The following is a 285,145-nucleotide window of genomic DNA, read 5'->3' on the forward strand; positions in this document are numbered from 1 at the left end:
GGAGACGAGAAAGTCTCAACCCTGCTGAGTTTGAGTGGCAGGTTTGTCTTACGCTGGGGAGTTCTCGTTGAAGCAGGGCAAAATAATGTCAGCTCAGCACTGGATTTTTTTTGCATGGAAATCCTACATCGAGAATTCATCCTGAGCCTTCCCAGCAGCCAGGCTGGGAGTGAGCATCATCCTTACCTCAGCTCTCCCTGCCTGGGGGCCGGCACTCCTCCTCCTCCTCCTGTGAATATTTGCAATATTGGCTGTAGAAACAGACTCCAAATCCCCACCAGGGGCGAAGGCATCCTAATTAATTAGCGGGAATACTCCTCTCTGCAGCCATTTAGGAAGCAAAGGGACTGACTGTTGTGATAAAGTGCCCGGCAAAACATCCCGGGCTGAGCTCTGACAGCATCGCAGGGACCCGAGGACATAATTGCCTTGTTATTTCCGTGCTCCCCAGGGCTGTGCTGGAGGCACTTTAGCAGAACGGGCACTTCAAAAGTGCCTCCAGCAAATTCCGCTCCCCGCTGCCTGCTTTCCCAGATCCCTCGTTGCCTTTGCTCCGCTTGGCAGCAGCTCGTTTTCCTCCTCCTCCTCCTCCTCCTCCTCCTCTGGGAAATTCCCGTGCTTTGGTTCCCCATGCGGTGCCTGCAGCCCCGGCCGTGGTTAGCGCTGCAGAGCCCCGCTCCTGGAGCCACCTCCTGCTTCCCACTGCGAAAAACGCCAATCGCTTGGTTTTAAAATTTTAGAAGTTTAATAGTAATAAAATGGTTATAAAAATAGTAATATAATTAGAGTAATAATAATTTGGACAATTTGAATTAGGACAATATGAGACAATAGAGACAAAGAGTTACGGACAGTCCAGGTACCTTTTTCTGGGCAGTCCGGGTACCTTTTCCCCACGTTAACAGAGGATTAACCCTTAAAAGCAACAGCCTGTTGCATATTCATACACCTCATCCATGATGCGTAAATTCCATTCAAACACAGGATTCTGTCTGGGCAGTGTCAGCTTCTTCCTCTGTATCCTAACAGCGCCTTCGAGGCAGGAAGAAGTTCATTTCTCCTGATAAGGGAGCAATAAATTCTCTTTCTCTGAAATATTCAGGTGTCCTGTGGCTTCTATCTTGCTGCAAGTCCTTTCTTTAAAAAAAGTATCCTACATAGCATAGTTTCTATTTTAACATTTTTTTTATAACCTAAAACTATATTTAACACACTACTTAAGAGAATTAATACAGCATTACTTTCTAACACAACACATCTAATATTCACTTTAATATTTGCGAAAAGCCAATCATAAAATACACGTTTTTGACACCGCTCGGAATTTCTTGGTGACGTGGAGCATCTCCTTGGTTGGGTTTGGTTCCGAGGTCTGCAGCACCGAGGGCCTGTTGCAACACAAATAAAGTGAATAACAGCTCCTCAGTGACATTGCCGGCTGGTGACCTGAGAAAACCAGTCTGGTTCGGGAGCCGGGCACACTCCTCCCTTCCCTCGGCACTGCTTCAGCTCAACACATTCTGGGAAAACAACGAGGTATGCTGCCAAAATAGCAGAGAGCACCAACTCCCCAAACAGGAGGCCTCCCCCGAGCCTGAAGCGCGGGTTTAATGAAGTAACAGGAGGTAAAAACAACCAGTGCAGTGCTCTTTAAACCTCTGAATAGCTCCTAATCACACACATTGTCTCTGAAGAACACGTAGGTAGGAGCAGGGATTGCAGGATGAGACTCCAGCGAAACCATTATGCTAGAGTGCAGTAAAAAAATCAAAGCACTCTTTCCCTCAGCAAAGATTTCACCGAGGTTAGGTCTGTACTGCTAGGAATGACTTTTCTTTTAGACAATGCATACATTACACTTGTGCTAAAATGTATTTTCATAGTTAAAAACTGGCTGTAATTAGCAAATTAATTAAATGCACTTTTGTGGAGATCCACTCTCATTCACTCACTGATTTGCAGTCAGTTGTTTGCAGTGACTCTCCCTACTGACAGAAATTCTGACACTTTATGACATTTAGCCCATAAATGCAGAATCACAGAATTGCAGAATATCCTGAACTGGGAGTGGCACAAAAGGATCACTGAGTCCAAGTCTTGGCCCTGCACAGGACAGCCCCGAGAATCCCAACACACGTGCCTGAGACCATTGTCCAATGCAAGAATTCAGTGTTTCATTCAAAGCAACTTCATACAATAATGCTGATTTTTATTTTGAGATGAGCAAAGCACACATTGATAAATTGGGCTGGGCCACTGCCTGAGCTCCTCTTCCTTGTGGCCACTGTGGGATGGACAGAGGACTTGTCCATATGGACTTTTGGCCCAGCCTGGCATGGCCATGGACATATTTGCTTGGTTTTCTCTAAAAGCACATTTCTGCTTTTAGAGAAAACCAAGTAAGTCTTGTCTTAGAGTACAAGAAGGAATTTTGGATGTTCATGACAGCACTCCAGCCAGAAGGTGATGGAGAGAAGTGTACATGGATTTTTTTGCTTTACTCCCTCCCACTGAGCATTTCAGGTTAAGGTGAATAAGACCCACTTGTGATTTCAGCTGTTACAGTATTAAATTTCATTTGCTAATGCCATATGTTATTTGTGTGCTAACAAATGTGCCATGTTTGGCTCGTAAAGTGCTGAATGAATTTATCTGGAATAATTTCCACCCTAACATGGCCAAACATTTGGCAAACAAAGTTCCAAAGTGAGCTTTTGGGAGTTGTGTTTGATGACAGCGTGTGGGTATCGAAATAATTAGGAGAGCAGGCTGGGGGAAGGAGGACAGAAGATTACAGAGCAGGGACACAGCTCATAGCTTGGGAAGCCCTTGGAAAGAGGTGACTCTGGTTCCTCAGTTTCCCTGCCTCCTCCTTCTGCCTCCTTCCTCCCCTTCCTTTCCCCCTTGATAATCCTGCCTGTCTGGAATCAATAGAAGGAGCACATCAGATAAGGCAAGGGGTTATTTCCTTATGCTTTTGCTATTATATGAAGCACAATATCAAAGTATTCTGTGCATCCTCCCAGCTCTTTGTGAAAGAAAGGATCCTTTTATTCCTTGGCTGGCCTTTTGTCTAGCCAAGTATCTGCCACCCACTCAGGTAATTTGTACCAACAGATCATACCTGTGGTAGCAGAAGATCCTGTCAGGAGGGAATATCCAGCAGAAAGCAGGCATTGCTCATGTGTGAGGAAGGCTGGGAAGGGGAGGAGAGCTGATTTTTTTTTTTTTTTTTTTTTCAATTCCTTTGGAGGAGGGGAAAACTTGGGAAGAGGCTTTTCCTCAAGCAGGGAACTGTGTGTGTTCCTAGTGAGATGCTGAAGTGCCTCATCTGCTGAGTGCTCAAATTCACACCCTCCCACTCAGCATCCCCCTTGGCCATATCTTCCCCAATAAAATGTTCTCTTATTTCCCCTTCCTGTGTGCCCTCTCCTTGGGCACAGCACCCAGATTCCTGGGTGTGATGGTGTTCACAGGGGTTTTAGGATGAGGGAAGAGACGAAGATCTGACTCCATGTTTCAGAAGGCTTGATTTATTATTTTATTATATATATTATATTAAAACTGTACTAAAAGAATAGAAGAAAGGATTTCATCAGAAGGCTGGGCTAAGAATAGAAAAGAAAGAATGATAACAAAGGCTTGTGGCTCAGACAGAGTCCGAGCCAGCTGACTGTGATTGGCCATTAATTAGAAACAACCACATGAGACCAATCCCAGATGCACCTGTTGCATCCCACAGCAGCAGATAATCAATGTTTACATTTTGTTCCTGAGGTCTCTCAGCTTCTCAGGAGGAAAAAGCCTAAGGAAAGGATTTTTCATAAAATATCATGGCTACACTGGTGTACAAGGACACCAGATCTAGCAGCATCACACTGAGATATAATTTATCTCAGAGAGTATAAAAATGACAGGAGTGCAGAAATGACAGGATGTCCCCATGGCCAGCCCTTGGTGGCAGTGACATCTCAGGCAGCTCCCAGCCTGATGCCAGAGGTTCTACTGGGAAGAGAGGGACAGAACCAGCATTTAGCTTGTCCTCAGCTTCCAGCTTGCCAGGTCAAAGATGTCAGAAGCCACCAGGGTGGGGTTCCCATTCCCACTGCTGTGAGGCCATAGCCAGCACTGGCTTTTCGCCTTGCTCCAGCTGTTAACCCAGTTCCCCTCTCTTGCTCCTCCTTATCCCAGTCTGGTTATCCTTCCTGCTCCTGCAGACACCCTTCCCTCAGGCTGACAGCACCCTTGGTGTGTTGGTTGCATGAGAGGCTTCTGGAATAACACTACAATGCTAATAAAGAAATTAAGTTTGGGGATGTGTGGGCGGATTAATTTCTAATATGCTAAAACCATCCAAAAAATAGCCACAAACCTGAAATCACCTCAATTTGCAACAGTGCAAATGTCACATTTAATAGAGCTACTCCCTTTTCACTGCCCCAGTGTTCATAAAGACCTTTCCTCCTTCCCCTGAGTCAGAGGATGAGAAGTTTTGGATGGCTCCAAACAACATAGCCAGTGCTCAGATTGATTATTCTTGACTAAATTTGCTTAATTTTTTTTCTTTTTCAGGCTTTGGATATCAATTAAAAGAACACAACTCTTTTGTCTTGTGTGTTGCTCCCCTCAAAATAATGAACTGTTTAATACACCAGAGGCAATTTCAAATTATCTAGTTTAATGAGGAAGGTTTTGACGGAAGATTTATTACCCATTCTGATCTGCTAATGTATTTTCTCAACCATCCCAGCAGAACCAATCACTGTATTTTCATTATACACTCTATTTTCAGGGGTTCATTAGTTGTAGACTAAAAATAACAGTGAAGGTCTCAATCTGAAAGCTAATTCAATTTTTTTTTAATTGGAAATAAAATTTGATCAGACAACTTTCTAATCATAACAGCATCAAACATCAAGACCCTTACTAGGTGTTTTGTCCAATTTGGAACTTCATTTGGCTACACATTAAGACCTGACCTAGAAATACAATCATGTAACTGCTAGGAAGGACAAACCCAGCCTTTTCCTGAACAAAAAAAAAATCCCACATTAGCACAAGCCATGGACTGTGGTCTAGTCCAATTGACACACATTAAAAACAAAATGTCTGGCAATGAACCTGCTCATCTGAAACAAGAGATGTTCTGAGGTACTGGCTCAACATCAGGCTTAAGAAATAACTAAGATTTTTTCCCCCCAAAAGAATTAAAAATAAGATTAAGGGAAATAAGATGGAAAAGCTTCTAGATAGCCAAATTATCTCCTGCCTTCATTCTGGATTCAAATCTTTGGGCTGGCACTTCCCAGCAATGTTGGATTATAGGATGTAACAGGGGCCCAGTGTTTCTCCTGCTGTATCATTTTGATGTGCAAGAACCACAGGAATAACAAGAGGACAGGGAGGAGGGATCCATATTCCCAAGGCCCAACTTTAGCAGAGGGACTCTGGCTGTGGCCCTCTGCACAGGCCAGACATCCTTCCTGGGAAATGATGGTAATTATGTTCTGGGATGTTCCTCACAGGATCATGGAGTGGTTGGGGCTGGAAGGGACTTTAAAGACACAACATTCCATCCCTGCCATGGCAGGGACACTTTCCACTGTCCCAGTTTGCTCCAAGCCCTGTCCAACCCGGCTTTGGACACGTCCAGAAATCCAGTGGCAGCCACAGCTTCTCTGGGCACCCTGTGCCAGGATCTCAAACTCTTCACAGGGAAGAATTTCATCCTCATATCCCATCCAAACCTACTCTCTATGAGTTTGAATCTATTCCCCCTTGCCCTGTCACTCCATGCTCTTGTCAGAAGCTCCTCTCCATGTTTCTTGTGGGCTCCCTTCAGGTACTGCAAGGCCACAATTAGATCACCCTGAAACCTTCTCTTTTCCAAGCTGAACAATTCCAATTCTCTCAGCCTTTCCACACAGGAGAGCTGCTCCAGCCCTCTGGTCACCTTGTGGCAACCACAGGAGCCGTGCTTGCTGCAGGCATCCCTCAGGCTGGTCCCAAACCCACCCTGTTCCAGGGATTCTCCACAGCCATAAAACATCTGGGATGCCCACACAAGGCCATCCAGGGGCAGCCATTCCTAAAGGATCCCCACAGGAAGATGCTTGCAATGACCTGCCTGTGGGCAGGCTGGGCTGAGGATGTGTTTTGTCCAGATTACACATCCCCCAGACACCCAGGGGATTTTTAAAAGGGATACAGGGAAGTTATTGCACCTCCTGCCAGCCCCACGCTATAGATTTCAGATGCATAAATTATATATTTACGTTCAAAACTCTATTATTCATAGAGTTGAGTAAACAAGTATCGATTTTTACACTGCAGCACGGATGAGGATTTGCAGCGATGCAGAGGCTCCTCTTTCACCCTGCCTACCTCTGACCTCATCGGTGCTTCCTGAGCACGGAGCATCCTTCGGCGAGGATGATCAAGTTTAAAACCAGCTGGCTGCTGCTGCTGGCAGTGGAAATCAATGTGCATTTCCTTCTCAATGGACACTTCTCCACCCACGCCCCACCACGAGTGACTCGCCGGGATGCGGGGCCAGACAGAGGCGGGCACAGAGCGAGGGAGGGGAGGATGTGTGAAACCATCTCAGCTCCCACAGCAGCCCCGGCTCTCCCGCCTGCCGGGCCCAGGCTGTGCGAGCAGAGCAGCAAAAGCAGCCTGCATGCATTTGAGAAGTGATACCTCTGCAGAGATCGTGTTAAACCCTTTGCGAAGCGTCAAGATTTCTCTCTATTAAATATTCCTCTCCATTAAATATTCCTCTCCATTAAATATTTCTCTCTAACAAATATTTCTCTCTATCAAATATCACTATTTCTCTCTATTAAATATATGATGCCACCATGCACATTTAGGGGTGGCAGAAAAAAGAAGTGCTCTAACTGCGTTTTCCACTGTTTCAAAGGTTAACCAAAATCACTTACTTCATGGCTAACTTTGCTATAGTGAATCAATGAACAAGTTCCTTATTGGATTTTTATTGCAGGTAAAATTGACAGGGAAAATCACTGGGATATACTTAAAAATGGGAAGGAAATGTACGTTTCCAATAAAAAGGTCTCTGAAGGTCTCTTGTTTCATAGGAAGGAAGCTGTCTTTATAGTGCATGAACTATAAAAAATGATTAAAACTGAAGAGAGACAGGAAGCTGATAATTTGATTTATCATCTTAATGGCTATGATTCATGAATAAATAATATAATGGTTTATGTCTCTCTTGTAAAAGAAGTAGAGAAGAGCAATTTGTCTAATAAATGACTTCAAAAATTACAGCTGAGTCTTGTTTGCCACATTTGTTCTATTTAAAAAGAATGAGCGAGTATCTTATTTCTTATTACTTACTAGGACATTTGTTGTATTATTTATAAGAGTCAAAAACCTTAACTAAAAGCCACTCATCTCTGACCACAGTCTCCCATTAGCTTTAAATTCAGGAAAGAGAAAAGGATTGATCACTAGATCAATAAATCTAACCTTGGATCTGACTAAAAGCTTCCTTTAACCTCCTTCCTCCAGCATCCTTTTTCAAAATTAAAGTATCCCCGTTTTTAATTATTTAAGAGCATGTCAATTTTATAGTAAGGCCCTGCATGACTGCATCATACAAGGATTTCTTCTTTATGCTGGAAGCCCACCAGCATCTTTAAAAGGAAAGCGTTTAAATCATGATAATTTGTTGGTCTGTTTTTTTTTGTTTTTTTTTTAAGTTGGACGTGCTGCTATAGATACACGTATATGTATCCAAATACACAAATTTCTTGATGTGGATTTCATCAAGATAAATGCTAGAATAGGAAAATGGAGAAGAAATGTGCATTCCCAATTATCAGACACACAAACCACCCCAAGCCCATCAATGACCCTGCTGCAGCTGAAGTTGCTCTGTATCGATGGCCCCAGGCCAATGAGTGACATTGGTACAGACCTGCAAAAAGTCATTCCAGGCAACAGCAAACTCCAGAGGACACAATTAGTGGAAAGAATGTTTAATTTTTTCCTAAACCATCCCATAAAAATAACTTGTATATGTAGTGTGCATCAAGACCCTGACCATTTCCCTCTCTCTTATATCAAATTAATTTAGGAAAATCAGATCTTTTTTAACCAGAACTGTTCACACCAATTCAATACACTCTGTTTCCACTGTGCTGCTGTGGGACAACCTTCAAAACAACTCAAAGCACATCTTGCAGACACAACTGCTGATGCAAAGCTGGTTGGGTGGCCCAAAGCAGGGAGGTGTGACCAGAGTCACCTCTGGATTTATGACCTTGCTCATCCACTGGCCTTCATAATCTTGAACACCTGGGTTTGGGCACATCTCTGCACCTTCCCTTGTTCCACTTTAAATCTTCATCCTGAAGAATGGGGGATTTCTGTCTTGGCAGGATTTGGGCTGAGAAGAGAAGCTGAGGATTCCTCATCCTGGGAAGTGTTCCAGGCCAGGTTGGATGGAGCTTGGAGCAACCTGGTTTAGTGGAAGGTGTCCCTGCCCATGGCAGGGGGTGGAACTGCATGATCTGTGAGGTTCCTTTCACCCCAAACCATGCTGGGATTCTGTGATTTTAGAAAATGGAAGTTCTTACCCTGGTTTTGAGGCTAATTTTTAAGAGGGTTTCAAAACTGAACTCAGGACTTGCTTGTCTTTGGGCCAAGGTGTTGTAAGGTGGCACTGGAATGAGCAGCACTGGTAGGACTGACAATGACAGCAGTGGGAGGAAAACTTTAGGGTGACAATTCTTGGCATATTGTAAAACCAGTCCTGCCAGGTTTATTTAAAACAGAGAGGGAAAGAAGAGAAAAAAAGGTAAATGGATTGAAACAAAATAGACCTTTTGAGTTCTTCTGTTTCATAAAACAGGTATGAAACAGTTCATGGCATGGATCTTGCACAGAATGCATGTGTGACACAACTCAAGTGTTGTTAGGGACAAATGTCACACAGGTGGACAAAAATCGGGAAAAAATAGTGGGAACTTTCACAAAATCCCATTTATCAATACTTTCCACATATGATTTCTCTAAACTAATGCAATTAACTGCCCCCCAGTCCAAAGGCATTATTTTTATGTGCCACACCTTCTTCCCCCAACTGCTGTATTATATAGGTCTCCTAAATTTGGAGTGCTCAAGATGTTTTTGGGGTAAGTGATGCATCAACTCATGTCAAAACAATGTAGGCTGAATCCATAATGACACTGAAACACAGTATGTTGGGGAATGATACCCCAGAAAAGGTTTATTTGGCCTTTCATTTTGAAGGGGCACAATCTTTGCTGATTTTGAAAATGACAGTGGCCTTCACTAACTTCTGAAGCACAACTTTTGGTCAAAATCTAATTTTTGTGCTCCTGCCATAAAAATAATGCTAATCCCTATCTAAAATGATGAGCTTTTTTCCCTAATTAGGAGTTTCTGAAAGAGAATTTTAATCAAGCAGACTGCAAATATCTCTGATGTCACTCTAGATCTTGAACCAGAAACTCTTCCTTCCTACGGCAGCCCCCCAAATCCCAGCCCACCATCCCACCATGATGGGCACAGTGGGCAAGAGCAGAGCAATGATGAACCTGGAAAATGGCAGTGACAGGGTAAAATGGACTTAGCAATACAAAGCTGCCCTTGATAAAATACAGTTTTTGCAAAAGGAAATGAATGGAAGCAGCACGAGATAAAAATTACAGAAAAAAAACCAGGGCGATTTTTCTGCCATCAGTCCCACAGTTCCATTTGGATATGGAGGAGGGAGGATCTCAGCTGGGGTGAGCCACTAGAAGTGTATCAATAAAGCCACAGTGATTTATAGCAGCTGAGAATTCGTCCTGGAGCGCGCTCACCCGTGCGCGATGCCACGGATTGATGTGTTAGCGTTTTCTCCCTGGAGACTTTGGTTCCAAACCTATTTAAAACCCAGGGAAACAAACGGGCTGGTCTCTAGGCAGATGTCCCTGGAAATCTGTTTACATCACCACAGTGGCAGCAGCTCAGTGGAAAGGGTTTTATCTGCTCAGGTTGTGGGTAAGGGCAGGGTGGCAGGTCCTGGTGGAGTTGCATGGAAAAGCTCCCTTGGTAATTCCTGAGCTGCCACCTTGCAGCATGGATTTGATATCCACAAATCTACAGGAATCCATACAAGGTGAAATGAAAAGATCCAAATAGAAATATTGCTTAGTCTGAGTCGGCAATCTTGGATCCAGGCTCTACAGCACTGTGCTCTACTGCTCCTTGCCTGCACACAGATTGCCAAGGGATCAGTGATGGGTCCAGTCTTGTTCAGCTTATTCACCACCCTGGATGAAGGGACAGAGTGTTCCCCCAGCAGGTTTGCTGGTGATACAGAGCTGGGAGGAGTGGCTGCCACACCAACAGGCTGTGCTGACACTCAGCCAGACGCAGAGCAGGCTGGGGAGATGGGCAGGGAGGAGCCCAGGGAAGCTCAAGCAGGGTGCCCCTACCCTGGGGAACAATGACCCCATGCACCAGTGCAGGCTGGGGCTGAGCTGCTGGAAGCAGAGTTGGGCAGAAGGAGCTGGGGTGAGCCAGCACTGTGTCCTTGTGGCCAGGAAGGCCAATGGAACCCTGGGCTGCAGGAGGGACAGTGTGGCCAGCAGGTGACCCTGCCCCTCTCCTCAGCCCTGGTGAGGGCTCAGCTGGGACTGCTGTGTCCAGTTCTGGGCTGCTCAGCACAAGAAATACAAGGAATTACTGGAGTGGGCCAGTGGCTGTGAAGGTGCTGAGGGGACTGGAGCATCTCTGCTGTGAGGAAAGGCTGAGGGAGCTGGGCATCAACTCTGGAGAAGTGACAGCTGAGAGAGAGGGGAACCAATCAATCCACACAAATACCTTAAGGGCAGGTGTCAGGAGGATGGGAACAGACTCCTTCAAGTGGTGCCCTGAGACAGGACAGGGAGCAACAGGCACAAACTGAAACACAGGAAGTTCCATCTGATTATGAGGAAAAAAACCTCTTTACTGTGCAGGTGATGGAGGCCTGGAACAGGCTGTGCAGAGAGGTTGTGGAGTCTCCTACTCTGGAGATGTCCAAAACCCACCTGGATGTGATCCTGTGCTTGAGCAGGGGCTTGGATGAGATCTCCTCCAGAGCTCCCTTCCAACCCCATCATTCAGTGATAACCTCACCCACAGGTCATTGCTGATTTTTTGATAGGATCCTTCACATGCATGAAATTCAACACATTTGTAATTCAGCAGGCTTGGGGCTCAGTTTCAAAAGCATTTTGAGAGGATACAAAGGCTCCCTGTAGTCAAAGGAGAGGAAACAATGTGGTTGTTGGAGTTACAATTACACCATCTCACATTCTTTTGGCAGAGGAGTTCCGGGCCCAGTTTGGGAGAGCAGATAAAGCAGGAACAGGGATCAGACCTGCAGCTGCACCCCGAGGCCAGCCTGGAGCTTCCTGCCTGAACCCACATCCACTGAGCCCCGTGGGATTCCACCAACAGCTCAGCAGCAGATCTGCCTGTCCATGCAATGTAAGTAATGCTTTTAGGAGCATTATCCATGCAGGGTTTTCCCGTACATGGAATTTGGCAGGAAGCCATTCGGCCGAATGCTTCACATTGCAAGAAAATCAGCAGAGTTGTTTTCTTTTTAAATTACACTTATTAAAAAAAAATAACCCCCCTACTAACAAAGTAGGAAAGTTATTCACCATCACCTCAGGCTCAACCATGCAGAATCAGATGGTTAAATATGCAGATTTTAAAGGAAATATCATCCTTCCCACCCTCCCACCCTTGTGCTTTATCATTTAAGCAGCGGCAGCTCCTACAGCAAAAACTGGGTAATTCATATAATGCAACAGTAACACAGAAACAGAGTTCCCAAGTCCAAGCCCCATCTATCATAAGTAACTACATGATTATCTCTTCCAGACACTGATCAAATCCCAGTTTATGAGCAGTTTGCTTTTTACTGCTATTACACAAAATGAAAAGTTCTTCCAGAACCCTGCTGCTCTGACAATGATGAGTCTTCCTCCTCTCCAACCAAAACCTTTCCAGGACCAGTTTATACATGTTTGTTCCTGCACTCAGTGTTGTCCTTAACTTGAATTGTTTTTCCTCTCCCTGGTATTTAGTCCCCTGATATATTTATAGAAAGATCATATCCTCTTTCAAACTTCATTTTGCTTGGAATAGTAATGTTAGAAATAGACCGACGAATTTACTGCGGTGGATAGGGACAGACAGACACACAGACACGGAGGCTAGAGCACTCATTTTAAAAGAAATGCAGAAAATACAGATGAGTCAATCTTTAGTTAACAGTGCATTATTTCAATCGTGTCAGCAACACGTGTCAACTACAATAGAAAAGACAGATCAAGTTCAAAAGTGATTTTCAGGGGGTTTTAGATCTAACGTCTATCCATCTATAGAAGTACCAGAAAGCCTACCTGGAATTCCATAAAACTCTAGCCTAAGGACAGTACCAAAAGCCCACAATGAATATAATTTCTAAAAAAGAGAGCTGTGCAGACTCAAAAGTACATTTAAACAGAGACTAGTTTGGGTGGTAAATAATATTCAGAAAAAGAAAAAATAATCAAGTCGCTATTTAAAAAAAACCTAGAAGGAAAAGAGATTGAACATACTATTGTCTGTTGGGAGAAAATTTCTTTCACAAAAATATTTTCTAGCTTTGCTGCTCTGGTACATCAATCCTGAGCACTCTAACTTTTGACTTATAATGATATTCCTTGAGATACAGCTTCACCGAGGGAGGAATGGGAAGTGCATCGATACCATCATAAGTTGTACAGTTGCAAATGACCGTTCTACATATATGCTGGAGCGAGAAGGGAAAGGTCCTGTTCAGGGGAGTGGATAAAAGTGGTTCAAAGAACATACAGGAGCTCGGATCTTTGTAGTGTTCTAGGAGCCCTGTGATGTCAGGAGAATGGAAGACACAGGGATCGTGGGCATCAAAGCTGAAGTTGTGATTCCACTGCTCTATCCGGGCGTGGAGGGAGCGGCTGTAGCGGCGGAAGCTGACGGAGAACAAATAGTCCTCCTGGGCAGAGTCTCGCAACAGGAACGTTCCCTCTGGCTTCCCTTCCAGCAGCGCCTCGGCGGCGTATTTATCCATGACTCCCCAGTAGCAGGGGTTGTTATTGATCTGGAGGAGGTCTGGCACTAGGCAGTGGACATAATCAATCTGGGTGTGGTATTTCGGGGGCGTTTCCATCCGCAGCAGCTCGTCATCCGTTTCCCACTTGGGCTTGTTTCGTTTCCGAGAGCTTGTGCACAGGGTTATGACTTCATCATCGGAGTCCATGTCACTCTCATCTCTGCTGCTCCTTGCCACCTTACCTGTCACCAGCTCGGGCCTCGGGTCCCCCCGAGAGGAGCTGCTGTCAGTGAAGTCACAGGACTGGGAGGGAGAGTCCATCCCCCCATTGGCAATGTCCTCGTCTCGCAGCTGGTCCTCCCTTTCCTCGTGCTGGGATAAATCAGCAATTATCCATTCTTCTGCCTTTGGACTTATAGGGGCCGTGTGCCTTTTGATCAAGTGCCAGCGGAAAGCCAGCTCTGAGCGAGGAGGGAAAGGACACTTATCCAGCATCAGCTCACTGATATGGATCTTCCTTTTGGAGGGCAGTCCTGAGGCATGCCGGCTGCTGCAGTTCTTTATGGGAAAGCACTGACCCACAGCATCCTGCAGCTTCTGCTTGAGAGAGCGCCCCAAAAACCTGTGCCCACAGGACCTGTCTAGATCCAGCTCGATGGACGAGCAGCTGTATTTCCTCTCTTGGCTCCTTAAATTAGTCCCCGACCTTCCTGCAGCATTTGCTGTTTCAGGATCAGGGCAATGCTCACTTTTCTTGGACCAGGAGAGCTTTTTCCCACTCCAGACATATCCATCCTTTCTGTCTGCACTCCTGCTCCGGCTGCTTTTGGGCCTCACATCTGCGTTTTTCGCGCTGCTGTCCTTGTTCTCTGCCATTGTGACAGCTTTGCTTCACGAGCTGCCAGGAAGCACACACTGCGTTTCTTGTGGGGTTTTTCTACATAAGGAAGCTTCCTCGAGGCACTTTCTGGAAATATCTAAGGAAAAAGAAAACACAGCTCAGTTAGCTGCTATGCACGCACACAATGCAACAGCAGTGCTGGTGGGTACAGGACAACAGTGACAATTAATTGCTGACCACGTAAAAATCATGTGATTGAGGTGAATTCAGTAGCACACCCCATAAATACAAGATCCCAGGAAAAAAAAAGCTCTCTTAACCCTTCCTTGGGAAAAGCATCCTCCAGAAAAAAACTACCTTAACATATTTGTTGAGTTTTCATTCTGATTATGCAGCAGAGCAGAACGTTTCAGGCGTTGGCAGCCCCATTGTGCCAGGGCCCATTTCAGAAGGAAACCCTTCCTGGGGCAGGTGATACTGCTTTAGCTGTTCAGGGAGCAAATCCTGCATCTCTTCCAAATAACCTTTCAAGGAGGAACAAACCAGAACAGAAACAAGTAGGTCAGAGTACAAAGAGCTACTGTACCTAGATGATATGCCTGTTTGCTACTAATCCACAGGATGGAATGACAGAGATCTTTGTCTTAACTGACACTTTTGGGTCACTTTCAGGATAAAAAATAAAAAAAAAAAAAACAAACCTAAATTTTATCAGTCACAGATTCTGTCAGTTTTCTGAAAGCTGTTTTCCTCTGCCTTTTCAAAGGAAGGGAGCTAGGAAATACTGAGGCCCTAAGGGATTGAAATATCTGGGGCTTTACATACTGAAAAGGATTAAAACAATCCAGCCCCTTACTAAAAGCAATTTTAAAAGGCCGTGAAAGATGGAACTGCTTATTACTCATTAGAGAAGGAAGTTTACATTATTAAAATCAGTGTTGCTTTGAGACCTACGGTTGCTGATTTCATTTTCTTTTGTTTCCAAAGTTATATTGAATTCTCAAACAGATAAGAGGTTTCCTTTTGACTGCTGCACTTAGAAAAAAAGATGAAAAAAATCCTCTTTTGATTACTCAGTTGAAAGTGGAGCAGGATTTTTTCAAGATACATAGATAGCAATATGGTATGGATGCTGTACCCCCTGAGGCATGGCAGGATGTAGAAATATTTCCCATCACTTATCATAATCAGGATATTGTATGATTCTGTGATGCTTCTGCACCAAAACCATGCACAGCTCATCTGTTGCACTGGGGGCTTTTTTTTCAGCTGTGGGTTTTTCTGTGTTTTTTGGGGGTTTTGGACTTTTTTTTACAACTAATTGACATGGTAAATACTAAGCAGGAAAAGAAAAGGGCATCCACTTCCTCTCTCCATTCAATCCATTCTCATCATCAGGATTAGCCAGCATGACACAACCTCTCTGCAGTCCCCCGGGGCTGCTCTGCACAGGCAGGCTGAGTTGGAGCCTCTGCTTTCAGTAAAAGAACAAGACAGCCTTGCCAAAAGGCTCACATGCAATCTGTGGGCCAAATCCATCCCAGATGGAACTTTCACCCAGGAATTTTTCACATTGCATTCCTTATTTAAAACCCGCAGACCTGAGAGCTGTGGGGGAAAGGAAAAAGGCAGGGGAAGGGAGGAGATGAAGAAATGTAGAAGGAAGGTAAGATGGGTTCAATATTGAGAATATGCTGGGAAGAAAAATGGCAACAGAGCAACGCAGATGAATATCACCTCACTGGTACCAAGAGGAATCACAGGAAAGGGTCCATATTTCAGCAATTACAAATCAAAGATTAAACTAGAGATTTATTTTTCTTCTCTCAGGGTTTTGCAAATTGCTTTTCAGTAAAATAATGGCAAGACACAATGAAGACAGGAGAAAGGAAACGTGCATATGAAACTCGAAACTTCTTTATTTAGACCAGAATTGATTCATCGATTGCTTTTGGAACCTTGATATTTTTCATCCAGCAATACCTAGAGTGAAGCAAAGAATTTTCTCCACAATTCAAAAAAGAGAGAGAAAAAAAGCAATCTCATTTACCCTGGTGATAGCCTGAAGTCACTGAAGACAAAAAGTTTTTAGATTCATCCTGTAGTAAAACATGTTAATTGTCTATATATGGGATTTTTAATTGGAGAGAGAGGTATCACTGAGGTTGCAAAGTCAAGTACTTAAAAATTAGGATATGACAGTTTGTAATTGCTTTTGAAACCTTCAATTATCTCATTCTGCTCATCCAGCCCATATAAGGAATAAGAACATGCAGATTTTGGGTTTTTAATTAAAAACTGCAAAACATACAAAGCCCAGAAGTGCCTGTTATCTCCTAACTTCAGCCTTCCAACTGAAAAAGCTTGGTTTTTATGGAATTTCTGTGCTGCTGTTGAATTGAGCTGTAAAGCCACCTTCCCCTTTGTACCTTTCTGCTGTCATGAATCATTAGTGGTACCTGAACCCTGCAAGAGAAGCTGGGGAAGCAGCACGTGATGCTGCAAAGCCACGCACCATTAGCCAGAGCTGCTTCCCTGGGGTTTGAAGGGCTGCTGGAGCCCAGGCGCTGCTCCTGCCACGTCAGAGCAGCAACTGCTAATCAGACAGAGCACCAGAGCTGTGAAAAGAGCAGGGAACAAATGAAGAAAAAAGGGATGTCATCCTACTAAAGCCAGGTTTGAACCTGACCATGTGTTATAAGCTATGGGAGAGCTGCCTTCCAAATCCCACTGTTTGGCATTACAGTGAGGGATCACACCTTCACACCCTTCTGGATCAGTGATTCACAGCCCCACCAATAAAATGGGGAGCAAAAATAATTAAAGTGTCAGGAAGAGAAAGGCATAAAGGGCAGGGGAGGCATTCAGTGCTCTATTATCACTTGGGGCCATCCATCTAAGGCAGCTCTTCCTTTCACTGCAGCATCCCAGGGAAATGCCACGGACCTCCATTAACGCCTGGGAGAGCAGGACAGGAGGGCAAGGAAAAAAGAGAGGGAACACAGAGTGTACTTTTCCCTAGAGGGGAAGGTTAAATGGAGGAGTCCAGCACTGTGCAGCTCACACACATCAGGTCTGAGCCCTTTTTGGGAGAAATAATGAGTGTTCTGCCTGCAAAAGGGGCACCTCAGGCATCTCCGATGATGGCAGGTTTGACAAAACCCTTATGCTGGGAACCCTTTCCCCTAAGGAAACAGCAAAGATAAAACACATGGGGGGGATGAGCAGAGTTCACTTGGGGCCACAGGACCCGGCTGGCAGTCCAAGGTTACCCAACACTGCCACACTACAGTCCCTGAGGACAGGCAGAGAGCTGGGTGGCTTTTGCTGTTGGTTTTGTGCTCCCTTCTTCAGAGGTTCCTCTCTCTTGTCTGCAGAGAAAGTGTTTTTTCTTTCAGGAGCTGATGCCTCTACCCTGAGACTTCAAGCCCAGACTAAAACCAATATCCAGTTGCTGTTTGGAGGGATAACAATATTCCCTCCTAGGCAGGGGTAGGCTGCAACCCACAGCTGTGATAAGACAGTGACAGCCTCACCATATGTCTAATCAATAACCCAATACCATACATGTAGACAGCCTTTTTTTTCTTTTTTTTTCATTTATTCAATAAATACTTGAACACTGAACTGCTTTAACCAGATACTTCTGTCCTGAGCTGCTGGATCCTTGCCTCTAGCCCAACAGTTCTTTTCATCAGGCTGCTTCCCTTTCTGTGTAAAGAAGGAGCAGATGGTGGGGGGTCTCCAGCCCAGCCTCCCACTTGGAGTGGGATTGCTGCCAGTGTGGGCTCAGGGGAGCCTGGCCATGTCCTGAAAAGCTCCCAGGATGGAGGTCCCACCACCTCTCTGGTGCTTCCATGCTGCACAACCCTCCTGGTGCAGGAAGTACTTGGAAAGTTTTCTGCCCAAGCACACGAAGCGTTGCTGTATTGTTCCTCTAATTAAACAACAAAAGAAGGCTCACAAAGAACAAGCAATCAATTCTGGAATTGTTATGGAAGTTGATTTTGTAGAGCTGATAAAATCTTGAGAGAGAAGAGCAAGCTGCAATAAACTGGAGTACTTTTTCTTTCATAACTTACATAAAAGTTAAAACGAAATCTCACTGGTCACAAACTGCTTTCATTAATTTCACCCAATTAGATTTTGGCCACAAGACCACATTTTAAAACCTGACCTTCCCAACCTACTAAGGATAACAATAAATCTCAATTCCTTTGTCTTAAATTATTTTTCTCCAGTTCTGGCTTTGCTTTGATTTATGACACCATCTAAAAATACCTAAGCTTGACTCCAGAGGCCTTTACAGCAAATTAAAGCAATTATCACACATACACACAAAAGAAAAAGACTTTCTAAAGGCACCATTTGCAACCTAAATATTTCTTCTTTGAAAATACCTTTGATTTATCCCCAGAACTGTAGGAGGAAGGGGGGCCATGCCCAGCTAACCCCAACACGGGGATATTTTATTCACTCCCAGGAGGTGGAACTGAGCTGGCAGCAGGTGCCAGAGGTGAGGGCTGCTCCTATCTCCTGCCTTAATGAAGCTCTGCTCATTAAGCGTGGCAGAAGAGATGCAGGCAAAGCTCAGCGGCCTCCCCAGCACTAAATCAGTGAAAGCTTTATGCTCCATGACCAACACTCCGTGCTCCACCCAGAAACCGAGGGGAGAGCAGCAATTCCCGGCTCGCAGCCACTCACACCTAATAATCAAGGCAGCCCCAGTTCCCAACCGGATTTAAACTCTTAACTTTGCATTTGGTGCCTGTCACTCCGGACAAAGCCACAGAGCCTGCAGTGCCCTGGACCAGTGACCACCCCTGAAAAACCTCCCCCTGAAAAACCTCCCCCCGTTTGTCCTCAAAGAGTGATCCCAGCAAGGCAGCACCTGCAGGCAAGGAAATTCATTGTTACATAGAAGCGAATGTAAAATGGCTTTTGTACCGCAAAACACTTTAAGTGCAGTTTCTATCGGAGACTCTGAAAATTAAAGTGATTAGGGAAAATAAACACATTTGACAGGCATTTGTCTCCATCCCAGGCAGCGGCTTGCAGCAGGAATAGCTTGGTCTTCCCACTCATCTGATAAGCAGTTCAGCTCCGAATCATTTCTCTAGAACACATTATCCTCGCCAGAAATCACGATTTACTGAAATATGTAGGATACACCCATGGAAAACATGTCTCTACACAGCTTCCACGAGGTTTAATAATGAAATCTGACCATATTTCTATAATTTTTTAAAGAATGTGCCTGCTTTGTAATCCTGCCACTTATTCATTCATGAAACTACCAGCAATGTGAGTGTTAGAGAGAAACACATTTCCAATATAAATAAATCACTCTGCTCACCCCAACAACCAATAAACCCGCTGCAGAACAAAACTGAAGATAAAAGGGCTTTTCCTGGAAGCAATTTTTTCTTAGAAACAGGAATAAACTGGGCCAGATCATTAAGGCTACATAAAGGGAAAACAGATAACGCTGTTTTTCCCTCTTTATTTCAGGTATCTTCAATTCTAGCATTTTTTTTAATCCTTCGAGAGATCAGCCAGGATGTTCTTCCTATTTTTCAGCCAAAAAAAAAAAAAAAAAGCTGAATGATTTTTGCAGTGCAATCACTACCTGCCTGACTACCACTGCTGTCAACTCCACCTCGCAGAGGCATCAGGATGGCTGGAATTCCAGAGTAATTCCATAATGACCATAAGGATCTCCAAAGGGACAGGTCCTGCGGCTGGGTGAGCACAGCCCCGGTGTTACTGGGGTGCTGCCCAAGGGGGGCGGAGGGCAGAGGCTTTTCCCCTGTGCCTCTGGAGGAGCTGCCATTGAATCCATACACAGAAGGATAAGCTGGGAATGTATGTGCCCTGTTTACGTTCGGGTACACACGTCGGGCACGGGGTTTTTCAGAGGGGAAGCACACAGACCGAACACCCGGTGACAGAGCGAAGACCCCGGACCGGATCCCCTCGCGGTGACCGGAGATCCCGGGCTGAGCCCCCCAGGCACTGACAGCGGCTCAGAGCCCGGACCGAGCCTCCCCCGGTGACAAAGCTCAGCTCCTTGTCGAGTTACCCCGGTGACAGCGGAGCCTGGACCGAGCCCCCCGGAGGACAGCGCTGACCCCGCTCCGAGCACCGCGGTGACAGAGGGCGGGCCCCCGGCCAACCCCCACCGGTGACCGGAGACCCGGTCCGAGTCCCCCGGGGACTGACAGGGCGCAGCCCCGAGCCCCGCCGGTGACAGGAGACCCCGATTTCCCCGGCTCACCCCCGCCTGCCGCCCTCAGCTCCATCCCCGCCGGCCCGGCCCCAACTCACCCCGCGGGGCCGGCGCTCTGTCCGTGTCCCCAGCCGGGTGCCGGCGGGCTCGGCGCTGCCAGCCGCGGCCCCTCACCCGGCCGCCGCCGCCGCCATCCCCGCTGCCGGGGCCGCCCCGCGCCCGCCCCGGCCCCGCCCCGGCGCTGACGGCTCGGGCCCGGCCCAGCGAGGGCGGAGCGGCGGCGGCGGGCGCGGGAAGGCTCGAACGGGCGGCGGGGCCCGCGGTGAGCGGCGGGAGGGACAGGGACAGGGACAGGGACAGGGAGGGATGGCGGCTGCGGCCCCACCGGGACCCTGCGGGACCTTTCCGGAGCGGGGGCAGCCGCGGGGGCAGCCGCGGGAAACGGGGGTCCCTGCCGGGGTCCGGCGGGCGGCTTGTCCGGCCTGCCCTGGGACGGCCGAGGGAGAGGCCCCGGCGTGCCAGGCCCCTCCGGGCCTCGGTAACCCGGGCCCGCGTCCCCGCGGTGTCCCCATGCTCACACCCCGTATCCCTGTGTCCCCATCCTCACGGTGTCCCCATCTCCTATCCCTGCGATATCCCCATCCCTGAAATGTCACCCTCCCTACAGTGTCCCCATCTCCCACCCCGTGACCTCATCAGCGTGTCCCTCATCCCCGCAATATCCAATGTCCCCATCTCCTATCCCCGTGTCTATTTCCCCATGCCCCCATCCTTGTGGCTCCCCCTAACCCCCTGTCCCCATCACCACGATGTCAGTGTCCCTATCATCCTACGTCCCCATCATCCCTACAGTGTCCCCATCTCCTGTCCCCATGACCTCATCAGTGTGTCTTCATCTCCCATTCCCGTGCCCCCATCCCTGCGATGTCACCATCCCTGCAGTGTCCCCTGCTCCCCTCCCAGGATATCCCCATTCCCATGTCCTCATCCCCACAGTGTCCTCATCTCCCACCCTGTGTCCCCATCCCCTTGGTGTTCCCAGCCCATGTCCCCATCCCTGCAGGTGGGTGTCCCAGCAGCTCTCATTTTGTCCCCCCATCTGATGCTCTTCCCGAAGTGTTTCCCTTTAATTGATGTTATTTCTCTTCTTTTTTTCCTGTCCATGAGCAGACAGGTGGGAGCAGAGATGCCATCAAAGCAGAAGCCAATGCGGTACGGCCACACCGAGGGACACACCGATGTCTGCTTCGATGACACCGGCAGGTAACAGAGCCAAGAGAGGCCTGGGCTTGTTCCTGTCTCATGCTTTCCCAGCAGTTTGGTGTTAGGAAAAAATTCCTCTCTAAAAGAGTGGTCAGCCATTGGCACAGCTGTCCAGGGCAGTGGTGGAGTGCCCATCCCTGGGGGGATTGAAAAGCTGTGTGGATGTGGCACTTGGGGACACGGATTGGTGACCTTGGCAGTGCTGGAGGAGTGGTTGGACTGGATGATCTTAGAGGGCTTTTTCAATCTGAATGATTCTGTAAGTTTCTATATCAGCCACTGCTGTGTGAGACACTGGGATGGATTTATGGCCTGGCATGGTTCAAGAAATCCTTTGGGTTTTGCCTGTGGTGACAACTGGTTGTGTGACATATTTAGGTGCTCTGATTTTAGAAGTGATTGATTTCTAACTTAAATATAAGCATATATATATATATATCCCCATGTGTATATATATATAGTAAGTATTATATATTTTAAAACTCTATGTGCACATTTTATGAGAGCGACTTCATAGATTTTAGCAGAAATCAGTGTAGTGTGGGAGTAAATACGTTTATGTATGCACTAAGAAATTAAAAATATAGTTGAAGGAAAGCAATATTGGGATTGCTATATTTTCATCTCTTCCTTGTGGTAGTTCTTGAATGTATAAATAAAAACTATATATTTAGTATTAAAATACAAACTATATATTTAGTAATACCTTTTTATAGACTAAAAAGTAAACTAAAAAAAACCCCAAGCCCTCTCAAAACAAACTCAGGATAGCCACCTTATATACTGGTTATGGTTAAAGTACATATTATTTTATTCCTTTCTTAAGTTCATTATCATTGCAAAGACAGTTCATAAGAGATGGTCTGGTAACAATCCCTTGAAACCACAAAAAGCCTTGTTTGGCATTCCAACCAAATGCTTCAAAAAGGATGCAGATTCCTGAATGTTAACAAATCCTGTGTCTTTCCACAGCTGCATTGTGACTTGTGGCAGTGATGGAGATGTTAGGATTTGGGAAAACCTGGATGATGATGATCCAAAGTCCATTAATGTGGGAGAAAAGGCCTACTCATGTGCTCTAAAGGTAGGGTTGTTAACACAGCTGCTCACAGTTGTGGATCTTCCTCCAGATTCTGGATGTGCCAGCTCAGGGATGCTGCCTCTGTGGGTAACCATAAACAGGAATTACCTCTGACAATTCATTCTACCCCATACACAGTTGTAGAGGAATTATAACTTACATTAAACTTCTGTAATGCTTTTTCCCCCTCCTCTTCCTTCACATTCAGTTATATTAATTTCTGACTTTGATCTCCTTTCTGAGAAACAAACCCAGCAGATTAAGCTAATTATTCAGTGAACTTTTTAAGCTGTTTCAGTGTTTTCTCACCATGTGAGTTGCAAGAATTTTCCCAGCATAGGATGTGATCATCAAGTATTAGGAAGAAAGCCAAGAGGTTGTTTTATGTGGGCCTGTGTTAAAGTCCAAGGAATTATAATCTGTATTAATCAAAACTTGCTTTCACAAAGTGAGTAATGGTTTGGTAACACTTTTTTTTTAATAATTGGTTGATGTTTTGCTCTCAAAATTGTTGTTTGGCCTAAAGATGCCTCTGACCCCTGAGAAGATTTATATAATAGAAAATAATTATTTTTACTATGCATGTTCATGTATTTAGCTTGAGAATTGTCACATTTTTTCCTTCATGTCCAATTTTTTTATATTGCATTAATCATAGTGGGTCTAAAATGTTGTCGTTGTGGCAATTTTAGAAGAGAAAACTTCTAGAAGTATACATCAGTTCTACAAATATTGTGTATTTAACCTGGCAGTGATAAAGAGAAAATTTAAGATAATTTTTCAACTACTTGTGATTTTGTAGAGGAGTATGACAGAGGAAGTAAATGAGTATTAACATATTTGTATTGCATTATAAGAATTATAATGTGAAGTCTTATTCAGAATTACTGCCTTAATGGAGTCCTCTTTCTTATGTCCTTTTTAACATACCTCATATACCTGTAAAATCTATTTTCATCACTGATTTTTAGGGTATTTTGCTGTAGATTTCCATCACATTAATTGTTGTTTCACAGACCAAGTGAGGTGACTTGAATGGGTTCTCTTAGCAAATAAGTGGCAGAGCCAGAAATTGCTAAATCTGTTAAAGAATAGATGAGGAAAAATCCTGGAAAAAATTGAAAAAGGTGCTTTTCTTTGAGGGATCTTTTATTTTTAAGCAGTGGGAGACTTAAATGTCAGGCAATCCTTTTTCAAAAATTACCCATCATTAATGAAATGCAATGAGGGACTGTTTTGAGATGTTGTAATCTAGGTAATAAATCTAATCTTTTTTTTTTTTTTTTTTGGTTATTCACTACTGACTCCTGTTTCCTTTACCTTCAGGATTTTTTACTATAATTTTATATACCTTAACATAAAACCCCAACCACAATACTGCCCCCCGCCAAAAAAAAAAGACACACAATAAAAAAGAAAATATGGAATTTCTTTACATTTATTTTAGAGTTTTACTGCTGTGTACAACTGAGGAATAGTATTGTCACTCAAATAGGTATTATTTTCCAAGAATGGGATAATAATTTTATTTTGCAGTTTTTAAAATCTGGGTTAAACATCTGCCTTCTGTTTTCTGCAAAGAACTGAGCTATAGCTGATGAACTTCTCATCTTTCCCTGGTGGAATTTAACTGAGAATTCCAGTCCAAGGGTGCCCTCTCCTGATGCTGCAGCAGATCTAAATATCATGCAAGTTAGTTTGGTTAAAGTGTTAAATTATTAAAGTTACTATGATTGTCTATATTTTTGGGTGAAAAAAAATCTAAGTTAAAGAGTATTTCCTGTACTACTTTTACTATCAGACCTTTTTGAAATGGATAAATGAATGAATGAATAAATGAATGAAATTAATAAATAAATGAATAATTGGACAAAATATTTGGGACATCAGAGTGGGATTTTTGTCTCTGTGGCATAAATATGTTTTAAGTGACAGATTTTGTGTCTGATTTTGTTGTCAGAATGGAAGGCTGATCACTGCAGTCTCCAACAACACTGTCCAGATCCACACATTTCCTGAGGGAGCTCCAGATGGGATCCTCACTCGTTTCACCATGCCTGCCAACCACGTCACCTTTAGTCCTGATGGCACCAAAGTTGCTGCTGGCTCCAGGTAATGTGTGAGCAAAAGCTCTGCTGCCCTTCAGAATCTGGAAATTTCCTCACAGGCTGGTTGTTACCAACGAGGTCATGAACCCACAAACCTCTGAGGGCTGGAAAATGCCTTCAAGGGGGTGGAGGGGAAGAAAGGAATGAAGAGGAGTTTAGGAAACAATGCTCTGGGAGATACTTGATCCACCAAGTAGTTTTATATGGGAGTCTGGTGTTGTGAAATAATTTCTTTTCTTTAGGAGCCTTGAGTGTTTTCAGCTCAAGTGTTCACCTTTCTGGGTGTCCCCTCTCAGGGGTGGTTTTGTCACTGGGAGCTGGGGATGATGTCCCCACTGCTCAGGATCATGGGGCTGCAGATGAATGTGCACATCTAAAAGTTAGATTGGCTCTGATTTGTGTGAGAGCTTTGAGTCATTCTCTGGCATAAGCATCACTGATCTGCCAAATGATAACAGATGACACTTTCAAGACTTGCCTGAGGGGAATTTAATATGTAGTTGAGTTATTTTCTTAGGGCAGCATGTGTGCTTTTGCAGAATATTCTCTAGTGCTTTAACAGAGGAAGCAAAATAGCCAACAGGCAATGGGTTTTTTGAGGGTTTTTTGTGTATTTAAGGCTCAGGTGATTCTTAATTGGATTTGGTGAATTCTTTGGGCAGTCATAGCTAATTCAAACTGCCTGCTTGCCTCTCTTCTGGAATTTTGCTCCACAGGGGAGATGGCAGGGATCTGCTTCCTGACTCCTCTAAGTGTGAATTGAACCAGAAAAGCATTTTGGATGAACGTGCTGGACTGTGAACTCTGGCAGCAGCTCCAGCAGAACTGGGAGGCTGGGCAGTAACCAGTGTAATCTCCAAATCTGACAGGGATCATGGCTTTGGGCCCTCTGCCAGTGCTTGTTTCTGAGAGAACAGCTCTGCCCCAGGATCCAGCTTTGATTAGAGAGATTAGGCAGACAGCAAACTCTTTGCTGTTTCTAAAACTTTTATAACCCCCCAGAACTCCTGCAGCCTGGCTGGGGCTCCCATGTTTTCAGGAAAAAGAGCTCACAAGACTGTCAGGCCACCCCTCAGTGAGGTCTCTGTGTCATACTAAAGGAGAATGGTGAAAGCCATGAAGTGTGTGAGTGCAGCTGAGAAGAATTGCTTTTATTTGTCCCAGATTTCTCCATTTTTACATGAAATCCTCAAACTTCAGTTGTATATAAATTTAACGTCCAACTGGCTGCCAAAGTTCTCATGAACTACATGAAAAAGGTTAAAAGTAATGGTTAACCCTATAGAATTAGATCCTAAAATGAAATTTCTGAGGGTATTGCAATGAAGTTTCAGAGGGAGTGGTACTGGTTTATCACAGTTTATCACAGGAGCTCTTTGTTTTAGGAGTTAGGATTGATATTGTGAGTTAAACTGCAGCATTGGCTGCAATTTTGGAAGAAGGAATTGTTAAAATTCCCTTTTTAGATCTCATACACTAAATAGTCTTAAAAATCCTGTTTAAAAATCACACAAAATAAACTACTTGCACCATCTTATTTTTAAAAGCCTCTTGGCCAAATAATTATATTAATGAATATTGGTCCCACTCAGTAGATAGTTCGTATTAAATCGTCAGCTCTCTGATATCTGAGCAGAGATTTTTATTAGATCATGTAGAATATTATATTGAAGAGATATATGGTCTGTGTGGGCATAATATCTTTTTCAAAAAACAACCATATTTTATGGATTTTGACATGAGCAAAAATAATTTTCTGCTAAAACCAGTCTGGCCTGAGTTCTGTTGTAACAATCCTCAAGATTCTCATTTTCCATTACATCATATATTGTTGAGAGCTGTAGTTTCCCCAAAAGATGTTTAATGCCTATTTTTATTGCCATAAAACCATAGTTTGTCATTGTTAATAGCAATGTTAACAATTTTATGTCATTGTTATCTGCAGTGACTTTATGATCAAAGTTGTGGAGGTGACTGATAGCAGCAAGCAGAAAACATTTCGAGGACACGATGCTCCTGTGTTAAGCCTTTCTTTTGACCCCAAGAATGTTTACCTGGTAAAAATAAACTTTTCTTATTTGCTTTCTGCTTTGAATCTCAATTTTCCTTGGGGGGAGAAAAAAATTAGATATTTTTTACCAAAAAATCCAACCAGTGGCTGGGCAGATGAGACAATTTCATTTCATCTGACCTTGCTGGTGGTGGAGTCTGTCACAACTTGTTGCCTCCCAGGAGAACTCAGTCTTTGCTTTACTAATCAGTTACTGTCTGTGTTCTTCTGCAATCTAATTTAGAGGAGGAAAGGTGCCTCACTAAAGATATGTAATATTAATTTTGAGCCTCTTTTGCAAATAAATAGCTCACTTGCAGTATGAGGGTTTGTAATTACAGCAGTTTGGAGCTGAGTACAGCTCCAAGATGACAGCATTGGAAATTTTTAAATCTTAAAGTGGTTTAAACAGGCAGATTTTCTTAAAACTGCCTGTGTATCCTGTGTGTGTGGCATTGGTTGTAGGGATTTTTCAATTCTGCAGCATTAATTTCTCCATGTCTTTAATTATTAATTTGTTTACTCCATTCTCTCACCGAGGCCTCGGCGAGCTGTGACGGTTCTGTCAGAGTCTGGAGCATTGCAGATCAGGTAAAGGCTGCCCTTTCCACTTGAAATCTTTCCTAAGCAATCCAGGGTTTCACAGACAGCAAGAAGAGCTGGACTGAAATAACCCTCCTGGAGTAGGATTTTCCTTTTGGGGATGAAATCTAGCTACACTTCACAGAATACTTCTCTCTGCTTCTGGGAGAAATTCCAAAACCTGATTATGAAATGTTGCCTGGGTAGCTGTGTTTTGTTCTTCCTGCCTGTGAAATCCCTGATTCCTTCTGTTCATCTCTCCTAATTGGCCAACACTGTAAGTGCCAAGGACAAAATGAGGATAGCAACTGACATCAGAGTCCTCATTTCAGAATTTCAGCACTGAGGAATTTTGATTATAATAAACAATTTATTAACTGTAGTAAACACATTTAGCCTCTGCTCTTAGAACTCTAAGGAACTTGAGAGTTTCAGGTGAAGGCTTTAATAAGGCAGTTCTGCATATGGGTATGGAGTCAGTTTTGCTAAATACCACTGACTGGAATAAGAATCCCTGTGGAATTATTCCTGTAAGTGCAGTTGAAAATATCCCCCCCACACTTGTGGCTTGCTCCTTTTTTATGACACAAGCATAGTTGTGTGAAATCTCACGTTCCAGACTGACAGTGGCTGCCTTCTGGGGAAATTACATTGAGAATGTTCCAGGGTTGGGCAGTTTGATGCATTAATCTGTGCTGGGATTTGAGATTACAGCCATTCATTCTTGCTACAGCTGGGACCATATTCAGGCTGTGCTGTGTCACCTTGCTGCAGTTGATCTGGGTTTGACAAATGCATTTTGGCCAGATTTCTCTATAACCTAATAATAGATGGGCTCATTTGTTCTGTACTTGGTTAAAAATACATGTACTGTGATCTTATTTCTGTTACAAGTAGTTTTATTGTCATTAAAATAGTTTCAGGGCTACATTGACAAATTATTTTTAAGGCAGTATGTACTACTGTATTTTTATGAAAGAGATTATTTCAGTTCAGATATATTTCTTCCTTTTGTTTTTTTTTTTTTTTTTTCCCCACCCAAATCCTTTAAGAATTTGTCCTAACCAGCAGATTTTTGCTGAGCTAAAAAGCTTATTTTTAAAAATTTTGTTTTCAGACATGCACGACAAGCTGGCTGCTGCTGCAGAAATGTAATGATGTGATAAATGCTAAATCAATCTGCAGGCTTGCCTGGCAACCTGGCACTGGCAAGGTAAGTGACATTCTTTTATCACATCTTAATCCTTCTTTTGCCTCTGGTAGAATTCAGTCTGGGCAAGCCCAAATTGCACCTCCTGAGAGTAAGGAGAATATTTGGGGTGAAGTTCCCTTTTAGGAAACATAAAAAGCTGGAAATGGCTCCTTGTTTAAGCTCCAGACTGAGTTTGGCAGGAGTTCAGCTGTCAGCCCTAACCAGCATTGAACAGTCTTGCTGTGCTTGAATGGGAAGGAACATTGTACACGAGGGAAGTAATCAAATTGTGCACAACAGAGCATCAAAGCAGTCCTGTCCTCCTCTGCTTGGAGTCAATTTTGCTCTAGTCAGTAAATATTTCCTCAGTAAGTTGCTCCTTTCCTTTCACCTGAAAATCAAAGTTGCAGCCAGGTGGGGTTGGTGTCTTCTCCCAGGTCACAAACATCAGGACAAGACGAAATGGTCTCAGTTTGCATCAGGGCAGGTTTAGGTTGGATATTAGGGAAAATTTCCTCACCAAAAGGGTTGTCAGACATGGCACAGCTGCCCAGGGCATTGGTGGAGTCCCCATCCCTGGAGGGGTTTAAAAGCTGTGTGGATGTGGCACTTGGGGACATGGGTTAGTGGTGAAGATGACACTGTCAGGTTAATGGTTTGACTTGATTACCTTAGAGGGCTTTTCCAACCCAAGTGATTCCATGATTCTTCAAAATCCATGGCTGCTATGACAGTGTTATGTTGCAATTTTCCATGGAAGAGTGAATGTCACCCTCAGTACAAATTGTTTCAATATCCATATTGCATAAAACCAAATACTTGGCATTTTTTAATTCTTCACACACACATGTATTCAAAATGTAAGCAGTTGTCTTGCTTCTCTTACAAAGCAAATTGTTGGAATCCTAACAAAAACAGATTCTAAAGAAATAACCAGCCAGTAAAATCAATGTAGTTTTATGGAAAGGGAAATGAGCTGGTTCAGGAATCAGCTATTCAAATCAGATTTATCAAGAAATTGTAACCTGATCAAAAGGAGTTTGGGGAGGGAGGGTAAAGAATCACCTAAGCCTTGTGCTCAGGGCATTGAAAACTATGTGTGTGTGTGTGTGTGTGTGTGTGATGTTTTGATAAATAAGAACCCATAACCTTATGGTGCAGTTTTCTGCCAGAAGGAAATTAAGATTACAGTAAAAACAGGCATGTTTTGCTCTGTTGCCTGTGGAAAGCATTAAAGAACCTTGTAATTTAAATTACTTCAGCTTGCTCTCTCAGTTGGCATGGTTGGGATGTTAGAGAGCTGTTAAATCCTGAGGCAGTCACATCTGTGAGGCTCCTGAATGAGGGAAATGTGCTGCTTGAGTGTTCTGTTAGACAGGTAACTTGTTCTAAATGGAGTAATATTTTTCCTTTGAGCAGCTGCTGGCAGTTCCTGTAGATAAAGTTGTTGAACTGTTCAGAAGAGAGACCTGGGACAGTCAATTTGATCTGTCAGATGCCTCCATCACACAGGTAGGTGCAGAAACCTACTGCTTGTTAAATACTCTGCAATTTAAATGTTATTCTGCAAGAAATTCTGCACAGTACCTCTCCCTTCCCTGGCCCCCTTCTCTTGGTAATTATTGTTCACATTTTCTGTTTAATTTCTGCTTTCTGTTGGAAAACAGGGCAGAGATGCTGAGTGGTGTCAAACACCTCCATGTGATTCCCCTCCTTCATTTTTAGTAACCCACCAGGTCTCTGAAGTCTCCTGGTGACTCACCCACTGCAGCTGAAGAACATCTGTTTCCACAAATTGCTCTAAATACAGAGCTTTTTAGAGAAAATGTCAGGAGTATTATTTCTGTATGGAGCAGAGATGTCACTTGCTCACTTTCTATTTTATTGAGCTGAAATTTAGTAGACCTGACTGTGCCACCTTCTTTCTTTTGGCCTCACTGTGTACTTGGGAATTTTTGGGTTGAAGATAATCACCTCCTAGTGTTATTAAGATGCAGAACACACAGCCTTGGATTTTAATTTGTGGGACTGCATGAAGTTCAAAATAAATAAAGCAATGTTTAGTGCTGAGTTTGCAAAATACTCTGCTTTTTTCTGCATGTCTAGAATTGGGTTTTGTTTGGCCTCATGGCACTGTTTAATGACAGAAGATGCATATTCTGAAACAAAAATATGTATGCTATCTTAAAGAGTGATTTTTTAAAGCAACCATTTTTATAATAATTTTTAAAGAAAAAGAGTTGCTTAACCCCATCCCGCATACAGGAGGCTGAATATACTCTGCTAAAGATGATTATTAATATTTTTATTCCAGAATATCTGTCTGTTTTAAGCTCCAGAATAGGAATGCTGTACATGCATTGGTTACTTTTTATTATAATTTGTTTTATTTTTTCCTTAGCCCTTGAATGTTGTGGTCTGGTCTCCTTGTGGGCAGTTCCTGGCAGCTGGAAGTGTGGATGGGAATTTAGTGGTGTGGAATGTGGAAACCCAGCAGTGCATAGAGAGGTATTCAGTGTTGTTCCATAAATCCCCAAATTCTTCTCTTTTTCTCAGAATAGAATTTTATGGTCTTTTCTGTGCAACTTTTTTTGTTCAAATGTAGAAGTCTGCCTCCTGAAAAACTCTCAGATTTTCAGGGTTTTCTGCTTTAACCTGTCAGGCACCTTAGGGAAGGGACTTGAGTGTGGATTTTGTTCAAATCCCAGAATCTTTCATTCTGTGTATATCTGTTATTATTTTTGAAACTGATGATTGATTAAAGGATAGCTTTGATGGAAACAAATTTTCCTCTCATCCCAGGCCCCAGTAACAAGTTTTCCAGAGGGAAAGGGAAACACAGCTCAGTCAGTCAGCCATCCTCACCTGTAGGCCAAAAAGGATAGACTGGCAAATGCAATTTGCTTAATTAAAGCTCTTAAAGAACCCTAAATACCCCCCCAATTAAAATCAAAGGTGTTATTAAATGAGGTAGAGAAGAAGAGACTTATCTGAATATTCTGTGTAAGAAACATGATTATAACTGCAATCCCTATGTTAAGAATTATTGACAGATTATGTAAATAATTAATGGGATGATTTTTGTAAGCATAAAGGGTGGAAAAGATAGAGGATTAATTTATCAGTTTATTCAAGAGAAACAAATAATATTGTTTCTATAACTGGGTGGTTCTGGAATAAATGAGTGCTGAGGAGTTCTTTTGTCTTCTAAATGTGTATCAGGAAGCTGTTGTTTTAAGAATATGATTCTGATTGATTTTTAAACCTTAAATTATTTTATTCATAGAAAAGGAAGACTTGCTCTATTTTTATAGCAACTGTTTACTCTGAAGTTGGCCTATTAATGATCTTATTATGTGTAATATCACTTTCTTGTACTAAATAAAAATTACCTCTTTTTGCAATAACTCTTGGAGGGGAAGGTTCTGCCCTGAGGAGCTTACTAAAATCCATTATTTCCATATTCTTTTTAGGATGAAGCATGAGAAAAAATACTCAATTTGTGGACTGGCATGGCACCCTAAATATAAGCAAATTGCTTACACAGACAATGAAGGAAATCTGGGGCTGTTGGAAAATATTGGTGATGTAGAGAAGCCAAATGACAAGGTGCTCAGTGCCAATTACTTCTTGAATTAATATCATTATTTAGGTTATGTGGAACACTTTGTTTTGTGCTTTACAAGTTCCCTCTTGTGTGTTAATTTATTTCTTGAGTTGCATTCCAAAGGAAGTTCTGTGCTGATGGCTGATCTGCTTGTAGGTTGCCAGTGCAGTGGCCAAAGACTACAATGATCTGTTTGATGGAGATGATGATGATTATTTAAATGGGGATGTGATTGAGCCACCTTCTTCCCCAAAAACTGGAGATCATGAGGATGATGCTGATGACCTTATGCAGCCCCCAGGCCATGTGAGACGGGCAGTAATTGATGATGATGATGATAACTCACTAGGTACACAATGAACTGATTTTCCAGAGCTCTTTTACTGGGATGATCTTTTAGCATCCTCCACTCAGATATATTCTGCTTTGTTTTTCCAGAGAAATCTTGACTGTTTTAAATTTTTTTAACCTATATTCTGTCATAATACTGTGTGTGAGATTTTTTTTTTTTTTTTTTTTTTTTTTTTTTTTTTTTTTACTTCTAGATATTGGGTTGATAAAAGCTAGTTCCAGTCTTCTTGAGAAGGAGGATGATGGTGATGATCAGCCTGGTGGCTTTTCAGCTTTGCCACCATCATCTGCACGGCAGCCTTTTTATGATGGGCCAATGCCAACCGCCAGGCAAAAGCCCTTCCAGTCTGGCTCCACTCCTGTGCATCTGATGCATCGATTCATGGTAAATCTGTGTGATTATTTAGATTTAGATGCTGGTTATTTAGATTTAAAATGCTAATTTTGTATTTAATATTGTCCATTTCGTGTCACTTTTTAATCTAGTCGAATATTTTTTAATACTTTACAGTGTGAAGCTAAATAATGGAAAGTAGCTTTGTTTTCATGCAAGGACTCCATAATGTTTTTGTTTACATTTCAGTTGCTTTAAAAATAAATACTTTACTTTGAGATAAAATCAAGCTATGCAGTTTGTACCTGTGCTACTCAATTCTAGCAAATTGAGTAGCACGGGGAAAAAATTAGTTTTAAGTCAGAACTGTGGATAATTTTGTGCTGTTAAGACTTGTATGTTAATCATTCACTATTTCTTTCTATCTGCAAGTTCTTTACACTTAATTTGGTAAGGAGAAAGATGGCTGTGCAGTGAGAGTGAAACTACTTTCTGCCTAATTCAGCCGTTTTAGGAACCACAAGTCCTGATTTCACAGGTCTCCAATCTTTCTCCAGCCTGCCACCCACTCTGGTTCCAGATAAAATAATTACAACAGGCTGGATTAGGGCAGTAGATCTGCTGGATTTAGGGCATTTGATTTGATGGGGTTTTTTGGCTGTGTGTGGTTCCTTCTGCCAGGTGTGGAATTCGGTCGGAATCATTCGCTGCTACAACGACGAGCAGGACAACGCCATAGACATCGAGTTCCACGACACCTCTGTGCACCATGCCACTCACCTGCCCAACTCCCTGGGCCACACCATGGCTGACCTCTCCACTGAAGCCATCCTGCTGGCCTGTGAGAGCACAGAGGAGCTTGCAAGGTAAGTCATGGCCTTGCTTTGCACAACCCATAATAGGGAGCTGCTTTTAACTTGTTTCAAGTATTTCGGCTTTTGGTATCGGCTTATATAAATTCTGAGCTTTTTGGGTTTTGAGCGTGCTTTTTATTTATGGGTGTCTTGGTTTGAAAAGACAGGTGTCTACTGAGGAAGACAGGAGCCTTCCTTGAAATGGAAAATGCAAACCCCCTCCCTCTGAATTATTATAATTTTGAAATTAGGCGAAGATAGGAATAACAGTTCTTTACTAGGATAACTAAAAATTCAAATGCAATATTACAAACAAACAAGCAAAAAACCAAAAAACAAACAAAAAATACACTGATAGAGTCAGAGCAGTCCCCGCCCCCTGTGTGTCAGGAAGGTGTCCCAGCCCCATGCCATGGGGGCTCAGCCCTCCTGCAGTGCCAGCTGTGGCTCTGCTGCAGCAGGGATCCTGCACAAGGGGGGAGTTTTCCTCTGCAGCTCCAGGGCTGCTGCAGATGGGCCTGGGCTCCCTCTGGCCATGCAGGGCAGCAGAAAGCTGCTCCTCTGGCAATGCAGGGGGCAAAGGCTGCTGGGGTGTCCCAAACCTCAGATTAGATCCAGGTAGGAATGCTTGGCTCCTCCCCTGGGCGGAGCATCTCCCCATGGGATGCTGGCATTGGATCAGCCCTGCAGGGACACTCAGTGGCCATGGACAGCAGAGATCTCCTGGAGGGAGGGTTGGCTGTGGCAGAGATAAAGAAAAAACTGCCCCATGAACAGAGATAACTGCCCCACCTCTGACGGATGGGAATTGAACACACACCCAGCTAAACCTGAGACAATGGGACCACTCTCAATGGAATTTTAGCTTCCACCTACTGGAGACTTCAAGAGTATTGAAAAATGTAAATTGTTTCTTAAGATTTTCTTCTTAATTCCTTTTCCAAATGTATGTATACTGGAAAGTACACAGTGCAGGCTCAAAGGAAATGAACAACAATTTTTCAGTCTGCTCAGACCAAAGATCAATCATAAGGGTTCAGCTATTTCTTTTCACACTGTTGCTAAGGAGATGTTTGGAGATACCCATAAGAATTTCAAGTGTGAAGAAGACTAGTTTATGAAAACCACAGAAAGATTTAAGCAGCTGGGCCAGCTAAACTCTGTTCTTGCATTTAAGAACAATTTCAACAGTATTTTATTGTTGGTTTCTGTGGAAATATCTTGAAGAAAGATCTTTCTTATTATTTTCACACATAGAGCCTTGTGGTAAGTTGAAAAGCATCCTTTAAAAGTATTAATTGTTATATTTTGGTTGTCTGATTTTGAAAGTGACAGTGTTTTCAGTGTCAGTGTTTTCCTCAGTGGAAATGGGTAACCTCTCAAAAGGCACCGTGTCTGTGGATTGGTCATAGGCAGTTTTCAATTATTAAGAACTGAAGTTTCTAATATTTTTTCCCTTTGAAAAATAGCATTACTGACTTCTAATGAGGGCTGACATTCAGGGTGCCAAGGAGGACATTTAGCTGCTTCCATCTAAAAAAATCTCTCAGGCCTTTCAACTCTTTCTGCTTCAGGCTTTAGAGACTTTAAATCTACAGTGCTGGTCAAGCTGCCTCTTCAGTTTTTGAGTAACAAGAGCAACACCTTTGCAAATGGCCACTTGAAATTTGTAGTGCCACCTGTAGTTCCATCAGAGATCTCTGACAAAAATTTATTTTACTGGTGTATTTTCAGATATTGTATTTACTTCATGTTGAGATGTTTGTTGGTTCTTTGTCTCTGCCTTAGCAAGCTGCACTGCATCCATTTTGGCTCCTGGGATGCCAACAAGGAGTGGACAGTGGATATGCCAAAGGATGAAGAGATTGAGGCCATCTGTCTGGGTCAGGGCTGGGCTGCCTGTGCCACCAGTGCCCTCCTGGTCCGTGTGTTCACAGTTGGAGGAGTCCAAAAGGAGATTTTCACTCTCCCAGGCCCAGTGGTGTCCATGGCAGGACATGGAGAGCAGCTGATGCTTGTTTATCACAGAGGTAATTTCTCCCTTTTGTCGTTTTTTGAACTGGGATTGTTTTCAATCCTCACCTCTCACAGCTTCACACACTGGTTAATTTGTTTGTAATCACCAGAGTGTTTTCTTCTTCTTTTCTTCATGGTGTTTGTCCTTTTCCTCTTCTTTTGTCCTTTTACAAGCACATCCATCACACCCACAGACCTGTGACTTCTGACAGCAGAGCCTGTGTTTGATATTGGGATGCTGGGATTAAACTGTGGGGAAGGGGAGAATTTTGCAACAATGAAATTAATAAATTAAATTTGGATTTCAGATGTACCAGAAGGAATTACTACAGGAAGTTAAGGAAGTTGTTGTTATGCACATCTTGTGTGTCCAAAATATCAAATACTTCTGTGTCTGACAGTGATATCCACGGGCAACACTGCATTAGAATTAATTTTTGATTCAAAACTAATTTAGCCAATTCTTCTGTTTTCTAACACAATAATTGAACAACTTCCTCCTAGGTACTGGGTTTGATGGGGACCAGTGCCTTGGGGTACAACTGATGGAGCTAGGAATGAAGAAAAGACAGATTTTGCATGGAGACCCTCTTTCTCTGACAAGGAAATCCTATTTGGTGTGGGTTGGATTCTCTGCAGAAGGTATGAACACCTGCATGAGAGAGATACTGACACTGCTGGGGGCATTGCAGGAAAGCTGGAGAGGGACTTTGGACTAGACAAGGAGGAATGGATTCCAACTGCCTGAGGGATTTTGGGAAGGAATTCTTCCCTGGGAGGGTGGTGAAACCCTGGCACAGCTGTGGCTGCCCCTGGATCCCTGGAAGTTTCCAAGGCCAGGTTGGACAGGGCTTGGAGCAGCCTGGGATGGTGGAGGGTGTCTCTGCCCAAGGCAGAGGGTGGAACAAGATGGTTTTTAACATCCCTTCCAACCCAAACCATCCTGCTATTTTATGGAGAAGTTTGGCTAATTAATAACCTTTCAATAATGCAGGTCTTAGGAATTGGACTTTTTCTTCCAATCTCCTCAACAAAAAAATTCTATTTTTATATTCTTTCAATATATTTATCAGAAGTCTTTAATATTTTCCCATTCAAATATTATCAGAACTTGTTCTCCTGATTGCTTTTCCTGCTCAGCCAAAAGAAATAAACTGTTAATACACCATAAGAGCACCCCAACCCCTTAAAGTTGGTAGCTTGGTAGGACCTTTTATAATAAACATAAAAAATAATTGTATAATAGCTGATTTCCTTTGGGAATCTGCCCAAGCAGTATAAATAAATTCGATTTCTCCATAAAATGTTTAAATTTGGAGCGTGTCAGTTGGCCCGCAGTGGTGCTGGCTGACAGAAGGTGGCGCATCTCTCCAAGGAAACCGCCTTTGCCAAACGGATTTCTGCTGCTTTTGGGAGAGAGGATATCTATCTGAAATGTGTAAACCATCATTTCCCAGCTGTACCCACCACTCCAAACCTGGCTGGGCTGTAATTTGCTGCCTGTCAGAGGAAATTCTCTCATTTGTCCCAAACAGGAACCCCTTGTTACGTGGATTCCGAGGGAATCGTGCGGATGCTGAACCGAGGGCTTGGCAACACCTGGGTTCCAGTGTGCAACACCAGAGAGCATTGCAAAGGGAAATATGATCATTACTGGGTCGTTGGCATCCATGAAAATCCCCAGCAGCTCAGGTTAGATAATTCATGCTTTGTTTGTCTTGGTTTTCAATCCTAGAGAACCTTTTTCAATCCCTTTTTACAAAACTGCAAACTTCAGCTGGTGCTGGAACAGGTGCCTGGTAAATATTCACAGCAAATGGTAACTCCCCAAATGGAATTCTGCATGGAGGATTCTTTATAAACTGGCTTTGAGTAACTCATTAGAGTTTTGTAATTTGTGACTGATTAATTGGCTCACAGGTGTGTGTGCACTTTATTGACACATTCATAAAACTGCATTTTGCTAGAGAAACTGTCTGAAGTTATGGTGGCTGTTAGACATCTACTTCTCCTTTTGATGGTTTTGGTTGTTTTGTTCTTTTTTTTCCCCAAGTTTTTGGGGTTCTTGGTATCTTTTTCCCCCTCTTTGTTTTCCCCTTTTTTGACTTTGAAAAGAATCCAATCCTATAAATCATCTACATCATCAGACATAGATAAATCAGAGCAGTCTGTTGTTACATTAATATTTAAACTGTGGCCTTGAGGAGCCATTTTGGATGTAAAATTGCTCAAATATTCAGCTGAAAGGTAACCATTTCTTTATAAAATATTATACTGGTGTGTCTAAATAACTGTTTCTCTTTAGTGTGACATGTGTGCTGGACATTTTGTTGCTAAGCTTTGTTTGTAGCAGTTTTTATTCAGTGGTCTGTGTCCTTTTCCTACCAGGGCAGAATCCATCAGCTCACATATTTTACTGAAATTTAGACTCTCTTACTTTACTATATACAGACAATTTTAGAGTTTGGTGGGAGACTGAATTTTAATAAAACTTATGTGGCATTCTTCATAATACAATGCTTTTTTGGAATAAGGGAAATAATTTGATATTAAAATGTCACTTTCCTGCCTGTTTCTCCCTCCAAATCATTATGTTTGCCACCAAAAATGTGCAGGTCACATCACATTGATAAGATGATCAACTGTGAGTCTCTCATGCTGAGTTTTTCCTTCTATTCCAAGAAAGAGGGTGCTGCTCTCTGAATTGTTAAGAACATTTTACTCAAAGCCAGCAGCATAATGAAGATAAGGAGGGGGAGTGTTGTTGTAGAAACACCACATGCCTTAATTAAGAGATAGCCAGAACACTGATGCTTCCTGTTCTTTTTTTTTTCAAGTCTCTGGAACAGCAGCTTAGAAACCCAGATGTTTTTGTCAATGCTGCATTGGTGCTGCAGGAAACACAGCTCTTCCCCAGTCAATGGTTTGCTTAAGTGATTGTTACCAGAAATTACTCCTTTAAATATAATAAAGCAATAAGTCTGTCCCTTCAGTTGCTCAGTGGTTTCTGATTTTAATATATTGCATTTACTCTTTGTAGCAGCTGTTAAATCAAACATTCTGTGAGATCAAGATCAGAGTGTGTTATGTGCCACATTTGGAGTTTAAGGTGTGAACAAGAGCAGCGTGTGCCTGGCTGGTTTTGAACACTTTTCTTGCTTGTCATGTAAAGATTACCCTTTTTCATGCAATCTTACACATTGCTGTATTTAAACCAGTCATTTAATTGCTACTTTCCAAAGTACAAATCCTCTTGAAGTTGCTTGCTGCTTGGGAGACCTGGTTTGGATGTGGAACCTGTGGTGAGTGTGGCTGTGTTTTGTTTCTGTGCCCAGGTGTATCCCCTGTAAAGGAGCTCGCTTCCCTCCCACCCTGCCACGACCTGCTGTAGCAATCCTGCCTTTCAAACTCCCTTATTGTCAAGTGGAAACAGAGAAGGGACAGATGGAGGTATGGAATGGTGGGGAGTCCACAGCTGGGAGCTCAGGTGTCCCTGGAGTGGGGGTGATACAAGAGGAGCAGTGCAAACCCTGAGTAACACACGTGGCCAAGGGGTTATTTGGGTTCAGTGTTCTCTGGTTTGGTTCACAACTGTTCCTAGAAGAGCACAAAATGAAACTGGCAGAGCTGATGCAATGTTGCATTTATACATGATCTGTTTCTGACCACTGAAGTCTTTCTCACTCTTGGTTTTTTAGTGGGTTGTGATACCAGATTTGGGGATCCCAGTCAAGATGCCCTTGATTATGTCTGGGTTTTACTATTTTAATTATAACAAAATTTCTGAAAGATGTACTAAGTATACAAATTCATAATCACTGAAAACACAGGTCTTCTGGCTTGGCTTATTTAGAGGCTGGTTGGAGCAAGATGTGCTTGTAGACCACTTCTAGAAAAATAAGTGATTTTATCCTTCATTTTTTGTTGGTTTAAGGATTTCAAACTTGTGATGCACAAAAGAGAAATGAACATAAAATTCTAACCTCAGCCTTTGAAGAGTTGAATGCTATTTAAAATTTATTCTCTTTGATAGAAGTGTAGATAAAAATTTTCAATAGTAAACACTCTGACATTTTTAATGAATTCTCCTTCATTTGGTTGAGTGTTTTGTTCTTTATCTGATAGTTTGCCATTCCTCCCTCTACCCAAAATAATGGGATGAAAATGCCAGAAACTGTTGATTTGGCTTGAGGGAATCTGTGTGGGTAAAGAAAAGTTATTCTAATACATCTGATGAAAACATACTGCTTTTGAATCAGTTTATAATTATTTTGAACAAGGCTAGCCTGGTCTAATAGCCATACTTGCATTATAGATTTTATTTGTGTCTCTCAGGTAAACTCATAAGTTTACTGACTTATTCTGGAACACTTCCAGCTTGCTGTAGGACAGCAGATAAAATAATTTGTTCTAGAATTGTCTATCCTGATAGTACATTGGTGAACATGTAGCTTTAATTCTGTTGCAAGCCTGTAATATAAATGGAATTCAAAATACATGGCAACTGTTTGGATCAGTTTGTGTAAGTGTGGTTGTTCTCCATCTTTTCCTTGGTAGCATTGACTTGAAGGAGAATTCTCTGCCCCTCACCTTCATTATCAGAGGAAAGGAATGTTTCAGAATAAGTGGATAAAATCCATTGTAAATTATTAGGCATTATGTTATGGGATGTTTTTCCCCTCTGAATTCCAACATTCATCCTTCTCCCTTTATTTCAGGAGCAGTACTGGCGTTCTGTTTTGTTTCATGGCTACGTGGATTACTTGTCAAAAAATGGATATGAATTTGATGAAAATGCTAAAAATCAGGCAGTGAAAGAACAGCAGGAACTTCTAATGAAGCTGTTTGCTGTAAGTACAAATACATATAGGAAGAATCCCTAAGATTTATTCCTGAGACTGGAGGTGCTAAGGGCCAGGTTGGACAGGGCTTGGAGCAACCTGGTGTGGAAGGTATCCCTGCTCATGGCAGGGGGGTGGAATGAGATGAGATTTAAGCTCCCTTTCAACCCAAACCATTTTATGATTCTATAATTTATTTGTAGATGGCATCTGATGTAAATGCTGACGTGATTCTTCTTCTTAGGAGTCTGGCTGGTGATTGGCAACCAGCTGGTTCAGACTGATAAATGGTGGGCTGCAGTGTGAAGGGTGGGGGAAGAAAGAAATAACAAAGCTTTTTCTTTGATCTGTAACTCATGATTATTGGTGTCTTGTCTTTATTCATTCACTCCACCAAGACCATGATGTGCTACTCGTGGAGTCTTGAGGGAGTGTGGGATTGAGGTGTGTGACTCCCCGGGCTCCCTCTCTTGCAGCTCTCCTGTAAGCTGGAGCGCGAGTCGCGCTGCGTGGAGCTGGCTGGGCTCATGACCCACAGCGTGCTCAACCTGGCCATCAAATACGCCTCCCGCTCCCGCAGGCTCAACCTGGCCCAGCTCCTCAGTGAGGTGGCTGTGGAAAAAGCCTCAGAGCTGGCAGCAGCACAGCAGGAGGAGGAGGAGGAGGAGGAAGAGGATTTCCGAAAGCGCTCGAGCGCTGGGTAAGGCGAATTTCCGTGGCTGAAAACTGGGATGGTTTTGCTGCTCTGTTAAGGTTTTGATGCATTTCTGTAGCCCACAGTTTGCAGGGTATTTGTGGGCTAAGTCCCTGAACTTTCTGTGGCCCACAGTTTGCAGGGTATTTGTGGGTGAAGTGACAGCTCGAGTTGCTCTGCTTGGAAATGATACTTGTGGAATGACACATCCTTGCTGGTGTTTTGTTTGTTCATTAGTCCCGGGAAATGGGACAGCACAAAGGGAAATATCTGCACTCCTCGCTTCCTGTGTGCTGTGTCCAGCAGCCTGAGAGCCAAAGCAGGCTCAGTGCTAAGTTGCTCTGACTGGAATTTTCTCTTCCCACATTTCCCTACCTTTGATTAACTCCCACCTATTTTTTTTCCCCTCTTTGTCTCAATCTCTCGATCTCGATTCATTCCATACCTGTTTTAAAATCCTATCTTTCTCCACCCATCCCTTTTTTTCAATATCCCATCTCAGTTAATTTTATTTAGTCTTATTCCCTCCTAACTAATCCCAACTCTTCAAACCTATGGAACATATTACAGGTTGGCTTTGCATTTTTTTCCTCTTTGTGCTATCAATCTTTCCTCTCCTACCTGCATGTGCTTTGTATAATGTGATGAGGCAAAAGGTGTGTGTTTGTGTCTTGGTGTTTTTTTTTTTAATTGTTATGGGGTTACTTTTAAACATATTTAAATTCATAATAATAACAACAACATATATTTATATTCATTTATGTAATATTGTTGAAAGCAATGTCTTCCTATAGCAATTTTGTATATGAAATATGAGACTTATTTAAGCAAAAGGAAGTGATAAGTCCCTGAACTTATCTGTAGCCTTTCCCTTATTCTTCTGTGTTAAACTGCACAGTCAAAACTAATTTCTAAATATTCTGGCTTGTTCTGGATCCTGTGTGGAAGCTTTAATCACATGTCTGCAACTTCAACCACTCTGAGGGCTCAAATCCATCACAATCATTATGTTGTTCTTAGTGCCAGAATAATCTAATACTGATTGTTTTGGTTGAAAGAAATGGGCCTTTTGTTTATATTATACAGATTTTGGTAATTGGCAAATTTTAGGAGGAAAATGCAAGAATTATACATCCTACTATATTGGGAATTTAGAGAATAATTGGATTAAATGTTCAAACTTGATGCCTTCAGTATGAAATTATATATCCATTATATATATAATATATATATACACATACACATATATATGTATATATGTATATATTATATATATAATGGATATATAATAAAATACATATATACAGTATATATTAATATACTGTGTGTATATTCATGGATGCAGAAAAAGTAATTGATAATACTGGAGGTATATGTGTTTACATGGAGATTAGAGAAGCTCTTTAATATTTGCATTTATATTTGTTGCAAAGTGTTCTGGCAGTAAAGTTATGGAGTGGTCAATGAATCTTTAATCATCACAGTTTAATCAAGGTATAATGCACGTAAATGCCAAATGTTATTGTCCTTATTGCCTAAATTAGGTAAGTGAGCTTGCTATCTGTTGTTCCAGTTTTCCTTCTGACTTGGTGACCATTTCCTTTGTGCTGAATTCCTTCCTTTAGTTCCAGCAGCTCTGCCACCAAGTGGGGGCAGCTGCCAGGCAGGAATGTTCAGCAGGACCAAGAAGTGGAAGATGAAGAAGAAACTGATGCCTGTGAGGAAGCAGAGGAAACCCCAGAAGTGCATAAAGAGAGTAAGAAAAATATATTCTCTGTATAGACTGGGAGTTATCCAGATAGCTTTTGCAGACTTAATAAGGAATTAAGTGGCTCCATGTTCCAGCCTGTGCCTGCAGTCACTGCAGAGAAACAAGTTCACTGTGTGTCATCTGCTGTGTCACAGCTGTGTGTGCTTTGTATCCATTAGAGGGGCCCTGGGGCATTTTTTCCTGTTGCTTGATTTTATTCCTAAAGGACTGGCTCACCCCCTAATCAGTTGCTTTGATTTCAGCTCCAGTCTTGCAGGAGGTAGATTGATATATGAGTAGTTTGAGCACACTTTAAGGAATAATCTTAAGGTTTAAGAAATAAATTTGCAGCTCTAAATCAAGGCAGAGGTGACAGATGGTTTTGTAAAACTGTTTGTACTGTCTGATAATTTTACTGTAATCATGGAATCACAGAATGGGTTGGAAGGGACCTTAAAGATCCTCCAGTTGCAGCCCTGCTGCCAGGGGCAGGGACACCTTCCTCTAGAACAAGTTGCTGAAGCCCCATCCTTCCTTACTTGTCAGCTTGGTTTGATTTTTTAAAAAAGAATTTATGCTACAGTATTTTATTGTATTTAAATATGTTCTCCTTTCCTTTTTCAGAAGAGCCAAATGGTTTCTCCAAAGGTGTCACTTCAGCAGAGGTGAATACTCCGAAGCCTGGTGAGTAAATAATTCATTCTAGGATAAAACCTTTGTCATTCTTCACAAATCTGCTCCTGTTTTTTATCCTTTATTCTCCCATTACTACTTAAATTTAGTGCATAACAGTGTTGTCAAATGGTAAATTCACAGAATCATGGGAGGGCTTAGATTGGAAGGGACCTTAAAACTTATTCCACCCCCCTGCCATGAGCAGGGACATCTTCCACAATCCCAGGCTGCTCCAAGCCCTGTCCAGCCTGCCCTGCTCACACAGATTGTTTTTAAGAGGTTCCCTATTCCTGTCCTCACTACCTAATGGTGTTCACAGCACTGTTCTGATTGCCTCAGCTGTGCCAAAAGCTGAATCAGTGCCAGCCTGGCTGTGCCATGAAGGCCTTCTTTGGAACAAGGGAGGAATGAGGACAGTGATCAATGGATTTGTTTCACTACCCACAGGCACATTTATTACTTGCAAAGCAGAGTGAGAAATCCTGAGCTAGAGCTGTGAGTGTGGGCAGGCAGGGGCAGAATGTGACCTCCTGCAACCTGCCAACCCTTGAGCAAGAATAATAGGAGTGGAAACGGATTTGGGAGTGGAGGAAGTGCTGGGTCTTCCTCTGGGTTTGTATTTTAAGCTGTTGGTCCTGTGTGGCATTTCTGATAACTAAGAATAGCTGAACACATACAGCATAACCTTCACAGGGTTATTAAAGTGTCTTTCTACTCCTCTAAAATGTGCACATTGCCTCAAAGATTTGGGAATATGTGTGAGTGCACACATTTTTACATTCTTTTTTCTCTCCTCTGAAACAGCTCTGGTTGCATCCAGCAGCAGAGGACGAGTGAATCCATTTAAGGTGAGAATTTTGCAGCTTCGATTGTGATGCTCTGAAAACCACAACAGATTCTGTCTGCAGTTTCCAATATAATAGATACCTTGGAGGGGAACATGACAGAAAATAAATAAAACACTTATTTTCTTTGTTTTGCTAGGTGTCATCCAGCAAAAAGGAGCCAGTGGTCCCCTCAGGAAATGTTTTGGACAATATGACCAAATACTCAAAGAAAACATCTTCATCTGGCAGTCGAGCTGCAGACAAGCAGAACCCTCCAGTTATAAAGCCTCTGACTCCCAAACCCAAGACCAAGCAGGTAATGTTTGTAGTCTTGCATCATTTCAGTGAGGAAAGAATAAAAAATGGAATTTTACCAGCTTTTATCAAGTATGAAACCCTGTGAGTAAAGCAGCTTAGATAGCAGAATTCATTAAAGCATAGTGCAAAGACTATGACAGCACATAAAACAGCAGGAAAAAAAATCAATTTTAGAAATTAGTTTCTGTAGTGAGCCTTGTCTTTTATTTGAAATAATGTAAACATCTCTGTGCTGAAATTGGATGGACTAGATACTCTATTAATGCAAGTGATTATTATGTCTTTAGGAAAGGCTTGGGGTTTGTTAGGCTACATGTTACATGTTGTCTGAGAATGAGGTGATTTTACTTTTTTCTTTCTTATTCTCCATTTCTGTAGGCTTCAGCTGCCTCCTTCTTCCAGCCCCGCACACCTGCATCTAATCCTGGGGAAAAAACAGTGGAAGAAAGAGAAGAAAAAGCAGGGAATGAGTCCCAGGAAGCCAAAGTCACTGCACAGGAAAACACTGAAAACAGAAGGTGAGAGACACTTTCATCTCAGTGCCATATTCCAGTTTTGATAGAAATGCAAGTCCAAACTCTGTTTTATTTCTGAAGATGTTGGACTTGCCAAAGAAATATAACATGAAGATTAAAGTTCAGCTCAAAAGTTGTCACCTTTGTGAACCCACTTGAAAAATGTGGGAGGGAATAATAAATGAGCAGTTCAAAATATAATTTTGGGGCTCTGAGCAACAATTTTTGCCTTGGTACTGCTTGTAATGACCTTTGATAAATGAAACCATGCTGCTGTGACAGTCCCAAGCATAGGAAATAGTGAAAATTTCAACAGCTCTAGAAAATCACAAACAAAATCACAAAGAAAATCTCAAAGCTAAGGGTCTTATGTGAAAAAGTAAAAACTTTATTTTGGTGGGATTTTTTTAAAAAGAAGGTCAACAAAATCTTCAGTCACCTGAGGAGCTCATCTCTTCCTAGCTAAGGCTCTCATCTGTCATGCTCCTGGGAAGCAGATGTATTTCCTAACAACCCCAGTCCTCATGAAACCTGCATTGTTCCAATCATGTTTCATTTAGGCTTCATTTAGCTGAGGAAGATGAAGGTAATTATTACTCATTTAGACTGGCATTCTTTCAGTTAACCTTTACAGATGATGTTCTACAACAAGTGGCAAGGAGAGCTGTGAGAAATGAATGAGCTCTATTTTTAGCTTGATGGGACCCTGTCAGAAAGGGAGAACCATTATGCTTTGTCATTCTAAAAATGTTAATCTCCATATATATATCACAGTTTTAATAAAAATCATTGTCTTGATCTTGCCTTGTCAGCATGTTCTGAGAGCATCCTGCATGGGAGAGAGGAGGCTGCTGCCCTGAGAGGTCTTCTGAGAGCAAAAATACCACTTAGGTGCTGCTCAGAGATGTTGTTTTGGGAGGATGTGGTTTTCCTATAATCTTCTTAACCAGACAGTTTTTGTGTGCTTGCTTTAGACCAAGGACAGGTTTCCAGATGTGGCTAGAGGAGAACAGAGCAAACATTTTGACAGATAATCCTGATCTGAATGAAGCAGAAGTAATAAAAGAAGGAATGAGTCGATTTAGAATGCTGACATCAGAGGAAAGGATGGTAAGAAAACATTCTCTAATTCTGTGGGTTTGATACTTTTTTTCTCTCCAGCGAATCCCTGGGTTATTTTCAGTTAGGACTTTTTTTCCAGAAATTCCTCTTTATGCATTTCAGTTTTGAATTGTGCCATGATCTATGACTTATAATTTATGAAAATATAAACTGAATTATAAGCAATATCAAAAAGCAGCTTTTCCAAAGTGAGGCTTGTGAGAGGAATGTAATCAATGAACAAATAACAAAAGGAATGAGTTCAAAGTCACATAGCCAGGCTTCATTCAGTGGGGATTCAATTTGTTCTCATTTAACTTGTTGAATCTTTTGGGTTTCTCATTTCTCCAGAAAGACAATTTAGAGCTTCAATTTCATATACAGTTTCAAAAGAAGTTCAGTTGTGAAGGAGAATGTTGTTAGAAAAAAGGAAAGTGAAGAAATAGTTCCTTACTTAATCCCTATTAGTTCATCACAGGAATTATTTCAGTACCTTAAAATCAGATTAACAATGTGTATAAAACAAAGTGGTGAGTTTTGGGACCTAATTTGGAGTTTTCTGTTTTTCTTCAAAGGTGTGGACTGAGAAAGCAAGAGGAGGAAGAGTCAATGACTCAGCAGAAGACAAAAAGAGGAAACGTCCCCCAGCTGAGGAGGATGAGGTGAAGAAGAGCCAGGAGCAGAAATCTGAGGACACAAATGTATCCAAAAAATCCAAGCCTTTAGATCCATCCACAAACAACAGATTGTCAGCTTTTGCCTTCAAGCAGAGCTGAATGAAGTGGTGCCTTCTCAGTGTCTGTGTTCTGAAAGAATTCATGGAAGAAATTCCTCTGTGTTGAGGAGTTGGCTGCCATGCTTGAAGAGCACTGGCAAAAAGAGTGCCTGGCTCCAAATAGTCTGTTAGAAAGTGGTTTATTATCAATTTTTGAGAGGAATATTGAATCCCCTCCCAGTCTTTGACAAGATCCTGCTCATGGGCCTGTTCCCTGGCAGCACACCCTGAGCAGAGCTGTGTGGCTGTGGTACACCCTGTGTGCCCTCATACCACTGATATTGGGTGCCAAATCACATTAATCCTTCTGGGGAGGGTAAACTATGTCCAAATTCTGCCCTGTGGTTTTAGAGAGGCAAAATAATGGCTTCCCTACCATCCCTACTGCCTTGAGAGCAAGACACTCCAGGAAATGGGTGTGAGGGGGAGAAAGCTGAACACCAGCAACATGTTCAGCTGCATCTTCAACACCTGTGGCATTGGCAGAGCCTGATATGGGCAGGGATAGAAAACCAGAGCAGAAACTGAGTTAGGAAGGTCAGGTGTGCAAAGCCAAACCATTCCACACTGTGCAAAGGTGCTTTCCCAATCCCTGCCTCAGCAGGATCCAGAAACTGCTCAGAACTTGTAATGTTTCTAACATTTGTGTCTGTAATGTTTGTCTCTTTAAATAAAATGGCTGTTTCTTAGTTTAAGGTGCTAGTCTTCTTTGCAGTTGTAATTAAAGTAAACAGATTTCTACCTGCCAGCCCTAAGGCAGTCAGTTGGTTTTACCCTGCTCTGGAGACAGAGCACTATGTCTGATAAATGTAGCAAATTCAAATTTGAAGCAAACTCAAATTTTGAAATGTTTTCTAAGATCAGTTAAAAGTTTTTAGCACAACAGCTGAGACTGAAGACAAATGAATTCTCCAATTCAAAATGAATTCTCCAATTCATTTTTTGCACAGCCTTTCATTGTTTTCTTTTTCCATCCCTCTTGATACTGGCACAGGGTGCCCAGAGCAGCTGTGGCTGCCCCTGGATCCCTGGAAATGTCCAAGGCCAGGCTGGACAGGGCTTGGAACAGCCTGGGATGGTGGAAGGTGTCCCTGCCATGGCAGGAGGTGGGAAATGGATGAGCTTTAAGGTTCCTTCCCTCCCAAACCACTGTGATTATTACTGAAAATACATCAGTATTAATTAAAATGCATCAGTTGGACTTGATGATCTTAAAGGTCTTTTACAACCTTAACAATTCTTTGGTTCTTTAAAAGGCAAATGACTTTCAATTCAAAACACACTTTAAACCTTGAAATCTGTGGATGGAAGATTGAGTGAGATTTCACTAAAACCCATTAATTTTTACCATAAGAAGTGTTTTATTAGACTATTTTAGCAATGGCTGTTGGTAATTTTGGAGAAAACAAAAAGAGGAGGGTAGTGATGTCAACCAGGAATGGGAAAAACAAGCAGAAAATCCTGAAGACCTGACAACTCCAGTATTTCTGTCATCCATAGTTCTTATCTCTCAATTCACAATTTGTGTGTTCAAGCTAATAGTGGGCAGCAAGTAATATTTAACATAAATAATCAGGAAGAATTCTGATTTTTCTGCATTCTTTGGGAAGAAATTATTGTATCAGACACTGGGATTTTTTTTTAGCTAGTAAAGCCTGTTTGGGTGTATTGTGGAAAAATGGGGTTGCAGTGGTAAGGAAAACATCCTGATGAAAAATCACTGGGCTTGGTGAACTGAAATGTTTTCTTACTCCTAGAAAAGGTTGTTCTGAGGGTGACTTGAGCATCTTGAGTGTGGTGCTGGGAGGTTTCCCAGGTAATTCTTGTCATCCACATCCAAAATTCGTGTTTGGGTTGCTTGTCCAGAGCCCTCTGACAGACCTGATGTTGGAAGTGGGGAAGGAAAACTTCCAAGGGATCTGGGGAGGCATCCACTGCTGCAAACAACATCCTACAGAGCATCCAAAGTCCTTTTGGCTCCCAGTGGAGGGGGAAAAGAGCCAAAATAAACTTCCAGGGGAGTTTTCTGGGAGCTGGATGTTTGCAATCCCACAGTCCTTCTGAACAAACACACCAAAGGTCAGTTTAAAAGGAGGCTCCTGGATTTAGGGGTGGTTTCATGGAAATCACTGGGGATTTTGGGCACCATCCTGCAGGGCCCTGATTTCCATGTGATTTTTTCTCCCTGCATAACAATTTTTGCAGTGTAACATTTGTGGGTTTCATCAGACCCAACATCCCCAGCCCTGGGGTCACAGCCTGGCTCTCAGGGCAGGTTAGAGCTGGCAGAGCTGCTTCCAAAACCAGATTTGAAAATTTGCTTCAGAGCTGTGTGACTGGGGGTAGGATCAGAATTCTAGAATCAGAATTTTTAAGGTTGGAAAGGCTTCCAAGGCCATTGAGTCCAACCATTCCCCCAGCACTGCCAAGGCCACCACTGAGCCATGTCCCAAGTGCCACATCCACATGGCTTTTGAACACGTCAAGGGATGGTGACTCTACCACTTCTACTGGAAGCCTATTCCAGTGCCTGACCACCCTTACAGTGAAGAAATTTTCCCCAATATCCAATCCAAACCTCCCCTGGCACAGCTTGTGGCCATTTCCCCTTGTCCTGTCCCTGTTCCCTGGAGCAGAGCCCCATCCCCATGCCTGTCCCCTCCTGGCAGGAGCTGTGCAGAGCCACAAGGGCCCCTGAGCCTCCTTTGCTCCAGGCTGAGCCCCTGCCCAGCTCCCTCAGCTGCTCCTCCCAGGACTCATTCCCTGGTGATTTTAGGTCCATGGCCCTAAAACAAACCCCAAACGGGCTCTTGGGACCACGGCAGTGAATATTCCAGCTGATCATCTCCCATGAGGCTGCTGGTACATTTCTACCATCAAAGATGGGTTTTGCTCTATTACACAGCTCCAGGCAGAGCTACAAATGCATCCTCCATCACCTGGAGCCTTCCAGGGAGCTGTGCTGAGCTGGCCAGGAACGGGGAGCACTCACCCAGCAACAGCAGGACAGGCAGAAGTATAAATCCTAATTCGAGTGGAAATGAAATGCCAGACCAAGAAACAGAAAATGTGTAGTGGATTTTCAATTGAAAACAGGTAAATCTCTACTACCTGGTTTTGAATTATTTGTTTGTGTTTTTTTTTTGTTTGCTTGTTTTCAATTTTTTTTTAACAACGTTGATAAATAATTCAATAGAATTTCACTGAAGTCTTCAGAAATGTTTGTTTGTCCTGAATTTGCCACCTTTCTGCTGGAAAACCAGGAACTTGGAAACTGTGCCAAGGAATCTGGTTGATAGTTGCTTTTTTTTTTTGGCTGTGCTGGGAATCCCAGTGATTGGGTTTGATGTCTGGACTTGGTGATCTTAGAGGTCTTTTCCAAGCCAATTAATTCTGTGGAATGGGAGAGTCAGGATGGGTCCATCACTTTTGGATTCTCAGGGTGGAGCTGGCAAGGGAGAATCTGTATTTGGATAAGATTTCCCCTCTCAGAGGTCCTCTGGCTATGAGATGCACCTCAGCTTCCTTCCAAAAAAAAATAATTGTGCTGGTCATGGAGCGACCTGGTGGTCCTGGCTGGACAATCCAGGGAGGAGATCAATTCAGGAGATAATCCAGGGCTGAGAGCTGCCTGTGAGGAAATTGGGTGCCTCAAGGAGCTCTCTGACAGAGAACAGCAGATCTGGCTTCTCCCTCTGCTTGTTGTACTAAACGTGCTCAGCTGAATGCTGCCAAACAAATTTGATAGTAAACAATTTACTTAAAGGCAGACAAAACACAAATACCAACCCAGGCTGTGAAAAGAGCCACTTGATCCTGACTCAATTGGACACAAATGGCAGGGAAAATTTGCAGGAATGGTTTCAAGCCATGTGTTGCCAGGGAACAGCCTGGTCTCCAAATCACATTATCGTTATCTTGGGGTAATAGCAGTGAGGAGCAATTGAGGGGAGCCATGCAGGGACACGGCTGCTGCTCCCATTTGCTGGGCTCTGAGTCCAAAGCCACCCTTGGTGATGGAATGGGATGGGATGGAGGGACCTAAAGATCATCCTGGCTGATGTCAGGTACCTTCTGTTGGGAATAGCTCCATGAGAGCCATGAAACTTTTGTCATATATCTGGTTTCACACTCATAAATATAAATTCACCTGGTACAGCCTACCCAGGCCAATCCTTCTGAAGTTTTCTAAATTTTGGGGAGGAAACACCCATTGGCAAGAGACCCTGTGTCCTTGCTCTGTGAGGGCAGGAAAGGAAACCTGGGGCAAAGCTGCTGCCTGCACCTCCAGCCTCATCCCTAAAATGTGAGACCCCCAGCAAGCAAGCTAAAGTGCAGATCCCACCTGCAGAAAACCCCTCAGGCCCTGGGCATCCTCTGCCCTCATGGAGCAACAAATCCTCCTGTAACAAACGAGTGTTTTAGGAGCCTGCAATCAATTCTGCTCGTTCTTCTGGGTAATGGAATTAAACTGCTCGTGATTCACTCTTTCAAGTGAACCACTGTGATTCCAGGGGCTGATAACTCTCAGGCTGTTTCCAGAGCAGAGGAAGGATGTCTGCAGGCTGGGATGTTGCCATCCATGGCCTCTGTGGGCTCAGCTATGATCCCAGGATCACGCTGGGGCCACGTCCTGGCTTGCTGTTAGCAGCAGCATTGATCTGCTTTGCTCCTTTGCTGAGGTGCTGGGTGGGCACAGATGGATTCAGAGAGTGGAATTCATCATCTCTAACTTTAAGCTCTGAGCCCAGCCCTGAATGATCCCATTTTGCAGCCAACAGAGGAAAAGCAGGTGTGTTCTGTGCATGATTCCTGTTTATCCTGACAGCTTTTTAGCAGCTGCTGGTGCAGAGATTCCCTTTGAAACTCCTTTTTGATGGATTCACCTGCCCCAGTGAGTTCTGCCCAGGGTGTTTCATCATTAGCCTTGGCGTGGAGAGGTTTCTTTTGGGAACTCTACTCTTGCAACCCTGAAAATCACATATCACACACAGGGAATGATGCTCCAGCCCTTCCCAGCTGGGTCCCACCAAAGCCAACACAGACTAAAACAGGCCAAGGAGTGGAGCCTGAACACAGACCTGCTCCATCCTCTCCCTTTTAGATAATTTCCCAAATTTCAAAGACAAGAGAGGCCTCTGAAGGGCTTTCCCATGGATCTTGCCCCCCAGCAGCATCCCCTGGCTCCCTCAGGGACCCCCAGCACCCTTCAGAGGCTGCACAGGGCTTTCACCCCCTCTAAACCTTGTTCTACATTTGAAAATAATCCAAGTTGCAGTCTCAGGATTCTTTGCACTCCTTGTCTTGTTGATCTTTAAGGATTTCTTCTCTTTAAACTGTGAAAATACCCTCCAAGCTCTAAGCAAGCAGAGGAGGGAAAACCAGGGCACATTCCCTCTAAGGGTGGGTCTGGAGCACAAGTCCTGTGAGGAGCAGTGAGGGAGCTGGGAAGGGTCTGGAGCACCAGGAGAGGCTCAGGGAGCTGGGCAGGGGCTCAGCCTGGAGCAAAGGAGGCTCAGGGGCCCTTGTGGCTCTGCACAGCTCCTGCCAGGAGGGGACAGCCAGGGGAGTCGGGCTCTGCTCCAGGGAACAGGGACAGGACAAGGGGAAATGGCCACAAGCTGTGCCAGGGGAGGTTTGGATTGGATATTGGGGAAAATTTATTCACTGAAAGGGTGGTCAGGCACTGGAATAGGCTTCCAGAGGAAGTAGTGGAGTCACCATCCCTTGAAGTATTCAAAACCCATGTGGATGTGGCACTTGGGGACATTGGTCAGTGGTGTCCTTGCCAGTGCTGGGTTAATGGTTGGACTTGATTGTCTTAGAGGTCATTTCCAACCTTTAATATTCTTTGATTCTTCTGGTTTATAGTCTGCATTTCACTTTTTTTGGCATGTATTCAGAAATAGCAATGAAAAACTTATTTGAGAAGGCTTAATGAGAACATGGGGTGTAAATAACAGGGAATTTTCAATAAAATATCATCATAACATACTTCAAAAACCCAAAAGTGCTTAATCTTACCCAGCTGATGTAGATTGTGTTTCAAAGGGAGAGGACTCCAATGTGGGTGGAACTGGGGCTGTGTCCTTCCACATCCTGGCACAAATCCCAATTACCTGAACCTACAAATTCCATGGTGGCAAAGGTCATTAACAGAACTGCTGGCATCAGCTCCTGTGTGTGCAAACCCTGCTCAGACACCCTCAGAAAAAGTGATTTTCTGCACAGCCAGGCAGTGATCACGCTGGTAAATAAGCTGGAACCTGCCCTTCTTGCCCCAGAAATAGGAGAAGAATTCCAGCCAGCTCCCACAGCAGCTCAGCTCAGGCAGTTACAGCGTCGGGGTTGACTCCAGAGGGAGCTTATCTTCTTTTCCAAGGAAACAAAGAGAGCAGAGCCTGGGGAGGACCAAGATGCTTAGATGGCCTTTGCTAAGCCCTTTTCTGTGTGGCTGGTTGGGTCTCAGTGGTTTGAAGCTCCTCAGGAGCATTTCCCAGCCCTCTGATCCAAAGGGAAGCGCGATCCCTCTGCCGAGGCCCACAGGAGAGTGAGGGAACTTGTCTGGTTCAAAGAGAGGACTTGAACACCCTCAGAGGATTGGGAAATGAGCTGGGAGTGTGGGGAGGAGCAGGGATGCAGCTCAGGGCTCCAAACCCTTGTGGTGCAGCAGTTCCTGTTCCTGAGCAGAGCCTGGGGCAATAGAACAAAGCCGGGCTGGCTGCAGGGCCCTGCATTTCACCTGAGTCATGCTGGCTCTTCTGCTGAAACCTGTGATCAGAAACCAAATGATAAATGTGGAAATAGTGTGTTACAGCTGCTGGGGTATTTTTTTTCTTTTTTTTTTTTTTTTTTTCTCTTGCTTGGCTTAGTTAAATGCAGCTCTTGTGTCAGGAGGAGGAGGAGGAAAGCCAGTGAGTCACACCCCACCCTCTGACAGCTCCTTCCCCTCCTTATCTTCCCAGCAATTCACCATTTCCTAGGCACAAGAGGGGGACAATTTGTCCCTGCTGCCTTAAGGACCAGTGGAGTGAAGAGAAGGGTTTGTGGCTCCTTTAGATCCTGGCCATTTATTTGATTGCAATCCAGAAAATATGAGTCGCCCTGCTCGTGCTTGGGTGATGGAGCATTCACCCCATGCTCAGCTGAGCCTTCAGACTCAGTTTCCAGCTCATAAAATCCCAGAATAGCTCCAGCTGGAGGGGACCCGTGTTCCAAAAATCTGCCCCAGCATTTATTTGTTCACCAACTCCTGAACCCAAGCTGTGCTCTCTCTGCTGGGTTTGCCCCAAGAGTGCCCAGGAGGATGCAGGATGCTCAAACCACTTTTTGGGGTGGCACACCAATACGTTCCCCACAGAAACTTCAAAATATTTGGTCTTGGTCATGAGAGTTAGCACATTTCATGAATCCTGGGTGGGAATATGGAAACAGTGGGACATGCCAGCCCTGCAGCAGGAAGGTGCCTGCAGAGACCTGGGGTTTGGAGGGATGGATGGAAGCGCAGCTGGGATCAGGGGGTGGGAATGGTCACCAAGGAAGGTCAGTCCATGCCTGGGATCATTCTGTTGACTGCATCCCAACCCCAGGGGCCTCGCAATGGTGGTGGTGGCATTCCAGCAGTGCCAGGGAGCGACTGGCAGGATGTGCCAACAGCACCCTGTGGGAAAGGGAGCAGCTCTAGGAGTTTGAGGGGATGGGGAGTACTTGGAGAATGATGCTGGGACCTGCTGTGAAGGGCACAAAGCATCCCAGGGCACAAATCTGCCCCATCCATCCCCATTCCTTTTCTGTTCACCCTGGGCTCCCCACAGCCCTCCCCACAGTGAGGGACAGCAGGAGGCACCTTCAGCAGCTTGGGGCTGAATCCCCAGCTCCTCCTCAGCCCTGAATCCCCCCCATAACCCCAACCCACACCTCAGCCTGCAGAACCCCAATACCCCCAGCCTGAGGGGTCTCCCTGTACCCTCCCCTCATGCCTCAGCCCAGGGATTCCCACTGTGCCCCTAGGCTGGGGGGCTCCCCCTGTACCCCATCACACACCTCAGCCTCGGGGCTGCCCCACACCCTCAGCCCCAGTGATGCCTCCATGCCCCCAGCACACCTCAGTCCGTGGGATTCTCTCCTGGAACCTCTGGACCAGGTTTGAGCCCAGGGGTCCCTCTGGATGCTCCCATAGCCCCAGCCCAGGGCATTCCCCACTGCTCATGCACCTCATCCTGGAGGATCCCATATCTTGGAGATCTCTTGGGATACTCCCACAGAAAAGAGATCCCCCCCATGCCCTCAGCCCGGGGACCCCCCTGCCCTCCCAGCCTGGCTCTCAGCTCGGGGAGATCCCCGGTGATCCAGGAGCACCCCCGTACCCTCAGCGCACCCCTCAGCCGAGGAATCCCCCCCATACCCTCAGCCCCGAGATCCCCTCGGATCCCCCGCACTCCCAGCCCGGGGATCCCCCCGGATCCCCTCGGTACCCCCGGCCCACGCCTCAGCCCAGGGACCCTCCCGCACCCCCAGCCAGGCTCCCAACCCCGGGGATCCCCTGGGATCCCCCGAACCCGGGGCACCCCCTCCACCCCCAGCGCTCAGCCCAGCCCGGGGTCCCCTCGGGTCTCCGCGATCCCCACCCAGTCCCCATCCGGGGGATCCCCCCTGTACCGTACCCCCATCGGGAGCACCCCCTCCCCTCACGGCAGCACGGCCCCTCACGGCGGCAGCGGCGGCGGCCAATGGGGGCGGCGCGGGCGGGATAAAAGCGGCGGCGTTGGGGCCGGGACGGGCAGGGCCGGCCCGGGGGCTGCACGGCTCGGGCACGGCTCGGCCCCGCTCGGGCACGGCGCTGCCCATGGAGGCGGCGCGGGGCTGGAACGGGTGCGCACGGCGGGAGCCGCCGCCCTCCCCGGCCGCGGAGAAACCGCGCGGGGCCCCGGGCACCGGCACCGGGAGCGGCAGCAGCGGGGAAGGGTGGCGGGGAGAGCGGCCCCGCAGCGAGGAGGACAACGAGCTGAGCCTGCCCGGCCTGGCCGCCGCGTACACCTCCATCCTGCGGGCGCTGGGCGAGGACCCGCAGCGGCAGGGGCTGCTCAAGACGCCCTGGAGGGCGGCCACGGCCATGCAGTTCTTCACCAAGGGCTACCAGGAGACCATCGCGGGTAGGGAGCGCTCCCGGGGCCGCGGGGATGGAGCTGGGATTGATCAATTGATGAGAACTGATCGTTGTCCTGTCACCGCGTCACCCAGCTCGTTATCACCTCTGTGCCTCGCTGTCCTCTCCCTCCCCAAATATCTCGGGTGGTTTTTAATTAAACTCTGTGCAGGTAAAGTTTCCATTCTGTCGTAAGCCTCTCGTTTGGGCGAGCACAGCAAGTGCTTTTGCTTTCTCTCTTCCGATGGAAACTTTTCCTGCCCTGGCGTAGGAACTCGTGGGTTCCGTCCTTCCTCCCTCCCCGGCTGTGCTCGGACAGGGTGGGAACCCAATCCAATCCAACCCAATCCAATCCATGTTTATTCCCATTAGCAGACAGAAGGGGTTTGAGTTTTCTCAGGAGAAGTCCCGTTCTGCCGATGTTTTAATCAAGTGAGGTTTTTCAAAGGTGGGAATGAAACTTAAGAAAGCGAGGTGAGGAGAAAGGAAGAGGACAGGGAGATCCCTTCCCCGTCTCAGGGTCCCAGCAGCAAGTGCAGGTGTGGAGGGGAGCCCCAGGTTCACATCCCTGCTCCAGGTGTGTGTCCCTGCTTGCTGGGTGAGGGTGTGAGGAAAGGAACTGGATGGGATATGTTCTCATCAACAACTCATGACTCCAATGCAGGGTAAATACTGCTTGAAAATGCATCTTTTTACATCACTTTTCCTCTTCTCAGCCTCTTGGCTAAGGACTGTACCCAGTACAAACAGTAAAAAAGAGCCTGGAGAGCTTGGGAATTCCCCTTCTGCTCCTTCTTACAGTAAAGGCAAGTTCCTGTCAGTGAGGGATGCAGAGAGAGCCAGCAAGGATCCCTGAGTGTGGCTGAGGAAGGGCTGCTCCTGCCCTGCTCTCTGGAATCGGCACTGGGGTGCTGAGCCTGCCCCAGGCTCCATCAGGATGCTTTGCCCAAAGCAAAGGCTGCACTGTGCTATTGATGGCATCAGGGAGCTCCTGCTGCCACATCAGAGCCCTTTTCTAAGGGCACCGGGCTTCAACTTAAAGGCTGGGGCTTGTGTTTAGTTTCTTTTTTATTTCTCTGCTGTTGGCTCTTTCGAAATCAGATTTCTACAACTTCCAGCATTCACTTACGGCCAGCTTAAACTCTTGTGCCACTGTTGTGTCCCAGGAACAGCATTTTGGCCCTGGAAGTTGCTCTGCCTTTCAGATCAAGCCAGGTTTTTGGCTCACAGCTGGGAGCAGCTCTGGGCTCCTTGTTCCTCTCTTAGTCCTGCTGCACGGTGTGTTTGAGGTGAGGTTTCATTAGGTTTCATCTTTTGTTTGCTGGGATTAACTGCTGTAAAACACAGGAGGTCTCTCAGCCATCCTGCCAGGCTCTAGCACAGGGAATGTTTCCAGTGATAACTTGAGCACGAATTTCTGTGCTGAACCTGGATGAGGTTGCTGCCCTTCTCAAGTCCTCTCTTACCTTGCTGCCAGTTTTGTGTGCTCACGTTACCTGAAGTAATTTTAAAAACTTTTTTCTGCTCCAAGCTGGGTTCTCTGGGATCTTCTAATCTCTCACATAAATTTAATTAAGCAGAGTAGTTCTGATACTCCCCTCCTCTGATTATCCATGGGGGAGAGCTGTATTATATCCAAGGACAGAAAATGTCACTGCTCGTGCTCTGCTCCTGGACTGCTTCTTTCTTTTTAGGAAATCATGTCAGGCTGGGACACTAACATTCCTTCCTGTGTCAGGTGGGGAATCCTTTTACTTTCCAGCTGCTCACCCCTTCTTGCAGGATGCTCAGCTTCCACTTTTCCCAGCCAGACAGAAGGAAGAGCTGCTGCTGAAGGACAAACCCTCAGCAGATAGCAAAGCAAGCAGTGGATGAAGAGTTTGTTAGGAGAATCAGTATGAGTAAAGTCTTCTTACAGAGTTTTAAATGACTGATGAATCCTACAGAATATTTGGGCACAAGATTAGCTTTGGGACTGCTGCTGTCCCTGCTGCAGCATCCTGTGCTGTTCCCTTGGTTATACTAATCCAGCTCTCTGCCTGGCCAGGCTGGCAACTGGACCAGCAAGTGAAAAAGAAAATGAACCAAAACCAGCCCAAACCCTCCCCAAAATCCTGACAAGAAGCAGCCCTGACCTCTTGTTTTCCCAGGCTTTTTTTTTGCAGCTTGTTCAGCTCCTCCTGTGGAGCTGTCTGGGTAGGCAGAGGTTAAAGCAGGGATTTGCAGGGTGTGTTTTGAGGAGTGTTTCCATTTTATCCCTGCAGCAGGCATAAGATGAGGGGCTCTCACAATAGCTGCAAGTTCCATCCTCCCAGGAAAGGTTCCTCAGGTAAAAGCTCTGTGGTTGTGGTAGTTGTACAGCCACATGGCCACAGTGTGTGTGTGTGTGTTGCAACAGGTCCCTGCTGAGCTCACAGGGCTGGAGGTGCTGCCAGAGTGTGCAGCCAGGAGGGAGTGACACAGGTGACCCAGGGCAGTGAATGGCACAACAGGGACAGGCTTTAAAATCAGCCCTGTGACCTCGTCTGCTGCAGCATCTGCCCTGGGGAGGGGGAAGCAATTAGTGTCTGATGGAGTTTTCATTTTCATAAAGGAACACAAAGGAAGATGTGATATATATACACCCAAATTATAGAATTGTTTAGGTTGGAGAAGCCCTCTGAGATCATCGAGTCCAACCATTCCCCAGCACTGCCAAGGCCACCACTGACCCCTGTCCCTGAGTGCCACATCCACACAGCTTTTAAATCCCTCCAGGGATGGGCACTCCACCCTTGCCCTGAGCAGCTGTGCCAATGCCTAATCACACTTTCAGTGAAGAAATTTTTGCCAATATCCAATCCAAACCTCCCCTGGCACAACTTGAGGCCATTTCCCCTTGTCCTATCCCTGTTCCCTGGAGCAGAGCCCTATCCCCATGGCTGTCCCCTCCTGTCAGGAGCTGTGCAGAGCCACAAGGGCCCCTGAGCCTCCTCTGCTCCAGGCTGAGCCCCTTCCCAGCTCCCTCAGGAATTCTCCAGACCCTTCCCCAGCTCTGTTGTCTCCTGAGAGTGTAAAGCTGCTGTGCACTGCCAGGTCTGTGTTGGGTGTGCTTGGCTTTCACCTCCCTCCCTGTGTTATTGCAAGGGGATGGCCTTTAGGGATCCCTTCCAGCCCAAACCATTCCATGAGCTTTTTGGCTTCTGTGTGTCTGAGAACATAATAATAATAACAATAATAATAACAACAATAATAACAATAATAATAACTATAATAACCTGGAGCATAGTTAAACGTGCTGTCATTTGATATCCTGTGCTGGGTGTTGTCACTTGGCTTCCATGACACCTGCTTGTATTTGTATGTTTGTATTTCCCAGAGCTTAGCTTTGTAGTATTGTAGGGAAGATAACACCTGAATTCTGGCTCTCCATTCAGATTTGTGAGCAGCAGAGAAGCTGATTCTGCTTTCCAGCTTCTACTCTGTGTATTTCCTGCCTTGTTTTCAGCAGTGCAGAGTGGCTGTTCTGCCCTTACCCTCCATTCATCTCTGCTATCTGTGCTCTGCAGCTGCTCAGGGCTGTGTCAGAGCCATTAGCAGAGTTTACTTGTTAAATATCTGTATCTGGCTCTTTCTGTTAATTCCAGATTGTCGTTTATTAATCCTGGCTTTACCAAAGGCCTCAACCTCTTTCATTGACAGGATGTATTCAAATGTGCTGTTCCCACTCTGTAGTACCAGTCATCACACTTGGCAAGAATGCCTCTAGTGATTTCAAATAAAACCCACCTGGGGACCAGATTAAAAACCCTGACAGCTCAGTGCAGACGCTCCAGCACTGGTGTAGACTGGCAGCTGCTGCAACAGAAACCTCTCAATGTGTTGGTAAGGAAGGCAGAGCAGGAAAGTCACCAAAAAAGTAACTCCCAATTTCATGCAGTGTTTCTGTGCCAGCATCCAAGAACATCTGTTCTTTTCCAGGGTCAGATCTATCAGCTTCCTATTTCTGGGTGTAAATTCTGAGTGTAAATTGTATTTCGGAACAGCCCCCTTGGCTGGTGAGGGTAAACTGCAGGGCTGTGCCTTCAGCTTTTTGAGAGCTGGTTCAGGCAGATACCTGCCACACAAACCTTGTCAAACCTTGTCCCTCCTTTTACTAAAGGCTTCATGGCATCCTCAGAGGTGCTGTCTGAGGGTCTGACAATAAATACTGCAAAGCACAAGTGTGTGCAAAGGCAGCAAATGAGTGTAAAATGAGAATGAGAATAAATGGATATACAAGGTTGCAGACAGCACTAACTCAACTGAAACTGAAGGTTTCAGACCCAAGCAACTGGTAAGTTTCAGAAACAGTGTCAGTGATCCTGCCTTTGAAAGGTGAATCATAAATGAGTGGTTTGTATTGTGTAATCCTGCAGGAAACATTAGGCACAGGCCTGGACGAGCTGTATCTGCAGGAGGAAGTTAAGTTGTTCTCATCAGCCACACTCAAAGCAAAACTTGGTCACCAGTCTGGGCTTGGTGATGGTGGGAGCTGCTGCCGGGGGACTCTCCCAGCCTTTATTCATGTGAGCAGCTCTCAGGCATGCTGGCAGGTTCACCCATCCTTTCAGTGTGTTCAGCAGGGAAATGAAAATCAGAAATACTGGGAGGGGATGAATTTGCTTCCTGGACCTCTGGGGTTTGAAAGGCTGCAAGGCAAGTGACTCTGCTGGGCACCTTTTATTTCAAAGCAATAAACTAGTTAGGTCATTTCCTCACTCATCAGTTTGTATGCTTTTCCTACACTGTGGGGTGAAAAAATTCAACCTTAATAATCTTTTCTTCTAGTGGATTTGGTATTTTTATAGAGGACAACAATGGTGTAAGCTCCTAAATTTTTCCAGGCTGCTTGGTTTGCTGTGCTGAGGTGCTAAGCATTGCTGTGTCAAAACACACAGTGCCTTGAGCAAACAAGGCTGTTTGATCAGCAGCCCTGCCCTTTGCCAGAGCTGGGGAGCTGCTGTGCTTTCCTGGAACTGAGGAGCTGCTGGCTCATCCATGAGCCCATGGCATGTGTTTCATGGAACTGAGGAGCTGCTGGCTCATCCATGAGCACAGGGATGTGTTTCATGGAATTGTGGAGCTGCTGGCTCATCCATGAGTACATGGCATGTGTTTAATGGAATTGAGGTGCTGCTGGAGCACATGGCACGTGTTTCATGGAACTGAGGAGCTGCTGGCTCATCCATGAGCACATGGCACGTGTTTAATGGAATTGTGGAGCTGCTGGCTCATCCATGAGCCCATGGCATGTGTTTCATGCAATTGAGGTGCTGCTGGAGCACATGGCACGTGTTTCATGGAACTGAGGAGCTGCTGGCTCATCCATGAGCACATGGCACGTGTTTCATGGAATTGTGGAGCTGCTGGCTCATCCATGAGCACATGGCATGTGTTTCATGCAATTGAGGTGCTGCTGGAGCACATGGCACGTGTTTCATGGAACTGAGGAGCTGCTGGCTCATCCATGAGCACATGGCACATGTTTCATGGAATTGTGGAGCTGCTGGCTCATCCATGAGCACATGGCACGTGTTTCATGGAATTGTGGAGCTGCTGGCTCATCCATGAGCACATGGCACGTGTTTCATGGAATTGTGGAGCTGCTGGCTCATCCGTGAGCACATGGCATGTGTTTAATGGAATTGTGGAGCTGCTGGTTCATCCATGAGCCCATGGCATGTGTTTAATGGAATTGAGGAGCTGCTGGAGCACATGGCACGTGTTTCATGGAACTGAGGAGCTGCTGGCTCATCCATGAGTACATGGCATGTGTTTAATGGAATTGAGGTGCTGCTGGAGCACATGGCACGTGTTTCATGGAACTGAGGAGCTGCTGGCTCATCCACGAGCACATGGCATGTGTTTCATGGAACTGAGGAGCTGCTGGCTCATCTGTGAGCACATGGCACGTGTTTCATGGAATTGAGGAGCTGCTGGCTCATCCATGAGCACATGCCGCGTGCTTCATGGAACTGAGGAGCTGCTGGCTCATCCATGAGCACATGGCATGTGTTTCATGCAATTGAGGTGCTGCTGGAGCACATGGCACGTGTTTCATGGAACTGAGGAGCTGCTGGCTCATCCATGAGCACATGGCACGTGTTTCATGGAATTGTGGAGCTGCTGGCTCATCCATGAGCACATGGCACGTGTTTCATGGAATTGTGGAGCTGCTGGCTCATCCATGAGCACATGGATGGGATCTGTCAACAGCTGAAACCTCAGCCCTGCTCTGCTCCAGCCAGGGCAAATCAGAGGGTGGGAAATACAGGGCTGTTCAGAGAGAGGTTTTTTGGGGTTTCTTCAACCTCTGCCCCCACAGAAGGGATTCCTACCATGCTTGAACACACACTAATTGCAGTGAAACTTCTGGGAACTGGGATTTTCCTGGATCATCTGCCCTTCCTGTCAATGCTGAAGTAACAATAAGCTTGGTTGGGTTTTGTTAGGAATTTATTAAATATTGTGACCTCTTGGATTTGAGCTGTTGCAGGCTTCTGATCTTTCATGTTGCTCTTCTAAAGAGTTTTGTTTTTGATTTTTCCTTTGTTTCAGTTTCTGAAAGAAGTGTGGGTGAGCACCTTCTGTCACATGGGACATTGAAATGGTTATTGAAAAATCCTGATACATTTTAATGAGCATCTCCATAAGGCTGCTTTCCCTCACATTAATAAACCTCCTGTCAGAGGACAACTTCTAGAACCTAATCTTGGCTTCATCTGTCTGCAGGAGCTGGTCTGTTATGAATAGACTCCAGTCTCCCTACAACATGGAGGGTATCTCACAGGAAAATAAACAAATCTGTACAAATCACAGCCAGAATTAGCTGAAGAGCAATAATGCTGCTCCTTTATCTTTGCTTCTATGAAATGTCCCGTGAACCACATGTCTGGTTCACCTCCCTCCTGGTAACTGAGGGATTGAGCTTTGCTTCTGAAACAAATGTCCCTGTCTGAAGCTGGGTGTCTGTTTCTAGAGCTTTGGTGATGAAATCTGAAAAAGTAGCCAGAAACTTGTAAATTCTTTTGTGTCTAAGGTTTCTCCTGGTTTCTGCTAGAAGGTGTGTTATCACAAGCGTTCATTTCTCAGCATCTTTTGAACCCTATTGCCTATTTCAACAGTCATGTGGCATCTCAGGCTATGCCTCTTTCTAGAGCTCTTCAAGACGTCTTGAAGCAAATGACATACCCAGAGCTTCCTTTTCTTAGCAACCTGAACTCATTCACTTTCTGCAGCAGTACAAGCCCTTTACATTAATGCCTTTATAGCCTGGCTCTCTGAATGCATCACAAATTCCTGGTGCCTTTTTCATACTCAAAGGCTGCAATAATTTTCTTGTTGCTTGTCTGGAATCTTTTCCCTAACTACAATTACCTGTAATGTCATCACATGAATAATGAAAAACAAAGCCAGGTTTAACTTTACATTTTACTGCTTATCCAGCAGTAGCTGAGAGGTTTTTCCAGCGGTTCCTTTCCAGATTTCATCCTGACCCTGCTGGTTTCCCTGCCACACATCCAGCTGTTAACTGGTGTCTCCTGGTGCAGTCACATCTGTCCTCAGCTGGGGAGGGACTCTGGGAAAGACAACCAGAAACATCTGCAGCATTGCCCAGATGTTTCTTCTGTGCTTCTGCCTTAAAGACCTTAACCTTGGCTGGCTCCTGGCACTGCTCTTCTGGGGCAATGACCAAACCATGACCTGCTCCTGGCCCATGTGAGCTCCCTGCCACTGCTTTGGGGGTAACTCTGTGTTCTGGAGGAGCCTGAGCTCAGACACTGCTTTAGTTGTCACAGACATCTTTTATGGAAAATCCTTTCCTTAGGATTTTTCCTCCTGAGAAGCTGAGAGGCCTCAGGAACAAAATGTGAACATTGATTATCTGCTGCTGTGGAATGCAACAGGTGCATCTGTGATTGGTCTCGTGTGGTTGTTTCTAATTAATGGCCAATCACAATCAGCTGGCTCGGAGTCGCTGTCTGAGCCACCAGCCTTTGTTATTCATTCTTTCTTTTCTATTCTTAGCCCAGCCTTCTGATGAAATCCTTTCTTCTATTATTTTAGTATAGTTTTAATGTAATATATATAATAAATATTATATATTTATATATAATATAAAATTATAAATCAAGCCTTCTGAAACATGGAGTCAGATCCTTGTCTCTCCCCTCATCCTCAGACCCCTGTGAACGCTGTCACATTAGTTTGTTTGGGGGCTGTGAGTTGTCCCATAGGATGTGATCCTGCCTTGGCCCATTCCTGCCCTGCCTGTGGCACTGTCGCTGCGGAGAGAGAGGGGCAGAGGGGACAGCCAGGACCTGTGAAATGGGGTCAGGAGAGCCTTGTCCTTCTGTCCCTGCCAGGATGGATGGATGAGCACCAGGGAGCTCCTGAGGCTGCCTTGATCCTGCTGGCACTGAGCAACCTGCACTTAAATTGCAGCTGTGAGGCAGCTGAGCACCACAGGGAAGTGCTTAAACCCCTGGTGGGAGCAGCCTGCATCACTTCACTCCAGCACAGTGAAAAAGGCAGCTCTGGATGCTGTGAGCTGCTGCAGTGCTGCCATCCCTCCTCCCCTTCACCTCCCGAGCCCGTTCTGGGTGGGCTCTGCCTTCTCTCATTGCCAGAGGTGCTTTTGCTGTCCTGTGTTACATTAAAGCCATGCAAATAGTTTCTATAGCAACAGGTGTCTTTGCCGAGCTCTGACGCAGAATCCTGAAAGGTCTTTCTCATCCTGTCTTCACCCAGTTCTGATTTTTCATTTTATCAGCTCTTTTTTGAAGATAAAGGGCAAATTAATTCTGCTCTGTTTCAGGAGTTAACTTGCAGCACAGGTGGCTGTTTGGTTTCAACAGCCCAATGAAGTTTTTGCACCAACAGCTGAACTTTTGGCTGAAGGAAAATTCAGCTGGAATGATTTAGAGAGCACAAACTCTCTGTACAAACCATGAAGTCAAACTAGGGAAGCATGGTCTGGTAGGTAGAGTGAAAGAATGGGAAAAGGGGCAAAAATTTGTCCCCAGCTTTGCTTCTGCCCTGTTTAGTCTGAGGTTATTTCCCCTCCTGTCCTTTCAGCTCTGTTAAATTTTCCAGAACATGTGCTGCAGCACACAGGCTGAGCTTTTATGAGCCCTGTTTGATGCTATTGCAAACGGAAAAAATTAAAAAAAATCTTTAAAAAAACCTAAAAACCTCAGACAAATTTAGATAAGATGGTGTGGCCTCCCTGCACAAGGTGTTTGAGTCTGTGCCAGGGAAGTGTCTCCTGTGTGATCACTGCCAACAGCTGCTGCAGTGGGACACAGGGAGAAGCAGCTGTGGAAAGATGCTCTGCTCACTCTGCTTTTGTCACCATGGGCTTGGGCTGCAAAGGGGGAGGTGTAGGGATGGGCAGGATTCAAGCTGGGCTGATTTTCAGGAACAGAGACTTGTGAAGCAGAGACTGGAGCAGAATAGGGATAGGTGACCACTCAAGACGGTGGCCATTTGCTCAGGTGGTGGCCTTCAGCCTCACACTTGGTTTTACCTTTGTGCCCTTGCATCACCTGGCACTTGTGGAGGAGTTTTTGGAGGGCCTAACACTGAGCTGGTTTCTTCCTTTGTGGGCCTTCTTCTCAGGGAGTAGCTGGTGCTGACAAAATCAGCCCAATTCACTGCAGGGACAGTGCAGGCATTGTCTGTGACTTGGCTGCGACTTGCTGATAATATTAAATAAATAAATAAAAGATGCAAAAATGGCAAGACCACCATAAATAAGAAGCTTGAAGCTCCTCACAGCTCTGTGGCTGCAATTCTTGATGTGCAGATGTGTTTTCTTACCTCTGAAACTCCCCTGGCTGTGCTGGGGCGCTGCCCATGCTGCTGAGGCTGAGCTGTGGCATTGGAGGGGATGTGCAAGAAGGATGGGTGCTCTTTTTGCTTCTGTTTGATTGCTCTGGCCCTGAGAGGGATGCAGGGTGCCTTTTGTTCCTGGAGTTGCCTGTGTGGTACTTCTGAGGTCACTAAAACTTCTCTTTTCTCCCCTGAGCTGTGCCCATGATACCACACAGCTGGGAGAGAAAGTTTGTGAGGACCTGCTAATATATATTTTATATTTTATTTAGTGTATATCCATCCATATACACGTGGATATGAGGCTTCAGGAGTGAAGTACCTTCTGTTGTAGCTCTTCTCTGTGTCACACACCAGGACTCTTGATGAGAATTTGGCCATTTCTGGCTGTTCTGAACAATCTGCTTTGCTCGTGCGCTGACGTAAATCCATATCTGACATCAGGCTCTGATATGCTCCTGGTGAGGCTGGTGTGACCTGAGCTGGGGGTCTAATAACAGCAGCAGTCACTCTGGAGATGCTTCGTGGATCTGTTTGGATTTTGGTTTAATAACTCTGGCCACGGCAGCAGGTTTTGTGCAGCCACTGTTTGCCTTTCAGCTGTGGAAATGGCACGGCTGCAGAGTGCTGCAGGAGGGAGCTCAGCACCCAGAGTGCTGCTCTGCCTCCCCTTCCCTCTCCTGTGAGCCTGTTCAGGTCCTCTCTTTTGGGCTCTCCCTTTGCCTGGCTGGATTCATAATTATATATGTGCCTGATGCTGCCCATGCAATCAAAACCCTCTCCAGCAGTGCTCGGTTTAAACCCAGAAATTCAAAGATCAGAATTATGTGCTTTCACAGAGCTGTTCCCTGGCCTTTTTCATGCCCCTATTCCGGCCCTCTGACCTGATCCAAACCCTCCTGGGATTCATCCTGCCTGCCTTGGTTGCCAGCCCTGCTCAGGAAGGATCCCGTGTCGCAGGCGGAGCACGTTTCCAGGGTTACCTGTGCAGGGCTGATAGCAGGCAGGAAATTAAAATGCTCCATGATGATGATCCCTTATCGACAGCAGATGGTGGCCATTAGCTGGATGTGTGTGTCAGGGGAAGGCACCAAGGCAAGCAGAGCAGACGTCAGACATCACTGCTGGGTTTGTGTCACCACCACCATTGGGTTTGTGTCACCATCACTAAGCTTGTGTCACCACCACCCTTGGGTTTGTGTCACCAGCCCTGCAGGTGCTCCCTGGTGCTTGCAGGGCAGTCCCTGAGTGCCCTGCTCTGCCTGTGGTGTGTGGGACTCTGCTTTCCTGGAAGGAGCTCCAAGGAGCCAGTGTGGCTCCCAGCTGAATTTGTTTGCAGAGTTCCTTGTCCCTGTTACCAGCCCACCTGTACAGGTGGTTGTCTCCTGCAAGTTTCTCCTTCATACATAACTTTTCTTTCTTGTTCTTCGAAAGACCTGGGTTCTTGACTTGGGATTATTCTACTTTTAAGATCTCTGAGCATCGTTCAGGTGCCTGCAATCTCTGTGGAGACTGATGTTTGGGGATTTGTCAAGGGACTGATGAAAGTGGAAAATCAACTGAGGATCCATTCTGAGATTAGCCAGGTGTCATGTTATGTGCTCCTTTTCTTACTGAGCTGTCTCTTCTCCCTTCTGTCTCAGTGGGGGTTTCCACACCTCACTTTTCTGCCGACTCTGAGGTGCAGAATTAGGCTGGAGTGTGGATGTGTCTGCCCATTTCAGATCAGGACAGCAAATCTCTCCCCAGATGTGTTTCTGACTTCTGTGTGTACCTGAACAGCTGCAGGATGAAATTTGCCTGCAAAGCCTTCTTGGAGACAGCAATGCTGCTGTTAAATGTTTGCAGGAACCACTGTGGTGGATTTTTAGGTTTTCCCTGACCTCAGGCTGGCTTTGCTTGCTGGAAGCAGGGCTGGAAGCCCACAGTGTCAGCTGTTAATTGCTCTTAAGATGTCCGTAATTCTGCAGAGACCAGACCTGTTCTAACCCATGCTCGAGCTATTAATTGAATAGAACACTCCAGGCTGACTTCTGGTGCAGCACGTAGGCAGGGTGACACCAGGGCAAAGGTGGGATTGTACCCAAACCAAAACCGCTTGTGATGTTACTCCTCACTTCCCTCCACACCTTAACCCTAAAATCTATAGCCCTGAGAGAGCTCTGCCCTTGCTACAAGCTTTCTTCTTGTCTGGAAGAGGCTGCCATGATTTTTGGGTTTATTTTTAATGCAGATGTTTGATTTCAGATGTCCTGAACGACGCCATCTTCGACGAAGACCATGATGAGATGGTAATTGTGAAGGACATAGACATGTTCTCATTGTGTGAGCATCACCTCGTTCCATTTGTTGGAAAGGTAACTCTCCCTCACGGAACAAATGTGGGAATGCACAGTAAAAGACCTTAAGGACATGTAAAAGACTTTGCAGCTGTAGCTACAAAGCTTTTTAAGGCTGTAAGTACTCGCTGCTTACGGCTACAGTCCTAGAAGTTTAATCTTCAGAATACAAATAAGGAAGGTCTCCTTAATGTGAGGTTTTATTTGAATTTAAGCTCCTGAAATATAATGCTCAACCTTTGCTAGTCTAAGTAATCTAATGGTTTCTGACATTTCATATCAAAGCTCTTCTCCATGAAGCAGCAGCAAGCCTTGAGGGCAGACATCTCGATATTAAACCAGCTCACCCTGCACACTGGCTCTGTCATGGATTTAGCTCCTGGCTCAGAGCTATCCAGAGCACATCCATCTCTCTGAAACCCCCTGTGAGTGGAACACGCTCATTATCAGCCCTGCCTTAATTATGTGAGCCAGGTCAGGGAGAGGGTGGCCAAATCTGGCAGTGCTTGATTGGGGAGTCCTGTGAAAGGGGCTGGTGCTTCACAGGGTGCTGGAATTGTATTCCCAACAACTTCAGGAAGATAAAATTTCTCCAGTTAACCACTGTAGAGGTGATGAGGAGTTCTGAGTGGGAGCTGCACGTCTCAGGCTCTTCAGTCCCTTATCAGCCCAGAGGATGGAGCTCAGCCTGAGCCATCTGTTACCACGAGGTGCTCACAGGTCCAAGAGCAGCACGTGCTTGTGTTGTCTGTAAAATTCAATCAGTGCCACATATGTTCCAAGCAAATTGTCTCCCCATAATAAAATACATGAACAGAAACCAGCTGTTTATTTAGCTGAGTCAATTCAGGTTTGTCTGCTGTCTTTTCTTGCTGTTGGTATTTCATACTGGAGAACAGGATAACCCCTTTTTCTGTGCAAGCTTTCTTTGTGCCTGTTACTCTTGGTTGTGTGCACTGTGTATATTCTCCCTGTTACTCCTGTGGCAATGTGTGCATTTTTTTTTACATCCAGCTGTTTAGCCTGTGTGGTTTGGAGAAATCTCCTCACAAACACCAGCTCATCCTTAAAAATGACTTGGTATGGCTCTGAATATGCAGAGTAACCATTGCCCTGCTGGGTGCACCAAACAGGCTGCAAACACTGACCTGTAGGTCTTGCACTTGCAGTTCTGCCTTGCAGGAAATCGAGAAATCTGCAAAAATATGGGGAACAGGATTCAAGGCTTATTTCTAAGCAGTGTCTCTCTGTCTGAAATGTTTCATGTATCTTTCCAGGTGTCAGTGGGCTGATTGCCTGACAGGAGGGGTAGGAATGAGCAAGTTAGCCAGGTGATCAGGTGCACTGTGGTGCCTCCACTGCAGGTGCAGCAGCACAGGATTCTGAGATGGGGCCTCCAGGCAAAGCCAGAATCCCCCACTGACACAGCCCTGCTCCAGCTTGGCTCATTTTCCAAGTCTCTGGTACAGTGGCACAGGACTGGTTTATAATCTGTTATAACTCTGAACCCACTGTGATTCAGTGGATTCCTAAAAACAAGGAGCTAAATGTCCTTCCCTCCATATCTGAGCACTTTTCTGCTAAACTCCTTCCAATTTAGTTCAAGTACCTGTTCAGCAAATCCATATTTGAGCAGGATGGAAGCTGAGTTAATCACCAGTGATCTCTGATACTAAAACAAGAGAAATAATCAAATCAGGAAGTGCAGCCTGATTTTTGGTGGCAAAGCACTTCTTGCCACCAGAATTTTCACTGCAAGTAAAGCACAGTCCCTCTTCCTTCCTCTCCCTAAATCCATTTAAGGCCTTGGAAGAAAAGCATGTTTATTTTAGACAAATAGTGCTGTGCTGAGTAACAGAGACTGCCTTTGTACCCAGATGCAGCAGTGTTCTGGAGCATTCCTGAGACTTGGAACCTGAGCCTTGGCTCCTGGAGAGCTGTGACTTCTCTGCCCCTCAGAAAAGCTCCCCTGTTCTTCACCAGGACCTCGTGAGATGCTCCCAGCCTCAGCTCCACAGTTCCCCAGGCTTGCGTGGTGCCACGTTCCTCCCACTTGCTGAGACCTCTGGGCTGGCCCAGAGTCAGTCCTGGGGCAAATGCACATCCCATTGTCTGTGCATGAGTTCCACCTGCCCTTGGGAGGGTGCTTTTGCTGCTGTTAATGGCTCTTCTCCCCTGCCCAGGTACACATTGGTTATCTCCCCAACAAACAAGTGCTCGGCCTCAGCAAGCTCGCTAGGTAAGTGTTCTAATGAAAGTGATGCTAATTTGTAAAAAGGATTCCAGGCTGTGCTAGCTGTGTTAATCTGTTAATCTTGTTAATCTCCTCTGCCTCTAAAGCTCAGCCCACTTTGTGTCCTGGATTTGGATTTAGACCAATCCTCAGCATTGGTTTTGGGATTCTTTTTTTGGTTTTTTTTTTTTTTTGTTTTTTTTTTTTGTTTTTTGTATTTTATTTTTATTTTTCATTTTATATTTTATTTTATATCTTAATTTATTTTTTATTTTTATTTTAATTTTTAATTTTTTTAAATTTTATTTTATTTTATTTTATTTTATTTTATTTTATTTTTGTGGAGAGGACAGATAAATCTTGGAGCTATGTGTTAATTCTCACCAGTGGCTGCAGCAGAGCCCTGATGCTTTTGTAGGTTCCCTCAGAGTCTGCAGGGAGCTCTGAGGCAAAGAACAAGAGAATTTGGTTATGTTCTAAGGCAAGCCACAAAAAACCAGTGAGAATTTCCAGCTCTTTACCACTTGGGTGTAAATTGGCTAATAAGAACAAAAATCCGTAAATGAACACATTTCATGGATATAAATTCAATCTAAAGCTTTCATCTCTTAGCTGACTCTTCAGAAAAAATGTGACATTTCTTTCTTTCACTGCAAACTTGCTGAGAGTGCTGTGGGGTAGATTTTATAGATAAAGTTCAGCCTAAGAAACAAAGCAATTGTGATGCACTTGAGAAATCCATTTAGTATGTAAAACAGCTTTTTATCCTCAGCAAGTTCCCTTGGATCAGTTGTTACACTGGCTCTTGTTTTTAAGTGACACTTTCTCCTGCTGGTGAGGAAGAGGATGGTAGATCCCTTCAATAAGCAGATTATTTGGGATCAGAGTGGAGAAACAAATGTAAAAATTTGGCTGCAGCTCAAAAACACCACATAGGTTCCGCTTTCCCTGATGGGTCTGTTAATCCTGCTGTAGTTACAGCAACACTAATGAGAAATTAGCCCTGCAAATCTGCCTGCCTGCTGGGTTTCCTTAGCAGGTAAGGAACCTGTAGGATATGGCAGCAAAATGTCCTGAAGGGATCCAGATCTGTTCTGGGCTCTGCTTGCACAGCAGAGCTGGGTTTGGAAGGGGAAGGGTCCTTGGAGGTCACATCTCACATCTCTGCTGTGTAAATTCGTATTGCAGGGAGGCATTTAGGAAAAGGCTGGAAAGAGGTTTTGTTTTGGTGGGTTTTCTTTTTTTTTTTTTTTTTTTTTTTTTTTTTTTGGTTTTTTTTTGGTTTTTTGTGGCTGTAGGAGCTGCTGGAGTTGCAGGCTGGGGTTCTGAGCTGTCAGACCTGCAGCTCTTGGGCAAAATCCTCATCTCCTGTTAGCTGCTCATATTTGGGGATGTGTGTGGCATCCCATGGCTGGTGTTGAGTTCTGGGTGGGTCTTTAGGTGGGGCAGGGCTGGGGGGTTTGTTTTTTGGAGTTGGATTTCTGAGGAGAATCCATTCCTCCTGAAGAGACTGTCCTGAGCACGGAGTTTCATTTCTGCAGGGTTCCCATGCAGCATCAAGGATCACATTGGAAATGTGCACCCACTGCTTTGTGCTTGCTCTGGTCTCTGTTTCTCTCTTGTCTGCAGCTGGAAAAAGGAGCCCAAAATGCTTTTCATGGATTTTTTTTTTTTAATGCAAGTGGGACTATGGTGCTGGAAAGATAAAAATTTCCTCCCGTTTATCCTCAGAATGGAAACCTGCATCAAAATACGTGCAAGGCTTCCTGCACTGTGCCCAAATCTCAAATCTTGCCTCTGTGTAAAGTGAGGGTGAGACTCCCATATTCTGCAATAATGAAGAGATTAGGTTCTTGTATAACAAAATGTTCTCACTTTTGAGTGCTCACCATGAAGAGGTTTGGGGGTCAAACTGTGCCTGCCTTTGGTGCCCTGCATAATGCAGCCAGTGTTCAAGCAAAGATTTGTGAGGCTGCTGGTGCTCTAGGCCTAATCTTTCATAATAGGATTAGTTTTATGTGGTGAGTTTCTGTAGTTGTGGATGACCTGCATTCAGTAAACAAACATCTTTCCCTGGGTTTTAAGCTCAGGCTTGAAAATGCTCTTTCAAACAACTGTTTTTACATAAACACCTTGTTAGGACTTCTTCTGTGCAATATCTGAGAATGTTTCCTACCCATATGGTTAATCTAAATATTGTGTTGCTTTGTTTGATGCTGTAGCACAACCATTTCATTGCTGGAGGGCAGTTTGTGCATTTAATTCTCTCTCAAAAGCAGCAGGAGAGTCTCATTGTCAGGGATGGTTCTTGTAAGTGATGCTTGAGGCTGCCAGCCAGTGTCTGGCTTTTGTCTGGTGTGCCCAGACAGGTATCAAAGCTTTACAGCAACTCCTTTTTGTGGCCACTTGAAGTGTAATTAAGCATTTGAGCTTGGCATGAACAGCCCCTGCAGTTACAGAGCAATTATATGGATTTTTTAAAATGTGTGGATTCTGGAGCTGTCATTGAGTGTCACTTCCACTGCCACCAATGGCTTAAATTTAGAGTTGTACTGGAGGGGACCATTGAGGTGATCCTGCACTGAAATGTGAAGGATGGGGTGAGATATGAGTGGGTGGAGAGATTCTGTTTTAAATAAGGCCAATTCTGTCTCATTGTTCTCAGCTAAATTTGTGGTCAGATGCAAGAATCCCAAACATTTCTTGCTCAATTCCAGCATTCTGGGCATCCATTATCTGAGCTGACCTTAAGGCAGCATTTGGTCCAGTCTGAAACACAGGGAAATGTTCAGAAATTAGGGAGATCTTGGACATGAATTCCCCCACAGCTGTGTGATGCAGGTGGGTGGGGATACAAGGAATTGCAAACCAGCAGAAGGAGACCAGAGGAGTGACTGGTTTGCCCTGAAATAATCCCTGGTGCTGCAGGTGGGGGGAACCTGTCACTGCACACAGGGATGTGCCAAGGGCAGGCTGAGATGTTCCTCACAGCCATGGATTCACACAGGGGTCTCTTTTGGCAGCACCAAATTAATTGTGAAGATCAGCCAGTGGCCAGCTGGGAATAACTGTAATATTGTCTTTTTCCTTTCTCCTTTAGGATCGTGGAAATATACAGTAGAAGATTACAAGGTAAACACGAAATTTGTTGTTTGTTGTATGCTCTCCTCTCCTAGTCAGTGCAGGGGGCTGGTAACTGTAGATGTGGAGTTTAAGAAGGGAGAAAGATGTTTCTTGAAGAGATTATGTTGCTGTTCTTAGTCCCTGCATTCCCAGTGAAGGTAACTTCTGCTTAGGGAACTAAATGGAGCCTGGAACTGATTCCAGGGATGAAAGTGCTCCAGGTAGAGCTGCCAGGAATAACTAAACCAGTTGGATGCTGCTGGGGATGAGCTCTCCTGCAGAGATTTGGAGAGATGCCTTCAGGAATCCTTGGAGCAAGGAGCAAGAGCTGCCTCCTGCCCCTGAGAGGGAGAGGAAGCTGCAGGGTCCAAACCTTGGGCTGGGCTGATCCTGCTGCCTTTGTTCCATGGTTAAATTTGGCCTGGTCTTGGCAAGAGAAGTATCAGTGACCACCAGGCTGGTGAATAGAGGGTGCTGGAGCTGCAGGAAGTGAAGCTTTGCAGGACAAAGCTCATTTTTGATCTCAGCTTCCTTTCCCTAAGGAAAGAAATCGGGCGTGTGGAATGAATGGTGCAGCAGGAACGTTGGGAACAAACACATTAAAAATTGAAACAGAGCAGAGAGGCAAGAAAATCCTCTTGCAAAATAGGAAATGGAGGAGCTGGTAGAACAAATTGTGGTTGGAGAGATGGAATGCAAAGTGGCTCCAAAGATAAACAAGAAAATAAAAGCTCTGTTGCAGGATACAATTGGAAAAGAGGATGGACGGGGCTGGGAGCACCCTGGTCTGGTGGAAGGTGTCCTTGCCCGTGGTGGGGGGTTTGGAATGGGAATGAGATGAGCCTGAATGTCCCTTCCAACCCAAACCATCCTGGCACTCTGGGAGCCTGAATTCCCCGTTGTTCCCCCAGTCCAGGAGCGCCTTACCAAACAAATTGCCATCGCCATCACAGAGGCCTTGCAGCCCGCCGGGGTCGGCGTCGTCGTGGAAGCCACGTGAGTGAAACCAGAGCTCCAGGGGGGGATCCAGGAGGTCCAGGGTGGAATCCAGGAGGTCCAGGGATCCAGGAACTCCAAGGGTGGGATCCCAGTTCTGTGTGATCCCAGGAGTTCCAGGGGTGGGATCCAGGAGTTCTACAAGTGAGATCCCAGGTGTTCCAGGGGTGAGATCCCAGGTGTTCCAGTGGTGGGATCCCAGCTCTGTGTGATCCCAGGAGTTCCATTGGTGAGATCTCAGATCTGTGGGATCCCAGGTGTTCCATGGGTGAGATCCCAGCTTTGTGGGATCCCAGGTGTTCCATGGGTGAGATCCCAGAACTTCCAGGGGTGGGATCCAGGAGTTCCAGGTCGGGGATCCCAGCTCTGCATGATCCCAGGTGTCCCATGGGTGTGATCCCAGCTCTGCATGATCCCAGGTGTCCCATGGGTGTGATCCCAGCTCTGCATGATCCCAGGTGTCCCATGGGTGTGATCCCAGCTCTGCATGATCCCAGGTGTTCCATGGGTGTGATCCCAGCTCTGTGTGATCCCAGGTGTCCCCTGGGTGTGATCCCAGCTCTGTGTGATCCCAGGTTCCCATGGGTGGGATCCTGGTCCGTGGGATCCCTGTGCTGCAGGGCTGGTGCATGGTGGCTCTGTGCTGTGCTTGGTTGTCAGGCAGAGGGATTAGTACTTACAATAATAATAACAACAACACTATTAATAGTAACTTATTACTACTAGTAATAAAAAATTAGTGATCCTGATGTGCTGGAGCTCACATTTAAAGTGGGAGCTGCCTGATCCTGTGTGGAATGTGGCAGGGAGGAGCTTCCCCACTGCACCAGGTCCATGCCCTGTGCTCCTGCTGCCTCCTGGAGCAGTCAGAGCCTGGGAGCAGCAGCAGGCATGTCCTGTGAGCAGAGTGCCCCTTGGGAAGGTGGGATTTCCCTGGGATCAGAGGGAAGGCAGAGCTCAGTGGCTGAGGATGTGACCCTTCCCCAGCTGAGGAGCTGCAGGTGCCCTTTCTGCTTGTGGAGGTTTTGTGACCCTCCCAGAACTGAGTGTCACCATGTAAGAACCATCTCTCCCTGTGGGATTCCCTTCCCCAGCAGTGTTCCTGGTGCCCTGGCTTTCTCTAGGCATGATTTTCTGCTCTCTCCTAGGCACATGTGCATGGTGATGCGCGGGGTGCAGAAAATGAACAGCAAAACCGTGACCAGCACCATGCTGGGCGTGTTCCGGGAGGACCCCAAGACCCGGGAGGAATTCCTGACCCTCATCAGGAGCTGAAACTGTGTCACCCTCTGGATTGTCCTGTCCTGTGTCGCTGTCTGTCCTTGTCCCCACGTCCCAGCTCTAAACTCAATGGTTGTGAATTGTTGTCATGGTCCTTGTGCAGTGAGAGGCTCCTGGTGGCACCTGGGGAAGGTGGGATGGGGGAGGCTCCTCCTGGATTCCCACTGATGCCACAGGGTTACCAGCCACAAACAGGAGTTTGGAAATGTTCTTCCATCCTTGATGCAGAATATCTAGCAGTCAGGAGAGAAGTGGGGCTCAGGAGTGAAATGGATATGTTGTGTTTATGAGAATAAATGTGGAGCAGCACAGGAAACACCTGAAAGGATGTGGATCTTTGTAGGGTTGGGATTGTCCTGAATTATTGGACTGAATTATGTTTTATTGCAAGTCCTGCAGTGGCTGTTTCAGTACCTGGATATGTGTGTTATACCTCTGAATTGTTACCTCTGGTGTGTTTTATATTCTTGCTAGTATTAACCTTACTTTTCTGTGTATTTTTTTGTTTGTTTGTTTGAGAAATGTGTAAACTCCATTTTTCCTATCCTCTTAACAGGCAGGGAATTAACTTCTGAATTATTTGGGGCACAGCCCTGTCTCAGTACAAAGGGGTTTATGCACCTTTTTCTCTGTGCCTCAGAAGGTCTGACCACTTGAACTGTCAGTCTCTTACTGTTTTTAAGGAAACTTTAACAGAGGAGAGGAAAAGCCCTACAGAGTCTGTCTGCAGAGTACTGAGGTATCCAAAGAGGTTTTTAATGATATTTATATCTTGAGCTTTCCTTCTTGGATTTTCACGGGTTAGACTGAGAAGCTAAAATCAGTCTGATAATGTGAAAATGAAGATTTGCAAGCATTCCAAGGTTTCCATTTCCAATGCTGGACCAAAGGTGGGCATGAAATCCTGAGCACAGCACAGGTACCTCCCCTCCGTGCCCACAGGTTGGGTTATTCCAGGGCAGAGCAACCTGGAGTGACAGCAGCTCTCATTTCATAAGAGCAGCTGACAAAAGCATTTCCAGGGTCACCAGGATGAATCAAACCACATTTCCCCCACCCCTGTGTGTGTGGCAACCTCTGTAAGTGGCAGAATTGGTACAAAAAGTTTCAGTCCAGCTGGACTTGGCTGAACTTCTGCTTTGTTACCGTTTTAATGGGTGTTTTGTAACTCTTAATTGGGAAAAGATGGGGAGCGAATGAGAACCACCCTGCTCACAGTGAGCTTGCAAAACAGATGCGAGCCAGGGGGGTGGGTGCCCGCGGTTCCCAGGGCTCCCTCTGCTTTGTGGACATCAATCCAAGCTGTCCATGAAGCTCAGGGCAGTTTCTGCTCTGCCCAGCTCCATCCCACCAACATTCCTCCCTCCTGCTTCCAGTTGCAAACAAAAATAAAAATCATGTCTGGTCAGATTGGGCCTAAAGAGCTTTTTGAAGGAGAACAAGCTCATGTGTTTAATTACACTAATTTTACTTTGAGGACCTTCACATCATTATTGGAGAATCTTTTGGAGCATCCTCTGCCCTGGGTTTGTAGGATTGGGTGCTGGGACAGTGTTTGTCTCTGGGGTGAACAAGCTGTGCTGCACATTGCTAAGCCACACCAACCCCATGGCATTTCAGTTTTCAGTTCAGTTTGTTACAAATTTCCAGCTGAAAAGCCTTAAACCTTTCTTGCCTGAGCTTGGCAGTGAACCTCTCCTTTTAGCTCGACTGGAAGGAGATTTTGAGGACCAAAGGGGCACACACCAGTACACTTATTTCTTTTTCCTTGCTTCAGTTTGGGAATTAAATCTCTGTAAAACACTGTGTTGGTCCTGAGGCACCAAAAAGTTGTGTTTTAACCACTTATCTCGATTCAGGATAAAGTTCACGTTGCACCACCACTGTTCTTTATTTCCACGTGACCTGTAGTCCTTAAAACACACCTCTCTCTACTCGTGGCCTTGGGTTTTGTTCCCATTTTTTGCTGTTGTTGATCTCAGTGAGTTTTTTGGGATGTCAGCATTATTCAGACACAGGAGCTTTAACTACACCCCGTGTGTAAATATGTAAAGGATGTACAGCCCCTGTTGTGCTGCTCTCCAGTGCATTGTCTCTGAAACATTAAAGCAAAATGTTCTCCTTTGGAGTGGGAGCATCCTTGGGGTCCTGGAGCTGATGGTTCTGCACAGGGGAAGGGACAGAGCTCCCTGCCCTCATGTGGGGATGTTTTTCACTCATGGATGAGGTGCTGGGTTGGGTGGTGCTGTTTTCCTCAGGGGAGTCCCCAGCTGATGAATGGGAAGCAAAAAATCCTCCAGGATTTGTTGTCACCTTCTTCTCTTATGCTGCTGCTTGGAGCCAGGGGAATCCAGAGCAGAAACACTGGAGCAGGGTGGTGAGGGGCAGGGGCTGCTCCTGGCATTGAGCTTGGGGGTTTCACGCTCTTCTTGTACCCTTTGTGCTCTTCTTGAGCTGTCCTGGACCCCACATTAACCTGAGGAAATTCCTGGTTCGTGGCCTGAACAGATGAATCCCATCAGCATCCATGACAAGGAACCTCGAAGGCGAAACCAGGGTTGGGTTGGGTTGGGTTGCCCCAAAGTTGTCCCCAGGGTGGGTAGATGGGCTTAAAGCCATTCCTCCTTGTCCTCCAGCCTCCCAGGAAGCAGATACTGCTGGGATTCAGGAGAAGAAATAAAAATATAAAATGCATGGATGGCAGACTGGTGATGAGCAGGGCAGCCCAAGGGCAAGGGAAGGGGTCCCAGGGTTTGTGTCCACCCTGGGGCCAGGAAGGGAGAAGGGAGGGTGAATGAAGCCTCCTCCAGCCCCTTCTGTCCTTTGGATCCAAATGCTCTGAACTGTGTGGAAATAAATCCCCTGGGAAGCCCCAGGAGCATTGGCAAGGCCCATCCCTGTGGTGAGGCTGATCCTGCCTTTCCCACAGCTCTGCATGAAAGCTGCTGCTTGTGGTGGGAAATGGCCTGCTTGGGAAAACAGGCACTTCTGCAAGGAATTATCTATTTTAAAATTATTTTAAGGTGTGGGATTGGGAAGGAGCTTCACTGGCTTTGCCATCGTGGGAAAATCTGTTTTCATGGGGCGAAAAAATATTTTGCTTCCAATACTTTGCTTTATAGCTAAAAACCCCTAAAACCAAAACCACCAAAAACCCCCCAAAAATCTGCAACTAAAAGCTAAAACAGAAGGACCAAAAGCTGTTAAAGAAGGGGTCATCCTCCCAGCCCTGACCTGCCCCATTTCCCAGGACTCCACCTGATTTATCACGAGCTCCATTCCTTTCCCGATGCTCTCCAGTGCTATGTGTTGCTTATCAATTTTATTTTCTCAAGAGAAAATATCTGAGCAGCTTCTTTGAGTTTTTTTTCCTCTCACTTTGGTTATTTTGGGTGTCTCCCATCACCTCCTGCCCCTGTGCTGTGGAGTGACCATTCCATAAATCCCTGTGCCATGGAATCCCAATCCATAAACCTCAATCCATAAATCCCATGTCCAGCCATGTCCTGGGCTCTTTGGCCCTCACCCTTGTGTTCCACCTCTACATGCAGGTTTTTATCGTGGAATCATTAAATTTGGGAGAGCCCTGCCTGGCCACCAAGCCCCAGACTGCCAAGCCCAACAGGATGCTTCAGTTCAGGCAATTCCTCCAGCTCAGGGCTCCAAATTTGGCCCTTTTTAGACAAAAATCTGCCTTCCAGCAACTGCAGGCAAGGCTGGGATCATCCCAGAGGCTTTGAGCAGCCTCCAGAACCTTCCACACTTTGGAGAGTTCCTTAAAGATCTCCCCAAGCTCCTCAGCTCCTGTTCCTGCTCCTGTTTCTGGAGCTGGGACAGAGCCTGTAATGAGCTGTGCCCTCTGAGCCTTGGCTGAGCCCTTCTGGAATAACAACTTAGAGGAAAAGCTTTGCCTTCCAGCTGTTTTGGAAGTTACACTCATGATTTAGGAGTTGAGGGGGCACAAAACATTAAAGCTCTTGTTAATAAGTCTTGGTCTGGGAGGGACAGAAAATAAATCCCAGTATTCAAAGGAATATTGTTAAAATACACCAAGAATATAATCACAGGGAATTTATTTGTTGTTTTAACGAGTTTATGTCTTGTTTTGGGTGTTGAGGTGTTGCAGGGGTGGTTTTGGGAGGTGAATGTGCCACCTTCCCTCTGTTTGCTCTTCTTCCCCACACCAGATTGTGACAGTGAAGCAAAGGTGAAAAACCCAAACTAAGAGGGATCAACTGCACTGCAAAGGCCTGAAAATGATTTTAAAGGTGCCAAGGCAGAGCACAGCAGTGCTGCTTTGATTGGATGTGTGGGTGCCATGGAGGGAGCAATTCCTGGGCCCCAGCCCAGGTGTCTGTGCCTCTGACGCCCCTGGGCATCCCCTGGTGCCAGCACAGCTCATCCACAGCTGGCACCTTGTCCTGGGGCACGGCACGGAGCTGCTGCAGGAATGGCTGCAGGAGGGGACAGACACTGCTCCAGCCTGAGGGGCATCAGTGTGTGGGAAAAAGGCAAAATTTCAGGATGCAGCCAAGGAAGGGGTCACTGCAGCAATCCTGCCAGAGCTGAAGGAGGATTTGGACAATGTTCTCAGGTGGGGGTGTTGGGGTGTCTGTGCAGGGCCAGGAGTTGGACTGGATGGACCTTTGTGGGTCCCTTCCAGCTCAGGACATTCCCCGCTGGTTTTTGGTGCTGTGCAGGGGCCAGCCCTTGGCTGTGGGCACAGCCCCAGGTGCCAGCCCCAGCTCTGTGCCCACCTCTGCAGCCTCTCCTGCACTGCCCTTCACCATGGGAGATCAGCTGGGGGGAACGGGGCCTGGCTGGGGAGGAAGAGAAGGATGGGAAAGGTTTTGTAGGGAACAGCAGTGGGAGGGAGGGAGGGAGGGAGGGAGAGCTGGCAGGGGTCTGCAAAGGCCCTGGGGGATGCCCGAGGTCAGGGATGTCCCAGGGGCTCAGCTGGTCCCTGTGGTGTTTGAGGGGGTCCCCAAAACAAGGTGAGAGATGAGAATCTGACTCCATGTCTCAGAAGGCTGAATGTAATATAATGTAATGTAATATAATGTAATATAATATAATATAATATAATATAATATAATATAATATAATATAATATAATATAATATAATATAATATAATATAATGTAATGTAATGTAATGTAATGTAATGTAATATAATATAATATAATATAATATAATATAATATAATATAATATAATATAATATAATATATATTGACATTATACAATATATTATATCATATATATTATATAAATATATATAAAAGATCTACATAAAAATATATAAATATATTACACACAAATCTATGTTATATATTTATAATTATATAATTATATATAATTATATAATAATATTATATTTTATATATTTTTATATATTATAATTATTATAATTATATGTTACAATATTTATATATCATAATTATTATTTAATTATATATTTTATAATAAATTTTACATATGATAATAACATATTTTTATAGATAATAATGTAATAAAATTATATATTATTATATTTATATACTCTATATAAAATATAGAGTATATATAATATATAAAATATATATACTATATAAAATATATAAATATATTATATATAAATATTATATTATATTATATTATATTATATTATATTATATTATATTATATTATATTATATTATATTATATTATATTATATTATATTATATTATATTATATTATATTGTATTTGCTAAAGAAACAGAAAGGATGCATCAGAAGGCTTCACAAGAGTGACAATGAAAGCTCGTGACTGATTCCTGAGAGTCCGACCCAGCTGATGGTGATTGGTCATTAATTAAAAACAATTCACATGGAACCAATCAAAGATGCACCTGTTGGTAAACGATCTCCAGACCACGTTCCCAAGCAATCAGATAATTCTTGTTTCCATTATTTTCTGAGGCCTCGCAGCTCCCCAGGAGAAGGAATCCTGGCGAGGGGATTTTCCAGGGGATGTCACAGTGACGGCTCCCTGCACAGTCTGTGGCTCCCCCTGCTGAGCCCGCCCCGAGCTCTGCTCGCTGCAGGAGCTTCCTTGGGGCTGGAAAGGCGTTTTTGGGGAGCCCAGGGATCACCCGAATGCCAGAGTGGGGATGGGAGAGGGGCACCATCATCACCCTGCACTGCACCCCACTGCTGGCTGATGCTGCCAACACCCCCTGTGCTGCCCCTGGACAGGGGTGGGGATGGAGATGGTGTGTCCAAAAGCAGAGGCTACCTTTCAGGATGAGGTATTTAAAAAAAAAAAAAAAATTATTCAAAATTAGGCAAAAATCGATTTTCTTTCGATAAGAGGGGATTTTGGCTGAGCAGGCTCTGTCCATGGGGTGTTTCCATAAAGAGGGAAAACTATAGAAGCACAGAATGGTTTTGGCTGCAAAAAAAAAAGGAGATCATCTTCTGTCCAGTCCCTGCTGTGTGCACTGACACCATCCACTATCCCAGCTTGTTCTAAGCCCTGTTCAACCTGGCTTTGAACACTTCCAGGGATGGGGCAGCCTCAGATTCTGGGGACAACCTGTGCCATGGCCCCAGCACCTTCTGAGTAACAAATTCCTTCCTAACTCATTTAAATCTCTCCTCTTTTAGTTTGAACCTGTTCCCCTGCTGTTCTGCTGCTCCAGGCCCCCGTGCTGGGCTCTGAAGCCTTGGGGAGCTCTGTGGGTGCCTCGGCTGATCCCATCCCTGTCCCGGGGGTGCGTTCCTGATCCCTTTGCTGATCCCAGCTAAAGCAGCTCCTGCTGGTGGCACAGGGCACTCTGCTGGCCGGGGCTGCCAGAGCAGCTGGGAATTTGTGTATCCTGGAACATTCCTGGCTGGCAGCCAGGCCAGCAGCATCACCCTGCCTCTGGCACAGCCAGCAGACGTGGGGAATCCATTATTCCCTGATCCCGATGAGCTCTGCTGGAAAAGCCCTCTGCATCTTGCATAAAACTTCCCTGGAGTGGGAAATCCCTTCCTGCTGGGCAGGTTGTTCCCTGGGACATCCCAGTCAGTGTTAAAAACGAGGAATTTGTACCCACAGCAGGATCCAGGCCAGGAGAATCCCCTTGGAAGGGGCACTTGCCGGCTCCAGGGCTGGGGCTGCTTCTCCACCACCGTTTGGAACAGGCAGACATGGAATAAGAGACCATGTTAACACATGTGGGGTTATCCAGCTCCTGCTGGGATCCTGAGAGCCCAGCAGCTCCTGGCTCTGCTCCCAGCTGGGCAGGGGCTGCAATCTGAAGGGGATCAGAGTTCCCTGGGCTGGACAGGGCTCAGGTGTGGTGGAATCCAGGTAAAGCCTTTAGTGTCTGCAATGGAGTCACCCAGCAGCTTCTGGCAGCATGGAAATGTTGTTGTTGTTGTTTTTTTTCTCCTCCTGTTTTTCCTTTTTAAAGGCTCTTTCCTTTTGCCAGGCACAGGACCCACAGACTCTCCCTGACCTGTGGCTGCCATGAATTTCCTTGGAGCCTTTTTGGCCCTTCCAACTTCACTTTTCCAACCCAGGTGTTTCTGCCTTTTCCATTCTCTGTTAGGGCAACAACCCTGCACTGAGAGACCCAGACAGCAGCACAGGAACCTGGAAAGGCGAATTGTATGGAAGGAGATGGCTTTTTTTGGGATTTAAGTTTGTCTGAGCTGTGTTGGGAGGCCAATTCCCCACGAGTGCAGGGAGCCATGGCCATGGGCTGTGGATGGACAGGGAAATTCAGGTGGGACTGAATTAATTTTATTATTTATACATGGCAAATATTTCCCCTCTGGGGTGGCCTGGCCCAAGATGCTTGGGAGCATCCCAAATTGAGGACCTGGTTCTGGGGTCTTGGCACCATCAGCATTTGGAGAGCTCACCAGGAGCCTCATCCTAGGAGAAGCAGCAGATGAAGGGCTCAAACAACCTGAATAAACCCTGAATGTGTTTGCAAGTTCTGCTCCTCATGGGGGACCTCAGCCACCCTGATGCCTGTGGAGGGACAATGAGCAGGGTTGGGACATCCAGGAGGTCTCTGGAGGGCACCCCTGGACCTGGATGCAGGAATGGCCAGGCTGATGGGGCAGAGAGGAGCCTGCAGGGCTGGCCTTGGTCAGCCTGGAGATGTGGAGGCTCAGTTTGAGAAATTATGGGAAAAACCAGGGGTAGAAGGTGCTGCCCTTGGCACTTCCCACAGCAGAGTATCCACGGGAAGTGGCAGCACTGGCTCTGAGCATCCTCTGCTTGATCCAGCCCCAGCAGGGCCTGAAATGTGCAGGTTTTAAGCCCAGAAAGAACCCAGCTTTAAATTCTCACCCCAAAATTCTCCACACACACACACTGAGGCTCTGGGCCAAGCCCCCATGTGCCTCCACAGCCTCTGAGCTGCTCCAGCCCCGATTTCCAAGGAAAATCCTGCACCTGAACAGCTCCTGGGGCAAGGATGTCCCCAAAGGGACAGCAAAGCAGCTGCATGGGGAATGCCAGGGATTGGGAAGCTCTGCCACAGGCTTTAAATAAAGATCCCAACCCCCTGTGGAACTGTGGAGGCTCCTCCCCTCTTGCCCACGGGATGAACATCTATTGAATTCTGATTTTTTTTTTTGCCTCAAGGAGTCCAAAGCCAGCTGCCAAGAAGGGGATAAATAAGGAGGCGCCACACCCCAGTGTTACAAAACCTTGTATTAATCATCTCCCTTCACTTTCAATATAGAGCAGATATGAAATATAGCCATGGTTCCTAGTTACACGGGAAGAAATGAGTAATAAATACATGGGAGCAAGTGGAAATCATGAGGGTGTTTCACTGGGAACAACATTGGAAAACTGTACACTTGCAAAGACTGGCATCTCCAAACATTAGTAATTCTTTATATCTGGAAGCTTTTACATGTAACAAACATGCTATTGCCGTATATGACAAAAAAAACAACAAAAAAAGAAATTAAAATTTAAAAAATAGGCATTGCTCGGCAACATTAACTAGGCAAAAATAGTTCTTTTGTGCACTAACTTTGTACAGAAAAACCAGGACAAAAGGCATGCATGGACAAGGAGAGGCTGCCCGGGAACGGCATGCAACAGAAGAGAGGTCAAAGCTCTTTAAAGTCAGCTTACAATAGGCATAAATACATCAGGGTTATATATATTAATAAGGGAGGAAGTATTCTGTTTAACATTATTAACATTCCTGTTTTTTTTAATGTATTTTTCTTTTTTGTTTTTTTTTCTTCCTATTCCTCCCAGAGGAATACACATTCACCTTTAAGTAAAGATAAAGGAATACAAAAAATAAAACTCACTTTGCAAACTCTGATGACTCGTATAAAATCAACTTTAGTGTTACTGTCGCTGTGTGCAAATTATAGACGTCTGCGGGAGCCACCCCCTTTCCACCAGGCACATTCCCAAAGCCAAACCCGACATGGAGAAAGGTGACAACAGAAATCACTTCCCTAAGTGCTGACCCAGCTTCCACCACAGTTTGGGATTTTTCCTGCTGGATGCCGCCACCCTAAACCCCTCGGGGGGTTTTGCTGAGCTGAGCTCAACCCCAGTGCAGCCGAGCTCGGGGTGTCCCCGGGGATGGGGACACGGAAGGGACAGGGGATGGGGACACTGAAGGGACAGGATTGTCCCCACTGAAGGGACAGGGTTGTGTCTCCAGGGATGGGGACACTGAAGGGACAGGGTTGTGTCCCCACTGAAGGGACAGGGTTGTATCTCTGGGGATGGGGACACCCCAAGGGACAGGGTTGTATCCCCAGAAATGGGGACATGGGACAGGGGATGGGGACACTGAAGGGACAGGGTTGTGTCTCCAGGGATGGGGACACTGAAGGGACAGGGTTGTGTCCCCACTGAAGGGACAGGGTTGTGTCCCTAAGGATGGGGACACCCAAGGGACAGGGTTGTGTCTCCAGGAATGGGGACACTGAAGGGACAGGGTTGTGTCCCCACCCAAGGGACAGGGTTGTGTCTCAAGGGATGGGGACACCCAAGGGACAGGGTTGTGTCCCCACTGAAGGGACAGGATTGTGTCTCCAGGGATGGGGACACTGAAGGGACAGGGTTGTGTCCCCACCCAAGGGACAGGGTTGTGTCCCCACCCAAGGGACAGGGTTGTGTCCCTTCCGCCGGGCCCAAGGGCACTTGTGTGTGCTGGGCTGGCCGGGGGAACAGCACCAGGAGAGGGTCCCGGGGGCAGCACAGGGGGGGATTTGCCCACCTGACCCCCAGGACCCCGTGTTGGTGACATCTCCAACAGGACAGGGAGGGGACAGCAGCGGGGGTACAAAAAGAAAGGCACTGCTGCTTTATTACTGAATATTTGACTTCACTCATGCAACTGTCGGAGGAGTTTCTGTTTTCTTTTCTTTTTTCTTTCTATAAATAACTTTTATTTCTTTTAGGATTCAAGCTTTTTTTTTTTTCCCCTCCCTTTTAAGCTTCTTTCCCTGGAGCTCTGCCACCCGCACTTAGCACGGGCAGGCAGAGCCAGGCAGCACTTCCCCAACACAACTGAAGCCACTTTTTTGTTGTTTTTACTCAAAAAAACAAAACAAGAAACAGCAAACACAACTAAGTCGTTATTAACCTCTAGACTGTCAATGGAAAATAAGCATTTTTTCTTTTTTTTTTTTAACATCAAAAGGATAAAACAATTGAATTATTTGGTGGTTGTTAATAACAGACATTATCATGGTTCCCAGCCACAGCAAGTTAATAGGTAAAATATCCAAAATAATCTCTCTGAACAATCAGAAAACCTCCGTGTCCATAGTCAGCGAAGGAATAAATAGAATTTCAGCTCTGTAAATACACTGGAGTCTCCCTGAGGGAGGCTCCTGCCACGGTGGCTCTGCTCACACCTCACAAGCCGGGGGTGCTCGGGGGTGACCCAGGTCCCCAGCGCCCACCCTGCTTTGCCTTCACCTCCTCACTCCTCTTCCCAACCTCCCTGGCCTTCGGGTTTTCCCTTCTCCACCCTCCCCATCACCCCCCTCAACCTCCTGTCTGCCGGGAAGCAGGACACCAAGGAACAGCAAACATAAAACATTGCATTTGGCACTTGGGTTTTTGTATACATATATATATATATATAGATATAGATATATTTCTTTTTTTTTTTAGAAAAACAACTTAAAAACGCTGCATGACAAAAGGGTTCACACGTCTCCCAGCCCTGCCCATGCTCTGGCTCCCCCTGAGCCCTGCTCCCTCTGATCCTGGCACACAATGCTGCCCATGTCCTCCCCACAGCCCATTTTGGAAATATTGCTGCCACCCATCAGCTCAATTAATTGATTTTATATTTGTTATTATTCCATTGGAGGACTCGGAGCAGCATTGGGACTGGGGGGAGCATCACTGCAGGTCAGAGCAGTGCTGGGTCAGATTTACCAATTTAACACCAAATTTAGCTTTTGTTATAAAAAGCAGCAGTGGGTGAGGGGCAGCCCAGCCCCTGCCAGCCCCACGGGTAATGCCAAAACAAGGCAGGGAAGCTGCATTTTGGTGCCCTTTGTGACTTGGCTTTTATATAGGGGCTCTTCATCTCTTATCGGCCATGCTGGAAAAGCCCCTTACAGCTGGATTTGGTCAGGCTGGGCCAGATGTGTGGAGCCAGATGCAGGAACCTCTCCCAGTGTTCCCAAATTCACAGACTGCCCCAGGACCCTCCTCTGGGTGAGATGCCCCCGCTCCATCCTGCATCCCAATCCAACTGGGGCGCAGGGAGAGGCACCCCCTGACCCTCCACTGCCCTGAGCACAACGCTGCCTCCACTCTGCAGATCTCTTGGCTGAACTGAAAGGAAATTTTGGGGTTATTTGATTAATTCTGTTCCAATCTGGGCTCGCCGGGTCAGCCCGCACCCGAAAGCGGCGAAACTCGAGAGAAGGGACAGCCGGCCCCAAAGCCCTGGCAGGACAGGGATCCTCCCCAAAGGGTTTTTGGTCACACACCCCCACGTGGTGCTCCGTGCTCCTTGGCATCCTGTCCAGGAGCAGGGTTTGCCCACGGTGAGCCCCCCATTGTCAGCACTCTCCTCCTCCTCCATGTCCAGCCCAACCTCCCCGTGCTGCTTCATCGTCGTCGCTGAGATTTTAAAATTTTTTTTGCCATCGTTTTCCCCCCACCCCCTTAGCATGGATGTAATAAATGACAACACAAATTCCAAGTCTAATGATATGTTCACAAGGACAATCTACACATTCACAAAATTAAAACAGGAGAGAGATAGAGAGAGGAGAAAGGAGAGGAGAGAGGAGAAAGGATGCAAGCTATCGCTGAGGCTCCCTCAAGCCCCGACCTCGCCGCTGGACCCGCAGCAGTTGTTGTCCCGCCCAGCGTCCCCGTGGCGACGCCTTCTAGATCGTGGAGGTTCTGTCGACACCATCTGCAAGTGGGAAGGGACAATTAGGAGCAGCCCCAGTGAGCACTGGAACCCCCAAGCTGGGGATTTAGGGGATGGACCCCCCCAAAGCACCCCCGACCCACAGCCCCTACAGTGAGGCGGTGTTGGGGCCACCCTCACCACCTCCCATCTCCCCAAGGGGTGCAGAAGGGTTTTGGGGTGTCAGTGCTCTGCTGGTCCCTCTGTGCCACCGACTGTCCCCACCCCGCAGCAGCTTCCCCAGGTCGCTGTCCCAACACCAGTCCAGGCCTTCTGCCACAGCCCCACAACCACTTTCCCAGGAGCAGAGGGGGTTTCTGGGCAGCCTGGACTCGTCACAAGGCAGGTGACAGTCTGGGACTCTCCTACAGCATGACAAGTTCATTGTCCCTGACCAGGAGTCAGGGGACAGGGACAGAGCTGGTCCCAGGGGCTGCCTTGCCCATGGTTCACCCAACCCTGCAACAGCTGCACCGCAGAGGATGCAGAATTTTCCTCCATCTGAGGATTGTGGAAGGACACAAAGCCCCCAGGCATCCTTTCTGTGTCCCCAGAGCCCCTGTTCCCAGCTCCCTGTGACAGCAGGGATGCATCCAGCCACAGCCCAACCCCGGGAACGAGGGGTCTACGACCCACCCCAAAAACTGACCCCAGTACCAGCAGCCCCCAGTCCCCACCCCCAGGGGCAGAAATCAGCACCCAACAGCACTTCCCACCCTCCAGCCCTGATCCCAGCCCGCATCCCCCATCCCAAACCCCATCCCCAGCATGGAGAGTGGCAGGAGGCAGCCCCCAGAGTGGCTGTGGAACAGAGAATTCCCTGTCACCACCTGGGGCACCACAGCCACCTCCCTCCTCGACACTAAAAACAAACAGGTTTGTTACGCCTTTTTTTTTTTTGTTTTTTCTCCCCCGAAAGGTTTATTTTTTTAAGAGCTATTTATAGCACAACTGGTTTGGAGAGGCTCGGGGAATGCGACCTGGAAAAAAATAACTTGGAGGAACAGTACCCTGCAGAGGAACAAGACAGCTAAGCCTCGGCTGGGCACGCGCCGCAGAAACGCTTCGGGTGACAGAAGTGTCCTTGTGTTCCCAGCCAGGGATGCTGCCAGGGCCCTGCTGCTTCCCACAGTCCTTGTTCTCCCGTTCCTCTCCCCAGGAAGGGCTGCTGCATCTGCAGGGAGCCTGGTGGCACTCGTCCTCTCCGAGGGCTCCTGTCCTCAGCCACGGGTCACAGTCCAGGCAGGATTTCCGCAGCAGACCCGAGCTGCTCACTGGGGACTCCGGGCGGCCGCGCTCGTCCCATCGCCGGGGCCATCCCTGGTGCCTGGGGCTCCATTGGACACCGGGAGCTTCTGGGGCTCTGTGCTGCACCGGGCTCTCCACTGCTCTGCTGCTGCTGCTGCTGCCTTTCCATCTTCCCTGCTTGGTTTTGCCCCGCTCCTCCTCCCTCCCCGTGCCCATTATCTGCTGGCACCCCCGGCTGTGTGAGGCCTGCCAGCACCAGGGCACGGTGCCCGGCACAGCCCCTGGCACAGCCCCTGGCACAGCCTGGCAGGGGTTCACCCTGGCCAGAGGAGGGATCCGGTGGCAGGAGGGCACAACGCTCCAAAGCCGTGACCCATCCCAGCGCGCTGGCGGCAGGGGCTTCATCGAGAGCTAACGAGAGTAGCGAGCTAACACTAATTATCATTAGCAAGCTGAAGAGTGGCTAATTAGCACAGACTCCACTGGTGCTGGTGCGATCCCGGCGTTCGGCTTCGCCCCCTGCCCCGGCCGCCGCGCCGAGAGAAGCCGCGGTTCCCTTGGGAGCAGCCCCGGGAGCATCCCTGCGTCCAGCCCCTGCTGCTGTCACAGCCACAGCCTGTCCCAGCTTTTGGGGGGCATTGGGCAGGGGCTGGGGGGCTCAGCAGAGGAGGCGTGGACGTGCTGGAAGAGCCCCAGGAGGAGGGAATGCTCACCGCTGAGTGCGTGCTCCGTCATGCTCAGGCACAGGGACTCCAGCCTGTTGTTGATGTCAGGTTCAGTCACCGGCACCTGGAACTCTGCAGGGACAAAGGGAATAAGAGATCCTGGTCAGGGATCTGGCAGGGACCCTGCCTGCCTGCTCTGGTGGGAAAATCCATCAGAAAAATGCCCCAGGAGGGTCTGACAAGACTGCCAGAAAAATCGTCTTCAGCAAGAGACACTCACAGAAGCAGTCATCACCCCCTGTTGTCCAGAAAGGATGCATCTGAGGGGGTTCAGGTGCTGATAAAAGATGTAAGGGGCAGCTGAAGCAAGAGCAAACCCCACCCAGGGAGGGGCAGCCCTGGTCACTTCCTGGGGATGGATGCTGTCCATGCTTGGACATGGGATGGCAGCACAGACCAGCACAGCCACTGTCTGGCTTCTCTGGGACCAGCTTGGCCCCCACTCAGCCACCCACATCATCACTGCCACATCCCTGAGGGGGTGAGCACAAAAAAGGGACACACACATGAAGTCTGGAGCGTTCCAACACCCCTGTCCTCATCTAAACAGCAGCAAACTTTCCCCACCCTGCAGCAAAACCTGCAAATACAGCTTGTGCTACTGTGCTGGAAGGCATCTCCTGCTTTCCACTGGCTCACAGGAACATGGGACGAGATCCGGGAGGGTTGAGGTCCCCCCACAGCCTGGCAAACAGTGGTTTGTGAGCCCAGCATCACATCATTGCTTATTTTCCTTGCGACTTAATCCACGTCTTTGGCTCCCAGATCCTCCTACGCCCTCATCCACCGCAGGCTGACACGAAGAGAAACCCATTTATTCTCCTCCAGCGCCTGAGAAATGTGCCCTTGTCCCAGTGTTTAATCAATACCTGGGAACAGCTGCTGCTCCTGCTGAAGGGAACATTTGCTGCCCAAATGCTGCAGTTTAACACCACTGGCTGCCAGCCCAAAGCAGCAGGAGTGCAGGGATGAGGGAGAGCTCACTGGGGGATGGATTCCCTGTCCTCAGGTGTAAATGGTGATGGGGTGTTGGGAGGAAAAGGCTCAAAGCTAAGGAAGGGATACACAAAGAGGCTTCCTCAGGGCCAGGATGCTCCAGGTCCAGGGTCCAAGGTCAGAGGGATCCTCCCTGAATCAGAGGATGCTCCCATACACAGGAGCACTTTGGCAGTGCTGGGGAAGGAAGCACTGACACAGCAGCATTTCCCTTCACACGCACTGTGGAAGGAATTTCCCCTGAGTGCATGGAGGCAGTGCTTCCGCAGCGGGGCTGGGGCCATCCATCAGGAAAAAGTGATGGATCAGCCACCACCACCTTCCCTCCTGACAGCAGCCCCTCAGAAATGAGCAAGGCAAGGCACCAGCACTGTAACACAGAGTCAATGTGGCACATACAGGGTCAGAAATCCCTCCAGTGGGGTGTATGGTTATCCCAGGAATTCAGAGATACCCCAGTGGGAGTGCCATGTGCCCATGGGGAGACACACCAGTACAGCTCCTCTCATCTCACCTGGCTGTGGGTGAGTGGAAAAGCCCCCCTTGGTGCCTACCTGGCTGCTGAAACATCAGCATGGTCTGCGGGGACGTGTGGACTGGCAGCGAGCGCGTCCTCTGCACCGAGCTGTGGCTGCGGCTGGGCATGCTGTTACTGCCCCCAGGGTTGGCAAACCACAGGTTCTGTGGGGAGCAAACACAGGCATGGGATGCAAAGCAAAGCCCTCTGTGCTGTGGGTTTACAGCCACTTTGGGCTTGTAGGATCACAGCATGCTTTGGGCTGGAAGGGACCTTACAGATAATCTCATTACAACCCCTTACCATGGGTAGGGAAACCTTCCACTGTCCCAGGCTGCTCCAAGCCCTGTCCAGCCTGGCCTTGGGCACTGCCAGGGATCCAGGGGCAGCCACAGCTGCTCTGGGCACCCTGTGCTAGGGTCTCCCCACCCTCACAGGGAAGAATGCCTTCCCAGTATTGAATCAGAATCTCCCCTCTGCCAGTTTAGAACCCTCCCCTTTCTCCTACCATTATCTGCTCTTGCCAAAATCCCCTCTCCCTATTTTATAAGGCACTTTGAGGACTCAGCTTCTGTTGCTCCCACCTCCACATCCCACTGCACAGAGGGGAGCCCATCCCAAATGCCTGCAAACCGCTGGAAGAGTGGGGAAAAACCTGGGGATGATCTGGACAAGTGAGAGAAGGAAAAACAAACGAAGCTCGTGGGACAGGGATGGAAGAGCCAGAAATGCCAGGAACGCCGACCAACCTGTCTGCCCTGCTTGAGGATGGCAGGGCTGGCGGCAGGGCTGCGCTGGGGGGTGCCCAGCAGCCCCGAGGGGCCCAGCAGCCCCAGCCGGGCCGTGGGGAGGTTGCGGGAGGGGATCTGGAACTGCCGGGGGTTCCTGCGGGCCAGCCCCGCCCCCGTGGAGCCGGCGCTCGGCAGCGAGTTGGACTGGCCAAAGCCTCGGCTGTGGAGAGACAGACAGAGAGAGATGGGGGTGACACACTGAGCCCAGACCCTGCCAAACCAGCGGGGGTGACACACTGAGCCCTGACCCTGCCATCCCACAGGGTGACACACTGAGCCCTGACCCTGCCATCCCACCCGGGGTGAGACACTGGGCCCTGACCCTGCCATCCCACAGGGTCAGACACTGAGCCCTGACCCTGCCATCCCACCGGGTGACACACTGAGCCCTGACCCTGCCATCCCACCGGGTGACACACTGAGCCCGGACCTCCCAAACCACTAGAGACACTGACCTCTCCAAGGGGGTCCTGATCCTCCCACCCTACCAAGGTGAGACACTGAGCCCCTCTGGGAGAGGGTTCTGACCCTCCCATCCCATCAGGTGTGGGACACTGAGCCCTCCAAGGGGGTTCTAACCCTGCCACCCCACTGAAGGTGAGACACTGAGCCCTGGCAGGGAGTCCTAATCCTCCCATCCCATCAGGGGTAAGACACTGAGCCCTTAGAGGGAATCTGACCCTCCCACCCCACCGAGGGTGAGACACTGACCCCTCCAAGGGGGCCCTGACCCTGCCATCCCACCGAGGTGGTCCCTGCACCCTGCACAGGCAGTGGGAAGGAGCACTCTGGGTGTGCAGCATCCTCTCTTCTTCCCTTCTGCAGTTCTCAGATCCACACTGCTTTCCTTTAAAGCTCATTTTACTCCTGCAAAATGGGTCTGTTCTTAAATACAATCTAAAATAACCCAGGTAATGCCCCAGGAACTTGATTTCTTGGAGAATTCTCATGAGTGGATTCTCCAGTGTCTAATTTAAGTTCAGCTTTTGCTGTTGCATTTTCTTTCTCCCCTTCTAGGAGGTTTGTTTTTACAAATATGGTCACCTCTGAGACTTCTCAAGTTCTGTAAAATTTAGGTTAGAATGACCTAATAAATCCAAGTTTTATTAAGAAGGGCTGAGCTAAAGGAGCTGAAATCTCATCCTGGAAGTTCCTGTACTCCCAGTTATCTCCAAAACACTTGTATTTTTGGGAATAAAAAACTGAAAAATGAAACAAAGTGGTGATGTTGTTAGAAGTGATTAAAAAATCTTTTTTCTTGGCACAAGCCTGTGATTTCTAGGATCACCTGAAATGCAGCATCACCTTGGAAGTGAGCAAAGATGGTGTTCCCAACACAGCCCTGCCTGGCTCTCTGACTGCACCTCTGGCTCTGCAGAGCATTCCAGTACTTTATTATTCTTTTGTTGAAATTTTTTTTCCTAAAACATGAACAGTTTGGGGCTTCAGGACTTATGTCAAAGCTTAAATCCCCTCCTTACTGAGTTTGTGAACGATCAAAATTAAAAGGGAAATATAAATTAAATAGGAACTGAAATGAAAAATCCCGACAATGCGCGGGTTGGTTGTAAATGTTGCTAAACAGGAGCTGAAAAAGCTCAGGGAGCTGCAGCTGAGGAGGGGAGAGCTGCTGTGGAGCTCCATGTAATCCTCCTGGAGGATATTATGTTATATTATATTATATTAATATATAATTATATAATATATATTTCTTCCTAATATCCAACCTGTACCTTCCCTGATGTAGCTTGAGGCTGTGTCCTCTGGTTCTGTCAGAGACCGACCCCACCTGTCTGCAGCCTCCCTTCAGGAAGGTGTGGAGAGCAATGAGGGCACCTCTGAGCCTCCTCTTCTCCAGGATAAACAGCCCCAGCTCCCTCAGTGGTTCTCCACAGGGTTTGTGTTCCCAGCCCCTCTCCAGCCTCGTTGCCTCCTCTGGATGTGCTCAAGGATCTCAACATCCTTCCCAAACTGAGGGGCCAGAGCTGGACACAGCACTCAGGGGCAGAATGACCTCCCTGTCCTGCTGGCCACACAATTCCTGATCCAGGCCAGGTTCCATTGGCTTTCTTGGCCACCAAGGCACACTGCTGGCTCATGTTCACACTTCTGGCTCGTGTTCCCACATACCTCCTCTGCTGCCGATAGCCCGACAGCTCCAGGAGGGATTTCCGAGGGAAAGACCGAAAGAGTTTCTGCACCTGCTGTTTCCATGACAGCAGCCTCTTCTTCTGGATCTCTGTAAACGCCTGTCCAAAAAAAAAAAAAAAAAACAGAGAGAAAAAGAGGAAATGGATGAATATGCTTGTGGGCAAAGCCAGCAGGGATGTGCATGTGGGGGTGTGGGTAAAGGAAAGCAGCTGGAGATGGCGATAGGGTGAGTTGAGCCCCCCATCAGAAAGTCCAGGGGGAAACACTGGTCTTTCCTCAGGATTTACTCATCTCAGGTGGAGAAAATGCTCTGGCAGCATTCCCTGTGTCCCAGAGTGACAGCCCAGCTCTGCCTCAAGGCTGCCAACTCCTTTTGGCAGAGCGAGGCTCTGATGGTGGGTCCTGACGGGTGGTGACACTTGTCACCTGGATGTGGCTCTAGAAATGCTGCCAGGGTGAGCAAAGCTGGGGTTTGGAAAGCTGAGCTGCCCTGTGGCATCCTGCATACTATCCTCCTTCTCGGGGCTGGGCAGAGCTTGGCTGTGATCCTGGCTCTGGGGAGGTCACCCAGGGTGAGCCTGTCACCCACCCAGGCTCCCTGCAAAGGTCACCCAGGCAGTGGCAGTGACAGAGCTGGCAGTGACAGAGCTGCTCCCAGAGCTCCAGGCAGGAGGCGTGGGTGACAGGGACACCCACGTGCCACTACTGCTAACTTTAGACACCCTAGGTCTCTGCTGGAGAGCAGCAGAAGTCTCCAGAGGACAATCTGGAGGCTAATTAGTGCCTGACTTGATTGCTCTGAGCCACTCAGGAGGAGATGCTCTCTCCTGGTGCTGATTACGCCGGAGCCAGCACAGAGGGTGGTCCTGGGACGTGGGTGGCTCTGCTGGGAGAAGTGCAGGCACTTGAGGAAAAGTTCCATGTCCTCCTGGCTTTGCTCTCTGGTCCTCAGCTTCCACCACTTCTGTTCCCATACAGGCAGGTGATGGAAGCAGCTTCTTCCAGGTAGGAGACACTGCAGGACACCAGGGACACTGACCATCCCTCCCTGCCACCAGGCAGGAGCGTGCCAGACCCCTGTGGCACAGCCTGGGCCATCCCAAGCCATCACCCAGCCAAGGCAGATCCTCTGGGAGCAGGAACAGATGGAAAATCCCTGTTGCAAAATCCCAAGAGCACGTGGTGCCAAACGGGAGGAGGCAACGCCAGGTCTGTCTGATGGGAACTGCCTGTGTGTTCATCCCAGCTCCTGCTTTCATCCAGCTGCTGATGGGACTGATTCTTGCTTTCATCCAGCTGCTGATGGGACTGTCACGAGCCAGATGAATTTCCCAGCTCCAGGCCTTGGCCATTAAAGCAGCAGGGGGGGAAGCAACATTTCCATGCACAACATTGGAGCTACCGCCTGCTCCAAGGCTGCTCTGTCACAATTACTATTAATACCCCCCAAAAATATTTGTGTTAGAAACCCAAAGGTTTACATAAACAGACACTTTGGAAACAGTTTCCAAGTGATGAGAACAACAATTTTAGATGATGTGACACGACTCACCTCGTGGATTAGACATTTGTCTATGAGCTGTAAATAGGAACTTATATTCTCTTCGTCGGGTCGGGAAACTAAAAGTTGTGTGCAGACTGGAAAAAAAAAAGAACCAGAGAAGGGAAATGGGGATGGGGACACCAGGATGGGGCCCAGGAGGGGTCCCACAACCACCTTGGACATCCTGTTTCCCTTGTAACCACAAGCAGCTTTTGCATCAGTGAGAAAAAACGCCCTTCCCCAATTCCTGCCGTGCCGTCCTATATTTAGGGCCAGATTTTGTTCTCTGTTATGATGGTGTAAATCCAGAGTAGCACCATTGGAGTCCCCAAAATTAGACCTAAGCAACTCAGGGGCACAGGATTAATCCCTATTCATAGGCAAGAGAGCTCCTTCTCCCACGGCCAAAATCTGCCCCCACTGCAGAGTGGTAAATTCCCACCTTCCCTGAAGAATTTTAACCTCTTTTGGAATGAATCCATTGAAAGAAGTGGGAATGAGCTCATGAGTTTCTCCTGTTGTAAACCCCTGGGCAGGGATGCTTGGGGGTCCAGGAGGACACAACATCTTGGTAGGGCTTGTGCCACACTCTGACATTTGTCACAGAAATAAAATGGGGCTGGAGCCCCACATGTGGCTGTTTCTGCAGGGAACCAGCTGGGGACAGATTCTGCACCAGGTTCCTGTGTGGAAAAAAATCTCAGCTATTTTTTGGCAAAAAAGTTTAGAAATACAGACAAGGCTGATATTTTTTTTTGGCACCCCAATGAGGTTTTTCCTGTTCCCAGTCTCCTGCAGATGAGACCCCCCCTTTTTCTCTTCCCCAGGGAGATCTCCCTCCCTGCCCTATCTTACCTCTAACCCAGCATGACAGGACCTCAAAAAACCATCACCCCTCAGACTGGCACCTGCAGGAGCTCAGGGAAAGGTGGGAAGGGGAAAAGCTCAGGGAAACTCCTTCCTAGTGATGAGACTGGGACTTGCAGCTCAGGGAAAGACGGGGAGGGAAAAGCTCAGGGATGAGGAGCTCAGGGAAAGGTGGGAAGGGAAAAGCTCAGGGAAACTCCTCTCCACTGATGAGACTGGGACTTGCAGGAATTCAGGGAAAGATGGGAAGGGAAAAGCTCAGGGAAACTCCTTCCTAGTGATGAGACTGGGACTTGCAGGAGCTCAGGGAAAGGTGGGGAGGGGAAAACTCAGGGAAACTCCTCCCTGGTGATGAAACTGGGACTTGCAGGAGCTCAGGGAAAGGTGGGGAGGGAAAAGCTCAGGGAAACTCCTTCCTAGTGATGAGACTGGGACTTGCAGGAGCTCAGGGAAAGGCGGGGAGGGAAAATCCCAGGGAAACTCCTCCCTGGTGACGAGTCCGAGGAGAAAAGGCAGCTGCTCACCTTTGCCCATCACTCGTGTGAACTGCCCGGGCAGGTCGCCCTCGGGCAAAGGGGCCCCTCCCGACTCGCCCTCGCAGCCCGGCAGATGGTGCTGCTGCATCCCGGCGGCCGCCGAGTCCTTGCAGTCCGAGCCCTGGCCGTCCCTGCCCGAGCCCAGCAGCGAGGGGGGGTGCCCGTGGTGCGAGTCCACCTCCCGGCCGTGCTCCTCCGTGCTGGAGCTCTGCGAGGAGTAGGCTTTGATGGGGGTGAGGATCATTTGGTGCAGCTCCTGCAGCGGCACACGCAAGTTGCCGCCTTCCAGGATGTCCTGTGGGTGGAAGGGAGAGAGGAGGTTTGGCTTTGCAGGGATAGCAGCGGCCCTCCTGTGACCCCCTGAGAATTCCCAGATTTGCTCCTGTCTATTCCACAGCCAACAGCCACGTTTCATTCATCAAGTCTTTTCTTTTATCAGGGGAATGCTGCAGTGTCTGATTATCCATGTATGTGCTCAGACCCGAACCCTCAGAGATAAATGTGCCCCCATCAACCACTGGGACCCAAACCCAACATCAATGTTTCCACATTTCCACCAGGGAAATGCCGAGTCCATGGAAGTGACTGAGCCTGGGAGATTTTGATGCCCAGAGCAGCAAAAATATATTTTAAAAGATCAAGTATTTGGCGTATTTTAAAAATATATCACATCACTGAGAGCTGAGCTGATAGTAAAAGGAGGCTTTGGCTTTTCCTAAAGAAAAGGAGCCCTTGGAGATCTGTCCCATTGTGCCAGTGAGCCTTGGAAGGAATCAGATGTGGTTGTGACAAAGCAGATGGCAAAAATATATTTGTTGGTTCCCCAGGAATCCTACAATCCCAACATTTCAGCTCTATTTCATTGAAATTACATTAACATGGGCTCGTTTCCTGCTTCCAGCACCACCTTCAAGCCTGTGCCCCTAAACTGCTTGCCATGGCATCCTCATGCTCTGGGATCACCCCAGAGCCCAGGACCACGCTGGGATGCAGGAGCCTGTCCTGTGGCAGCTGTGGGGACATCCCTGTCCACTCTGGGATGGGCTGGGCAGTGGATGCAGAGAGCACAGGGAGAGTTTCAAGGGCAGCAGGTGATTTGTGGTCAGACACAGAAGAGAACTGAAACTCCCACAGAAAAACCATTCAGAGATCCTGGGGCAGATCCACCCAGGAGGGAGAGAATTTGGGTGCACCCCAGCTTTGCTCCTGGTGTGGATCAAGAACTTCACTTCTATGGTCAGATCCTTGTCCCACTGATGGGAAATAACTGCATTTTGTTTTTAATGTGGCCTGGAGCAGAAGAGCTCCCTGCAGGCTCCTGCACAGTCTGGCTCATGGGACACTGCTTGGAAAGAGGCAGCTTTTGCAGTGAATCCTGATGTGCTGAATGAAGGAAGGGACACTAAGTGGGCACATGGGATGTCTGCAAGCCCTGAAACAGTTGTTGACTCTAATTCCTGCTGCATTCCCAGCTCACTCTTGGAAGTCTCAGCTCCATTTCCCACAAAGATCTGGTGTCAGTCTGCTGGGCACTATTTTTCTGGGAGAAAATCCTCCCCTGTTAACTAATAGAGGGGTGGAGCAGCTCTTTCCAAGAAAGCAGCAGTATTTAGCAGTGAGACACTGCCCAAAAACATCAAGTCCCACACATGCTCTTGTTTAGCAAAAACTGGATGGGAAGCCTGATGGAAAAGCAGAGATGTCTCCTCCCAGGGAAAGCAGCTCACAGGCAGCTCTGAGCCCCAGCAGAGCAGGACAGGGTCACAGTGCCACAGCCCAAACCCACCCCAGAGGGCTCCAAACCAGCCCCTGCCACTTCCCTCCTGTATTTCACAGCGTGCCAGGCTGGCTGTGCCAGCTGAGCTGGGCTCCAGCTCCTGCACAGCACCACTCAATCAACACCAGATTCCCAAATCCCAGTGGAGGAGTGGAGGGAGAGGCTGTGCAATAGCCTGGAAAACACAGGGCTGCAGCCAGCTCCATCCAGCTCTTGGATTTAATAGTTATTATTAATAACGGAGGTAAATATGGCTTTATTAGCTCCTGCCATACTCTGAGCACAAGCCCATATTATAAATAAACAGTGAAGCAGTGAGCTAAGGAAAACACCAATAAATAGCAACACACCACAGAAGTATTTAAAAGCCCCTAGTGGGAGGCTCTGCAAGTTGCTGTCTGAAGATGGTGCAATTAAGTATAATATAATACAAGGATAATAAATAGGGAGAGCTTGGGTGAGCTGCTCCCAGCCAGGCTGTGGTGCTGCTACTTCCCCAAAAGCCCTTCCTGCAGGGTTTAAGCTTTTGTTGATGTGATAAAGAAGTTTCTATTTATTCTCCTTGGAAATTCAAGCTGTTGTTCAGGCATTGATGTGGGTGTTTGGTGTTTTATCCCAGGACAGGATGGCCATATGATGTTCCAGGAATGATCAAATCTTTCTGAGCACCCTGGAGCTGGCCAGGGCTACAGGGTATCCATGCCAGCTGTGGGAGATGCATTAGGATCCATTCTGCAAAACACAGCTTTGAGCAATGTGGGCTAGTGGAAGGTGTCTCCCTACCATGGCAGAGGGTTGGGACTTTAGAGTCCCTGCCAGCCCAAACCTGTCACAGACATCTTTTATGGAAAATCCTTTCCTTAGGATTTTTCCTCCTGAGAAGCTGAGAGGCCTCAGGAACAAAATGTAAACAATGATTATCTGCTGCTGTGGAATGCAACAGGTGCATCTGTGATTGGTCTCATGTGGTTGTTTCTAATTAATGGCCAATCACAGTCAGATGGCTCGGACTCTGTCCAAGCCACAAACCTTTGTTATCATTCTTTCTTTTCTATTCTTAGCCAGCCTTCTGATGAAATCCTTTCTTCTATTCTTTTAGTATGGTTTTAATACAATATATATCATAAAATAATAAACCAAGCCTTCTGAAACATGGAGTCAGATCATCATCTCTTCCCTGATCCTCAGACCCCTGCAAACACCGTCACACAAACCATTCTGGAATTCTGTGAAACAAATTGCATCAGATCCCCACAATATGTGTGAGCAAAGAGTACTTCACTACAGAATTAATTCCTGCTTCTTGAAAACACAAGAAATACAAAGATGCTTGTGATTACTTACCCCTTCTAGAGATTTGAGCAGGTTTTGTCTCTCTTTTAGCTTTTGGATACTGATGACAATTTTGTGTCTTGCGCCTTTGGTAACGTTCTGCAAAACCAGGATAAAATTTGATGTTAACACTTCCACAGGGCAGCTGGCCCAACCCAAACCCTTCCTCTCCTATACAGAAAGGGCTGCTAGAAATTAATTACATTTTTGAGTGCAGAGATTTGTGGGGGACATAGAAAACCACCCAGAGACTTGCTGAGGATGGAGATTTCCAGCTGGTCTGTCCCTCCCTGGTGCACCTCACACATGGAGAGCAATGGTGCTCCCATTCCTCTTTACCCCAAGGATAATGCAGAGATGAACCTGAGAGCAGTGAGGGTTGGAAGCAGATAATCTTTAAGGCCACTTCCAACATCAACCAGCAATATTCTAAGATTCTATGACATTTTCAAAGGCAGGCAGCCATCGAAGCCCCACTGCCTTTAAGGGAGTTGGCTACCACAGGTTGCACCCCTGAAACTCCTGAACTTAATCCCAGCTGGGAAAAAAAACCCCCCAAACACAGCTCCCAGTGATGGGACTTCCATGCTGGGACTCCAGCAAGAACACAGGGACAAGGTTTATTTCAGGTACAACGCGAGATTTTTTCACTTCCCAAGACCCAATTTCCCTTTTTCTTACAACCATGGGAAGTCACACGAAGGGGCTTTGGAAGCTGTCACCCCCCGGGTGAGGTGGGACATACTTGTGCCTCGAGCTGGCACTCGGTGAGGGCCATCATCTCCTCGTAGGTCATCTGGGAGAAGAGGGCGGCGTACTTGTGCAGCCTGAGGCTCTTCAGCCAGGCTGGGACATCTGCAGCACAAGGGAACAACAGGAGAGCTCCAATGAATTCATGGAACGGCACAATCACGAGCAACAGCATCAGCACCAACATGAGGGGCATCCCAAGGGGCACCTCACTGAGCCTCATGGATCTTTGGGAGGATACAGGGCTGTGGGTGTGGATGGGAGGAGGAACCAGTCTCTGGATGAGGAAAGGAACAACAACAACCCAACATCCTCACAAGCTGTGTTTCTGTGGGACAGCCACTGGGAATTGGCCCACGGGGAACTGCACACCAAGCTCCTCACTGCTCTTCTCCCAGGAACATGGGAAGTGCTGCAGCTCATGCAGTGGTTGAGCTCAGGACAAGCAAAAGGCTGTTTGTGCATGGCAGACACTGATTTATGGCCTGAGGGATGGTGGTATGTGCTGAAAATGGAACTGGCTGCTTAAACAGAGCTAGAGAGATGGGTTTGGGATGGAAAAATGATGTGCCATCAAAGATGGCCCCACACCCTGCTTTAAAGGGTGAGCTGGAATCTGAAATGCACTGACTGAAATGACTTCTTCTTTCCCAGTTGTTAGCTGCAGTGTAGCACCTCTATGCCCAGCTGGAGGGTATATACCCCAAAATACCCCAAAAATACTGTGACATTCAAAACCCCATGGACTCCATGATGAGGTGCCCTCCATGGAGCAGCAATGTGACGACAAGCAGCTGTGCAGGGTTTGCAGGTTTGGGGCTCTGTGGTGACACCCCACAAGGGAGGGGGGCCCTGCAGGTGTCTGTGCTGCAGCACAGCACTGGGCCCGTGACGAGGTTTTTAGTCTGAAATGCTTTGTCAAATTAAGACCTGCTTTATTCAACACCCACAACCCCACAGGAGCTCTGCCACAGCCTTCCCAGCTGATGGGCTCTGCTCCCAGCAATGCCTTGTCCACAGTCCTTGTCCCCTTCCCTACCAGTGAGACACTGGGCAGCTCATTCCCACTGCTGGGACATCCACCTCATGGTGTGGGTGCAGAAAGTCCCACAGTGTTGAGCCCCACCTGCAAGCCAAGGATTGTCCATGACCCCTTCCTGAACCAAAGCCTCATCACTGGAAGGGACAGGGCAGGAGAGACCTTGGTTTGGTTCCCAAGGCAATCCATACACCTGCCAGAAGTGTCCAGCTGCCCAGGCTGATCCCAAATCCACCCTGCATCCAAGCAAAGAGGATGCAAACAATCCCAGCATGCTGCATCCTGCTCACACTCCCCAAATCCCAGACACACACAAATTTCATGTGTCAGTGAAATTCCTCAAGTGCTGCACAGGAGATCAACTCCACACCAAACATGGGGAAAAGCAATGACTGAGCACAGATGGGCTGAAATTCAGAGTTTTCCAAAAGTTCTGACATGCAACAGTCCCAAAGTCTGCTACCAGCACCCTCTTAAACTGATTTCTGTCTAAAATAAATGAAAACCTCTCAGCAAAAAGCCCCATTTCCAGCACAGGCTCAAATTTCACCATCATTTTAACACAAAACCACACCATTCTAGTGACAGCACATTAAAAGTCTCCCTGATCCCACATCCCCATGGGACACCTGCCTTTGGCACACATCCATGCCAAAGGCAAAACCCACAGGGATGCTTCCAGAAGAGATTCAACCTCACACAGACATTGAACCCTGCAGGAAACCCTTCTCCAGCCTTTGCAGAAGCAGCTCTGCATCAGCCTGACTGGATCATGCCTCAATTTTGGGGACAGTGATGGTCCCAGAGCTCCCCTGCCAGCAGAGATGCAATCTTGGGAGCAGGCTGGGGAGAAGGAGCCACCCCAGGACAGACAGAGCATGTTCTGTGTGGTGGAGCTTTCCCCATTCCCACAGGGAAGAGAGGCAACCAGGAGGTGCAAGGACATCCAAGGTGATTTCCTGGTCCCTGGAAAGTCAAATTTCCCAGTGCTCTCCACGGATGGGTGAACCACCTGCCTGCAGAGCTACTCTTTAATCAGCAATTACCAGCAGCTAATTGCAAAGTCATGGCATGGCTGTCAGGAAATTTAGAAGGAAAACAACTCACTCTGCAATATTTACACACAGGACACCTTGGATACACTCCCAGCAGAAACTCCTGGCTCTACCCACACCTGCCTCCTGGTGCTCCCTAAGCTGTGCCCCAGGAATCACAGAATCCTGGAATGACTGGGGTTGGAAGGGACCTCAAAGATTATTTAATTCCAGCCTCTGTCCTTGGGCAGGGACATGGCAAGGGACAGACAGACAGACAGACAGACTGGGATCCATGGAGAACCAAGTGTCCATATCTTCCCCTGGAGAAACCAAGAGCTAGGATAAAGCCAAAGGGCATTTTCCCTTCAGCATGAAGATAGATGGAAAGAAAAGAAATGGGAGCATAAAGATAAACAGAAAGGAAAGAAATAGGTGACACTGGGGAGATAAACTGGTGAGGCAGATTGGGACCTGCCATGGGTTCCTCACATTCCAGTGGGTCTGGATCCTCCTGGATGGATAAAGAAGGGAGCAGCTGAGCAGGAGCAGGGGGGACACCCAGCCACAAGAGCCTGCAGGCACTCAGGGAGACATGGCTGCAATTCAGGACTTGGCAGCAGGAGCAGCCAGCCTGGATGGGGAAGGAGGCAGCCCCATAAAAATGCAGCAAACTGTGTGTTTGTTTCTGCAGGAACCAGAAACGGCACGATCGGAGTGCACAGAACGGGCAGTCCTCTCTTCTCTTCTCTTCTCCTCTTTTTTTTATTTTTTCAGGAAAGCTGTGGGGATACAATGGGTCATATGCAGCTCACAGAGCTTTGTTATTTGAGGACTATGAGCTACACAGCCACAGGAATGCTGTCTGGAGGCAAACAAGCCTCTGCTCTGCTTCCAAGTCCGGTTTTGGGCAGCACACCTTCAATAAAATGAGGACTTTTTGGAAAAAATCCTGGCGGGGAGAAGCAGGAACAACCCCTAGCTCAGAAAACATCATCTGGGAAGGCAGTGGAATGGCTGAGCCTGAAGAAAACCCAGCTGAGGGGGGAGGACAGGGCAGGCAGAGACACCAGAGGTTGTGAACATCTGTCTGCACGTCCCTGGACACGGGGACAGAAGCCATTTGGCTGAGTCAGCAGTGGGGGAATCGTTTGGGAATCTGGAAAGGGACAGCCCAAGGAAGGGTGGACATAGCCCAGCTGCACCCAACAGCAAGGGTGTGTTAATATGTGGGGTTATTTAATTGATCATCATCAATCACAGCCTCTGGGTTTTGTGGATTTGGCCACACAGGTTGATTGCACAGCACTGGGAAGTTTCTCTCCACGCAGATCCCGGAGCTGCAGCTGTGGATCACAGGGAGCCAAGCTCCCCATGGTCTCCTCCCCAGCTCCTTCTGCAGAAACCTGGAGAAATGTGGTGTTAAACAGCTTCCTCCCCCTAGAAACGCTCCCAAAAAGTTCTCCCTGGCCAGACAGCCTGCAGGACCTGACCTGCCTCTGTTACATTCCCTAGAACCATGAGGGGTTTTCCATGCATTTATTTCATGCACATCAAAGCCATCCAGAGCCAAGCCAAATGCACTCCCACATCACACAGATTTATCCACATCTCAATTTGTCTGTAATTAAACTGAAATCAGACCTTGTGACTGTTAAAAAATACAATTATTTCCCTATTCTGATACACCACTGGTTTGCACACAATCGAGCTGCTTTGCATTAATACAAATTGGAGTTGTTTAAATCAGTCTGAGAGCTGCAGGGTCATTCTCAGTCTGTTCCCAGGAACACACAGTTTGTGTGTTTGCCCAGTTTTTAGCTGTTTATTCCTCCTCAGCCTGAAGTTTGCTCTGCATCTTTGACTGCAGCAAGTGGGGTTCATTTTCTGCCTTGTTTACCACCAGAACCACATGTATTTATTGCCAAAATCTCTGTGAAATGTAGGTATAATGGGAAAACCAACTGAAACACACAGGTTAAATTCACTGCAAACAAGTAACCCAAGCCAAAACCTCCCCAGATACTTGGTGGGTATCAAACACTGCAATGGCAAATCACATGTGGCTTACTAAGCTTGCTCTAAGCTATTTTTCACTGTCATAAAAAAATAAAATTAAAAAAAAAAAAAAAAGAAGGAGAAAAAAGAGCACCACTTGCAGCCAAAAGCCACAGGCAATGGAAAAAATCCAGCTTTTTGCAAAGCTGGCAGCTCACAGGGCTTTGGGGCAAAACCAGCCCACTGGCACCCAAGTGCAAGATGTCAGATCAGGACCAGCTGCTACTTAAAGAAAACCCAAGGTGTTCCCCTAACCCTAAATCCCTAAGGTGGGGAGAAAAGGCTGGGAGGCCCCGTTTGGCCACGAGGATCCTCTCCCCAAAGCCAGCAGGGAGCAGGGGCAGCTCTTCCCCTCCTGCCTCTGGGTGCTGGGGGTGGGGGGTCTGGTTTGTCACTCACCTTTCATCCCACTCCCTTCCTCCTGGAATGTGTTACGAGCAGAAGGCTGATCTTCTAAATGTTCACTCCCACCACTTCCCGAAGAGGCTACACTGCTTTGTGGAGACAGGGGGGCATGATCAGAAGGGATGCACTGGGGTCCTCTAGCTCGTAAGTCCTCATGAGACATCCATCCATGTCCTAGAGGTTGGTTTGGCACATTCATGGGTGGGGTAAGGGACACAGAGCGTTTCAAAGGGCTGTGGTGTGTCTGGCCTGAGAGAACTGAAAAAAAAAAAAAAAAAATAAAATCAAAGAGGTTATTCCCCCCTCGCGGCCCGGGATGCAGCAGAGTCCCCCGTAAAAAAAAAAAAAAAGAGAAAAAGGAAAAAAAAAATCAAATGAAATTATAAAATGTGTGGTGGTGGTTGGCCATGGTGCCTGGCTGATGGCTTTGCAGCACCCCTGAGCCCTACCCTGAGCTCTCTGCTTTGTCTCCTGGGAACAAAAAGGATGGGAGCACCTGCAAGGAGATGGCGTCACACTATGAGCTACGCTGGGCTGCTCAAGGGAAGGTGCTGTGTGGATTCCAGCTCTAGGGAAAAAACATCAATCAAGCAGTTCTGCAGTGTAAAATCCCAGGATGGGGATGTCCCACAGAGATCCAGGGGCAGCATCTCTGTCTCTCCCTTTGGGTTAGGACCTGGCTTGTGCCCTGAAGCAGGAGCACTTACACATCTCCCAAAATCACTGCAAGGGTACTTCTCATCCATAGGAATGGCTCAGCCTTGTTGAGCCCTACTAAAATCACAGGACCCTGGCATGGTTTGCATTGGAAGGGACCTTACAGACCTCATTCTAACCCCCTGCCATGAGCAGGGACACATTCCACCAGACCAGGCTGCTCCAAGCCCTGTCCAACATGCCCTTAAACACTTCCAAGGACTATCTCTGTTTCAAGTACTGAAAAAAGTATTAAAAGATTGTTCTGTTTGCTTAACAAAATTCAAATTCCATCACTCAGAGTCACTAACCTACTGGTCTAACCATAAACAGAGTGTATGTAATTTAATGTACAGATTTAGGATGCAAACCAGGGAAAATTTCCCTGCTCCAGGAAAACCTGAGGGCAGAGGGATTAGAATGACCTTTCAGCCTACAAGAAACAGAAGCAAAAACTTTTCAATTTTTCCTTCCAAACCAAATTTTTAAACTGTACAAAATCTGGGGGAAATTCATTGTTCTCATGGCTTTTCCATCTAAAGCACCAAAGCCCTAAAGCTCCTTAATCCCCTTTTTGCATTTACAGCAGCTCACCAAAACCACTCAGACTCCTCTCCATGTTATTATTTAATAGAAATGAGTCTTGGTGGAAAACCCCCAGCCAGGTGCACTGTGCTGCAAAGGTTAAGCCAGGCTTAATTCCCAGCTCAGGCCTGGGGGAAAACCCCAACATCAAAGGCATCTTGCTGACCAGGAGAGGCATGAAAATGAGGAACTGGTGGGGTTACAAAAGGAGGGGAGAGAGAAACACCAGAGCACATTTGCATTTATTAACCACCTGCAATAAGCAGCTGGTACCACAGGCAGCTGCTGGATGAGGCCAAAAAACCTGTGGATTTCTGTAATGCTTAAATAATTCCTACTCCTGAAAGGGTTTTCTTGTGCCAACACACAACACTGACACCACGCTCTGCAGGGAAGCACTGGGGTGGCTCGTGGGGAAGAATTTGTTCCCTTCCCTTTTAAAAACTATACAAACATCTTCCAGCAGTCTCTTGGCAGAAAAGGATGTCAATGAGATCCTGAGATTGCTTCCAGAGCAGTGTTATGCTTCCTACAGCTCTGCTATGATGCATCTCCATGGGGAAATAGATGGATTTCAGAAGGTCCTGGACAAGCCTTTTCAGCTCTTGGCTTTTCAACTGTACCCCCAAAACAGCATCTGTAGATGCCACATTACTCTCTCAGGAGAAAAATATATTTAGGATTTAAAACCCCCCAAAATATAGGGGGGAAAGTGGAACTGGTTAAAATGCATCAGCAGGGCTGAGTATTGGCCTCATATCACTCAGAGCCCTTCTGTGCCTGCTGCCCCCAGCCATGGTCACTGTGCCTTGGGGAGAGAATTCATCCTGAATTTGCAGTAGGAAAACCACTAATTTAGGAAATATTTGTGCCTCTCAGAAGGAGAGATGCAGAGAAGGGGCCAGGAGGACTGGGGTGAATTGTGCCCTTTCAGGAGGCTGCCCTGCTAACCCAGCTCCTACAGGGTGTGTGCAGACACTGGGACCCAGCAGTGCTCACACCACCCTGCACACAGGAGGGGATTTTTGGCATCAATCCAGCCCAGACTCCTTCACAAGCAGCAATACCCCTGCAAACTGCTGCTCCTCCATCTTAATTTCACGCCCCCTAATTAGAAGCCGGTGTCGGCTGAAGGAGAAATAATGAACTCCAAAGGATGGCCAGGGACAATGAGAAACCATCCAGTGAATCAGACAAAAATCAGTTCCACTTCTTTCCCTGAGATAATGCAACTCTGGATCCAATAAAACACCTTTTACCAAGCCAAAATTTTACTGAAGTGTGAGTCAGTTCCCAGAACACCTGGGATGCAGCAGGGAAAAATCCCTCTGCAAAGGATGCTGCAAGGCCCCAGCTCTCTGAAACCACCTGGGGACCAAACTGAGGTGATTTAAGGGCTCTTAGCACTGGCCTAACTTTAGAGTCTGCTTTTTATTGGTGATTATGTGGTTTCTTGCAAATCCTCTTACTCATTTCTATCAGCCCTGAAAATGCTGAGAATCCTGGGATGGCATCCCCTCTATTACTCTGTAATCCCCAGGAGATCAATAAATATCCATATTTATTATATATATTAATAATATATATTAATAATATGTATTGACAATTTATTAATATTTATTAGTAATTTTATTCATAATTTTAATTAATAATATTTATTAATGTTGTTGCTTGTGGTCATGCCCTCAACTTTTTGAAATAAGAGGATGTATTTCCAAAATTTTTTTGATAAATTCTAATTTATTTCCAAAGCTTCAGTTTATTGTAGGTCCTGACCTGAATTTGACCATTCTGTGTGCTTTTTGGAAGGTCCAAGGTGAATCCAGGGCTGCTCCTGGCTAAAATAAATGGTCCACGTGGGCTTTAACTTCAGCAGAATAAAACCAAGTGTGAGTTTATCACCTCACACTGATGCCTCCTCTTCTTTTACTACAAAAATATTAAGCTTAAATTTAAAAAGGAAATCTAAAGTGTTATTCTGGGCCAAGATAAGCTCCCAGGAGGTGGGTGGGCACGGCTGCCTCTCTGAGTGCTGTGAGCTGGGCAAACAAAGAGGGGAAATCACCACTCCAAAGGGCATCCCACGCTGGCACAAGGACCCCTACAGCCTTTAAGCATGCCCCACTTCTGGGTTAGAAGTGTTTTCCTGCCCTTTAGGTGCTGTAAGACTCCACACAGGCACTGCCTGGCCCAGCTCCTTCCAAGTGGGACAGGGGCTGGAGCAGATGGTGGTTTTCCCTGGAATCAGTGGGCTGGTGCTGCCTCTTTGCTCAGCCCACACCAGGACCAGGTTTCCCTGCAAGAAACCTCTCCGTGATTTCCAGACTGGGATCAAGCTCAGGGTAACATTCCCAGGCCAAAAAAGCAGAGGATGGAGAAGGAGTGATGGCAACAAAGCTCCCCATGACAGGAGGCAGCTGCTGACCACGCTGGGAGCATCCCTGTGGCACCACCCCCTCCCCAGGCAAATCTGGATTTATCTCAGAGCAAACCCTGCCTGGGCTGGCAGGCACCACAGCACACTTACAGAAACTCTGAGGCTGCAAGTGCTCTCACCCCCTGAAGCCTTGGCTTTGGGATTTTTCCCTCCCCCCTCTCTTTTCCCTTTTGAAGTGGTGCTGCCTATTTTGGGAGACAAGGGCTGATTTCAAGAGGGTTTTTGTTCACTGAGGACCATGTGGAACAGCGTCAGACATTTGTGTTGTGGTTTCTCAGGGTTTTGGGCCAATTTTTTTTCAGCCTGAGAAGGGAAAAGCCACCCATTCCTGTAATTAGAGCTGAGAAATTGGGCTCTGCAGGCAGACCTTCCTCCACACAGCGACAAGGTGCTCACTCCCCCTCTCCCTTCATGAAATCTGGCTTAGAGTGCTGCTAAAGTCCTTGATGAACACACTTGTGAGAGCTTCCAGTGAGAACCAAACCCACCACTGGGAGGATCCAGAATGCCTCCAGTCCCCACCATGCCCCTGATACCCAAAGGACCAGCAGTGGGTCCATACATCAGGTTACAATTCCAAATAACTCTTCCCTGTGCTTGCAGAAAGGAAAAAGCACTGCAAGGAAAAAAAAAAAAAAGGAAAAAGCACTGCAAGGTGGATACTGAACTCTTTGGGACCTTCTTTTGCTTTTTTAGTTTAAAAATGGCCCTCCTTGGCTGCAAAGCTGTTTATGGTGAGTCCCCAGGCAGCATCTGATCACATCCAGCTGCTTTCCTGGTCTGCTGGTACCTGGAGCAGCAGCCTGACCCCAAAAAGTGGGGATGCTTTCAATCCACACGAGGTTTTGTGCAGCCTGGAAGCTCCTCCATGGAGAGGGAACACTGAGCACCCCCCTCAGAAAGCAAACCACCCCAAGTTCAACTCAGTCTGCCTCCTCCTTGCCACCCCAGTCACATCCTCTCCTCCAGGAAGGCTTCCCTGTGCTGGCAGAGCAATGCCCAGGGCTTTTCCAGCTTTTCCTTGCCCAGAGCCCTTGGAAAGAGTTGCCAGTGGGTCACACTGCCCAGCTGGCACCCAGCCTCCTTCCTGGGCACCTCATTCACCCTCTCCCCAGGCTGCCCCAGGCAGCCCCAGCACGGCCAGAGCAGAACTGATGGAACATTTTTCAGCTCAACATCCCCTAACCCTTGGAGCCTCTTTTTGTGCCTTTTTTTCCTTTAATCTCCCTGTGTTCTGTGGCTGTGACTTCTACACAAAATGTGTTTGTAGGAGCTGGACAATCCATGTGCTGGCCTCTGAACCATGAGCTATGAGCTGATCTAACCCATGAAGGGGTGAAATTCAGGGTTCCAAATGCAAGAAGCCACTGGGGAAAAGGAAAATTGTGGTAATAGGAAATTAGTGGTGTTAACCCCTGCACCAGGAAAAAATCCAATACAAGCAGAGTGCTGCCTCGAGCAGGGAAGGAGCACAGACTGCAGAAAAGGCTGTCAAGCAAAACTTTTAAAAGAAATGGTGTTTTTAAACACAGTTTCCTGTTGAAGAAACTGGACAGAGAAACAATAACCCGTTTGTTGCTGCTCCCTGCGAGCAGCGCATGCGAGGCTCAGCGGGGAAGGAACCTTCACAGGGCCTTTTGAAATTCCCTGCATGGCACAAACACACGTGGAGCTGCTGCTTGGCTCCAGCAGGAACTGCTGTGGCTGTTATTTACTCATTTGTGTGGCAGCAGGAGCGGGGCTGCATCTAAAGATGTGTAAATTCAGCCCCTGGTGGCTCCGGCAATCCGACGGGATGCGCTTCTGGAAGGGAGCCCAGCTTGTCTCAGCAGGCAGCAGGAGCTCAGGAGCTGCTTTCAGGCTCCTTCACAGAATTCTGGGATGGTTTGGGTTGGGAGAGACCTTAAAGAACATCCAGTTCCACCCCTGCCATGGCAGGGACACCTTCCACTATTCCAGGCTGCTGCTCCAAGTCCTATCCAACCTGGCCTGGAACATTTCCAGGGATGAGGCAGCCACAACTTCACTGGCCAATCTGTGCCAGGGCCTCACCACCCTCACAGCCAAGAATTTATTCTTAAAATGAATCTAAATCTCCCCTCTTTTAATTTAAAACTTATTTAAAATAAGTTTTAAAACTTACTGTAAATTTAAAGCTTTCCCCCCTGTCCTATCACTATCATCCCTTTCCCTCTTCTTTATGAGCCCCTTTGAAGTTCTGACATGTCCTTGCTTCCCACTAGAGCATCCAGAATGTGAATCCAACCAGGATTTACCTCACAGACAAAGGAATGCATGGAATGGTGGCTCAGGGAGGTGGGAATGGGTGGGGATGGAGGATTAGGGGGATGTTGCAAGGAGGTGCTGCCCTAAACCACCAAGTCTCTTGGGGTAAACACAATGCCCCAATGTCCAAGCCAATAAATGCATTTTTTTCTTCTAAACCTATACACAAACCACAGAAAATCACTGTTTTTCCCTGGGGAATCCTGGTCCATTAATATCAAATGCTGCTGTGCTGAACCAAGCCTCCCTAATTATCCCAGAAAATGGCTTTTGCTATGGGCTCCAGGGAGAAATTCCTCCCCTGCTCACCAGTGAAGCCAGATAAACAGCACTGGGATGCAGAAACTCTCCTTCCCAATGTCCTTTTCCACCCAAAAGGGATGTCCAAGAACATTTTAATTGTTCAAGCAGCAGCCAGGGCTCCCCAGTGCCTCCATCCCTGGTCTGAGGAACATCTCCCTGCTGAGACTTCCAACAGCATCAGATTCCATCACACTCCAGATGGGGAAACCCCTCCACCACTTAGAACCATTTCAGGAGGTCAGCCTGGAGGATGTGCATCCTTTACACAGCAATGTGCAACCTGGGGGAAACTGGGAGTGAGAAATGATGCGCCCTAAACCAGTCAAGTGAAAGGGGTGAATGCCAAACCTCTGGAATTGCCCCGAGAATCCCCAGTCATTAAAAAGCTGTGGAGTGAGAGCAGGGAGTGTCTTTAGCAGGGACAAACACATGAGGACAATGAGTGTCTCACACGATGTACATCCCACAGTACTGAAACACACCTGTAGCCTTTTCCATCCTTGCCAACTCATTTTGGATTTTCTCCTCCCTTGCCTCTTTTTAGCCACTTTCACACATTCATAAAAGCCACCTACTCCCCCTCTCCTGTAGGCACCATGGCACAAATTCTGCAAGACAAATCCCTCAGTGTTTCAACCTTCCTCTGGCCTCCACCTCTTGGGAACTCACGCATCCCATCCTGAACACCTTCCCCTTCCATCTGGGCTGGCCATGTCTTATTCCTTCTTACTCCTTCTCCTATTTCTCTTTCAAAAGCATAAAATCTTACCAGCTCCAGGAGAACAGAGAAGCCTGCTGGTCTCTGAAGCCACCAAGGGGCAAACATAGCATTCAGTTCCCACCATGAGAAGATGCAAAAGATGGGACACCCCACGACAATGGTTTCTCACTGCCTGAGGACAGGGTTTGATGGGATTTTGGGAAGGAATTCCTGGCTGGGAGGGTGCTGAGGCCCTGGCACAGGGTGCCCAGAGCAGCTGTGGCTGCCCCTGGATCCCTGGAAGTGTCCAAGGCCAGGCTGGACAGGGCTTGGAGCAACCTGGGATAGTGGAAAATATCCCTGCCCATGTCAGGGGTGGAACTGGGTGTTCTTTAAGGTCCCTTCCAACACAAATCAGTCTGGAATTCTAAAATTCTCTGACTCCCAAATCCTGAACCCTGCAATGCTCCCCAACAATCCCCAGCAGCAACAGGACAGCCATGGCTGGCATCACAAACCAAGAATTAATTCTTTCCCATTACTGCTCCAAATTAGCTCAGCTCAGCTTTCCACCTCCTCTACATACCCACAGCAGATGCATCCTAAAAATCTGCCTTCATCATCCTCCAAAACATTCCTGATTGCTCAGATATTGCCTCTCACTGGAGTTATGGCACAGATCCCTGCTCCAGCTAACACGAGACCACATTGCTCAGCAAACAGGGGGGACCATGGTTACAGGAAAACATCAAATCAGAACAACCAGCCTGAAATAAAATTGCATAACGGATGGGAACAGCAAAACTCGAGGAGAAAATAAAACAAAATTAAAAAAAAAAAAAAAACCAAAAAAACCAGCTTCAAGGCTGCCAAAACTGAGCCATTGATTACAGAGCATTTGATCCATTTGCATGCAGAGAGCTTTGCTTTGGAGCTGAGATGGAAACAGTCTTAATATAGCTGGAGAGAAAATATCCTCCTTGCACTCTCCTAACTGCACTTTGATAGGAAGCAGCCACAGAGCAGATGGTGCCTATATATAATCACCAGACCTATTATCCCAGCCTCTTTTAGTAATTTGAAGGATGTGATAACCACAAGGAGAGCAGCAAATATTCCCCCCTCCTCCCTCCCTCCCTTCCCCTGCTAATTAAAATATAAAAAAAAGGAAAAAAAAAAAGAAAAAAAAAGGAAAAAAAAAAAGAAAAAAAAGGGGGAGGAAGCTATAATTATGGTAACGAATAAAAGAATCTCCAAATGAAGTAAATAACTATTTTGTGCACTGCTCCTTTAAACCAGAAGTCAAAAGTTAATTAAATAGCAGTGTGTTACTGAGTCAGGAGAACACAGCAAGTCCCAGTGCAGTGGGGAAGGAAGGAGACTGGAGAGGCTCCAGATGAATCCAAACCACAGCACTTGCACCCCTCCTGTGTGCCCTCCTGCCACTTGTGTGCAGATGCTGTGTGATGGTGGGGGCAAGGAGAGCTCGTCTCTCTCCATTCCTCTGCTTGCCAAAGCCTGGGCTTGCACAGATTCAGAGGATGAGCAGCAGGAAGGGGATTCTCTCCAGGGGTTTCTTGCTGCATGAAGATGCTCAGGAAAACATCAGAAATGTGATTTTAGTGATGCTTTGAGAGCAGGCTGGGGAATGGTGGTGTTGGGATGAGGTCACGGAGAAGCAAGAAGGGTTTGGGGAGGGAATTACTCACAAAGCCCTGAACAGATGTAAGTTAATAGTGGAGGTGCTGAGGAACATCCCTGGCCCCCAGACAGGGCCCTCAGTCCCCTGCTGATGGCTCCAGGGGTGAACAAAGGGCAGGGAGGAACCCACAGGTGCTCATGGGGTGGTGGCAAAAGCAAAGCTTCCCTTGGGAGAGCACCAAGCTCCCATGCACTGAGCCTGCATCCCACAGGCACCAGGGCAGCTGGAAAAACACACCCAGCTCTGGGAGGGTCCATCCATCCCCCAAACTCCCAGAGAGGGGAGGCTGCCCAGGGCTCTGAGAGCATTACTGGGGCTGTCTGACTGCTCCACAGCCCAGAGAGCATCAATCTGCTGCCCTGGCAGCTCCTCCACCACTTCCAGGTCAGAAGCAGCATTCACTGGTGACAGGAATCCCAGGGATTGTAGGATACACACAAAACCATTGCTGTGCTTCCAAACATCCATCCCTGAGACACCCAGACTGCTGTAAGGAAAGTGGAGGTGGCATCAGAGCCACAAGGTTCAATCTCCCCCATCCCAAATTGCACATCCTACCCTCCTGTCAAGGCACAAGCACCACAACAGCAAAACCATGGCAGCATTCCCTGCCCTGGGCAGTGACTACTCTGGGATTTCACAAGCTGAGAGGGTGGGAACATCCCTGGGTGCTGCTGGAACAGAGATTCCCAAATGAGGTGGCCCCATTCCAGCCAGGGAGCTGCAGGGCTGCTCTGTGTGTGAGTTGGGGAGCAGAGCTCTGTGAGGGCACAGAGGATGCACAGCTGGAAGGGACCCAAAAGGAGCACTGAATCCAGGTCCTGGCCTTGCACAGGACATCCCAAGAATCCAATCCTGTGCCTGAGAGTGTTCAAATACTCCTTGAGCTCTGTCAGTCCCATTTTCCTGGGAAGGCCATTCCAGTGCCCAGCCACCCTGTGAGGGAACCACCTTACCCTGCTACCCAACCCAAACCTGCCCTGACACAGCTCCATGCTGCTTCCACGTGTGAGCACAGACCAACCCTTGCACAAAGGAGGTCTGGAGGAAGCAACTGTGTGACCCCAGAGGACACATGTGTGACATGCCCTGTTGGGGGACAGCCCCATGTCTCTCTGGCTGGCACCCAGTGCTGCCTCTCCTCCTCTCCATCCATGCACACCAACCACAAACTCCTCCATGCCTTACCCAACCCAGGGCTTACCCAAACCCAGGGTTTGCAAGGGCTGAGGCAGCCCAGGGCACACAGATTGTCTGAAATGGTGCCTGGAAGCACCATTTGGTGTCATGAGAGTTGGTTTAGGAGCACTCACAGGTGTCTGTATTGCCCACACAAGGTTTTGAGCCACCCTTGGCATCATCACCTGGTGCAAGTCAGAAATCCTTTCTTCTATTCTTTTAGTATAATGTAATATAATAAAATAATAAATCAGCCTTCTGAAACATGGAGTCAGATCCTCATCTCTTCCCTCATCCTCAGACCCCTGTGAACACTATCACACAACCCTATGAGCAAAGCTGCCTGTGATGTGCAAGTTCCAGATGAACAAAACAGGAGAATCCCTCTTCCAGATGTCCTGAGCTCAGTTCTTCAGTGGTTGATGGGTTACTCCAAGTCACTCTCCTGTGAATTTGTCTTTTCTTCCCTCCCAGGGCAGGTTATGTTTGGAAGACAAGAAATGGGGTGAGGAGCTTGGGTGTGAGGCTGGGAACCCTGTGGGGATGACTGAAGGTGGGACCTCAGCAGCACAAGGAGCTTTGTCACTCAGCCAAAGGCTCAGTGAGAAAGGAGATCCTTTGGGAGCAAAGAAGGGAAGGGAATGTGCCAAACAGGCTCCAAGGAGGATCCCAATGGGCAGGGGCAGCAAGGTGAGAACAGGAGGGGACACTGGGTGTAAAACACACTCAGGAGAGGGGCAGATCCTTCCCAGCACTGCTGACACCTCAGAAGGACACTGCTCTGTTCTCCACCACCACTCCCATCCCCAGGGCTTGGTGGCCTCCAGGGTGAGGTGGGTGATCACCCATCTCTAACTGCATGATGCTCTGCAGAGCTGTGGGCTGTGTCTGCCAGGGACAAAGAGTTTCAATTTATAGAGGGGACAGAAAATCTGTATCTGCTGTTCAGTGCTGTCCATCTTCTACAGACGGACTCAAGGATCTTAAAGGTCTTTCTCAACCTAAGTGATTCTACACTGCTCTCACTCACAGTCCTGTCTGCTGCTGTATTGATGAACATGGATTTCAGCAAATAACTCTGCTCACACCTGCTCTCCTCATACAACATTTTTGATTTCAAGCAAGAGTTTAAACAAGATTTTGTAGCACTGGGAACCTGACAAAGTGTGAGACTTCTGGAAGTGTTCCCTGCCCGTTGTGTGTGACACTAGAGGGCATGAGCAAGACAACAAATGCCCTTGTCTGCCACCACTGAGAAGCTCAAGTGTAGTGAAGGCCAAGGAGCTTTTCTCAGTCTATCATTTAAAGAGAAGACAAGCAGACATGAGGTGTCCCCAGCTGGCAGGAGGAGTGCCAGGGTGCCAAGTCTCAGCAAGGCCAACTGAGCAACAATTTTCTGAAGGCAGTTCCAAAAGCTAATCCACCCCCAGCAAGAACAGGACATTTGTTTGCTTCACTGCTGTAACCTCACTGAGACTTCTTCATTTTCTCATGACATGTTTTGCTAAGTCTGCATGGGAGGAAACGTGTTCCTCTCTGAGAGGCAAACACAGGCTGAGGGCACACAATTCCCTCCCTTCAGCTGAAATCTACACAGAGGACAAAACTTTGAAGGTGCCGATCAACCCAGCACAGATCAGGGTGGTGCTGTGGGTTAAAATAATGCAGTTATGCCATTCCCAGCCCAGTTTGGGTACCAGGTTTGGCAACAGGGCTGTCTCCAGAGAGCTGCTGCACAGCAGGGTAGGGGAGGAAGAGTGAGGAGACCCACACTCTGTTCATGGCAAGAGCTTTCTTGGTGTTGTTTGTTCCACCTCAATTCCCTGGTGACTCAGGGAGAGCTCCAGCACATTCATCTGCCCTCTCACTGGGGATTCCATAACTGGAGCAAACGTTGGCAAAATCCTGCAGGCCATGTCCTGCAGACATGTTCTGACACTCAGCAGCTGCAGATCTGCCTGTAGGGCAGGACTACAGAAACACTGAATAGTTTGGGTTGGAGGGGACCTTAGAGATCATCCAGCACCATCCCCTGCCATGGGCAGGGACGCCTTCCACTGTCCCAGGCTGCTCCAACTCTGCCCAATCTGGCCTTGGACACCTCCAGGGGCAGCCACAGCTTCTCTGGGCAACCAGTGCCTTGTCATCCTCACAGGGAAGAATTTCTTCCCAATACCGAGTTTAACCCTGCCCTCTGTCAGTTTGAACCTGGGGTGCACGGAAGGAAGGACCCTGATTTACTTCTCCTCAGCTCTAGGACAAGCTGGAGACTTTTCTCTTTCAGGACAGGAAATTTGCACAGGTGGGTATTGCTCCTCCCTTGCTCTCCTTCTCCCTGTGGACAAGCACCACCAGTTTTCTGGCAGATTCCCATGGGAAGGGTGCAGCAGGCCTGAGCACCAGCACCTTTCCCATTGCTGCAGGAGAGGAAGGGTGGCTCCAGACTGGCAAGAGCTTTGCTGGTCCCTTTTGCTCTCTGCTCCTTCTCAGGGAGTGCAGTGACACTGGAACACCAAAGAGTGCAACATCCCTCCAGTGTGAACACAGTGCCAAGGATTCCTGCCCTCTGGGACATTCCCTGGCAAGGTCTCTGACTGTGTCTGTCCCTCACTGACCTGTGACTTTATGGTCCAGATGAGACCATGGATCTGCAATCCCCCTCCTCAGCACAGTTAATGACAGACCCTCCTTTGCCTCTGCACAGATTCCCTTCCAAAAGGGTGGAAAACACAGGGCTGAGCTGTGCTTCCACAGCTCCAGCTGTGCCACCAGTGCTGGAGCCAGTTCCAGGGGCAGGGAAGGGGCTGGAGCCCCACACAGGCAGCTCCTGGCAGCTTTGCAAACCAGCTGCTTTCCTCTGTCCTTCCAGAGATTCCAGGCCGTGTCTCCATCACAAAGACCTTGTGCAAGCCCAACATTTTGCAATTGCTGCCTGACCTGGCCCCAGAGGCAGCACTCCAGGCTTCACCCTGTCCCCATGGGGAGCAGCTCCAACCCAGCTCCAGCTCCAGCCCCAGCTCCAGCTCCAGCTCCAGCCCCATCTCCATCTCAGCCCCAGCTCCAGCTCCAGCTCCATCTCAGACCCAGCTCCAGCCCCAGCTCCATCTCCATCTCAGCCCCAGCTCCAGCTCCAGCTCCATCTCAGACCCAGCTCCAGCCCCAGCTCCATCTCCATCTCAGCCCCAGCTCCAGCTCCATCTCCATCTCAGCCCCAGCTCCAGCTCCAGCTCCATCTCAGACCCAGCTCCAGCTCCAGCTCCAGCCCCAGCTCCATCTCCATCTCCATCTCAGACCCAGCTCCATCTCCATCTCAGCCCCAGCTCCAGCTCCAGCTCCAGCCCCAGCTCCATCTCAGCCCCAGCCCCAGCCCCAGCTCCATCTCAGCCCCAGCTCCAGCTCCAGCCCCAGCTCCATCTCAGCCCCAGCCCCAGCCCCAGCTCCAGTCCCAGCTCCAGCTCCAGCCCCATCTCCAGCCCCAGCTCCATCTCCAGCTCCAGCTCCATCTCAGCTCCAGCCCCAGCCCCAGCCCCAGCTCCTCCCTGCCTGTGCTCTGAGCCCATGCCAAGGCTGTCTGTACTCCTGCAGTGCTCAAGCTTGGTTTAAAGCTGCACCTCAAGCTTTGCAGGAGTTGCTGATGCAGTGGGTGGGAAGGAGCACATGAACATCACAGAGTCCCAGAGCGGTTTGGGATGGAAGGGACCTTAAAGCCCATCCGGTTCCACTCCCCTGCCATGGGCCAGACACCTTCCATTAGAGCAGACTGAAGACTCGTCCAGCCTGGCCTTGAACACTTCCAAGGATGAGGCAGCCACAGCTTCTCTGGGCCAACTTCCATTGCCTGGGGTGAGTCCATATCCTCTGATCACTCCAGGCTCAAACTCGTCACTTAGAGCACTGGTCCCACTCCTGGAGCAGCATTACTGTGGTAAATCCAGAGTGACTCCTTCAGAACTTGCCTCCTGTAACATCTCCTCCTTTAGGCCTTGGCTAAACCTTTGCTAACCCCAGTTATGGGAGAGCTGGAGATGAACCAATCCTGAACCAAATCTCAAATATGGAGTCTAGGTCGAGTCAAAGTCAAGGTCAGCACAAAGCAAAACATCACATGAGCTTCAGCCACCCCTATTTCAGCCCTGTGCCATGGCAGCATTAAATCTCATTGTGCCACAGCTCCAGAAGAACACAGCTCAGGCAACATCCCCAAATCACTGCTCTGGGAAAGACTCAGCCCCATTCTGGTGTCAGGAACAGGCAGTGCCTTTGCAGGGATGGCTCAGGAAGGCTGAGCCCTGCAGGGTGTTGCTGGATTAAAGCCTCTGCACTGATAAACACCTCTGAGTAAGAGGGAGAACTTAAAACTAACAACAACCCTAAAACCTAAACAAACACTAAGGAGTTGAGGGCTTTGCTTTGGAATAAAAGATTCATAAACATATTGATTGAGTCAAGGGGCTGGGACAAAGCCTGACAGCCGTGTTTATTTTTTAGCATCTATCTGTGGACTTACCAGGCTTTTGCCCAAGCCAAATATTGTGTTAAGGAAGTTTATGAACTGACACATCAAGTGTGGTTGGGTCACCTCCAGCTCAGCCCACGGTTGTCTGAGCATGGTGCCACCAAAATATGTCTGCAGGAATTACAACAGCTCAACACGTGGGCCTGGACTATCACCAGCAGGGGATGGTGCAGCCAAGCAAGGGGCAGAGACTGAGGAGGAATTCAAGACTGGGTAAAGTGAAGGGCTGTTGGCAGACCCAGAGGTGCTCCTGCCCCAGCTGCTGCTGAACACACTGAATTCTCAGAGAATTTAGGAAAAACCCCAGCACTGCAGCAGTTCAGGTGTTGCCTCAGTTTTGGCATCTTGTGCCAACACCTGGGGACCACCACGGGCAAGGGGTGGGTCAGTGCTTCTGCTGAGAGCTAAGCCTGAGCACAGAAAGGCTCAAAAATCCACCAAGGGGTTTGTGGAAAGAGTCCTTCAACACCTAACACTTGCACAGTTCCAGCCACTGTCAGTGATCAACCTGCTGCACCCATCCTGCTGTCCCTGCTCCCAGATCCTCACACGAGGAGCCAGAACCCTTCCACGGTGTGCAAAGCCTCTGAACCACCAGGCATGCAAAAACCACATGGAAACCCCCCAAAAAACAATCCTTGGAGAGATTTAACAGACTGCAAGTAGATTAATGGGGTTTTTCTCACCCTGCCTCCCTGTTGGACCCTTCCCATGCAGCTCAGTCACCCTGGAACAGCTCCACAGCACAGGGTCTGGCTCTCAGAGAACTGAACATCACACAATCCCACAGCAGCAGGAGCTGGGGGCTTCACACACAGGGGATTGGATGGGAATGATGGTTTAGAGCCTGTGGAGAAGCTAAGACCCTTTGCTAAATCCCCACCTGCCTGCAGGGATGGACACAGGAGAGGCAGGGATCAGGGTGCTACAGCAATAAACCCAGAGCTGTGTTTTATAGTGCTGTTGATTTGAAACATCACTTAAAAAAAAAAAGCAATTCTTTCAGGAGAGAGAAAAGCCCAGAAGCCTTAAGTGACCATTTTAAAGCTTTTAGCTATTTAATTGTGGCTTTCCACACTCTGATAAAGAAACCAGGGCTGCTGCCACAAGAAGCCTCTCCTCCCCAAAGTGCTCTCTGCATCCCTCATTTCCAGGAGACGCTGATAAAGCATCTTGGAGAGATTTCTGAGTATCCCAGAGTGGAGGAGGACATGCAGCCCTGCAGGTGACATGGTGGCAGTCACCCAAAAGGGTGACAGAGTGAGTGGGTGGGCAGGGGAGCTTCTGAACCCCACTGAAAATCATCTTTTCAGTGCTGCATTCATGCTGCATTCCTGCTGTCCCAAAGAAGGCTCACAGGAATCAATGGCTGCTCTGAACACCAGCTGCACACAAAAGCCAGTGCTGGATGGACAGATCTCCAGTCATGGAGCTCTCCATGTGTCCAAGCCTTGGGTTGGGCTCTGCACCATCCATCAAAGCCTGGCAAGGTCTCCATGGGGAAAGAACCACCCAGCTCTACTGGAAAACACTGAGCACTGTCCATTAAATTCCTCAATCACCACCAGCCTCACACCTCTCCACTGCAAATACAAGGGAACCTTTTCAGATACCCCAAAGCTGGTGGATTCCAGCTCTGCTTCCAAAACTTTTGCCTGCATCAGGGTCCCAATGCTGTTTCTTCTCAGTAGGTCCTCAGCACACTTTTTGACTTGCTTCAAGGTCCCCAGCTCACTTTTGGACATGAAGCATCAGTTTCCTGCTTGCTTTAGGCACTCTTGGAGCATGAATTGTAAATCTACACAAAGCTGCATGAAACACAAGGGGTTCCCTTCAGTAAGGCACATTTTGTTGCTCTAACTTTTTCTTACTCTTTGCTGGTTTTCCCTCCTCTCCAGCTCCCAGGTGCCACAGGCAAATTTTATGAAAAATCCTTTCCTTAGGAATTTTTCTCCTGAGAAGCTGAGAGGCCTCAGGAGTAAAATGTAAACAATGATTATCTGCTGCTGTGGAATGCATCAGGTGCATCTGTGATTGGTCTCATGTGGATGCTTCTAATTAATGGCCAATCACAGTCAGCTGGCTTGGACTCTGTCTGAGACACAAGCTTTTGTTCTCATTCTTTCTTTTTCTATTCTTAGCTAGCCTTCTGATGAAATCCTTTCTTCTATTCTTTTAGTATAGTTTTAGTATAATATATATAATAAAATAATAAATCAAGCCTTCTGAAACATGGAGGCAGATCCTCATCTCTTCCCTCATTCTAAGGGATGCGAACACCCTCACACCCAGGTCTTTAAAACCCCATAATGCTGGAAGAAAAAAACCCCAACAAGGCAAGCAGAAAATAAAAAAGCAGGCGAGGAAAGGAAAAATAATAAAAAAAGAGTTTTCTATGGCCCAGATGAGTTCAACCCCTGTGCTAACCACGCCAAAGCAGCAATTCCTAGTGGGATGGGGGGGATCCTGCCGTGAGTACTCACTGGTGCTTGTGCTAGTGCCGATGGTGTTGATGGTGGTGGGGACGGAGGAGGAGGAGTAGAGGGGCAGGTGGCCGTTCTCACAGGCCAGGTTTTTGTCCTGCCAGCTGGAGGCGCTGACGCTGATGCCGGAGTCCCTGGAGTTCTGCCAGCCGTTGTTGAGTTTGTCGTCCGAGTTCTGTCTTTGGTGATAGTAGTGAGCCTGCCCGTAGTCCAGCGAGTCCGAGCGGCCCCGGCCCTGCCCGCCAAAGCCCCCCGACGATGACGACGACGACGAAGACGACGTGCGGTCCTCCAGGTGGTTGAGCCACATGGCCAGGGCGCTCCTGTCCTCCAGGGAGGTGGCAGGGTGGATCAAGGCGTAGGACAGCAGCTGCCTGCTCTCCTCGATGTGCTGGTTGTGCTCGATGGAGTGCGCCAGGATTTTGGGCAAGAGTTTCATGTACTCGACTTTCGCCTCGATGTTGCCGGGCTTCAGCAAAGGCAGGTGGGTCAGCAGGAGGGAGATCACTTTGTCCTTGGATTCCTGTTGCCACTGGTTAATGATTCCTGTTGAAGGAATAAGGAGGGGGAAAAAAGGGGATTAATGAGAAATGGATAAACAGAGGTGATAAAGAAATAACCGGGTCCCGGCAGGGTAAATGCGACACGCCGAAGGGATTTGCACATGTGTGGCTGTCACAGACATGTTTTATGAAAAATCCTTTCCTTAGGATTTTTTCTCCTGAGAGGCCTCAGGAACAAAATGTAAACATTGATTACCTGCTGCTGTGGAATGCAATAGGTGCATCTTTGATTGGTCCATGTTGGTTGTTTCTAATTAATGGCCAATCACAGTCAGCTGGCTTGGACTCTGAGAGTCAAGAGCTTTTGTTTTCATTCTTCTTCTTGCTTCTGATGAAATCCTTTCTTCTATTCTTTTAGTATAGTTTTAATGTAATATATATAATAAAATAATAAATCAAGCCTTCTGAAACATGGAGTCGACATTCTCGTCTCTTCCCTGGTCCTGGGACCCCTGTGAACACCACCGTATGTGGCAGCACAGCATGAGCATCTCCCTGGCAAGGGGGTCACTGTTGTATTGCACCAAATAGTTATCCAGACACGGATTCTTACAGGTCACCACCCTCCAAAATCATTGTCAGGGCAAAGCTTGCCAAACTGGACGCCAAAAGTTACCAGATGCCCCTGAAAAATCACTGAAAAAACCAAACTGCACCCAGCTCTATGTGGGGAATGCATTTATAGCCATTTTCCAACTCTACTCTACTGCTGTTGCTCTTATTTAAATAAAATCACGATTTGGCCCAAATTTTTCATATTGTTGCAGATTACAGTAAATCTGCACTCAGTGGGCAAAGCTAACCTTTCAAAAGAACTTGGCTGGGAAATTGAAAAGGTCAAGATTCAAAGGAGGTAACACAGGAGAGAACCCCAGAGGAAACACCATCATCCATCCAGGGTGTCGGTGCATCCACCAGCCCCAAAGGAAAGGAGGGAAGCAGCCCCAGAGCTCCTGTTCCTCTGTTAGATCACAGCAAATTGGAGAGGTTCCAGAAGACAACAGAAAAAACAAAAAAGAAACCCAGGGGTTAGATTTAAATATGCAAAAGGAAAAGTCAGGGAATTACAAACTGGTCACTTAACTGGAACTCCTGGAAAACTGATGGAACAAATAATGAAACAACCTATTTGTAAGCACTTAGGAGATAACAAGATGATAAGTGACTGCCGACACCCATTTGTCAAGAGCAATTTGATTTCCTTCTGCGACAGAGCAACTGGCCTGTGAATAGCTGGAGGAGCAGGCAGTGCTGTATATCTTGATATTCATTAGGTGCTGCTACACATGGCTCCGTGAGCAGCACAGCAGAGAGAAACTGCTCTAATGTGGGCACACAACTCATCTGAAAAACACATGGAGGAGCTGGGGCTGCTGATTCACTGTGAGAACAGGAGGATGTGCTGGGCAAGGAGACTGTCCTGGGCCTGGCACCTCCCAGAAGGTCACTGCTGATAAGGGGGATGTGATAAACGTGATCAGCATGCAGGTATTGTGCTAAGAGAGAGGAAAACACTCCAGGAAACTGGACTAAGGTCAAACAGTGCTGAGGATTCGAAGGGGTGGCATGAAGCTGGGTCAGGGGAGGTTTAGGCTGGAGATCAGGAAAGGTTTTTCCCCAGAGGGTGGTGGGGCACTGACCAGGCTCCCCAGGGGTTGGTCACAGCACCAGCCTGCCAGAGCTCCAGGAGAATTTGGACAATGCCGTCAAGCACAGGATGGAATTGGAGTGTCCTGCGCAGGGTCAGGAGCTGGACTCGATGCTCCTTGTGGGTCTCCTTCCAACTCAGGATATTCTGTAAGACTTGAAGAGATGTGGAAGAACACCTGCATGAAGCAGGTGCAAACATCTGCATGAAGCAGGTGGGAACAAGGGAAACACATCTGTGCAGCACGAGGTGGGCAAGACCCTGGTTTGGAAGCACCATCTCAGTCAGACACCCTGCTGCACAGAAAATCTGCACCAGGCAGCCTGACCCTGGCTGAGAGGTGAGCACTGGCATGGACAAGCTGCTCTCTACCTCTGCTGCTGCCCAGGGAAATGGGGGAGTCACCATCTCTGGAGGGATTGAACAGCTGTGAGGATGTGGCCCTTGGGGACAGGGGTCACTGGAGGCCTTGGCAGTGCTGGGGGGATGGTTGAACTCAGTGATCCTGGAGGGCTTTTCCAACCTAAACAATTTCTATGATTCTCTGACTTGAACTGCAGCAAAGATGAATGAGGTTGGACATGATGGAAATGCCTTCTGTAGGGCAGGGTGGCCCAGGACACTGTGAGATCTCCAACACCAGAGCTTTCTTTGAAGATACAAACTCCAAACACCTACCAAACCTACCCAGACCAGCCCATGACACTTCCCAGCCCCAGGGCAGTCTCTCCTCCAGTGCTGACCAAACCCCTCTGTAAAACCTTCAAATCTTCAGCCATGCAATCCTGCTACAGGAGCCACAACTGAGCTGTGTGGTGGTGAACACTCCCTCCTGCTTGCTTTAAACACACTGCCCAAAGCTTCATCAGGTGAAATGCTGAAAAAATCCCCCCAAAACTTTATGTTCTCTCTCCCTGTTGCTGTCTTCAACCCATTCCACACAGGAAGCTGCTCTAAATCACTGATTATCCCTACAGGCTCTGTGTGGTTTTGAGTAAGGTAACTGAACCCACACCAGTGAAATGCAGATCTGGATCTCCATCTGTAGGATTATTCATCAGGTTTGCTCTTGGGAAAGCACAAGAGCAAATCAATGTCCAGCTCAGGATATTCCGTGACCCAGGAATTGGACTCTATGATCCATGTGGGTCCCCTCCCCTCAGGATATTCCATGATATTCCATGATTCTGCATGACCTATGCTGCCAGCCAGTAGCTAACCCAACCCTCCCACCATCTCTGACCCAGAAAAGGGCTGTTAGAGCAGCAACTTCTCCCAGTTAGGGCCAAACTCTGTCCCTCAGTTCCTGACACGACCGTGGCAGCAAGCAGCACTCACCCCTCCACATTCACCCTCCCAGCTCCAAGGCACGCAACTGTTTTAATAGGAAGCCACTAGATGGCTTGCTGGAAGCACTGGAGACTCTCCCTGGAACTTTCTGCACTGGTATTTACTTCTGCAGAGCTCCCCCTCCTCCAGAGCCACTTCCTGAGCCAGCCCAGCGTGCCCGAGCCGTGCTGCGCCGAAAGGAGCGAGGGACACGACGTGGCACAGCTCTGGGGGAGAGGGAACTGCTGTATGGCAGCACAGGGGGCTTCTGGTGCTCTGGGTGTGCTCCTGCACCCCTGGGAATGCTGTGAGATTGTTCTGGTGCTAAAAAAATGGGATTTGGGAGAGCAACACTCAGCACAAGTGATGCTGTAAAGATACACGAGTGTAGCGGGACTCAAGGCTCACCAGTGCATATCCGTATTTTCCATATGCAGATGTCCCTGCTCCAGGCAAGGCTTCCTGTTGGGATGAATGTGATTTATCTGTCCCCTCTCTCTTAGTCAGCTGCCTGGTGAGCTGAAAACATGTCTTATTTTCTCCCATCCTCCTGCAGAGAGGGATGTCACACCCCAATATTTTATCATCCTTCTCGTGGTGGTTCAGCAGCACTCTCAGGCTGGCACAGCCAAACCCTAGCCTGGCACCAGCTGGGATTCTGTAGCAGCTCAGATAAACTGAGAAATCAAAGATCATTAAAAAAAAAAGGCCTGCAATTCACTGCTCAAAGAAGTTGGTGCCACTTAAAATAGGAGGAAAATACACGCAGAAAAAGCTGAGTCTGGTGTAAACTGGGTGCAGGAGAGGAGGAGGAGGAGGAGGCAGGTGGCCATGGCTGGGCTCCTCCTCACACGGGGAGAGCTGAGCATGAAGGTCCCCACTGGGGAAACACAGGATGGCGCCAGAGCTGCTTTTTGGGAACTTTGCCTGGGACCTCCAAGAGATTTGGGGGTTTAAACCACAGCCCCAAAATGATGGAGCACTGACCCAGAAGCTTGTGGCTGATGAAGGGCTGGGTGCCCTGGCCCAGGCAGGAGCTGGTCTCCTTCTCAGCCAGCAGCAGGATGTGCACAATTAAACAAAAATGGAAAATAATTAGATCTGAAAGAGGTTTGGCTCTCTCTGAGATGGGGCAGAAGGTCAGGCTTAATCCTATCTGCCAGAAAACAGAGGGATCTGGAGAGGGCAGTGCAGGAGAGGGAAGCTGGAGCTGCCTGTGGGCAGGGGGAGAGGGGCTGGCAACACCCCAGGGCACAGGAGCCCCCCTTCAGCCCTCACCCGCTCCCATGCACCCCTGGCCATCTGGGATATCCCATCCTTCACTGCCAGAACAAACCCTCTGGGGCAGCTGAGACTGGGATGTGTTTTGGGACCCCACATGCCAGGGTCCAGACACGATACCTGGGGTGGGTCACAGGCACTGATCTCACGGCTGCCTCATCAGCTCCCCTGGGTGCTGCTGCAGGTGCTTCCCATCACAGGATTTCACTGCTCTGTGCAGTGTCACTGGCAAATCTGAGCATAGAGAGAGCCCCAAAGGTAGAGTCCCCCCCTTGCTGCCTTGAAATCCCCAAAATCCCTGTCCTGCCATTGAACTGCCCTCTCCTCTGGGAGATGAGGTAAGCTAACAACTGACCAGCCCTGCTCTGGGAAGGGATGGGAGCTGCTGGTAACCCTGAAGCAGAAAATCCCAGTTTTTATTACGGAACATTTTCTTGGATGAGAAGCTGAATGAAGGTGGGATGTGAAACTACCTTCTCCTGAAGGATTACTTAACTGACAGGATTTTGCTGCTAGACAGCCCAGCTGATGCATGTGCAGCATGCCTGGATAAATCCAGCTCCAAATATAGCTGGGTCCTGCTTCCAAGACAGAAACCTGTGCTTGTGCTATGAATAGGACCAACACCATCCCCAAAACTGGGGCTTCTGGCTGGAAAATGAGGTGAAGTTTGTAAACTTATTAAGCTATTAAGGGATTTCTCTGTCTCAAATCTGCTTAATCACTGCTGGATCTCTGCAAACTGTTAATTTGTTAATTGCCACCATGTCCAGTGGTGATGGATCCACCTCTAACACTGCACTGCATGAGGGACTTTCCTGCCTTTACTCTGAGGGATGAAGGGGTTATTCCAACCACCAGCAAGGCTCATGGTTATGATGTCCTGGAACAGTCACAGTTTTCCAAATGTAAAGCCAGACAGATGGACAAAGGCAGGATGGACACAGTCCCTGCAAAAAACATGAGTAGCACACTGGTGCCTGCATTTACAAACCCTGAAGGGCCAGACTGCAGGGGTTTAATTCCAGTTTTGGTTTTTGTGAACAGATTTCTGGGTCAGAAGATTCCAGTTTAAAAACACCACCCCTGCTGAGAGGGATGGCCAAGAGCAGCTGCCAGCACAGGAGAGGAGCGTATGGGTCTCACCAGGTGACTTGTCTTCAAGGAACAACAATGATGCCAAGTAACTCCCAAGCACTTGAAGGAACCCAAAAAACAACCAAACCTATCCAACACAAACCATTTCATTTTGGAAGTAGAAACTGGGTTTTCCTCCTGTTACTATATACAACTTATTTCACAGTGAAACACAGCCCAAGTGAAGTGTCCAGAGGAGGCCATGGAGATGCTGCAAGGGCTGGAGCCAGGCTGGGAGAGCTGGGGGTGCTGCCCTGGAGAGGAGAAGGCTCCAGGGAGAGCTCAGAGCCCCTGGCAGGACCTGAAGGGGCTCCAGGAGAGCTGCAGAGGGACTGGGGACAAGGGATGGAGGGACAGGACAAGGGGGAATAACTTTGCTCAGATCAGGGTTAAGTGGGACATTGAAAGGAATTCTTCCCTAGCAGGGTGGGCAGGCCCTGGCACAGGGTGCCCAGAGCAGCTGTGGCTGCCCCTGGATCCCTGGCAGTGCCCAAGGCCAGGATGGACAGGGCTTGGAGCAGCCTGGGACAGTGGAAGGTGTCCCTGCCCATGGCAGGAGGTTGGAATGAGGTGCTCTTCAAGGTCCCTTCCAATCCAAAGCATTCCAGGATTCCATGAATTTGCTGATTTTGGTGAAATTAATGAGATGAGTGATGTGTAACTTATGAAACAGACAACAGCTTATCCTGAGCAGCAAGGACACCAATTTAAAGACTAGAAGTGTTTTAAAACCTGCCCAAGGATCTTCCAAGTAACAAAGAGGACATTCACACAGGAGGTTTGGTATCATTGCCCCTCAATGCCAAGTCAGTGCACTTAAGGGGTCCAGTTGTCAGCAAATTGCTCTTAAATTACTGTTTTATTATGCCCTTGTTTTCAGTTTTCCATAAAAAGTTCTCAAAAGCCCATTCAGATAATTTGCCCAAGCAAGAAATGACTAAGAGAGGGATTCATAGGATCATTAAGGTTGGAAAAGACCTCTAAGATCATTGAGTCCAACCATTAACCAGATGCTCAAATCTGAAGGGCACCCTCCAAGAACCTTCCCAAAGGGCTGAAATAAATTGCCCTCTCAGATGTATTTGGGGAGAAAAGCCAGGAATTTGTACTAAAAGTTTAGGTTGCGATCCTTGATCTTGTGAAGTGGCATACAGCAGCATCAGGGACTGAAGAGAGGAACTGCGTGCTCTGGATGGCAATCAAACCTTCCTGGGGATGGACAACACCAAGGTTTTCATGCCTTGGATGGCCAGCAGCAAAAGAGAAATCCAATCCATGCTAAGGCAGCTGGCAACTGCTTCCAGTGAGGCTGGAATCAGTGGCCACAGAGCAGGAGATGGCTATTTCTGGGTCTGCAGGAAGGTTTTTCAAGAGGCTTCCTCAGCAGCTCCCAGAAGAGGCTCCCATTGTTCACCATTTCCTGGATTATAAATGTGAAACTCAATCTGGGTGATGGGCAGAGCTGTGGGCAGAGCTGTGTGCAGGGCACCCACTTTTTATTGTCAGAGGCAGAAAAATCAGCACCTGGACTCATCCTGCTGTGCAAAGACCCAGCAGCACATCACCACCCACCAGCTTCTCCACACATCCATGGGAGATGCTGCACTTCCATCAAAATCCCCCAAATCTGTGGTAAATGAGGTCAGCCCTGGGATCTCACACCTATTCCAGCTGCCTGGATGCCTTCACCAGGGCAAAAGGGGTCAGGAAACCTGACCCTGCACATGAACACAGCCCAATAACCTGAGCTTGGCCGCAACCAGTGGCCAAATGAGTGGCCATCATCAGACAAACCTGAATTCTATGTCTAATTGTTCCAGTTTCTCCCAAGCACTTCTGTATGCCTCCATTTCCAGTCCAATTTATCTGCTTTATGCTTGAATTCATCTGCTTCAGATTCTGAACTAGGTGATCTTTAAGGCTCCTCCCAACCCAAACCATTCTTCAGTGATTCTATGAGTGGGGTGGAGAAACCACACCCCACCTCACTCAGTGCAGTTTGCTGCAAAGATAAAGCAGAGGAGCAAAAAAATCAAGAGATTTCACCCACAAGTCTGAATTTGCACCAAGTGCATTAACCAAGGGCAGGTTGCTGCTAGTCCCAGCCTCCCCACAACTGGGTTTACTGGTGTGTGGGATGGTCCAGCTCCCCACCACCCATCACAGAAATCCACTCTCCAACAGCACTGCAGACACAAACCTCTGCCCTGGCTCCTGCTGCAGCAGCTCAATTGAAGGTGAAGCACAAAGTGTTTCCAGCTGAAGGGATTTAAATTATTATTTGCAGTAATTAGCACCTGCACGTTGACCCAGTCACAATACTTTGTTTGGGCAATTTTACATCATTCCCTTCGTAAATCAGCCTCACTCAAAAGGCCAACATGAAGGAAAACAAAGCAAGAACCCTGTTGGAAACACTCTGTACCCCATCCAGAGCACATCAATACCTTCACTGTTAAACCTGGCAGCCTTCTCCCTCCACCAAAGGCCAAATAATCAGAATTTCAGCATGTGCCTCCTCGTTATTGCGACCGGCGCTAATTAAGAGGAAAAACATCTCGGTGATAAACGTTACTGCTGACCTGCCAAGTGCAGCAGGCAGAGGCAGTCACTGAAACACTGTTGAACTGAACCCTGCTCCTCATCTCCCAAGATTGATGCCAGCACAGGGGAGAAGACACTCATGATGCTTCCAAGCACCTCCACATCCACGAGGCTGCAGCGTAAATCCCAACAAGGGACCCAAAAACCAACCAAACCCATCCAAGACAAACCATGATCTCACCAGGTGACTTGTCTTCAAGGAGCAACAATAATGCCAAGTGCTCTCAAGCACTTGAAGGAACCCAAGAAACAACCAAACCCATCTGAGATAAACCATTTCATTTTGAAAGCAGAAACTGGGTTCTCCTCCTGTTACTATGTACAACTTATTTCACAGTGAAGCAGAACCCAAGTGAAGTGTCCAGAGGAGGGCATGGAGATGCTCCAAGGAAGGGCTGGAGCCAGGCTGGGAGAGCTGGGAGTGCTCACCTGGAGAGGAGAAGGCTCCAGGGAGAGCTCAGAGCCTGCTCCAAGTCTGGATTTATGCCTGACCTCAGCAGGGTGGGAGGACCTAATGCCACACGTCTGGAGGCAGCAGGAGCCGTGCCAAGTGCCAAATGCCAAGCAGCACAGTGCCTGCTGGACCCATGGCTGCTGGCACCTCCCAGGGGAGGCCAGCTCTGCATCCTGGGCACAGCTTCCTCACAGGTCACCAAAACTGCTCACCCCAGGGGATAATGTGGGATCTGACAGAGGAAAAGCCCATAAACCCCCATGGGTGGCTTTTTGCTGTCACTCCCTTCCATTCAGGTCTAACAGGCCAACCTGGGGGGGAATTGGGAAGCATTGGTGAAGCTCTTGCCTTGGAACAAATCTTTGCTAGGAGCTGGGAACAGCCTGCAGAAAAGCCCAGGACAAGAGGAGGGCTTGGGGACTGCTGTGTGTGGGATTAAGGGCTCTGCACTTCCCCCAATCCCACAGCTTTGAACCTCCAGCTCCAACACACTCAGTGCCACCCCAGCATCTTTGCTCTATAACGAGATATAAAAAGGCAACCACAATTCCCCTTTTCCTGACTGGTCACTTCCCTTTCCTAGGCCGATTCAAGGGTGGACAACCTCTCAGAAGGACAGGTGGACCTTTTGTCCACGAGCACCCGCAAGGAGAGGACAGACAGACAGACATCACACAAGGCACATGCAGCCACATCCCACCTCACACCCCGGCTCCGTCGGAGCGCGACGGAAAATCTGCCAGCGATGCAGAGCAACCTCTGGGTTCACATGGTGCTGGCTCCCCTCCGTGTTTCCAGCAGCTACATCACACTCCAAGAGGCTAAAAATACATGAGGAAAGTACTTAATGTTTCTTTTCCACCCGAGCTGCTGCTGCAGAGCAGCTCCAAGGGGGAGGGGAGGTGAACAGACCAGAGTGGATGTGGGGAAAGGAGGCAAAAATAGTGGAGCAATAAAGAAATGTGGGGCAGCACGTCCCACAAAAGGGGGTGGCCTGGGAAATCCCCACTGCAGGCAACACTTGGAAAAACAAAGCAAGAGCCACGTAACCATGAAAAGCAAAGTGTTTCTGAACACTGAGTGGATTTAAGGCCAGGTTGGATGGGATCTGGAGCAACCTGGTCTGGTGGGAGGTGTCCCTGTCTATGACAAGGGCTGGAATGAGCTGATCTTTAAGGTGCCTTCCAGCCCAAACCAATCTGTGATTCTGTGGTTCAGCACTGACAAGAGCACAGAAGAATTTATGAAGGAGCATCTCCTCCATTCCTAATTACCAAGATTAAGGAGCTCCATGTAAATTAATTACACAATATTCCTTGTTAAATGCAGCAGTGAATATTTAACCACCAAACCCAATTATGCTCCAAAGAGATAATCTTCCTGCAATGGCTCCCGACGTTCCCAGGTGAGTCCTTCCCCACCCAGGGCCCAGGAAGGAGGGATGGGTTTGTCAGCACAGCTGGGTGGCAAGAGGCTGCTGCTCTTCACTTTGGAAGAACAGCCAGTTTCATGGAATTCTGGAACGATTTGGGTAGGAAGGGACCTTAGTCTCTTCAAGACCACCCAGTTCCACCCCCCTGCCATGGGCAAGGACAGCTTCACTAGACAAGGTTGCTCCAAACCCCATCCAATTTGGCCTTAAAACATTTCAGGGATGGGGCAGCCACAGCTTCTCTGGGCAACTCTTTCAACAATTTCTCACAATTCTTCTTGGGACACCAGGCAAGGGGCAGGTGACTGTATGACATGTAAGTTCTGGGGAAACAAAAAGCAAACCACCCCTTGCTCCTGTCTCCAAAACCCCTGTGTGGGATAAGACATGAGCCCTACTCAACTTGTTGCCCTTTTAAAGGGTAGCAATCCTTGGGCAGAGAGTTCAGCTGTCTGTCTCTGGCAGCTCCCCTCTCCATGATGCTCTCCAAAGCAGCAGCAGCCCCATCAAGTGTTAGCAGGATTTGGGAATTTCAGCATTGAAACCAGGCTCCAGGACAGGCCTTGATCAGATCTTCCCATCCTGTCACCCCAAACATGCTGATGAAACCCCACCAGCAGACAGAGCACCCTCCACCCAATTTCTAAACTCCAAATGGGAGCAGAATGCCCAATATTTTGGTCAGATGCAGAGCAAACTGGAATATTTCTCACCAAAACATCCCCAAACTCCCTCTGAGATCCACAAGGACAGAAGAGCCCAGCTCCACTGTGAGTAGAAATGAGTAAGATTTTCATATTTTTGCCACTATTTTCCCCCTCTGCCTCCTGAGCTTGCCAGAGCTGCAGTCATTAGGAGGCTGTTTGTACAAACCCAGAAGTGATGTATTTTTAGCACTGGAGAATTGCATGGCACGATCATTAAGGAGCTTCTGCAGACAGCAACAAGAGCAGGGATTTTTCCTTCTCTAAATTGGCTCCAGCCACTACAGTTTTCAGCCCAAAGCAGACTTTCAGGAAATTCAGGAGGAGAGGGAGCCTTTTTCCATGACACATTTAATACTGAGCTGAAGCACACTCGATTTTCACACTGTGCATCCGACGGGAGGTTTTATGGATTTGTTTTCTAGGCTGTACTGTTGCACACTTTTGCTACAGAACATAATACCCTGTATTATCACAACACTCCCTAGCAACAGGACTTTAATTTAGTGCAGAGATTTCCAATGCTGGGAGCATTTCACTGACTCAGAGCAAAGATGACACGCTGGGAAACCTTATCAAAAACCCCACGGGTGCCAAGGGATTCTACACCACATGAATGATGGCATTGGAGCTTCCCAGCACAACGTGGCCAGCCCTGGCACACAGAACACCTTGGGAAAGAGGAATTTGCTTCACTGATTTCACAATCCACAGTCCAGCCAGCGTGGAGTGATGTCTACATTGATGGCAGCAGCGCCAGTGGGTGGGAGAGAAGAGTGGAAATCCAACAAGTGCTCGGACAGAGAAATGTGGGGAGTGGTTCAGTGGCACAAATGAGAGCTCAGAGCCAGGGGGACATCAAGCAGGACAAGGTGCCACCTCCTGCCTCTCACCCCAAGGTGAGGAGGAGCACAGATGCCTGGCAGACAAACCAACCAACCTCCTGCAAAAGCTGTCCTGAGGAGTGAAGCCAACCTGACATTGGACAAGAATGCCCAGTGCCAGCTCCCCTTCACTCATGGAGCACCCAAAGCCCCTCAGCATCACAGGCATCCTGCTCCCAAACCTCAAGTGGGGAGGATGGACTTGGGGAAGCCCAGGAAAATAGGGCCAGGGTCCCACCTGACCAGAGAGAGCATCCAAAGGTGCAACAGCCACACCAGCACTCAGGTGAGGTGTTGCTCCACCTCTGCCAGCTGGGGCAGAAGAGCAGGAGAAAGCAGGAGCACCATCCACGGGTGGGTTGAGAAGAACTTCTGCCATTTCTCATGGCAGAAATGACACCGAAACCACGTCCCTTGTGGAGAGCAGAGGGGAATCCACCAGCCCTTGTCAGGAATATCAGAGCAGCCGTGCCAGGTCTGATGGGTGAAGATATCCCAGTGAGATCCTGGCTCAAGTGGCTTCTGCTGGCTCTGTGCAAAGCCAGCTGAGCTCAGCCAGCCCATGGCAGTGGCATGGGTCAGCAGGGATTAAAAGCATAATTAAACAGGAGCTGCAGATTGCTTCCAGAAGCCCCATCACTCCCTGGAGCCCTGGGGAAAACGCTGCTGCTCCTGGGACCTGGGCTACAGGTGGGAAATGAGCTCACTGCCTGCTTTCACTGACACCAGGGTTACACTGCTCACATGCCTCCACACACCCTCAAATCCAGATTTTCACTGGAATTTCCCAGGATGCAGGAAGCCAAAGAAATAAAAGATGCAATTTCTGTATCTCTTTTTTGAGCTTAATCCATAAAAACACACGAATCTTCCTGACTTTCAGGCACAACCACAGGCATGGAGGAAATACTCCTCTGACTTCTTAATTTCAATTGCAAAAAGCCTTTTTACCAAAAGCTTAATTGAAATGCAGATAAGTTCCTTCAAAGGCTAAAATAAATATATAAAAAATTATCTGAATGTCATAACGGTGTTGCCTAAAATGGATAAAGGATTTAGAAGGGGAAAAATAATACTAAAAATAAGTTATGAAGGGTATGCAAGGTATTGATATACAGCACATGGTTTAAACTGTTAATCATTGAACAGATTCCAGTATAAAAATAAAGAGACTGAAGCTGCACATAATGGAGGAGTTGCTCTATTTATAAACTTCTCTGTGCAAAGGGCAGCGAGGGCCAGGATGAGGCAGCAGTGGAGGCAGAGGGACACTGCTACAGAGCCCATATTTGAGGGAAAATAAACAAGTTTTTAATTTTTTTTTTTTAATTTTAAAAACATTGTCAACAAAATCAAATTGCGTTGCCCAGGAGCCTGTGTGCCCCAGCCATGTGAGCAGCATTTCCAGCCCTGGCATGTGACAGCTCTCCCAATTTAGCCAGTAACTGACTCCCTGTGACCTGTAATAACACCGCTCCCAAATTAGAGCCCTCAATTTGACTTGGCTCTGCTCCTTCCCTCCCAGCAACATAAAGCATCCTTTTTCCCCCCTCTCCCCGAACATTCCTAATCCTGTCCTTTTGCACTGCCAACTCAAACTCCCATTTAGTCTTTTCCTATTTTTTCTGGGTGTGGAGGGGGGGTTGGTTGTGGAGGGACGAGGGGGTGCAGGCAGCAAAGGGCAGGGAAAAAAAGCCCGGCGGAAAAACACCAAGAGACAAAAACAACAACAAAATCAGACAAAAAATTCCAAGTTGGTGACATTCAGCTGGAAAAGCTCAATGACTCACATGCAAATAAAATCTGCCTAAATTCACTGTTGCATGACGCAGGCCACTGGCTTCAGCATGAAAAGGGCCGGGATGAAATCATCCACAATTAAATGGGAGCTTGGAAGGCTGCAAAAGCAGCAGCATCAGCGCTGCTCCCTGGGCTTAATAGGAAACACAAAGGAAGGAAGTTCAGTGGAGTGAGAACATCCCCCTTTCCCCTCCTCCCCACCGACACCTCGCACCATCAGTCATCCCCAGCCCTCAGAGCGGCTCCTCCAGCATCACACGTCCACACTCAGCTCCAGCAAGCTGCTCCCCAGCCTGCTGCTGCCAGATCTTAATGGGCTTTCCTGGAATACCAGCTCAAAAGTGAAATAAAAATAAATGTGGCTACGTGGCAAGGCAACCCTCCCCACAACCAGCCAGCAGCTTCTTCCAGAGATTTCTGTTCTGATCTTTGCACAATGGTCAGGAGATATTGGAGAGTTAACACTGAGAAACCTTGCACCAAATCCAGTCCTCCCCCCAAATTTAAATCTCAGTTCTCAGGTTTGCTCTTGCATTGCAACAGTGCTTTAAACCTCCTGAGTTCTGAAATGCTGTCTGAAGTCACGTTATAGGAATGCACTCACAGGGAATGGGGTGCCAAGGTTTCCCCTCTGCCAGGATGGGCACCAGGCTCTGCATCCAACCCTGCTATGGGGCAGTGCCATGAACCAGGTCACTGCCCTCCTTCAAGCCCAAAGTAACAATGGGAGGGGGAAGAACTAACTAAAAAAGGTCATTTTAACCTGGATTCGGAGTCATAGCACAGTTTTCAAAAGGCTTTTGGTGCTCCAGCTAAGAAGGGAAAACAAAGCTGAGAACAAGAGCTGGCACCCTCCAAAGTGCTGCTCTGGGGATGCCCTGGTGGGTGCTGCTCCTCTGATCTGCTCTGCTGAGATCCCACCTGGAGTCTGGCATCCAGCTCAGGGATCCCCAGCACAGGAGGGACGTGGAGCTGCTGAAATGAGTCCAGAGGAGGCCACAGAGATCCTCTCAGGGCTGGAGCCCTCTGCTCCTGAGCCAGGCTGGGAGAGCTGGAGGTGCTCCAGGGGAGAAGAGAAGGCTCCAGAGAGACCTTAGAGCCTCTTCTAGGGCCTGAAGGGGCTCCAGGAGAGCTGGAGAGGGACTGGGGACAAGGCATGGAGGGACAGGACAATGGGGAACAACTTTTCACTGTCAGGAGCAGGGCCAGGTGGGATATTGGGAAGGAATTCCTGGCTGTGAGAGTGGTGAGGCCCTGGCACAGATTGCCCAGAGAAGCTGTGGCTGCCCCTGAATCCCTGGAAGTGTCCCAGGTCAGGTTGGACAGGGTTGGAGCAACCTGGTGATTGTATGATCCATCTGGGAAGCAGAAGGACAGCACCCCAAGCACCCAAGAGTGGCCACAACCAGCTGTGAGGCCGTTGAGAGAGGCCATTGCACCTCACTTCAGCTATGAAGTGAATCCTCTCCCACAAGAGGAAATCAGGTGGGAGAGAATGATGCACCTAGTTTCCACATTAATTTGGAAACTGGGTGCTTCAACCTTTCTGGACCTCCCTTCAGGCCGGGTGTGCCTGTCCCTGGGATTATCCCAGAGCTGTGCTTTTGGAAGATTCCAGCCTGAGCTGAAATTCTCAGCACTGCTCACCCCAGGCTGCAGTGGCTGCAGGAGCAGGGTGTGAACAGGCCCATAAAAGGGAACTGGGAGACTTGAGCCTCCTGCCAGCAAAGCCCACATTTGCTCTGGAGGAATCTGCACCTCCCTGGGAAAAAAAACAAACAAAAAAAAACAAAACAAAACAACAACCAAACAACAAACTATAAAAATAATATATTGAGGTCTACAAGTGGGGAAAGGCTGCAAGTGCCTGCAGGAGGACACCCGACTGTGCCTGGGCCATCTGGTCACCCACTCTGGGTGACACTGCCCTCCCTTCACCACCAGATGCTAATTCCTTTCATCCTGCCTGGCCCTCCACTGGTGTAATTTTAGGTCTGTGAATAGGACCATCTGCCTTTGAGATGCTCGTTTATTTTTGGCTGAGCCCTCCCTTTCACCACTCCCTCCTTAAAGGAAGTCCAAACCAGGGAACAGTGCTCCTTGTCTGCTCCTCTGATCACCAACCAGCTATCTGAGGATGTTCTGCACCACTGTCACTCGTCAAACTGGGGGTGTCATTATCTTCAAAGCACTTTGCAAACACTTTTTTCCTTCCTCCCCGTGTTGCCACCACAAAGTTGTAATTATTCACTTCTCTCTGAATATGGTGGGCTTGGTCCAGCAGCCTGGAGCTTGGCCAAGACGTGCTCAGCAAAATTCAACATGGCCAAAGTAAAGCTAAAACAAAGTGGTTCCTATCTTTGGATGCTGAGGACTGCTACCCTTGCTTCCTTTCCCACAGCAGACGTGGAAATGGTAAAAATAAAAATAAATGCTGGAACCACAGCAGCCAATAGTGTAATTTCCACGTATTAAGCGATGCCTGGACAAAAAGGGAGTTTTGAGGAAAGTTCTGCTTTTATACACATCTAAGTGCCATGAATGAAAGTCACTGTCACAATTATGGAAAACAGTAATTAGCAAAATACTGCACAGAAATGCTGAGAGAAATGCTTCTGGCTGGGGTGACCATGTGGGTGCTCCCAGCCAAAGCTGCACATGGATAAACCCTGGGAGCACAGCAAGGCCATGGCAACCCCACCATGGCAGGGGCTCATCTCTTGAGATGGTGTTGGATCCATATTTTGGGATGAATGTGTGTCCTACATGTCCCAGCCAAAGGCATCCCTGACTGCTTCAGGGGATGCAGGCAGGGTGAGCTAACAGGCTGAATCTGTGATCTACCAGCCACAAAATCACTGATTTTGCTTCTTTTTAAGAGTTTCACAAGTGGCTGAGACAGGTGGGAGGAATGGTTCCAGGTAAACTCTTCCAGAACCAATTTCTTTGTACAAATCCAGGTTGTGCAAAGCTTATGCAGCACTACCAAATTATTTTTTTTTTAAAGATGAGGACGATTGTGGTTCAGTCTGAGGTTTGAACACTTCTCAGCTCTGTTATGAACCCACAGGAGCTACAGGACGTGGAGCCTATTGCTGGAAATCAGTGTCAGACACCAGAGAACATCAACACAGGGGAGCCCCCTCACTGTGTGCACCCCAAAGGCTGAAGAGAAGATCCTGTAATGCTGCCAAGCCCCTCACAGGGAAAACATACCCAGGGCTTCAAAGGAGAAAATTTCTGAGCAATGCTTGAGGTGTTAAAATCAATCCCTGACTTTGGCTGGCCACAACTCTCTGCCCTGCAGGAGCCTGGGGAAACACCTGGTTGTTCATTGCTTCAAATTCTCTGCAGTGAATGAAAGAAAAAGTAACTTAATGGATCTGATCAGATGTCAGATTTGACAGGATTTCCTGCCTGGGTAAGAACTGACCCATTTTGCTTTGCCTTGAAGGTAGGATGAGCAGCAAACTCCACGAGCTGGGCTGTGCAGTGAGGACAAGCAGCTTCACCCCCGCGCTGGGGTGAATTCCCAGGAGGAATTCGGGGATGCAGACATCCCTCCCTTCCCTTTCTGCTCTCACATGGCCCAGAGCAGAGCACTTGACCAAAGGCAGAGATGAGTCAGTGCGAGGAGGAGCCTTTCTAATTTCACCCGCTTTGATCCTGCCCTGGAGTGCCAACGTCAAAGAGGAGGGAGGGGAGAGCTGGGGCTGACTCAGGGAGGACGGGAAAATCTCTGCATCTACAACTGAGACATTCAAAGCACACTGGAACTCCTCTTTTTTAGGAAATTCCCACGAAAAAGTGGCACAAAGAGCTGACTCTCCCCAGCTTGCAGCACTCAGTGACTCCCTGTGTATTTCCCTGCTGTACAAGCACTCAGAAGGTTCAAATACACCTTTCCCTGGGGAATTCACCTTTCCCTGTGGAATTCACTGCTGCCTGCAGCACTGGCTTGTCCTTCCTTTATTACCAGCCTCACATTTTGTTTCTCATGTACCCATGAAGTGCTGCAGGATCTCAAGACAAAGAGTGACTTTGTTCCTTCAGAATAAAACCTCTGTTTGCCCAGTTTTTATTGGTATTTCACAAAAAACATCCTAGGAGCTGTAAAGATTCGTTTTGGGGGGCTAAAGTGATGTGTCAGAGTCACAGCTTTTTTTTTCCATGATCCCTTTCCACTGAGAACAGATGAAATGGGTAAATGTGGACACTGAATTTAAAGGACAGATAACACAGGTCCTGACAATTACAGATTCCCATTGCCTGGTTCCTCTCCTGTAATTGCTGATGCCCACCAAAGGCACCACAAATATGCTGAGGAACCCAACTCCTGTCCCAGCTCTGAGCAATAATGAGTTTGACACTTGTTAGTGCTTGAAACATGAAAAGCTTTCCCAACTAACTCAAGTTTTCACTAAACCAAAATCATCCTCCTCCCCTTGTCTGGCTAAAATGTCTGGTTTTAGCTATCAGAAAAGCCACAAGGAGAATTTGAGATTCTGTTTTCTTGACCAAATTCCATAATATTTGGGAAGAAACTTCCAACAAAATGAAAATCTTGTGTTTTTGTGGAGAGAGGGAGAGGGATAGACCTCCCTGCAGAAGAAAATTCCCTTCCCTGCATCTTGTTTTCCACTGAGGAGCAGCAACACATTGCAGTTACTCACAGGGAAGGATTCAAGCTCCACAGCTCAGAAGGGATGAACAGCAGGAGTGACAGGATTTCTGGAAGCTGACGACCCCTCTCTCACCCTCCAGGCTACTGATTCCAGCTAATTGGAGCCTCAAGTGGCTCTGAGCCAACTGACAGCAACACAGCAACAAATGAGCAGAAATCCACTCAATTCTGAGAGATACACAACACTGGCTGGGTCCAACAGCCTGAGCCATTCAGGGATGATAAAAACTTAAAGAATATTGTTAAGGGCATTGTCCAGCTGCCTTTTCAACACTGACAGGTTTGGGGCATCAGTCACCTCTATGGGAAGCCTGTCCCAGTGTTTGACCACTGACTTGGTAAAGAAATCACAGATTCACAGGTTTGGGTTGAAGGGACATTGATGAACATCCAGTTCCACCCCTGCCGTGGGCAGGGACACCTTCCACCAGCCCAGGGTGCTCCAAACCCTGTCCAGCCTGGCCTTGGACACTTCCAGGGACAAGACAACCACAGCTTTACTTTAAAGCCATTACTGCTTCTCCTTCCAACTGAAATTTTCCTTTCCTTTCCTTTCCTTTCCTTTCCTTTCCTTTCCTTTCCTTTCCTTTCCTTTCCTTTCCTTTCCTTTCCTTTCCTTTCCTTTCCTTTCCTTTCCTTTCCTTTCCTTTCCTTTCTTCCTTTCCTTTCCTTTCCTTTCCTTTCCTTTCCTTTCCTTTCCTTTCCTTTCCTTTCCTTTCCTTTCCTTTCCTTTCCTTTTCCTTTCCTTTCCTTTCCTTTCCTTTCCTTTTCCTTTCCTTTCCTTTCCTTTCCTTCCTTTCCTTTCCTTTCCTTTCCTTTCCTTTCCTTTCCTTTCCTTCCTTTCCTTTTTCCTTTCCTTTCCTTTCCTTTCCTTTCCTTTCCTTTCCTTTCCTTCCTTTCCCTTTCCTTTCCCCTTTCCTTTTCCCATTCCATTCCATTCCATTCCATTCCATTCCATTCCATTCCATTCCATTCCATTCCATTCCATTCCTTTTTCCATTCCATTCCCTTTTCCCATCCCATCCCATCCCACCCAGCTGGGGCTCTGCTGCAGGCAATCCTGCAGAAACACCTGACTGCTGAATACCTCCAGCAATTCAGAGCCTGTCTGGAGAGATGCAAACTGCACCCATCTCAACAGAAGAGCCTGGCCAAGGCTTTTCCATGTCATGATGCAGCAACAGCACCATCCCACTCAGCCCCTGTGGCAGGGGAGGTTCACATCCCAGCTCCCCACAGGAAAAAGTGAAGCCCCCAGCTCAAAAGGATTCCTACAATTGCTCAGACACTCCAGTTTTCCAACTCTCTTTGTGTGGTGTGAAGGGAAAATTAAGGATTTTGGGTTTTACACAACTCTGAGTTATCCTCTGCCACCTCCACTCTCCCACTGTGTCTCCTCCTGGTATTTGGAAGGGAAATGTCTCAAGCAGAGGGGAATTGTTAAAGACAGGCACTCACACAGGTAATGCTTGCAAAGCCTCTGCTCCTCTTTCTGGGCCACTTCACAAGCAGCAGCACAGCAAGAGACTCATTAAAGGCAGAAAATTGGGCACCAGGAACAAATTCCATGCCCTGTCACCTTGCACAGCCCCTCTGCTGCTGTGGAATATTCACACACAGACCCAGGACAGCAACTGCAGCTGCCAGTGTGTGACAAGGAAAGCTGCAAAGCAAACACTGAGGGGTTTATAAGGAAACACAGCAGGAAGGAGTGTGGATTCCCAGAGAGTATCACTTCTCCATCAGATGCTGACAATGGGTTCAGAGCATGAAAGTGTCCCAGCTTTGGCAGGACCAGCTCCCAGCAGCACAGGGGAGGCTGGCAAAGGTGGTGAGAAGCCCTGGCTTCCACTCACACCACATACCCCTGGGAAAAAACTTGGAAAACAGCTTTTGGGGAGAGATCAGAGATGCTGCAAATTCCTGCCTTGATAAAGCAACCAATGTGTGGCCATGCTCAGCTTTCACGCCTTACAACAGCCACCACTGTTTGCAGAAGGAAATTATTTTGGGGTGAAACCTGATCAGCTCCCAGGGCAGCAGCACAAAGGCTGGGAGAGGCATCTCCCTGCTCTCCCTGGGATGCAGCTGCCAGGGAGAACCTGAAGCTCAGGGCTGGCACTCCTGCTGTCCCTCTGTGTCACACAGTGCCAGCCTGTGCCACTGACACCGACCTGGATGGGATCAGGATGCTGAACACAAGGCAGAGTGAAGCAGAAGGAGAAACAGAACAGAATTTATTTTCTCCAGTATCCCAGAGGACTTTCACTCCTGAATGACTTCCAAGAGTCTTTTCTCCTCCACCACACCAAGAGCTCAGCACAAGCAGTGGGGATTCGTCCTGGCTGGCAGAGATGGGCAGATCCCACTGGAAAAGCCATGGAGCTGCAAGGCTGGAGCTCACAGCCTCCCCTTTATCCTCAGCCTGGCATTTCCTCTGTTTCAAGTGATTTTGATAGGAACTTAAAGCTTCCTGTACCTTTAGGTGGCAGATGAGTGGCAAAGTCAGAGCCCTTCCAGCCCTGCTGTCCTCCTTGACACCAAGGCTGACACCTCCCACTGCTCCACATCCCAGTGATTTTTCTACTACACAAACAAATTAGAACTGAGTTTAAAAAACCACCCCTGACCCCAAACCAGCCCAGCTATCACCAGTGCAGGGACTGAGGCAGTGCAGAACCACCTCCATGTGACTCAGAGCTGCCTCCAGGTGGGTAACAGCCAGGAGTTCCCCTGCATTGCTGGCCAAGGTGTCACCCACCACTGGTGTTTCACTGGAATTCACTGCTGGTGGGATGGGAGCCTCCCTGCTCAGGTTAGCACAGGTGCTCATCAGCCAAATTGCTCCTGCAGCAACTCATGCCCTCCAGCCATGACCAAAAACCACCTACCCAGGAGAAGAATGCAAAAATAGAGGAGAAGAATGCAAAAAGTAGCGTGGTTTGGGATTTGAGAGAGGAAAACAACATTCAAATGCTGGATAAAAACACAAAACAACCTCAGAAAACACTGCTACTTTTATTTTGTTTGAGGCACTTTCTGGGTAAATCCATTGAATCAGAAGTACTCAAAGCCCCAGCAGCTGCTGTCTCCTGTGCAAAGTTTGCATTCAAGGAGGGTTTTTTCTCCCCAGCTCTTAAAATAGAAAGCATGTTTCTCCAGCCTGGCCAAACCATTCACCACCCTGCAGTGCAAACCACTCCCATCCCTCCAGTGCTGGGGATTACTGGGTTACAGACCCATGGCCTCACCATACAAACCCCAGTTTCCTGGATACTTGCACCACAGCATCTAAATTCTGTTGTGGTCTGGACCTTCACAGGCTGCTGGTTTTAATATTTTCAGATGGCTGGAAGCAAGGCAAGCTCCCTGCAAATCCCAGCCATTTTCTTAACCTTTCTTTTGTTTGATTTTCCTTTTCCATGATGCTGTGGAAGAGACACAAGCCATGATGTGGCAGGACACAAAGGTGGCTCTGGACACAGCTGGGTCCTCCCATCCCTGACTCTCAGCAAGCAGTTTCTAACAGATGATGGGGCTTGCTGAAACCACAGCTGCTTCCAACCTCTCTTCATGTAAAGACCAAGTGAAGGTACATTTCATTACGTAGATGTGTCTATTACCAATATAATTTATGGCTTGGCATTATTCAGGAAGATTAATGAAGTGTCCTTGCTTCTAAAGATAAAACATCTTTCCAAATCCTTCCCATAGATGTGCTGCTTGCTCAGCATTCCTGCATTATTCATTGGTAACATCAGAGCACTCTTGCAGTGCCTTTCCCACAGCAGTGCCCTGCTCCAGGTGGGAGGAGGAGACCCAGACCCATCTCCTTTTCCTGAACAGGGCAGTTTAATAATATTTGAATAATCCTCTATTATTCAGATGAATGGGGCTGTGATTTCTGTACACTGTTTCTCACCAGAAGCCTCCCAGCCTTTAACATTGGGTTTATCTTCCAGCCTCCTCCTAAAGGATCATTTAGGTTTGAAAAGATCCTTAAGATTCAGTCCAGTCATTAACCCAGCACTGACAAGGCCACCTTTAAACCCTGTCCTCAAGTGCCACATCCACACATCTTTCAAATCCCTCCAGGGATGGGGACTCCACCAATGTCCATTCCAATGTGTGACCTCTGCTCCAGTGATGCTGGGGACTCTCTGGGTATCTTGCCAGGCAAATTTCCCCAAAGCTCTGTGAGAAGCTGAGGCTGCTGACACGAGCAGCAGCATCTGATCAGCAACGTGTGATGCTGAGTAAGGACATGTTTGTCATTTCTCCTTGGCCTGTTTCACAAGCTTTGTGGCTCCTGTCATGCCCCAGGCACCTTCACAGTGCACGGGGTGAGGCCTTAAAGGGAAAGGAAAAAACCCCAAGCTCTGGGGAGTGATTGCAGCTGGCTACAGGGATCAAAGCTGTGGGCAACAACTCCCATGAAACTGCAACACCAACAGGCACCCAGACCTCACCCAACAGCCAAAACAGGAAAGGAAACCTTACTGCACATTTGAATCAGAGCCTCAATCCTGTACACCCTAAAAAACATTGATCTTTTGACGGTGCTGTGCCCTTTGAGCTGATGTGGGGAAGCAGAACCCATCTGATTGACCACGATTTTAGGGATGGCCAAGCCAAGCCCAGCTCCCCTCTCAGTGCAGAACACACAGATCCCATCCTGATCAGAGAGCTCTGGAGCTGGGCAGAACACACAGATCCCATCCTGATCACAGAGCTCTGGAGCAGAACACACAGATCCCATCCTGATCACAGAGCTCTGGAGATCTGGAGCAGAACACACAGATCCCATCCTGATCACAGAGCTCTGGAGCAGAACACACAGATCCCATCCTGATCACAGAGCTCTGGAGCAGAACACACAGATCCCATCCTGATCACAGAGCTCTGGAGATCTGGAGCAGGGCAGAACACACAGATCCCATCCTGATCACAGAGCTCTGGAGATCTGGAGCAGGGCAGAACACACAGATCCCATCCTGATCACAGAGCTCTGGAGATCTGGAGCAGGGCAGAACACACAGATCCCATCCTGATCACAGAGCTCTGGAGATCTGGAGCAGGGCAGAACACACAGATCTCACCTGATCACAGAGCTCTGGAGATCTGGAGCAGGGCAGAACACACAGATCTCACCTGATCACAGAGCTCTGGAGCTGGCCAACGCTGCCTTGCAGCGCCCAAAACCAGACTCTGGTACAACACTGGCCACACATACCAGAAACCCAGCACCAAGCCCACTCCATCTCAGAGAATCTCATCTCCTGCACACTCAGAGCTCCAGGAAACCCTCAGTGCTGGCAGAGGGCAGGCAGGCAAGGAGGCAGCAGATACCTCTGTCACTATATGAAAACAGAGCCTCAGCAAACAGCACTCAGGAACTTGCTTTTGATCTCAGGTTTTGCCTGTAGCATCTCCTTGATGAAACCTGTATTCCATCAACAAATCCTAGCCCAGGGGATAAACTAGATAATCAAACATTTCAGCTTGCTGCTGAATTTCCCAAAATAAACAGCCTGTTCATAGTATCAACCCAAACTTTGCTAATCCTCCCAGCCGTCACCATCTCGGCCATGTGAACACGGGTGACCTCCATGGATCTTCATCATCCTCCCTGCAACACTGCAGCAAAACAAAAGCTGTGCTTCAGCCCAGCCCTTCCTGATGCCAGGTGTGCTATATGAGAGCAAGGCAAGTATTTCACAATGGGAGTGGATTTCAGAGCTCCCACAGAATTATTTCCAGTTCAGGCAGGGAAGTGCAGCTCCCTCACTCTCCCAGCCACAGCCCCAGGTGTCCTGCACAATCCAGGGCTCCCAGGGACTTTCCCTGCTCTTGAAGGGCACGTTGGCTTCCAGAAAATGAGGGCTCAGAGCAAAGTGGTGGAAGGAACATTATTTTTCGACATCAGGGGAAATTTATTTGCAATAAGGGCACCCAAGCTCTGGACCAAGGAGGCAGGACAATCTTTTTCAGAGGACAAGTTTAAGAGCAGAGAAGACAAATGTGTCCAGGCAGGCCCAACACCACCAGTGCAGAGAGAGAGAGGTCACCTCAATGCTCTTTCCAGGGGTCTGTATAGGAGATATTTTCAGTACCTTTATAAACATTGTAAAGATAGAAACACTCATTCAGAAAATTCAGAGTTAACCAGTACAAAGGACATCTACATCATTTGTTCTTCCTGAGTCTCCTGCACACATCAGCTGATGCTGCCCCTCCAAAGCAGGGGAGGGCTGTATCACAGAGTCACAGAAGGGCTTGGATTGGAAAAGATCTTAAAGATCATTTCATTACAAACCCTGCCATGGCAGGGACACCTTCCAGTGGCCCAGGTTGCTCCAAGCCCTGTCCAACCTGGCCTGAAGCAGGTCCAGGCATCCAGGGGCAGCCACAGCTTCTCTGGGTAATCTGTGGCTCCTCACAGGGGAGAATTTCTTCCCAAAATCCCATCTATCCCTGCCCTCTGTCAGTGGGAAGCCATTCCCTGTGTGCTGTCACTCCATCCCTTGTCCCAGGTCCCTCTCCAGTTCTCTTGGAGCTCCTTTAGGCATTCCCTCTCCCTGGAACCTTCTCTTCTCAAGCTAAACAATCCCTGAACACCTTCCCATGGATCTCCTGCAGAGGTGATGCTGAGCTCCACTCCACACAGAGATCCCCCTGGCTGAGCTGGACTGTTGAGCATCTCAACAAACCCAGGGTAATTCCCACCTGCTGGGACCCTTTCTCACCTCTGGCAGATGAAGCCAGCTGGAAGTTTACAGTCAACAGGTTTCTGCCCCTTCTTTGCAGTTCAGTGAAATTGTTTTAAAGAGCTTTTGTCTACAACAACACAGACAGCAATATTTACTTAAAAACAAACAAGTGGGACAAAAAGTGCTTTTCCTGAGCTTCTCAAGGCATGAGGGTTTGACTGGAAGGGGCAGGGCTGGTGGGAGGGGAGTCTTGCTCAACAGCTACAGTAGGTGATACGACTGGTCACCTGAAAGGCTGGAAAAATAGCTTTAGAAAGCATTAGCTCCCACACTTTCATGTAATCAGATACAAAGCTAGCCAACAAAATCCTGGGTTTAATAGCCAATCCAAGTTTTCTTTGGCTGGCAGACAAAATTTGCTTTCTGTTTTTTAACTCCAGCATAAGTCACTCTTGAGAAACAGATTTTGCCTGCATCATATTTTAAACAAGTCAATATGAATGTTATTTAGAGGAGCTAGAACTCAAAGGCTGGGGTGCTGTCCTTCCATTTCTTATCCCTGAGCAAATGTCCTAGTCCTGTCTGTCTGTCTGTCATGTAGGAAGGCTGTCTAGGGCAGCAATGTGTGATTTGTGAATGATTTTCCATCACTCTGAGCAGATTTATTCTGGTTTATAGCCATTGTATTGACATGCTCATTGTATCTTACTGCCCTGGCCCTAAAAATCTCCATGTATGCACAGGTAAGAGCAGCTGCAGGTAGGACTGCATGGAATAAAAAGGATATCCATGCCAGTGATTAAATGTGTATTCAATAAGAGAGGAATCAGGGCACAATATATATAATATATAATATAAAATATATACTATAAATATACATAATACAATATATAATATATAATATATAATGTATAATGTATAATATATAATATATAATATATGCCAGTTATCTAAAAGGGTAACATTCTACAATATTATATTATAATATATATTATATTATGTATATAATAATATATACAATATATAATGTATATATATTATATATAATATATAATATAATATAATATAATATAATATAATATAATATAATATAATATAATATAATATAATATAATATAATATAATATAATATTTTAGAATGTTATCCTTTTGGATAACTGGCCTATTCAAATTTGGGTACCAAGATTCTTTCTGACCTGGGAAAGCTGCACAGTTTAGATTTCTCTCAACAGCTGAAGGACCCATTTTCCAGTTTTCTAAACCCACATATGCACAGGAAATTGCTGACAACTTGTGACCTAAAGGTGAGTATTTTACAGAGTGTTAGTTGCCTAAGGCAGCAGCTGGACTTGGTGATATTTAAGGTATTTTCCAACCTAAACTATGAATCTACAGGTTTGTATTTGAATAAATACACTGGTTTTGCAAGGAAAGATTGTTCTGAAGACCAAGAGCAGGTATTGCACTGTCTGGTTACACGACATTACTGCAGGATGCATTATTACAAACGGGATTTTTCTGTCTTCACGGGCCAATTAAAAACCCAACGGGTTGCTAAGAGGCCTTTAAGGTTTTATTTCTAAACTTTCTCTAAACCAGCCATGCATGGCCAGGGGCAGGAAGCTGTCGGTGCAGCCCCAGCCCCGTGCCCAGGAGGGCAGGCGGGACAGCAGCACATCAGATACAGCAAACACATGACCACAGCCCCAAAAATACACCCTGCTATCACAAGGCCAGGAATAGCCCGGGAAGGGGGGATGGATGGAGCCATCCTGACAGGATTTTCTTTGTTTTATCTTCTCACACCTCCCAAAGGCTGCAGCTTTGAAAGATTAACCCTGTGAGAGGAGCCTGCGTGCTTGGCTCCAACCATCACCCACATGGGGAAATCCCTGGATATGGCAATCCCTAAGAATGGCAGTCCTTGGGGAATGGCAATTCCTGGGAATGGCAATGGCAATTCCTGGGAATGGCAATCCCTGGGGAATGGCAATCCCTGGGAATGGCAATTCCTGGGGAATGGCAATACCTGGGAATGGCAATGGCAATCCCTGGGAATGGCAATTCCTGGGGAATGGCAATCCCTGGGGAATGGGAATCCTGGGGAATGGCAATCCCTGGGGAATGGCAATCCCTGGGAATGGCAATTCCTGGGGAATGGCAATTCCTGGGGAATGGCAATCCTTGGGAATGGCAATCCCTGGGAATGGCAATCCCTGGGAATGGCAATTCCTGGGGAATGGCAATTCCTGGGGAATGGCAATCCTTGGGAATGGCAATCCCTGGGAATGGCAATCCCTGGGAATGGCAATCCTGGGGAATGGCAATTCCTGGGGAATGGCAATTCCTGGGGAATGGCAATCCCTGGGAATGGCAATCCCTGGGAATGGCAATCCCTGGGGGAATGGCAATCCCTGGGAATAGAAATCCCTGGCAATGGCAATCCCTGGGAATGGCAATCCCTGGGAATGGCAGTCCCTGGGGGAATGTCAATCCCTGGGAATGGCAATCCCTGGGGAATGATAGTGGTGCCAGCAGCCCCAGGTGAGCCTGCTGCTGCCAGGGCCAGCACTGGGACAGGCTCCTTGGGCATCACTGCCATGCTGCTGTGGCACTGGGGACAAGATTTAGTGGTGGCCTTGGCAGTGCTGAGGGAATGGTTGGACTTGATGGTCTTGGAGGGATTTTCCAACCTAAATCATTCAGTGATTTTATGATTCCTGTGACACTTTTTTGCTCTGAGTGTCTTCCCTGGCTGAATGGATCAAAACCCCTACTGGAAGCCCAGTTGTTGATCTGCTTGGGGAAACAGTGAGACCTGTCTGGAATGCACAGAGCTGAGTTCAGAGAGCCAAGAAAGGTCCCTCCAGGCCCTGCATAAAGGGAACTTCATGGGGAGGAAGTGAAGAGAGATCACAGCCACTGCCAGGTAACCTAAGGGCCTGCCAGGAGGCTGGAACATCCTGTCTTCCCCCTGGAAAGGTATTGGCATTTTCAGAATGTGCATTCTGAGACAAGGCTGGAGCCCAGGGAACAAACACAGCAGGTCTGGGGAGAGACAGAGATATTAAAATAAACCCACCACAAACCCCCACTATGAGACTATTCACAGATTAATCAATGCCAGGCTTAGGAGGGGCTGGACTGGGGTCATTTACTCCAATTGACTGAGTTAGAGTAGGAAAGAGAATTGTACATTTGGGGAGCCCTGCAGCCTGGCCTGCAGCATCTCCACCAGGGACCCTGTGGGAAGCTGACATTGCCAAATTAAACCCCATGCAGAGCTCACCTGAGTCCCTCATAAGCTTCTGCAAGGGTTAATCACACCACAAGCTAAAAACCCAAACCCCATCTCCAGCCTGAACACCCCCAGCATCCATTTCCAGCCCTCTGAGTTTCCAAAACCAGCTACCACCCTCTGCTGAGAGCGCCCACGTGGGTATTTATACATGGATGGATCAATTCCTTGTGTCCTCCTGGATAAATGAAATGATTGAGATTCCTTAATCATTCCCCTGAACACAGGCTGCCACGAGCATTTCTCCCAGAGCACTACCTGCTGACAGGGACTAACACAGATTTATCCCCTGGGCAGCACATCCTTTATTCACTGTGTTATCCCTGTCCAAAGAGACCTGGACCTCCCACATCTTTGGTAAGGGCCACATCTTACATCTTCCTCTAAGCTTAATATGCAAACCAGACCAAGCAACTTTCCATTCAAATTCATCAGCATTTAAATGAGGGTGAGTAGCTGCTGTGCACAGCAGGGCTGGGACTCACAGGTCTAAGGGTAAGGGGAGGAATTATGACAAACAACACCCATGGTATTGATCACAAACCCAGCAGGTCTGTCACTCTCCAGATTACTGTCTCCAGCAGCTGGTTCTCTCCTAACCTGCAGCCACATCTTTCCTAAGCCTGAGTTTGCTGCAGGGGGATTTATTACAAGATGTGGAAGGAAGAGCACTCCCATCCTTCCCTGCTGAGGGCATGATGATTAACAGAATCATTTAGGTCGGAAAAGCCCTCTAAAGACTGAGGGCAACCATTCCCTTAGAATTGCCAAGCCCACCACTTATTTATGTCCCCAAGTGCCACATCTACATGGCTTTTAAATCCCTCCAGGGATGGGGACTCCACCACTGCCACGGGCTTGCCAAAAAAACCGATGCTTGCAGAGAAATTCACAAACAGAGGTGAAAACCTCGCTCCCACCTCCACACCCACGTGGCAAATCTAATTTATCTCCTCTCCTTTGATGGAGGGTTTTGCATAGCCCCTCATGGCCTCCATGAGCATCCCCACATCTCCTCCCCATCCCAGGCTGTGTTTTGTCCCACCCTTCAGCTGTGACCCTGGGTGCTAGCAAGGGATGGATGCAGCACCAGAACAGCTCAGGGCACGTCCTGCCAGCACAGGGAATTAGGGAATTAGGGAGAAGTCCAAAGCAGCGGCTACAGCCAGGCTGTGCAGGGACTTGCTCTGAGCTCCCAGGTGAAGAACTGAACGCCGCCATCCACAGGCGAGCGAGGAGACGGGGATGAAACAGGGCTGGGCTCCTTCTCCCCCCCTCCTTCTCCTTCAAGTGCCTGAAAATAGAACATTTTGTAATGGCAAAAGAAGAAAAAGAAGCGGAACTGGGTCAATCAGCAAACGGGCTGATTTAAGAGAGAAATCGCGGCGTTCGTAATGGGCTAAAAACGGCGCTGCTGCGTTGCCGAGAAAGAATATAATTAAGAGGCTTTTTAAAGCGGCGCTTTCCCACCCCAGCCACAGAAATCACAGCTCACACTACCAGGATTGCTTCCACCTCATGGAGCAGGAATGCGCTGGCGTGCCGCAAGCTGGCCCAAGAATGCGGAGTTTCCGTGGGCCGGGAGAAGATCCCGGACGGACGGACGGACGGACGGCAGTGGTTCCCAGCATTCCTTGGCGGGTACATCACTGCTGGGCAGTCACACAGCCATGGAAATGGGGCTGGGGTACATCACTGCTGGGCAGTCACACAGCACAGCCATGGGGGCTGGGGTACATCACTGCTGGGCAGTTATACACACAGCCATGGAAATGGGGCTGGGGTACATCACTGCTGGGCAGTCACACAGCACAGCCACGGAAATGGGGCTGGGGTACATCACTGCTGGGCAGTCACACAGCACAGCCATGGAAATGGGGCTGGGGTACATCACTGCTGGGCAGTTATACACACAGCCCTGGAAATGGGGCTGGGGTACATCACTGCTGGGCAGTTATACACACAGCCATGGAAACGGGGCTGGGGTACATCACTGCTGGGCAGTCACACAGCACAGCCACGGAAATGGGGCTGGGGTACATCACTGCTGGGCAGTTATACACACAGCCATGGAAACGGGGCTGGGGTACATCACTGCTGGGCAGTTATACACACAGCCATGGAAACGGGGCTGGGGTACATCACTGCTGGGCAGTTATACACACAGCCCTGGAAATGGGGCTGGGGTACATCACTGCTGGGCAGTTATACACACAGTCACAGAAATGGGGCTGGGGTACATCACTGCTGGGCAGTTATACACACAGCCATGGAAATGGGGCTGGGGTACATCACTGCTGGGCAGTTATACACACAGTCACAGAAATGGGGCTGGGGTACATCACTGCTGGGCAGTTATACAGCACAGCCACGGAAATAGGGCTGGGGTACATCACTGCTGGGCAGTTACACAGCACAGTCATGGAAATCAGGTTGGGGTGGGCAGGGGGAGAGCTGATGTTTTCGTTCTTTTGGTGTTTAAGGAGGGGGGCTGGAGAGCTGGGGTAGCCCAGTGGGTAAGTGAATGAAAATGAGGATTAAATAAAATGATGGGTGATGGGGTATTGCTCATTGGAGGTTATTCCCAGGAATGGCCTGGGAGGACCTACAATGAGTACTTCTCTAAGGAACACAGTTTTCAACAGCATTCATTCAAGAATGAGCTTCTTGGAAGAATACTCTGCCCTAATTAGGTGCAGATGGCCCAATTCGAACAGGCAGCAGGCGTGGAACTGCCAAGGGGAGATCTGTGACCCTGCACTACCCAAAGGGTCATGACAGCAAACTCTGCCTCCCCTTAGACATCAAACCCAAACCGATGCCTCAAAGCAGAACGGGTCTTTCCTGGATTCTCCAGGGCTGTACAATAATCATAGAATTATTCAGGTTGGAAAAGACCTTTGAAATCACCAATTCCAACCACAAACACAGCCCAACACAATGCTGTGCCCCTCAAAGTTTGGTGGAGCCAAAGGGCAGAGAGCTTGACTACAGATCCCGTCAGTCTGGAAAGCCAAACAGCTGGGGTGAAGCCACTGCTGCATGTCCAAGGACACCGTCACGCTCCGGGAGCATCTCTGGGGACATCCCCACCCACCTTGCCCTGTCAGAGAGCAGCAAAGGGGATGAGTCAGTCCTACAAAGTTCATTCCTTCAACTTCTGCTCCTTGCTCTAATTAATCTTTGCGACAATGAGATCAGCAGCCCTTCCTTTAACCTTGCCCAAGCCAAAGTGCGTGTGGTACCAACCTCCTCGGGGTGGTCACCCAGAGCTGGCATCAAGGAAAGCTCCACAAGCACTTGGGATCAAGGAAAGCTCCACATCAGCTGGAGGTGACAGGGAGGCAGAGGGTCAGAGGAAAAGCCACAAAAAGAGAAGCAGAGAGAGCTGTTCCTGTTGAGAAACCCCAATTAGCCCAGTTTGAGCTGCTCCACCTCCCTCTAAACATCCAACGCGGAGCCGGCGCACGGGGCGTGCCGAGCCCCAGCAGCTCCCTGCTGGAAAATTTTGGCTGGTGCCTCCCCTCCCTCCCTCCCTCCATCCACACAAACCCTCTCTTGCAGGCACGCACAGGGAAAGGGAGGGAGAGCAGAGCAAAAACCACAAGCAAATGTTCTGGTGCAGTATTTCCCCTCGTCAGACCGTCGCACTCGAGATTCAAATCGTGTTTAAGGAATTTCAAAAAAAAAAAAAAAAAAAAAAAAAGAAAAATAAAAGCTCTTCCCCAGTGCTGGAGGCAGCTCTAGTGGGACACACTGCTCTGGCTCACCAGTGCAAACACAGATCTTTCCACAAGAGCTTAAACAAACTGGAAAATAATTAAACATTACTGAGAAATTTTGTATTTTTTTAACATGGAAAAAATAATCGCGGTAGACGATATACGCTGGGAAACCTCCAAGAGTTTGACCTTTAACTGAGCAGCTAGGACAGTCAGACAAGTATGCCTGAGGATTGCATATACATGCAAAGAAGCTTCAGAGGGTTTTCCAAAACTTCCACAAACAAACCACGCATCTCTTAAAAAAAAAAAGACAAAATAAGAAATGTTTTGTTCTCCATTTGCCTGTTAGAGGATGCTTAAATTCGTGTTACACATGGTATTACTCAACCCTACAGTGCACTCTGGGAGATTTTATTTCACGTGGACTCTCAGCTGAATAGGAGGAATGAGCCCTCTCTCCTGATTTTAAAAGGAAAAAAGAAAAGGAACATGAAGAGTTAGATTCCTCATTACTCCAAGGAGTCTTTACATTGCTCTGACAATGAAAAAGAGTGGGGAAGTGTGCAGAAGAAACCCATCCATCTTCTGAGGGTCCTTAAGTCAGCCAAAATAAGATGTTTCAGTTTAAACACAAAAATCCTGATGGCTAAGAGACAACCAAACCTGTTTTATTGCAGAATAATGCAGGGGACTCAAACCTTATCTCTGGAAAACCGGGATCAGAGGTAACCAACCTGATGTGGCTGTTTCCATCCTGCCTCCCCTACAGTGGCTGGAGCTGCACAATGTTTCCAGCACTTTGGAAAAATAGTTTCAGGTTCTGCTGCCTCTATCTTGGCACCAAAACCAAGTTTCCATTAGTGAAAGGCTGAGGGATGATTTCACTTCAGAGCTGAAATGGGGAAACCAGCAAAATGAGTAAGATGTGGCTAAATGTGTGCTGGGGTCTTTGTCATAGGCCTGTGCTGATAAATGGGGGTTTATCCACTTTTTTAATGGTACAAAATACCCAAAACACAAATGGGAGATGCTTTTAAAGAGGATTTCTGAGGCATGTACCAGCTAATGCACCAGCATCAGGGATCACGAGGGGTGGTGTGGGGCAGCCAGAACAGAGGATACACCCTCAGGAGGGTGCAGGGTGTCCCAGGATGGGCAGAGCTTTGGGGAGCAAGGGATCCAGCCCAGGAGAACACCCTGGGATCCAGGAGGGTCTCCCCAGGAGCAGAGGTGCAGGAATGCAGCAGGCAGGGAAGCTGACCTCCAGCTGCTGCCAACGAGCGCCGAGGTTATTCACATCCAAACAAATAATTCTGCTATAAATAACACGGCTGCTCCGACTTCCTGAGCAAAACCCTGCTCCTCTGGAGCTCCCGGAGGTGGAAGGAAATGGCATCAGCTTGGGAGCTCATGGCAGGAGGAGGAACTCCACAGAATTCATGGGAGGGGATCACAGACCGGCTCCTCCACACGCTGCTCCCGTCCCTCTGTGTGCCACATGTGTGACACACACACAGAGCACCCCACAGACAAAAAAACTTGTTTTCCTTCTTTCCTGACCCCTCCCTGCTTTATATTCCACAACAAGAAGGTTGGCAGCTCAAGCCATCGAGTGACAGCTCCTCACTGATGGTTAAGATGCATCTGCTGGGCACCACTCCTGTGGCTGAGCACAGCAAAGGCACCCTGGAGTCACAAAGCACCAGGACACATCCTCGGCCAGCAGCCAGGACGTGCTGCCAGCATTCCCCAGCAGGAAGGATGCAACAGGACTCAGGCCAGGCATGCAACAGAGGCTGGGAAAGGTGCAGGTCCTTTTCCTGGGTCCTCTTGGTTTTGGAGCATCTTGGTCCATCTTGCTGCTGGGCTGCCTGAAGGAGCCTCCCACAGGAGTGGGTGTGAAAACAGCAGAGCTTGGGTGCACCTGAGCCCTGCCCCGAGGGAGCTGTTCCCAAAAACCTCCTCCTTCCTGAGCCAGAGCCATCTGTCTAGACTGAGGACATTCCTGAGCCCTCCTTCAGCCCAGTGCCTGCCATGAGCTGTGTCCTCACTTGTCAAGGGCAGATCCACGGTGAAATCCCCCGGGGCAGAATCCTCATCCTCCCAGGAAAGCCAGCAACACCTCAGGAGGTGTTTTGGCACCTGTTTTGGCACCTGAATTCCCAGGACCAGGAAGGATTCAGCAGAATGCTGAGGCACTTCCTCCAGCCCCAGGAGCTCTTCATGGAGAGGCAGCACCTGGCAAGACACCTTGGAAAGCCACAGCCTGTCTAGGTGCCCAAGGGGATCCTTGCTAGGGTGGAAACATCCCTGGAAGTGCTCAAGGCTAGGCTGGATGGGGCTTTGAGTGACATGCTCTAGTGGAAACTGTCCCTGCCCATGGCAGGGGTGGGGTGAGATGGTCTTTAGGGTCCCTTCCAACCCAAACCAGTCTGGGATTTCATGAAACTGAGCCCCCAAGAGCAAAGGATGGGTCCTGCACCACTGCAGCTGGACATGCCAGGAAAAGTGAGACAGGGCATCTCCAGACATCCACAGCTTCAGAGAAAAACACACAAGATTTCTCAAAGAGGTCTGACCCACATCCTCTTCTCTGCAGCCAGGATAAAACCAGCCCAGGTGATGTTTCAAAGCAGAAAGGCAGAATCTGGTTCTTTTCCCTTCTGCTTTTAAGAAAAGCCAGACATCACAGACACACAGAAGCCTGAGTGCTCCCTCCCCATGCAGCTGCTCTGTAACTACAACTGCCCACTGGCTCCCAAACCCTTCAGCCCTTGAGTCCCACTGACTTGCAAGAGGTTGCAGACATGAAGTTATTTAAAGCACTTTTAAAATATTAATTGACATTTGCCTTACAGAGGGGAAAAAAAAAAAAGGAAGAGACAGAGATAGGAACCCCAGGGATCTAGACGATCCAATTTCAGGCACCTAATTAAAATTAAATTTCAATTAATTTCCAATTACTTTAGTTTAAACTTATTTTGTATTTATACTACTTTTTTTTTTTTTTTTTTTGCTAGTTGCCTAAAAATGAATCTGTCCCTTTGGTTGCTTTTCAATTAAATATCATCTTGACATACAAATTAATGTTTTTATTTGGTAACTCCGAGGTTATTCAAAAATCCCTACACATTTGATTCAAGGACTTGAGGAGAACTTGACAGACATTCCCCACCTCCCTTTTTCACTACAGTAGGAATGATGAATCATTATATTTACTACAGGCTCATTTTCTGCAGCAACGTGTTAAACTTTGCTCAAGTGGAAACTGAAGAGTGGAATGACAAGGTAGCTTCAGCACTGGGGAATATTTATGGAGAAAAAAGGGGATCAAAGCTTATTCTGCTTGTATTGTGCTTTTAAAATAATAATAATAATAATAATAATAATAATAATTGTTGTTGTTATTGTTATTTGGTTGCTCTCAAGTATTTTTCCCCAGCCTGGATCCCTGTCCTTGTCTCAGCCCCGATGAGTTTCTCTCTGTTTTTAAGGGACCAGCCATGGAACAGAGCTGGTCAATTCAACCCAAAAGGAGGAAATTTAGCACTTCAATAACCTCTTTACAGATATTTTGCTATAAACTCCCTCCCCCAAGTGCATGACTTGAACACTCTGGCAACAAACAAGCAGCACTTGAATATTTAATATGAAGCACAGCAACTCATCGTGGTGTGTTTTGATACTAACACAGGTTGTCATCATGTGAAGTCTCATTTTCATGCTTTAAACAATAGGGATTTCTTAATTTTGATTTATTTAATCTGCCCTGTTCTGTATTTACATCCTACACTTTGCCTGAGTTTCCCAGCATTATGCAAAGGCTGGGAGCTGCAGCAGAGAAAGTGGATGGCTGATGCTGTGATAAATACCTGCAGGCTCTCTGCCACCACTAATGAGAGAAAATATGTATAGAAGGAGGAAAAAAAAAAGCTCTCCAAAAGTTGGAGTTACAGTGCTCATCTCTGGAAGGATTCCCACTCATTTTTGGAAGCGTGCATGCCAGGGAGGAAAAAAAGAATCCAACAAAACCTGTGGGCGTCTGAAGCCACCTCAGCTCTGAGAGACTGAAGATCTGGTTTAAAATTGGCAAAAACATCCTTCTGTAGAAAGACAAATGGCAAACAGGCACAATTCAGTGCTGCCTGGGAGAAATCCTGGACCAGGAATACTTGCAGGGAAAATGAGAGAGAGAGAGAGAAGGGGCAAGAAGTGCTCCAGAACGCTCTGCACAGGATTCCTTCCACTCTGCAATTGGAAATTATTTTCTTCCCATTAAGACATCACTGACACACCATGTATTTCTCCTCTGCCTTGTTTTCCCCCCCAAAAAACCCCAGCAGAGCAGTGGTTTACATCAGAGCTGCTTCTGTTGAGAACAGGGAGTTCCTGGTCCCCTCAAGACCTGACGTTCATCCCTGCACTCGAGTGGAGCCACTCTGGGGTCACAGTGACAGATGCAGTTGTAGAAAAACCCCCAGAATATCCAATAAACAGCACAAAGTGACTCCAGTCCATTCCTTACAGCCCCTTACAGCCCCAGGCTGAGCTGTGTGCTGCTGCACCAGGCTGGAGCTGAGCCAGGCTCACAGGGAGCTGCAGGAGCCAGGGCAGAGCATCAGTGACTTACCCAGGGGCAGGCAGGGGCACTGGAGGCTGCTGACAGCCCACAAAACACCCACACTGAGCCCAAAGCAGGAGCACCCACCTCAGGGAATGAATGAATGGTGTCTCCACACCCTCCCTGAGCACAGCTGAGTGACACTATCAGCTCCAGCATCGCTTACACACAGCTTGGAATTGCCTCTACCTTCAGCGCAAGAAGCTGAAAGATTCCTGGCACCAGCACATGCCACAAATCCTGCACTTCACACCCTCAAGGGCTTTTCAACCCCTGGGACACCCTGACAGCCAAAACCAGGCTCCTGGTTTAGGGCACAGCCAGTTCCCCCCATCAGCAGAGCAACCACCCTGCTGTAAATGATCACAAAAGGGAAAAGAATCCAACAATCCCATGCAGCAAAAATGGGTCTAAAAACCAATGGAACAGTCAAGAAGTTACCACTGGGCTTTTCAACCCCTGGGACATCTTGACAGCCAAAATCAGCCTCCTGGTCCCCTTCCCTTAGGGCACAGCCAGTTCCTCCCCTCAGCACAGCGACCACCCTGCTGTAAATGATCACAAAAGGGAAAAAATCCAACCATCCCATGCAGCAAAAATGGGTCTAAAAACCAACAGAATAGTCAAGAAGTTACCACTGGGCTTTTCAACCCCTGGGACACCATGACAGCCAAAATCAGCCTCCTGGTCCAGGGCATAGCCAGTTCTCCCCATCAGCACAGCGACCACCCTGCTGTAAATGATCACAAAACAGGAAAAAATCCAACAATCCCATGCAGCAAAAATGGATCTAAAAACCAATGGAACAGTCAAGAAGTTACCACTCCCTTCAGATCACTCATGCACAGCCTGAGAAATAATGTCAGCAAAACTGCAAAGCAAATTCAGGTTTTTGTTTTTAAGCTGTGCAAGCAGCAGTTCTTTAGAAAAAAAAAAAAACCCAGCTTTTCTCCAGTTTTGTTTTCCTCTTGAAATCTGTCAGTTTGAATCATTTTTCCGGATCAGGAAAGTGCTTTATGATCCTCCTTCCCCAAACCCAACAGCTTTGCTCGTAACGCCTTTAGAAAGGAAGGAAAAAAAAATCTTTCTGTTCTTTTTCTTCATCCTCAAAGAGGCTGGTTGGATTCCTGATGCTCCAGCATATTTCTGTCTTTTACCACACTTCAAGGCTATTTTTTCCCTGCCAAAATATGCAAGGAAAAGCAACACAAGCCCTGCAGCTTTGGGGGAAGGGCCAGCCCTGCAGCTCTTATTATCTTTGGATGGGAAAAGGGAGACAGACAGAGACACTATTGATGCCTCAGATATTTCTAGATCCTACCACTGCCCTACCAAGGAAGTCTGAAACACAAAATGCCATTGGAAACATCATGGACCATTAAAAAAACACTCTAAGAGTCTAATTTGCTTATTATCAGCATCTGGAGTCTCTTGGACGTAAGCAGCTTGAAGATGGTGCTGGTTACACAGCTCATGTGCTGCTCTACACAATTTAAACCAGCACCAAACTTCTCCTGGAGGTTCACACCCTCCTAAACATCTCTGGTGTCAAACACTTTATGGACTTGAACATTTCCTTGTGCTTGGGATGTGACCTGACATCCAGCTGTGCATCCAGCCAGAGCAAGGTTTGGGTTTTGTGCTCCTCTCTCATGGTTCACAATTTTGCTCACAATTTTGTGACCCAGCAGATAAAAGTTTGGCACTAACCAGTTCACAGCTGATGGTTTGAGAATACAAAACTCAGAACTCTTATTTTGTGGGATCAGTCCCATCCCCACCCTGCCCCACCCCTGCCCCACAAAGGCACAATGCCCAAGTGCTTCAACTCAAAGCACCATGGCTGTGGTGCTCCACCATCCCCAAATCCACAGTCCAGCACTGTGGATGCTCCTCTACAAAGATACATTTAAAATCGGGGTGATATGAATTGCTGTGCTGAAAAGTCAGACAGAGAGCAAGCACAGCTTCAAAGATTTATTTAATTCCCCCAGAAGAAGACACAAAGTCCTTAAGTCTGTTTTCCATTAGAAAATAAGTAGCCCAAAGAGATTCCCATTGTTCTCCTGCTTTCTGGGGTCAGTTTCCCAAACTTACATCTCAGCACAGTGGGTCTGGATGGAACCCAAGGAAAGCCCCAAAAATGCTGGGCTTTTGGGAAATGAGAGTTTATAAAGCATCATCACTTTGAGGCCTTGTTGCTGAGAGGATTTCCCACACATCCCCTTGCAATGATCCCAGCACAAATTCCCTGTCAGGGACAGGCACAGGGAATGGCTCCCAGTGCCAGAGGGCAGGGATGGATGGGAGATTGGGAATTGGGAATTCCTGGCTGTGAGGGTGGGCAGGCCCTGGCACAGGTGCCCAGAGCAGCTGTGGCTGCCCCTGGATCCCTGGCAGTGCCCAAGGCCAGGCTGGATGGAGTTTGGAGCACCCTGGGACAGTGGAAGGTGTCCCTGCCATGGCAGGGGTGGAATGAGAAAGCATCAGGTCCCTCCCAACCCAAACCATTCCAGGATTCTATCACAGTTTAAGGGATGCAGCAAGCACATGGGAATGGCAGCAGAGGGACAAGGCACACACAGCCCACCTTCAGCTCCCCAATTTCAGCACCCAGTGCCCCAGAGACTCAAGACACAGAGCAGGTAAATACAACAGAGAATCCTGGAATGGTTTGGGTTGGAAGGGACCTGATGCTTTCTCATTCCACCCCTGCCATGGCAGGGACACCTTCCACTGTCCCAGGGTGCTCCAAACTCCATCCAGCCTGGCCTTGGGCACTGCCAGGGATCCAGGGGCAGCCACAGCTGCTCTGGGCACCTGTGCCAGGGCCTGCCCACCCTCACAGCCAGGAATTCCCAATTCCCAATCTCCCATCCATCCCTGCCCTCTGGCACTGGGAGCCATTCCCTGTGTCCTATCCCTCCATCCCTTGTCCCCAGTCCCTCTGCAGCTCTCCTGGAGCCCCTTCAGGCCCTGCCAGGGGCTCTGAGCTCTCCCTGGAGCCTTCTCCTCTGCAGGCTGAACAGTCCTAAACCTCTGCCTTTCCCAACAGGAGATGCTCTCCAGCCCTTTTATCACCTTCCTGGCCCTGAAATATCACCAGCTCCATGCTGCTCACACCCCTGGGCCATCCCCAGCCCCCAGCCCCCTCCAGCAGAATAAAGGAAAGCTGTCAGGTTTTCATCCACAGCTCCACAAAACAACGGGCGTCTGTTCCCCGACTCCACCAGGACACAAACCCAGACTTTACAGAGTTTATCCAGAGCAATTCTTTCCAGCTCAGGAAAACCAAGGCTCCCTGGCTGAGGGACAGGCCCTGCTGCTCTGTGCACCTTGGCTGTCCTGCAGACTGCCCTGAGCAGCCGTGCAGATGGCAAAAATCTCTTTTTTTAAAATCCTTTTGAGCAGCATCTCCCTGAGATGGCCCCACAGGAGAAGCTCTGGAGACCACACATGGGTCTGACAGGAACAGGACTTGCTGTGCTGATGGTCTGGGAAATTGGGAAATCCCTCCCACCCCTTCACAGATGTTCCTCCAAACACTTGTGCTGATGGAAGCGACACCTCCGTGTTCACACGAACATATGGCTGTACCAGCACTGCTTTAATTGCTCCTGCAAGGTGCTTTAAGGACAGGCTGGACCACAAGGGGATCATTACAAACCTTTTCATGAGAAAACAGCCTCTAGGGTTTATTTCTCCCCCTGCAGAGCCTGAACATCCCTGCAGTGTCTGGGTATGAGCCTTGGAGCCGTGGTCCAGGTGCCTGGCTTGAGGACACAAGCTGTCCCTGCTTCCCTGGGAATCCAGCTGGAAAAGGTCCAGAGAGCTCTAATTAACCAAACTGCTCCTTTACCTGCACAGAGCTGCTTTCCCAAGGGCTCCCCTGGAGGTGAGGGAGAGATGCTGTGCCCTGTGAGGACAGATGGATGCAGAGCTGCCAGCTCACACAGGTGCCAGTGTCAGCCAGCCCCTCCAATGGTTTTATGGCCAGCAGGACAAAAAGGAGAGTTGGAAACACAAAAGTTCACTGAGACAGGAGCAGGTTTACCAATCTCACAACCACACCAGGAAAGGTTTTGCCAAAGGATGTTCCTGCATCCCAGGCTCACCACCGATCACTTCTTTCCTCAAGGCAGGTCTCATTATACATAATCCCAGTTCTTCTCCAAGTAAAGTTTTACCATATGAAAGAAAAAAAAAAAATTAAAAGGAACTAGGAAAAAGAACCCTCCAAGTGAAAGGGGAGTAGGGAGTCCAGGTAAAACTCTCTTCCAGAAGGAAACAATCCAGCTATGGAGCCATGAACAGTTTAAGGGAACAGGACAGAACACGGATAACAGGGAGCACGGGGGCCAGAGAAAAGGGGTCTATGGCTAGAAATAAATTTTAAAAATGAAAAGGCAGGGGAGTGGCATCAAAAAAGAAACCCCACCAGGAGTGATGCAGAGCTGCCTTTCAATGCTCCAGCCCTTGTGTTTTCTGGCCTTATTTGTGAAACACAAATAATCCAGCCCTCTCCGTAAGCAGCCAGATCCGGTGGAATTACACGTCTGAAAACTCTCAGCAAACAGAGGCAAAGCTGTGGAAACACAGCTCAAGGCAATGTGCACTAACAAGGGGGCCTTTATCACTCAACCTGGCACAGGGAAGCCACTGGCCCTGGCTGGAGTGCCTGGTGTGTTCCATGGGGACACCCCAGCTCCTGATCCTCCCTCCTCAGGATGGAGATGGGACCCACTGGGAACAGGCAGGGAGAGGGGATGCTGCCACCCATCACTGCCCCTTCATGGGGGTGGAGAAGGGATGGGGAGAGCAAAACATGCAGGAATCAGCCTCCCACTCAGTGCTGAGCATCTGCCTTCACCTCTGCATAAATCCCTGCTGTGACACTGACACGCACCAGGGTAGGCAGGGAAGGGAGGATTTCCAGCCATGGGAGCACAACACCCACTGCAAAGAGCAGCAGGCAAGAGCTGACCCCATTTCAGGGAGCTGATGGGAAATGCCAAAAATCAAATCCAGCTCACCCAGAAAGCAGGAGCTCAGCTACAGCAATGAGGGAGAGCAATTGTCTGGCCAGAGCAGAGACCAGCATGCTCCCTTCTGGCTGGAGGATCTAAGGATACTAAAGTATTTTCCAGACCTAAAACATACACATTTATTTTCAAAGATCTCCTGTTGAGGAGAGCCCTGTTCCTACAGGAACAAATTCCCACCTCTGCCAAAAAGCTGTTCCAAGCCTTTTGTAAGGAAACCTCAGGGCAGAGGGGTCTGCAGAGCATCTCCCCCTTTATCCACATCTGCAGGATGAACAGGGGACTCACAGTTTTTGGCCAAGGTGGCCACGTCAGGCACCCCCCAAATCAGAAATCCCACTCTCATCTCTCCCTCCTTTACTCACATGAAGGGTGGCAAAGCCACTGCAGCCTCCTGCTTCTGCAGTGTGCTCAAAATAAATTATTCTAGTCAGTCCAAATAAATTACTGTGCTCAGCTCAGACACCTCAGCTCTTATTTCCAAGCTATTCTTGACCAAAAAGAAAATAACTCAGAAAAATTCAGGTGGAGCTTTATTGATTTTCTTTTCTAACCAAAGAAACTTTCCTTCTACTTAAAGCTGCCTGATGACAGGAGGGGAGTCAGGGCTCCTGATGAAGAGCTGCAATCCTCTCTGACAGTCAGATAAGGAAAAATAAAGAGCCTTCAGATGCATTTCCTGAGCAGGGATCTGTAATGTGTGACCACAGAACCCCAGGGTGGTTTGGGTTGGAAGGGACCTTAATGAGCATCTCATTCCAGCCCTGCCATGGCAGGAGCACCTTCAGCTATCCCAGGCTGCTCCAAGCCCTGTCCAAGCTGGTCTGAAACACTTCCAGGGATCCAGGGGCAGCCACAGCTGCTCTGGGCACCCTGTGCCAGGGCCTGCCCACCCTCAGAGCAAAGAATTTCTTCCTAAAATCTCATTGAAACCTGCCCAGTCAGTTTAAAATGATTGGATGGTTTAGTCCATGATGAGGAAAGGCAAGGCTTTGCTTTGAGAGCTGGAGACTGAATATTCTTCCTACACTTACCCTTCCAGCTGTCCTTTAAAGCCACACTGGAAGCCACCAGCACATTTCTCATGCAGGTTAAGAGGCACCATCCCAGTGCTGTGCAGCCCCCAGCTCAACCACACTTTGTGTTTTACTGCAGCATTTTCCATCCAAAGGCCTCAGAGTGAAAGCATTCATCTTCCCAGCTCCTCTTACAGAGGGAGGAGAGGACCAAGACACAAACCTGGGCAAAAGATGAAACCATCCCAGCAGGATGGATCCATCCCACCGGGGCTGCCTTCAGCACAGCCCCTACAGATTTTTAAATTCTTTCCCCCAGACCTGCAGAGAAGTGTGTTTGCAACAGGAGGCACACAAAAGGTCAAGCATCAAGTGAGCAGCTGATGCTCTGACTCCAACCTGGGCCGGCCCAGGCAGGAGCTGTGTGCTGTCCAAGCCCATACCAATGTGATTTTTGAGCCCAGAAAATCAGGTTTTAGCATCCGAATGCAAGGACAGGACAAGGTTGGGTATCTGGGATGCAGAGATGTGGGGCACAGATATTGAGACCCTGCAAGAGCTGCTCTCACCACTTTATCTCTTCCCCCAGGATCAGAATATCTCCCCCAGGTCCTGCAGATCCTGATGACTCAGGAGCAGGGATGTCACAGGTGAGGTGGAAATGCACAGGGCAGCAGATCTGGTGGGAGGAGCAGCAAGAGGAGCAGCTGCAGTCACTGCAGATGCCCTGTCCCATTCCTGCCCCAGGGCACAGCCACTTACCCTGTGCCTGCAGGAGCCAGCTCCTAAATTTAAAACAGCCAGAGAGCAGCTTTGAAACAACAGGCAAGCCTCTGGGATGTGTGTGTGTGCCAGGGGAGGAAGGGAACACATCCCCACTCTCCCCTTCAGCTTCTCTCACAGTCCTGGATGTGGGGAGCAGCTCTGCACCCACCAGACCGTGCCTACATTCCCCTTTTCCTGCTGAAACCAGCACAGCAGCAGCTCCAAAGGTCTGGATTAGGGACATCAGCTCCTAGTCTGGGGTATGAGGGATCCCACAATGGGCACAGGGTCCCCTTGGAGCCATCTCACAGCAAGCCTGGGTGGGCAGGCACCTTCTCAGACACCCCAAATTCCCTTCCATCCCACTTCCAGACTGGAACTGAGCAACAGCTCAGGCTGGGAAAGACCTGAGACCCAACACTGGCACAGCCACCACTGAACTGTGGCCTCACATCCACACATCCCTGGAATTCTTCCAGAGATGGAAGCTGGGATTCAACCACCCCCCCTGTCTGCACAAGGTCTGATGCTCTCCTGAAGGGTCCCCAAAAGACTCCAGGTCAGAGCCAGAGGGGATCCCTCAGCTGAGGAAAAGGAGGAGAGGTGGGGTCCCCCTGTCAGAAAAACCCCTTGACTGAGGCTGATGCACCCTGGTCCTCTGGGATGTCAGTGGGGAACCTCCCACAGGAATCTTGGCTTGCACAGGGACCAATAAGAAGAAATAAATGCACAGAAGAAAGAAATAAATGCACAGAGTAGGTGGTGCACTGGAAAAAAAGAATCCAAGAATCCCAGAATGGTTTGAGTTGGAAGGGACCATAAAGATCAGCTCCAATTCTTTCTTTCTCTACACCAGGTCGCTCCAAGTCCGAGCTCCAGCTGTTATTTGAGACAGAAAATGCTTCCTCTCTCATGGCAACACAATAAAGTGAGATATTTCTATGGCTTCTACCTTGATGGGAGAATGGCCAGAGCTGAGAAATGAGTGGCCACAGTGAGCCCTGAGTGAGCCCTGGCCATGCTCCAGTGCCTGGCTCTGGCACCAGGGACACAACACTGTCCTTCAGCCCCAAGCAGGATTTCCTCTCCTTCTCCATCCTCATTTCCAGACATCACCAGCCATAGGAACATCTGAGAGGAAGTCAGATCCTTTTATTATTTTTAACAAAAAAACCCAGCTTTTGTAAAAAAGCTGTTTTTTTCCAAAAACAGTTGGAATATTGCACAGCTCAGTTCACCCTCTATTTGATAGTTAAGAGGAACCCAAAATCCTTTGGACAGAGAGAGGAGAACTGCAGCAGCTCCAGCCCCTAATGTCCAGTTCCATCCCACAACCCTGAAGGCTTTTCCTAGAACCACAAACCCTTTTTGCTCAGGAGTGAGGATGCACAGCCCATGCCACCATAGCCCTAATTTCCCTAAACACACCCCTAACGTGATTTAGTGTTTCCACCCTGCCAAAAGCACCCAAAGCCTGAGAGAAGAGGGGCTGCAGCATCCCTGTTCCCTCCCTGGCCTTGTCCTCTGGTCCCTGTGTGGGCTGACAGGGAGGAAAGGAAAACCCACAGTTACCAAATCTCCATCCTAAACAAGCAGAGAGATGCAGGATGGAAGAAGCTGTGCCCAGGCTGGGTGCACAGGATCCCCACAAGATGCCAAGAAGATGATTTGGGACCCACCCACAAGTCAGCCTCAGGAGAGCACAACAAGAAGCAGCAGTGCTAAGAAAGGAGGGAAAACCACTGCACACATTCCCCAGTTTTACAAGCTTTTCCCAACTGCTAAAATAAAAAACCCTGAGCAAATTTAGCAAAACATGTCAACAAGTTCTATGTTATAGCCCAGACACACGTGTTCTCCTCAAGAAGTTGCATTTTTAGAAACCTTTTACAAAACCTGTTGGCGTTTGTGGCCCTTTTGTTTTCTTTTCTAGTTCCAAGTACTCATAAGCATCCTGGAGACTTTAAAAAAAAACCCAAAAAGGGCCATTTTTAGATTTGCATGTGCAGAGAAGACAAGGAGAGTGTCACCATGTGTCTGAGATGTTAAATCCTCCAAAACCATATGCTGATGATTGCTCTAACAAAAGAGACTGCAATGATAAAAGGAAGCCTTATGTTCAAGTACCTGCTAGTCGTGCAAGATTAGAAATTACCTCACAACCCAATCTTTATAAAAAGGCTTTAAAAGCACAGGATTTCTCCTTAATATGAAAGCAATGAACTGATAGCTGCTCATTATTGAATTACTCATTCAGATTTTACAGCAGCACAAAGTACAAAGCTTCTCATCTTCTGTGTCCCCTTGACAAACTGCAGGGGGAAGGACAAGAGGCAAATATTTCCCATGGGGTTCACTCCCAGAATCACAGAATGGTTGGAAAAGACCTCTGAGATCATGAGAGTGATCTCAGAGGTGACTGTCACAATCTTCTCAAGCAGACCAGAGCACTGAGTGCCACATCCAGTCATGGGAATAAACCTTGAACACTTCCAGGGATGCTGAGAACCTCCAGGGATGGGTTCCACAGGAACCTGGGCTGCCCTGCTGAATGTGAGGATTTACTGGCTGACCAATACTGGCTGACCAATACAGCACATCCCCAAGGCAGGAGAAGCTTAATTATAGAAAAAATGGGCCACATATTAAACAAAGTGCCAAAACTAGAGCTGATCAAACCCAAAGGAGTGGGTGGACACCTCCATGGCCAAGACCAATGTGGCCAGACAAACCATGCCCTGAAACAACTCCTTCCCAGCCTCCTCCTCCCAAACCTGGCTTCAGTTTCAGCTCCAGCTGTTCCCTCACAAATTGCTCCTCCTTAAATAGCCTCCATTCCTCCTTCCTAGGGGAGGATTTACCCCACAGGATGACAGCAGACTGAACTATCAGGAGAAAACTAAAATAGACTTTCACAAAGATTAACGTTCCACAAGCAGCTGGATTAGAGTGAAATGCAACCACCTGGAGGGTTAATAAATATACAGATGGATTAATACAGAGACTGAAATTTATAAATAGACCGAACACTTCATTTCTGCAGCAAATTCCCCAGGAAGGAGGAAGGTGGGAGCACCCACAAAATAAGGAATACACCATCCAGGCAGAACAGCTGTGCACACCATGAAGCATCAGGAAGAAATTCCTCTGTGTGAGGGTGGGGAGGCCCTGGCACAGGGTGCCCAGAGGAGCTGTGGCTGCTGCTGGATCTCTGGAAGTGTTCCAGGACAGACTGGATGGGGCTTGGAGCAACCTGGGATAGTGGAAGGCATCCCTGCCCATGGTACAGGGTGGGAACGAGATGATTTTTCAGGTCCCTTCTACCAAACCATTGCTGTAATTCTCCATCTGCAGCATCAACACTGGAGGAGTGTGAAGATACAGAAACAGGAAGGAGCTAACAATGTTCTTGCCATTTACCATCCAATGCACAAAATTAGAGATAATAAAGCAAAGCAAATCTGGGATGCATTTTTGGGGCAGAAAGTGCTTCAATACCCTAAATGAGTGTCCTTGCACACATCCAAAGTCTTCCCAAGCAGTTTCTGGAGAGCTGGCTGCTGCAGTCTGGCTGTCTGCAAGCAAGTGATGCAGAGCAAGCACTGAGCAGCACTGCAAAACCAGCTATAAACACACCTGCCACCTGAACCTGGTAAATGGGAAAGAAAACTGACCTGGATACTGAGATTACTCTTGGAAAGACCAACTGTCCCTTCCCACCCACCAGAAGTAACAGCAATGTGCTGCAGCACAAGAAAGGAATTGTACATATAAAGTGAAGCTACAGGAATGAGTTTGTGCTCAAGTTGTGGCTCACCACCAGAAACACCCATCTCAGGGTGCTCAGGGCAGGATCAGACACAGATATCTCCACAAGCTGCTCTGTTATCTGCCTGCACACCCAGCTCCTCCATAGGATACGTGGTGGTGGGATGTGATAAATGGCAAAGCCATCCTGAGCAATGTGAAGGGATCACATCTATAAAACACCAGCCTCGTGTAACAGAGCAAACACACAGTAGGGAAAGCAGCTGTGACATGAGGGGAAAAAAGAGGGGGGGAAAAAGCCCAGTTCCTTGAGAGGATTTCTTTTTAAATGATGGCTGCTCAAGCCTGCTCGGGGATTCAGTACGTCAGGAGCAGCTCCCATGCGTGAGGATGGATGGTGACTCAGCAGGTAAAAGCTGTCAAAAACACATCCAAAATTCAAATTACAAAATAAAAATCAGGAGGAAAAGCTATGAATACCTCGAGCAGTTTTGCTCTGTGCACTGGGTGGATGCCAGGGGAACCCCATTCCCATGCCCAGCACCCACTGGGGTTCTCCTCTCCAAAGGCAGAGCCACCAATGGGATCCCCAAGCCCAGGAACCACTTTGGGGTCTGTGTCTGCCCCAAATACAACCAGGGATCCCATCACCACTGCATTTCAGATGGGATGCCAAAGACAGCCTTGCACCCCAAAGCACACTCTACTCCAGCCTTCATTGCATGTTGCTCCAGAGAGGACAGGAGTGAGATACCTTAATGCACACTCAGACAAAAATACTTCTTTTTTTACACTGCCTTTTTTTTTTTTAAGTTTTAAATAAAAGTCAAAAAGCCCAGCCAACATGAAAGGCTGGATAAACACTCCTCCTTTCCCCAGCAGAAATTACAAAAATGCCTTTGAATTTGTTTTGGCAAGAAACAATGTTTTTTATGAAAGAGCTTCATTGAAAAGTCACAATTTGGAATGTATTCATCTATTCTACATTTTTAAAAAAAGTTTTAATTACCACTTTAGGAGTATTTTGACATAGTTTATGGTTTGTTAGATTGTGCTGTGTGCTACAAATGCCAAACACACCTTTTGGAAGTGCCTCATTATTGTATTAATGCAAAATGTGGGGTTTGTGCTGCCGAGACTCGTGTCGGCAAATGAAAAATAATAAATTAATTCCATTTGGAGAAAACGCTGCCATTTATAACCCAGCAATTAAGAACAGATTTAATTTTAGATATTGCTGCACCCTTCAGCTTAGCAAGTTATTCAGTACCAACACTGGTACTATCAGTGTATGCTCAGTTCTTTAAAAAACAGACCCAGGCCAATTTCTCACCCCTTAAATTAGCGATGCTAGACATGAAAAGTTAATGCTGCTTTCCTCTCTCCTCAAAGTTGCAACATATGGATTCTGTTGGGGGAAAGAAAGAAAAAAAAAGGCAGCACATGCTGGGATTTCTACTATAACAGGCCAAATTTTATCAGCCAGGGGCATGTAAGGAGTTAACAAAAAACCCCAAACCTCAACGAAGCGAGGCAGTGTCTGCAAACCAGGGGGTGCAGATATTTTGAGGGAGAGGAAAACAGCCCAAATCCTGTTGGTGGAGAAACCCTCAGAGCCCCATGTCCCTGCCCAGGCCAGGCAGGGCTGCAGCAGGTAGGAGATGGAGAGAGGAAAACCCTTTTTCTGTGGCTGTGCCAGCAGGAAGGTGATGCCCAGGGAGGGCTGGGCTGCGGGCACGGCTCCAGCTGGCACCGAGGGCAGGGCAGGCTGCTGGCTGCATCATCCCACACAGCAGCACCCACAGGGACCATCCCTGCATCCCTGGCACCGGTGGGACAAGCCCAGCACTCCCTGAGAGCCACAGGCTGGCAGGAAATGGGACCTCAGTGTCCTCCCAGCATAAAACACCCACTGCCACCACCACGGAAACAGACTGTGGCCAAGGGAAGGGATGGGAAAGGGGAGCAAGGACATGGGGACTCCCCTTCCCCCAGGTGTCCCCACAGCGTCACAGCTCCCAGCACCTCCACAATGCACAGAAAGAAGGGACACACACGGGCTGTGGCAGCAGTCCAGCCTTGGAAAGCAAAATTAACACGTGTGGGAAGGGACAAGGAGGGAAGCAGCTCTCTGATGATGGCACTGGGGCCCAGGGCATCCCCTGCAGCACTGAGGTGACACAGTGACACCTCTTTGCTGCTGTCACAGCTGCACAGCTGCCAGGACACGCTGTGGCATCCCCAAGGGTGGCCTGACCAAAGCCAGGTGTGTTTTTGTCACAGGAGTGCTCTGGGCTTGCTGCAGGAAAAGCAGGAGAATGCTTTGGGCTTCTTGTTACACAGAACAGGCAGCACACCCAGAGCTGTGTGAAAATAGCCAAGTTTGGGGTTTTTCACATCAAGATGATGAAGATAACACTCACCACAGCAAGTCTTAATGGTGCAACAAAAAGATTTTGTGAGACACTAAGGGGATCCCCCCAAAATCCCACCAGCAAACTGGGACAGAGCAGCAGAGCTCAGAGAAAATCTCTCTGCACCCTTGGGGCCCTGCCATGGGTAAACCCAGCTAAACCAAGTGACAAACACTCCAAACCCCCAGAGGGGTTTGCCAGCCCCCCAAAAGATCCAAGGGCACCTTCACCACACCTTGACCTGCCACAAAACCTCTTGGGGCACATGTGAAAGCAAGCAAAACTAAATTAAACCTTGGCTTTTACAAGGAAAAAGGAAAAATCCCCAAGCAGATATTTTTATTTATCAAGATTCCAGCAGTCTCTTTTCCTGCTCCATCCCTCTCAAAGGCTGTACTGAGGAGGATTGCTGCACTAATTGTGAGCCTCTGGAGAAAAAGGCTTTCCTCTGCTTTCACACTGGAATTAGTTACGCTCAGCCTGACCTTGCATTATTTTTAAGCTCTGCAACATTAAAAGAAAATTAAGAGAGACTTGTTAAATCCCTTAAAAGGTAAAACAACCCTATTGCTCCAGGTTTACACACACAAAAAAACTCAAACCCAAACCAAAAACGAGCTCTTAAATCACAACTACCCCTTTAATGTGGTAGGATTTAGTCTTACATTTTAAATTCATTCATTTCTCGTTCACTCAAACAATCACACCAGCTTTAATGAGCTCTCCCTATGAAAACTCCAACTACAAAGGATCACATTTGCTCTTGTTCCAGAGCTCCACACACCTCGAAAGGAAATCCTAAAGCATCCTGTGCTTCTTAGCAGCCAGATTACCAGCTTTTAATCCTCTCTGCCAGATGTATTTTTAATCTTTTTGCATGTAATAAAGCAAATTAGTGTAATTGTACGGGTAAACTGAATCAAAATAGGCACATAAGATTTAAAAACCCCTGAATTTGGTTATATTTTGCAGATCTGGCAACTGACAGAGCTGAGAGCTGAATCAGCCCTGCAGGCACTGGCAGAGGGAGAAGCTGCTGCAGGGTGAGTGAGGAGCTCCAGCAGCCCTTGGCCACAAATCATGGGCTTGTTTCTCCTCTGGGTCCCATGCAGGGACCACACCAGCTCCTGGGTGAGCAACCACAGCATGGTTTGGGTTGGAAAGGACCCTAAAGACCATCCAGATCCACCCCATGCCAAGGGCAGGGACACCTTCCACTATGCCAGGGAGCTCCAAGCCCCATCCAGGCTGTCCATCCCTCCAAACTGGCACTGCTCTGGCTGTCTCAAGCCATCCCCGTAACTCATTACCTGGGTTCTTTGCTATCAGCAGGGTTAGATGGGATATTGGGAATAAATTCTTGGCTGTGAGGGTGGTGAGGTCTCAGCACAGGTTTCCCACAGAAGCTGTGGATGTTTTCTCACAGAAGCCACCCTGCTACCAAAACCTTGCAAACCCAACACAGACCAGGGCAATGGATTCTGCTGGAGCTCAGCTGGGCAGGACCCCAGCTATCACACCCTGAGATATTACTGACTGCTCAGGGCACTGGCAGAAGACACCAATTACTCCCACCTGAAAACCAGAAACCAACTGAACATCAATGCTGACATCCAGCCTGGCTTCAGGAGGGATTTAAAGAACTTGGGCTTCTTCATTCCCTAATCCCACACCATTCCTCACTACCAAGCAGGGTTGCTTTCTAACAATGCAAAAGCATCTCCGCACATTTTTGTAATTATGTGAGAGCAGAGAGCAGCCTCCCCTTTCTGTAGGGTTAATCTAAAGAACAGTTGCCAAAATGCTGAGAACACAGAGGAACAATAGCTCCTCTGATGAAATTCCTGCACTCCATAGAGAAACCAGTATCCTCCAGCTGCTGTGGCTCGTCCAGAGAGATCTCCGAGTGTTTACCGGCTCCCATAAATAACAGGGGAAAAAAATAAATTACAAACTCAAAGATTCGAGTCCAGCTTGCAAAAAATGACTGCAGAGCCCTGCCATCCAACCACAACACAAGTTTTATTAATGCAACATTTGCTTAGTGTGAAATATAAACCCAGGACACCAGTGGAGGGAGTGCAGTGTTGGCCACCTGTCCTGGGGGTAGAGACTCGCTAAACTTATCAGCACAGAGACCACTTCCAGCAGCTCCATGCTTTTAAATCCTCATCCTCAGGAATCTCTGATCAGTCATTTATAAAAGCTGGGAAGCCAGGCTGGACAGCTGAATTACAGCAGCTATTATCCACATATGCTTGAATACCAGCAGACACCTTTATTTATAAAGGCTCTCTGCCTGACCGAGATTTGACATCGGCCACAAAAAGCACTCAGCATCCAACTGGCTGCTCCAGAAGAATGTGAGGAGAGGTTGGCAAGCAGGGGCTAAGCAGACACCTTTGCACAGCTTCCCTGCTGCTGCCATGACTCCTAACCCAGCAGGTTTAAGTAATTGATTTCCTGAGCAGACACACAAAGTTGCACACCTTTGCCTCCTCTGCTATGGAGTCAAATGCATTGTTTTCCCCTCATCCCTAATTCTAAAATATTTGGAGTATTTTATCAGGCTTATCCTCTCTCTTTTTAGGGTCTCTGCACTCTGTTTGTTGTTTGTTCACCTTTAGGCTCATCCCCACCTGAGAGCTGTGAGCTCATTTTCCATTAAATTTGGGAACCTTGACAGGTCATACAAAGGCAAGGAGATGGGAAGGAAGAAGGTGATAAAAAATCCCAGTTGCTCTTGGCAGATTTTCTTTAGCTCTAACAGTCTCACTAACAACCCCTGACAGCAGAAAGTGACCAAAGTGTGAATTCTGCCTTAAACTGACAGAATTCCCAGGGGCAGCACATGCAAACACAGCCCAGGGGGCTCAGCTGGGCCAAGGAAGGCTCCGAGGACCCATCACACTCCTGATCTACTGCAATCACCTGGAACAGGAGCTGGCACCTCTGCCAGGACACAGGGACTGGGTCCTGTTCCCAACAGGGCTCCAAGGGCTGCCCTGATCCCACCAGCACAGCCTCTGCAAAGATGGGATTTCCTTGCCTCATTCCTCATTTCTTAAGCAAAAACCATTGAAAGCATCCTCCTTTGACCTCCAAAAGCATCCTGGTTCAGCTGGAGAAGAGAAGGCTCCAGGGAGAGCTCAGAGACCCTTCCAGTGCCTATAAAAGTTGTGAGAGAGCTGCAGAGGGGCTTTGGACAAGGGATGGAGAGACAGAACAAGGAGCAATGGCTTCCCACTGCCAGAAGGCAGGGATGGATGGGATTTTGGGAAGGAATTCCTGGCTGGGAGGGTGGTGAGAGGTGCCCAGAGCAGCTGTGGCTGCCCCTGGATCCCTGGCAGTGCCCAAGGCCAGGCTGGACAGGGCTGGGAGCAGCCTGGGATGGTGGAAGGTGTCCCTGCCATGGCAGGGGTGGAATGGGATGAGCTTTAAGGTCTCTTCCAGCCCAAACCATTCTGGAAATCTCTGATCCTTCCTGCTCCCAGCACCCATCCCTCCCTCCCAGGCAAACCCCCAGCACCAGACTGAGCCCCAGCACAGCTCCCCAGCTGAAATTCCCTACAAATGATGGAAACTGGAGAGCTGAGAGCAGCAGGAGAAGCCAAGTGACCTCGGGCATCCCTCACAGCACAACCTGGAGCTCTGGGAGGTTCCCCCAAGGAGCTGCTGGATGGGATCCCTGTGGTGCCACCCTCAAGCCCCCACAGCAGTGTCAGGAAGGAGCTGTGTGCTGTCCCTGCACTGCAGAGTGAGTTGTTATGGTTACTGAAGGGTTTGTTGGGCTTTTTTTCCTCCTCTTCTAAAAAGAATTCTTATCAGTTTAACATAATACCACCAGTCAATAACAATTCTTATCTTAAAAGGTCACTCAGGTAGTTATAACTCAACATTTCATCTATGTTTGCATTATCTGGAGGGAAACAGCCAGGGGACTTTGTATTTTTTTTAATAATCCACTTCTTTGCAACTGTAAGATTTTAGAAAAACCCTACCCAGAACCAAGCTGACCCTGTGGCAACTTGAGCACGCTGGGGAACAGTTAGAAAAAAGGCAGAAAAATCACATTGATGTTTGCTGCATGAGAAACAAGAGGAATATCCCAACAGGAAAATGTATGGACATACTGCAGCTGCTGCAGAAACACACGTTCTGCCTGTAAATGTCAGATCAGCCAAGTCTCACCACAATAAAAGTTGTGCGGTTTTCCCTCCACATTTCTCTCCCCAGTTTCTTCCTTCTTCAATTCCCACTGCTGATGGGGGACAGAGAAAAGGGGACAACGGAAAAAACCCAGTGACAGAGAGAACTGATCTGTGATGTTCAGAGTTAAAAACACAGGAAAAAAAAAAAAAAAGAAAGAAATGCAGCAGCATGGAAAGTGGGTTTTAAGATGCTTCTGGCTAAACCTGGTTAAACCCTGCTTTATCCACCCACTGGATTTCTTCTTATAACAACAATTAAAACTCCAAACACAGCACATGCGCGTTCCCCACCAGGCAACAGCACAGCCAAGGAGCAGGAGAACTAACTGGTTAAAAGAAAGGCAGGTTTGTGGCTTGCCTGAAACAAGTTGTATTAAAAAAAAGGCAATCTGGAATTAATTATTTGTGAGGATCAGTAACAGAAGAGAAGCTTTTTGAAGTACCCCACACTTCTAAAGCAGGGCAGCCTTGGTTGAGAGCAAAGAGTGGAGCAGAGCTGCTGAATCCTGCAGAGGACAGTCACAATATTAACATTATTTTAAGTAAAATAACATCTCCAGGCATGATAGCTCAACAAGCTGGGCCACATCCAGCTCCTGCAAGTAACAGGGAAGGTTTGCAGGGGCTGTGGAAGGAGCTGGCTCAGCCCTTGTGCAACAGAACTATCACAGCATCATCCGTCTGTGTTTTCCACCTTGAACATAAAATGACCCTGGATTTGTGGTAGCACCTTTCCCTGCCCTGTGGATTATTCTGACAGAATACAAGAAAGTGTTTGCACTGCAGCTCAAGCACTGCAAACACCCTGAGAGGCCTGCCAAGGGCAGCAGCCAGGGTAAATGGTAGAGAATACATGGTTTGCACCCTGGGTTCAACTCAGAGAGCAGAAATCTACAGGCACCCCCAGCGAGCTCCAGAGAGGAGTGCTGAGCCCAGGGAGCCTCACTGAGGGGCTGCAGCACACACCTGCACAGAGCCCAGCACAGGAACCAGGCTGAAATCCAGACACCTTCACCAAAACCCCTGACACAGCCAGGCCATGGAGTCACTGTGTGAAAATACATCAATAAAACCCCACGTTTAATGGGGCATGATGGGTAAGTCTGTGCTGGAAAATCCTTCACTTACAGCTCCTCCTGCTTCAGCCAGGTGTGTTTGTCTCCTGCATGGAGAGCCAGGAGCAGCTCAGGCACTTCCAAACACAGCCAGGTACAGAATAAAGCACTGTCTCAAGCTGCACCAAGGGAAATACAGGTTGGATATCAGGGAAAAGTTTTTCACAGAAAGGGTGATAAAGTTCTGGAATAGCTGCCCAGGGAGGTGGTGCAGTCCCCATCCCTGGGTGTGTTTAACAAAGCCTGGATGTGGCACTGGGTGCCAGGGGTGAGTTGAGGGGCTGGGACTGGGTTGGACTCGATGATCTTGAAGGGCTCTTCCATCCCAGTGATTCTGTGATTCTGTGAAACTGGGTTTCTGTCTCTGGAGCTGGCCCACTCACCCTGAGCAGGCTCATTTTCTGCTCAGCACCCAGAACCAGAGCAAACCAAGTTGCTGCCATGGATGAGACCATCCCATGGTCGGCTCCATCACAGAAAATCCAGCTTGCCATCCCCCACCTGTGCCAGAAACACAACTCCCTCTGCCCACAAACCCCTCCCAGAGAACACCAGCAGCACCTTCTCCAGCAGAGGATCCCAGCCTTGTTTTGATGAGATCCTGCCCTTCCACTTAAAGCATCTGCTGTGGAAGAGGAAGCTGGGAACGGATCTGCTCACTCCAACCTCAACTTTATTTGTAATTACTGGGCCAAGATGGAAAGCCACTGCCTTGGCTGTTTGCCACTGCCCAGCTCACACTCAGCAATGACCTCTGCAAATCTCTGTGTCTCTTCCTAGGACCAGAGCACTGGGAGGACAAACACACCATTTTTGAAGGGAAGAGGGATGAACATGCAAGCCTGGGGATCCCTTGCATCAGACCTGCAGCCTCTTTTAGATCCCTCAGCAGCTCTTACATAAGCAGGAGTTAGTAAAATAGCAATGGTCTTGTTTGTTTGGTGGAAATAGGAAATACAAAGGGCACATGGACACTCAGAGGCAGATCTGCACAAACACACAGCTCACGTGATGGCTCATCCCACCACCCTTGGGGCCTTTTGGAAGCAAAAAGGGCTCCAAACACAACAACCTGTGCTTGGTGTGGGCTCCTGCCCTCAGCTGGCACCCTGCAAGGAGTGAGGGGGACACTGGGGCCATCAGGAGGGAGCCCCAAAACACAGCCCTGCAGTTGAGCAGCTTCTCCCCTCTCTGCTGAGCCCATCCCAGGGCTGGGGGGCACTGGCAGTGCCAGGGGTGCCCTTTCCCCCAGCAGGTATCTGTGGTAACACTAGACACGAGCTCGACGCCGGAGCGCTGAAGCACTGACAGATGCATCCTAAAATAAAGCTGGAGCTCACACTAATCACTATTTCAGTTCCACTGATTGCAAACATCACTCCCAGCTCAGTGAGAAGTGGCTTTCACGGGCCACAAATGAAACCAAGGTGGTCTTTTCTGATGGAGCATGAGAAAAAGAAAGGGCAAAGCTTGAGAAATTGTAGGGAGATGGGACTTTCCACTGTGATCCACAAACTTCAATTGCTTCAGGGGAACTCTGTGGGAAAATTCAGCTGACAGGAGCATCAGCTGCTTTAAAACCAACTGGCCTAATTGCAAATATGTAATTGGTGAAACTGGCATGCAGCTTTGCTCAGATTTTGAGGTCTAACACGCCAAAGGATGGAACTGTGCAGGGGATGATCCAGCAGCAGTGTGAGCTGCGAGCAGAGCGCTTTCCCCACTCATCCTTTTAATCTCGTTTGCAGATAAGTGTATTCACAAACTAGATTATTTTAATTGATGGCTCTACAGCTGGTTCCTATTCAGCTCTTGATCTAAAGCTGTCCTCGACCTCTCCCATCAATCTATAACCTGATAGTGATGCTCTGTGTGCTTCCTCTCCTCCACCAGCATCCTCCCTGCTCCCACTCCAGCAGGAGAGAAAGAACTCCAGCTCTGCTGCTTTTCCAAGCACAATTACAAGATATGTGCACAGAAGGAATCAAGGAACAAGCTGGTCCAGGCAGAGAATTCCAGCTCAGGTCTGTGATGATGCAGGAAATGCTTCCCTGCCTCTTTCACATGCACTTCAACAGTGGGATTTTTCCCAGATGAAGTCAGTGAGGAAATTAACCCTGGCATTAACCCTGGCATCGAGCCACTCCCTGAACTACCTGAGAAAATGGTTAAAAGGACACAAAGTATGGGAAGGTCTCTGGGAAAAGGCAGCCCACCCATGAGCAACCCTCTTGCACCACACCACGCTCCAGGCAGCAAAACAGGCTGTTGCCATTAGTTAACTTGTTCCTTCCCATTTCAAGCATTACTGCCTAAAAATTACCACCCTGGAAAGCTCTGCCACCCCCCATCCAGAAGACCTGGCCTTCATTAAAGCTCTGCCAATGGAGGAGACTTTGTCACGCATGCTGGCAAAGTTCTGGGAGCAGGCACAAGAGTATCTCCTTACTCCTCTTACTGCAAGGGATACACGCCAGGAATGACAAGGGAAAGGTTTTAAACAAATAGGAGAAAACACAGAAGAGCAAAGTGCAGCCCAGAAGAGTCTCCTGTAGGTCCCAGCACTGGGGTGAGTGGGACAGCAAAGGGGAACCTTTGTAATGCCACACCACAGACCTTCCTGCAGCCTGCAGTGCTTCCCACAGCCACTCTGGAAAGCATCCCTAAAAATAAAAATAGCTTTGAATCACAAGAGAACACTGGGTGTGCAGCCTGGCTCAAAGCCCCTGGCTAACAGCACTCTGTACTTCTGTACCCCTACCCTTGGTATTTCCCAAAAATCCCAGCACTGAGAGCTTGTAGCACTCAAGTTTGCAAACAAAACCTGGGAAAGATGTGTGGCAGCAGGTCAAGCACCAGCAGGCAGGTTAAAAGCAAGTGTCAGCTCAGATCTGAGGCTTGCCCAGGTCACCCAGAGGAGCTGGGGCTGTCCCATCCCTGGCAGTGCTCAAGGCCAGGCTGGATGGAACTCTGAGCTGTCCCTGTCTGAGGGGTTTCAACAGGATGAGCTTTCAGGTCCCTTCTGTGATTCTGTGATCTCTCCATTTAGGAGTCCCAGCTGCTAACTTTTAATGAGCAGAGCTGGCAGGGCTGCTCCCATCCCTCTCCAGGCAGAGACAAATGAGTGGAATTGACCACACAATGCCAATGTCCAGCCCTGCACTCAGAATTCCCCATCACACCCAGCAAGCACAGGCTAAGCTGCTCACCCCCTCCTCCAGTCCCACCGTGTGACAGCCCAGCAATGCCCTCACACTGCCCAAGGACACCCAAACCACAGCTCAGCATTGCAATGCAACTGTAAGCCAAGAAAAAATTTTTTTTTAATGGGAAACACCCTCAAAACTGGGCACTGCATGATTGGCCACCAGTGGGGGTCACTGGGGATGAACTGTAAAATTTGCACAGTGCAGGGGTAGCAGCTTCCTGATGGGCTGGGAGACAGACTCTGGCTGGGGTGGCAGCAACAGATGCAGGGCTGGAGCCACAGGGAGCTAAGGATATAAGCAGCAAGGTCTGCAGGAATATGTAATACCTTTTAATAGACCAGCTGGTACAGTTGGAAAAAAAACCCACAAGCACACAAGCCCTCCTTTGAGCTGGTGCACCTTCAGGCCTGGCCATTTTTTCCAGCTGCATCACTTGGTCTATTAAAAGACATTACAGCTCCCTGCAACCCTTGTCTCTTCCTTTGGCCAGTCCTTCCCAGGATGAGGAATCTGGGTCATCCTGATGATACCTGTGATAGGTGCTGAAATGAAATAAAGATTTTGGCCCTAACACATGGAGCAGGGAATGTCCTGTGCACAGGCCAGAGGAAGCATGTTGTCCTTTAAGGCCAAGAGTGTAAAGCTGTCACTGCTTCCATCAGTGCACGTGGGTGTTTGGACACCTGGAGGAGCTACAGGAGGCTTTGGGCACTTGTGCCAACCTTGCAGGAATGAGGAAGCCAGGGCTGGTGGGGTGGGATGCTCTGGGAACAAACCGCAGAGGGATGCTGGAGTGGATGAATGCAGATTCTGCTCTCAATGCCCATGTTTCATGGGCACAGCCCCACACTGGGTCTGCAGCCACAGAGCAGCCACCCCCAGCAGCCCTGGGTGCCCAGGAGCAGCACACGTCCCATTCCTGCCCGACCTCTCCTGGAAGCTCAGAGGAGGTCGCTGTGTCCTGACGGCTCCGAGAAGGAAGGAAGGAAGGAAGGAAGGAAGGAAGGAAGGAAGGAAGGAAGGAAGGAAGGAAGGAAGGAAGGAAGGAAGGAAGGAAGGAAGGAAGGAAGGAAGGAAGGAAGGAAGGAAGGAAGGAAGGAAGGAAGGAAGGAAGGAAGGAAGGAAGGAAGGAAGGAAGGAAGGAAGGAAGGAAGGAAGGAAGGAAGGAAGGAAGGAAGGAAGGAAGGAAGGAAGGAAGGAAGGAAGTTATAGCAGGCTTTAAACAGTGCTGTGCAATACCTGAATTTTCTATTTCTGTGCACAGATAAGATGGTTTCCTTATTCTCCTCCCTCTCAGCAGACCAAGCCACTCACACTCCAGTTGAATTAGCAACAACCCACACTCTTCACCAGTTTAAACCATTAAAGCTCAGTGAAGCCACTGTGTAGGACAGTCCCAAGCTGTGCATTTCACCTTATGAAGAATCTATAGATGTCCTTCCATGTTTGCTTCCCACTCCTATTTTCCCTTTACAAGCAAGCAATGGATTGCAGGTGGTCTTGCAGCCCCCAGACATCAACAAAGCTTCCTGCAAGACACCTGAGGTTGGCAATAAGGTTACATCCACCCCTTAGGCAGGGAATAATGGAACCAGGAGGATCCTCAGGGCTTCCTGAGGGTCACACACAGCTGTACACAGCAGAGCCACGTGGGGTTTGCAGTACTGATGAGCCCAGCTTGGCTGTCATCATGAAAATACCCTCACACTTGGAAAAAAAAAAAAACCACCAAGATAGAACTCCTCCAAACTAAATATACTTGCTTCTCTGTGGCAGTTAACCAGTTAAAAATGTCCTTCCTTGAGTTTTTCCATCATATTTGCCATTCATCAGGCCTCTCATCTTGAGTCTACAAGGCAAGAAACAACCTGGACACCTTTGCTGAGATGGGTTTTCCTCCACTCCTGGTGCACACACCTGAGGGCTCTGAGCCCAGCAGCACCAGGCAGGGAGGATCTCTGAGCTCTGGGCTCCCTTTGGGACCCTCCTGATCTCTGCTGCTGGTGATGAGAGTTCCAAGGATAGTGCCCATACACCAGGGACCACAGCAGGGCTGCCACCTCCTCCTAAGGACCATCACACCTAGGAGTAACATTCCAGTTCTCCCATCTCCCCACAGGGCTGGGACAAGCAACACATCCTGCACTTACAACACAACTCAGTTCTCCCAGCGTAATTCCAACACCTGCTCCAGGACATTAGCCCAGCAGCTCCATTGAGCTGGTGACACCCCTTCCCAGTCAGTGGATTTCATGGAAAGGGAACATCCCCTGCCCTACAGCTCCTACAAGCAGGGAGCCACTATTTCCAAATCAGCAAACACCAGGAAAATGTACCAGGAGCCACCTCAGGCCCCAGCCTGGGAAGGAATTGAGCCCAAATTAGTAATGCAAACACCAGGATTCAAAGAGTAACGAGTAATGCAAGGTTTGATGACAACATTGCTGTTCAGGACTTGGTGTGATTCCATTGCCAGCAAGTGACAAGTGCCAGACAGGCGTGGAACAGGAATGATTTAAGGAATAATACAGGTGGTTTTAGGAAAGCAGCACTAACACAGGAGACTAAAAGCTATTTCCTAATTGAGCCTGGTTACAAATCTCAGCTAACCTTCCCTGCACTACGACAGGGCTGCCAGGATGCATGGATCCATCCATCCCAAGGGAAAGCCATGCAGAGGGGATGCTCAGTGAGAAAGAGGAACTCAGTGGATCCAGGTTTTGGCACTGGAGTTACAAATGCCCTGGAGGAAGAGATCACTTTTGGAAGGCAGGCCAGGGAGAGCTGAGGCAGCTCCACCAAGGCAGCCAGGGCCAGGCAGGGGCTGGGTGCCAAGCCCTGCACGCAGGAGAAACCCTCGCGCCAAGCAAGGTCACCGGGATTACAGGGGCAGGCAGGGATTGCTCGCACGAGTGGAGATGGGAAGGGCCCAAGGCTGGTCTGCACCCAGCCTCACACCGACAAAATGCCACCACACAGGCGGCCCTACGTGACTCTGTGGCCAGGACCTCTTCAGAACCTTGTTTTCCTTCACAATTTGCCTTTCCTGATGGCAGGAGGCAAATCACCCCCCTCCAATGCCCTGGCCAACTGAGGGGACACAGCTACTGCCAAACCCAGAATGAAAAGCTGAGACGCTGATAAAAAAAAAAAAAAATTAAAAATATATAGCTCACACCAACTCGCAGAGGGAATCACAGCAAAGCTGTGCTGAAGCTGGCACGGGAAGCTGCAGATTTATCCAGGAGCAGCCGAGTTTGGAGAATGTGTTCCCTCCCGGCCCCCCCGGGGCCTCCCCACCCAAAGGGATGGATGAGGTTCATCCCTTCAGCTGTTTATAAAAGCAGCAGCAGCAGCACTGCACCCAGACGCACTCGGCAGCATTCCTCCCTCTCATTCCTGCGAGCTATATAAGGGAACGGCCAATTCCAGCCCCGCTCCCTGTGCGCCGGAGCAGCTCCAGGCTCGGCTTCCTGCAGAAGGACTTAAATCCGTCCTCGGTGGAACACGGCGCTGCGCTGGACCTTGTCATCAAATGGCAGCGCAGGCAGCTGCCAAATCCTGCCGGCTCGGTGCTCTAATAGGGAACAGCTGGAGAAGGAAGGACCCTGCATTCCTCCCGCCCCGTCCACACCGGGGGCTCTGTTCGGGATCCGGCCGCAGGATTTCCATCCATCCATCCATCACGGAATGCAGCCGGCCGCTCCCCGCACCGCTCTGCCACGCACAGCCCGACACCCGAGAGCTTCCAGCCTTGGTGCTTAGGAATTGGGGTGTTTGCTTTGCTTTTTATGGGATTTTTTTGGTTTGGGATTTTTTTTTTTTTTTTTGAGAGGTGCTGGAGAAACAGAACTGCGCAACTAAATGACATTTCACCTTCCCCGCTGGCCTTCTGTGTTACAAAAACTCTGCTTTAAGCAACTTGCATCCCTGTGTACATCCACGCTTAGGAACACACGCATCTGTAACACACCCCCCATAAATAAACACGGGAACACACGGCGCAATTCGCACAGCGCCTGTGCCATTCCCATCCTGCCCCAGCTCCCATTTACTTTGGAGGAGTTGAGCAACTCGTAGTGGCAAATAAATAAAAGAAAAATACACTTTCGGTAGCCACGCACATTTGCTGTCCTGCACCCTACACGCTCAGTAACATGAAACAGTCCACTCATATTTTCTCAGAGCTCTGCTGAAACACAAGGGGGTATTCAGAGCTGCAGGAAAAAAAATGCGTCCAAACAGGATCTGAATGATGAAATAGGAATTGCCACATTTAACAGGAAAAAAAAAAATAGGATAACCCAGTTGCCCAGACCTTTATACAATAACAGTTCGTCTGAGGTAGCGATGGGCTGCTTCTGCATGTTGCAGAGAGCAAAGCAAGCCACGTTGCCCAAAAGAAGCCTAGAAAATCCAGACTCTACGTGACCTGACTTACTTATTTCACAGGAAACTGCATGGAAGGAGGAAGGGGGGGCACGGGGGGGAAAGAAAAAAAAACCCACCAATCATTCATGCTACCGTAGTTACACCACGCCATGGAGCGGAGTAGTTTGCTGCGAAAAACCAAACTGAAATAAGCCAAACCCCGTTTGGAAAATAAAACGCGAGCAGAGAACCGAGCTGGAGGAGCCCCCCGGCTGCCAAACCGCACCCGTTTCTCGGGTGTATTTTTTTTTTTTTTTTTTTTTTAATTTCGACGGCATTAGAGCACCGCCCGAGAAGGCTCGCCAGCACTCACCGGGGTTGTTGGCCTCCCCTTCGAGGATGTGGAGCTCGGTGCAGTCTGCCAGGGAATGCTCGAGGCAGAGCTGGAGGAAGCGAGCCTGGGTCCGGCTGACGCGTTTGAGCAGGGAGAGCAGCGCAACAGTCTGCTCGCACTCGTTCCAGCCCTTGAACCACCCGGCCAGCACGCCAACCTGGTCTCGGAACATCATGGTGAGCCGGAGGGACAGCTCTGCGGGGAGAGAATAAATAACCGGGACAGCCTCCCTGCTGCCGCCACCGTGCTCGGGTCAGGGGAATTAAAAATAAAAATAATAATAATAATGATTAAAAAAAAAAATTCTCCTTTGCGACGCGAAGGGCGGGTTTGGTTTCTGGACGCGGCTCTCGGCCTGGGCTGGGTTTTGCTCCCTCTCTTCTGGCTCCGGTGCAGCGCTGGATTCCTGGAGGGAGGGAGCGAGGGAGGGAAGGAGGGAGGTGGTGGGGCCGAAAAAAAAAAAAGCCAAAAAAAGGAAAATCCCAGCGTCAGGGCTGCAGCCAGCGAGGGGAACGACCTCCTCCCGGCGAGGGCTTCACACCTGGAACACAGAGAGGAGGGGGCGTCAGGGGGGCTGCGGGAGGACGAGGAGGATGGAGAGGAAGGCTCGCACTCAGCCCGCTGCCTTCCTCCCACTCCCCCACCGTCACCGCGATCCCCCCACATCCAGCACCGCCATTTGGGATGGGGGGGGGAGCACCCAGCACAATCCCCCCCGCCCCACTGCAGCACAGTTCCCCCCCCCAACATCCAAAAGTTCTCCCCCGCACACACACTCCGTATAAAAACACACTCACCTGACTCATAGCGGCCCCGGCGATCGGGGGAGGAGGGGGCGGCGCGGCGCTTTAAGGTGGCCGTGCCATGTCCACGGGATGAAGGGGGGGGAAATGAGGGAAGGAGGCGGGAAAAGGGAAAAGGGAAAGAGGGGAAGGGGGGGGGGGGCGCGCGCGCGCTCCGCGGCGCGAGACTGAGCCCGGCTGCGCGCCGGGCCCCCGCTCCCCCATGTCGCTCATTTGCATACGGGTGACGTCATCGCCGGGTGGGCGGGGCGAGGCGCGCGGCGCAGGGGGGAGCCCGAGGGGGACGCGCGTCCCCCGTGTGTCCCCTCCGTGTCCCCCCCTCCTTCTCTGCCACTCCCCCCGGGAATTTTGGGCGCTCCTCCTGCCCGGGGAATGCTGGAAAACACACTACGGATCCCCTCCCTCCCTCCCTCCCTCCCTGCGCCGCGGCCAGCTCCCGCTGGAGGAAACCACCCTCTAGTGGGCTGCGGGGTAATGGCAGCGGGGGATGCTTTGGGGGGAAAAGCGCCGCTTTGGGCTCTGCTAAATGTGGCCTCGTCCCCTAATGGTAATTTTTAGAACTTTTATTTTTTTTCAGAGTTTGGCATATTAGATATACGTGTTAAATATACGTGGATTTAACCCCGACAAGCGCCGAGTGTGCAGGGACAGAATTTGTTTGGGTTATCATTTCCTGTGCAGATTTTATTTCCCTTTCCCATTTCTCATTTATTTCCTTTCTTTTTTTTCTTATTTTTTTCTATTTCCATCCCATTTCAAGGGATGGAAATAATATGTATATACAAGAAGGGAAATAGTGGAGAAAAAACCACAAGTGTGTGCAAGAAGGCATCAAATACTGAACATAATCAAACGTTTTATAAAGCAAAAATAAAGGTGTAAAGTGTTTTAATCTGTGGGCTTTTCATTTGTGGGAGTACCAGTCAGTTTTAAGCCATTTCTTCTTGTCTTGTCGCTCCAGGCCGTTGTCCAAAGTGTCTCCAGCTCTCTCAGAGCCCCTTTAGGAGTCCCCAAAACACCCGATCCATGCTCAGGAACAAGTGACACTGGCACCTCTGCCCAGGGCAGGGGTGGAGTCCCCATCCCTGGGGGGATTTAAAAGCCGTGTGGATGTGGCACTTGGGGACAGGGGGCAGTGGTGGCCTTGGCAGTACTGGGGGAATGGTTGCCTTCAATCTTAGAGGCCTTCTCCAACTTTAACAATTCTGTGATTCCCTGATTCTGCCTTTGCAGCATCTCCCAGTCCTCATCACTCTGAGCACAGGGAAGCTCAGAGCTGGGAGACGTGCCCAGGTGTCAGGACATGGTCTGGGAGGGAGACACGATGTGATCATGGCAAAGGGGGGGCTGAACCCCTCCACCAGTGAGTCACAGAATCACAGATCTTAAAGCTCATTTCATTCCAAACCCTGCCATGGCAGGGACACTTTCCACTGTCCCAGGCTGCTCCAAGCCCTGTCCAAGCTGGCCTTGGACACTGCCAGGGATCCAGGGGCAGCCACAGCTGCTCTGGGCACGCTGTACCAGGTCCTCATCACCCTCCCAGGGAAGAATTCCTTCACATTATCCCATCTGACCCTGGCCTTGGTCAGTGGAACCCATTCCCCCTTGTCCTGTCACTCCAGGCCCTTGTCCAAAGTCCCTCCCAGCTCTCTTGGAGCTACTTTAAAAATCCATCCCCTATAAGTGGCTGTGTGCTCTGGTGGGGGCTGGAGAAAGGAAAATTCCATGTTTGTGCATCCTTTGGTTGCTTTTACACGTGTCTGAATCTGCCCCTTTTGGGGGGAAATAGTAGTGGGGAACCAAAGGCCACCCAAAATCACTGAGAACACCTGGTCCCCTGTGCTGGAGCATCAATCCCACTGCAGGATGACGAGATGAGGATCACCAGGTAGACACCACGTGCAAATGGTCCATCTCACCACACTTGGAGTTTGCTTTTAGCTCTCAGCCTGTCTGGTGACTAATTAAACAAACAGGACTTCCCTGCCAGCAAACCCCGACCATCTGCCTCATCCTCCAGCTCCATCCCAGTCCATGCTCCAGCAGGGAGCCCCTTTCCCCTCACCTAAAGTGCTGGGAGCCCTCCTGCAGCCGGGGTGTGCTCTGGGCTGGCCGTGGAACCGTGAGGATGCTCCATCTGCCGCACCGGGTGCGCGTCTGGCGCGGGAGCACCACGAGCTCCGGGTGGGAACGCTCACACCCCGCTGATTTAAGGGTTGCCAAGCTGGCTGTGCCAGGAACGCCTCCCAGGTTTTGCATTTTGCATGTCTAAAGTGGGAATAGCAGCAATGGGAAGGATATTTAGGGCTGAAGAAGTAAATGCATCCCGCTGGGAGGATGGGAAGGGTGGTGGGAATGGTGTCCCTCCACACCAGCAAGATGTGGAGGAGAAAAGGACCAAAGCCACGGTTTCTATCCTGTGCTCCAGGAGACACCAGGACCATGCTTACTAATTAATCCAAAAATAATCCCCCACCATTTAGGACCCCACAGTTCCTGCTCCCCAGGGTGTCCCAAGGAGGCAGCTGTGGAGGAGTGAGACCCTGACGTAACAGCACACGCCTGATGTTTGGAGGTTTCTATGGCAATTAAAAAACATCTGTGACCCGTGGAAGAAATTCCTTGCTGCATTCCGGGCTCTGCAGGGCGGGTGCCCGTGCAGATCCGTGTGATGGAAGGATTCTCAAGCTAGCTGGGAGCAAATCTCCTTCCCTGACTGCCGTGGGGACATCACCAACACCAACACCCCCGTGGCCAGCTCTGTTCCCTGCAGATGGAGAATGCAGAGTGCAGCCCACGTGTCCTGGGAGCACAGACACCCCATGGAGAAGCAGGGGAACTCTCTTTTATAATGTAATTCCTGTGGGACCTTGAGGTCTCTGCAGATGCAGCTGGAGCATTTCTGCAGGGCTGCAAGTGCCTGGGTAGGAAGTGGGGCTGTCATTGTCTGTGGTGTTGTGGGCTGGGCTGGGTCATGGAATCACAGAATATCCTGAGCTGGAAGGGATCATCCAGTCCAACTCCTGGCCCTGCACAGACACCTCAACAATCCCACCCTGGGCCTGAGGGTGTTGTCCAAATGCTCCTGGGGCTCTGGCAGCCCTGGGGCTGTGACCATTCCATGGGAAGCCTGTACAGTGCCCCACCACCCTCTGTGGGAAGAAATTCTGATTATCCAACCTAAACCTGCCCTGACAGCTCCAGCCATTCCCTGTCACTGCCACTGAGAGCAGAGATCGAAACTGCACCCTCCATGAGGTCTCCCCTCAGCCTCCTTTTCTCCAGGGTCAGTACAGCAACATTTAGATTTCTGTTTACCATTTCAGAGGGAAAACAAGAGGCCTGTGGTTATATTAACCAAGCAGGTGGTCTAAGCAAATTAGTGAATCCTGACGATTCCCGAGTTCAAAGGAAGCAGTTGCTCATCTCTGTGGAAGCTATCTGATAACATATTTAGCTGAAGAAAGGATGAGTGTATCCACCAGCACACAATGGCCCAGATTTCCTAGCTCATTAAACCCAAATATTAGTGAAAATAACATGGTAAGCAGGCTGAGATAATTAAACACAACATCACTTCCATTTGTTCCTAAACAGAGTGTGGGAATTGGCCACTGGGATGGCAGCATTTCTCTTACCTTCGGTGGTGAAGTGGAGCTGTAAAATTTGCAGAAAAAACACCCTTCAAAAAGCAAACTCACACAAAAAAGAAATAGAATAAAGTTAAAAATAAAAAGTAAGCAACAAAACCTATGTGGATCTGTATTTCCAAACTGGATGAGTCAGATATTAAAGAATCACAGAATCCTTGAAGGATTTTGGTTGGAAGGGACCTTAAAGACCATCTTCCAGCCTTAACATGACCTTCCACATGGACCAGCTCCCAGTGTGGATGTACAACCACTGCTTCTTAAGCCCTGTTAGTAGAAATTGAAGTGTTGCACAGCCCAAATCCTGGTGAAAGCAGCATGGGCTGACTCCTCTGATGCTGGAGGCAGTGATCACTGGGTGATGGAGGATGAGGGCTGTAGGAAAAGCACATTTAACCCTCTGGCTTGAGCTGCAACCGCAGATCTGACAGGGAAAGAGGAATGGCAGCATCTGGGTGCAAACACCTGGGGAAAGGAGCACTGGGAAATACTGGTGAGCATGGAAAGGCTGTTCACATTGTGTTTGTTCAGCCATTGTCAAGGGGGTGCTGTGAGAAGCTCCCATGTCCTCTCTGAAATGCTGGGAGTGCACGGACATCACCTCTGCAGCAGTGTCAGCTCTGCCCTGCACGCTGGATGAGCTGGCTCACAGGGACCCCAGGGACACAGAGCCAGCAAAATAAATCAGCTTAACTAATGGTGCTCAAAAAACCACCCCTGGCAAATGTAGCACAGGCTGCTCTCGTGCCTGGAGATGCCAACAGAACGGTGATGAAGAGGAGCTGAGAGAGAAGGGGATGCAAAAAGGGTTGTGAAGGATTTCCTGTAAGTTTCACTGGGCTCTGCCAGTTTCAAACAAACCCTTGAATATAAATATTGCAACATCTGATCAACAGCAAGTGAGTATTTGCAGAATGTGCCTTTGCAGCACTGAGATCTCTGTGCATGTTGGCCTTTAGGGCAGCCTGGTTATCAGTGCTGGATTGTGGGGCTCTGGATGTCCCATTCCATCCTTTCCAGCCATTGGCACGGGCAGGGAGAACAGCTCCACTCACACCTGGCACGGGTCTGCACCCCTGAGCAGCTCTGGGCCCCTCTTCATGCACCCCTAAAAGCCTGCCAGCACAATAACTCCCTGCATGGCTGTATCCCATAGCCAGCCTCATGTTTACCTACAACACTTGGATTTTTTCAACCATTTCCAGCCAGCACTGCGAGCAGCTTGTTGTAGGACTTAGAGCTGACTGAGGCTGTGTTGCAAGCAGATGGCCCTGATGAAACAAGACACTGATCCCCAAGGAGGCACCGTGCAGCGGAGCTGCTCGACTCCCCGGCTCCAAGGCAGCCTTGGAAATGTGCATTAGCACGCACCATCGAGGAAATTGCTTCCTAACCACCCCTCTCAAGAAACTCTCTTTGGAAGCCTGGTTCCAGCCTGAGACACGTGTCAGCAGCACTGACACTGTGGCAGTTTTCCTTGTTAGTTATTAATAATGGAGCAGCTGACAAAATTAGGGTAATTTAAGAATATTGTTCGAGGAGAGAGGAGTTTCCAGGCTGGGTGAGGGTTTAGGTGTAGCCAGGATGATGGGGTGGAGGAAAACCTCAATGCTCACACTTGGTGGAATGGAAGGGGATCCAAATGTGGAAGATGAACAGGGGGAAAACAGCCCTCATTGATCCTCCTGCTCCTGGCTCCAAACAACTTCAGCAAAATCCAGGGAAGTGCCATCTGGGGCTGGATGGACTAACAAGCATGTGTGGGCACAGCTGGAACAGATGTAAATGGAGATGGTCCACTGAGACCTCTGAGGGCTTTTCTGCATCTTACCCAAGCCCTCCTAATGACAGTGTTGAATGCTGTGAAATTTGATGGAGACTTTTTCATTAAGAAGTTGGTGCCGAAAGGGAAAACTGGAGCTGGCAGACTCATTCACACATTTTTGTGTCTCTGGGAAGACACTTAAGAATGACTGGGAAAGTTGCAGTCATTCTTCAATGGGAATTCACCAGCTCTTGGCAAATAGTCCTTTTTGGTCCTATAGCAAAATGTAAAGGTAAATTCTTGTGTCATTCAAGCTGTCTCAGTAGAGGAGGGTTTGGATGATACTGCAGCCACTTCAGCCAGGTTTGGTACTGAGCACCTGGGAGGAGGAGGAAGGCAGCAGCTGGGTCACCAATCCTGTCTCATGTATGACAGAACCTGGTGAATGAAAATCCCTGCTTTTCAAGCTGTGCTGTGCCATAAATCACTGCCCTGCTCTCACTTGGATCAATGGAATGTGCTGCCCACAGGGCTCTGCTCACCCTGGCAAGCAGAGACAATGCCATGTCTGACTCCCTCAGGGCTCCTCACTGGCCATAATCATCCCCAGCCTTGCTGCCAGCAAGATCCCACCCCAGGCTCCCTCCAAGCTGGTGATTTTTGAGCTGGCAGGAGAATTTTCCTCCTTGAAATTGAGGACCCTCAGGAACTGGAATGAACAAACCAAATGTGGTGTCTGTGCTGCATGTGAGCAGGGAAGACACAACATCTGTATCTCACACTTCTGCTGGCAGGAGGCTGATGCCTGATAACCCCTGGTAGAGCTCTGCTCTGCCTCCAAACTCAACAGCATCTGCAGAGTTACAGGGAAAAAAAGAAGAAGGTAACTATGAAAATAATTCACAAGTTAGCAATCCTCCCTTCCAGCCTGCTTGTCAAAGTATTGTTCATGAGGAGCTGATAGACACTGGAATAAAGAGCATGTGGGGAGAGAGAAGTGATGCATTAGACCTCTCACCAGTCCCCTGACTGCAGCTACACTGAGAAATCTGCCAGGAAATATTACATGTGAAGTGGCTATGCAATGGGATAGCAAAAATTATTAGGAACTGCCAAAACCCCCCAGCTGATGAAGACAAAAAGCTGGAGGAAGCATTTAAAACCTAGAAAAGCTTTTTAAGTACAAATCTTCTGCTGATAAAAGGTTGCTGCAAACTGAGGATAGAAAACACAGGTAGCAACTAATTGTCCTGATAATTATTGCTGGTCCCACATAAGCAGTTCTGGGATTCACTCAGATCTCAGGAGGATCCAGGCAGTGCAGGTGTTTTCTAAAGAATGGAAATCAGAAAATCCCAGAATGGTTTGGGTTGCAAGAGACCTTAAAAATCAGCTCATTCCAACCCCCTGCCATGGGCAGGGGCACCTTCCACGTGAGCAGGTTGCTCCAAGTTCCACCCAGTCAGGCCTTGAACACTTCCAGAGGTGTGACAGAAATGCAAATCCTCATGTCACAACTGTGACAAACATCCCAGTGTTGCCCTTTCCATGCCTGAGGACTGCATGTGCAGGGAGAAGGAACAAAAGGAGTTTTTTGGCTTTCCCAGGCCTGATGAAGGCTCAGTAACCTCAGCATGAATTTATAATGTCATTGATCTCCAAAATTCTGTGGGGGAAACACAAAGACTCCTCACTTTGGACATCAGACTGCTGATGGATTCATTTAGTCTTAAGACTGTGTCTACATATAGTATTATTATTCTTTTAAATCATTCCCATTATGAGATGGGGTAATTAAGGCAGGACCTCTCCAGCTCAGCTGCAGCAGCAGCCACACAAAGGTGCCTTTATGTTGGTGTTGCACATTCCCAGGAATTTATGGAACCCAACCAGTGTCAGGCCCTTTTTACAGCTACATCCACACTGCACTACAAGCTCTTGTCTCTCTACACACACTGCTCACACAGAGTGAGTAAAAGCAACACAGAAACAATTTGCAGAGCTGCCCCAAGTGACTCTGGAGTGCTCAGCAGACACTTTCTGTCCCTCTCTGTGGTTTTGGGAGCTGTTGTGGCAGATCCTGCAAAACCTGTGACTCTCTAGTGCTCAGCTGTGGCCTCATAGCTGTGCTCAGGTCTGCACCTGCATCCCTGTGTGCCATCAGAAATGGTGGCAATACCCAACTTACCCAGAAATAAACCCCTAATCCAATTTTCTCTTTTTTCCTGCCCAGCAAATTCCAGCAAGGCAACACCAAGCCTTTCTACCAGCTCAGTTCAGAGAACTTCTGCTGCAGCAGATGGAATTCAGCTGTCCCTGGCATTAATTACATCAGCTCCACACACACAGGACACCAGGGACAGCCTCTGCAGGGGCTGCACGTCCTCTGCAGTGACAGAGGCCACTCCTTGTTTACTCTGCATGTGAGGACAGCTGAGCAAGTGGTGATGGTGCCTGCAGAGACCTCCAGTGACAGATGTCAGCCCCAAACCTCCCTCACCTGGCAGAGCTTCCTCAGGGCACAGGGAGCCCCAGCAAGGTGCAAATCAGCAGGAAAACTCACTCAATTCCTGTCTGCTGTTACCACACTTGAAGTTTGATGGTAGCATATAAATGAGGCATTTAAATCAGATTCACACAGAAGCTCATCTTAAAGCTGAACAAGACATGTACCTGGGCAGCCTGTGGACAGTCTCACCACCCTTGCAGTGAAGAATTTTTCCCTGATATCCAATCTAAACCTCCCCTGCTGCAACTTGAGGTTTTCCCTCTTGTCCTATTCCTTGTTTCTTGGGAGAAGAACCAACCCTCACCTGGCTGCACCATCCTGTCAGGGAGCTGTACAGCAGCCACCTGAGCTGATGTGGATTTTCCCTACAACCATTTTCCCTCTACTTAGGAGGCAGATAAGGCAGAAAGAAGATCCTAACACAGCAACACTTCCTCCAGAAGGAAGATGCCCATGTCACAGTCCATTGGCACTTGGAAAGACACCTTGGGACATCCCTAAATAGCACCACTTTGTCTGATCAATCCATCTGGAAGCCTCAGCTCTGATTAGGGTTGATGAATCAAAGCAAACCAACCTCTCCTGCAGCAAAAAACATTATGAATCTGAAACACTCCAGTGCTGCTTAAAAGAACCAGTCCCATTGCCAGAAGTCTTCCAATGTTCCTTGGTGCCACCAAAACCATAAACATCATCTCTAATGAGCAGAAAAAGAATGTTATATCACCTCTATTACAACAGGGTGACAGAGCAGAACAGCCTCTGTCAATACACTGTGTTTTTGTGGGTCACAGGAAGGTTTTATTTCTCTCTTTCAGCTTTGAATCCCTGCTTTAAGACAACCAAGGGAAACACTGGGCAGCTTTAGAGCTGCTTCTTTTCCTTCTCACCTGATCTGTATTTTGGCACGGCTTCTCAGAAGAAGGGCAAATGTAATGAGGCAGCTCCTGTACTTTTTATAACTCTCATCAGGTCTTTCATTTGGGCCAGCAAGGAAGCTTGTTAGAGCAGAGAAAGCAACTAAGCATCTCTGGAAAATGCTATTAAAAGAGCAAGTAACAAATGAAAAGCTGGGACAGACTTAATGGTAAATACATGGCCTGGCAGATCAGCACAGCTCCATCCTGCCTGCCATTATTATTTAATACTGGCATCGATTGAAAGATGAGGCAGACCAGGCAACTCTCTGTGGGGTTGCTTGAACACCATTTCATGTGAGATTAAATAGGCCCACAGGTTTGGATCATGCTGTTTGATGGGAGATTTTAATTAATTGATTAAATATTGGTGACTCCAGCGGTGGAGCAGTAAACAACACCTCCTTCATCATCTCTGTTGGCAAAGAAGTGCCTGCTAATTATCAGTGGCCAGCTCCAGGCTGGAACAGCACAGCATCACCCTGCTCCTATGGAATAACAAACTGCCCAGACACTGTCCCACGTGCTGGGGGAGCTGCTGGTGTGGAATCAGGCACAGCTCCATCCCCACAGACACCTCAGGGTGTCATTTCTGGTTGATACACAGTGCAAACAGCAGCCTGGTTTGTCCAGCAGTTTATTCTCAAGTTGTCCCTGGCCAGGATGGTCACACACAGTGCAAACAGCAGCCTGGTTTGTCCAGCACTTTATTCCCAAGTTGTCCCTGGCCAGGATGGTCACTTTGTTATCTTACAACCAGCCTGCTGATCACTGGCAGGAAATCTGTGGCTACAGGCATCAATTCCCCGCATCCATCTGTCCTTACAACTAACCATTACTCTTCCCAACAGCACCACCTAAATCTTTTCCTCAGATGTAATTGCCAGGAGTTCAGAAGCAGGGTCACAGCAAACAATATAAAAAAAAGAAGGATGGAAAGGTGAACTTGGAATACCTTGGAGTGGGGGAAGCTTCCTTCCCTCTGGAGGTGTGCAGCACCTTGTGTGTACCCTGCCTGGAGCTGCAGGAGAGCAGAGCTGAGGATCTGGAGCACAGCTTTCCCTGCCTGAGCAGCTGTCCTGGAGCTGGATGTGGAGAAAAGCTGCAAGGGAACAAAAGGGAGGACAGAAAGCAGCTACTCCCCATTTCTACAGGTTCTAAGGAGCATTTTCCCTTATATGAGCAGATGTGAGACTCAGCCCATTTGTCCTTAGGAGAATTTGTCTCTCTTTAAAGAAACAAACCACTTTCTTTTCTCAACAGGTATTTTTATTGCTTTTGACACACACCACTGGAGTGAAAGGAAATAATTTTCTGCTATTCTTTAGCTTCTTCCTTTGTTAGAGCAGGTACATTTACATTTCCTGGGACTATTGATAAGGGTAACTGGTTAACTTGTTACTGATCATCCAAGCTGACCATGCAAGTGAAAAGAGTTGGAAATCTTTCAAAGCACCACAAAGCTGCCACCACTCTGGAGAGTGATTAACCAACATTTGCATGGAGAACAAGTTCTTACAGGCACTGCCAACAAGACTGAAAGTCTGTGTCACAAGATGTCATCTCAGGGGCTCAGGCTTGAAAGTGTCATCAACATGCAATTCAAGAATCATCAACAAAAATCTTTCCAAAGGGCTTTGGCTGAAGTCCCTCACACACAAATCCTCCAAACCAGTCAGAAACAGTGTCCTGAGCCCCACCTTCAACCCCCAGCTCCTGCCACAGCCCAGCCTTCAGCTACAAAATAAACACACACAGGGTTAACGCTGAAGAATATTTACTTTCCTTCATATGGTACATTCTGTAAAGTGCTAAGTTCCTAAATTATACCGAGTTAAAATGATACACAGCTCTAGTATTTTAAACACAATAAATATAGAATGAGCCTTGGGCAACTGCACTTGCAAGTTTTATTCTTTTTTTAGTAGACAGCCTAAATTTAGTAGTCAAAATAGCCTCCAACGGTGCTCCAAGAAAATCTAGGAAGCAGTTATAAATAAATTCACATCCTTCAGAGCTATCCTACGCACTTCTCCTGTCCACATTGCACGGGGAAGCAGCGCTCCTGTGAGCATATGGAGCGAGGAAAAATAAGGAAGCTGAAAATTACCCAACAAAAAAAGCAAAATCCTACAAGTTAACACTACATATCCTCCCATAAATAGTCTGGCTTCCACATTTAATCTTAGTGCACATAACCCAGGTCTTTTATTTTTAACTCCTGTTAAAAAACTCTTCCAGGAAGAACATCTTGCAAGACACGGGTCGATTCATCCTCATCTTGCTCCTTTTTGCTGCAAAGTGGAAAAGACTCCTGCACGAACTGCCTGCACATGGGGCACTGCTGGAAATACCTGATGCAGCCATCACACAGGCACGTGTGTCTGCAGGGCAGCAGGACCCAGTTCACAGGGCCATTCTGGCACACCACACAGTCTTTGCTGTTTTCTTCCTGCAATTCTGGTTCATCTCCAGCCAGCCCAGCCTTTTCCAGCAGCCCTCTGTCAGTGCTGCTCTCAGCAGGGCAGGTGTCACTGCAGGAGGGTGCAGGACTATTTGCAGACATGAAGAGTTGCTAAAATACATATAAACACAAATGTTTAAGAGTGAACAAACTCTTCCCCAATCTCTGCACATGCACAGGTGCAGTGGAAGTTCCAATGGATCCATTCACTGGGTCAAACAGTGCCAGACTCTGTGTCCTGGCAGCTGCCTGCCCTCCAGTTAAAGGCATTTCAGACACAAGAAATTACATAAAACAGTGGGAAAATATTAAAGATAAGTCCTCAGACCTTGGTTGTATCAAATCAATGTCATGCATGAAATTTAACAGAAGTGCTCAGGTTTTGAGCAGCTCGGGTTTGTTTCTGGTCCATCAGTCTCTGTGCCTAGAGGGATCCTCTATCTGTTCCTACCAAAATTATATCCACCATGCTGTCAAATCTGCTTCACTCAACCCATTCTGCTCTTGCTCATATTCCGATCCCTTGCTCCTTTTTTTGTCTTATTTTACATGAAGCGCAAATTCTTCTGGGCATGATTCCTAAGCATAGTGCAAGAAAAAGGAATTTTAAAAAGGTAAATTTCTTCTGAGGCTTTCCTGATTAAAAGGGAATTTTGAAGAAAGGAAATAGCAATTCTAGAAAGAAGTGATTCAACAGTGATTTTTTTCCTACTGCTTTACTAAGTGGACACTAGGACTCCTAGATTAGAAGCAGTTCATTTCTCTGGGAAATCTTGAATATTTTAATGGAAAATATTTCTGTACAGTAAGTTCCTGTAGCACTACTTAACTGATAAAATAATTTCAACTACCATCCAGTTCTTTGCATGACAATAGAAGTCTTGTACTAATTTAGGCTCCTGAAAGCCTACACAAGCTAAAGTTAACACTGTCATACACATGAAACCAGACTCTGTGTGTGGCTTACCTTCAGGTCATGGTATTGACCTTGAGCTAGGAGGAGATACTGATACAGAATTCGGCAGGAGAGTCTGTAGCTTTCATCAGGAACGTGAATTACAGCCACCATTGCAATCTACAAACAGAAAAATATTCTGTTTAAAAACTTTAGCACTCAGGCTGAGAGAACTGGGGGTGTTCACCCCAGAGAAGAGAAAGTTCCAGGGAAACCTTAGAGCCCCCTCCAGGGCCTGAAGGGGCTCCAGGAGAGCTGCAGAGGGACTGGGGACAAGGGATGGAGGGACAGCACACAGGGAATGCCTCCCACTGCCAGAAGACAGGGTTTGATGGGATTTTGGGAAGGGATTCCTGGCTGTGAGGGTGGGCAGGCCCTGGCACAGGGTGCCCAGAGCAGCTGTGGCTGCCCCTGGATCCCTGCAAGTGTCCAAGCTCAGGCTGGACAGGGCTTGGAGCACCCTGGGATAGTGGAAGGTGTCCCTGCCTATGGCAGGGGGTGAAATATGATCTTTAAGGTCCCTTCCAACCCATATTATTCCCTGATTCTCTGTTTTGCTTTGGTACAGCCCCTGACCTGCTTAATTCCTTAGACAATCAGGAATTCAACAATGTTGACTTGAAGCACTGATTAAAAAAAGAATAAATTTCAGTGGACAAGGGATAAACAGGATGTAGCACAAGAGAGCCCTTGGTGCTCCTTCAGCTTCCCCATGGAGCTCTTCTGTGGGCAGTTTACAGCAGAGCCCTGCTCTGGCTGCTCCCACCTCATGGAATTACACCCCAAACTGCAAAGACACCTGAGCAGTCTTCTCCATTTTCTCCCCTTCCCTCAGAAACACACAGACTGCAGTTTTTAGACTCCAAAAATCACTTAGAAGTGATTGGCTTGTAATCTGAGCAGGCAAAAGACAAATTTCAGTGGAAAGGATTCTGAACCCCCACAGGCTGACTTCAGATAATTCCTCTGGAAATACAAGCACTCCAAGCTTGCATGCTGTGCCTAACCACCCCCACCCTGCCCAAATTACGTAATAGCCTCTAAAAAGCTGGGAAAAAAAGAAAGTGAAATTCAATATTATTGTAGTTCCCAGAAGCTGTCAAAAGAGAAATGAAATATAGAAGCTGTTTTGCTTTAAAAAGAAATTTAAAGGCAAATTAGACTTGCACTTCAAAATCCACACATGGCTAATTAAATACAGAGTTCAAATGTGTATGTACCTACACATATGGATTTATAAGAACTGATTTCACTATTCCTTGGCAAAAGGGTCTTTTTTTTCTTTTCTAAATCACAGTGCCTGAGATCTAAGCTTCCACTTTAGCCATGACAGTCTTCCAGTAATTTCTGTACATTTATATATGGTCATGCTAATTTTCTGGATCTACAGGAAAATGATGGCACAAAACCAAGTAGGGATGATCTTGCCACAAAACCAGTTAGGATAAAAATCAGATTACCCCCCCCCCCCCCCACCCCAGGAAAGAATCACTGAAACAGCATCCACAGTGATGGACACCCACACAGACCCCCAGATATAATTCAAAATGGTAATATCACACTGGCAAGGATCCATTTCCACATTCCATTTCTATTTTACAAGTTTGTTTCAACAAACCAGACCCAATTCTGACATTTGTCTGGCAAGGAGTTCAGGTGGAGTTACTCCTGACTGGATTTACAGATGTGTTCCTTTCCTCCAAAACCAGAGGAAAAATACCTCCATCACTCTCTTTCACCCCTTTCTTCTATGTTAGGGCTCAAAAGAGAGGTGTTACAAATTCATGTCCATGCTAATGTCAAATACATTCAAGTATTACATTTAGAGTCTCTATAAAAAATGTATTAAAACATTAAAACACCTCAAGTGGGGACAGGAGGGAGGAGGGCAGTCCTAAAGTCAGGTGACAAGAAGCCAAGGACAGCCATCACCTGGAGAAGGGACAGATTTCTCAGGCACTGGTGTGATTGCAGGTGAATGCATGGAAAAGTGTTCAGCGGATTCACGAAATTTGCTTCTGAATTCAGTTGTGCTAATGTTCAAGGAGCTGCTGCAATCAGATTATCAATCCAATGGAAAGATGGAGATAAAAGTGTGTCTCAAATCATTCAGAGTTCACCAATTTAGAGTTCATAAAGAGTATTGAACAGCATGTGGCAAGGCTGAAGCTGCTCTAATAGCAAGAGATTAGGAGGAGAGCCTTTTTGAGGAGCTGAGTATCTCCTATCAGCCTCAAGCCAGACTTTCATCCCTTCCTGGAAGTGCCCTGGAGTTGGCTCCTGTGAGACACCACCATGACACAGACCTGGGGCAGAAAGGTAATTTCTAGGTTTCTAATAGCCAAGTCAGCAACCGGCTCCATATCTGTGCCAGACACTTATTTAAAAAACCCTCCTGCCTTGCCAACAGAATCCAAGAATCTGTGTAAGTGCAAGAGCTCCACCACATGCCTGTGTGATCCCAGAATTCAGAGTAACAGGTTGCTAAACTGCCCCAATCCTCATTCCTCAGGGACACTGGCAGGCTGAAGCTTTGGAGAAATCACAACCATCTTTTAAATGCTGTAGTGAACAAATAAAGAGTAAGCAATGTTCTCCATTGCCTCTTCAAAGACTGAGGTTTGGAAGTTAAAGCTTTGAACTGCTTTATTTTGGAAAATAAGAAAGTGAGGGACCAAATTCTAGGGAACAGGAAAGTGAGGCTGCTTTTTTGAAGCCTCCCTCCCATTCAGACCTTAAGCACAGTGACCCTGAAATATACTCTGATATTACTTACAATATCATATATTTCTCTGTCTTCTTCATCTGCTAACGTCAGCAGTGCTACCAAGGGATAGCGAGCTCTAGGCACGGGGCCAAAATCCACAACTTGAGCATCTTCTGCTAACTGACAATATTTCTCTGCCTTGTCATTTTTTTTAATGCTTTGCCTGTGTCAAGGAAAACAATCAGTGGTTGCAATTGCAGACAAACATGACGTTTGCATAAAGAATATTTCTCATCGTGTTTGCTCATAAACGAGTTGTGCCAAAAATCTGCAGCACATTTACCATCCTCAATGCTCCCCGTGCCAAAAAAATCAACATATTTTGTCAAAACAATTCAAAAAAAGGATACAAGTACTGCTGCTTGTAGAGGTATTCATTGTAGAGAGCATCCTCTAATGCCTGAGGAGTCTTTATCCTGAAGCAGTAGACGTGTTTCTGCAGAGCTTCATGGAGTTTCTGGACATTGCAGCCCCAGTAGCAGGTAAGGACACAGTCCTCCAGGCAGTCAGGTGTCAGTGTCACACCCCCTTGGAGAAAGGAGAGGGATTTCATTAACTCACCATGTGCAGGAATCCTGGAATTGCTAAGTCTAGATGCTTGAAGGGCTACAGGCAGAAAACACCTTCAGTGTCACAGATTTTTATCATAGAACCATAAAATCATAGAATGGTTTGGGTTGGAAGGGACCTTAAATCTCACCTTGTTCCACTCCCTGCCATGGCAGGGACACCTTCCACCATCCCAGGCTGCTCCAAGCCCTGTCCAACCTGGCCTTGGGCACTGCCAGGGATCCAGGGGCAGCCACAGCTGCTCTGGGCACCCTGTGCCAGGGCCTCATCACCCTCACAGGGAAGAATTCCTTCCCAATCTCCCATCCATCCCTGCCCTCTGGCAGTGGGAGCCATTCCCTGTGCCTGTCCCTACATCCCTTGTCCCAAATCCTTCTCTGTGCAATCTGTGCCTGAGTTTCACCACCCTCACAGGGAAGGATTTCTTTCCACTATTCCATCTATCCCTGCCCTCTGGCAGTGGGGAGCCATTCCTCCCTGTCCTGTCCCTTCAGGCCCTTGTAAAAGTCTCTTCTAGGCTCCCTTCAGGTACATTGGGCCGCCCCTAAAATGCTAAACACTATAAAGTAACAAAAATTATTTATCAGTATAAACAATTCTGATGGTTTAGATTCAGCTTAGTGTTTATAAAAGTCAGTGGGGATGAGGAGATAAAATGGCTGATTAACCTCACAAAAATATCACATGCATTTTATGAAGGGTAAATTTTAACTTCTGGTAACACTTTAGACACTCGTCGGCAGATCCAAGAGCACAACCTCAGCCCAAAGTCCATTCCCTCCTGAGATAATGGCAGTAATTAGATCACTCAGCTACAAAACTCTCTGTGCTCTCAAAGAATAAGGCTCTTGATCATGCAGAGGGAGGAGTAAAAGGCCGTCTATGCTCCTCATTATTTTTTCAAAAAAACTTCTAAACACTTTCTGCACAAACAGGAGCAGGAGAGCTCAAAGCTCCTGAAAAATCCCAGTTACCTGAATTGTTGGATTTATTGTGGGGGGGGGGGTTATGTTGAGGGAGGGGGAAATCTGCTGCAGCCCCTCCTCATGCATGGGAAGGCACCACAGCTGTGGGGTGGAAGAAGCTCAGCCTTGCTCACTGCTCCCCAGTGATGCAGGACATGAATTCCTCTCTGGGTGATTTCAGGAATGATGGGGTGGCTTGAACTCTGATCCAAACAGATATTTAAATTCAGTTTCCATTGGAGAACAGATAGAAAAAGAGAGTGATGATTTATTTTTCTATTTATTAAAAATAGTGCACTTCCAAACACTGCTGAAGATCTGGGCTTAGATTTAAGTGGGTGGCACATGTTCCATAATGAATTCTGTACAATTCTACAATTCCATGAAATTTATAGAAACGCCCACAGTGGTTGGTAATTTGCAAATGTTTTAGTTACTTAAAGATCTGTAATAGCAGGAAGTGTTCCATTAATGAGAATTAAAATGCACCTTCATATCCAAACATTTCACTTTTAAAAACACCACATTTATAAACTGTGTAAAAGCTTATTTCTGTTGGAATGGAAGTGTATTTCTGATGAATTATGATAGAGAAAAAGGATGAGAGCAAAAAGACGATCTTTAAGGTCCCTTCCAACCCAAACTATCCTATGATTCTAGGCAGAAAATGGAAAGCACCAAGTTCAGGAATGCAAATTAACAAAAACCACGTAAGAAATCCACTGACTTGTTACTGAAGCTGCAGCAGGATTATGGATCTCCAACCCAAAAGGATTTTTCACTTGTCTCATCCGCTTTTTCAATACCCTTGTGCTGGATTCTGCCTCTTCTGAGTTCCTCAGAATGACAGGAACACCCAAACCAAACCTAGGAGACACAAAACAAGAATGAATGGGTTCAGTGTTAGTGTTGAAATGTTTGATTTTTTTTGTCAGTTCTAAACAGCAAGCAGCAGAACAAACAGAGGTAGCTTGGCTTTCCAGAATATCTGCCAGGATGCATGGATAATACATCCTGCCATTTGGACTTCAGCTGTTTGTCAGAAGGCACGAGTCTGCACAGTGATGCAGGGAATCTTTAAAGGGGGAATATTTTGCTCTGGGTTTCCACAAAGGGAATAAAATGAACGAGAGTTGTCGGTGCCCTCTAGTGGTAAAAGCTTAGGCCAGAACTTGCTCCCATCTGAGTCCTGCAAAAGTGAGCACATTCCGGTATTACCGCGCCTGAGTGGGCGCAGCTGGTGAGAGAGAGACGGTGAATCTTGTTTCTTGAATCAGAAGGCTTGATTTATTAATATATGATATAATACATTATAGTTATACTAAAAAGAATAAGGAGAGAGGTTTTGCAGAGCAGCTAGGCTAGCTAGGAAGAGATAGAAAAGAATTCACAACAAAGCTGTGGCCAAGGACTCAGTCCCCTGGCTTGCACTGGTGATTGGCCCTTAATTATAAACATAAAACATGAACCAATCACCAATCAAAATAGGTGCCCCTGTTGCATTCCCCAGCAGCTGATAATAATTGTTTACCTTGTCTTCGGAGGCCTCTGGGCTCCCGAAGACACAGAAATCCGAAAGAAAGGATTTCTGTGGAGAAATGTCTGCGACATTCCGGCTCCTCCAGTGAGCAGGGACACTTTGCACCAGCCCAGGCTGCTTCCAGCCCCATCCAACGAGGCCTTGAACAACTCCAGGGATCCAGGGGCTGCCACAGCTTCTCTGTCCACCCTGTGCCAGGGCCTCATCTCCATCACAGCCAAGAATTCCTCCCCAATATCCAACTCAAGCTGCTCTCGGTCTGTTTAAAGCGTTCCTTCCATGGAAACATTTGCACTTCATCAGTGGCATCATCGAAGGCTCTTGGCCATGACTGATTTGAGCACAGCTCCCTCTGCCACGAGGGAAAACACCCACAGTGACATTCCTGGGGCTGCAGGGGAGGGAATACCCCAGTTAAACATCCCACAAAGAAGCCTGAGGCAGCAGCTGCTTCCCTTCTCCAATACCCAAACCTTATCAGAGCCCATCTCTGCAGCCCTGTTTTATACCAGAATCTGCCTGATTGTGGCAGAAAATCCCTGTTCCTTGGAAATTTTCTTCACTGGATGAAAGCAACAGGATTATCCTCATGAAAAGCAGCAAGATAAAAGAGCCTCTGGCACAGTTCTAGCAGCAGCTGAAGGCATGGAGGCCTTTCTGTTCCACAGTCAGATGTGGTTTTCTGTAAATTTTAAGTGTAGGAAGGATGAATAAAGATATAGGTTTTATTTTATGATCTAAGAGTCCAGATCATTACCTGGTAGAGGAGAACATTAATTTATTCAGAGCAATGCTGCCTTAGAAAAAGCAGGAATTTCCAAGGGTTTAGTTAATGAATTAATTTTCTGCAGAGCCAACAGGGGCTGAGCCTTCAGCTCCACCCAACAGGAGCATTCCCCTCCAGATAAAAATACAATGCCCAGGTAATCAATGTAAATTCCACCTCACCCCTGTGCCCAGGGCACCTGTGGGACTGGCTCTGAAAGCTGCCTGTGCATTAACCTACTCAGACAGTGAGCAGAGCCACAGGCACGCAGAGCTGACACAGGAACAGACACTCCTCCCATCACTGCAAGGCCTGACAAATGAGAACATGAACACTCCTCAACAGTCGGTGCTCTTCAGGCTGACTGACACCAACACAAACACATCATTAAAGAAATTAATGCTGAAAATTATGGGGCAGCCCAAATGCCACTGCAGCAATAGATCAGGTATGCTGTGCTCCAGTGGCAACATTTGCAATTACAGTGCTCTGTGTGGCAAATGAAAGATTTGAGTTGTTTTCCTGAGCAAGCTCAGGAGCACTCGAGCTGTAACTGCAGCTGCAGGCACGGGAAAATCCCTTGGAGGCTCCTGGACATGGCCATGGCACAGGAGAATTCCAAGGGAGCAGCAAATGCCTCTGAGCAGCTGCCCACACATTCACCTGCTGGTAGGTGCAGAGCTCCTGGCTACAGCTCCTCCTCGATTAACAGGCCCCAGGTTTGAAGAAAAAAATGCATATATTTCCATAAACTGCAGTAACACCTAGTGCAGGTGCAACTGGAATCTCTGATCCTGAAAAGAAAAAGCCTTTGGACAGTCTTATGTACACCCTGTACCCAAAAACACCAGTGCATACAAGTTAGGATCTTGTAGCACACATCTATTTCAGACCTTTTTGAGCAGGGACTGCCAGAATTTACTACAAGTAGATAAATAATGATTAAACTGGCAAAAGGATCAGTGGATAGGGATAGATGAAGATTCATCTAAATCATGGCTCAGTATGATAATTTTTTAAAGATAGCTTTATCACCAGCACTTTGCAGATATTAATGTGGAGCCAATGTGAGGAAGTTCAACAACTCCAGTTTTATTTTCACCACAAGCCACACAAGTCTGCTGTAGCCACAATTTCTACATGAAAGATTTTGACTGCCAATCAATGCTCTGCTCTTGGCAAGTACCAGTATTTACATTTACAGCCACTTCTGAGGGTTAGGGACATTCAAGGAGCCGCTTCTGAAAAAGGCAACAGCGGCATTTCTGTGTCACCCTCTCAAACACAAGCAGAATCCCTTTCACTCACCGCCCCTCGAGACACTTCAGGAGATCAGTTCACAGATTCACAGAATCCTGTAGGTTGGAAAATACGCCGGCTGCACCCAGGGAGCTGTGCAGGGCCACAGGGTCCCCCTGAGCCTCCTTTTCTCCAGGCTGAGCCCCCCGAGCTCCCTCAGCTGTTCCTGGCGCTCCAAACCCTTCCCCAGCTCTGCTCCCTTGCCTCGACACACACACATAGCTCAGTACACACAAACGCATTGTTTGCTAGTATTATGAATGATATTACGAAAAGCATTAAGAAAACACTTCAGTATTACTAAAATAGAAACGAGCTTAACAGAAATACATATAATTTCTTTTTAATTTTTTTTTTTTGCTCGTTTAGAAGCCTAGGAGTGTTTGGGCTGGAAGGGACCGTTCCAAGCCACTATCATGGGCCTGGCCTTGCTCCCCCTCAGCACAGCCCAGGCCCCCTCGGCCGAGCCCCACCGGCCCCCGAGCACTGACCAGCCGAGAACGAGCGCGCTGGTGACGAGGAAGCAGACGGACACCAGGGCGATGTAAAACAGCGGCGAATACTCGTACAGCGTAACCAGGAATACGGCAGCCATCGGCCTGGCCGCGCCGCCCTCAGCCTGCGACTGAAGCCGCTGCCCTCAGCCTGCCAGGGACGGGGTGGAGCCATGGCGGCACCGAGTGAAGCCGCTGCCCTCAGTGTGCCAGGGACGGGGTGGAGCCATGGCGGCACCGAGTGAAGGCGCTGCCCTCAGTGTGCCAGGGACGGGGTGGAGCCATGGCGGCACAGAGTGAAGCCGCTGCCCTCAGCCTGCCAGGGACGGGGTGGGGCCACGGCGGCACAAAATGAAGGCGCTGCCCTCAGCCTGCCAGGGACGGGGTGGAGCCATGGCGGCACAGAGTGAAGGCTCTGCCCTCAGTGTGCCAGGGACGGGGTGGAGCCATGGCCGCACAGAGTGAAGGCTCTGCCCTCAGTGTGCCAGGGACGGGGTGGAGCCATGGCCGCACAGAGTGAAGGCTCTGCCCTCAGTGTGCCAGGGACGGGGTGGAGCCATGGCGGCACAGAGTGAAGGCGCTGCCCTCAGCCTGGGACAGGGCAGGACCATGGCAGACACAGGGTTCCAGGGTTGGCACAGACACAGGAAACGTCACAAATGAAATAATATGTCGCTGACAACTTTATTGAAAATTATGACAAAAATCAAAGTATCATTTGTATCCATAGACTTATAACAATATTGATTGTTTCTATCAATTCCTATATTTATAGCCATTATATATTCTGTGACCTCTATTACATGAAATATGACCTATACATTTTATAGAATACAGGTTACAATATACTCTTATGTTACAGTATTAAATTATACCATATTATATATCATATACATACACATATTTTATATCATGGACATATAAACTACATATATTTAATATAATACACTGCTACATAATATGTTTTTGCAATACAAATGAAAAAAAAGTGTCATTCCTGACTAATAAATTTATATTTCTCTACAGTAAAACTCTAGTACTACATTTTTTCTAGCTTTTACGTCTTATAATTGAATATTATTACAAATAATACCGGTTAATTTATTGTACAACTGCATTGTTCAAAAAAAAAAAGTTATCTAGATAAAATAAATATATATTGTTATTTCTAAACTTTTCCCCTATTGCAATCCAGGCACATCAGTCTGGCCCAATCCTCATTCAAATACCTCCATCCAGGACCAAGTGCAATGTTATGGCAGGGAAAAGCACTAACAGATGCAGTTATTAAAGATACAATGATGAGATGGAGCGGATTGGGGCAGGGTGTGTCAGGAGCCCTGAGGCTCTGCCCCGGCGCAGGGCTGTGCTGGGCAGCAAGCGCAGCTCTGTGCGCTGGCTGCTCACAAAGATGTGCGGCTCGCCTTGGCCAGCCCAAAGAGCATCTCCAGCAGGAAGCTTTTCTTCACACAGGCCACGGCCTGGGCTCCTCCAAATGCCTGCCCTGCCTACCTTCAGCATGTTGTTTGTGACCCTATTCATTTGAATCAGCCGGGCCATTTGCTTTTCCATTGCTTTCATTGTCCGGCGCATTTGCTCCATTTCTTTGAATCTCATTTTAAGGAGCCGCCTTCTCTGCTCGATTTTCTCCTTTCTCCTTCTGGCCACTTCCTGAGCTCTCTGGGCCGCTGCTCTTTGACTCCTGGCCGCCCTTCTGCGCCTAAGCCACCAGCTCACAAGCATGAGCAGTGGCTGAGCAATTTGCCAGATCTGGGGCAGGCACTGCAAGGCAGCCAGGAGCCGGGGTCCCCAGCCAGGCTCAGGTGGCTCTGGGGTAGCCGGTGTCATCTCCTCTACAGGGTGCTGGTACCCCAAGGCAGCCAGGAGCCGGGGTCCCCAGCCAGGCTCAGGTGGCTCTGGGAGGGTCGGTTTCTGTGTCTCTGCATGGTGCTGCTCATCTCCACGGAATCTGTTCACCACAGACAGTGGGAACGGGAAGATGAGCAGCACAAGCACAGCCAGGACTAATCTGTCCGCCATGGTTTCTGCAGGAGGAGAGAGACAAGGGTTTCAGTGGGGCTACCAAGGGAGCTTGTGGGGGCTGCAGTGAGGCCTGGAGGCGCAGGGATGTGAGGGCAGGGAGCAGAGGGCCCCAGGCAGCTGGCAGGCAGCAGGGCCTGTCCCAGTGGGCCAGCAGCAGCCCCGGGCCCTGGCCAAGGCGCCGGGCCCAGGGGCTGGCCCTGGATGCAGGGGGACAATGCAGGCCCGGCTGTGGCGTTTGTGCCCCGGCCCTGGCCCGGCCCAGCCCCGCCACGTGTGCACTCACCGCTTGCCCAGGCTGTGCTGGGCCAGCGCTCCCTGTGGGGGCCTTTTATAGTGGCCCCCATTGTGACACGCTGCCCCTGATGTCACAGGGGCCAGGGGCATCACAGCCCAGCCAGCCCTGCCCTTGGTCCCCAGCCCAGCTCTGGGGCTCCCAGTGGGCCCAGCCATGAAAGCCCCGGCACCCAGCAAGTGCAGCCCCTCTGGGAGGGAATGGGCCCCAGGGGCTCCCTGCACAAAGCAGGCAGAAGCACCCCCAAGCTCTTGTCAAGGAGAAAGAAACATCATCAATCCTGCTGATTATAATCAATACTATTATCTATAAAAGCACCAGAGATTCTGTTGGGATGGCACTGTTTTTTCTACAACTGGAGGGGGTGAGGGTGGCTCTGGTTTTCCTGCTCAACTCTTCCCAGATCAAGCCCCTCAAAGACCTTTTGCAAATCTTCCCATTATCAGACACCTGCAGGCAGCAATTTCCCAGTGGGCAATTCCCTCTGCCAACAGAGAGTCTCCTGCATGTCCAACAAGTTCAGGCTCCCAGTGCCAAGGCCCTGGACAGTGTCTGCGATGAAGAGCCTCCGTTGCATCCCCACTGAACACATGGCGGTCACAGCAGCAGTGCCTCTTGCCTGTTCCCTGCCTGGCCAGACCTTCCAGCCCAGGTGAAATGCCCAGCATGGCCTTTGAGTACAAAGGGATTGTAGAGCAAAAAGCATCTGTGTAGCCACCATGGTCTTCAGCAGTCTCTGCACCGGGGAGGGCACTGAGAGGAGGCCACTGCTGCTCTTGGCAGAGCGCTGCTCTGCAGGGATGTCCCTTGCCCTGCTGAGTCCCACATCTGCCCATCTTTTTGCCTGCGGTCTGAGGTCAGGTGGATGCCATCTGCGCCCAATCCAACTGCTCCTTCATAGATGCATAGACGTGAATCCAAAACCTTGAGTATCCCCTGAGTAGCCAGGCATTCAACCGTTCAGTTTGTGTTCTCCTTCCCGAAGCCTTCTCCACTCGATTTCCATCGTGCACCTCAAAGCCTCTTTTCAAGCTCTTTGGGCTGCTGCTCTCTGCCTCACGGCTGCTCTCCTGCGCCTGAACCACAGCCCCAAAGGCAGGAGCGGCAGTTCAGCAGCAGCCCAGAAGGGGCTGCCCCAAGGCAGCTGTGAGCTGAGCTGCCCAGCCACGGTCAATTGGCTCCTGGGTGCCCTGCTCCAGGTCCTCCACATGCTGCTGCCACACAACCTCAGTCAACCCTTATATATTACTTTTTTGCCTAATAATGGAAAACTATATAATACATTGCACAAATATTTACACGTATACATTTTATATGTATATATAAAATCTTTACATTTATAATGGAACTGTTTAAAGACAGATACAGGTAATTAATATACAGTTCATATGTACACTCTCATCAGGCATCTCAGCTGCCATCAGACAGCCCTGTGCCTCAGCATCTATGTCAAAGGCTGCAGAACAGGAGCTGATTGAACCCATGTTGCAGCCATCAGACAGCCCTGTGAAGGCTGCTGCTCTCTGACTCATGGCTGCTCTTCTGTGCCTGGACCACAGCCCCAAAGGCAGGAGCAGCAGCTCAGCAACAGCCCAGAAGGGGCTGTCCCAAGCCGATCTCCACAGGAAGCCTCTTGTTGCCTACAACAAAGTGCTCAAGGTCTGTCTTCTCCAGGCAGTGCTGCAGGTGCTCCAAGATATCCCGCAGGAAATCCCTCCTGAGCCACCGAGCAGGGGTGTTCAGGAGGAGCATCACAACCATCTTTAAGGTCGAGGTGGAAAGGCCTTCACCCATCAGAATGCAGATGAGGAGCTCCTGCATTGGCAGTGCCAGCTGCATTGCTGGGCCTGCCCTGCCACGTGCCTGAAGAACTCAGTCTCTGCCTGTTGCCTCCGCTTGAGGTGTGACAACCTGGTTTGGGAATGGCATGGCGACAATCCCCCTGCAAGCCTTGCTCTGGGTTTTAGCAGCTGACAAAATCTAAAGTCTATCTGCCATATTTCTGCGGCTTTGAGGCCTCTGGGGTTGATGCCGCTGGACCACAGTGCTGATTTTTGGCAGTGAGGACACGACAACGTGCTTTGCATCAGCGGCCGAAATTCCGCACTTTCTCACGAGTGCTTTAGCGCTGATATGAAGGGTCTCGTGTAGTTGACGGGCATCTCTCAGGGTCCACAGCCCACCTGCCTTGTCATTGTCAATCTGAAAGAATTCCTTTACTGGATTGTGGCTGTTGACATGGATGAGAGATATGGTGCCTTTTTGGGAACCACGTGCCTCTTCTAGCATCATCGCCACTGCGGACACTGACACGCCGGGTCCAGACATGGCTAGACAGACTTTGGTCACAAACCTAGAGTCGTTATGATGTTGAGGTGCTCTTCTGGGAACAGTCCACATGCTAGTACCACAGCGGCTGCTTCGAGTTGCTGGACCGAAAGCGTAGGATCTGTTGTTCTGATGCAGTGCCACTGCTCTCCTGACTGCCATGCCACCGCTGCGGTGCAGGTTGACGAAGATGCGTCCGTGAAGACCGTGGGTCCTGCTCGCGGCCGGTCAATTCTTTTTGGTGGGAGGTCGATGTCGACCATCGCAAGCAACTGAGTCCAAGGGGGTTTTGCTGCATAGCGAATCTCTCCTCCAGATCCAGCAAGGGCTATGGCTAGGTGCTCTGATATTGTCGATGACTGTGTGGAAAGCTGCTTGTGGAAGGGCAGATATATCCTGGTGGGTTCAATGCCCAAATGCCTCAGGGCGAGTTTCCTGCCTTTCATAATAAGGCTACTAAGGCACTCAACTCCCGGGAAAAAGCGCGTGATGGTTTTCCCAAGACCACCCATTGTATGTGCTGGGCTTTGTCGGGGGGTCCTTGGGCTAGCGCTCCTACTCCCCCTTTCTTTGTAAGGTGGACATACAAATCCCCTGGCGCGTCTGAGTCTCATCTGGTGAGCGTGCTCACCGACATCTGATGTTCGATAAAATTGAGTGAGCTTACTGCTTCTGGTGTCAAGCTCTTTGGCTCCCATGGGTTTTTCCCTCTCAGGAGGTCGTTTAGGGGGTCCATGACCTCGGGAGGGAACGGGATGATGTTGCAGAGCCATTGTAGGGGTCCTACCAGCTGCTGCATGTCATGGGGCGTCCTGATGTCCCGACAGATTTTCACTTGGGGAGGGGTTATATAGGAGTCCGAGATTCCCATGCCTAAAAAGGTTCCACACGGTCCCTTTTTTATCTTCAAACTCGCAATTTCGAGCCCATTTGTTTTCAAGGGCTCTGAGACGGTTGACGCAAGTCGGTCTCCTTGGCTTGTTGAGGGTGCGGCAATCAGGATGTCGTCCATGTACTGAATAACGGTCCTTCTGCCAGATCCTTCTGCCGGACTGGCGCTAGTGCTCTGTCCACCATGATTTGACAAGTGGCAGGGGAGCTGACCATTCCCTCAGGCAATACTCGCCATTGGAAGCGCAGGTTGGGCCGCTGGCTGTTTGGGAAGGTGACGGAAAGGGTAAACCGCTCTTTGTCTTCATCGTGCAATGGGATGGAGAAGAAGCAGTCTTTGATATCAAGCACTGCACAGGGTTGTCCTCTTGGTATCATTGAATTCATGGGCAACAAAGTCTGTACAGGGCCCATTGGTTGAATTCTTTTGTTCACCTCTCATAGGTCATGCAAGAGACGGAAGCCTTCACCAGACCGTTTGGGGATCACAAAGTTTGGGGTGTTCCACGGGCTTGTGGAGGGTTCAATGTGGTTTCGCTGCAGCTCCCAGGTAATTAACTCAAGAAGGGCAGTCATTCGAGGATTTGACAAGGCCCACTGCTTGACCCATACTGGGTCCAGCGATTTCCATGTTAATTTGATGGGTAGCTGTGGGTATGAGGCAGTGGCCCTTAGAATAAATTTGTCATCCTGACGTCCAACAGGGTTAGGGCATCCCTCCCTAACAAGGGTGGACATTCTGACATGACTTATGGGGAAAGGGTGATGGTTCTCCCCGGTCCCCTTTCAGTACAAAGCGTTATCGCTACCAGTTGGGTGCTTTTTTGGGCCTGAGACAGCCCTCCAACTCTGCCTACCACGGGGGCTTCCTCTAATTTCCATTGTGAAGGCCAGTGTATGTTTGGAATAACGGTGACATCTGATCCTGTGTCAACCCAAAAGGAAGGCAGATAGCAGAGCCATCAGGGTTGTTATAGAGACGGCAAATGGCCCACACTATCAGTGGGTGTCCGCCCACCTTCACAGCAAAAGCCACACATGGGTCCCGCTCCACGCCTTCATGGCCAGGGCCAGCCAGGGGCCTCGCCCCCAGGGAGCCGTTCTTGTTATTCCTGGCGTGTCGATGGGTTTGGCTGGGCCGTTGGCTGAGCTGTGAAGCTGGTCATGGTAGGGGGCAGTGGGTGTGGGAGCTCCGCGCCCCATTGACAATTGGCACAACCAGGCCGCTTCGTGTTCCAGGTGGGAGGGGGCCGTGTGCGGCCCGGGTGCCCCCTCCCCCTCCCGTTTCCCTGATGTTTGGATCTGCATTCTCTAGCAAAATGCCCCTTCTCTCCACATGCCCAGCATGGCCCCCTAGGTTTCGTCTGGTGTGGGGGAACGGCTGTTGGTGGGTACCCCAACTGAAGGCAGCTCACTGCGATGTGACCTGCCTGCCCACACTTAAGGCATGCCATCACGCCAGTTATTGTCCTGCAGACAGCTGCCTGAATTGGGCTAGATGCTCTTCTTTCACGACATGCCTAATCATGTCTGCAATGTTAGACCCCGGCGGCAGCGACCGTAAGATGCCCTTGGCCGCTGAATTGCACTGTTGGCGCAAACACTCCGCTAACACAGGGCCCTTTGCTTCCGAGCGTAGGGCTGAGGAGTCAAGTGCTGCCTGGAGGCGGTCCACAAATTGTGTGAAACTTTCACTTTCGCTCTGCTTTATGGTAGACCATGGCGATGGTCTGGCGATAACCTTAGACGCAGAGCGAATAGCCTCTCGAGCAGCACGGGTTGTTGTCATAACCTCATGGGCCCTCAGGCCCTCAGCCTGTGCCTGGGGGGTGATCATGGTTGGGTCTGTGCCCATTAAGTGCTGTATGCTGGAACCGTGTAGCGGGTGGTCTCCCCCAGTCACTACGGCCAGCTGCTTTGCACAGTGGTCCTCCTATTCTTGTTTAAAAACAATCATCCCTGCCCCATCAAAAATTAATCAGCATGTTTGTTTGATATCAAATGAGAGCATGTCATCCCCTCCAAAAACGCTATCAATAAGAGTGGAGAGCATCACTGAATTAATCCCCCTGTCCACAATTGCTTTAACAATTACTTGTACATTCTTGGGGTTCACCAGCGTATAGGTCCTCTGGTTTCCGCCTGGCCCCACCACTCGGACTGGAAACGCCAGCATGGCTGATGGGGCCCACTCGGCACATGCTACTTTTATTTTCCTCCAGTCAGTAAGAGGAGCTCGCTCTTTTCCTAACTTCCCCTTGACCCAAGCAGGAGCATTGTAATGGCTAATCTTGTATGCTCCCACTCCCTCTTTATGGGAATCGGAATCAGGATCGGGATCGGGCCCCCATTGTGACACGCTGCCCCTGATGTCACAGGGGCCAGGGGCATCACAGCCGGGCCAGCCCTGCCCTTGGTCCCCAGCCCAGCTCTGGGGCTCCCAGTGGGCCCAGCAATGAAAGCTCCGGCACCCAGCAAGTGCAGCCCCTCTGGGAGGGAATGGGCCCCAGGGGCTCCCTTCACAAAGCAGGCAGAAGCCCATCTTGCTGACCACTTGTCAAAGAGAAAAACATATAACCACTAATGTTGAATATGTTGCATAATATCAACTATGAAAGCACCAGAATTGCTTTTCTCACTGTGCTTTCTGAGTGAGATTCAGGGGGGCTTGCTTCAGTTTTTTCTTGCTTGATTATTCCTGGATCCAGCCCCTCCAAGACCTCTGTGAAACCTTCCCATTATCAGACAAAAGAGATAAGGAACTTTAGCCAAAACACCTCCTGCCTCCTTCACATCAAGAAGCAGCAGAGGAGCAGTTCTGGCAGAAAATTTGTGTGGCTTTGCACAAGAGCTGAACCCCTGTGTTATTAGGGAATGCTTGCTCCTGTTGAGCCAAAATGCTCGAGCAGGGGTGAGAATCTGGTGTCAAAGTGCGTTCATGTGCTCCATGTTGCACAGGACACCCGTGTGCAGGAATACAGAAAAATTCCCTCAGAAGGGATCTGCTGTGGCAAGGCCCCTCTGGTTTTCTCCTCCATGGAGCAGTTTGCATGCAGAGTGTGGGCCCATATTACCTCAGCATCGTCCTCCTCATCCTCGTGGTCCCCTTGCAGAGCCTGAGCCCCTGTGCTCTGTCAGGGCCCCTGGGCAGGTGGGACATTCCCAGAGGAGAGGGCCCTGCTGTGTCCCCATTCCCCTTGTCCCTTATGTCCCTGTGTTCAGGAGGGCACAGAGAGGATGGGGACTCCTGCCTGCCCCGTGTCCTGTCTGCCTGTTGGGCCTGTCCCAGGCTGTGATTCCTGTGCTGTGTCCCCCTGTCCCTGCTGGCCCTGCTGTCATGGCCCACTGCAGCGTTCCACACCCTACACAGCCATGGTGGCTCCTGAGCTCTGCAGGGACCTCAGTGACAGTCTGAGTGGTGGCACTCGTGGTTTTCCTGCATTTGGCATCCCGTAGAGCAGAGGTGGATCACAGCACCAAAGGAACAGCAGCCAGAGGGGAGGAAAGGAGCCTGTGCATGGCCCAGGGGTGCTGTGGTGCCCCTCTGTCAGCAATTCCCCACAGCTGACACCTGAGTCCCACATGGATACTCACAGACACAGAGATTTTTCAGGCATTGCCTTTATTGGATCTCTGCACTGACTGCTGCTCCCAGAGGGAAGTCACTCTCCCAAGACAGGAGGGCAGTCAGTGTCATTTTCAAATCACAATAATGTATTTTAAACCTTGAAATTAACAAATTGTGATTATAGTCAATCTTATCTAAGCAACTACTTTATACACTGTTACATTTAATAATAATAATAAAATAGTTGAGTATTTTAATCATGAAGATTATGTAAATTCACTGCTTTAAGATAAAAACGTAGTATACCTAAATTTTGTTTACTTAATATAATTAATACTAATTATGATGAATGATAGAAATTATTAAATATAAAGAACAAGTGCCATTACTTATTACTTATTATTACAATATTATTCTAGAATTATTCTACATTAAAGTTATTAAAACTTTGAAAAAGATTTTCAAATAAAATATTTTAAATATTTTAAATATTTACAAACTATTTAACAATTGGAATCAATCTCGAGGTTTTTGACCGGATCTTCCTTCAAATGGCTCCGTCCTCGAGGAAATGCCAAGCTCCTGCATGATAAAGGGGAAAGAGAGACACCAATATAGATACAGTTTCTATAGATACAGTGAGGAGATAGAGGGAAGAGGGGCAGGCTGTGGCAGGAGCCCTGAGGCTCTGCCCCGGCGCAGGGCTGTGCTGGGCAGCAAGCGCAGCTCTGTGCGCTGGCTGCTCACAAAGATGTGCGGCTCGCCTTGGCCAGCCCAAAGAGCATCTCCAGCAGGAAGCTTTTCTTCACACAGGCCACGGCCTGGGCTCCTCCAAAAGCCTGCCCTGCCTACCTTCAGCATCTTGTTTGTGTCCCTATTCATTTGAATCAGCCGGGCCATTTGCTTTTCCATTGCTTTCATTGTCCGGCGCATTTGCTCCATTTCTTTGAATCTCATTTTAAGGAGCCGCCTTCTCTGCTCGATTTTCTCCTTTCTCCTTCTGGCCACTTCCTGAGCTCTCTGGGCCGCTGCTCTTTGACTCCTGGCCGCCCTTCTGCGCCTAAGCCACCAGCTCACAAGCATGAGCAGTGGCTGAGCAATTTGCCAGATCTGGGGCAGGCACTGCAAGGCAGCCAGGAGCCGGGGTCCCCAACCAGGCTCAGGTGGCTCTGGGGTAGCCGGTGTCACCTCTTCTACAGGGTGCTGGTACCCCAAGGGAGCCAGGAGCCAGGGTCCCCAGCCAAGCTCAGGTGGCTCTGGGGTAGCCGGTGTCATCTCCTCTACAGGGTGCTGGTACCCCAAGGCAGCCAGGAGCCGGGGTCCCCAGCCAGGCTCAGGTGGCTCTGGGAGGGTCGGTTTCTGTTTCTCTGCATGGTGCTGCTCATCTCCACGGAATCTGTTCACCACAGACAGTGGGAACGGGAAGATGAGCAGCACAAGCACAGCCAGGACTAATCTGTCCGCCATGGTCTCTGCAGGAGGAGAGAGACAAGGGTTTCAGTGGGGCTACCAAGGGACCTTGTGGGGGCTGCAGTGAGGCCTGGAGGCGCAGGGATGTGAGGGCAGGGAGCAGAGGGCCCCAGGCAGCTGGCAGGCAGCAGGGCCTGTCCCAGTGGGCCAGCAGCAGCCCCGGGCCCTGGCCAAGGCGCCGGCCCCAGGGGCTGGCCCTGGATGCAGGGGGACAATGCAGGCCCGGCTGTGGCGTTTGTGCCCCGGCCCTGGCCCGGCCCAGCCCCGCCACGTGTGCACTCACCGCTTGCCCAGGCTGTGCTGGGCCAGCGCTCCCTGTGGGGGCCTTTTATAGTGGCCCTCATTGTGACACGCTGCCCCTGATGTCACAGGGGCCAGGGGCATCACAGCCCAGCCAGCCCTGCCCTTGGTCCCCAGCCCAGCTCTGGGGCTCCCAGTGGGCCCAGCCATGAAAGCCCCGGCACCCAGCAAGTGCGGCCCCTCTGGGAGGGAATGGGCCCCAGGGGCTCCCTGCACAAAGCAGGCAGAAGCACCCCCAAGCTCTTGTCAAGGAGAAAGAAACATCATCAATCCTGCTGATTATAATCAATACTATTATCTATAAAAGCAGCAGAGATTCTGTTGGGATGGCACTGTTTTTTCTACAACTGGAGGGGGTGAGGGTGGCTCTGGTTTTCCTGCTCAACTCTTCCCAGATCAAGCCCCTCAAAGACCTTTTGCAAATCTTCCCATTATCAGACACCTGCAGGCAGCAATTTCCCAGTGGGCAATTCCCTCTGCCAACAGAGAGTCTCCTGCATGTCCAACAAGTTCAGGCTCCCAGTGCCAAGGCCCTGGACAGTGTCTGCGATGAAGAGCCTCCGTTGCATCCCCACTGAACACATGGTGGTCACAGCAGCAGTGCCTCTTGCCTGTTCCCTGCCTGGCCAGACCTTCCAGCCCAGGTGAAATGCCCAGCATGGCCTTTGAGTACAAAGGGATTGTAGAGCAAAAAGCATCTGTGTAGCCACCACGGTCTTCAGCAGTCTCTGCACCGGGGAGGGCACTGAGAGGAGGCCACTGCTGCTCTTGGCAGAGCGCTGCTCTGCAGGGATGTCCCTTGCCCTGCTGAGTCCCACATCTGCCCATCTTTTTGCCTGCGGTCTGAGGTCAGGTGGATGCCATCTGCGCCCAATCCAACTGCTCCTTCATAGATGCACAGACGTGAATCCAAAACCTTGAGTATCCCCTGAGTAGCCAGGCATTCAACCGTTCAGTTTGTGTTCTCCTTCCCGAAGCCTTCTCCACTCGATTTCCATCGTGCACCTCAAAGCCTCTTTTCAAGCTCTTTGGGCTGCTGCTCTCTGCCTCACGGCTGCTCTCCTGCGCCTGAACCACAGCCCCAAAGGCAGGAGCGGCAGTTCAGCAGCAGCCCAGAAGGGGCTGCCCCAAGGCAGCTGTGAGCTGAGCTGCCCAGCCACGGTCAATTGGCTCCTGGGTGCCCTGCTCCAGGTCCTCCACATGCTGCTGCCACACAACCTCAGTCAACCCTTATATATTACTTTTTTGCCTAATAATGGAAAACTATATAATACATTGCACAAATATTTACACGTATACATTTTATATGTATATATAAAATCTTTACATTTATAATGGAACTGTTTAAAGACAGATACAGGTAATTAATATACAGTTCATATGTACACTCTCATCAGGCATCTCAGCTGCCATCAGACAGCCCTGTGCCTCAGCATCTATGTCAAAGGCTGCAGAACAGGAGCTGATTGAACCCATGTTGCAGCCATCAGACAGCCCTGTGAAGGCTGCTGCTCTCTGACTCATGGCTGCTCTTCTGTGCCTGGACCACAGCCCCAAAGGCAGGAGCAGCAGCTCAGCAACAGCCCAGAAGGGGCTGTCCCAAGCCGATCTCCACAGGAAGCCTCTTGTTGCCTACAACAAAGTGCTCAAGGTCTGTCTTCTCCAGGCAGTGCTGCAGGTGCTCCAAGATATCCCGCAGGAAATCCCTCCTGAGCCACCGTGGCAGGGGTGTTCAGGAGGAGCATCACAACCATCTTTAAGGTCGAGGTGGAAAAGCCTTCACCCATCAGAATGCAGATGAGGAGCTCCTGCATTGGCAGTGCCAGCTGCATTGCTGGGCCTGCCCTGCCACGTGCCTGAAGAACTCAGTCTCTGCCTGTTGCCTCCGCTTGAGGTGTGACAAGCAGGTTTGGGAATGGCATGGCGACAATCCCCCTGCAAGCCTTGCTCTGGGTTTTAGCAGCTGACAAAATCTAAAGTCTATCTGCCATATTTCTGCGGCTTTGAGGCCTCTGGGGTTGATGCCGCTGGACCACAGTGTTGATTTTTGGCAGTGAGGACACGACAACGTGCTTTGCATCAGCGGCCGAAATTCCGCACTTTCTCACGAGTGCTTTAGCGCTGATATGAAGGGTTTCGTGTAGTTGACGGGCATCTCTCAGGGTCCACAGCCCACCTGCCTTGTCATTGTCAATCTGAAAGAATCCCTTAACTGGATTGTGGCTGTTGACATGGATGAGAGATATGGTGCCTTTTTGGGAACCACGTGCCTCTTCTAGCATCATCGCCACTGCGGACACTGACACGCCGCGTCCAGACATGGCTAGACAGACTTTGGTCACAAACCTAGAGTCGTTATGATGTTGAGGTGCTCTTTTGGGAACAGTCCACATGCTAGTACCACGGCGGCTGCTTCGAGTTGCTGGACCGAAAGCGTAGGATCTGTTGTTCTGATGCAGTGCCACTGCTCTCCTGACTGCCATGCCACCGCTGCGGTGCAGGTTGAGGAAGATGCGTCCGTGAAGACCATGGGTCCTGCTCGCGGCCGGTCAATTCTTTTTGGTGGGAGGTCGATGTCGACCATCGCAAGCAACTGAGTCCAAGGGGGTTTTGCTGCATAGCGAATCTCTCCTCCAGATCCAGCAAGGGCTATGGCTAGGTGCTCTGATATTGTCGATGACTGTGTGGAAAGCTGCTTGTGGAAGGGCAGATATATCCTGGTGGGTTCAATGCCCAAATGCCTCAGGGCGAGTCTCCTGCCTTTCATAATAAGGCTACTAAGGCACTCAACTCCCGGGAAAAAGCGCGTGATGGTTTTCCCAAGACCACCCATTGTATGTGCTGGGCTTTGTCGGGGGGTCCTTGGGCTAGCGCTCCTACTCCCCCTTTCTTTGTAAGGTGGACATACAAATCCACTGGCGCGTCTGAGTCTCATCTGGTGAGCGTGCTCACCGACATCTGATGTTCGATAAAATTGAGTGAGCTTACTGCTTCTGGTGTCAAGCTCTTTGGCTCCCATGGGTTTTTCCCTCTCAGGATGTCGTTTAGGGGGTCCATGACGTCGGGAGGGATCGGGATGATGTTGCGGAGCCATTGTAGGGGTCCTACCAGCTGCTGCATGTCATGGGGCGTCCTGATGTCTCGACAGATTTTCACTTGGGGAGGGGTTATATAGGAGTCCGAGATACCCATGCCTAAAAAGGTTCCACACAGTCCCTTTTTTATCTTCGAACTCGCAATTTCGAGCCCATTTGTTTTCAAGGGCTCTGAGACGGTTGACGCAAGTCGGTCTCCTTGGCTTGTTGAGGGTGCGGCAATCAGGATGTCGTCCATGTACTGAATAACGGTCGTTCTGCCAGATCGTTCTGCCGGACTGGCGCTAGTGCTCCGTCCACCTTGATTTGACAAGTGGCAGGGGAGCTGACCATTCCCTCAGGCAATACTCGCCATTGGAAGCGCAGGTTGGGCCGCTGGCTGCTTGGGAAGGTGATGGAAAGGGTAAACCGCTCTTTGTCTTCATCGTGCAATGGGATGGAGAAGAAGCAGTCTTTGATATCAAGCACTGCACAGGGTTGTCCTCTTGGTATCATTGAATTCATGGGCAACAAAGTCTGTACAGGGCCCATTGGTTGAATTCTTTTGTTCACCTCTCATAGGTCATGCAAGAGACGGAAGCCTTCACCAGACTGTTTGGGGATCACAAAGTTTGGGGTGTTCCACGGGCTTGTGGAGGGTTCAATGTGGTTTCGCTGCAGCTCCCAGGTAATTAACTCAAGAAGGGCAGTCATTCGAGGATTTGACAAGGCCCACTGCTTGACCCATACTGGGTCCAGCGATTTCCATGTTAATTTGATGGGTAGCTGTGGGTATGAGGCAGTGGCCCTTAGAATAAATTTGTCATCCTGACGTCCAACAGGGTTAGGGCATCCCTACCTAACAAGGGTGGACATTCTGACATGACTTATGGGGAAAGGGTGATGGTTCTCCCCGGTCCCCTTTCAGTACAAAGCGTTATCGCTACCAGTTGGGTGCTTTTTTGGGCCTGAGACAGCCCTCCAACTCTGCCCACCACGGGGGCTTCCTCTGATTTCCATTGTGAAGGCCAGTGTATGTTTGGAATAACGGTGACATCTGATCCTGTGTCAACCCAAAAGGAAGGCAGATAGCAGAGCCATCAGGGTTGTTATAGAGACGGCAAATGGCCTACACTATCAGTGGGTGTCCGCCCACCTTCACAGCAAAAGCCACACATGGGTCCCTCTCCCACGCCTTCATGGCCAAGGCCAGCCAGGGGCCTCGCCCCCAGGGAGCCGTTCTTGTTATTCCTGGCGTGTCGATGGGTTTGGCTGGGCCGTTGGCTGAGCTGTGAAGCTGGTCATGGCAGGGGGCAGTGGGTGTGGGAGCTCCGCGCCCCATTGACAATTGGCACAACCAGGCCGCTTCGTGTTCCAGGTGGGAGGGGGCTGTGTGCAGCCCGGGTGCCCTCTCCCCCTCCCGTTTCCCTGATGTTTGGATCTGCATTCTCTAGCAAAATGCCCCTTCTCTCCACATGCCCAGCATGGCCCCCTAGGTTTCGTCTGGTGTGGGGGAACGGCTGTTGGTGGGTACCCCGACTGAGGGCAGCTCACTGCGATGTGACCTGCCTGCCCACACTTAAGGCATGCCATCACGCCAGTTATTGTCCTGCAGACAGCTGCCTGAATTGGGCTAGATGCTCTTCTTTCACGACATGCCTAATCATGTCTGCAATGTTAGACCCCGGCGGCAGCGACCGTAAGATGCCCTTGGCCGCTGAATTGCACTGTTGGCGCAAACACTCCGCTAACACAGGGCCCTTTGCTTCCGAGCGTAGGGCTGAGGAGTCAATTGCTGCCTGGAGGCGGTCCACAAATTGTGTGAAACTTTCACTTTTGCTCTGCTTTATGGTAGACCATGGCGATGGTCTGGCGATAACCTTAGACGCAGAGCGAATAGCCTCTCGAGCAGCACGGGTTGTTGTCATAACCTCATGGGCCCTCAGGCCCTCAGCCTGTGCCTGGGGGGTGATCATGGTTGGGTCTGTGCCCATTAAGTGCTGTATGCTGGAACCGTGTAGCGGGTGGTCTCCCCCAGTCACTACGGCCAGCTGCTTTGCACAGTGGTCCTCCTATTCTTGTTTAAAAACAATCATCCCTGCCCCATCAAAAATTATTCAGCATGTTTGTTTGATATCAAATGAGAGCATGTCATCCCCTCCAAAAACGCTATCAATAAGAGTGGAGAGCATCACTGAATTAATCCCCCTGTCCACAATTGCTTTAACAATTACTTGTACATTCTTGGGGTTCACCAGCGTATAGGTCCTCTGGTTTCCGCCTGGCCCCACCACTCGGACTGGAAATGCCAGCATGGCTGATGGGGCCCACTCGGCACATGCTACTTTTATTTTCCTCCAGTCAGTAAGAGGAGCTCGTTCTTTTCCTAACTTCCCCTTGACCCAAGCAGGAGCATTGTAATGGCTAATCTTGTATGCTCCCACTCCCTCTTTATGGGAATCGGAATCAGGATCGGGATCGGGCCCCCATTGTGACACGCTGCCCCTGATGTCACAGGGGCCAGGGGCATCACAGCCGGGCCAGCCCTGCCCTTGGTCCCCAGGCCAGCTCTGGGGCTCCCAGTGGGCCCAGCAATGAAAGCTCCGGCACCCAGCAAGTGCAGCCCCTCTGGGAGGGAATGGGCCCCAGGGGCTCCCTTCACAAAGCAGGCAGAAGCCCATCTTGCTGACCACTTGTCAAAGAGAAAAACATATAACCACTAATGTTGAATATGTTGCATAATATCAACTATGAAAGCACCAGAATTGCTTTTCTCACTGTGCTTTCTGAGTGAGATTCAGGGGGGCTTGCTTCAGTTTTTTCTTGCTTGATTATTCCTGGATCCAGCCCCTCCAAGACCTCTGTGAAACCTTCCCATTATCAGACAAAAGAGATAAGGAACTTTAGCCAAAACACCTCCTGCCTCCTTCACATCAAGAAGCAGCAGAGGAGCAGTTCTGGCAGAAAATTTGTGTGGCTTTGCACAAGAGCTGAACCCCTGTGTTATTAGGGAATGCTTGCTCCTGTTGTGCCAAAATGCTCGAGCAGGGGTGAGAATCTGGTGTCAAAGTGCGTTCATGTGCTCCATGTTGCACAGGACACCCGTGTGCAGGAACACAGAAAAATTCCCTCAGAAGGGATCTGCTGTGGCAAGGCCCCTCTGGTTTTCTCCTCCATGGAGCAGTTTGCATGCAGAGTGTGGGCCCATATTACCTCAGCATCGTCCTCCTCATCCTCGTGGTCCCCTTGCAGAGCCTGAGCCCCTGTGCTCTGTCAGGGCCCCTGGGCAGGTGGGACATTCCCAGAGGAGAGGGCCCTGCTGTGTCCCCATTCCCCCTGTCCCTTATGTCCCTGTGTTCAGGAGGGCACAGAGAGGATGGGGACTCCTGCCTGCCCCGTGTCCTGTCTGCCTGTTGGGCCTGTCCCAGTCTGTGATTCCTGTGCTGTGCCCCCCTGTCCCTGCTGGCCCTGCTGTCATGGCCCACTGCAGCGTTCCACACCCTACACAGCCACGGTGGCTCCTGAGCTCTGCAGGGACCTCAGTGACAGTCTGAGTGGTGGCACTCCTGGTTTTCCTGCATTTAGCATCCCGTAGAGCAGAGGTGGATCACAGCACCAAAGGAACAGCAGCCAGAGGGGAGGAAAGGAGCCTGTGCATGGCCCAGGGGTGCTGTGGTGCCCCTCTGTCAGCAATTCCCCACAGCTGACACCTGAGTCCCACATGGACACTCACAGACACAGAGATTTTTCAGGCATTGCCTTTATTGGATCTCTGCACTGACTGCTGCTCCCAGAGGGAAGTCACTCTCCCAAGACAGGAGGGCAGTCAGTGTCATTTTCAAATCACAATAATGTATTTTAAACCTTGAAATTAACAAATTGTGATTATAGTCAATCTTATCTAAGCAACTACTTTATACACTGTTACATTTAATAATAATAATAAAATAGTTGAGTATTTTAATCATGAAGATTATGTAAATTCACTGCTTTAAGATAAAAACGTAGTATACCTAAATTTTGTTTACTTAATATAATTCATACTAATTATGATGAATGATAGAAATTATTAAATATAAAGAATAAGTGCCATTACTTATTACTTATTATTACAATATTATTCTAGAATTATTCTACATTAAAGTTATTAAAATTTTGAAAAAGATTTTCAAATAAAATATTTTAAATATTTTAAATATTTACAAACTATTTAACAATTGGAATCAATCTCGAGGTTTTTGACCGGATCTTCCTTCAAATGGCTCCGTCCTCGAGGAAATGCAAAGCTCCTGTGCGGAAAAGGGGAAAGAGAGACACCAATATAGATACAGTGACTATAGATACAGTGAGGAGATAGAGGGAAGAGGGGCAGGGTGTGTCAGGAGCCCTGAGGCTCTGCCCCGGCGCAGGGCTGTGCTGGGCAGCAAGCGCAGCTCTGTGCGCTGGCTGCTCACAAAGATGTGCGGCTCGCCTTGGCCAGCCCAAAGAGCATCTCCAGCAGGAAGCTTTTCTTCACACAGCCACGGCCTGGGCTCCTCCAAAAGCCTGCCCTGCCTACCTTCAGCATGTTGTTTGTGTCCCTATTCATTTGAATCAGCCGGGCCATTTGCTTTTCCATTGCTTTCATTGTCCGGCGCATTTGCTCCATTTCTTTGAATCTCATTTTAAGGAGCCGCCTTCTCTGCTCGATTTTCTCCTTTCTCCTTCTGGCCACTTCCTGAGCTCTCTGGGCCGCTGCTCTTTGACTCCTGGCCGCCCTTCTGCGCCTAAGCCACCAGCTCACAAGTATGAGCAGTGGCTGAGCAATTTGCCAGATCTGGGGCAGGCACTGCAAGGCAGCCAGGAGCCAGGGTCCCCAGCCAGGCTCAGGTGGCTCTGGGGTAGCCGGTGTCATCTCCTCTACAGGGTGCTGGTACCCCAAGGCAGCCAGGAGCCGGGGTCCCCAGCCAGGCTCAGGTGGCTCTGGGAGGGTCGGTTTCTGTTTCTCTGCATGGTGCTGCTCATCTCCACGGAATCTGTTCACCACAGACAGTGGGAACGGGAAGATGAGCAGCACAAGCACAGCCAGGACTAATCTGTCCGCCATGGTCTCTGCAGGAGGAGAGAGACAAGGGTTTCAGTGGGGCTACCAAGGGACCTTGTGGGGGCTGCAGTGAGGCCTGGAGGCGCAGGGATGTGAGGGCAGGGAGCAGAGGGCCCCAGGCAGCTGGCAGGCAGCAGGGCCTGTCCCAGTGGGCCAGCAGCAGCCCCGGGCCCTGGCCAAGGCGCCGGCCCCAGGGGCTGGCCCTGGATGCAGGGGGACAATGCAGGCCCGGCTGTGGCGCTTGTGCCCCGGGCCTGGCCCGGCCCAGCCCCGCCACGTGTGCACTCACCGCTTGCCCAGGCTGTGCTGGGCCAGCGTTCCCTGTGGGGGCCTTTTATAGTGGCCCCCATTGTGACACGCTGCCCCTGATGTCACAGGGGCCAGGGGCATCACAGCCCAGCCAGCCCTGCCCTTGGTCCCCAGCCCAGCTCCGGGGCTCCCAGTGGGCCCAGCCATGAAAGCCCCGGCACCCAGCAAGTGCAGCCCCTCTGGGAGGGAATGGGCCCCAGGGGCTCCCTGCACAAAGCAGGCAGAAGCACCCCCAAGCTCTTGTCAAGGAGAAAGAAACATCATCAATCCTGCTGATTATAATCAATACTATTATCTATAAAAGCACCAGAGATTCTGTTGGGATGGCACTGTTTTTTCTACAACTGGAGGGGGTGAGGGTGGCTCTGGTTTTCCTGCTCAACTCTTCCCAGATCAAGCCCCTCAAAGACCTTTTGAAAATCTTCCCATTATCAGACACCTGCAGGCAGCAATTTCCCAGTGGGCAATTCCCTCTGCCAACAGAGAGTCTCCTGCATGTCCAACAAGTTCAGGCTCACAGTGCCAAGGCCCTGGACAGTGTCTGCGATGAAGAGCCTCCGTTGCATCCCCACTGAACACATGGCGGTCACAGCAGCAGTGCCTCTTGCCTGTTCCCTGCCTGGCCAGACCTTCCAGCCCAGGTGAAATGCCCAGCATGGCCTTTGAGTACAAAGGGATTGTAGAGCAAAAAGCATCTGTGTAGCCACCACGGTCTTCAGCAGTCTCTGCACCGGGGAGGGCACTGAGAGGAGGCCACTGCTGCTCTTGGCAGAGCGCTGCTCTGCAGAGATGTCCCTTGCCCTGCTGAGTCCCACATCTGCCCATCTTTTTGCCTGCGGTCTGAGGTCAGGTGGATGCCATCTGCGCCCAATCCAACTGCTCCTTCATAGATGCATAGACGTGAATCCAAAACCTTGAGTATCCCCTGAGTAGCCAGGCATTCAACCGTTCAGTTTGTGTTCTCCTTCCCGAAGCCTTCTCCACTCGATTTCCATCGTGCACCTCAAAGCCTCTTTTCAAGCTCTTTGGGCTGCTGCTCTCTGCCTCATGGCTGCTCTCCTGCGCCTGAACCACAGCCCCAAAGGCAGGAGCGGCAGTTCAGCAGCAGCCCAGAAGGGGCTGCCCCAAGGCAGCTGTGAGCTGAGCTGCCCAGCCACGGTCAATTGGCTCCTGGGTGCCCTGCTCCAGGTCCTCCACATGCTGCTGCCACACAACCTCAGTCAACCCTTATATATTACTTTTTTGCCTAATAATGGAAAACTATATAATACATTGCACAAATATTTACACGTATACATTTTATATGTATATATAAAATCTTTACATTTATAATGGAACTGTTTAAAGACAGATACAGGTAATTAATATACAGTTCATATGTACACTCTCATCAGGCATCTCAGCTGCCATCAGACAGCCCTGTGCCTCAGCATCTATGTCAAAGGCTGCAGAACAGGAGCTGATTGAACCCATGTTGCAGCCATCAGACAGCCCTGTGAAGGCTGCTGCTCTCTGCCTCATGGCTGCTCTTCTGCGCCTGGACCACAGCCCCAAAGGCAGGAGCAGCAGCTCAGCAACAGCCCAGAAGGGGCTGTCCCAAGCCGATCTCCACAGGAAGCCTCTTGTTGCCTACAACAAAGTGCTCAAGGTCTGTCTTCTCCAGGCAGTGCTGCAGGTGCTCCAAGATACCTCGCAGGAAATCCCTCCTGAGCCACCGTGGCAGGGGTGTTCAGGAGGAGCATCACAACCATCTTTAAGGTCGAGGTGGAAAAGCCTTCACCCATCAGAATGCAGATGAGGAGCTCCTGCATTGGCAGTGCCAGCTGCATTGCTGGGCCTGCCCTGCCACGTGCCTGAAGAACTCAGTCTCTGCCTGTTGCCTCCGCTTGAGGTGTGACAAGCAGGTTTGGGAATGGCATGGCGACAATCCCCCTGCAAGCCTTGCTCTGGGTTTTAGCAGCTGACAAAATCTAAAGTCTATCTGCCATATTTCTGCGGCTTTGAGGCCTCTGGGGTTGATGCCGCTGGACCACAGTGTTGATTTTTGGCAGTGAGGACACGACAACGTGCTTTGCATCAGCGGCCGAAATTCCGCACTTTCTCACGAGTGCTTTAGCGCTGATATGAAGGGTCTCGTGTAGTTGACGGGCATCTCTCAGGGTCCACAGCCCACCTGCCTTGTCATTGTCAATCTGAAAGAATCCCTTAACTGGATTGTGGCTGTTGACATGGATGAGAGATATGGTGCCTTTTTGGGAACCACGTGCCTCTTCTAGCATCATCGCCACTGCGGACACTGACACGCCGCGTCCAGACATGGCTAGACAGACTTTGGTCACAAACCTAGAGTCGTTATGATGTTGAGGTGCTCTTCTGGGAACAGTCCACATGCTAGTACCACGGCGGCTGCTTCGAGTTGCTGGACCGAAAGCGTAGGATCTGTTGTTCTGATGCAGTGCCACTGCTCTCCTGACTGCCATGCCACCGCTGCGGTGCAGGTTGACGAAGATGCGTCCGTGAAGACCGTGGGTCCTGCTCGCGGCCGGTCAATTCTTTTTGGTGGGAGGTCGATGTCGACCATCGCAAGCAACTGAGTCCAAGGGGGTTTTGCTGCATAGCGAATCTCTCCTCCAGATCCAGCAAGGGCTATGGCTAGGTGCTCTGATATTGTCGATGACTGTGTGGAAAGCTGCTTGTGGAAGGGCAGATATATCCTGGTGGGTTCAATGCCCAAATGCCTCAGGGCGAGTCTCCTGCCTTTCATAATAAGGCTACTAAGGCACTCAACTCCCGGGAAAAAGCGCGTGATGGTTTTCCCAAGACCACCCATTGTATGTGCTGGGCTTTGTCGGGGGGTCCTTGGGCTAGCGCTCCTACTCCCCCTTTCTTTGTAAGGTGGACATACAAATCCCCTGGCGCGTCTGAGTCTCATCTGGTGAGCGTGCTCACCGACATCTGATGTTCGATAAAATTGAGTGAGCTTACTGCTTCTGGTGTCAAGCTCTTTGGCTCCCATGGGTTTTTCCCTCTCAGGAGGTCGTTTAGGGGGTCCATGACCTCGGGAGGGAACGGGATGATGTTGCAGAGCCATTGTAGGGGTCCTACCAGCTGCTGCATGTCATGGGGCGTCCTGATGTCCCGACAGATTTTCACTTGGGGAGGGGTTATATAGGAGTCCGAGATTCCCATGCCTAAAAAGGTTCCACACGGTCCCTTTTTTATCTTCAAACTCGCAATTTCGAGCCCATTTGTTTTCAAGGGCTCTGAGACGGTTGACGCAAGTCGGTCTCCTTGGCTTGTTGAGGGTGCGGCAATCAGGATGTCGTCCATGTACTGAATAACGGTCGTTCTGCCAGATCGTTCTGCCGGACTGGCGCTAGTGCTCCGTCCACCATGATTTGACAAGTGGCAGGGGAGCTGACCATTCCCTCAGGCAATACTCGCCATTGGAAGCGCAGGTTGGGCCGCTGGCTGCTTGGGAAGGTGACGGAAAGGGTAAACCGCTCTTTGTCTTCATCGTGCAATGGGATGGAGAAGAAGCAGTCTTTGATATCAAGCACTGCACAGGGTTGTCCTCTTGGTATCATTGAATTCATGGGCAACAAAGTCTGTACAGGGCCCATTGGTTGAATTCTTTTGTTCACCTCTCATAGGTCATGCAAGAGACGGAAGCCTTCACCAGACCGTTTGGGGATCACAAAGTTTGGGGTGTTCCACGGGCTTGTGGAGGGTTCAATGTGGTTTCGCTGCAGCTCCCAGGTAATTAACTCAAGAAGGGCAGTCATTCGAGGATTTGACAAGGCCCACTGCTTGACCCATACTGGGTCCAGCGATTTCCATGTTAGTTTGATGGGTAGCTGTGGGTATGAGGCAGTGGCCCTTAGAATAAATTTGTCATCCTGACGTCCAACAGGGTTAGGGCATCCCTCCCTAACAAGGGTGGACATTCTGACATGACTTATGGGGAAAGGGTGATGGTTCTCCCCGGTCCCCTTTCAGTACAAAGCGTTATCGCTACCAGTTGGGTGCTTTTTTGGGCCTGAGACAGCCCTCCAACTCTGCCTACCACGGGGGCTTCCTCTGATTTCCATTGTGAAGGCCAGTGTATGTTTGGAATAACGGTGACATCTGATCCTGTGTCAACCCAAAAGGAAGGCAGATAGCAGAGCCATCAGGGTTGTTATAGAGACGGCAAATGGCCTACACTATCAGTGGGTGTCCGCCCACCTTCACAGCAAAAGCCACACATGGGTCCCGCTCCACGCCTTCATGGCCAGGGCCAGCCAGGGGCCTCGCCCCCAGGGAGCCGTTCTTGTTATTCCTGGCGTGTCGATGGGTTTGGCTGGGCCGTTGGCTGAGCTGTGAAGCTGGTCATGGTAGGGGGCAGTGGGTGTGGGAGCTCCGCGCCCCATTGACAATTGGCACAACCAGGCCGCTTCGTGTTCCAGGTGGGAGGGGGCCGTGTGCGGCCCGGGTGCCCCCTCCCCCTCCCGTTTCCCTGATGTTTGGATCTGCATTCTCTAGCAAAATGCCCCTTCTCTCCACATGCCCAGCATGGCCCCCTAGGTTTCGTCTGGTGTGGGGGAACGGCTGTTGGTGGGTACCCCAACTGAAGGCAGCTCACTGCGATGTGACCTGCCTGCCCACACTTAAGGCATGCCATCACGCCAGTTATTGTCCTGCAGACAGCTGCCTGAATTGGGCTAGATGCTCTTCTTTCACGACATGCCTAATCATGTCTGCAATGTTAGACCCCGGCGGCAGCGACCGTAAGATGCCCTTGGCCGCTGAATTGCACTGTTGGCGCAAACACTCCGCTAACACAGGGCCCTTTGCTTCCGAGCGTAGGGCTGAGGAGTCAAGTGCTGCCTGGAGGCGGTCCACAAATTGTGTGAAACTTTCACTTTCGCTCTGCTTTATGGTAGACCATGGCGATGGTCTGGCGATAACCTTAGACGCAGAGCGAATAGCCTCTCGAGCAGCACGGGTTGTTGTCATAACCTCATGGGCCCTCAGGCCCTCAGCCTGTGCCTGGGGGGTGATCATGGTTGGGTCTGTGCCCATTAAGTGCTGTATGCTGGAACCGTGTAGCGGGTGGTCTCCCCCAGTCACTACGGCCAGCTGCTTTGCACAGTGGTCCTCCTATTCTTGTTTAAAAACAATCATCCCTGCCCCATCAAAAATTAATCAGCATGTTTGTTTGATATCAAATGAGAGCATGTCATCCCCTCCAAAAACGCTATCAATAAGAGTGGAGAGCATCACTGAATTAATCCCCCTGTCCACAATTGCTTTAACAATTACTTGTACATTCTTGGGGTTCACCAGCGTATAGGTCCTCTGGTTTCCGCCTGGCCCCACCACTCGGACTGGAAACGCCAGCATGGCTGATGGGGCCCACTCGGCACATGCTACTTTTATTTTCCTCCAGTCAGTAAGAGGAGCTCGCTCTTTTCCTAACTTCCCCTTGACCCAAGCAGGAGCATTGTAATGGCTAATCTTGTATGCTCCCACTCCCTCTTTATGGGAATCGGAATCAGGATCGGGATCGGGCCCCCATTGTGACACGCTGCCCCTGATGTCACAGGGGCCAGGGGCATCACAGCCGGGCCAGCCCTGCCCTTGGTCCCCAGCCCAGCTCTGGGGCTCCCAGTGGGCCCAGCAATGAAAGCTCCGGCACCCAGCAAGTGCAGCCCCTCTGGGAGGGAATGGGCCCCAGGGGCTCCCTTCACAAAGCAGGCAGAAGCCCATCTTGCTGACCACTTGTCAAAGAGAAAAACATATAACCACTAATGTTGAATATGTTGCATAATATCAACTATGAAAGCACCAGAATTGCTTTTCTCACTGTGCTTTCTGAGTGAGATTCAGGGGGGCTTGCTTCAGTTTTTTCTTGCTTGATTATTCCTGGATCCAGCCCCTCCAAGACCTCTGTGAAACCTTCCCATTATCAGACAAAAGAGATAAGGAACTTTAGCCAAAACACCTCCTGCCTCCTTCACATCAAGAAGCAGCAGAGGAGCAGTTCTGGCAGAAAATTTGTGTGGCTTTGCACAAGAGCTGAACCCCTGTGTTATTAGGGAATGCTTGCTCCTGTTGAGCCAAAATGCTCGAGCAGGGGTGAGAATCTGGTGTCAAAGTGCGTTCATGTGCTCCATGTTGCACAGGACACCCGTGTGCAGGAATACAGAAAAATTCCCTCAGAAGGGATCTGCTGTGGCAAGGCCCCTCTGGTTTTCTCCTCCATGGAGCAGTTTGCATGCAGAGTGTGGGCCCATATTACCTCAGCATCGTCCTCCTCATCCTCGTGGTCCCCTTGCAGAGCCTGAGCCCCTGTGCTCTGTCAGGGCCCCTGGGCAGGTGGGACATTCCCAGAGGAGAGGGCCCTGCTGTGTCCCCATTCCCCTTGTCCCTTATGTCCCTGTGTTCAGGAGGGCACAGAGAGGATGGGGACTCCTGCCTGCCCCGTGTCCTGTCTGCCTGTTGGGCCTGTCCCAGGCTGTGATTCCTGTGCTGTGTCCCCCTGTCCCTGCTGGCCCTGCTGTCATGGCCCACTGCAGCGTTCCACACCCTACACAGCCATGGTGGCTCCTGAGCTCTGCAGGGACCTCAGTGACAGTCTGAGTGGTGGCACTCGTGGTTTTCCTGCATTTGGCATCCCGTAGAGCAGAGGTGGATCACAGCACCAAAGGAACAGCAGCCAGAGGGGAGGAAAGGAGCCTGTGCATGGCCCAGGGGTGCTGTGGTGCCCCTCTGTCAGCAATTCCCCACAGCTGACACCTGAGTCCCACATGGATACTCACAGACACAGAGATTTTTCAGGCATTGCCTTTATTGGATCTCTGCACTGACTGCTGCTCCCAGAGGGAAGTCACTCTCCCAAGACAGGAGGGCAGTCAGTGTCATTTTCAAATCACAATAATGTATTTTAAACCTTGAAATTAACAAATTGTGATTATAGTCAATCTTATCTAAGCAACTACTTTATACACTGTTACATTTAATAATAATAATAAAATAGTTGAGTATTTTAATCATGAAGATTATGTAAATTCACTGCTTTAAGATAAAAACGTAGTATACCTAAATTTTGTTTACTTAATATAATTAATACTAATTATGATGAATGATAGAAATTATTAAATATAAAGAACAAGTGCCATTACTTATTACTTATTATTACAATATTATTCTAGAATTATTCTACATTAAAGTTATTAAAACTTTGAAAAAGATTTTCAAATAAAATATTTTAAATATTTTAAATATTTACAAACTATTTAACAATTGGAATCAATCTCGAGGTTTTTGACCGGATCTTCCTTCAAATGGCTCCGTCCTCGAGGAAATGCCAAGCTCCTGCATGATAAAGGGGAAAGAGAGACACCAATATAGATACAGTTTCTATAGATACAGTGAGGAGATAGAGGGAAGAGGGGCAGGGTGTGTCAGGAGCCCTGAGGCTCTGCCCCGGCGCAGGGCTGTGCTGGGCAGCAAGCGCAGCTCTGTGCGCTGGCTGCTCACAAAGATGTGCGGCTCGCCTTGGCCAGCCCAAAGAGCATCTCCAGCAGGAAGCTTTTCTTCACACAGGCCACGGCCTGGGCTCCTCCAAAAGCCTGCCCTGCCTACCTTCAGCATCTTGTTTGTGTCCCTATTCATTTGAATCAGCCGGGCCATTTGCTTTTCCATTGCTTTCATTGTCCGGCGCATTTGCTCCATTTCTTTGAATCTCATTTTAAGGAGCCGCCTTCTCTGCTCGATTTTCTCCTTTCTCCTTCTGGCCACTTCCTGAGCTCTCTGGGCCGCTGCTCTTTGACTCCTGGCCGCCCTTCTGCGCCTAAGCCACCAGCTCACAAGCATGAGCAGTGGCTGAGCAATTTGCCAGATCTGGGGCAGGCACTGCAAGGCAGCCAGGAGCCGGGGTCCCCAACCAGGCTCAGGTGGCTCTGGGGTAGCCGGTGTCACCTCTTCTACAGGGTGCTGGTACCCCAAGGGAGCCAGGAGCCAGGGTCCCCAGCCAGGCTCAGGTGGCTCTGGGGTAGCCGGTGTCATCTCCTCTACAGGGTGCTGGTACCCCAAGGCAGCCAGGAGCCGGGGTCCCCAGCCAGGCTCAGGTGGCTCTGGGAGGGTCGGTTTCTGTTTCTCTGCATGGTGCTGCTCATCTCCACGGAATCTGTTCACCACAGACAGTGGGAACGGGAAGATGAGCAGCACAAGCACAGCCAGGACTAATCTGTCCGCCATGGTCTCTGCAGGAGGAGAGAGACAAGGGTTTCAGTGGGGCTACCAAGGGACCTTGTGGGGGCTGCAGTGAGGCCTGGAGGCGCAGGGATGTGAGGGCAGGGAGCAGAGGGCCCCAGGCAGCTGGCAGGCAGCAGGGCCTGTCCCAGTGGGCCAGCAGCAGCCCCGGGCCCTGGCCAAGGCGCCGGCCCCAGGGGCTGGCCCTGGATGCAGGGGGACAATGCAGGCCCGGCTGTGGCGTTTGTGCCCCGGGCCTGGCCCGGCCCAGCCCTGCCACGTGTGCACTCACCGCTTGCCCAGGCTGTGCTGGGCCAGCGCTCCCTGTGGGGGCCTTTTATAGTGGCACCCATTGTGACACGCTGCCCCTGATGTCACAGGGGCCAGGGGCATCACAGCCCAGCCAGCCCTGCCCTTGGTCCCCAGCCCAGCTCTGGGGCTCCCAGTGGGCCCAGCCATGAAAGCCCCGGCACCCAGCAAGTGCGGCCCCTCTGGGAGGGAATGGGCCCCAGGGGCTCCCTGCACAAAGCAGGCAGAAGCACCCCCAAGCTCTTGTCAAGGAGAAAGAAACATCATCAATCCTGCTGATTATAATCAATACTATTATCTATAAAAGCAGCAGAGATTCTGTTGGGATGGCACTGTTTTTTCTACAACTGGAGGGGGTGAGGGTGGCTCTGGTTTTCCTGCTCAACTCTTCCCAGATCAAGCCCCTCAAAGACCTTTTGCAAATCTTCCCATTATCAGACACCTGCAGGCAGCAATTTCCCAGTGGGCAATTCCCTCTGCCAACAGAGAGTCTCCTGCATGTCCAACAAGTTCAGGCTCCCAGTGCCAAGGCCCTGGACAGTGTCTGCGATGAAGAGCCTCCGTTGCATCCCCACTGAACACATGGTGGTCACAGCAGCAGTGCCTCTTGCCTGTTCCCTGCCTGGCCAGACCTTCCAGCCCAGGTGAAATGCCCAGCATGGCCTTTGAGTACAAAGGGATTGTAGAGCAAAAAGCATCTGTGTAGCCACCACGGTCTTCAGCAGTCTCTGCACCGGGGAGGGCACTGAGAGGAGGCCACTGCTGCTCTTGGCAGAGCGCTGCTCTGCAGGGATGTCCCTTGCCCTGCTGAGTCCCACATCTGCCCATCTTTTTGCCTGCGGTCTGAGGTCAGGTGGATGCCATCTGCGCCCAATCCAACTGCTCCTTCATAGATGCACAGACGTGAATCCAAAACCTTGAGTATCCCCTGAGTAGCCAGGCATTCAACCGTTCAGTTTGTGTTCTCCTTCCCGAAGCCTTCTCCACTCGATTTCCATCGTGCACCTCAAAGCCTCTTTTCAAGCTCTTTGGGCTGCTGCTCTCTGCCTCACGGCTGCTCTCCTGCGCCTGAACCACAGCCCCAAAGGCAGGAGCGGCAGTTCAGCAGCAGCCCAGAAGGGGCTGCCCCAAGGCAGCTGTGAGCTGAGCTGCCCAGCCACGGTCAATTGGCTCCTGGGTGCCCTGCTCCAGGTCCTCCACATGCTGCTGCCACACAACCTCAGTCAACCCTTATATATTACTTTTTTGCCTAATAATGGAAAACTATATAATACATTGCACAAATATTTACACGTATACATTTTATATGTATATATAAAATCTTTACATTTATAATGGAACTGTTTAAAGACAGATACAGGTAATTAATATACAGTTCATATGTACACTCTCATCAGGCATCTCAGCTGCCATCAGACAGCCCTGTGCCTCAGCATCTATGTCAAAGGCTGCAGAACAGGAGCTGATTGAACCCATGTTGCAGCCATCAGACAGCCCTGTGAAGGCTGCTGCTCTCTGACTCATGGCTGCTCTTCTGTGCCTGGACCACAGCCCCAAAGGCAGGAGCAGCAGCTCAGCAACAGCCCAGAAGGGGCTGTCCCAAGCCGATCTCCACAGGAAGCCTCTTGTTGCCTACAACAAAGTGCTCAAGGTCTGTCTTCTCCAGGCAGTGCTGCAGGTGCTCCAAGATACCTCGCAGGAAATCCCTCCTGAGCCACCGAGCAGGGGTGTTCAGGAGGAGCATCACAACCATCTTTAAGGTCGAGGTGGAAAAGCCTTCACCCATCAGAATGCAGATGAGGAGCTCCTGCATTGGCAGTGCCAGCTGCATTGCTGGGCCTGCCCTGCCACGTGCCTGAAGAACTCAGTCTCTGCCTGTTGCCTCCGCTTGAGGTGTGACAAGCAGGTTTGGGAATGGCATGGCGACAATCCCCCTGCAAGCCTTGCTCTGGGTTTTAGCAGCTGACAAAATCTAAAGTCTATCTGCCATATTTCTGCGGCTTTGAGGCCTCTGGGGTTGATGCCGCTGGACCACAGTGTTGATTTTTGGCAGTGAGGACACGACAACGTGCTTTGCATCAGCGGCCGAAATTCCGCACTTTCTCACGAGTGCTTTAGTGCTGATATGAAGGGTTTCGTGTAGTTGACGGGCATCTCTCAGGGTCCACAGCCCACCTGCCTTGTCATTGTCAATCTGAAAGAATCCCTTAACTGGATTGTGGCTGTTGACATGGATGAGAGATATGGTGCCTTTTTGGGAACCACGTGCCTCTTCTAGCATCATCGCCACTGCGGACACTGACACGCCGCGTCCAGACATGGCTAGACAGACTTTGGTCACAAACCTAGAGTCGTTATGATGTTGAGGTGCTCTTTTGGGAACAGTCCACATGCTAGTACCACGGCGGCTGCTTCGAGTTGCTGGACCGAAAGCGTAGGATCTGTTGTTCTGATGCAGTGCCACTGCTCTCCTGACTGCCATGCCACCGCTGCGGTGCAGGTTGAGGAAGATGCGTCCGTGAAGACCATGGGTCCTGCTCGCGGCCGGTCAATTCTTTTTGGTGGGAGGTCGATGTCGACCATCGCAAGCAACTGAGTCCAAGGGGGTTTTGCTGCATAGCGAATCTCTCCTCCAGATCCAGCAAGGGCTATGGCTAGGTGCTCTGATATTGTCGATGACTGTGTGGAAAGCTGCTTGTGGAAGGGCAGATATATCCTGGTGGGTTCAATGCCCAAATGCCTCAGGGCGAGTCTCCTGCCTTTCATAATAAGGCTACTAAGGCACTCAACTCCCGGGAAAAAGCGCGTGATGGTTTTCCCAAGACCACCCATTGTATGTGCTGGGCTTTGTCGGGGGGTCCTTGGGCTAGCGCTCCTACTCCCCCTTTCTTTGTAAGGTGGACATACAAATCCACTGGCGCGTCTGAGTCTCATCTGGTGAGCGTGCTCACCGACATCTGATGTTCGATAAAATTGAGTGAGCTTACTGCTTCTGGTGTCAAGCTCTTTGGCTCCCATGGGTTTTTCCCTCTCAGGATGTCGTTTAGGGGGTCCATGACGTCGGGAGGGATCGGGATGATGTTGCGGAGCCATTGTAGGGGTCCTACCAGCTGCTGCATGTCATGGGGCGTCCTGATGTCTCGACAGATTTTCACTTGGGGAGGGGTTATATAGGAGTCCGAGATACCCATGCCTAAAAAGGTTCCACACAGTCCCTTTTTTATCTTCGAACTCGCAATTTCGAGCCCATTTGTTTTCAAGGGCTCTGAGACGGTTGACGCAAGTCGGTCTCCTTGGCTTGTTGAGGGTGCGGCAATCAGGATGTCGTCCATGTACTGAATAACGGTCGTTCTGCCAGATCGTTCTGCCGGACTGGCGCTAGTGCTCCGTCCACCTTGATTTGACAAGTGGCAGGGGAGCTGACCATTCCCTCAGGCAATACTCGCCATTGGAAGCGCAGGTTGGGCCGCTGGCTGCTTGGGAAGGTGATGGAAAGGGTAAACCGCTCTTTGTCTTCATCGTGCAATGGGATGGAGAAGAAGCAGTCTTTGATATCAAGCACTGCACAGGGTTGTCCTCTTGGTATCATTGAATTCATGGGCAACAAAGTCTGTACAGGGCCCATTGGTTGAATTCTTTTGTTCACCTCTCATAGGTCATGCAAGAGACGGAAGCCTTCACCAGACTGTTTGGGGATCACAAAGTTTGGGGTGTTCCACGGGCTTGTGGAGGGTTCAATGTGGTTTCGCTGCAGCTCCCAGGTAATTAACTCAAGAAGGGCAGTCATTCGAGGATTTGACAAGGCCCACTGCTTGACCCATACTGGGTCCAGCGATTTCCATGTTAGTTTGATGGGTAGCTGTGGGTATGAGGCAGTGGCCCTTAGAATAAATTTGTCATCCTGACGTCCAACAGGGTTAGGGCATCCCTCCCTAACAAGGGTGGACATTCTGACATGACTTATGGGGAAAGGGTGATGGTTCTCCCCGGTCCCCTTTCAGTACAAAGCGTTATCGCTACCAGTTGGGTGCTTTTTTGGGCCTGAGACAGCCCTCCAACTCTGCCCACCACGGGGGCTTCCTCTGATTTCCATTGTGAAGGCCAGTGTATGTTTGGAATAACGGTGACATCTGATCCTGTGTCAACCCAAAAGGAAGGCAGATAGCAGAGCCATCAGGGTTGTTATAGAGACGGCAAATGGCCTACACTATCAGTGGGTGTCCGCCCACCTTCACAGCAAAAGCCACACATGGGTCCCTCTCCCACGCCTTCATGGCCAAGGCCAGCCAGGGGCCTCGCCCCCAGGGAGCCGTTCTTGTTATTCCTGGCGTGTCGATGGGTTTGGCTGGGCCGTTGGCTGAGCTGTGAAGCTGGTCATGGCAGGGGGCAGTGGGTGTGGGAGCTCCGCGCCCCATTGACAATTGGCACAACCAGGCCGCTTCGTGTTCCAGGTGGGAGGGGGCTGTGTGCAGCCCGGGTGCCCTCTCCCCCTCCCGTTTCCCTGATGTTTGGATCTGCATTCTCTAGCAAAATGCCCCTTCTCTCCACATGCCCAGCATGGCCCCCTAGGTTTCGTCTGGTGTGGGGGAACGGCTGTTGGTGGGTACCCCGACTGAGGGCAGCTCACTGCGATGTGACCTGCCTGCCCACACTTAAGGCATGCCATCACGCCAGTTATTGTCCTGCAGACAGCTGCCTGAATTGGGCTAGATGCTCTTCTTTCACGACATGCCTAATCATGTCTGCAATGTTAGACCCCTGCGGCAGCGGCCGTAAGATGCCCTTGGCCGCTGAATTGCACTGTTGGCGCAAACACTCCGCTAACACAGGGCCCTTTGCTTCCGAGCGTAGGGCTGAGGAGTCAAGTGCTGCCTGGAGGCGGTCCACAAATTGTGTGAAACTTTCACTTTTGCTCTGCTTTATGGTAGACCATGGCGATGGTCTGGCGATAACCTTAGACGCAGAGCGAATAGCCTCTCGAGCAGCACGGGTTGTTGTCATAACCTCATGGGCCCTCAGGCCCTCAGCCTGTGCCTGGGGGGTGATCATGGTTGGGTCTGTGCCCATTAAGTGCTGTATGCTGGAACCGTGTAGCGGGTGGTCTCCCCCAGTCACTACGGCCAGCTGCTTTGCACAGTGGTCCTCCTATTCTTGTTTAAAAACAATCATCCCTGCCCCATCAAAAATTATTCAGCATGTTTGTTTGATATCAAATGAGAGCATGTCATCCCCTCCAAAAACGCTATCAATAAGAGTGGAGAGCATCACTGAATTAATCCCCCTGTCCACAATTGCTTTAACAATTACTTGTACATTCTTGGGGTTCACCAGCGTATAGGTCCTCTGGTTTCCGCCTGGCCCCACCACTCGGACTGGAAATGCCAGCATGGCTGATGGGGCCCACTCGGCACATGCTACTTTTATTTTCCTCCAGTCAGTAAGAGGAGCTCGTTCTTTTCCTAACTTCCCCTTGACCCAAGCAGGAGCATTGTAATGGCTAATCTTGTATGCTCCCACTCCCTCTTTATGGGAATCGGAATCAGGATCGGGATCGGGCCCCCATTGTGACACGCTGCCCCTGATGTCACAGGGGCCAGGGGCATCACAGCCGGGCCAGCCCTGCCCTTGGTCCCCAGGCCAGCTCTGGGGCTCCCAGTGGGCCCAGCAATGAAAGCTCCGGCACCCAGCAAGTGCAGCCCCTCTGGGAGGGAATGGGCCCCAGGGGCTCCCTTCACAAAGCAGGCAGAAGCCCATCTTGCTGACCACTTGTCAAAGAGAAAAACATATAACCACTAATGTTGAATATGTTGCATAATATCAACTATGAAAGCACCAGAATTGCTTTTCTCACTGTGCTTTCTGAGTGAGATTCAGGGGGGCTTGCTTCAGTTTTTTCTTGCTTGATTATTCCTGGATCCAGCCCCTCCAAGACCTCTGTGAAACCTTCCCATTATCAGACAAAAGAGATAAGGAACTTTAGCCAAAACACCTCCTGCCTCCTTCACATCAAGAAGCAGCAGAGGAGCAGTTCTGGCAGAAAATTTGTGTGGCTTTGCACAAGAGCTGAACCCCTGTGTTATTAGGGAATGCTTGCTCCTGTTGTGCCAAAATGCTCGAGCAGGGGTGAGAATCTGGTGTCAAAGTGCGTTCATGTGCTCCATGTTGCACAGGACACCCGTGTGCAGGAACACAGAAAAATTCCCTCAGAAGGGATCTGCTGTGGCAAGGCCCCTCTGGTTTTCTCCTCCATGGAGCAGTTTGCATGCAGAGTGTGGGCCCATATTACCTCAGCATCGTCCTCCTCATCCTCGTGGTCCCCTTGCAGAGCCTGAGCCCCTGTGCTCTGTCAGGGCCCCTGGGCAGGTGGGACATTCCCAGAGGAGAGGGCCCTGCTGTGTCCCCATTCCCCTTGTCCCTTATGTCCCTGTGTTCAGGAGGGCACAGAGAGGATGGGGACTCCTGCCTGCCCCGTGTCCTGTCTGCCTGTTGGGCCTGTCCCAGGCTGTGATTCCTGTGCTGTGTCCCCCTGTCCCTGCTGGCCCTGCTGTCATGGCCCACTGCAGCGTTCCACACCCTACACAGCCATGGTGGCTCCTGAGCTCTGCAGGGACCTCAGTGACAGTCTGAGTGGTGGCACTCGTGGTTTTCCTGCATTTGGCATCCCGTAGAGCAGAGGTGGATCACAGCACCAAAGGAACAGCAGCCAGAGGGGAGGAAAGGAGCCTGTGCATGGCCCAGGGGTGCTGTGGTGCCCCTCTGTCAGCAATTCCCCACAGCTGACACCTGAGTCCCACATGGATACTCACAGACACAGAGATTTTTCAGGCATTGCCTTTATTGGATCTCTGCACTGACTGCTGCTCCCAGAGGGAAGTCACTCTCCCAAGACAGGAGGGCAGTCAGTGTCATTTTCAAATCACAATAATGTATTTTAAACCTTGAAATTAACAAATTGTGATTATAGTCAATCTTATCTAAGCAACTACTTTATACACTGTTACATTTAATAATAATAATAAAATAGTTGAGTATTTTAATCATGAAGATTATGTAAATTCACTGCTTTAAGATAAAAACGTAGTATACCTAAATTTTGTTTACTTAATATAATTAATACTAATTATGATGAATGATAGAAATTATTAAATATAAAGAACAAGTGCCATTACTTATTACTTATTATTACAATATTATTCTAGAATTATTCTACATTAAAGTTATTAAAACTTTGAAAAAGATTTTCAAATAAAATATTTTAAATATTTTAAATATTTACAAACTATTTAACAATTGGAATCAATCTCGAGGTTTTTGACCGGATCTTCCTTCAAATGGCTCCGTCCTCGAGGAAATGCCAAGCTCCTGCATGATAAAGGGGAAAGAGAGACACCAATATAGATACAGTTTCTATAGATACAGTGAGGAGATAGAGGGAAGAGGGGCAGGGTGTGTCAGGAGCCCTGAGGCTCTGCCCCGGCGCAGGGCTGTGCTGGGCAGCAAGCGCAGCTCTGTGCGCTGGCTGCTCACAAAGATGTGCGGCTCGCCTTGGCCAGCCCAAAGAGCATCTCCAGCAGGAAGCTTTTCTTCACACAGGCCACGGCCTGGGCTCCTCCAAAAGCCTGCCCTGCCTACCTTCAGCATCTTGTTTGTGTCCCTATTCATTTGAATCAGCCGGGCCATTTGCTTTTCCATTGCTTTCATTGTCCGGCGCATTTGCTCCATTTCTTTGAATCTCATTTTAAGGAGCCGCCTTCTCTGCTCGATTTTCTCCTTTCTCCTTCTGGCCACTTCCTGAGCTCTCTGGGCCGCTGCTCTTTGACTCCTGGCCGCCCTTCTGCGCCTAAGCCACCAGCTCACAAGCATGAGCAGTGGCTGAGCAATTTGCCAGATCTGGGGCAGGCACTGCAAGGCAGCCAGGAGCCGGGGTCCCCAACCAGGCTCAGGTGGCTCTGGGGTAGCCGGTGTCACCTCTTCTACAGGGTGCTGGTACCCCAAGGGAGCCAGGAGCCAGGGTCCCCAGCCAGGCTCAGGTGGCTCTGGGGTAGCCGGTGTCATCTCCTCTACAGGGTGCTGGTACCCCAAGGCAGCCAGGAGCCGGGGTCCCCAGCCAGGCTCAGGTGGCTCTGGGAGGGTCGGTTTCTGTTTCTCTGCATGGTGCTGCTCATCTCCACGGAATCTGTTCACCACAGACAGTGGGAACGGGAAGATGAGCAGCACAAGCACAGCCAGGACTAATCTGTCCGCCATGGTCTCTGCAGGAGGAGAGAGACAAGGGTTTCAGTGGGGCTACCAAGGGACCTTGTGGGGGCTGCAGTGAGGCCTGGAGGCGCAGGGATGTGAGGGCAGGGAGCAGAGGGCCCCAGGCAGCTGGCAGGCAGCAGGGCCTGTCCCAGTGGGCCAGCAGCAGCCCCGGGCCCTGGCCAAGGCGCCGGCCCCAGGGGCTGGCCCTGGATGCAGGGGGACAATGCAGGCCCGGCTGTGGCGTTTGTGCCCCGGGCCTGGCCCGGCCCAGCCCTGCCACGTGTGCACTCACCGCTTGCCCAGGCTGTGCTGGGCCAGCGCTCCCTGTGGGGGCCTTTTATAGTGGCACCCATTGTGACACGCTGCCCCTGATGTCACAGGGGCCAGGGGCATCACAGCCCAGCCAGCCCTGCCCTTGGTCCCCAGCCCAGCTCTGGGGCTCCCAGTGGGCCCAGCCATGAAAGCCCCGGCACCCAGCAAGTGCGGCCCCTCTGGGAGGGAATGGGCCCCAGGGGCTCCCTGCACAAAGCAGGCAGAAGCACCCCCAAGCTCTTGTCAAGGAGAAAGAAACATCATCAATCCTGCTGATTATAATCAATACTATTATCTATAAAAGCAGCAGAGATTCTGTTGGGATGGCACTGTTTTTTCTACAACTGGAGGGGGTGAGGGTGGCTCTGGTTTTCCTGCTCAACTCTTCCCAGATCAAGCCCCTCAAAGACCTTTTGCAAATCTTCCCATTATCAGACACCTGCAGGCAGCAATTTCCCAGTGGGCAATTCCCTCTGCCAACAGAGAGTCTCCTGCATGTCCAACAAGTTCAGGCTCCCAGTGCCAAGGCCCTGGACAGTGTCTGCGATGAAGAGCCTCCGTTGCATCCCCACTGAACACATGGTGGTCACAGCAGCAGTGCCTCTTGCCTGTTCCCTGCCTGGCCAGACCTTCCAGCCCAGGTGAAATGCCCAGCATGGCCTTTGAGTACAAAGGGATTGTAGAGCAAAAAGCATCTGTGTAGCCACCACGGTCTTCAGCAGTCTCTGCACCGGGGAGGGCACTGAGAGGAGGCCACTGCTGCTCTTGGCAGAGCGCTGCTCTGCAGGGATGTCCCTTGCCCTGCTGAGTCCCACATCTGCCCATCTTTTTGCCTGCGGTCTGAGGTCAGGTGGATGCCATCTGCGCCCAATCCAACTGCTCCTTCATAGATGCACAGACGTGAATCCAAAACCTTGAGTATCCCCTGAGTAGCCAGGCATTCAACCGTTCAGTTTGTGTTCTCCTTCCCGAAGCCTTCTCCACTCGATTTCCATCGTGCACCTCAAAGCCTCTTTTCAAGCTCTTTGGGCTGCTGCTCTCTGCCTCACGGCTGCTCTCCTGCGCCTGAACCACAGCCCCAAAGGCAGGAGCGGCAGTTCAGCAGCAGCCCAGAAGGGGCTGCCCCAAGGCAGCTGTGAGCTGAGCTGCCCAGCCACGGTCAATTGGCTCCTGGGTGCCCTGCTCCAGGTCCTCCACATGCTGCTGCCACACAACCTCAGTCAACCCTTATATATTACTTTTTTGCCTAATAATGGAAAACTATATAATACATTGCACAAATATTTACACGTATACATTTTATATGTATATATAAAATCTTTACATTTATAATGGAACTGTTTAAAGACAGATACAGGTAATTAATATACAGTTCATATGTACACTCTCATCAGGCATCTCAGCTGCCATCAGACAGCCCTGTGCCTCAGCATCTATGTCAAAGGCTGCAGAACAGGAGCTGATTGAACCCATGTTGCAGCCATCAGACAGCCCTGTGAAGGCTGCTGCTCTCTGACTCATGGCTGCTCTTCTGTGCCTGGACCACAGCCCCAAAGGCAGGAGCAGCAGCTCAGCAACAGCCCAGAAGGGGCTGTCCCAAGCCGATCTCCACAGGAAGCCTCTTGTTGCCTACAACAAAGTGCTCAAGGTCTGTCTTCTCCAGGCAGTGCTGCAGGTGCTCCAAGATACCTCGCAGGAAATCCCTCCTGAGCCACCGAGCAGGGGTGTTCAGGAGGAGCATCACAACCATCTTTAAGGTCGAGGTGGAAAAGCCTTCACCCATCAGAATGCAGATGAGGAGCTCCTGCATTGGCAGTGCCAGCTGCATTGCTGGGCCTGCCCTGCCACGTGCCTGAAGAACTCAGTCTCTGCCTGTTGCCTCCGCTTGAGGTGTGACAAGCAGGTTTGGGAATGGCATGGCGACAATCCCCCTGCAAGCCTTGCTCTGGGTTTTAGCAGCTGACAAAATCTAAAGTCTATCTGCCATATTTCTGCGGCTTTGAGGCCTCTGGGGTTGATGCCGCTGGACCACAGTGTTGATTTTTGGCAGTGAGGACACGACAACGTGCTTTGCATCAGCGGCCGAAATTCCGCACTTTCTCACGAGTGCTTTAGTGCTGATATGAAGGGTTTCGTGTAGTTGACGGGCATCTCTCAGGGTCCACAGCCCACCTGCCTTGTCATTGTCAATCTGAAAGAATCCCTTAACTGGATTGTGGCTGTTGACATGGATGAGAGATATGGTGCCTTTTTGGGAACCACGTGCCTCTTCTAGCATCATCGCCACTGCGGACACTGACACGCCGCGTCCAGACATGGCTAGACAGACTTTGGTCACAAACCTAGAGTCGTTATGATGTTGAGGTGCTCTTTTGGGAACAGTCCACATGCTAGTACCACGGCGGCTGCTTCGAGTTGCTGGACCGAAAGCGTAGGATCTGTTGTTCTGATGCAGTGCCACTGCTCTCCTGACTGCCATGCCACCGCTGCGGTGCAGGTTGAGGAAGATGCGTCCGTGAAGACCATGGGTCCTGCTCGCGGCCGGTCAATTCTTTTTGGTGGGAGGTCGATGTCGACCATCGCAAGCAACTGAGTCCAAGGGGGTTTTGCTGCATAGCGAATCTCTCCTCCAGATCCAGCAAGGGCTATGGCTAGGTGCTCTGATATTGTCGATGACTGTGTGGAAAGCTGCTTGTGGAAGGGCAGATATATCCTGGTGGGTTCAATGCCCAAATGCCTCAGGGCGAGTCTCCTGCCTTTCATAATAAGGCTACTAAGGCACTCAACTCCCGGGAAAAAGCGCGTGATGGTTTTCCCAAGACCACCCATTGTATGTGCTGGGCTTTGTCGGGGGGTCCTTGGGCTAGCGCTCCTACTCCCCCTTTCTTTGTAAGGTGGACATACAAATCCACTGGCGCGTCTGAGTCTCATCTGGTGAGCGTGCTCACCGACATCTGATGTTCGATAAAATTGAGTGAGCTTACTGCTTCTGGTGTCAAGCTCTTTGGCTCCCATGGGTTTTTCCCTCTCAGGATGTCGTTTAGGGGGTCCATGACGTCGGGAGGGATCGGGATGATGTTGCGGAGCCATTGTAGGGGTCCTACCAGCTGCTGCATGTCATGGGGCGTCCTGATGTCTCGACAGATTTTCACTTGGGGAGGGGTTATATAGGAGTCCGAGATACCCATGCCTAAAAAGGTTCCACACAGTCCCTTTTTTATCTTCGAACTCGCAATTTCGAGCCCATTTGTTTTCAAGGGCTCTGAGACGGTTGACGCAAGTCGGTCTCCTTGGCTTGTTGAGGGTGCGGCAATCAGGATGTCGTCCATGTACTGAATAACGGTCGTTCTGCCAGATCGTTCTGCCGGACTGGCGCTAGTGCTCCGTCCACCTTGATTTGACAAGTGGCAGGGGAGCTGACCATTCCCTCAGGCAATACTCGCCATTGGAAGCGCAGGTTGGGCCGCTGGCTGCTTGGGAAGGTGATGGAAAGGGTAAACCGCTCTTTGTCTTCATCGTGCAATGGGATGGAGAAGAAGCAGTCTTTGATATCAAGCACTGCACAGGGTTGTCCTCTTGGTATCATTGAATTCATGGGCAACAAAGTCTGTACAGGGCCCATTGGTTGAATTCTTTTGTTCACCTCTCATAGGTCATGCAAGAGACGGAAGCCTTCACCAGACTGTTTGGGGATCACAAAGTTTGGGGTGTTCCACGGGCTTGTGGAGGGTTCAATGTGGTTTCGCTGCAGCTCCCAGGTAATTAACTCAAGAAGGGCAGTCATTCGAGGATTTGACAAGGCCCACTGCTTGACCCATACTGGGTCCAGCGATTTCCATGTTAGTTTGATGGGTAGCTGTGGGTATGAGGCAGTGGCCCTTAGAATAAATTTGTCATCCTGACGTCCAACAGGGTTAGGGCATCCCTCCCTAACAAGGGTGGACATTCTGACATGACTTATGGGGAAAGGGTGATGGTTCTCCCCGGTCCCCTTTCAGTACAAAGCGTTATCGCTACCAGTTGGGTGCTTTTTTGGGCCTGAGACAGCCCTCCAACTCTGCCCACCACGGGGGCTTCCTCTGATTTCCATTGTGAAGGCCAGTGTATGTTTGGAATAACGGTGACATCTGATCCTGTGTCAACCCAAAAGGAAGGCAGATAGCAGAGCCATCAGGGTTGTTATAGAGACGGCAAATGGCCTACACTATCAGTGGGTGTCCGCCCACCTTCACAGCAAAAGCCACACATGGGTCCCTCTCCCACGCCTTCATGGCCAAGGCCAGCCAGGGGCCTCGCCCCCAGGGAGCCGTTCTTGTTATTCCTGGCGTGTCGATGGGTTTGGCTGGGCCGTTGGCTGAGCTGTGAAGCTGGTCATGGCAGGGGGCAGTGGGTGTGGGAGCTCCGCGCCCCATTGACAATTGGCACAACCAGGCCGCTTCGTGTTCCAGGTGGGAGGGGGCTGTGTGCAGCCCGGGTGCCCTCTCCCCCTCCCGTTTCCCTGATGTTTGGATCTGCATTCTCTAGCAAAATGCCCCTTCTCTCCACATGCCCAGCATGGCCCCCTAGGTTTCGTCTGGTGTGGGGGAACGGCTGTTGGTGGGTACCCCGACTGAGGGCAGCTCACTGCGATGTGACCTGCCTGCCCACACTTAAGGCATGCCATCACGCCAGTTATTGTCCTGCAGACAGCTGCCTGAATTGGGCTAGATGCTCTTCTTTCACGACATGCCTAATCATGTCTGCAATGTTAGACCCCTGCGGCAGCGGCCGTAAGATGCCCTTGGCCGCTGAATTGCACTGTTGGCGCAAACACTCCGCTAACACAGGGCCCTTTGCTTCCGAGCGTAGGGCTGAGGAGTCAAGTGCTGCCTGGAGGCGGTCCACAAATTGTGTGAAACTTTCACTTTTGCTCTGCTTTATGGTAGACCATGGCGATGGTCTGGCGATAACCTTAGACGCAGAGCGAATAGCCTCTCGAGCAGCACGGGTTGTTGTCATAACCTCATGGGCCCTCAGGCCCTCAGCCTGTGCCTGGGGGGTGATCATGGTTGGGTCTGTGCCCATTAAGTGCTGTATGCTGGAACCGTGTAGCGGGTGGTCTCCCCCAGTCACTACGGCCAGCTGCTTTGCACAGTGGTCCTCCTATTCTTGTTTAAAAACAATCATCCCTGCCCCATCAAAAATTATTCAGCATGTTTGTTTGATATCAAATGAGAGCATGTCATCCCCTCCAAAAACGCTATCAATAAGAGTGGAGAGCATCACTGAATTAATCCCCCTGTCCACAATTGCTTTAACAATTACTTGTACATTCTTGGGGTTCACCAGCGTATAGGTCCTCTGGTTTCCGCCTGGCCCCACCACTCGGACTGGAAATGCCAGCATGGCTGATGGGGCCCACTCGGCACATGCTACTTTTATTTTCCTCCAGTCAGTAAGAGGAGCTCGTTCTTTTCCTAACTTCCCCTTGACCCAAGCAGGAGCATTGTAATGGCTAATCTTGTATGCTCCCACTCCCTCTTTATGGGAATCGGAATCAGGATCGGGATCGGGCCCCCATTGTGACACGCTGCCCCTGATGTCACAGGGGCCAGGGGCATCACAGCCGGGCCAGCCCTGCCCTTGGTCCCCAGGCCAGCTCTGGGGCTCCCAGTGGGCCCAGCAATGAAAGCTCCGGCACCCAGCAAGTGCAGCCCCTCTGGGAGGGAATGGGCCCCAGGGGCTCCCTTCACAAAGCAGGCAGAAGCCCATCTTGCTGACCACTTGTCAAAGAGAAAAACATATAACCACTAATGTTGAATATGTTGCATAATATCAACTATGAAAGCACCAGAATTGCTTTTCTCACTGTGCTTTCTGAGTGAGATTCAGGGGGGCTTGCTTCAGTTTTTTCTTGCTTGATTATTCCTGGATCCAGCCCCTCCAAGACCTCTGTGAAACCTTCCCATTATCAGACAAAAGAGATAAGGAACTTTAGCCAAAACACCTCCTGCCTCCTTCACATCAAGAAGCAGCAGAGGAGCAGTTCTGGCAGAAAATTTGTGTGGCTTTGCACAAGAGCTGAACCCCTGTGTTATTAGGGAATGCTTGCTCCTGTTGTGCCAAAATGCTCGAGCAGGGGTGAGAATCTGGTGTCAAAGTGCGTTCATGTGCTCCATGTTGCACAGGACACCCGTGTGCAGGAACACAGAAAAATTCCCTCAGAAGGGATCTGCTGTGGCAAGGCCCCTCTGGTTTTCTCCTCCATGGAGCAGTTTGCATGCAGAGTGTGGGCCCATATTACCTCAGCATCGTCCTCCTCATCCTCGTGGTCCCCTTGCAGAGCCTGAGCCCCTGTGCTCTGTCAGGGCCCCTGGGCAGGTGGGACATTCCCAGAGGAGAGGGCCCTGCTGTGTCCCCATTCCCCCTGTCCCTTATGTCCCTGTGTTCGGGAGGGCACAGAGAGGATGGGGACTCCTGCCTGCCCCGTGTCCTGTCTGCCTGTTGGGCCTGTCCCAGGCTGTGATTCCTGTGCTGTGTCCCCCTGTCCCTGCTGTCCCTGCTGTCATGGCCCACTGCAGCGTTCCACACCCTAAACAGCCACGGTGGCTCCTGAGCTCTGCAGGGACCTCAGTGACTGTCTGAGTGGTGGCACTCCTGGTTTTCCTGCATTTGGCATCCCGTAGAGCAGAGGTGGATCACAGCACCAAAGGAACAGCAGCCAGAGGGGAGGAAAGGAGCCTGTGCATGGCCCAGGGGTGCTGTGGTGCCCCTCTGTCAGCAATTCCCCACAGCTGACACCTGAGTCCCACATGCACACTCACAGACACAGAGATTTTTCAGGCATTGCCTTTATTGGATCTCTGCACTGACTGCTGCTCCCAGAGGGAAGTCACTCTCCCAAGACAGGAGGGCAGTCAGTGTCATTTTCAAATCACAATAATGTATTTTAAACCTTGAAATTAACAAATTGTGATTATAGTCAATCTTATCTAAGCAACTACTTTATACACTGTTACATTTAATAATAATAATAAAATAGTTGAGTATTTTAATCATGAAGATTATGTAAATTCACTGCTTTAAGATAAAAACGTAGTATACCTAAATTTTGTTTACTTAATATAATTCATACTAATTATGATGAATGATAGAAATTATTAAATATAAAGAATAAGTGCCATTACTTATTACTTATTATTACAATATTATTCTAGAATTATTCTACATTAAAGTTATTAAAATTTTGAAAAAGATTTTCAAATAAAATATTTTAAATATTTTAAATATTTACAAACTATTTAACAATTGGAATCAATCTCGAGGTTTTTGACCGGATCTTCCTTCAAATGGCTCCGTCCTCGAGGAAATGCAAAGCTCCTGTGCGGAAAAGGGGAAAGAGAGACACCAATATAGATACAGTGACTATAGATACAGTGAGGAGATAGAGGGAAGAGGGGCAGGGTGTGTCAGGAGCCCTGAGGCTCTGCCCCGGCGCAGGGCTGTGCTGGGCAGCAAGCGCAGCTCTGTGCGCTGGCTGCTCACAAAGATGTGCGGCTCGCCTTGGCCAGCCCAAAGAGCATCTCCAGCAGGAAGCTTTTCTTCACACAGCCACGGCCTGGGCTCCTCCAAAAGCCTGCCCTGCCTACCTTCAGCATGTTGTTTGTGTCCCTATTCATTTGAATCAGCCGGGCCATTTGCTTTTCCATTGCTTTCATTGTCCGGCGCATTTGCTCCATTTCTTTGAATCTCATTTTAAGGAGCCGCCTTCTCTGCTCGATTTTCTCCTTTCTCCTTCTGGCCACTTCCTGAGCTCTCTGGGCCGCTGCTCTTTGACTCCTGGCCGCCCTTCTGCGCCTAAGCCACCAGCTCACAAGTATGAGCAGTGGCTGAGCAATTTGCCAGATCTGGGGCAGGCACTGCAAGGCAGCCAGGAGCCAGGGTCCCCAGCCAGGCTCAGGTGGCTCTGGGGTAGCCGGTGTCACCTCTTCTACAGGGTGCTGGTACCCCAAGGGAGCCAGGAGCCAGGGTCCCCAGCCAGGCTCAGGTGGCTCTGGGGTAGCCGGTGTCATCTCCTCTACAGGGTGCTGGTACCCCAAGGCAGCCAGGAGCCGGGGTCCCCAGCCAGGCTCAGGTGGCTCTGGGAGGGTCGGTTTCTGTTTCTCTGCATGGTGCTGCTCATCTCCACGGAATCTGTTCACCACAGACAGTGGGAACGGGAAGATGAGCAGCACAAGCACAGCCAGGACTAATCTGTCCGCCATGGTCTCTGCAGGAGGAGAGAGACAAGGGTTTCAGTGGGGCTACCAAGGGACCTTGTGGGGGCTGCAGTGAGGCCTGGAGGCGCAGGGATGTGAGGGCAGGGAGCAGAGGGCCCCAGGCAGCTGGCAGGCAGCAGGGCCTGTCCCAGTGGGCCAGCAGCAGCCCCGGGCCCTGGCCAAGGCGCCGGCCCCAGGGGCTGGCCCTGGATGCAGGGGGACAATGCAGGCCCGGCTGTGGCGCTTGTGCCCCGGGCCTGGCCCGGCCCAGCCCCGCCACGTGTGCACTCACCGCTTGCCCAGGCTGTGCTGGGCCAGCGTTCCCTGTGGGGGCCTTTTATAGTGGCCCCCATTGTGACACGCTGCCCCTGATGTCACAGGGGCCAGGGGCATCACAGCCCAGCCAGCCCTGCCCTTGGTCCCCAGCCCAGCTCCGGGGCTCCCAGTGGGCCCAGCAATGAAAGCCCCGGCACCCAGCAAGTGCAGCCCCTCTGGGAGGGAATGGGCCCCAGGGGCTCCCTGCACAAAGCAGGCAGAAGCACCCCCAAGCTCTTGTCAAGGAGAAAGAAACATCATCAATCCTGCTGATTATAATCAATACTATTATCTATAAAAGCACCAGAGATTCTGTTGGGATGGCACTGTTTTTTCTACAACTGGAGGGGGTGAGGGTGGCTCTGGTTTTCCTGCTCAACTCTTCCCAGATCAAGCCCCTCAAAGACCTTTTGAAAATCTTCCCATTATCAGACACCTGCAGGCAGCAATTTCCCAGTGGGCAATTCCCTCTGCCAACAGAGAGTCTCCTGCATGTCCAACAAGTTCAGGCTCACAGTGCCAAGGCCCTGGACAGTGTCTGCGATGAAGAGCCTCCGTTGCATCCCCACTGAACACATGGCGGTCACAGCAGCAGTGCCTCTTGCCTGTTCCCTGCCTGGCCAGACCTTCCAGCCCAGGTGAAATGCCCAGCATGGCCTTTGAGTACAAAGGGATTGTAGAGCAAAAAGCATCTGTGTAGCCACCACGGTCTTCAGCAGTCTCTGCACCGGGGAGGGCACTGAGAGGAGGCCACTGCTGCTCTTGGCAGAGCGCTGCTCTGCAGAGATGTCCCTTGCCCTGCTGAGTCCCACATCTGCCCATCTTTTTGCCTGTGGTCTGAGGTCAGGTGGATGCCATCTGCGCCCAATCCAACTGCTCCTTCATAGATGCATAGACGTGAATCCAAAACCTTGAGTATCCCCTGAGTAGCCAGGCATTCAACCGTTCAGTTTGTGTTCTCCTTCCCGAAGCCTTCTCCACTCGATTTCCATCGTGCACCTCAAAGCCTCTTTTCAAGCTCTTTGGGCTGCTGCTCTCTGCCTCATGGCTGCTCTCCTGCGCCTGAACCACAGCCCCAAAGGCAGGAGCGGCAGTTCAGCAGCAGCCCAGAAGGGGCTGCCCCAAGGCAGCTGTGAGCTGAGCTGCCCAGCCACGGTCAATTGGCTCCTGGGTGCCCTGCTCCAGGTCCTCCACATGCTGCTGCCACACAACCTCAGTCAACCCTTATATATTACTTTTTTGCCTAATAATGGAAAACTATATAATACATTGCACAAATATTTACACGTATACATTTTATATGTATATATAAAATCTTTACATTTATAATGGAACTGTTTAAAGACAGATACAGGTAATTAATATACAGTTCATATGTACACTCTCATCAGGCATCTCAGCTGCCATCAGACAGCCCTGTGCCTCAGCATCTATGTCAAAGGCTGCAGAACAGGAGCTGATTGAACCCATGTTGCAGCCATCAGACAGCCCTGTGAAGGCTGCTGCTCTCTGCCTCATGGCTGCTCTTCTGCGCCTGGACCACAGCCCCAAAGGCAGGAGCAGCAGCTCAGCAACAGCCCAGAAGGGGCTGTCCCAAGCCGATCTCCACAGGAAGCCTCTTGTTGCCTACAACAAAGTGCTCAAGGTCTGTCTTCTCCAGGCAGTGCTGCAGGTGCTCCAAGATACCTCGCAGGAAATCCCTCCTGAGCCACCGTGGCAGGGGTGTTCAGGAGGAGCATCACAACCATCTTTAAGGTCGAGGTGGAAAAGCCTTCACCCATCAGAATGCAGATGAGGAGCTCCTGCATTGGCAGTGCCAGCTGCATTGCTGGGCCTGCCCTGCCACGTGCCTGAAGAACTCAGTCTCTGCCTGTTGCCTCCGCTTGAGGTGTGACAAGCAGGTTTGGGAATGGCATGGCGACAATCCCCCTGCAAGCCTTGCTCTGGGTTTTAGCAGCTGACAAAATCTAAAGTCTATCTGCCATATTTCTGCGGCTTTGAGGCCTCTGGGGTTGATGCCGCTGGACCACAGTGTTGATTTTTGGCAGTGAGGACACGACAACGTGCTTTGCATCAGCGGCCGAAATTCCGCACTTTCTCACGAGTGCTTTAGTGCTGATATGAAGGGTCTCGTGTAGTTGACGGGCATCTCTCAGGGTCCACAGCCCACCTGCCTTGTCATTGTCAATCTGAAAGAATCCCTTAACTGGATTGTGGCTGTTGACATGGATGAGAGATATGGTGCCTTTTTGGGAACCACGTGCCTCTTCTAGCATCATCGCCACTGCGGACACTGACACGCCGCGTCCAGACATGGCTAGACAGACTTTGGTCACAAACCTAGAGTCGTTATGATGTTGAGGTGCTCTTCTGGGAACAGTCCACATGCTAGTACCACGGCGGCTGCTTCGAGTTGCTGGACCGAAAGCGTAGGATCTGTTGTTCTGATGCAGTGCCACTGCTCTCCTGACTGCCATGCCACCGCTGCGGTGCAGGTTGACGAAGATGCGTCCGTGAAGACCGTGGGTCCTGCTCGCGGCCGGTCAATTCTTTTTGGTGGGAGGTCGATGTCGACCATCGCAAGCAACTGAGTCCAAGGGGGTTTTGCTGCATAGCGAATCTCTCCTCCAGATCCAGCAAGGGCTATGGCTAGGTGCTCTGATATTGTCGATGACTGTGTGGAAAGCTGCTTGTGGAAGGGCAGATATATCCTGGTGGGTTCAATGCCCAAATGCCTCAGGGCGAGTCTCCTGCCTTTCATAATAAGGCTACTAAGGCACTCAACTCCCGGGAAAAAGCGCGTGATGGTTTTCCCAAGACCACCCATTGTATGTGCTGGGCTTTGTCGGGGGGTCCTTGGGCTAGCGCTCCTACTCCCCCTTTCTTTGTAAGGTGGACATACAAATCCACTGGCGCGTCTGAGTCTCATCTGGTGAGCGTGCTCACCGACATCTGATGTTCGATAAAATTGAGTGAGCTTACTGCTTCTGGTGTCAAGCTCTTTGGCTCCCATGGGTTTTTCCCTCTCAGGAGGTCGTTTAGGGGGTCCATGACCTCGGGAGGGAACGGGATGATGTTGCAGAGCCATTGTAGGGGTCCTACCAGCTGCTGCATGTCATGGGGCGTCCTGATGTCCCGACAGATTTTCACTTGGGGAGGGGTTATATAGGAGTCCGAGATTCCCATGCCTAAAAAGGTTCCACACGGTCCCTTTTTTATCTTCAAACTCGCAATTTCGAGCCCATTTGTTTTCAAGGGCTCTGAGACGGTTGACGCAAGTCGGTCTCCTTGGCTTGTTGAGGGTGCGGCAATCAGGATGTCGTCCATGTACTGAATAACGGTCGTTCTGCCAGATCGTTCTGCCGGACTGGCGCTAGTGCTCTGTCCACCATGATTTGACAAGTGGCAGGGGAGCTGACCATTCCCTCAGGCAATACTCGCCATTGGAAGCGCAGGTTGGGCCGCTGGCTGTTTGGGAAGGTGACGGAAAGGGTAAACCGCTCTTTGTCTTCATCGTGCAATGGGATGGAGAAGAAGCAGTCTTTGATATCAAGCACTGCACAGGGTTGTCCTCTTGGTATCATTGAATTCATGGGCAACAAAGTCTGTACAGGGCCCATTGGTTGAATTCTTTTGTTCACCTCTCATAGGTCATGCAAGAGACGGAAGCCTTCACCAGACCGTTTGGGGATCACAAAGTTTGGGGTGTTCCACGGGCTTGTGGAGGGTTCAATGTGGTTTCGCTGCAGCTCCCAGGTAATTAACTCAAGAAGGGCAGTCATTCGAGGATTTGACAAGGCCCACTGCTTGACCCATACTGGGTCCAGCGATTTCCATGTTAGTTTGATGGGTAGCTGTGGGTATGAGGCAGTGGCCCTTAGAATAAATTTGTCATCCTGACGTCCAACAGGGTTAGGGCATCCCTCCCTAACAAGGGTGGACATTCTGACATGACTTATGGGGAAAGGGTGATGGTTCTCCCCGGTCCCCTTTCAGTACAAAGCGTTATCGCTACCAGTTGGGTGCTTTTTTGGGCCTGAGACAGCCCTCCAACTCTGCCTACCACGGGGGCTTCCTCTGATTTCCATTGTGAAGGCCAGTGTATGTTTGGAATAACGGTGACATCTGATCCTGTGTCAACCCAAAAGGAAGGCAGATAGCAGAGCCATCAGGGTTGTTATAGAGACGGCAAATGGCCCACACTATCAGTGGGTGTCCGCCCACCTTCACAGCAAAAGCCACACATGGGTCCCGCTCCACGCCTTCATGGCCAGGGCCAGCCAGGGGCCTCGCCCCCAGGGAGCCGTTCTTGTTATTCCTGGCGTGTCGATGGGTTTGGCTGGGCCGTTGGCTGAGCTGTGAAGCTGGTCATGGCAGGGGGCAGTGGGTGTGGGAGCTCCGCGCCCCATTGACAATTGGCACAACCAGGCCGCTTCGTGTTCCAGGTGGGAGGGGGCCGTGTGCGGCCCGGGTGCCCCCTCCCCCTCCCGTTTCCCTGATGTTTGGATCTGCATTCTCTAGCAAAATGCCCCTTCTCTCCACATGCCCAGCATGGCCCCCTAGGTTTCGTCTGGTGTGGGGGAACGGCTGTTGGTGGGTACCCCGACTGAGGGCAGCTCACTGCGATGTGACCTGCCTGCCCACACTTAAGGCATGCCATCACGCCAGTTATTGTCCTGCAGACAGCTGCCTGAATTGGGCTAGATGCTCTTCTTTCACGACATGCCTAATCATGTCTGCAATGTTAGACCCCTGCGGCAGCGGCCGTAAGATGCCCTTGGCCGCTGAATTGCACTGTTGGCGCAAACACTCCGCTAACACAGGGCCCTTTGCTTCCGAGCGTAGGGCTGAGGAGTCAAGTGCTGCCTGGAGGCGGTCCACAAATTGTGTGAAACTTTCACTTTCGCTCTGCTTTATGGTAGACCATGGCGATGGTCTGGCGATAACCTTAGACGCAGAGCGAATAGCCTCTCGAGCAGCACGGGTTGTTGTCATAACCTCATGGGCCCTCAGGCCCTCAGCCTGTGCCTGGGGGGTGATCATGGTTGGGTCTGTGCCCATTAAGTGCTGTATGCTGGAACCGTGTAGCGGGTGGTCTCCCCCAGTCACTACGGCCAGCTGCTTTGCACAGTGGTCCTCCTATTCTTGTTTAAAAACAATCATCCCTGCCCCATCAAAAATTATTCAGCATGTTTGTTTGATATCAAATGAGAGCATGTCATCCCCTCCAAAAACGCTATCAATAAGAGTGGAGAGCATCACTGAATTAATCCCCCTGTCCACAATTGCTTTAACAATTACTTGTACATTCTTGGGGTTCACCAGCGTATAGGTCCTCTGGTTTCCGCCTGGCCCCACCACTCGGACTGGAAATGCCAGCATGGCTGATGGGGCCCACTCGGCACATGCTACTTTTATTTTCCTCCAGTCAGTAAGAGGAGCTCGTTCTTTTCCTAACTTCCCCTTGACCCAAGCAGGAGCATTGTAATGGCTAATCTTGTATGCTCCCACTCCCTCTTTATGGGAATCGGAATCAGGATCGGGATCGGGCCCCCATTGTGACACGCTGCCCCTGATGTCACAGGGGCCAGGGGCATCACAGCCGGGCCAGCCCTGCCCTTGGTCCCCAGGCCAGCTCTGGGGCTCCCAGTGGGCCCAGCAATGAAAGCTCCGGCACCCAGCAAGTGCAGCCCCTCTGGGAGGGAATGGGCCCCAGGGGCTCCCTTCACAAAGCAGGCAGAAGCCCATCTTGCTGACCACTTGTCAAAGAGAAAAACATATAACCACTAATGTTGAATATGTTGCATAATATCAACTATGAAAGCACCAGAATTGCTTTTCTCACTGTGCTTTCTGAGTGAGATTCAGGGGGGCTTGCTTCAGTTTTTTCTTGCTTGATTATTCCTGGATCCAGCCCCTCCAAGACCTCTGTGAAACCTTCCCATTATCAGACAAAAGAGATAAGGAACTTTAGCCAAAACACCTCCTGCCTCCTTCACATCAAGAAGCAGCAGAGGAGCAGTTCTGGCAGAAAATTTGTGTGGCTTTGCACAAGAGCTGAACCCCTGTGTTATTAGGGAATGCTTGCTCCTGTTGTGCCAAAATGCTCGAGCAGGGGTGAGAATCTGGTGTCAAAGTGCGTTCATGTGCTCCATGTTGCACAGGACACCCGTGTGCAGGAACACAGAAAAATTCCCTCAGAAGGGATCTGCTGTGGCAAGGCCCCTCTGGTTTTCTCCTCCATGGAGCAGTTTGCATGCAGAGTGTGGGCCCATATTACCTCAGCATCGTCCTCCTCATCCTCGTGGTCCCCTTGCAGAGCCTGAGCCCCTGTGCTCTGTCAGGGCCCCTGGGCAGGTGGGACATTCCCAGAGGAGAGGGCCCTGCTGTGTCCCCATTCCCCCTGTCCCTTATGTCCCTGTGTTCGGGAGGGCACAGAGAGGATGGGGACTCCTGCCTGCCCCGTGTCCTGTCTGCCTGTTGGGCCTGTCCCAGGCTGTGATTCCTGTGCTGTGTCCCCCTGTCCCTGCTGTCCCTGCTGTCATGGCCCACTGCAGCGTTCCACACCCTAAACAGCCACGGTGGCTCCTGAGCTCTGCAGGGACCTCAGTGACTGTCTGAGTGGTGGCACTCCTGGTTTTCCTGCATTTGGCATCCCGTAGAGCAGAGGTGGATCACAGCACCAAAGGAACAGCAGCCAGAGGGGAGGAAAGGAGCCTGTGCATGGCCCAGGGGTGCTGTGGTGCCCCTCTGTCAGCAATTCCCCACAGCTGACACCTGAGTCCCACATGCACACTCACAGACACAGAGATTTTTCAGGCATTGCCTTTATTGGATCTCTGCACTGACTGCTGCTCCCAGAGGGAAGTCACTCTCCCAAGACAGGAGGGCAGTCAGTGTCATTTTCAAATCACAATAATGTATTTTAAACCTTGAAATTAACAAATTGTGATTATAGTCAATCTTATCTAAGCAACTACTTTATACACTGTTACATTTAATAATAATAATAAAATAGTTGAGTATTTTAATCATGAAGATTATGTAAATTCACTGCTTTAAGATAAAAACGTAGTATACCTAAATTTTGTTTACTTAATATAATTCATACTAATTATGATGAATGATAGAAATTATTAAATATAAAGAATAAGTGCCATTACTTATTACTTATTATTACAATATTATTCTAGAATTATTCTACATTAAAGTTATTAAAATTTTGAAAAAGATTTTCAAATAAAATATTTTAAATATTTTAAATATTTACAAACTATTTAACAATTGGAATCAATCTCGAGGTTTTTGACCGGATCTTCCTTCAAATGGCTCCGTCCTCGAGGAAATGCAAAGCTCCTGTGCGGAAAAGGGGAAAGAGAGACACCAATATAGATACAGTGACTATAGATACAGTGAGGAGATAGAGGGAAGAGGGGCAGGGTGTGTCAGGAGCCCTGAGGCTCTGCCCCGGCGCAGGGCTGTGCTGGGCAGCAAGCGCAGCTCTGTGCGCTGGCTGCTCACAAAGATGTGCGGCTCGCCTTGGCCAGCCCAAAGAGCATCTCCAGCAGGAAGCTTTTCTTCACACAGCCACGGCCTGGGCTCCTCCAAAAGCCTGCCCTGCCTACCTTCAGCATGTTGTTTGTGTCCCTATTCATTTGAATCAGCCGGGCCATTTGCTTTTCCATTGCTTTCATTGTCCGGCGCATTTGCTCCATTTCTTTGAATCTCATTTTAAGGAGCCGCCTTCTCTGCTCGATTTTCTCCTTTCTCCTTCTGGCCACTTCCTGAGCTCTCTGGGCCGCTGCTCTTTGACTCCTGGCCGCCCTTCTGCGCCTAAGCCACCAGCTCACAAGTATGAGCAGTGGCTGAGCAATTTGCCAGATCTGGGGCAGGCACTGCAAGGCAGCCAGGAGCCAGGGTCCCCAGCCAGGCTCAGGTGGCTCTGGGGTAGCCGGTGTCACCTCTTCTACAGGGTGCTGGTACCCCAAGGGAGCCAGGAGCCAGGGTCCCCAGCCAGGCTCAGGTGGCTCTGGGGTAGCCGGTGTCATCTCCTCTACAGGGTGCTGGTACCCCAAGGCAGCCAGGAGCCGGGGTCCCCAGCCAGGCTCAGGTGGCTCTGGGAGGGTCGGTTTCTGTTTCTCTGCATGGTGCTGCTCATCTCCACGGAATCTGTTCACCACAGACAGTGGGAACGGGAAGATGAGCAGCACAAGCACAGCCAGGACTAATCTGTCCGCCATGGTCTCTGCAGGAGGAGAGAGACAAGGGTTTCAGTGGGGCTACCAAGGGACCTTGTGGGGGCTGCAGTGAGGCCTGGAGGCGCAGGGATGTGAGGGCAGGGAGCAGAGGGCCCCAGGCAGCTGGCAGGCAGCAGGGCCTGTCCCAGTGGGCCAGCAGCAGCCCCGGGCCCTGGCCAAGGCGCCGGCCCCAGGGGCTGGCCCTGGATGCAGGGGGACAATGCAGGCCCGGCTGTGGCGCTTGTGCCCCGGGCCTGGCCCGGCCCAGCCCCGCCACGTGTGCACTCACCGCTTGCCCAGGCTGTGCTGGGCCAGCGTTCCCTGTGGGGGCCTTTTATAGTGGCCCCCATTGTGACACGCTGCCCCTGATGTCACAGGGGCCAGGGGCATCACAGCCCAGCCAGCCCTGCCCTTGGTCCCCAGCCCAGCTCCGGGGCTCCCAGTGGGCCCAGCAATGAAAGCCCCGGCACCCAGCAAGTGCAGCCCCTCTGGGAGGGAATGGGCCCCAGGGGCTCCCTGCACAAAGCAGGCAGAAGCACCCCCAAGCTCTTGTCAAGGAGAAAGAAACATCATCAATCCTGCTGATTATAATCAATACTATTATCTATAAAAGCACCAGAGATTCTGTTGGGATGGCACTGTTTTTTCTACAACTGGAGGGGGTGAGGGTGGCTCTGGTTTTCCTGCTCAACTCTTCCCAGATCAAGCCCCTCAAAGACCTTTTGAAAATCTTCCCATTATCAGACACCTGCAGGCAGCAATTTCCCAGTGGGCAATTCCCTCTGCCAACAGAGAGTCTCCTGCATGTCCAACAAGTTCAGGCTCACAGTGCCAAGGCCCTGGACAGTGTCTGCGATGAAGAGCCTCCGTTGCATCCCCACTGAACACATGGCGGTCACAGCAGCAGTGCCTCTTGCCTGTTCCCTGCCTGGCCAGACCTTCCAGCCCAGGTGAAATGCCCAGCATGGCCTTTGAGTACAAAGGGATTGTAGAGCAAAAAGCATCTGTGTAGCCACCACGGTCTTCAGCAGTCTCTGCACCGGGGAGGGCACTGAGAGGAGGCCACTGCTGCTCTTGGCAGAGCGCTGCTCTGCAGAGATGTCCCTTGCCCTGCTGAGTCCCACATCTGCCCATCTTTTTGCCTGTGGTCTGAGGTCAGGTGGATGCCATCTGCGCCCAATCCAACTGCTCCTTCATAGATGCATAGACGTGAATCCAAAACCTTGAGTATCCCCTGAGTAGCCAGGCATTCAACCGTTCAGTTTGTGTTCTCCTTCCCGAAGCCTTCTCCACTCGATTTCCATCGTGCACCTCAAAGCCTCTTTTCAAGCTCTTTGGGCTGCTGCTCTCTGCCTCATGGCTGCTCTCCTGCGCCTGAACCACAGCCCCAAAGGCAGGAGCGGCAGTTCAGCAGCAGCCCAGAAGGGGCTGCCCCAAGGCAGCTGTGAGCTGAGCTGCCCAGCCACGGTCAATTGGCTCCTGGGTGCCCTGCTCCAGGTCCTCCACATGCTGCTGCCACACAACCTCAGTCAACCCTTATATATTACTTTTTTGCCTAATAATGGAAAACTATATAATACATTGCACAAATATTTACACGTATACATTTTATATGTATATATAAAATCTTTACATTTATAATGGAACTGTTTAAAGACAGATACAGGTAATTAATATACAGTTCATATGTACACTCTCATCAGGCATCTCAGCTGCCATCAGACAGCCCTGTGCCTCAGCATCTATGTCAAAGGCTGCAGAACAGGAGCTGATTGAACCCATGTTGCAGCCATCAGACAGCCCTGTGAAGGCTGCTGCTCTCTGCCTCATGGCTGCTCTTCTGCGCCTGGACCACAGCCCCAAAGGCAGGAGCAGCAGCTCAGCAACAGCCCAGAAGGGGCTGTCCCAAGCCGATCTCCACAGGAAGCCTCTTGTTGCCTACAACAAAGTGCTCAAGGTCTGTCTTCTCCAGGCAGTGCTGCAGGTGCTCCAAGATACCTCGCAGGAAATCCCTCCTGAGCCACCGTGGCAGGGGTGTTCAGGAGGAGCATCACAACCATCTTTAAGGTCGAGGTGGAAAAGCCTTCACCCATCAGAATGCAGATGAGGAGCTCCTGCATTGGCAGTGCCAGCTGCATTGCTGGGCCTGCCCTGCCACGTGCCTGAAGAACTCAGTCTCTGCCTGTTGCCTCCGCTTGAGGTGTGACAAGCAGGTTTGGGAATGGCATGGCGACAATCCCCCTGCAAGCCTTGCTCTGGGTTTTAGCAGCTGACAAAATCTAAAGTCTATCTGCCATATTTCTGCGGCTTTGAGGCCTCTGGGGTTGATGCCGCTGGACCACAGTGTTGATTTTTGGCAGTGAGGACACGACAACGTGCTTTGCATCAGCGGCCGAAATTCCGCACTTTCTCACGAGTGCTTTAGTGCTGATATGAAGGGTCTCGTGTAGTTGACGGGCATCTCTCAGGGTCCACAGCCCACCTGCCTTGTCATTGTCAATCTGAAAGAATCCCTTAACTGGATTGTGGCTGTTGACATGGATGAGAGATATGGTGCCTTTTTGGGAACCACGTGCCTCTTCTAGCATCATCGCCACTGCGGACACTGACACGCCGCGTCCAGACATGGCTAGACAGACTTTGGTCACAAACCTAGAGTCGTTATGATGTTGAGGTGCTCTTCTGGGAACAGTCCACATGCTAGTACCACGGCGGCTGCTTCGAGTTGCTGGACCGAAAGCGTAGGATCTGTTGTTCTGATGCAGTGCCACTGCTCTCCTGACTGCCATGCCACCGCTGCGGTGCAGGTTGACGAAGATGCGTCCGTGAAGACCGTGGGTCCTGCTCGCGGCCGGTCAATTCTTTTTGGTGGGAGGTCGATGTCGACCATCGCAAGCAACTGAGTCCAAGGGGGTTTTGCTGCATAGCGAATCTCTCCTCCAGATCCAGCAAGGGCTATGGCTAGGTGCTCTGATATTGTCGATGACTGTGTGGAAAGCTGCTTGTGGAAGGGCAGATATATCCTGGTGGGTTCAATGCCCAAATGCCTCAGGGCGAGTCTCCTGCCTTTCATAATAAGGCTACTAAGGCACTCAACTCCCGGGAAAAAGCGCGTGATGGTTTTCCCAAGACCACCCATTGTATGTGCTGGGCTTTGTCGGGGGGTCCTTGGGCTAGCGCTCCTACTCCCCCTTTCTTTGTAAGGTGGACATACAAATCCACTGGCGCGTCTGAGTCTCATCTGGTGAGCGTGCTCACCGACATCTGATGTTCGATAAAATTGAGTGAGCTTACTGCTTCTGGTGTCAAGCTCTTTGGCTCCCATGGGTTTTTCCCTCTCAGGAGGTCGTTTAGGGGGTCCATGACCTCGGGAGGGAACGGGATGATGTTGCAGAGCCATTGTAGGGGTCCTACCAGCTGCTGCATGTCATGGGGCGTCCTGATGTCCCGACAGATTTTCACTTGGGGAGGGGTTATATAGGAGTCCGAGATTCCCATGCCTAAAAAGGTTCCACACGGTCCCTTTTTTATCTTCAAACTCGCAATTTCGAGCCCATTTGTTTTCAAGGGCTCTGAGACGGTTGACGCAAGTCGGTCTCCTTGGCTTGTTGAGGGTGCGGCAATCAGGATGTCGTCCATGTACTGAATAACGGTCGTTCTGCCAGATCGTTCTGCCGGACTGGCGCTAGTGCTCTGTCCACCATGATTTGACAAGTGGCAGGGGAGCTGACCATTCCCTCAGGCAATACTCGCCATTGGAAGCGCAGGTTGGGCCGCTGGCTGTTTGGGAAGGTGACGGAAAGGGTAAACCGCTCTTTGTCTTCATCGTGCAATGGGATGGAGAAGAAGCAGTCTTTGATATCAAGCACTGCACAGGGTTGTCCTCTTGGTATCATTGAATTCATGGGCAACAAAGTCTGTACAGGGCCCATTGGTTGAATTCTTTTGTTCACCTCTCATAGGTCATGCAAGAGACGGAAGCCTTCACCAGACCGTTTGGGGATCACAAAGTTTGGGGTGTTCCACGGGCTTGTGGAGGGTTCAATGTGGTTTCGCTGCAGCTCCCAGGTAATTAACTCAAGAAGGGCAGTCATTCGAGGATTTGACAAGGCCCACTGCTTGACCCATACTGGGTCCAGCGATTTCCATGTTAGTTTGATGGGTAGCTGTGGGTATGAGGCAGTGGCCCTTAGAATAAATTTGTCATCCTGACGTCCAACAGGGTTAGGGCATCCCTCCCTAACAAGGGTGGACATTCTGACATGACTTATGGGGAAAGGGTGATGGTTCTCCCCGGTCCCCTTTCAGTACAAAGCGTTATCGCTACCAGTTGGGTGCTTTTTTGGGCCTGAGACAGCCCTCCAACTCTGCCTACCACGGGGGCTTCCTCTGATTTCCATTGTGAAGGCCAGTGTATGTTTGGAATAACGGTGACATCTGATCCTGTGTCAACCCAAAAGGAAGGCAGATAGCAGAGCCATCAGGGTTGTTATAGAGACGGCAAATGGCCCACACTATCAGTGGGTGTCCGCCCACCTTCACAGCAAAAGCCACACATGGGTCCCGCTCCACGCCTTCATGGCCAGGGCCAGCCAGGGGCCTCGCCCCCAGGGAGCCGTTCTTGTTATTCCTGGCGTGTCGATGGGTTTGGCTGGGCCGTTGGCTGAGCTGTGAAGCTGGTCATGGCAGGGGGCAGTGGGTGTGGGAGCTCCGCGCCCCATTGACAATTGGCACAACCAGGCCGCTTCGTGTTCCAGGTGGGAGGGGGCCGTGTGCGGCCCGGGTGCCCCCTCCCCCTCCCGTTTCCCTGATGTTTGGATCTGCATTCTCTAGCAAAATGCCCCTTCTCTCCACATGCCCAGCATGGCCCCCTAGGTTTCGTCTGGTGTGGGGGAACGGCTGTTGGTGGGTACCCCAACTGAGGGCAGCTCACTGCGATGTGACCTGCCTGCCCACACTTAAGGCATGCCATCACGCCAGTTATTGTCCTGCAGACAGCTGCCTGAATTGGGCTAGATGCTCTTCTTTCACGACATGCCTAATCATGTCTGCAATGTTAGACCCCGGCGGCAGCGACCGTAAGATGCCCTTGGCCGCTGAATTGCACTGTTGGCGCAAACACTCCGCTAACACAGGGCCCTTTGCTTCCGAGCGTAGGGCTGAGGAGTCAAGTGCTGCCTGGAGGCAGTCCACAAATTGTGTGAAACTTTCACTTTCGCTCTGCTTTATGGTAGACCATGGCGATGGTCTGGCGATAACCTTAGACGCAGAGCGAATAGCCTCTCGAGCAGCACGGGTTGTTGTCATAACCTCATGGGCCCTCAGGCCCTCAGCCTGTGCCTGGGGGGTGATCATGGTTGGGTCTGTGCCCATTAAGTGCTGTATGCTGGAACCGTGTAGCGGGTGGTCTCCCCCAGTCACTACGGCCAGCTGCTTTGCACAGTGGTCCTCCTATTCTTGTTTAAAAACAATCATCCCTGCCCCATCAAAAATTATTCAGCATGTTTGTTTGATATCAAATGAGAGCATGTCATCCCCTCCAAAAACGCTATCAATAAGAGTGGAGAGCATCACTGAATTAATCCCCCTGTCCACAATTGCTTTAACAATTACTTGTACATTCTTGGGGTTCACCAGCGTATAGGTCCTCTGGTTTCCGCCTGGCCCCACCACTCGGACTGGAAATGCCAGCATGGCTGATGGGGCCCACTCGGCACATGCTACTTTTATTTTCCTCCAGTCAGTAAGAGGAGCTCGTTCTTTTCCTAACTTCCCCTTGACCCAAGCAGGAGCATTGTAATGGCTAATCTTGTATGCTCCCACTCCCTCTTTATGGGAATCGGAATCAGGATCGGGATCGGGCCCCCATTGTGACACGCTGCCCCTGATGTCACAGGGGCCAGGGGCATCACAGCCGGGCCAGCCCTGCCCTTGGTCCCCAGGCCAGCTCTGGGGCTCCCAGTGGGCCCAGCAATGAAAGCTCCGGCACCCAGCAAGTGCAGCCCCTCTGGGAGGGAATGGGCCCCAGGGGCTCCCTTCACAAAGCAGGCAGAAGCCCATCTTGCTGACCACTTGTCAAAGAGAAAAACATATAACCACTAATGTTGAATATGTTGCATAATATCAACTATGAAAGCACCAGAATTGCTTTTCTCACTGTGCTTTCTGAGTGAGATTCAGGGGGGCTTGCTTCAGTTTTTTCTTGCTTGATTATTCCTGGATCCAGCCCCTCCAAGACCTCTGTGAAACCTTCCCATTATCAGACAAAAGAGATAAGGAACTTTAGCCAAAACACCTCCTGCCTCCTTCACATCAAGAAGCAGCAGAGGAGCAGTTCTGGCAGAAAATTTGTGTGGCTTTGCACAAGAGCTGAACCCCTGTGTTATTAGGGAATGCTTGCTCCTGTTGTGCCAAAATGCTCGAGCAGGGGTGAGAATCTGGTGTCAAAGTGCGTTCATGTGCTCCATGTTGCACAGGACACCCGTGTGCAGGAACACAGAAAAATTCCCTCAGAAGGGATCTGCTGTGGCAAGGCCCCTCTGGTTTTCTCCTCCATGGAGCAGTTTGCATGCAGAGTGTGGGCCCATATTACCTCAGCATCGTCCTCCTCATCCTCGTGGTCCCCTTGCAGAGCCTGAGCCCCTGTGCTCTGTCAGGGCCCCTGGGCAGGTGGGACATTCCCAGAGGAGAGGGCCCTGCTGTGTCCCCATTCCCCCTGTCCCTTATGTCCCTGTGTTCGGGAGGGCACAGAGAGGATGGGGACTCCTGCCTGCCCCGTGTCCTGTCTGCCTGTTGGGCCTGTCCCAGGCTGTGATTCCTGTGCTGTGTCCCCCTGTCCCTGCTGGCCCTGCTGTCATGGCCCACTGCAGCGTTCCACACCCTACACAGCCACGGTGGCTCCTGAGCTCTGCAGGGACCTCAGTGACAGTCTGAGTGGTGGCACTCCTGGTTTTCCTGCATTTGGCATCCCGTAGAGCAGAGGTGGATCACAGCACCAAAGGAACAGCAGCCAGAGGGGAGGAAAGGAGCCTGTGCATGGCCCAGGGGTGCTGTGGTGCCCCTCTGTCAGCAATTCCCCACAGCTGACACCTGAGTCCCACATGCACACTCACAGACACAGAGATTTTTCAGGCATTGCCTTTATTGGATCTCTGCACTGACTGCTGCTCCCAGAGGGAAGTCACTCTCCCAAGACAGGAGGGCAGTCAGTGTCATTTTCAAATCACAATAATGTATTTTAAACCTTGAAATTAACAAATTGTGATTATAGTCAATCTTATCTAAGCAACTACTTTATACACTGTTACATTTAATAATAATAATAAAATAGTTGAGTATTTTAATCATGAAGATTATGTAAATTCACTGCTTTAAGATAAAAACGTAGTATACCTAAATTTTGTTTACTTAATATAATTCATACTAATTATGATGAATGATAGAAATTATTAAATATAAAGAATAAGTGCCATTACTTATTACTTATTATTACAATATTATTCTAGAATTATTCTACATTAAAGTTATTAAAATTTTGAAAAAGATTTTCAAATAAAATATTTTAAATATTTTAAATATTTACAAACTATTTAACAATTGGAATCAATCTCGAGGTTTTTGACCGGATCTTCCTTCAAATGGCTCCGTCCTCGAGGAAATGCAAAGCTCCTGTGCGGAAAAGGGGAAAGAGAGACACCAATATAGATACAGTGACTATAGATACAGTGAGGAGATAGAGGGAAGAGGGGCAGGGTGTGTCAGGAGCCCTGAGGCTCTGCCCCGGCGCAGGGCTGTGCTGGGCAGCAAGCGCAGCTCTGTGCGCTGGCTGCTCACAAAGATGTGCGGCTCGCCTTGGCCAGCCCAAAGAGCATCTCCAGCAGGAAGCTTTTCTTCACACAGCCACGGCCTGGGCTCCTCCAAAAGCCTGCCCTGCCTACCTTCAGCATGTTGTTTGTGTCCCTATTCATTTGAATCAGCCGGGCCATTTGCTTTTCCATTGCTTTCATTGTCCGGCGCATTTGCTCCATTTCTTTGAATCTCATTTTAAGGAGCCGCCTTCTCTGCTCGATTTTCTCCTTTCTCCTTCTGGCCACTTCCTGAGCTCTCTGGGCCGCTGCTCTTTGACTCCTGGCCGCCCTTCTGCGCCTAAGCCACCAGCTCACAAGTATGAGCAGTGGCTGAGCAATTTGCCAGATCTGGGGCAGGCACTGCAAGGCAGCCAGGAGCCAGGGTCCCCAGCCAGGCTCAGGTGGCTCTGGGGTAGCCGGTGTCACCTCTTCTACAGGGTGCTGGTACCCCAAGGGAGCCAGGAGCCAGGGTCCCCAGCCAGGCTCAGGTGGCTCTGGGGTAGCCGGTGTCATCTCCTCTACAGGGTGCTGGTACCCCAAGGCAGCCAGGAGCCGGGGTCCCCAGCCAGGCTCAGGTGGCTCTGGGAGGGTCGGTTTCTGTTTCTCTGCATGGTGCTGCTCATCTCCACGGAATCTGTTCACCACAGACAGTGGGAACGGGAAGATGAGCAGCACAAGCACAGCCAGGACTAATCTGTCCGCCATGGTCTCTGCAGGAGGAGAGAGACAAGGGTTTCAGTGGGGCTACCAAGGGACCTTGTGGGGGCTGCAGTGAGGCCTGGAGGCGCAGGGATGTGAGGGCAGGGAGCAGAGGGCCCCAGGCAGCTGGCAGGCAGCAGGGCCTGTCCCAGTGGGCCAGCAGCAGCCCCGGGCCCTGGCCAAGGCGCCGGCCCCAGGGGCTGGCCCTGGATGCAGGGGGACAATGCAGGCCCGGCTGTGGCGCTTGTGCCCCGGGCCTGGCCCGGCCCAGCCCCGCCACGTGTGCACTCACCGCTTGCCCAGGCTGTGCTGGGCCAGCGTTCCCTGTGGGGGCCTTTTATAGTGGCCCCCATTGTGACACGCTGCCCCTGATGTCACAGGGGCCAGGGGCATCACAGCCCAGCCAGCCCTGCCCTTGGTCCCCAGCCCAGCTCCGGGGCTCCCAGTGGGCCCAGCAATGAAAGCCCCGGCACCCAGCAAGTGCAGCCCCTCTGGGAGGGAATGGGCCCCAGGGGCTCCCTGCACAAAGCAGGCAGAAGCACCCCCAAGCTCTTGTCAAGGAGAAAGAAACATCATCAATCCTGCTGATTATAATCAATACTATTATCTATAAAAGCACCAGAGATTCTGTTGGGATGGCACTGTTTTTTCTACAACTGGAGGGGGTGAGGGTGGCTCTGGTTTTCCTGCTCAACTCTTCCCAGATCAAGCCCCTCAAAGACCTTTTGAAAATCTTCCCATTATCAGACACCTGCAGGCAGCAATTTCCCAGTGGGCAATTCCCTCTGCCAACAGAGAGTCTCCTGCATGTCCAACAAGTTCAGGCTCACAGTGCCAAGGCCCTGGACAGTGTCTGCGATGAAGAGCCTCCGTTGCATCCCCACTGAACACATGGCGGTCACAGCAGCAGTGCCTCTTGCCTGTTCCCTGCCTGGCCAGACCTTCCAGCCCAGGTGAAATGCCCAGCATGGCCTTTGAGTACAAAGGGATTGTAGAGCAAAAAGCATCTGTGTAGCCACCACGGTCTTCAGCAGTCTCTGCACCGGGGAGGGCACTGAGAGGAGGCCACTGCTGCTCTTGGCAGAGCGCTGCTCTGCAGAGATGTCCCTTGCCCTGCTGAGTCCCACATCTGCCCATCTTTTTGCCTGTGGTCTGAGGTCAGGTGGATGCCATCTGCGCCCAATCCAACTGCTCCTTCATAGATGCATAGACGTGAATCCAAAACCTTGAGTATCCCCTGAGTAGCCAGGCATTCAACCGTTCAGTTTGTGTTCTCCTTCCCGAAGCCTTCTCCACTCGATTTCCATCGTGCACCTCAAAGCCTCTTTTCAAGCTCTTTGGGCTGCTGCTCTCTGCCTCACGGCTGCTCTCCTGCGCCTGAACCACAGCCCCAAAGGCAGGAGCGGCAGTTCAGCAGCAGCCCAGAAGGGGCTGCCCCAAGGCAGCTGTGAGCTGAGCTGCCCAGCCACGGTCAATTGGCTCCTGGGTGCCCTGCTCCAGGTCCTCCACATGCTGCTGCCACACAACCTCAGTCAACCCTTATATATTACTTTTTTGCCTAATAATGGAAAACTATATAATACATTGCACAAATATTTACACGTATACATTTTATATGTATATATAAAATCTTTACATTTATAATGGAACTGTTTAAAGACAGATACAGGTAATTAATATACAGTTCATATGTACACTCTCATCAGGCATCTCAGCTGCCATCAGACAGCCCTGTGCCTCAGCATCTATGTCAAAGGCTGCAGAACAGGAGCTGATTGAACCCATGTTGCAGCCATCAGACAGCCCTGTGAAGGCTGCTGCTCTCTGCCTCATGGCTGCTCTTCTGCGCCTGGACCACAGCCCCAAAGGCAGGAGCAGCAGCTCAGCAACAGCCCAGAAGGGGCTGTCCCAAGCCGATCTCCACAGGAAGCCTCTTGTTGCCTACAACAAAGTGCTCAAGGTCTGTCTTCTCCAGGCAGTGCTGCAGGTGCTCCAAGATACCTCGCAGGAAATCCCTCCTGAGCCACCGTGGCAGGGGTGTTCAGGAGGAGCATCACAACCATCTTTAAGGTCGAGGTGGAAAAGCCTTCACCCATCAGAATGCAGATGAGGAGCTCCTGCATTGGCAGTGCCAGCTGCATTGCTGGGCCTGCCCTGCCACGTGCCTGAAGAACTCAGTCTCTGCCTGTTGCCTCCGCTTGAGGTGTGACAAGCAGGTTTGGGAATGGCATGGCGACAATCCCCCTGCAAGCCTTGCTCTGGGTTTTAGCAGCTGACAAAATCTAAAGTCTATCTGCCATATTTCTGCGGCTTTGAGGCCTCTGGGGTTGATGCCGCTGGACCACAGTGTTGATTTTTGGCAGTGAGGACACGACAACGTGCTTTGCATCAGCGGCCGAAATTCCGCACTTTCTCACGAGTGCTTTAGCGCTGATATGAAGGGTCTCGTGTAGTTGACGGGCATCTCTCAGGGTCCACAGCCCACCTGCCTTGTCATTGTCAATCTGAAAGAATCCCTTAACTGGATTGTGGCTGTTGACATGGATGAGAGATATGGTGCCTTTTTGGGAACCACGTGCCTCTTCTAGCATCATCGCCACTGCGGACACTGACACGCCGGGTCCAGACATGGCTAGACAGACTTTGGTCACAAACCTAGAGTCGTTATGATGTTGAGGTGCTCTTCTGGGAACAGTCCACATGCTAGTACCACGGCGGCTGCTTCGAGTTGCTGGACCGAAAGCGTAGGATCTGTTGTTCTGATGCAGTGCCACTGCTCTCCTGACTGCCATGCCACCGCTGCGGTGCAGGTTGACGAAGATGCGTCCGTGAAGACCGTGGGTCCTGCTCGCGGCCGGTCAATTCTTTTTGGTGGGAGGTCGATGTCGACCATCGCAAGCAACTGAGTCCAAGGGGGTTTTGCTGCATAGCGAATCTCTCCTCCAGATCCAGCAAGGGCTATGGCTAGGTGCTCTGATATTGTCGATGACTGTGTGGAAAGCTGCTTGTGGAAGGGCAGATATATCCTGGTGGGTTCAATGCCCAAATGCCTCAGGGCGAGTCTCCTGCCTTTCATAATAAGGCTACTAAGGCACTCAACTCCCGGGAAAAAGCGCGTGATGGTTTTCCCAAGACCACCCATTGTATGTGCTGGGCTTTGTCGGGGGGTCCTTGGGCTAGCGCTCCTACTCCCCCTTTCTTTGTAAGGTGGACATACAAATCCCCTGGCGCGTCTGAGTCTCATCTGGTGAGCGTGCTCACCGACATCTGATGTTCGATAAAATTGAGTGAGCTTACTGCTTCTGGTGTCAAGCTCTTTGGCTCCCATGGGTTTTTCCCTCTCAGGAGGTCGTTTAGGGGGTCCATGACCTCGGGAGGGAACGGGATGATGTTGCAGAGCCATTGTAGGGGTCCTACCAGCTGCTGCATGTCATGGGGCGTCCTGATGTCCCGACAGATTTTCACTTGGGGAGGGGTTATATAGGAGTCCGAGATTCCCATGCCTAAAAAGGTTCCACACGGTCCCTTTTTTATCTTCAAACTCGCAATTTCGAGCCCATTTGTTTTCAAGGGCTCTGAGACGGTTGACGCAAGTCGGTCTCCTTGGCTTGTTGAGGGTGCGGCAATCAGGATGTCGTCCATGTACTGAATAACGGTCGTTCTGCCAGATCGTTCTGCCGGACTGGCGCTAGTGCTCTGTCCACCATGATTTGACAAGTGGCAGGGGAGCTGACCATTCCCTCAGGCAATACTCGCCATTGGAAGCGCAGGTTGGGCCGCTGGCTGTTTGGGAAGGTGACGGAAAGGGTAAACCGCTCTTTGTCTTCATCGTGCAATGGGATGGAGAAGAAGCAGTCTTTGATATCAAGCACTGCACAGGGTTGTCCTCTTGGTATCATTGAATTCATGGGCAACAAAGTCTGTACAGGGCCCATTGGTTGAATTCTTTTGTTCACCTCTCATAGGTCATGCAAGAGACGGAAGCCTTCACCAGACCGTTTGGGGATCACAAAGTTTGGGGTGTTCCACGGGCTTGTGGAGGGTTCAATGTGGTTTCGCTGCAGCTCCCAGGTAATTAACTCAAGAAGGGCAGTCATTCGAGGATTTGACAAGGCCCACTGCTTGACCCATACTGGGTCCAGCGATTTCCATGTTAGTTTGATGGGTAGCTGTGGGTATGAGGCAGTGGCCCTTAGAATAAATTTGTCATCCTGACGTCCAACAGGGTTAGGGCATCCCTCCCTAACAAGGGTGGACATTCTGACATGACTTATGGGGAAAGGGTGATGGTTCTCCCCGGTCCCCTTTCAGTACAAAGCGTTATCGCTACCAGTTGGGTGCTTTTTTGGGCCTGAGACAGCCCTCCAACTCTGCCTACCACGGGGGCTTCCTCTGATTTCCATTGTGAAGGCCAGTGTATGTTTGGAATAACGGTGACATCTGATCCTGTGTCAACCCAAAAGGAAGGCAGATAGCAGAGCCATCAGGGTTGTTATAGAGACGGCAAATGGCCCACACTATCAGTGGGTGTCCGCCCACCTTCACAGCAAAAGCCACACATGGGTCCCGCTCCACGCCTTCATGGCCAGGGCCAGCCAGGGGCCTCGCCCCCAGGGAGCCGTTCTTGTTATTCCTGGCGTGTCGATGGGTTTGGCTGGGCCGTTGGCTGAGCTGTGAAGCTGGTCATGGCAGGGGGCAGTGGGTGTGGGAGCTCCGCGCCCCATTGACAATTGGCACAACCAGGCCGCTTCGTGTTCCAGGTGGGAGGGGGCCGTGTGCGGCCCGGGTGCCCCCTCCCCCTCCCGTTTCCCTGATGTTTGGATCTGCATTCTCTAGCAAAATGCCCCTTCTCTCCACATGCCCAGCATGGCCCCCTAGGTTTCGTCTGGTGTGGGGGAACGGCTGTTGGTGGGTACCCCAACTGAGGGCAGCTCACTGCGATGTGACCTGCCTGCCCACACTTAAGGCATGCCATCACGCCAGTTATTGTCCTGCAGACAGCTGCCTGAATTGGGCTAGATGCTCTTCTTTCACGACATGCCTAATCATGTCTGCAATGTTAGACCCCGGCGGCAGCGACCGTAAGATGCCCTTGGCCGCTGAATTGCACTGTTGGCGCAAACACTCCGCTAACACAGGGCCCTTTGCTTCCGAGCGTAGGGCTGAGGAGTCAAGTGCTGCCTGGAGGCGGTCCACAAATTGTGTGAAACTTTCACTTTCGCTCTGCTTTATGGTAGACCATGGCGATGGTCTGGCGATAACCTTAGACGCAGAGCGAATAGCCTCTCGAGCAGCACGGGTTGTTGTCATAACCTCATGGGCCCTCAGGCCCTCAGCCTGTGCCTGGGGGGTGATCATGGTTGGGTCTGTGCCCATTAAGTGCTGTATGCTGGAACCGTGTAGCGGGTGGTCTCCCCCAGTCACTACGGCCAGCTGCTTTGCACAGTGGTCCTCCTATTCTTGTTTAAAAACAATCATCCCTGCCCCATCAAAAATTAATCAGCATGTTTGTTTGATATCAAATGAGAGCATGTCATCCCCTCCAAAAACGCTATCAATAAGAGTGGAGAGCATCACTGAATTAATCCCCCTGTCCACAATTGCTTTAACAATTACTTGTACATTCTTGGGGTTCACCAGCGTATAGGTCCTCTGGTTTCCGCCTGGCCCCACCACTCGGACTGGAAACGCCAGCATGGCTGATGGGGCCCACTCGGCACATGCTACTTTTATTTTCCTCCAGTCAGTAAGAGGAGCTCGCTCTTTTCCTAACTTCCCCTTGACCCAAGCAGGAGCATTGTAATGGCTAATCTTGTATGCTCCCACTCCCTCTTTATGGGAATCGGAATCAGGATCGGGATCGGGCCCCCATTGTGACACGCTGCCCCTGATGTCACAGGGGCCAGGGGCATCACAGCCGGGCCAGCCCTGCCCTTGGTCCCCAGCCCAGCTCTGGGGCTCCCAGTGGGCCCAGCAATGAAAGCTCCGGCACCCAGCAAGTGCAGCCCCTCTGGGAGGGAATGGGCCCCAGGGGCTCCCTTCACAAAGCAGGCAGAAGCCCATCTTGCTGACCACTTGTCAAAGAGAAAAACATATAACCACTAATGTTGAATATGTTGCATAATATCAACTATGAAAGCACCAGAATTGCTTTTCTCACTGTGCTTTCTGAGTGAGATTCAGGGGGGCTTGCTTCAGTTTTTTCTTGCTTGATTATTCCTGGATCCAGCCCCTCCAAGACCTCTGTGAAACCTTCCCATTATCAGACAAAAGAGATAAGGAACTTTAGCCAAAACACCTCCTGCCTCCTTCACATCAAGAAGCAGCAGAGGAGCAGTTCTGGCAGAAAATTTGTGTGGCTTTGCACAAGAGCTGAACCCCTGTGTTATTAGGGAATGCTTGCTCCTGTTGAGCCAAAATGCTCGAGCAGGGGTGAGAATCTGGTGTCAAAGTGCGTTCATGTGCTCCATGTTGCACAGGACACCCGTGTGCAGGAATACAGAAAAATTCCCTCAGAAGGGATCTGCTGTGGCAAGGCCCCTCTGGTTTTCTCCTCCATGGAGCAGTTTGCATGCAGAGTGTGGGCCCATATTACCTCAGCATCGTCCTCCTCATCCTCGTGGTCCCCTTGCAGAGCCTGAGCCCCTGTGCTCTGTCAGGGCCCCTGGGCAGGTGGGACATTCCCAGAGGAGAGGGCCCTGCTGTGTCCCCATTCCCCTTGTCCCTTATGTCCCTGTGTTCAGGAGGGCACAGAGAGGATGGGGACTCCTGCCTGCCCCGTGTCCTGTCTGCCTGTTGGGCCTGTCCCAGGCTGTGATTCCTGTGCTGTGTCCCCCTGTCCCTGCTGGCCCTGCTGTCATGGCCCACTGCAGCGTTCCACACCCTACACAGCCACGGTGGCTCCTGAGCTCTGCAGGGACCTCAGTGACAGTCTGAGTGGTGGCACTCGTGGTTTTCCTGCATTTGGCATCCCGTAGAGCAGAGGTGGATCACAGCACCAAAGGAACAGCAGCCAGAGGGGAGGAAAGGAGCCTGTGCATGGCCCAGGGGTGCTGTGGTGCCCCTCTGTCAGCAATTCCCCACAGCTGACACCTGAGTCCCACATGGATACTCACAGACACAGAGATTTTTCAGGCATTGCCTTTATTGGATCTCTGCACTGACTGCTGCTCCCAGAGGGAAGTCACTCTCCCAAGACAGGAGGGCAGTCAGTGTCATTTTCAAATCACAATAATGTATTTTAAACCTTGAAATTAACAAATTGTGATTATAGTCAATCTTATCTAAGCAACTACTTTATACACTGTTACATTTAATAATAATAATAAAATAGTTGAGTATTTTAATCATGAAGATTATGTAAATTCACTGCTTTAAGATAAAAACGTAGTATACCTAAATTTTGTTTACTTAATATAATTAATACTAATTATGATGAATGATAGAAATTATTAAATATAAAGAACAAGTGCCATTACTTATTACTTATTATTACAATATTATTCTAGAATTATTCTACATTAAAGTTATTAAAACTTTGAAAAAGATTTTCAAATAAAATATTTTAAATATTTTAAATATTTACAAACTATTTAACAATTGGAATCAATCTCGAGGTTTTTGACCGGATCTTCCTTCAAATGGCTCCGTCCTCGAGGAAATGCCAAGCTCCTGCATGATAAAGGGGAAAGAGAGACACCAATATAGATACAGTGACTATAGATACAGTGAGGAGATAGAGGGAAGAGGGGCAGGCTGTGGCAGGAGCCCTGAGGCTCTGCCCCGGCGCAGGGCTGTGCTGGGCAGCAAGCGCAGCTCTGTGCGCTGGCTGCTCACAAAGATGTGCGGCTCGCCTTGGCCAGCCCAAAGAGCATCTCCAGCAGGAAGCTTTTCTTCACACAGGCCACGGCCTGGGCTCCTCCAAAAGCCTGCCCTGCCTACCTTCAGCATCTTGTTTGTGTCCCTATTCATTTGAATCAGCCGGGCCATTTGCTTTTCCATTGCTTTCATTGTCCGGCGCATTTGCTCCATTTCTTTGAATCTCATTTTAAGGAGCCGCCTTCTCTGCTCGATTTTCTCCTTTCTCCTTCTGGCCACTTCCTGAGCTCTCTGGGCCGCTGCTCTTTGACTCCTGGCCGCCCTTCTGCGCCTAAGCCACCAGCTCACAAGCATGAGCAGTGGCTGAGCAATTTGCCAGATCTGGGGCAGGCACTGCAAGGCAGCCAGGAGCCGGGGTCCCCAGCCAGGCTCAGGTGGCTCTGGGGTAGCCGGTGTCACCTCTTCTACAGGGTGCTGGTACCCCAAGGCAGCCAGGAGCCGGGGTCCCCAGCCAGGCTCAGGTGGCTCTGGGAGGGTCGGTTTCTGTGTCTCTGCATGGTGCTGCTCATCTCCACGGAATCTGTTCACCACAGACAGTGGGAACGGGAAGATGAGCAGCACAAGCACAGCCAGGACTAATCTGTCCGCCATGGTCTCTGCAGGAGGAGAGAGACAAGGGTTTCAGTGGGGCTACCAAGGGAGCTTGTGGGGGCTGCAGTGAGGCCTGGAGGCGCAGGGATGTGAGGGCAGGGAGCAGAGGGCCCCAGGCAGCTGGCAGGCAGCAGGGCCTGTCCCAGTGGGCCAGCAGCAGCCCCGGGCCCTGGCCAAGGCGCCGGCCCCAGGGGCTGGCCCTGGATGCAGGGGGACAATGCAGGCCCGGCTGTGGCGCTTGTGCCCCGGCCCTGGCCCGGCCCAGCCCCGCCACGTGTGCACTCACCGCTTGCCCAGGCTGTGCTGGGCCAGCGCTCCCTGTGGGGGCCTTTTATAGTGGCCCCCATTGTGACACGCTGCCCCTGATGTCACAGGGGCCAGGGGCATCACAGCCCAGCCAGCCCTGCCCTTGGTCCCCAGCCCAGCTCTGGGGCTCCCAGTGGGCCCAGCAATGAAAGCCCCGGCACCCAGCAAGTGCAGCCCCTCTGGAGGGAATGGGCCCCAGGGGCTCCCTGCACAAAGCAGGCAGAAGCACCCCCAAGCTCTTGTCAAGGAGAAAGAAACATCATCAATCCTGCTGATTATAATCAATACTATTATCTATAAAAGCACCAGAGATTCTGTTGGGATGGCACTGTTTTTTCTACAACTGGAGGGGGTGAGGGTGGCTCTGGTTTTCCTGCTCAACTCTTCCCAGATCAAGCCCCTCAAAGACCTTTTGCAAATCTTCCCATTATCAGACACCTGCAGGCAGCAATTTCCCAGTGGGCAATTCCCTCTGCCAACAGAGAGTCTCCTGCATGTCCAACAAGTTCAGGCTCCCAGTGCCAAGGCCCTGGACAGTGTCTGCGATGAAGAGCCTCCGTTGCATCCCCACTGAACACATGGCGGTCACAGCAGCAGTGCCTCTTGCCTGTTCCCTGCCTGGCCAGACCTTCCAGCCCAGGTGAAATGCCCAGCATGGCCTTTGAGTACAAAGGGATTGTAGAGCAAAAAGCATCTGTGTAGCCACCACGGTCTTCAGCAGTCTCTGCACCGGGGAGGGCACTGAGAGGAGGCCACTGCTGCTCTTGGCAGAGCGCTGCTCTGCAGGGATGTCCCTTGCCCTGCTGAGTCCCACATCTGCCCATCTTTTTGCCTGTGGTCTGAGGTCAGGTGGATGCCATCTGCGCCCAATCCAACTGCTCCTTCATAGATGCACAGACGTGAATCCAAAACCTTGAGTATCCCCTGAGTAGCCAGGCATTCAACCGTTCAGTTTGTGTTCTCCTTCCCGAAGCCTTCTCCACTCGATTTCCATCGTGCACCTCAAAGCCTCTTTTCAAGCTCTTTGGGCTGCTGCTCTCTGCCTCACGGCTGCTCTCCTGCGCCTGAACCACAGCCCCAAAGGCAGGAGCGGCAGTTCAGCAGCAGCCCAGAAGGGGCTGCCCCAAGGCAGCTGTGAGCTGAGCTGCCCAGCCACGGTCAATTGGCTCCTGGGTGCCCTGCTCCAGGTCCTCCACATGCTGCTGCCACACAACCTCAGTCAACCCTTATATATTACTTTTTTGCCTAATAATGGAAAACTATATAATACATTGCACAAATATTTACACGTATACATTTTATATGTATATATAAAATCTTTACATTTATAATGGAACTGTTTAAAGACAGATACAGGTAATTAATATACAGTTCATATGTACACTCTCATCAGGCATCTCAGCTGCCATCAGACAGCCCTGTGCCTCAGCATCTATGTCAAAGGCTGCAGAACAGGAGCTGATTGAACCCATGTTGCAGCCATCAGACAGCCCTGTGAAGGCTGCTGCTCTCTGCCTCATGGCTGCTCTTCTGCGCCTGGACCACAGCCCCAAAGGCAGGAGCAGCAGCTCAGCAACAGCCCAGAAGGGGCTGTCCCAAGCCGATCTCCACAGGAAGCCTCTTGTTGCCTACAACAAAGTGCTCAAGGTCTGTCTTCTCCAGGCAGTGCTGCAGGTGCTCCAAGATACCTCGCAGGAAATCCCTCCTGAGCCACCGTGGCAGGGGTGTTCAGGAGGAGCATCACAACCATCTTTAAGGTCGAGGTGGAAAAGCTTTCACCCATCAGAATGCAGATGAGGAGCTCCTGCATTGGCAGTGCCAGCTGTGCTTCTGGGCCTGCCCTGCCACGTGCCTGAAGAACTCAGTCTCTGCCTGTTGCCTCCGCTTGAGGTGTGACAAGCAGGTTTGGGAATGGCATGGCGACAATTCCCCTGCAAGCATTGCTCTGGGTTTTAGCAGCTGACAAAATCTAAAGTCTATCTGCCATATTTCTGCGGCTTTGAGGCCTCTGGGGTTGATGACGCTGGACCACGGTGTTGATTTTTGGCAGTGAGGACACGACAACGTGCTTTGCATCAGCGGCCGAAATTCCGCACTTTCTCACGAGTGCTTTAGCGCTGATATGAAGGGTCTCGTGTAGTTGACGGGCATCTCTCAGGGTCCACAGCCCACCTGCCTTGTCATTGTCAATCTGAAAGAATCCCTTAACTGGATTGTGGCTGTTGACATGGATGAGAGATATGGTGCCTTTTTGGGAACCACGTGCCTCTTCTAGCATCATCGCCACTGCGGACACTGACACGCCGGGTCCAGACATGGCTAGACAGACTTTGGTCACAAACCTAGAGTCGTTATGATGTTGAGGTGCTCTTCTGGGAACAGTCCACATGCTAGTACCACGGCGGCTGCTTCGAGTTGCTGGACCGAAAGCGTAGGATCTGTTGTTCTGATGCAGTGCCACTGCTCTCCTGACTGCCATGCCACCGCTGCGGTGCAGGTTGACGAAGATGCGTCCGTGAAGACCGTGGGTCCTGCTCGCGGCCGGTCAATTCTTTTTGGTGGGAGGTCGATGTCGACCATCGCAAGCAACTGAGTCCAAGGGGGTTTTGCTGCATAGCGAATCTCTCCTCCAGATCCAGCAAGGGCTATGGCTAGGTGCTCTGATATTGTCGATGACTGTGTGGAAAGCTGCTTGTGGAAGGGCAGATATATCCTGGTGGGTTCAATGCCCAAATGCCTCAGGGCGAGTCTCCTGCCTTTCATAATAAGGCTACTAAGGCACTCAACTCCCGGGAAAAAGCGCGTGATGGTTTTCCCAAGACCACCCATTGTATGTGCTGGGCTTTGTCGGGGGGTCCTTGGGCTAGCGCTCCTACTCCCCCTTTCTTTGTAAGGTGGACATACAAATCCACTGGCGCGTCTGAGTCTCATCTGGTGAGCGTGCTCACCGACATCTGATGTTCGATAAAATTGAGTGAGCTTACTGCTTCTGGTGTCAAGCTCTTTGGCTCCCATGGGTTTTTCCCTCTCAGGAGGTCGTTTAGGGGGTCCATGACCTCGGGAGGGGTCGGGATGATGTTGCAGAGCCATTGTAGGGGTCCTACCAGCTGCTGCATGTCACGGGGCGTCCTGATGTCTCGACAGATTTTCACTTGGGGAGGGGTTATATAGGAGTCCGAGATACCCATGCCTAAAAAGGTTCCACACGGTCCCTTTTTTATCTTCAAACTCGCAATTTCGAGCCCATTTGTTTTCAAGGGCTCTGAGACGGTTGACGCAAGTCAGTCTCCTTGGCTTGTTGAGGGTGCGGCAATCAGGATGTCGTCCATGTACTGAATAACGGTCGTTCTGCCAGATCGTTCTGCCGGACTGGCGCTAGTGCTCCGTCCACCATGATTTGACAAGTGGCAGGGGAGCTGACCATTCCCTCAGGCAATACTCGCCATTGGAAGCGCAGGTTGGGCCGCTGGCTGCTTGGGAAGGTGACGGAAAGGGTAAACCGCTCTTTGTCTTCATCGTGCAATGGGATGGAGAAGAAGCAGTCTTTGATATCAAGCACTGCACAGGGTTGTCCTCTTGGTATCATTGAATTCATGGGCAACAAAGTCTGTACAGGGCCCATTGGTTGAATTCTTTTGTTCACCTCTCATAGGTCATGCAAGAGACGGAAGCCTTCACCAGACCGTTTGGGGATCACAAAGTTTGGGGTGTTCCACGGGCTTGTGGAGGGTTCAATGTGGTTTCGCTGCAGCTCCCAGGTAATTAACTCAAGAAGGGCAGTCATTCGAGGATTTGACAAGGCCCACTGCTTGACCCATACTGGGTCCAGCGATTTCCATGTTAATTTGATGGGTAGCTGTGGGTATGAGGCAGTGGCCCTTAGAATAAATTTGTCATCCTGACGTCCAACAGGGTTAGGGCATCCCTCCCTAACAAGGGTGGACATTCTGACATGACTTATGGGGAAAGGGTGATGGTTCTCCCCGGTCCCCTTTCAGTACAAAGCGTTATCGCTACCAGTTGGGTGCTTTTTTGGGCCTGAGACAGCCCTCCAACTCTGCCTACCACGGGGGCTTCCTCTAATTTCCATTGTGAAGGCCAGTGTATGTTTGGAATAACGGTGACATCTGATCCTGTGTCAACCCAAAAGGAAGGCAGATAGCAGAGCCATCAGGGTTGTTATAGAGACGGCAAATGGCCCACACTATCAGTGGGTGTCCGCCCACCTTCACAGCAAAAGCCACACATGGGTCCCGCTCCCACGCCTTCATGGCCAGGGCCAGCCAGGGGCCTCGCCCCCAGGGAGCTGTTCTTGTTATTCCTGGCGTGTCGATGGGTTTGGCTGGGCCGTTGGCTGAGCTGTGAAGCTGGTCATGGCAGGGGGCAGTGGGTGTGGGAGCTCCGCGCCCCATTGACAATTGGCACAACCAGGCCGCTTCGTGTTCCAGGTGGGAGGGGGCTGTGTGCGGCCCGGGTGCCCCCTCCCCCTCCCGTTTCCCTGATGTTTGGATCTGCATTCTCTAGCAAAATGCCCCTTCTCTCCACATGCCCAGCATGGCCCCCTAGGTTTCGTCTGGTGTGGGGGAACGGCTGTTGGTGGGTACCCCAACTGAAGGCAGCTCACTGCGATGTGACCTGCCTGCCCACACTTAAGGCATGCCATCACGCCAGTTATTGTCCTGCAGACAGCTGCCTGAATTGGGCTAGATGCTCTTCTTTCACGACATGCCTAATCATGTCTGCAATGTTAGACCCCGGCGGCAGCGACCGTAAGATGCCCTTGGCCGCTGAATTGCACTGTTGGCGCAAACACTCCGCTAACACAGGGCCCTTTGCTTCCGAGCGTAGGGCTGAGGAGTCAAGTGCTGCCTGGAGGCGGTCCACAAATTGTGTGAAACTTTCACTTTCGCTCTGCTTTATGGTAGACCATGGCGATGGTCTGGCGATAACCTTAGACGCAGAGCGAATAGCCTCTCGAGCAGCACGGGTTGTTGTCATAACCTCATGGGCCCTCAGGCCCTCAGCCTGTGCCTGGGGGGTGATCATGGTTGGGTCTGTGCCCATTAAGTGCTGTATGCTGGAACCGTGTAGCGGGTGGTCTCCCCCAGTCACTACGGCCAGCTGCTTTGCACAGTGGTCCTCCTATTCTTGTTTAAAAACAATCATCCCTGCCCCATCAAAAATTATTCAGCATGTTTGTTTGATATCAAATGAGAGCATGTCATCCCCTCCAAAAACGCTATCAATAAGAGTGGAGAGCATCACTGAATTAATCCCCCTGTCCACAATTGCTTTAACAATTACTTGTACATCCTTGGGGTTCACCAGAGCATAGTCCTCTGGTTTCCGCCTGGCCCCACCACTCGGACTGGAAACGCCAGCATGGCTGATGGGGCCCACTCGGCACATGCTACTTTTATTTTCCTCCAGTCAGTAAGAGGAGCTCGCTCTTTTCCTAACTTCCCCTTGACCCAAGCAGGAGCATTGTAATGGCTAATCTTGTATGCTCCCACTCCCTCTTTATGGGAATCGGAATCAGGATCGGGATCGGGCCCCCATTGTGACACGCTGCCCCTGATGTCACAGGGGCCAGGGGCATCACAGCCGGGCCAGCCCTGCCCTTGGTCCCCAGCCCAGCTCTGGGGCTCCCAGTGGGCCCAGCAATGAAAGCTCCGGCACCCAGCAAGTGCAGCCCCTCTGGGAGGGAATGGGCCCCAGGGGCTCCCTTCACAAAGCAGGCAGAAGCCCATCTTGCTGACCACTTGTCAAAGAGAAAAACATATAACCACTAATGTTGAATATGTTGCATAATATCAACTATGAAAGCACCAGAATTGCTTTTCTCACTGTGCTTTCTGAGTGAGATTCAGGGGGGCTTGCTTCAGTTTTTTCTTGCTTGATTATTCCTGGATCCAGCCCCTCCAAGACCTCTGTGAAACCTTCCCATTATCAGACAAAAGAGATAAGGAACTTTAGCCAAAACACCTCCTGCCTCCTTCACATCAAGAAGCAGCAGAGGAGCAGTTCTGGCAGAAAATTTGTGTGGCTTTGCACAAGAGCTGAACCCCTGTGTTATTAGGGAATGCTTGCTCCTGTTGAGCCAAAATGCTCGAGCAGGGGTGAGAATCTGGTGTCAAAGTGCGTTCATGTGCTCCATGTTGCACAGGACACCCGTGTGCAGGAATACAGAAAAATTCCCTCAGAAGGGATCTGCTGTGGCAAGGCCCCTCTGGTTTTCTCCTCCATGGAGCAGTTTGCATGCAGAGTGTGGGCCCATATTACCTCAGCATCGTCCTCCTCATCCTCGTGGTCCCCTTGCAGAGCCTGAGCCCCTGTGCTCTGTCAGGGCCCCTGGGCAGGTGGGACATTCCCAGAGGAGAGGGCCCTGCTGTGTCCCCATTCCCCCTGTCCCTTATGTCCCTGTGTTCGGGAGGGCACAGAGAGGATGGGGACTCCTGCCTGCCCCGTGTCCTGTCTGCCTGTTGGGCCTGTCCCAGGCTGTGATTCCTGTGCTGTGTCCCCCTGTCCCTGCTGGCCCTGCTGTCATGGCCCACTGCAGCGTTCCACACCCTACACAGCCACGGTGGCTCCTGAGCTCTGCAGGGACCTCAGTGACAGTCTGAGTGGTGGCACTCCTGGTTTTCCTGCATTTGGCACCCCTTAGAGCAGAGGTGGATCACAGCACCAAAGGAACAGCAGCCAGAGGGGAGGAAAGGAGCCTGTGCATGGCCCAGGGGTGCTGTGGTGCCCCTCTGTCAGCAATTCCCCACAGCTGACACCTGAGTCCCACATGGA

General features: G+C 49.4%; 5 protein-coding genes across 11 annotated transcripts; 2 read left to right on the plus strand and 3 right to left on the minus strand.

The window, feature by feature from the left end:
• Positions 1 to 12,249: 12,249 nt before the first annotated feature.
• Positions 12,250 to 20,372, minus strand: SOCS4 (suppressor of cytokine signaling 4). Of its 2 annotated transcripts, none has more exons than XM_058807446.1 (2): positions 20,280 to 20,372; positions 12,250 to 14,088 (listed from the first exon to the last, which is right to left on the minus strand). In XM_058807446.1, the coding sequence occupies exon 2, from the start codon at positions 13,985 to 13,987 to the stop codon at positions 12,677 to 12,679; it is 1,311 nt and encodes a 436-aa protein (XP_058663429.1). In that variant the 5' UTR covers positions 13,988 to 14,088; positions 20,280 to 20,372; the 3' UTR covers positions 12,250 to 12,676. The 2 variants fall into 2 exon arrangements, with proteins under 2 accessions (XP_058663429.1, XP_058663430.1); XM_058807447.1 differs by lacking the exon at positions 20,280 to 20,372 and adding an exon at positions 14,310 to 14,359.
• Positions 20,373 to 21,361: 989 nt separating this feature from the next.
• On the plus strand, positions 21,362 to 47,810 carry WDHD1 (WD repeat and HMG-box DNA binding protein 1). The gene is made up of 25 exons (XM_058807205.1): positions 21,362 to 21,444; positions 22,417 to 22,528; positions 24,486 to 24,637; positions 26,579 to 26,690; positions 27,224 to 27,274; positions 28,383 to 28,478; positions 29,877 to 29,969; positions 30,859 to 30,965; positions 31,931 to 32,066; positions 32,221 to 32,413; positions 32,610 to 32,800; positions 33,431 to 33,615; positions 35,392 to 35,633; positions 36,124 to 36,261; positions 37,155 to 37,311; positions 38,955 to 39,069; positions 40,338 to 40,469; positions 40,937 to 41,160; positions 42,780 to 42,910; positions 43,529 to 43,588; positions 44,384 to 44,427; positions 44,564 to 44,722; positions 45,103 to 45,242; positions 46,214 to 46,349; positions 46,916 to 47,810. Exons 1-25 carry the CDS (start codon positions 21,368 to 21,370, stop codon positions 47,114 to 47,116), a joined length of 3,384 nt encoding a protein of 1,127 aa, XP_058663188.1. The 5' UTR covers positions 21,362 to 21,367; the 3' UTR covers positions 47,117 to 47,810.
• Positions 47,811 to 55,911: 8,101 nt separating this feature from the next.
• GCH1 (GTP cyclohydrolase 1) lies at positions 55,912 to 78,203 on the plus strand. The gene is made up of 6 exons (XM_058807045.1): positions 55,912 to 56,267; positions 68,363 to 68,472; positions 70,638 to 70,693; positions 73,788 to 73,819; positions 74,722 to 74,806; positions 75,955 to 78,203. The coding sequence occupies exons 1-6, from the start codon at positions 55,961 to 55,963 to the stop codon at positions 76,079 to 76,081; spliced, it is 717 nt and encodes a 238-aa protein (XP_058663028.1). The 5' UTR covers positions 55,912 to 55,960; the 3' UTR covers positions 76,082 to 78,203.
• A 6,549-nt stretch (positions 78,204 to 84,752) lies between these two features.
• Positions 84,753 to 186,789, minus strand: SAMD4A (sterile alpha motif domain containing 4A). Of its 4 annotated transcripts, XM_058806999.1 has the most exons (12): positions 186,295 to 186,789; positions 123,137 to 123,682; positions 106,244 to 106,507; positions 101,709 to 101,818; positions 100,976 to 101,062; positions 97,843 to 98,149; positions 96,461 to 96,546; positions 94,888 to 95,006; positions 92,716 to 92,917; positions 92,004 to 92,130; positions 90,442 to 90,525; positions 84,753 to 88,483 (listed from the first exon to the last, which is right to left on the minus strand). In XM_058806999.1, the coding sequence occupies exons 1-12, from the start codon at positions 186,488 to 186,490 to the stop codon at positions 88,455 to 88,457; spliced, it is 2,157 nt and encodes a 718-aa protein (XP_058662982.1). In that variant the 5' UTR covers positions 186,491 to 186,789; the 3' UTR covers positions 84,753 to 88,454. The 4 variants fall into 4 exon arrangements, with proteins under 4 accessions (XP_058662982.1, XP_058662984.1, XP_058662980.1 ...); XM_058807001.1 differs by lacking the exon at positions 106,244 to 106,507; XM_058806997.1 differs by lacking the exon at positions 84,753 to 88,483 and having other exon boundaries at positions 90,331 to 90,525.
• A 10,933-nt stretch (positions 186,790 to 197,722) lies between these two features.
• On the minus strand, positions 197,723 to 207,979 carry CGRRF1 (cell growth regulator with ring finger domain 1). Of its 3 annotated transcripts, none has more exons than XM_058807247.1 (7): positions 207,780 to 207,903; positions 205,215 to 205,614; positions 204,411 to 204,550; positions 202,499 to 202,676; positions 202,158 to 202,305; positions 199,394 to 199,501; positions 197,723 to 198,537 (listed from the first exon to the last, which is right to left on the minus strand). In XM_058807247.1, exons 2-7 carry the CDS (start codon positions 205,433 to 205,435, stop codon positions 198,187 to 198,189), a joined length of 1,146 nt encoding a protein of 381 aa, XP_058663230.1. In that variant the 5' UTR covers positions 205,436 to 205,614; positions 207,780 to 207,903; the 3' UTR covers positions 197,723 to 198,186. The 3 variants fall into 3 exon arrangements, with proteins under 3 accessions (XP_058663230.1, XP_058663232.1, XP_058663231.1); XM_058807249.1 differs by lacking the exon at positions 205,215 to 205,614 and adding an exon at positions 207,298 to 207,344 and having other exon boundaries at positions 207,780 to 207,813; XM_058807248.1 differs by lacking the exon at positions 205,215 to 205,614 and having other exon boundaries at positions 207,780 to 207,979.
• Positions 207,980 to 285,145: the final 77,166 nt, after the last annotated feature.

This window comes from Ammospiza caudacuta, chromosome 6 (assembly GCF_027887145.1).
Source record: "Ammospiza caudacuta isolate bAmmCau1 chromosome 6, bAmmCau1.pri, whole genome shotgun sequence".
In the NCBI taxonomy this organism is placed as follows: domain Eukaryota; kingdom Metazoa; phylum Chordata; class Aves; order Passeriformes; family Passerellidae; genus Ammospiza; species Ammospiza caudacuta.

Bases quoted from the DNA above. Each gene is read 5' to 3' on its own strand.
- SOCS4 (XM_058807446.1), bottom strand. From the start codon at position 13,987: ATGGCAGAGAACAAGGACAGCAGCGCGAAAAACGCAGATGTGAGGCCC.
- WDHD1 (XM_058807205.1), top strand. From the start codon at position 21,368: ATGCCATCAAAGCAGAAGCCAATGCGGTACGGCCACACCGAGGGACAC. The intron at 24,638-26,578 runs GTAATGTGTGAG...TGTTATCTGCAG, and splicing joins AAAGTTGCTGCTGGCTCCAG to TGACTTTATGATCAAAGTTG. The intron at 41,161-42,779 runs GTAAGGCGAATT...TCCTTCCTTTAG, and splicing joins CGAAAGCGCTCGAGCGCTGG to TTCCAGCAGCTCTGCCACCA.
- GCH1 (XM_058807045.1), top strand. From the start codon at position 55,961: ATGGAGGCGGCGCGGGGCTGGAACGGGTGCGCACGGCGGGAGCCGCCG. The intron at 68,473-70,637 runs GTAACTCTCCCT...TCCCCTGCCCAG, and splicing joins TCGTTCCATTTGTTGGAAAG to GTACACATTGGTTATCTCCC. The intron at 70,694-73,787 runs GTAAGTGTTCTA...TTTCTCCTTTAG, and splicing joins GGCCTCAGCAAGCTCGCTAG to GATCGTGGAAATATACAGTA.
- SAMD4A (XM_058806997.1), bottom strand. From the start codon at position 186,490: ATGATGTTCCGAGACCAGGTTGGCGTGCTGGCCGGGTGGTTCAAGGGC. The intron at 101,819-106,243 runs GTGAGTGACAAA...CTTGTGCTGCAG, and splicing joins GGAAGGGAGTGGGATGAAAG to ATGTCCCAGCCTGGCTGAAG. The intron at 96,547-97,842 runs GTGAGCAGCTGC...TTTTTTTTCCAG, and splicing joins CACACGAGTGATGGGCAAAG to TCTGCACACAACTTTTAGTT.
- CGRRF1 (XM_058807247.1), bottom strand. From the start codon at position 205,435: ATGGAGATGAGGCCCTGGCACAGGGTGGACAGAGAAGCTGTGGCAGCC. The intron at 202,677-204,410 runs GTCAGTGGATTT...CCTTTCTCCAAG, and splicing joins TGCTGCAGCTTCAGTAACAA to GGGGTGTGACACTGACACCT. The intron at 199,502-202,157 runs GTAAGTAATATC...TTCTGTTTGTAG, and splicing joins ACAGAGAAATATATGATATT to ATTGCAATGGTGGCTGTAAT.